We start from the raw sequence: 288358 nt of genomic DNA, 5'->3' as shown, positions 1-288358 counted from the left end.
CCACTGCCCCTTCCTCTCCGTATCCCCTCTCCCCGTTGTTCTCTAGCATCCACATTTTCTTTCCCCATCTTTATCGGATGTCCGTTCTCCTCACAGCTGTCCTCATTTCCTTCGCCGGGATTCAGGGGTCTGAGCAGGAACAATTTGAGAGCTATTGCTTCCCAGGAGCTGCAAGGCACTCAATAGGGATTCTCCTTTTTCTTTTTAGGAGAGGGGAAGGGAGAGATTGGAGGTATTGAAAAGAGCCTGGAAGCCTTATTACCTAGTGTCAGTGCAAAACCTGATTGAGTCATGGGGTGGGGGCTTGCAGGAAGACTCTGCCATTATGAGACATTAACCAAAAATGTTTTGAAATTTATTTTTATTTTGAGCGTTTTTTTTTTAAATGTAGAGGTACAGTTTGTGAAATTTAAAAAGTATTCACTTACAGGCTTGACTAGTACTCAGAACAAATGATTTGTTTTTGTTTGGAGACAGCAGAGACCAGGGCATCTGAGGACTGAAGAATCGGCATGGCATTCAGATTGTGACAGTCTCTTTAACACCTTCTAAAGGGTTCATTTGTTTTGCCCATTCTCCTTTGGGTTGGGAGAAGTTTGTATTTGCAATTTTTGTCCTTCCTGTCTCAAAATAGGTTGAGGCTTCAGCTGGTTTTGCATTGAGCTCTATACACATGGGTTACGGAACATTTATTAAAAATATTGCTCCATCGTATGCATCAGGCTAAATTTGGCTTCTGTTGGGGAGGAATAAGACAAAACTAAGTACTGATGATCATGTGCTGCTAGGAAGTTAATTTCTACTTTTTTCCCTATCTGGTTTTTAGAAAAGTAGTTTAATATAAAATCATTTAATCTGAGAACTTTCCCTAATTCACTGACTTGCATTTTTAGGTTGTCTTTCTTTGATGTCTGCCCCCCCACCCCCCAGCAGTCCTTCATATTCACCATCTACTCCTCACACTGTCAGTGTGCTAAACTGTTTCCTCCTATAAAATGTGCGTTCTTCAAAGCAGCAATGTGCCTTACTTATTTTTGTTATTCCCAATGTCCAGCCCAAGTAGATGCTTGAATCACTTTGTGGTCTCATCTTCTTATCTCACAAGTATCATAATCTTAAACTGAAAGTTGAGGAAGCTAGTGGACTACACAGAAAGGGTGAGTTTGAGAATCTTATTTTTGATGTGAAAAGGAAATCTAGTAATGTGATCACCTTCTTCGAAATAAAGAGTTGTCCCAAATTGCTAGATTTTTTTGGAAATGTTGGTCCTCCCACTGAAAATGAGTGTATGAGTACAGAGGGAGGACTTATGAACTCCTGTTTGGGTATTTAGGATCAAAAGGTGGCGTTTGAGCTGGGCCTGAAAGATTAATAGGATTTATATAGATCATTTTGGGAATAGGAAGAATGCTTCACTGTGAATATGAATAGAAAGTAGTAAGGAATTAAGATGTGTTATAGGGAACAGGGCTACTCCTATATAGCATGGTGGGATGTGGAAATGAGACTGTGTAGTAGGAAGTGAGACTAGAAAGGTATATTTGACATGGATTTTTCCTTACTTGTTAAAACACACACACGGAGTAAGAATATATGTGAGGATTGGAGTAATGAAAATGTTCAAAAATTGATTGTGGTGATGAATGCACAACTATGATGATACTGTGAACAATTGATTGTACTCTTTGGATGACTGTATGGTATGTGAATATAGCTCAATAAAATTGCATAAAAAAGAGTATATGTGAGGAAAAGGTGAAGGCAAGTATTTATTATGAACTTGGAGTTACCTGTAGAGGCTACTTGCTTGTTTTCTTTGTGCAATATGTTTAGTAAATAAACAGATATATTGAATGGAATGATTGTTATAGAGCTTTGTATTTTCCTATTTTTCAAAATTTTCCCTATATGGTGTTTGGAATAGTTGTGATGTCCAAGACAGGGGTTTTTAAACTTTACCTTAAATAATAACTACCTGGAGGGCTTGCTGTTCTGTGTTGTCCCCACCTCCCCCTAAGTTTTGATTCATTAGGTCTGGCGCAGGACTTGAGAGAGCTTGCATTGCTAACAAGTACCCAGGTGATGCTGCTGCTGGTGGGGTGTGAACCACACTTTGGGAACCATTGGTCTAAGATCTAGTCCTTACTTTTCATTTTTTTAACTTTATTTTTTTTTCTTGAGTCCCATTGACGTTTGGTTTTGGGAATATAAGAAAACAGAAGTGGTCCCTGCATTTTTGTATCTTATGTGTGTGGGTAATATAGACATCAAGCAAAAAGAATAATCTTAAATCTAAAGAGTGCTAGAAAGGGAAGGGAATCACAGAATGGGACAGTCAGAGGTGGCTTCCCAGAGAATATTACTTTCAGGAAGAGAACTGAATGAGTAATTATAGGGGTTGTGTTGTGGAAAGAGCAGTCCGGATAGAAGGAACAGCACATGCAAATGACCTGTGATGGGACTCTCTCTTGCCTCCTTAACTCTGACATATCCTGGAGTTCTCAACTCAATAATCTCAGGGAAACCCTGTCTTTGCTCTGCTCACTTCCCCTAAAAAACCTAGATCATACTCCTCTCTATTATGTAGTTCTTCTTCATAGCATACATGTCAATTGTAATTTTATAATTCTTGCTGTGGTTATTTGATTAATGTCTGTCTCAACCTCCAGATTTAAAAAATCATTGATTTACAGATGATTTTTAGCCAGCTACTAAAGGCCAGGTGATGTTCTAGGCACCAGTGTTATAGTGGTTTTTTTAAAAATATACACAGTCCCTAGAGGGGGAAATAGATAATAAACAAAAAAATGTATGAATATGTAATGAGAAGTAGTTACAAATGTTAACCAAAAAATAAACACAAGATAAGATAGAAAGTGATAGTATATATTGGGAGCAAGGGCAACTATTTTAGGTAGGATGATTGGGGAGCAACACTACTAGCTAATACTTTTGAAGGTGACTGTGCTAGGCCCTGTTTTAAGTGCTTTACATGTTTTATTGCATTTAGTCCTCATAACCCAATGAGATAGATACTAGCTTTATGAAAGTAGAGAACATGTTTGTTTATCTCATCATTGCATTTTCAATACCTGCTTTGCGCTTGGTGTATTAGTGCTCAATAAATATTTGTTGAATCAGTGAATGACTTTGGGTGTGACTCGAAATTCAGGGAGTCTTTGTAGATAAGGAGACATTGAAACTGGGAGTTTTAACAAGTAGGGTTTTGTTGGATAAGAGTTTAGAAAGGAAGCCATTCCTGGCAGAGAGACCAGCTTGAGCATAGAAACTGAGACAGAAGTAGATGTGACATATTCTGGGAAGTGTGTGTCTCTGGCATGGAGGGTGCCATAGGAGATAAGACTAGATCATGGAGGACATTGAATTATTTTATGGGACTTGAGTACCTTGACGGTTTTTTCTTTTTTCTTTTTTCTTTTTTTTCATGTGAAAGAGTATCATAATCAAGAGAAGATTATGAGGATGATCACTTTAAATGCAATATGAAACATGGTTTGGAGTGGGGAGAGCTGTTGCACTAGTGAAAAATGAGTGCGTGAACTTTTACCCTCACCTAGTTATGATGATGGTAATTTAAATTGGAGGAATGAGAGTGTAGGGAAATGATGTATGAAAATCTGGTACAACTTTTTGACTGAGTTTTCCATAGAGGTGTTACCATGGAGTTGCAGAAGAAGAATGGAATCACTAACAGCATTGCAATTTTGTTCACTGCTTCTTAGTTTTCATATATGCTACCTTTAGGGATTTGTGAGAATATTAAAACAAAGTAAATTTATTATACCGAAGTTCTCTATTTACAAAGATCTCCCAAAGGTCATGTATTAAGTCATGTAGAGAGAGTCAGTGCTTACCAACCTCATTTATTTTTTATAGTTTTTGTGTAGTACATGAGGAAAGGTAATTTTAAGTAAAAAATATTTTATTTTAAAATTGTATCTATCAGAGTTCATTTAAAATATTGCTTTAACAATATATTAAAATAATTTTCAGTTTTTTCCCATTTAACAAATGATTGATTAATTTTGTAAGATAAAACATTATTTTTCACTTTTAAAAATGAATACATATAAAGATGCAGATTGAAATTAATTATGTCATCAAAATAGACAAGAACAGTTTATTGCCTTAAGTTTTGGATTCTTGCATTTTTGCACTTAAAAAAACAAGAGGTTTTTATAATTGTTCTGTTTTGTTTCTAAGTGGCAAAATAAAGGGAAGGTTCCAGGCTGCTATGTAAGTATAGATAGTTTATTCCCAATTAATGAACATCCAAATTGGGTATAATTTTCACTATATTTTCTTTTTTTTTTTTTAAACACTTAAAAAAATACTGAGATATCTTGAAGTACCATTTAAGAATTATGAGCAGATAACTGAAACTTATGGATCTGCTGAGAATGTTCTAGCAGAGAATTTTCAGAATTTTCATTTTTCTGTTCTTTAGTAACTTACATTTTCAGTTTTTAAGCAAAATTTCATTATAAGAACAGAAATAATTTAAAACTGCTGTGGTGATCAGTGTTCAGATGAAGTAACAACTGGGTGACTATATCATGAGCCAGGCTCCTTATTTCCACTAATGCACAGATGTTTGGTAGGTAACTCTTGGAAACTCTCAAACTATTCTATTTGTATAGGAGAAAATTTTTAATAATTATTTTAATAAATGATTAAAATTGTCAAAAATAAGCAAATCGAAATGAGGTCAATATTGCTTTTCATCACTTGAATCTACAGAACATTTATGAATTGGGAAATGCTGGCTATTGCACTGCATTTTTTTCACAGGTTGTAGTGCTATCCCTTAAAAACATCTTGAACCAATACGTGGTAAAAATGGGCATTATTTGCAATGGAATGCAAGGCTTTTTATAAAAACATTTTTTTAAACTTGATTTTAAAAATTTTAAGTTTTGACTTGACAGCTTTGATTTTTGTATCAATATATTGATGTATTTTGTAAGATGTGTAATTCCTCAGCTCAGACCTTCCAATGGCTTTTTTTTTTCCACAAGGTATTTTTGATGCTAACAATTAAAATAGAAAAGCAATATTAAGGACAAAATTCTTGAATGCTGGGACATTTATTTAGAGGAGTATGACCTCACACAGAAGCGTTTCATGTAGTGAGCACACAATGTATCAGGCAATGTACTAATTTAATCTTCACAATTTCATGAGATTAATGATGTTTTCTCATTGTGTAGGTAAGAAAAATGAGGCTCTGAGAAATCAGGTAACTTTCCTATGGTCATTTAGTTAGAAAGTGTCAGAGTATGATTCAGTTGCAAGTTTGTCTGATCCCTAAACCTGTGCTATTTCAAATATCTTTCCTAGCTTCCATGAAGGAAGGAATCTAAACAGGAATCTAAACAGGAATCTAAACTGAATTTAAAATATTTGTACCATTGTTTGTATTATAAAAGTCATTAATGTTTACTGGAAGATAAACTGGTCAAATGATGTGTATGGTTTTATGGTTCTTGATGCATACTGCCACATTACTTTCTATAAAGCACTTTGATGGAAAATATGAGATGTTGACATTCATGTCCTCAGAATTTAAGTATTTCTTTGACAAAAAGCATGCTACTAGTACTCCTCTCACAGGTACTAATCATGATTAGGATTGTTCAGGATCGTAAATCAATGAAAAAGAAATTCTCCTGTAGTAACTAGGCGAGGGTGGAAAGAGAGGGAAAGGAAATGAAGGCATGCCATTTTCCTACTCAGAATTTTTAAATTCCTCCCTGTTGTCCAAGGCAGTGGACCCCACCACAGTACCTTTTTCTTTCATGATACCTTTTTTTTTTTTAATCTTCATTTTATTGAGATATATTCACATACCACGCAGTCATACAAAACAAGTCGTACATTCGATTGTTCACAGTACCATTACATAGTTGTACACTCATCACCTAAATCAATCCCTGACACCTTCATTAGCACACACACAAAAATAACAAGAATAATAATTAAAGTGAAAAAGAGCAATTGAAGTAAAAAAGAACACTGGGTACCTTTGTCTGTTTGTTTGTTTGTTTCCTTCCCCTATTTTTCTACTCATCCATCCATAAACTAGACAAAGTGGAGTGTGGTCCTTATGGCTTTCCCAATCCCATTGTCACCCCTCATAAGCTACATTTTTATACAATTGTCTTTGAGATTCATGGGTTCTGGGTTGTAGTTTGATAGTTTCAGGTATCCACCACCAGCTACCCCAATTCCTTAGAACCTAAAAAGGGTTGTCTAAAGTGTGCGTAAGAGTGCCCACCAGAGTGACCTCTCGGCTCCTTTTGGAATCTCTCTGCCACTGAAGCTTATTTCATTTCCTTTCACATCCCCCTTTTGGTCAAGAAGATGTTCTCCGTCCCACGATGCCAGGTCTACATTCCTCCCCGGGAGTCATATTCCACGTTGTCAGGGAGATTCACTCCCCTGGGTGTCTGATCCCACATAGGGGGGAGGGCAGTGATTTCACCTTTCAAGTTGGCTTAGCTAAAGAGAGAGGGCCACATCTGAGCAACGAAGAGGCATTCGGGAGGAGGCTCTTAGGCACAACCATAGGCAGGCCTAGCCTCTCCTGTGCAGCAACCGTCTTCCCAAGGGTAAAACCTATGGTAGAGGGCTCAACCCATCAAACCACCAGTCCCCTATGTCTGTGGTCATGTTAGCAACCATCATGATACCTTTTTAAACTGAAAAACTTGGAGGATATGACAGAAATACAGTTTCAGTGTTTAAGTGGAAAAAATCCCCACATAATGACAAATGGCTGGCAGAAATTCAGTAATCTTTTAAAATGATATTGTACTTCACTAATTCTAACAACTATTATATATTGAAAATAGTGTTTATTTCAAATATTATGTATAGAACAAAGTTGGTATGCATGTGAAATTGTGGACTCCTTATGATACATATAAGTCCTCCAGCTTAGGCCCTACTAGTTTTTCAGTGGTCTTAGAGGGTTGCTGCAGCCACACAGATTGTCCTTCACAACTCAGGAACCGTACATATGGACATATGGACAGCAATGGGTCTTCAAAGATCTGTTTCCTGTGTACTTGGCCGTGTTTGGCACACAATAGGCGCTCAGCAAATAATTGTTGCATGAGTGTTTTACATCGCTTATCAGGAGCCTTCTGAACTAACTCTACTGGTCCAGCCTTACTTCTCATTTATGAGAAAAAGCCTTTACGTTTTATGTTCAGTAATACTGAGCAAAACCGTGCTGTTTTCCCATGCCTCTACTCCTTTTTTACACTGTTCCTTTTGCCTAGAATGCTTTCCCTCTTCCTTTTTCTTCTTTTTTTAATGCTTTATTTTCCTTTCTTTTTAGGGGGGTTGGGATAATCAGTCTAATTGGTTGGATTGTGAGGCATGGGTTGGTGAATTTGAGAAACACTGCAGGGCAGTGGAAAGTACATATAATGAGGGTTGGAGGTCACAAGGTTTTAGTCTCAATTTAGTTAGTAAATGGGACAAATCACTTGAAGTCTTTGCATCTTAGTACTGTTGCTTACGTTTTATTGATTTCTAAAGTTCTTTAATTCTGATTATTGCAGCTCTTAAATACAAAATACTTGATTGAAACATTAAAAATTCATACCCGGCTTATTTTTTTTTTCATTGAAGTTTTTTTAGCTAAACAATATAATAGTGCAGGTTGAAACAAATCGCTTGTTTCTTAGTCTAACACAAATTCTTTTAGAGGAAAGTAGGATACAATTTATAAATAAATAAAAGTGAAATGTCATTGACCATTCTGAATATATTTTACATTTTCTTATAGGGAAGAACCATTGATTACAATCTTTATCTTTAAAGATGGCCTGAACCATTTTATTTAATTTTCTGTGTATTTTGAGTAAGGTTACATTTTTTTTAACTTTTTATTTTGAAATACTTTGAAACTTGCAGGAGAGTTACAAAAATAATTCAAACCCATACAGAGAACTCTAACATACCCTAATTCCTCAGATACCCATATCCACCAATTTTAACATTTTGCTACATTTACCATATCATTCTAGCTATCTGTTCATCATTCCATCAATCTATCCACCCATCCGTCTGTGTTTCTACCAGACTTTCTGTCTATTTATCAATCGATTTTTTGAACAGTTGAGTGTAGGTTGTATACATAGTACTCCTTGAACCCTTAATACTGCCTTTTACATTTCCTAAGAATAAGGACATTTACTTACATATCTACCTTAAGTGCAGCTATCATGGTCAAGAAATTGAGCATTAGTATAAAGCTTATGGTGTATATTCCGATTTTTTCATGTGTCCCGGTCATGTACTTGGAGTTGTCTCTCCTCCCTTGTTAGATCCCATGCAGGATCTTCTATTGCCTTTAATTGTCGTTGACTCTTTAGTTGCTCTTTCTTTCTTTTTTCTATTTTTTATTGTGGGAACATATATACGACATAAAATTTCCCATCTCAACCACTCCCAAGTATACCATCCAGTGTGATTAACCACATTCACTATTTTGCAGTATCCTCACCATTTTCCATTACTAAAACTTTCCCATCTTCCAAACAGAAACCCTATACCCGTTTTGCATTAACTTCCTGTTCCCCCTGCCCACCTACCCACCCCTGGCAACCTGTACACTAATTTCTGTCTTTATGAACTTGTACATTCTCCAATATTTTCTTTGTAATTACTGTGGAGCATAAATTTAACATCCTAAATCTGTAACAAGCAGGTTTGCTTTGATACCAACTTAACTTCAATAGTATACACTAACTATATTCCATATCCCTCCATCCCCCCAACTTAATGTACTTCTTGTCACAAATTACATGTTTATGCATTATGAATCCAAACCACTGATTCCTGATTACATCTTATGCATTTGCCTTTTAAGAAGTAAAGAGTGGAATTGTAAACAAAAAATACAATAGCACTGACATTTATATTTACTTTATTTGTACCCTTGCGGGAGATCTTTATTTCTTCATGCGGCTTCAATCTCTTGTCTATTATCCTTTCCTTTGGGCCTGCAGAACTCTCTTCAGCATCTTTTGTGAGATAATAGTGGTGGCAAAGTTCCTCAGCTTTTGTTTATCTGGGAATGTCTTAATCTCTCTCTCAATTTTGAAAGGATATGGAATTCTTAGTTGAAAGTTTTTGCTTTCAGCACTTTAAATATGTCAACCCATTGTCTTCTTGCCTCCATATGTCCTATTAGAAATTGGAATTTAATCCTAATGAGGCTTCCAGGTGTGTGTTACATTACTTCTTTCTTGTGGTTTTCAAAATTCTCTTTATCTTTGGCATTTGACAGTTTGATTATAATATGCTGCAGCATGGGTCCTTTGGAGTTTACCCAGTTTTGGATTTATTGAGTATCTTGACTATGTATATCCATATCTTTCATTAAATTTGGGAAGTTTTCAGCCATTATTTCTTTGAATATTCTCTCTGCTCCTTTTTCTCTTTCTTCTGGGACTTTCACACTATGTATGTTGGCATGCTTGATGATGTTCTACAGGTCCTTGAGCTCTGTTCACTTTTCTTCATTCTTTCTTCTTGCTGCTACTCAGATTCGATGAAATCAACATTGTCTTTTCTTCAGCTTCACCGATCTTTGTTTTGCTAGCTCCAATCTACTGTTGATCAAGGGACTTTTTAATTTCCGTTACTGTGGTCTTCAGCTCTGTTTGCTTCCATTTCATAATTTCCATCTCTCTATTGATATTCTCTTTGTATTCTCTATAGTTTTCCTCACTTCCTTCAGTTATTTGTCTGTGTTTTCCTTTAGCTCTTTGCACATATTCAGGACCATTTTAAAAAAGTTTTTTCTGGTATGTCCGGGGTCTGGTCCTCCTCCTCTTCTTGATTTCTTGACTATTTAATCTTCAAGTCTTCTCTTAAGCCCTACCTCCTTTGCAAAGCTTTCAGTTAACGTCCTGGGAATCTTGCATTAGTCCTTTCCATGCCTCATTTTGTACATGCTTTAGTTATAGCAGTTATTTTGTGGTTATAGTATTGTTAATATGACTGGCAGTCAGACCAGATTGTGAGCTCTTCAAGGGTACGGACAGTATTATGGCTTTTCAACTTCCTGTCTTAACCACTTAGCATAATACCCAAGACATGATAAGTACATAAATATTTGTTCAGTGAATGAATGTGTGTTCTTTGGAGGGAATTGCATTAAGGTGATGTTAACTGAGATGTGAGTTATGAAAGAGGAGAAAAAAATGAACACTCTGTCCCCTAAGGGGAAAAGGTGGTTGAATGAATAAGAAATGTTGGATCAGGTAGTTTTCTTACTAGCCTAAGTGGTACTATTGACTTAAGATAAATGTTTCTGTCCAGAAGAGTTTATTTGGCTCTTTGGAAAGAGTTGGGGAGAAAGCCAAGTGGCTTTGGGATGATTGCACATTTTGTATAAATACTTGCAAGTCACCTTTCCATAATTTTTTGCAGTTAATTGAATTTTTAAACACAGTAAAGAATCAGTTAATGGTAAATCCAGAGAGGTGGTTAATTATTGTTAACATTATATTAGCTCTATGTCAGAATCTTTTGGGGTTTTTTTTTTTTTTCTTTTTTCCTATCTTTCCTATTTCTCCTTCATGTGTACAGTTTTTCTGAGCTGTCCAGAATCTTAATGCCTGTTCAGTGTAATTTTCTCTTTTTAAAGGACATTTTAAAAAATGTTTGAATTTCTTGATTATGTAATATGAGTTATTTTCTTTTCATAGGCCTTGTACTCTTTGGCAAATTTCACCTCTCTGCCTCTATTGTTTAATCTCTAAAATGAAGAGGTTGTATTAAATCCTGTCTGTGATCTGTTCCACCTTTTTAAAAAAAAGTGTTAGATTCTATTTTTAGCTTTGTTAGGTATGTAACTAGAGCACTTGAGATTTGAGTAACACTGCAAGGAATGTCTTAGCGTAGATACATTTTATAAATGTAGTGCTATGAGATCTGGGAAAGCTGCTTTTATAGGTTTAACTTTTGTGTAAACTTGAGCTCTTACCTCCATGAATGTATTGCCAAACATTTCACACCAGGAGGATTTATTCATGTATTTTCATTTATGATAATATTTGCATAGTACTTTAGTATTTAAAGACACTTTCACAAACATCCCATTTATTCCTCACTACCATTTTGTACGGAGATAGAAGTTTAGCTCCAATTTTATAGAGAAGGAAACTGAGAAGTTAATTGATTTTCCTAAGGCCACATAGCTAGTATGTAGCAGAGCCAGGACTGACTTTCTGCCAGCCCAGTATTCACAAGTCATGCTAGTAGTTGAAAGGAAAATAATGCTTAAGTATCTCATTTGAGTTAGTGATTCCAATGCAGATCCATTCATTTGTTCAGTCCATTTAGTGACTACTTATCTGAATTTTTGTTTTGTTTCTTAGAATAGCTTTACTGAAGGACCTAAAATGGAAGAAATGGGGGGTTGGGTTTACTTACCTTTCTAGGCCTTGCTTTTTTTTTTTTAAATAGAGCTCTAGCTCCTTGCCCTTTAGAACAAGCCATTTGTCATGTTAGCCAGGCCTTAAAGCAAATACATTCAAGAAGCTTGCCTTTTTTGTTTGGCATCTAGGGGTCTCTGAAGAGTAGTTGGTGATATTTTAAAATAAGAAAAATAAATAACTGCTCACAATTCATGCCAAATAGTTCAGTATATGTACCCTTTGGCAAGTCACTACCTTCTCGACCTTCTTCTTCACCTGTAAAATAATTGTGGTTGGGGAGAATGAGGAAAAAGGGATTAGATAATCTCAAAGGTTATATTAGATGCTTAGTCCTGGAAGCCTGACTTGGTTGAATCAGTAATAGAAAATACAGGAGAAAGCACAGACTATGCAGAGATTCACATGGAGTAATGAAATGAGGAGCCAGAGATTGTCTAGTATCTGAATTTTCTTATAGGTACCTGTGAACTCAGATGACATTTACCTGCCTTTTAATCCCATTCTTTAATTTCAAGGCTAGACTTGGGACTAAATATTTCTCTCTGGACATGTAGTGTCTTTCTCTAGAGGCAAACAAGTATTTTAAGTACACCTAACAATAAATTTGTTCTTCACTGTTCATTTATTCATCCAATAAACATTTAGTGCCCACAATATAGTAGGCTCTATTTTAGGCTCTGGAAATTCAACAGTGAACAAAACAAAGTGTTTTTTTCTATGGAATTTATATTCTATAATAGCTAACATTTATCAAGCAGTTGTTATATGCTAGTCACTGTTCTAAGTGTGTTGCATACATTAGTTTGTTTAATCTTGACAACAACACTGTATGGTTGGTACTGTTATTGTCTGGATTTTACAGATTGTGAAACTGAGGTGCAGGGAAGTTAAGTACTTTGCTGAGGGTTATATAGTTTTGTTAAGTGGTAGAGCTGTCATTTTAATCTAGATAGTGTGACTCCCGAGTCCATACTTGTAATCATAGTACTATTCTGTCCTTTAGAAAGATGTTAATATAAATTTTCTTTCTAATCTTTGAATTGCCAAGTTCGTAATCATTGTAGTCACCTGATTTCTGGGCCAATCTTTAGAAGAAAATCACCCAGGGATTAAAAAGAGCACTTTCAGAGCCATGTGTTCCACTGGTAGAATTTGTCAGTCTTAGGAATCTTTCAGGTAGGAGATGAATCTTGAGCCTGATTGATATGACTTAGAACTAAGACTGCTATATAAAGCCAGGACCCTGAAAAGGCCCACATCACTTATGAAAAGGTGGCCTAAAAGATATCTGCCTAATGGTGTAGGGATGCAAGGATGCTTGTTTGTCTAGACATGGAGTCTGGATGGGAAAAGTCTTTCTTGAGAATTTGCAGTTCTGGGCTTGCCCTCCTATGTGTCTGAGGCTCTAATTTATATTACTTTTGCAAGATAGTGGCTAGTAAATGGGAAAGGAACATTTACCGATTATCTTCTCTATGTCAAGCATTTTGCTGGAACTTTAAATGCATTTTCTCACATCATCCTAACAACAGCATCATTAGCTAATTACTAATATCCCCATTTGTATTAGTTTTTTGGCTGCTAAAACAAATACCATGCAATGGGTTGGCTTCACAACAGGAATGTATTGGCTCATGGTTTCAGAGGCCAGAAGTCTGCTTCTTCCTTAGGCCAATCTGGCCAGCAATCTTTGGGGTTCCTTGGGTTTTCTGTCACTGGGCAGTGCACTTGGTGGTGTCTTCTTTCTCCCCTGAGTTCCACTGACTTCCAGCTTCTGGCTGCTCTTACTGCTTCTCTTCTGTGTCCAATTTCCCTTGTTTACAAAGACCGTAGTCATGTTGGATTAAGGCCCACCCTCTTTCTTAACCTTAACTGATAACATCTTTGTAGGTCGTATTTACAAATGGGTTCGCAGCCACAGGACCAGGGGTTGAGACCTGAACATGACTTTTGTGGGGAACATGATTCAGTCCCCAACAAAATTCTGCAAAAGACAGAACTGAGAGTCAGAAAAGCTAAATTGCCCAGTGTGGTACAGCTAGTATTAAAATCCAGCTTCAGTATTCTTTCTGCTAACTATGATTCCTCTGGAGAAGTCACTTCATTTTTGTGCCTCAGCTTCCTTATCTACAAAATTAAATTTGTAATGCTTTTCCTTTCACTTCATCACAGTTTTGTATCAAATGAAATAAAGCATGTGAATGTGCTTTGTTTACTCTAAGACATTGTTACCAGCATCATCCATAAAGCATTTTTTTCTTGAAATTAACAAAAAAATAGACTTCATTATTTAGAGATTCTGAAGTACACAGGGTCTGTTTTTGAGGAATTTAGGCATTTTTAATACTCTTTATATTAGATATTTCTTGAAGTAGTGTCATGAAGAGAAAATGAGTTTTGAGACAAGCCATCTATTTAGTAATTTACTATTTCATTCAGCAAAAATTTATTAAATATATGTTATAGGGCCTCATTTCCCACATATAAAAGATGTGTGATCTATTAGGGTCCCTTTCATTTTTCATAATATTAGCAGCAGTGGAAGTCCAGGTCCATTCCAACAGTTGACCTCAATTATAGTGTGTCCCCTCCTCCCACCCTATGGAACCTAGAGGGGCCACTGCTCGGAATGTTAAAATGCATCTTTACCATGACCTTGGCAATACAATAATAGAATGTAGCTTTAAATATATAAAACAAACAAACCAACAAAATAGGTAACAAAGTCATGAAAAAGTGACTGAGCTATGAAGTTTTTGTGTCCCTTCTCCCTCACCAAATGGACTATGGATGAAAAACATTTGAGAACCACTAACTTTCCTTGAAGTCAAAGTTTAGAGGGGAGACAGCCATCTAAACAAATAAAAGTGGGTAATTATAATAGAACTTTGTATGAAGCATACTGTGATTACATCTGCCTGTAAATGGGTATGTGAGGGGCAGCTTCATGGAGGAGTGGGATATGTGCTGGCTCTTGTAGGATGAGTAGGAATTTGATAGATGGATAGAAGGGGAAGGGCATTCTAAGGAGAGGAAACAACATGTGTAAAGAAAGGGAAGCATTATTGCTACCAGTAACTTTCCTTTTCTGAACTCAATTTCCTGAACAGTAAAGATCCTTCATGTAATCATGATGATTGTTTTGAAAGGACTTTATAAAATGAAGTGTTAGACAGATGTAATGGTGGAGATTCCCCTTATCACTTATTTTTCTTTCCTTCAGTATTCAAGAGCCTTCTTTATCTGCACTAAGCAGTGTCATGTAAGACTTCTTCTGAACCTTTCAGTACAGTTATTCTTTTCTTGTTTTTTTTGTTTTGTTTTGTTTTATTTTTGGTCTCTTCAAGGTCCGGCTCTGTGGTATCTAAAGATAGGAGCAGAAAAGAAGATACTTGTGTATTACCTAGCTTTAGTAGATAGCTAATCCTTTAAATGTTTATGTAAATATATGTAACTATTTAAGTTGTGAACTATGTGGTCTAGTATCAGAGGAGTGTCATAATCCAGGGAATATAAACCCATAACCCCAAAGTCCTTTTGAAACAACTCAAAACCGTTATTTGCATATTTTGGAACACTGGGAAGTAGAATAGAGAGTTCACAGATATACTTCTCAAAATTCCCTTTTTACTTCCTATATACTTCCCTCACGCATCATAGCTGTTCCTGTTCTTTCTCCTAAAAACTCCCTTAGGACTCCTTTGCCAATCCAATCCATTATTATAAGATGGCAAAAGCTGGGGAATGACAAACTACATAGGGAAGTCATATAAGAGCAGTGGTGAGGAGAGAAGGCAAGATGGCGGCATAGAGAAGAGTGGAAGCTAAGTAGTCCCCCTGGAACAACTACAAAAAACCAGAAACAACTAGTAAATAATCCAGAATAACTGCGGGGGGACAAACGAGACCAACTACTCATCATACACCAACCTGAATTGGGAGGAATGCCCGAGAACACAGCATAAAATCTGTAAGTAAAACCTGCGGATCCAAGTCGTGAGACCCCCTCCCCCATAGCCCGAGCTGCAAAGCCTCGTGGTGCCAGAGAGAAGCTCTCTCCCAGCAAACGAATATAGCTCAGCTGAGCTCCAACTGGGGGTTTAAGTAGCGAGTGTGAACTGCTCACTACAGGTACACATCCCCAAAAAACAGACAGATGCTTTGGGTGACGACTGACCTTGGAGAGCTGGGGGGTCGCCTTGGACTGGGTCTGAAGGGGACTATCTGTTTTTTTTTTTTCGGCTCAGTAGAGAAAGCCCCAGTCATTTTCAGTTTCCAGGGCTTTGACTCGGGGAAGGGTGGAGACAGCACAAGCAGAGAGAGAGAGACCATTGAAATGCTAATGACCTCCCCCTAGGGAGTCTATCTTCTCTAAGAGGAAAGGGGTGGGGCCCTTTCCATTGAGAACCAGACCCCAGAGCCTGGGGGAACACAGCCATACCTCCTCACACCAGCCAAGAATTATAGGCTAACAGGCATCACCTGCTGGGCAGAAAAGCACAGTGACCTGAGGCATCAAAGGGTGGAGCAATTTTCTAAGACACACCCACAGGGAAACCAGATACTGAATATTTCTTCCCTCTGGGACCTGAGCCTGTTCTGGTCTGGGAAAACCTGATTTGGATAACCAAGGAAACCATGCCTAGACAACAGAAAATTACAACCTACACTAAGAAAAACAAAGTTATGGCCCAGTCAAAGGAACAAATGTACACTTCAACTGAGATACAGGAATTTAAACAACTAATGCTAAATCAAATAAAAAAGTTTAGAGAAGATATTGCAAAAGAGATAGAGGCTGTAAAGGAAGCACTGGGCATATACATGGCAGAAATCAAAAGTTCAAAAAAACAACTAGTAGAATCTATGGAAATGAAGGGCACAACACAGGAGATGAAAGACACAATGGAAACATACAACAGCAGATCTCAAGAGGCAGAAGAAGACACTCAGGAACTGGAGAACAAAACACCTGAAAGCCTACACGCAAAGGAGCAGATGGAGAAAAGAATGAAAAAATATGAGCAACATCTCTGGGAACTCAAGGATGAAACGAAGTACATAAAGTACGTATCATTGGTGTCCCAGAAGGAGAAGAGAAGGGAAAGGGGGCAGAAGCAATAATAGAGGAAATAATTAATGAAAATTTCCCATCTCTTATGAGAGACATAAAATTACAGATCCAAGAAGCGCAGCGTACTCCAAACAGAAGAGATATGAATAGGCCTACGCCAAGACACTTAATAATCAGATTATCAAATGTCAAAGACAAAGAGAGAATCCTGAAAGCAGCAAGAGAAAAGCAATCCATTACATACAAAGGAAGCTTAATAAGACTATGTGCGGATCTCTCAGCAGAAACCATGGAGGCAAGAAGGAAGTGGTGTGATATGTTTAAGATACTGAAAGAGAAAAACCGCCAACCAAGAATACTATATCCAGCAAAGCTGTCCTTCAAATATGAGGGAGAGCTCAAAATATTTTCTGACAAACAGACAATGAGAGACTTCGTGAACAAGACACCTGCCCTACAGGAAATACTAAAGGGAGCACTACAGGGTGATAGAAGACAGGAGTGCGTGGTTTGGAACACAATTTTGGGAGATGGTAGCACAACAATGTAAGTACACTGAACAAAGGTAACTATGAATACGGTTGAGAGAGGAAGGTGGGGAGCATGTGAGACACCACAAGAAAGGAGGAGAGATAAAGACTGGGACTGTGTAACTTGGTGAAATCTAGAGTATTCAACAATTGTGATAAAATGTACAAATATGTTCTTTTATGAGGGAGAACAAACAAATGTCAACCTTGCAAAGTGTTAAAAATGGGGAGGCATTGGGGGAGGGATGCAATCAGCATAAACTAGAGACTGTAACTAATAGAATCATTGTATTATGCTTCCTTTAATGTAACAAAGGTGATATCCCAAGGTAAATGCAGATAAGAGGGGGGGATAGGGGAGGCATGTTAGACACCTGACATTGGTGGTATTGTCTGATTCTTTATTCTACTTTGATTTAAGGTTATTTTTCCTTTTGCTGCTTCCTAGCTGTCATTTTTTTTTTCCTCTTTCTTTTGCCTCTCTGCCTTCTTTGACTCTCCCTCCTGCCTTGTGGAAGAAATGTAGATGCCCTTATATAGATAGTGGTGAAGGTGGTGAACACATAAATGTATGACCATGCAGAGAACCATCGATTATTTACTTGGGATGGAATGTATGGTGAGTGAACAAAACCATATTAAAAAAAAATGGGTTGATGACAAAACCTCAAGGGCAATATACTGAGTGAAATAAGCCAGACACATAAGAACAATTATTGCAGGGTCTCACTGAGAGGAACTAATTATAATATGTAAACTCATAGACATGAAATTATAAGGTACCAAGATATAGGACAAGGCTTAAGAATGGGGAGTGGTTGCTTAGTATGAGCAGAATGTTCAATTAGGATGAACTTAAATGTTTGGAAATGAACAGGGGTGTTGGTAGCAAGATGTGAGAATAACTAACAGCGCCGAATGGTGTGTGAATGAGGTGGAAAGGGGAAGCTCAGAGTCATATATGTCACCAGAAGGAAAGTTGGAGGTCAAAAGATGGGAATGTATAAAACTGAATCCTATGGTGGGCAATGTTCATGATCAACTGTACAAATACTAGAAATGACTTTCATGAACCAGAACAAATGTATGACAATACAATTAGAAGTTAATAATAGAGGGGCATATAGGGAAGAACTATATACCTATTACAAACTATATACTACAGTTAGTAGTATTTCAACATTTTTTCATAAACAGTAACAAATGTAGTATATCAATACTACAAGTCAACAATTGAGGGGGGTGGGTTAGGGATAGGGGAGGATTAGAGTTTCCTTTTCTTTTTTTCTTTTTTCATCTTTCACTTTTATTTCTTGTCTGAAGTAATGAAAAGTTTCTAAAAATTGAACAAAAATTAAGTGTGATGGATGCACAGCTATATGAGGGTACCCAGGGACAAGTGATTGTACACTTTGGATCTTTGGATAAGTGTATGTTATTTGAACAATCTCAATAAAAAAGAAAAAAAAAAAAAGAGCAGTGGTGAGAAGTTACATTATGGCCAATATAGGAAAAATAAAAGTGTAGAGTATACCATACATGTTATTTATTTCAGAGGTAGCTTTCTCACTTTACATTCTGAAACAAGTTTTCAGGCAATATCATTTCCTGTTCATGTATAGATGTATAATTGAAATACTTCCTATACAGTTTTTTATCTTAGATTAATATTTTCTGTTAGCCTTTTGCCATGTCATTGAAAGTTATTTAGAAATACATAAATTGCTGCTAATTTTCTAGAGTTCATATTTAATTGCTTACCATTTCCCCCTATTTTAGACATTTATGTGTGTTAATTTTTTACTAGAAAAGCTGTGATAAATCTCTGTATAAATATCTTTGTTCATATCTGTTTCTTTTTTCTTTTTTTTTTTTTTTTGTAGATTCCTGAATGAGGAATTACTGGATCAGGGAGTATGGGTATTTTTAAGACTGTTATTAAGTCCTTTAGGTCCAGAAAAATTGTGCCAATTTATACTGGACCCACCTGGGCTAATTTTATTTGAATAATTCACAATATCAGGATTATGTCATTTTTGAGAAAATATCATGTTAACCAAAATAACTAAATAAAGATGGACTGCTCTGTTCTTTCAGGCTGAAATTGGTTTTCCTGTTTACCATAGGGTATCTTTTCAGCCATTGCTCAGGGACCATGTCATTTTTCCTGTTGTACTTGTGATAGTTAATTATAGTGCTGAGTCATCTCTTTTTATCTCTCTCCCTCTGAGAATTTATCCATTTCAGCTGTCACCACTAGGGGGTAATAATTCAAACCTGTATATTCAGCTTAGTTCTTTCTTCAAATCATTAGTTCCATTTCTTTTAAGTTGCCTTAGACAACTCTCCATGATCATAATAAATTCTCCTGAAGAAATAGTCCCTTGTCAGGTCAGTGAGGTCATGGGAGTATTAATCACTATTTTATTTATTTTCTTTTTGTTTTGACAATTTCAGACTTACACAAAATTGTAAAAATAGTACAAAGAATTCCCATGTGGCTTTCACCCAGATTCCCCAAATGTTTAATATTTTAACTCTTGTGCTTTGTTGTGTTATCTCTCTTTCTACACAAACACATTCCCCACCATCCCCCCCACCCCCCCTCCTGGCTAGCAATTAATTTAAATCTTGGGAGTTATTTTTCATCCTAACCCCTTCTCTCGCCTTCATCTGAAGGGGCTCTATGTGATAAAAGAAAGTGCATCACCTTTGGAATTAAAAGCCTTGGTTCAAAGCCCAATTCTGTCACATACTAACTAGATGGATTTGACTAAATTATTCTTTGTGAACTCCAGTCTCTCTATATCCAAAGTGGTCTGTACCAGTCTCACAAGACTGTTGTGTAGGCTAAATGAAATAGTATATGTCAAAAGTATTTTGTATGAATGTTGGCCAGTCCTTCAGAGAACATTTACCTGTCTAGTAGAGTTCCAGGCATTGTGCTAGGTCCTGGGGATTCATAGATAATCAGCACCTTTCCTGTTTGGTCACTTACTACATTTTGTCAGTTTTTCCTTCAAAATATTTCTCACTTTTGATTTTTTTTCCCTGTTTTAATTGCTTCTACCCTAATCCATAACATCATTACCTCATGTCTGGGCTATTGTAACAACCAGATGGTCCCCAAATTATATTTGGGCATTTTATCAGTGCCAGACCAATAATCTTTCTAATTGCTTGAGAGGAAGCATGTTGTAGTGGAAAAAGTATGGATTTGGTAATCAGTAGATCTGAGTTTGTGTCCTGGCCCCACTTTTTACAGGTATTGTGACACTGGGCAAGTTCCTTTACCACTCGGTCCTAATTTGAACTTGTTAGTTTATTTTCTTATACAGGTGAATACCATGGATTATGCTGAATGCTAGGGATATAAAGAAAAGGTTAATAGGTTCCTTGACCTTGAAGAGTTCATGGTCTAGTGGAGGAGGCAAACGCAAACATAGTCATAAATAACAATAGTTTAACATAGACTTGTAAAAGAAAACTGACTTTGGAGTTAGACATAAAGGGCAGGATATATAGAGTTAAAAGCATAGACTTAAATCTGGGGTCAGATTGTCTGGGGTCTAATTCTGACTCTTGCACTTATTATCTGTGTAACATTGGGCAAATTACTTAATCTCTCAAAGCCTCAGTTTCCTCATCTATGCAATGGAGATACCAATGGAAATTTATTTGTAGGTTTCTTATTAGAAAAAATAAAATTATGTAGGCAAAACACTGAGCATAGTTTTTGGTACATAGTAAGTTTTAAATAATTATGATTGTGTTATTATATTATGGTTATTTGAGAGCTTGAAAATGTAAGTTTTGGACTTAGTCTTGGAGTTCCAGTTTAGTAATATGCTGACTGTATGAATATGGGAAAGAGATTTATACTTAAGCCTCAGTTTCCTCATCTTTAAATCATATATTGTGATGGTGCTTGGCTCATAGGATGTAGAAATAGAATGAGCTAATGATCCAAAGACCTCTCTAACAGAACCTAATACATAGTAAGTATATCATAGTAGAGAGCTCTTGAGATTTTATTTTTTCTTTGCCATCTGCTGGCTGTTTATCTTGGCTATGTGTATTGATCCTTCTGAGCCTCAGTTTGCCTACCTGTTTGGTTTGAGGATTGCAAATATATATAAAGTGCCTTGATTAGTGTATGGCACCACACATTTGTCATTCAATATGTAATAGCTGTTATTAATGATACAGCCTAATTTCTCAGGTGCTGAGAGTAAAATTAATTTTGCCTTGGAAAATTAGGAAAGGCATCACAGAATTAAAGATTTGAACTGAATCTTGAAGATTTTGCCATGTGTCTAAACAGAGGCTCAAAAGTGTGTAGTTTCCTTTTGTGCTGAGAGAACAGCAAGTAGTAGGTTAGTTAGTTTGGTGTATCTGGCAGTAACATGTATGGGAGGAGTGGGAAATGAGGCTGGAGAGGAAAGTTAGAGCCAAGTAGTAAAACAGTTTTGAATATCTTGCTAACGAGTTCATACTTTATTCTCAGCATCTCTGTTTTTCCAACTTTTTAATTCTAACAGGAGAGGAAACTAAATTTGTTGTGGGATAGGGAAGGGACTTGCTTGAAACCAGTGTTACAAACAGGGATTTCTTGGTAATTATGGGTTTTATCTTAAAAATTCGTGCAAAGTTTACCTTTTTCATAAAATATTTGTTGCAAAATAAAAATATTTTGTTAGTTACTGCTTACATAATTTAACTCCCTCTGTTTCTAGTCTCCTACACCCTCCTCCCCTCAAATAATCTTCTAGTCTGCCACCCCCTCCTCCCCTCAAATAATCTTTGAGTATGTTTGATGTTCTAAGAAGATGTGCCACATTCATCTTGTAGCTTTAGTCCTCTGGGACACCTTTGCTGGGAACCCCTTGTATGTGTTCCCAGCATGAGAACTGCGGTTGTAGACGATAAACAGCTTTTGAAAATTTTCAAGAAGGGGAGTTATAGGATCAGAGCTGCGCGTTAAACAGCTGGGTTGGGCCAGATTGAGTAGAAGCCATTTCAATTAATTAGAGGGAACTTTCCTGTTTGTTATTCCTAGAAATCATTTAGTCTTTGAACTTGGTGGATTGCCTCATCCAAATGAAGTCAGGCTTGACCTTGTCTCTCTGCTTTTCCAATAGGAGCTTTGTTTCTACTCTGCCTGGGGTGTGCTTAGTTGGTAATGGGAAAAACCTCTGAATAGGAATTTCCAAGAGATTAATTTTTAGACACCTAATACTAACTTTTGCTTTTATCCTTTCTTGTTATTCTTGTGAGGCAACTATTTGCTTAAATGTAAAATAGGAACACTGATCTCTCAGTACTTCTGTTAGCTTTGAAGCAGATCTCAGATATCTGAGTACAGCTCTAGTTCTGTCACTGGCTAAATATACAACCTTTCTGTTCCTCATCTTCAAGTGGGTTAACTATACTTGTCCATGTCACAGATCTGCTTTGAGTATCAGGAGAGATAATATACTTGGTATCAAAATATAAAGTTGAAAAGGCAGTAGTATCATGTAGTGGATAAGAGCAGAGGCTCTGGAGCTAGACTGCCTGGGTTGAAATCACGGCTCTGCTCCTTCCTAGTTGTGTGTTTCTGAACATGTTACTTTACTTCTCTGTGCCTCAGTTTCCTTATCTGTGAAATGGAGAGAATAATAACACCTACCTCATCGAGTTTGTTCCAGTCCAAATTAGTCCCAAGACCAAAGAACACGCCTGGCACGGAGTTACCCATAAATTTAATTAGGGACTTACAAAACAGGAGACAGTTTTTCCCTATGGCGGCGGGTCGGGAGAGTGAAGTCAGTATTCTGCCATTCCACAGACAGAAGAAGAGGCTTGCCGAGGTGGAGAGGGTTATAAAGGTTTGTGACAATGGAGTTTCTCACGACGTGTAGTTGCAACAGGATCTTGGGAGATTTGGTTACTAACAGTGATTAGAGGAGGGAAGTTTTAATGCTTTCCCACCCTGGGGTGGAGGGGCCTGTTACCTGGTCATGTAGGTGGCTGTGTGTATCTTAGTAATGGAGAGGAGGGCAGGGCGCCGAATGAGCCCTGGTACCTCACAGCGTGTTTTGTGAAGATTAAATAAACAAACACATATAAAATGCTTAGAACAGTGATCAGTAGATAGTAAGTGGTCATTAAGAGTTAACTTTTATTATTAAAAATGCTGTCTGTAACATGCCTACACAGTGCTTGACATATGACAGAAAATAATAAGATAGTTAAACTGGAAGTCCAGTGATCTGATTTGCCATTTACTGTGCAACCTAGGCCTCTCAGATTCTGTTTACAGATTTTAAAAAATCTTTTAATTGTTAAAATAACACAGATTGAAAAGGGGCATAAACATATAGCCCAATAAATAGTTAAAAGGTAAATGAGCACTTTGTAACCACTAACCATGAAAGGAGATAGGACCTTTCCAGATATCCCAGAAGATTTCCATGAACCCTCTCCAACACAAACTCCTCTTTCTCTCCAAAAGAAATGCCATTCTGACTTTTTGGTAATTGCTTGTTTACTTTTCATTAGTTTTATCATCTTATTGTACATCCCTAAAGTCTAAAGTTTAGTTTTGCCTTCTTTTTAAAAATATATGACTTTTAGGTTTCTTTTGATCTATAGGTTCCCCCTCCATCTCTCTTTCTCTCTCTCTCTCTTTTTTTTTCTCTTTCAATTTATATGTTGAGGAAGTGGATCACATGCCCTGTCCTTTACTTGAGATTTTGCTGATTGCATTTCTGTGGTATAGTTTTCCATTTTCTCTGTGCTCTATATTTCCTGCAATATGGTAGTTGGATCTAGGCATTTAATCTGATTCAGGTTTGATTTTTCTTTGGTGGGGATAGGGGTTGGGGAGTTGGGGGTGGGGAAAAGATTTCATAGGTGGTGGTGTAGTCATCAATAGGCACAAAATTTCTGTTTGTTTATTTTTGTGTCATTAGCAGCCAAAGATGCTTAATGCATACATCATAAATATATTAGTTGCAAAATGACAATATTCTAATACTGTCATTCCTTCTTCATTTATTTATGGAAATACTTCTATAAAGGGAAACTTCCCCTCACCTGCTATCTGGTTACTCAGTGGTACAGTTCATATAGGAAAGTCAGGATAAATACTTTAGCCTTTCTCTTTATTTATCAGTTTTTGATAGAAAGAGTTGGCTTTTTTGACCAAAACAGGGAAAAGAAAGGCAACAAAATAAGGTTTCAGTGGCCAAGAGGTTTCAAATAGAGTTTAGAGGCTATCATGGAGGTTACTCTTATGCAAGCTCCAGCTAGATATTCCAAATGCTCACAGTATGCCATGCCCTAACCAACAGTAGTTCCCAAAATACTAAAGAATACCTCAGTACCTATCTGAGACTCTATAAAAGTTTCACTCACTAAATTTACTTTTGAGAAACTTAAATCCCCCAGAGTGTTCCTATGCCAGATAAGTCCCAAAACCCAGAGGCAACAGCCTCTCCAAGAAAATCAACCAGATGCATCCCCCTTCCTCATGTCAGCACCCCTTTTCAATATAAGTTAGGGTGGTCATTGCCCAGATATCCCTGAAGATTGAGACAGTGATCAAATGAGAGAGAGGGGTAGCCACTGACAAGATAGGATTTAACAAAGGATTACGAATACTGAATCTTTAGATAAATAATTTTTTTTTTAGTTTCTAGGGTACTAGAATAGCTAGAAGGAAATAACTGACATGGTGGAACTGTAACATATAACATGACTTCAAAATTTGCTCTATAGCTACTTTTTTTTTTTTCTTTTTTTTTTTTTACAGTTGTTCATAATATCCTCTTATAATTTTTTTAATTTCTTCAGGATCTGCAGTTATGTCACCTTTTTCATTCATTATTTTGTTTATATGGGTCTTCTCTCTTTTTGATTTTGTCAGTCTAGCTAGGGGCTTGTCAATCTTGTTGATCTTCTCAAAGAACCAACTTTTGGTGATATTTATCCTCTCTATTGTTTTTTTGTTCTCTATGTCATTTATTTCTGCTTTAATCCTTGTTATTTCTTTTCTTGTACTTGGTTTAGGATTGGTTTGCTGTTCATTTTCTAGCTTCTTCAGTTGATCCATTAGTTCTTTGATTTTGGCTCTTTCTTCCTTTTTAATCTATAGCTACTTTTTAAATTATACTTTGAAAGTTATCACATTTCTGTATATATGTTATATTTCACAATAAGGAAATAACTGAAATTGTGGTAAGGTAAACCATAACATTCTTTGAAATTTGCTCTCTGCTTATTAAATTGTACTTTGAAAGTTATCACTTTTTTGTATATATGTCATATTGCACAATAAAAAATGTAAAAAAAAAAAATTAAAAAAAGGAAGAGTTGGTTCCTTAGTGTCCTCTAAAGGTGACTAATTAGCTTTCATTTTGTAGCATTATGAACTAATGGATTGAAACATATTTGATGTGTTTTAATCCATTGCAGATATTATTCTTGTTTCCTAATCTTTGAAATGAGGGAATTGGATGAGATGACCTCTAACTAAGGTTAATTCACTTAAAAATTTTTTTTGATTCCATGACTTATTTTGTATTTGTCATGTGCAAGGCCATAAGCTAGATGTTACTGAAGCTATAAAGAAGGAAACCATGGTCTCAGTTCTCAAGGAATTTAACTTGTCACTGGGGCTAAATGACATACATGTAAAAATTAAACAACATTATACTAGTATTGGTAATAATGGCAGTAATAACAAATATTTATCAAATGCTTAATGTATGCCATCCATGATTCTAAGTTCTCTGGGTCTTGATTTAGCTCATTTAATCCTTACAACTTTATGAAATAGGTACTTTCATTATTGCTGTTTTAAGAAGGGAAAACTAAGGAACAGAATGGTGAGGTCACTTGTCTAATGTCACACAGTTAACAAATGAAAAGTTGGGATTTGCAGTCTAGTCCAGAGCCCAGGTACGTAACTGTTAAGCCCAGGACCTTAACTGTTAAGCAGGTCCTTAACTTCCCAACAGAAGAGCAACTGATGTAGAAAAGCTTTATGTTTACTAACAGGCATTAACATAGTGATTAGAAGGAATTTCTTTTAAAAAAGGATAATTTTGTGAGATCAAACAACTCCTTTTGTTCCTTGTTGAAGGTATTTTACCAGTTGCAAAAAGAAAATATTTTAGAATGGTTGATTGGCATATGGCAGACAATAATAATTCTGAGTATTCTAAGTATTACTCTCTGGGTATCTTCTGCCAAAATGGCTTCTAAAAATTATATACTCAGAAAGTTTATCCATCCTTCATTTATTTCCTTCATACCCCCCTCCCCCATTTATTTCTTTATTTCACACTATTTTGCAGCCATTCTCACAATCAGTTTTAGAACTCCAAAAATGAAAGCCTGTACCCATTAGCATTCTTCTCAATTTTCCTTAACCTCCCTCCTCCTAGCTCAAAGCAGCCAATACTTTCTGTCTATAGATTTGCTTATTCTGGACATTTCATGTAAATGAATCATATGATATGTGGTCTTTTGTGACTGGCTTCTTTCGCTTAGCATAATGTTTACAAGGTTCATCCATGTTGTAGCATGCAATAGTACTTTATTCTGTTTTATTGCTTAATAACATTGCATTTCATGGATAAATCACATTTTATTTATTTATAAATTTATGGACATTTGGGTTGTTTCTGCTTTTTGGCGATTATGAATAATGCTGCCTTGGACATTCATATACAGGTTTTTATGTGGACACGTTTTCATTTCTTAGGTATATACCTGGGAGTGGAATTGTTCTGTCAAATGGTAATTACCAAACTGTTTTCGAAAGTGACCGCTTATTTTACATTTCTGCCAGCAATATATGAAGGTGCCAAATTTCTCCACATCCTTGTCAGCACTTGTTATTGTACATTTTTTTGATTATAGCCATCTTGGTGGGGGTGAAGTGGTATCTCAGTTGTGAAGTGGTATCTTGTGGTTTTCATTTACATTTCCTTGATGGTAGTATATTAGGGTTCTCTAGGGAAGCAGAACCAACAGGAGAAAAATACGTGTGTGTATGTGTGTGTGTTGTGTGTGTGTGAGTATAATTCAGATATGAGGGTTTTTATAGGAATTGGCTCATGTGGCAGTGGGGATGGGCAAGTCCAAATTCCATAGGCAAGTCGTAAGCTGGGAACTCTGATAGAAGTCTTTGATGAATTCCCCAGGAGAAGCTGGCTGGCTGAAGTAGAGATGGAAATTCTCTTTTCTGAGTGCTGAAATTGTCACTTCTTTTAAAGCCTTCAACTGATTGCATGAGACGTCTGTCATTGTTGAAGACAGTCTCCTCAGTTGATTGTAGATGTAATCAGCCATTGATGTAATCAGTTTACTAAGGACTTAAGTCCCCGAAATATCCTCATGGTAAAACTCAGGCTAATGCTTGGTTTTTGAAATAACTGGGCACCAAACAACCAGACCAAGTTGACACATGAACTTAGCCTTAACAGTCCACCCCTTGTCAACTTGGCGGCCATACACATCTCCATAAACCATACTTAATTTCTAAATGAATACTCAACTGTCCTACCTACAACTAAAGCACACTAACTCCTCAGAAAAGGGTGCAAGTCCTTGGGTAATATTCATTCTTAACCTTGATATTCTAAAACTTAAAAGGACTACAATATGAAGCTGACACAACTTATGTCATATGATAAGGGGATAACATAGGGAAGAAAACAAAGATATTTGCTTTTTGTATTTATACAAACTTGAAAAATTTTCATAACCATTACAGTCCTCATTCCTGTAATTAGTCACGTGGTTTTAGCTCATATTTATAACTACCTTCTACTTCCCATTACATGTTCCCTTTACCCTCACCAAGCACTTCAGTTGGCCATGATTCTTTGCCTGGTGGGGTAATGCAAACTTTCATTCCTGAAGTTTCTGGGCCATTGGTAGTCCTGCCTTGATTGGGTTGCTGCAGTTTTCCATTGACTTTAATCACAGGGCATGGTAGTACTAAGAGATGCCCTAGGGGCTGTCCTGTATTCCAGGAAAACTCTTCTTTGCCTCCATTGTGTGGTTGCAGTCCTATTTCCCCTTGATAGGCAGGATCAATCACCCCGGCCAGTACAGTAATCTCCTTCCCTGCCTGTTGATTCGGAAGTATCAGGAGCACAAAGTGGCTGGGTGGCGATCATAACTTCCAGGTCAATATGGAATGATTGTGTCTCCTGGTGGAAGTACTCCTTTTGGAACTAAGACTTGTAGACCAGCAGAGCTTAAGGTTGCAGGGACAGGAAGCAAAATATTCCTAATGGCTCACTTGTTGTAATAGTGGGTGGTGCCTCTCCTATTTCCATCCCTTGATTCCTAGACCCATGAATCCTGGCTATGGGAGAAACAGCACCATAGAGTGGATGCTGATTTAGTGCATATACAGCCTCCTGGAGAACATTACCCCAGTCCTGCAAGAATTGCCACCCAGTTGGTGCTGTAATCGAGTCTTTAAAAGGCTATTCCACCAGTCTATCAATCCAGCAACTTCAGGATGATGGGGAACTTGGTAAGACCAGTGAATTCCATGAGCATGTGATCGGTCCTGTACTTCACTTTCTGTGAAGTGGGTTCCTTGATCAGAAGCAATGCTGTGTGGAATACCATGACAGTCTGTAAGTCCACAGATGGTAGTTTTGGCAGAAGCATTGCATGCAGAGAAGGCAAACACATATGCAGAGTGTGTGTCTATTCCAGTTAGAACAAAACACTGCTCCTTCCATGGTGTAAGTGGTCCAGTGTAATCAGCCTGCCACCAGATAGCAGGCTGATCACTTTGGGGAATGGTGCCATGTTGGGGACTGAGTGTAGTCTCTGCTGCTGGCAGATTAGGCACTCAGCAGTAGCTGTAGCCAGGTTGACCTTTGTGAATGGAGGTCCATGTTACTGAGCCTATGCAAATCCTCCATCCTTACCACCATGGTCACTTTGTTTATGAGCCCATTGGGCAATGACAGGAGTGGCTGGGAAATGAGGCTGACTGGTATTCACAGAACGGGTCATCTTATCTACTTGACTATAAAAATCTTCCTCTGCTAAAGTTACCCTCTGGTGAGCATTCAAAAATATCTTCACGTTTTTTGCTCACTCGGAAAGGTCTATCCATATGCCTCTTCCCAAGGCCTCTTTGTCACAATTTTCCGATCGTGTACCTTCCAAGTCCCTGACCATCCAACCAAACCATTGGTGCCAGCCCATGAATCAGTATACAAACGCACCTCCAGCCATTTCTCCTTCCAAGCAAAATGAACAACCAGGTGCATTGCTTGAAGTTTTGCCCACTGGGAGGATTTCCCCTCACCACTTTCCTTTAGGGATATCACAGAAAAGGGCTGTACTACTGCAACTGTCCACTTTTGGGTGTACCTGTATCTCATGCAGAACAATCTGTAAACCAGGCCCAGATTTTCTCTGTCTCAGTTACCTGACCATAAGGAACTTCCCCAGAGGCTATAGCTGTGGGCTGGGAAAGAGAAGGTAATGTGGAAGGAGTGGGGACCATAGGATTTTAGACCTCTTCCTCATGTTATGGAGTGCTACTGTGCACACCCAACTTTATGGCTTAGTGGGTCAAACAACACCCAGTTCATGATGGGCAGCTCAGGTCTCATGGTAACTTGGTGGCCCAGTAGCAGGCCAAAAGCTGTTTCTCAAAGAGAGAGTAGTTATCTTCAGAGTATGGCAGGGCTTTGCTACAAAATTCTAAGGATCTGCTCCATGACTGTCTTCCTGTGGGGCCTGCCAAAGGCTTCAGTCAAAATCTGTTTGCCACTGACACTTCCAGAACCATTGTATCTGCTGGATCATATGGCACAAGTGTCAGAGCAGCTTGCACAGCAGCCTGGACCTGCTGCAGAGGCTCCTCTTATTACAGTCCCCACTCAAAACTAGCAGCTTTTTAAGTCACTTGGTAAATAGGCTTGAGTAGCACACCCAAATGAAGAATATGTTATCTCAAAGAGGCCAACTAGGCATTGTGCCTTTTTTTTTTTTTTTTTTTTTTTTGGTTGTAAGAGGGGCCATATGTAACAGCTTATGCTTCACTTTAGAAGGGATTTCTTGACATGTCCCACACCACTGTACACCTAGAAATTTTGTTAAATTGGAAGGACCCTGAATTTTTGTTGGCTTTATCTCTCACCCTCTGACATGTAATAAGTCTAGAGTAGTTGCTACTTCTTGCTCACCAGGTCCATTCAACATGATATCATCAATATAGTAGACCAGTGTTGTCTTGAGGGAGGGAGAGACAATCAAGGTCCCTGCAGATAGATTATGACATGGGTTGGAGAGTTGATATATCCCTGAGGTAGGACAGTGAAGATGTATTGCTGGTCTTGCCAGCTGAAAGCAAATTATTTCTCGTGGTCTTTACTAACAGTAATGGAGAAAAAAGTATTTGCCAGATCAATAGCTGCAAGCCAAGTACCAGGGGATGTGTTGACTTGTTCAAGCAGTGATACCACATCTGGAACAGCAGTTGCCATTGAAGTCACCACCTTGTTAAGTTTATGATAATCTACTGTCATCCTCCAAGATCCATCTGTTTTCTGTACAGGCCACGTAGGAGGGTTGAATGGGAATGTGGTGGGAATCACCACCCCTGCATCCTTCAAGTTCTTGATGGTGGCATTAATCTGCAGTCCTTCCAGGAATGTGGTATTGCTTTTGGTTTACTGTTTTGCTAGGTAGAGGCAGTTCTAGTAGCTTCCACCTGGCCTTTCCTACCATGATAGCCCTTATTACTCTACAAGTCAGGGAAGCAATGTGGGGATTCTGCCAGTTGCTGAGTGTGTCTATTCCAATTATGCATTCCAGAACTGGGGAAATAACTACAGAATGGGTTTGGGGACATATGTGACACAGATCTAAGCTAAAACTCCATTGATCACCTTACATCCATAAACTCCTACTCTGGTGGACCACAGTGACATTTTGGGTCTCTTGGATGTAGTCACCTCCAAGCCAGTTTCTAAAAACCCCCCAAATTCTAATCATTTCCTTTTCCCCAATGCATAGTTACCGTAGTAAAAGGCCATAAGTCTCTTTGGGAAAGGCTGGGAGGAAAAAGAACAGTATAAATTTTTGGCAGTATGACAGGCCAATTCCCCAAGAGGACCTAGCCTTCCCTTCATTCAAGGTACTCTGGGTCTGTAAACTGTCTCAGGAAGGGGAACTGATGAAGGAGCTGTGACTTTATTTTTGTAATTCAAGTTAGACTTTTGTTCACTTGAGCTAGAACTCTTCTGTTTATGCAGATCGAGTAAGAATTTAGTAGACTGCACATCTATTTTACTTCTGGGTACCCCATGATCTACTCACCAATGTCATAGGTCTGTGCGAGTCAGACTATTTTGATTATTGCTTTGAGTCTCTTGTCCGTTATGGTAGTCACCCCCACTTTGTCTTTTGTCATTTAAGAGCTGCCACTTGGCTTCTGCCAACCCGGAATCCAGTCATCCCTGTTGTGTTTTAAGGATTCAGGTTCAGTGATAGCAGTTCCACAGTAATATCTGACCTACAGAGAAGAGCAACCACAGAGCTCTTCGGGATGATGGAGTTAGTCTCACAAATTTATTCCTTACGGTCTAGTGAAAGGTGTATCTTCTGGACATTACCAGAGCAGATGACCAGGTCTTCCATGATAAATCCACTCTAACATTCCAGTCTCTCTAGGCCCTTTGGATCCCCTCTTATACATTATGCTAGGACAGTCTGGCATTTTGATCTCAGGCAGTGTAGGCCACCCTTTGATCCATGCTTCAGCCAACCACCCGAACAAACTGTTAGAGCCCTTTCTAACCCCTTGAGTTTCAACATTGAATCCAGAATCTCTGTTTAGTGGGCCCATATCAATAAGTTCAGCCTGATCTCTAACTTTATGTTCATTCACCATTATCCCACACCCTTAATATGCATTCTCACACATATTCCCCTGATTTCTATCTATATAAATTGGAAAAATCATGCAGTTCTTTTGGAGTATAGTGCAGCTCCTCATGGGTCAGACTTTGTACCTCACCTTTTTGGGCCTGTTGGGACTTCAGTCTAGTTATAGGTCTGGAAGAAAGGGGTGGTGAGGGGTGGGTGGTGAGAAGAATTACAAGTGTCTTGCAAGCCAACTACCTCAGGAATAGATGCTTCGGAGTCTTAATTTCCAGTGATAACACATTAAAATATCAACATGTCCATGTTTCAACAGATTACAACACATAAACAGAAACAGGTTGTGATGGCCCTGGCAAAGGAGAAAATTAAAACACTAGCGCCATCAATGAGGAGGACCAGACCTGGGGCATACCAGACAAAGACTTGAAAAAAATGGTCCTAAATATGCTCAAAGATCTAAAGGAAAACAGGGACAAAGGACTAAAGGAAATCAGGAAAGTGATAGATAAATACAAAGAAAATATCAACACAGAAATGGGAATTATAACAAACAGGGTTGAAGACCATAGTAACAGAAATTAAAAATTCCCTAGGAGAGTTCAACAGCAGATTGGAACTGGCAGATGGAAGAATCAGTGAACTTGAAGATAAGGCTATTGAAATCATGCAATCTGAGGAACAGAAGGAAGAAAGAATGAAGAAAAATGAACAGAGCCTGAGGAACCTGTGAGGCACTATCAAGCATACCAATATATGCCTTGTGGGGGTCCCAGAAGGAGAAGAGAAAGAGAAAGGGGCAGAGACAATATTAAAGAAATAGTGACTAAAAACTTCCCAAATTTAGCGGAAGACATGAATATAGACATCCAGGATGCTCAGTGAACTCCAAACAGGATAAACCCAAAGCAACCCAACCTCAGGCATATTATAATCAGACTGTCAAATGCTGAAGATAGAGGATTCTGAAAGCCGCAACAGGAGAAAGCAACATGTCATGTACAAGGAAGCCTCAATAAAAATGCTGAATTCTCTCTCTCTTTTTTTTTTAATATTCATTTTATTGAGATATATTCACATACCACACAGTCATACAAAACAAATCGTACTTTCGATTGTTCACAGTACCATTACATAGTTGTACATTCATCACCAAAATCAATTCCCGACACCCTCATTACCACACACACAAAAATAACCAGAATAATAATTAAAGTGAAAAAGAGCAACTACAGTAAAAAAGAACACTGGGGGCCCTTGTCTGTTTGTTTGTTTCCTTCCCCCACCTTTCCACTCATCCATCCACAAACTAGACAAAGGGGAGTGTGATCCCCATGCCCCCCAATCCTACTGTCCCCCCTCATAAGCCACATTTTTACACAATTGTCTTCAAGATTCATGGGTTCTGGGTTGTAGTTTGATAGTTTCAGGTATCTACCACCAGCTACCCCAATTCATTAGAACCTAAAAAGGGTTGTCTATATTGTACATAAGAGTGCCCACCCAGAGTGACCTCTCAGCTCCTTTTGGAATCTCTCTGCCACTGAAGCTTATTTCATTTCCTTGCTGAATTCTCTTTTGAAACCATGAAGGCAAGAAGTTAGTGGACTGTCATATTTAAAGTGCTGAAAGCAAAAAACTTTAACCAAGAACTCTAAATCTGGCAAAACTGACTTTCAAAAATGAGGGAGAGATTAAAACATTCCCAGATAAACAAAAACTGAAGGAATTGTCACCACTAGACCGACTCTACAAGAGAATACTAAATAGAGTTTTACAGGGAGAATGGAAAGGACAGTAGACAATAGATCAAAGCCACATGAGGAAATAAGGATCTCCAGTAACGGTAATGACAGGAGTAAATACAAATGTCAGTACTATTACAGTTTTGATTTGTACCTCTACTTTTTATTTCCCACAAGATCTAAAAGGCAAATGCATCAAATGTAATGAGAAATCAGTGGTTTGGGACTCACAATGTATAAACATGTAATTTGTGATAAGAACTACATAAAGGTGGGGGATGGAGGTGTATAGGAACTACTGAAGTTAAATTGGTATCAAAGCAAATGAGATTGTTACAAATTCAGGATGTTAAATTTAGGCTCCGTAGTAACTATAAAGAAAATGTCAGGATATGCACACTCCTAGAGACAGAAAAAAGCAAAGAAAAGAAAGAGAAATTAAAAAGGCAATACATGATTCTGGGTGGGGTCTAACGGGAGGAAAGAAGAGTCAAAAAGACATTATTGGGATATATGAAAATATTGGAATATCGACTATAAGCTTTATATCAATATTAAATTTCTTGACCTTGAGAACTGCACTTAAGGTAGATACATATGTGAATATCCTTGTTCTTAATACTGTACAAAGCAGTATTAAGTGTTCAAGGAGGATGATGTATACAACCTACTCCCAGTGTTCATAAAATGGATTGATAAATGGACATACAGATAGATGCTGGATAGGTAGATGGCTCGATAGACTGATGAATAGAAAGAATGATAATGGCAAATGTGGCAAAAGGTTAAAATTGGTGGATCTGGGTATCTGGAGGGATGAGGATATGTTGGAGTTCTTTGTATGGGGTTTGTATTATTTTTGGAACTGTCCTGTAAGTTTTGAAAATATTTCAAAATAAAAAGTTTAAAATTAAAAAAATAATGTCATATGTGCAGTATAATGTAAGTTAAGAATTGGGCTTCCAAGTCAGTTCTTATTTTGAAGCAACAATTTGTCATTTCTTGTGTGTGGGTTGCTGAGAAAGTTGTTACTTTTCTGAGCCTCATTTTTCAGTTATGCAAAATGAAGATAATGCTTGACTATTTTATAAAATACGGGTGAGGGTAGTCCCGAAATAACTAGGTCCCTATCTGAGATTCTACCAGAGTGTTCCTATGCCAGACAAGTCCTAAAACCCAGAGGCAAGAGCCTCTTTAAGAACAACAACCAGATACAGTCCTATTCCCGATAATGTCGACAGCCCTTTACAATATGAACAAGTTAAGGTGGTCACTGCCTAGACACCCCTGAAGATCAAAAAAGTGATTAAACAAGAGGAAGAGGTAGCAACAGACAAGAAAGGATTTAACAGAGGATTAGGAATACTGAATCTTTATAAAAATATATATTTTTAGATGCTAGGGTATTAGAATAGCTAGAAGGAAATACTGAAATGGTGGAATTGTAACCCATAACATTCTTTGAAATTTGTTCTATATCTACTTGTTAAATTGTACTTTGAAAGATATCACCTTTCTATATATAGCTTATATTTCACAGTAAGGAAAGAACTGAAACTATGGAACTGTAAGACATAATTCTTTGAAATTACCTATATAATTACTTGTTAAATTGTACTTTGGAAGTTATCACCTTTCTGTATATATATTTTGCAGTAAGGAAACAACTGAAATTGTGGAACTGTAACCCGTAACATTCTTTGAAATTTTCTCTCTAACTACTTGTTAAATCATACTTTAAAAGTTATCATTATTATGTATATATGTTAAATTTCACAATAAAAAATGTATTAAAAATACAAGTGAGGAATAAATGAAGTAATGAATCACTCAGTAGAACAGCGTAGCCAAAGAGAAAGCACCTAGTGAATGGTAGCTGCTGTAATTATGTTTTAATTATATTATTGTTATTGGGGGAATTTAGAGTGTTTATTTCAATAATTAAAACACTTACATTTAAATCTTTGTGTTTGTTAGCTATTATTCCTCAGACTGGATCAACTCTTGAAGATGTTAACCGAGTATCAAATTCTTTTAGCCGAAGATAAATGTGCTGTATTTGAACCGTCAGGTTTGATTTTGTGAGAGATCAAGATGAAAAGCAAATTGGGGCTAGATTTTGGAAAACCAGACATCAGTTTGACAGTTTAAGAATTTTGTCTTTTATCTTTAGGTTGATTGAGTCCATTGGAGGTTTGAGCAGGGTAGGGACATGGATGGTAATTTAGGAGGATTAATCTACTGTGTCTCTGACATATGGTAGATATTGAGTAAATACTTGTTGAATGATAAATGAATGGTTCATTGTCTGCTTTTCTGGGAACTAACCTTTTGACTTTTGTGTTTCCTTTGTATTCCTTCCTGGGCTCCAAGGAGGAAGCGTCTCCCTCTTCCTTACTTGATATCTGCTTGAATTTCCTGACTACTCACCTCGAGAAGTTCTGTTCAGCAAGACAAGATGGAACATTGTGTCTTCAGGAACCTGGAGTTTTCCCACAGGAGGTGGCTGATCGGCTGCTTCAGACCATGGCTTTTCATGGTAAAAAAATAAACAGAAGGAAACAAAAATTGTGTGCAGTTAATATTAATTGGCATTGGATTATTTGAAGTACTGGTGTGGCCATTTGATTGTTTTCTGAGAAATAACAGAAAAAGCCAGATGAGCCTTGTTCCAGGAAAAGGAATTCATTTATTTATAGCTATCCTGCTGTTTACTGTATAAATTGGAATAAGCATTTTCTTTAGGACTTCTTCTGTTTTGAATCTGGGCAACCTGTTCTCTCTCACCCCTCCCCCCTTTTTTGGCTTAAAGAAGCCATTCTTGTGGCAGAAATAACTTCTCTAGCATCCAAAGTATGCTTTTAGAAGTCTGCTAGCATAAAATACCATACATTTTCATTTGACAGTGGGAGAATCAATACTGTTATGGAAACATAAACTATATATAAATGTTTCTGCTTTTGACCTTTGAAAATAAGAAATCATAGCTAATTTAGTACTTCTGTTTTCAAAAACATTTTAAAAGAAGTTAGGAAAGTCTCAATGCATCTGTGAAATTCTGGTTTTATATATTGAATATTTTCTTGTTACTTCTATTTAAATTTTAAGTTGAAAAAGATAGTATCTTTTGGGGTTGTAAACTCTGATAAGTAAGGAATACAATTTATCCACAGCTATAAAAGAGAATGAAAATTTGGCAATAATAATAGCTGCCATTTATTGACTACCTGTTATGTGGTAGGCATTTTGCATATATTTTTATTGAATTTTCTCAACAACCCTATAAGATAGCTATTATTTTCCCTTTTTATATACAAATAAGGTAACAAAGATTCAGGGAAGTAACTTGCTGAGAGTCACACCTGCTCGTAAATGGTAGAGTCCTGGTTCAAATGCAAGTCTGATTCTAATTCTATGCCCTTCTCACTGTGCCACATAGACTTACTACACCTACATTAGAGGTATCCCTGCTCCTAGATGCCAGAAGATGGTTTACACTTTGGCTGTGACTTTAAAAAAAATGTATATAATTAATAAGTATGATGGCACATAATGCATTCCAAAGAAGAGTGGAGAGAAGTGAGGCTGTAATTAAAATTAGTCTGAGGTGTTTTGGAATAATTTTGTAGAGGACCTCTACACTTCTTGGTTTTCACTATGGTGCTCAATTCTGTAGTCTCTTAGAATTTTTCCAACCTGTCATAGGAACTAGGATAAATGTCAATAGATACTATAAATGTTAAAGGTCCCTTACAAGGCTGCACAACAATTTAACAGATTATTCCAGTGATGACGGTTCTTTCTAGTCTTAATTTAATGATTATACTCAATATATTCCATTTTTCCTAAGAAATACAGCTAGTATTGTAAATCGAAAGAATAACTGTTAAGTTTTAATTTTGTGAGATTCAATTATCCTTTTGAAATATATCCTTTTGAAATATAACTACCAATAGCTAATAATAGCAGCTAACATTTATTGAATGCTTATTAAGGTGTCAGGCATTTTGCCAAATGCTTTTTATGGCTATAATAATGGAAGTGGTTTTAATTAAGTGTAACTAAATAATTGTCCTTCTGAGTAGTGTTTTAGAGAGACTATATGCTTGATCAAAATGTATTTTTTCCCTCTTTTCAAATTTCCTTCAGATGAGGAAACTGAGGTTCAAAAAAGTAACTTGCTGCCCTTGTTTTGTTACCTCATTGTGATTACCTGCCTTATTTATCAGAAAGAGTTCTAAATTATTTTGAACTCTTTGTAAAAATCATATCCACCTTCAAACAACTGAGAGTGGCTACTGCTGAAAGTATATAGAACATGTTGCCATTTCTTGTCACAATTTTTAAAAGTTGTTTCATAAATTTTTCTGTTTGAAAATTTGTATAATAAAATATTGGGGAAAAAAGTTGTCCCATGAGTGCTTTGAAAATGTTAATGCCAGTTAATTTTTTTCTTTAGTAAAGCATGTTGATTTTAGAAAATGTTTAACTTATATAAATTTTAAATTTTTACTTCTTTACTCAATCAAAAGATTAATGATGTTGGTAGCTGTTTTTATTAAAATAAGTCTGATGCTAAAGTGCAGTTGTAAAAATTAATATAGATGAGATCCTGTTTACCCTTTATCCATTTTCTCCCAGTGATAAAATTTTACAAAACTGTAGTACAATATCACAACCAGGTATAATATCACAACCAGGATATTGACTTCATTGACATGAATATAGTCAAGATAAAGAACATTTCCATCACCACAGAGATCCTTCACATTGCCCTTTTACAGCTACACTTGCCAACCGCCTCACTCTCCTTAACCCTTGGCAATTGTTTCTGTTCTCCATTTCTATAATTTTTTCATTTCTAAAATGTTAGATAAATTGAATCATTCAGTTTACAACCTTCAGGGATTGTCTTTTTTCACACAGCAAAATTCTCAGGGATTCAACCGGGTTGTTGCATATATCACATTGTCCCTGATGAACATTAATCTATTGAAGAACGAACATCTAGGTTGTTTTAATTTCTGACTATTATAAATAAAGGTGCTGTAATCATTCATGCACAGGTTTTTGTGTGAACATGTTTTCATTTTTCTGGGATTAATGTTCAGGAATGCGATTGCTGGGTTGTATGGTAGTTGCGTATGTGGGTTTTTAGAAACTGCCAATTTGTTTCCCAGAGCAGCTGTACAATTTTATACTTCCACTAGCAATGTGTGATTAACCCAGTTTCCCCATATCCTTGACAGGATTTGGTGGTGTCACTAAGTTTTATAGTTTTACGTTTTAGTCTGTGACCCATTTTGAGTTCATTTTTGTATAAGGTATAAGACTTAGGTCAATGTTCATTGATTTGCCTGTGGTTATCCAATTGTTCAGCACCATTTGTTGAAAAGGCTATCCTCCCTCCACTGAACTGCTTTTGTACTTTTGTCAAAAATCAGTTACTCATAATTGTATAGGTCTATTTCTAGGTTCTCTATTCTGTTTTATGTCTATCACTCCACAAGTGATTCTGCCCACTTTATTCTTTTTCAAAATCATTGTAACCCTTCTAGTTCTTTTGCCTGTCCGTATAAATTTTAGAATATAGCTACAAAAAATCTTTCTGGGATATTGACAGGAATTGCATTAAACCTGTATGTCAGTTTGCTCATTCTTCCAATCCATTTATTTAGATCTCCTTTGATTTCCTTTGTCTATGTTTTCTAGTTTTCAGTATACAAGTCCTATGCATGTTTTTTTTTTTTTTATGCCTACGTGTATAATTTCTTTTTGAATGATTGTAAATGGTATTGTATTTTTAAATTTTGGTGTTTGCATGTTCACTGCTAGTGTATAAAAAAAATTGATTTTGTATGTTTATTTCATATCCTGTGACCTTGCTAAATTAACTTATTAATTTTAGGAGGTTTTTTTATTGTTGTTGTTTTGTTTTCTTTAAGATTCCTTGCGATTTCTATTTTATCATCAGTGGGTATTGAATTTTGTCAAGTGCTTTTTCTGCATCCATAGACAATCAATTTTATTTCTTCCTTTCTGATCTGGGTGACTTTTATTTGCTTTTCTTGTCTTATTGCAATAGCTAGAACTTCCAACACTGTTTGAATAAGACTGGTGATAAGGACAGACATCTTTGGTTTGTTCCCTGTCTTATAGGGAAAGCATTCAGTTTTTCACCATTAAATGTAATATTAGTTGTAGATTTTTTGTCAACTTTACTAAGTTGAAGAAGTTCTCTTGTCTTATTTTTCCTGAGACTTTTGATCATGAATGAGTGTTGAACTTTGTCAAATGCTATTTTTATATCAGTTGTTATGGTTATGTGACTTTTCTTCTGTAGCCTGTTAACATGGTAGATTATATTGATTTATTTTTAAATACGGAACCAGCCTTGCATCTCTGGAATACACACCATTTGGTCAGATGTATTATTCTTTTATATATATTGGTGAATTATATATTGGTGAATTTGCTAACATTTTGTTATGGAATTTTGTATATATATTCCTGAGGGATATTTTCTGTAATTTCCTTTTTTTTTTTTTTTTTTTTTTTACTGTATTTGGTTTTGATATTAGAGTAATACTGATTTTATTATATGAACTGGGAAATGTTCATTCCTCCATTTTCTGGAAGAGATTGTATAGAATTGGTGTTAATTCCTCTTTAAATGTTTAGTAGAATTCTTCACTGAAACCATCTGGCCCTGAAGATTTCTTTTTTGGGAGTTTTAAAATTATGAATTCCATTTCCTAAATAGTTGACTATTAAATTACCTTTTTCACATTGGGTGAGTTGGGCTAGTTGGCATTTTTTTAGGAATTGGTCCATTTCATCTAAGGTGGCAGATTTATGTGTGTAGAAGTGTTTGTAGTATTACCTTATTATTTTTTTGATGTCTGTATGATATCCCATGTTTCATTCCTGTAATAGGTAATTTGCAGCTTTGTCTTTTTTTCTGTGTCAGTCTTGCTAGAGGTTCATTGAAAGAACCTACTCTTTGTTTCATTGATTTTTTTCTATTTTTCTGTTTTCAGTTTCATTGATTTCTGCTTTTATCTTTTTTATTTCTTAACTTTTACTTGCTTAGGCTCTTGTTTTAGGAGCTTGATTATTGATTTGAAACCTTTCCTCTTTTCTAATGTCAGCATTTAGTGCTGCACATTTCCCTGTCAGCATTGGTTTGGTTGTGTCCCACAGATTTTGAGACATTATGTTTTCATTTTCATTCAGTTCAGTGTATTTTGTTTAATTTCCTTTAAGATTTCCTCTTTGATCTGTGATTATTTAGAAGTGTGTTGTTAGTTTTCAAGTATTTGGAGATTTTCCTGTTTTCTTCTTGTTTAATGATTTTTAACTTCCATTGTGGTTGGATAACTCACTGTGTATGATTTTAATTATTTTAATTTGTCAAAGTTTATTTTATCACCCAGGATATGGTCTACTTAGAGACTGTTCCATGGATACTGAAGAAAGAATATGTATTCTTTAGGGTGAAGTGATCTGTAAATATCAGTTAGATTCTGTTGTTTGATACTGCTAAATTCTGTGTCCTTGCTGATTTTCTGTCTAATTTTTCTATAGCCTGTTAGAGAGGAATGTTAAAGGCTCCAGTAATTTTGCGTTTGTCTATTTTTACATTCAGTTCTCTCAATTTTGCCTTGCGTATTTTGCAGTTCTTTTATGGTTCGTACGCCTTAAGGATTGCCATGTCTTCTTGGTGGATTTACCCTTCAGTCATTATATAATGTTCCTCTACACTGCGGTCGCAGTTGATTTGTCTGGGGGGGGGGGGGCGGCCGGTTGCTGAACCCTCGGCTCTCGGCGTTGCTCGGAGGGTACCGGCGGCGGGGGCTCTTTCCCGGAGGCGAGGGCGAGGCGGGGGACTGGGCCCGGTCCCCGGCGGAGGCGTGCAAGGTGTGGAGGGCGGCGAGAAGGGAAAGACAAGACACTCTTCCTCCAGTAGGGGTAGAACAAAAGGGGGGTTTATTCAGGGGGGTAAAGCCAAGAGCGTTTATTAGGGGTGAGCACAGGTTATATAGGCTGGCATAGAGGGCGGGGGTTGTTACAAGCCAATGCTGAGGGGATAAAGGCTAGGATTGGTTCTGAGAGGGTGCGGAGGTTAGGATTGGTTCTAAGAGAGCACGGAGGTTGTTTGAAAAGGGGCGAGAGTTGCTCCGGTAACGGTGTCTGGCAACAATGTATGCGCACTGGTGGTGATGGGAGTTAAGGGGGTGGGGAAAAGGCGGTTCCCTCCGGCAAGCCTCCCCTAACGGTGGTATTTTGGGTGAGGAAATGGGGCCTGCCTCCGGCCTCACTTTCTCAGGCCTGGGGGGCAGTGGAGGGCGCTGTCGCCCGTGCCCACCACCCTCCCCAGGGGCTGATCAGGTCCCCCAGCCCAGGCCCGCCAAGTCGAAGCACGTAATCAGTATCCCGCATACACTTCTGGTTATTTTCTTTGCTCTGTTGTCTACTTTATCTGACATTAATATAGCCACATCTGCTTCCTTTTGAATAATGTTTGCATGCTAACTTTTTCTTTCGTTTTACTTCATCCTGCCTGTATTATTATATTTGAAGTGAATTTCTTGTATATAGCATATAATTGGGTCATGGTTTTAATCCACTCTGCTAAACTGTCTCTTAATTGATATATTTAGATCATTTACTTTAATGTAATTATTTATATGTTAGGGCATAAGTCTGCCGTTTTAATTTTTGTTTTTTGCTTATTTGTTCTGTTTTTTGTTTCTCTGTATTCTTTTCCTGGCTTCCTATGATTTTATTTGAACATTTTTTAGAATTCTGTTTTGATTTATCTATGATTTTTTTTAGTGTATCTCTTTGTATAGCTTTTTTAGTTGTTGCTCTAGATACTGCATGATATATACATAACTTACAGTAGTCTACTTGTGTTATCATTTTACCAGTTCGAATGAAGTATAGAAACCTTACCTCCCTTTTATAATGGAATCGCTTCCTCCATTTATAATATAATTGTCTTAAATATTGCCTCTGTATATATTTAAAACCATATCAGAGACTGTTATTTTTAAAACAAGATGTTAAATCAGTTGGTGTTTATGCGTAATTTTGTTTTATGGTTTTCTTTGTTGCAAGGCTCCTTCTATTTATTGTTTCCTTTCTATCTATCTATCTATCTATCTATCTATCTATCTATTTAAATGATTCAATTTTATTGAGATATATTCACTTACCATTCAGTCATACAAAGTGTACAATCAGTTGTTCACAGTATCACCGTATAGTTGTGTGTCCTTCACCAAAATTAATTTTTGAACATTTTCATTACCACACTCAAAAGTAATAAGAATAAAAAGTAAAGTGAAAAGAGGAATTAAAGTAAAAAAAGAACACTGGGTGCCTTTTTTTTTTTTTTTTTTGCCCCCGTTTTTCTAGTCACCCATCATACACTGGACAAAAAGGAGTGTGATCCACATGGCTTTCCCAATCACATTGTCTCCCTTCATAAGCTACATTTTTATACAATTGTCTTCGAGATTCATGGGTTCTGGGTTGTAGTTTGATAGTTTCAGGTATTTACTGCTAGCTATTCCAAGTCATTAGAACCTAAGAAAGGTTATCTATACTGTGCATAAGAGTGCCCACCAGAGTGACCTCTTAGCTCCTTTTGGAATCTCTCAGCCATTGAAACTTATTTCATTTCGTTTCACATCCCCCTTTTGGTCAAGAAGATGTTCTCCATCCCACGATGCCAGGTCCAGGTTCTTCCCCAGGAGTCATATTCCACTTTGCCAGGGGGATTTATACCCCTGGATGTCAGATCCCATGTAGGGGGGAGGGCAGTGATTTCACCTGCCAAGTTGGCTTAGCTAGAGAGAGAGGGCCACATCTAAGCAACAAAGAGACATTCAGGAGGAGACAGTTAGGCACAATTATAAGCAGGCCTAGCCTCTCCTTTGCAGTAACAGTCTTCCCAAGGGCAAGTCCCGTGATAGAGGGCTCAGCCCATCAAACCACCAGTCCCCATGTCTGTGAGCACATCAGCAGCCATCAAGGTGGGGAAGCCCAACACCCCTGCATTCTCCCCCAGCAGTGTTCACATTAGTGATAGCATATATTTCTCTTTTTGTGCCTGGCTTATCTTGCTTAGCATTATGTCTTCAAGATTCATCCAAGTTGTCATATGTTTCATGACATTGTTCCTTCTTGCTGCTACGTGGTATTTCATTTTGTGTATATAGCACATTTTATTTATCCACTCATCTGTTGAAGGACATTTGGGTTGTTTCCATCTCTTGGCAATTGTGAATAATGCTATGAACATTGGCGTGCAGATACCTGTTTGTGTCACTGCCTTCAGATCTTCCGGGTATATATCGAGAAGTGCCATTGCTGGATCAAAGGGTAACTCTATATCTAGTTTTCTAAGGAACTGCCAGACTGTCTTCCAGAGTGGTTGAACCCTTATACAGTCCCAACAACAATGAATAAGAGATCCAATTTCTCCACATCCTCTCCAGCATTTGTAATTTCCTGTTTGTTTAATGACAGCCATTCTAATTGGTGTAAATGGTATCTCATTGTGGTCTTAATTTGCATCTCTCTAATAGCTAGTGAAGCTGAACATTTTTTCATGTGTTTCTTGGCCATTTGTATTTCCTCTTTAGAGAACTGTCTCATCATATCTTTTGCCCATTTTATAATTGGGCTGTTTGTACTACTATCATTGAGTTTTAGGATTTCTTTATATATGTAAGATATCAGTCTTTTGTCAGATACATGGTTTCCAAAAATTTTTTCCTATTGAGTTGGCTGCCTCTTCACCTTTTTGACAAATTCCTTTGAGGTATAGAAACTTTTAAGCTTGAGGAGTTCTCATTTGTCTATTTTTGCCTTTGTTGCTTATGCTTTGGGGGTAAGGTCTAGGAAGTGACCTCCTAATACAAGGTCTTGAAGATGTCTCCCTACATTATCTTCAGGAGTTTTATGGTAACTGTCTTTTATATTGAGGTCTTTGATCCACTTTGAGTTAATTTTTGTGTAGAGTGTGAGCTAGGGATCCTCTTTCATTCTTTTTTTTTTTTTTTTTAGAGTGAAAAAGAGCAATTGAAGTAAAAAAGAACACTGGGTACCTTTGTCTGTTTGTTTCCTTCCCCTATTTTTCTACTCATCCATCCATAAACTAGACAAAGTGGAGTGTGGTCCTTATGGCTTTCCCAATCCCATTGTCACCCCTCATAAGCTACATTTTTATACAACTGTCTTCGAGATTCATGGGTTCTGGGTTGTAGTTTGATAGTTTCAGGTATCCACCACCAGCTACCCCAATTCTTTAGAACCTAAAAAGAGTTGTCTAAAGTGTGCGTAAGAGTGCCCACCAGAGTGACCTCTCGGCTCCTTTTGGATTCTCTCTGCCACTGAAGCTTATTTCATTTCCTTTCACATCCCCCTTTTGGTCAAGAAGATGTTCTCCGTCCCACGATGCCAGGTCTACATTCCTCCCCGGGAGTCATATTCCACGTTGCCAGGGAGATTCACTCCCCTGGGTGTCTGATCCCACGTAGGGGGGAGGGCAGTGATTTCACCTTTCAAGTTGGCTTAGCTAGAGAGACAGGGCCACATCTGAGCAACAAAGAGGCATTCGGGAGGAGGCTCTTAGGCACAACCATAGGGAGGCCTAGCCTCTCCTTTGCAGCAACAGGCTTCCCAAGGGTAAAACCTGTGGTAGAGGCCTCAACCCATCAAACCACCAGTTCCCTATGTCTGTGGTCATGTTAGCAACCATGGAGGTGGGGTAGGCGAATACCCCTGCATTCTCCACAGGCTCCTCAAGGGGGCACTACATCTTTTTTTTTCCTTGTTTTTCTTTTCTTTTCTTTCTTTTTTTTTTTAACTTTCACTTCTTTTTTAAATCAACTGTATGAAAAAAAAAGTTAAAAAGAAAACAAACATACAATAAAAGAACATTTCAAAGAGACCATAACAAGGGAGTAAGAAAAAGACAACTAACCTAAGATAACTGCTTAACTTCCAACATGTTCCTACTTTACCCCAAGAAAGTTACCTAATATAGCAACATTTCTGTGAACTTGCTCCTACTATATCCATCAGAAATTAACAGACCATAGTCATTCCTGGGCATCCCCAGAATGTTAAATAGCTTATCTGTTCTTCTTGGATTATTGTTCCCCCTTCCTTAATTGCTCTCTATTGCTAGTTCCCCCAGATTCTACATTATAAGCCATTTGTTTTACATTTTTCAAAGTTCACATTAGTGGTAGCATATATTTCTCTTTTTGTGCCTGGCTTATTTCGCTCAGCATTATGTCTTCAAGTTTCATCCATGTTGTCATATGTTTCACGAGATCGTTCCTTCTTACTGCCGCGTAGTATTCCATTGTGTGTATATACCACATTTTATTTATCCACTCATCTGTTGAAGGACATTTGGGTTGTTTCCATCTCTTGGCAATTGTGAATAATGCTGCTATGAACATTGGCGTGCAGATACCTGTTCGTGTCACTGCTTTCCGATCTTCCGGGTATATACCGAGAAGTGCAATCGCTGGATCGAATGGTAACTCTATATCTAGTTTTCTAAGGAAGTGCCAGACTGACTTCCAGAGTGGCTGAACCATTATACAATCCCACCAACAGTGAATAAGAGTTCCAATTTCTCCACATCCCCTCCAGCATTTGTAGTTTCCTGTTTGTTTAATGGCAGCCATTCTAACCGGTGTTAGATGGTATCTCATTGTGGTCTTAATTTGCATCTCTCTAATAGCTAGTGAAGCTGAACATTTTTTCATGTGTTTCTTGGTCATTTGTATTTCCTCTTCAGAGAACTGTCTTTTCATATCTTTTGCCCATTTTATAATTGGGCCGACTGTACTATTGTCATTGAGTTGTAGGATTTCTTTATATATGCAAGATATCAGTCTTTTGTCAGATACATGGTTTCCAAAAATTTTTTCCCATTGAGTTGGCTGCCTCTTTACCTTTTGGAGAAATTCCTTTGAGGTGCAGAAACTTCTAAGCTTGAGGAGTTCCCATTTATCTATTTTCTCTTTTGTTGCTTGTGCTTTGGGTGTAAAGTCTAGGAAGTGGCCGCCTAATACAAGGTCTTGAAGATGTTTTCCTACATTATCTTCTAGGAGTTTTATGGTACTTTCTTTTATATTGAGATCTTTGGTCCATTTTGAGTTAATTTTTGTGTAGGGGGTGAGGTAGGGGTCCTCTTTCATTCTTTTGGATATGGATATCCAACTCTCCCAGCCCCATTTGTTGAAAAGACCATTATGACTCAGTTCAGTGACTTTGGGGGCCTTATCAAAGATCAGTCGGCCATAGATCTGAGGGTCTATCTTCGAATTCTCAATTTGATTCCATTGATCTATATGTCTATCTTTGTGCCAGTACCATGCTGTTTTGAAAAATGTGGCTTTATAATAAGCTTCAAAGTCAGGGAGTGTAAGTCCTCCCACTTGGTTTTTCTTTTTTAGAGTGTCTTTAGCAATTCGAGGCATCTTCCCTTTCCAAATAAATTTGATAACTAGCTTTTCCAAGTCTGCAAAGTAGGTTGTTGGAATTTTGATTGGGATTGCATTGAATCTGTAGATGAGTTTGGGTAGAATTGCCATCTTAATGACATTCAGCCTTCCTATCCATGAACATGGAATATTTTTCCATCTTTTAAGGTCCCCTTCTATTTCTTTTAGTAGAGTTATGTAGTTTTCTTTGTATAGGTCCTTTACATCTTTGGTTAAGTTTATTCCTAGGTACTTGATTCTTTTAGTTGCTATTGAAAATGGTATCTTTTTCTTGAGTGTCTCTTCAGTTTGTTCATTTCTAGCATATAGAAACATTACTGACTTATGTGCATTAATCTTGTATCCCGCTACTTTGCTAAATTTGTTTATTAGCTCTAGTAGGTCTATCGTTGATTTCTCAGGGTTTTCTAGATATAAGATCATATCATCTGCAAACAATGACAGTTTTACTTCTTCTTTTCCAATTTGGATGCCTTTTATTTCTTTGTCTTGCCGGATTGCCCTGGCTAGCACTTCCAGCACAATGTTGAATAACAGTGGTGACAGCGGGCATCCTTGTCTTGTTCCTGATCTTAGAGGGAAGGCTTTCAGTCTCTCACCATTGAGTACTATGCTGGCTGTGGGTTTTTCATATATGCTCTTTATCATGTTGAGGAAGTTTCCTTCAATTCCTGCCTTTTGAAGTGCTTTTATGAAAAAGGGATGTTGGATTTTGTCAAATGCTGTTTCAGCATCTATTGAGATGATCAATTGATTTTTCCCTTTTGACTTGTTAATGTGTTGTAATACATTGATTGATTTTCTTATGTTGAACCATCCTTGCATGCCTGGAATAAACCCCACTTGGTCATGGTGTATGATTTTTTTAATGTGTCTTTGGATTCGATTTGCAAGTATTTTGTTGAGGATTTTTGCATCTATATTCATTAGGGAGAGTGGCCGGTAGTTTTCCTTTTTTGTGGCATCTTTGCCTGGTTTTGGTATTAGATTGATGTTAGCTTCATAAAATGAGTTAGGTAGCGTTCCATTTTCTTCAATGTTTTGAAAGAGTTTGAGTAAGATTGGTGTCAGTTCTTTCTGGAAAGTTTGGTAGAATTCCCCTGTGAAGCCATCTGGCCCTGGGCATTTATTTGTGGGAAGATTTTTGATGACTGATTGGATCTCTTTGCTTGTGATGGGTTGGTTGAGGTCTTCTATTTCTTCTCTGGTCAGTCTAGGTTGTTCATATGTGTCCAGGAAATTGTCCATTTCCTCTACATTATCCAGTTTGTTGCCATACAGTTGTTCATAGTATCCTCTTATAATTTTTTTTAATTTCTTCAGGATCTGCAGTTATGTCACCTTTTTCATTCATTATTTTGTTTATATGGGTCTTCTCTCTTTTTGATTTTGTCAGTCTAGCTAGGGGCTTGTCAATCTTGTTGATCTTCTCAAAGAACCAACTTTTGGTGATATTTATCCTCTCTATTGTTTTTTTGTTCTCTATGTCATTTATTTCTGCTTTAATCCTTGTTATTTCTTTTCTTCTACTTGGTTTAGGATTGGTTTGCTGTTCATTTTCTAGCTTCTTCAGTTGATCCATTAGTTCTTTGATTTTGGCTCTTTCTTCCTTTTTAATATATGCGTTTAGTGCTATAAATTTCCCCCTTAGCACTGCTTTTGCTGCATCCCATAGGTTTTGGTATGTTGTGTTCTCATTTTCATTCGTCTCTATATATTTAGCAATTTCTCTTGCTATTTCTTCTTTAACCCACTGATTGTTTAGGAGTGTGTTGTTTAACCTCCAGGTATTGTGAATTTTCTAAGTCTCTGATGGTTATTGACTTCTAATTGTATTCCATTGTGGTCAGAGAATGTGCTTTGAATAATTTCTATCTTTTTAAATTTATTGAGGCTTGTTTTATGTGCCAGCATATGATCTATTCTGGAGAAAGTTCCATGAGCACTAGAAAAAGTATGTGTATCCTGGTGATTTGGGATGTAATGTCCTGTATATGTCTGTTAAATCTAATTCATTTATCAGATTGTTTAGGTTTTCAATTTCCTTATTGGTCTTCTGTCTGGTTGATCTATCTATAGGAGAGAGTGATGTGTTGAAGTCTCCCACAATTATTGTGGAAACATCAATTGCTTCCTTTAGTTTTGCCAGTGTTTCTCTCATGTATTTTGTGGCACCTTGATTGGGTGCATAGACATTTACGATTGTTATTTCTTCTTGCTGAATTGCCCCTTTTATTAGTACGTAGTGGCCTTCTTTGTCTCTCAAAACATCAGTGCATTTAAAGTCTATTTTATCTGAGATTAATATTGCTACACCTGCTTTCTTTTGGCTGTAGCTTGCATGAAATATTTTTTTCCATCCTTTCACTTTCAGTTTCTTTGTGTCCCTGTGTCTAAGATGAGTCTCTTGTATGCAACATATTGATGGTTCATTTTTTTTGATCCATTCTGCGAATCTATATCTTTTAATTGGGGAGTTTAATCCATTTACATTCAATGTTATAACCGTGAAGGCATTTCTTGAATCAGCCATCTTATCCTTTGGTTTATGTTTGCCATATTTTTCCCCTCTGTCTATTAATATCCTTTATTGTACCCATACCGAATCTCTTTAGTACTGAACCTTTCTCCAAGTCTCTCTGTCCTGTCTTTGTTTTTCTGTCTGTAGGGCTCCCTTTAGTATCTCCAGTAGGGCAGGTCTCTTGTTAGCAAATTCTCTCAGCATTTGTTTGTCTGTGAAAAATTTAAGCTCTCCCTCAAATTTGAAGGAGAGCTTTGCTGGATAAAGTATTCTTGGCTGGAAATTTTTCTCACTCAGAATTTTAAATATATCATGCCACTGCCTTCTTGCCTCCATGGTGGCTGCTGAGTAGTCACTACTTAGTCTTATGCTGTTTCCTTTGTATGTGGTGAATTGCTTTTCTCTTGCTGCTTTCAGAACTTGCTCCTTCTCTTCCGTGTTTGACAGTGTGATCAGAATATGTCTCGGAGTGGGTTTATTTGGATTTATTCTGTTTGGAGTTCGCTGAGCATTTATGATTTGTGTATTTATGTTGTTTAGAAGATTTGGGAAGTTTTCCCCAACAATTTCTTTGAATATTCTTCCTAGACCTTTACCCTTTTCTTCCCCTTCTGGGACACCAATGAGTCTTATATTCGGACGTTTCATATGATCTATCATATCCCTGAGGTCCATTTCGATTTTTTCAATTTTTTCCCCATTCTTTCTTTTATGCTTTCATTTTCCATTCTGTCATCTTCCAGGTCACTGATTCGTTGTTCAACTTCCTCTAGTCTTGTACTATGAGTGTCCAGAATCTTTTTAATTTGGTCAACAGTTTCTTTAATTTCCATAAGATCATCCATTTTTTTATTTAGTCTTGCAATGTCTTCTTTATGCTCTTCTAGGGTCTTCTTGATTTCCTTTGTATCCTGTACTATGGTCTCATTGTTCATCTTTAGTTCTTTGAGTAGCTGCTCTAGGTGCTGTGTCTCTTCTGATATTTTGATTTGGGTGCTTGGGCTTGGGTTATCCATATCGTCTGGTTTTTTCATATGCTTTATAATTTTCTGTTGTTTTTGGCCTCGTGGCATTTGCTGAACTTGATAGGGTTCTTTTAGGATTTGTAGACCAATTGAAGTCCTTATCTCTAATTTATCAGATCTACAGCTTCGTGGAGTACACTTTCTCTAACTAACCAGCAGGTGGCGTCCACGAGCCACCTGTTCTCCTCAAGCCAGTTCTCTCCTGCTTAGCCTTTTTGGTGAGTGGGGGAGTGAGTCTTGTGGGGTCCATTTGGTGTACCAAGCTTGCGTGTGTAGTTGGTGTTGCCTGCCCTGTATATGGGGCGTGTTTCTGGGCAGTCAGGGAGTGGGGGTGGCTCTAACAATCAAATCTCCCTGGTGATCCTAGAGTTTTAAAGGTGCTGCAATAGTCTAATCCTTCAGTTCAGTCCTGCCACAGTTTGTCTCTGCCACTGACCCACAAGTCCTTGGTATTGGCGTATGGCTCCTGAGACTTGCAAGTGGGCCCCTCTTCCAGGCCGTGCACCCCGGGTCCTCTGTTGAGGGATGACTGTGCTATGTCACAGGTGAGTGCCGTCCCCCCAGGGCAGTTCTGGGCTGCTGGGCTGTGTAGGGAGGCTCCCAGTCTGCTGAAATGATGGCTGAGTGGGGCTTTGTTAATTCACACTGCTCTACCTTCCCAACTCTGGGACAATCAGGTGAGGTTGCAGGGAAGGCTAATGTCCACGCCCAGTTTTGTGGTGTGTGCCTGTTATTTGAAGCACTTCCGTCACACTGGGTTGTCTGGGGCGGTTCTGGGCTATGGGGCTGGCGATGGGCAGGAGTGTTTCCTGTCCACCAGGATGATGGCTGTGAGCGGACACCCCCCTTTTCTTGGGAAGTTGTGGTATTTAGTGAATTTTCTCAGCCACTGGATTATTGCGTTTTGTCTCAGAGCTCTCCTAGTTCTGCTCTTGACTTGACGTGCCCAAATTGCAAGTCTTTGAAGCTTTCTGTATTGGGCTTCTTAGAGTAATTGTTTTAGAAAAAGAAAAAAGGATTAAAAAAAAAAAAAAAGTGCCCTCCTCAGAGATCTAATGGGTTATTGAAATGCTAAGAGACAAAGCAACCAGGGCCATTAAGGAAAGGTCCACAGGGCAGAGAGATCAGCTTTTCTTCGGGATTTGCATATGTGCCTCAGGGCCCTTCCCCTTTCTATGTTCACCAGAACTCCAAAAATCCTCCGCTTTTATTTTGGAGTTTTTCGTGTTGTTTTTTTTCTATGCCTGTCTCCTCTCTGCTGGGCTGGCTGCTCTCAGATTCTCTGGTGTCTGGTCTCAGTCTATCTATGGTTGGAGTTTGGATCAGTAGAATGAGATTCCGATAAGGGCTGCCACTGCAGTTCTCCCTTCTCCTTCCCGGAGCTGACAGCCCCTCCTCCCCTGGGACTGAGCCTGGCAGGGAGGGGCGCGGGTCCCATGGCCGCAAAAACTTACAGATTTCGCTGATCTCAGCAGTTCCACGTTTTCATGAGTGTTGTATGAAGTATGCCCAAAGACAGATTGCTCTGTGGTGTCCAGTCCACGCAGTTCCTGGCTTTCTACCTACTTTCCTGGAGGAGTAACTAAAACATACAGCTCACCAGTCTCTCTAAAACTTCTTGTATCTCTTTCATTCTTTTGGATATGGATATCCAATTCTCCCAGCCCCATTTGTAGAAAAGAGTGTTACGTCCCAGGTCAGTGGCTTTAGGGGCCTTATCAGAGATTAATCGGCCGTAGATCTGGGTGTCTGTCTCCAAATTCTCAATTTGATTCCACTGATCAACAGATCTGTGTGCCAGTACCATGCTGCTTTGACTACTGTGTCTTTATAATCTTCAAAGTCAGGGAGTGTAAGTCCTCCCACTTCGTTTTTCTTTTTTAGAGTGTCTTTAGCAATTCGAGGCATCTTCCCTTTCCAAATAAATTTGATAACTAGCTTTTCCAGGTCTGCAAAGTAGGTTGTTGGAATATTGATTGGGATTGCATTGAAACTAGAAGAGTTGGGTAGAATTGACATCTTAATGACATTTAGCCTTCCTATCCATGAGCATGGAATGTTTTTCCATCTTTTAAGGTCCCTTTCTATTTCTTTTAGTAGTGTTATGTAGTTTTCTTTGTATAGGTCTTTTACATCTTTGGTTAAGTTTATTCCTAGGTACTTGTTTTTTTAGTTGCTATTGAAAATGTTGTCTTTTTCTTGAGTGTCTCTTCACTTTGTTCATTTCTAGCATATAGAAACATTACTGACTTATGTGCATTAATCTTGTATCCCGTTACTTTGCTGAATTTGTTTATTAGCTCCAGTAGCTGTGTTGTCGATTTCTCAGGGTTTTCCAGATATAAGATCATACCATCTGCAAATAATGACAGTTTTACTTCTTCCTTACCAATTTGGATGCCTTTTACTTCTTTGTCTTGCCAGATTGCCCTGGCTAGCACTTCCAGCACAATGTTGAATAACAGTGGTGAGAGCGGGCATCTTGTTTTGTTCCTGGTCTTAGAGGGAAGGCTTTCAGTCTCTCGTCATTGGGTACTATGCTGGCTGTGGGTTTTTCATATACACTCTTTATTATATTGAGGAAGTTTCCTTCAATTCCTACCTTTTGAAGTGTTTTTATCAAAAACGGATGTTGGATTTTGTCGAATACTTTTTCAGTATCTATTGAGATGATCATTTGATCTTTCTCTGTTGATTTGTTAATGTGCTGTAATACATTGATTGATTTTCTTATGTTGAGCCATCCTTGCATGCCTGAAATGAACCCCACTTGGTCATGGTGTATGGGTTTTTTAATGTGTCTTTGGATTCGATTTGAAAATATTTTGTTGAGAATTTTTGCATCTATATTCATTAGGGATTTTGGCCTGTAGTTTTCCTTTTTTTGTGGCGTCTTTGCCTGGTTTTGGTATTAGATTGACATTAGCTTCATAAAATGAGTTAGGTAGTATTCCATTTTCTTCAGTGTTTTGAAAGAGTTTAAGTAAGATTGGTGTCAGTTCTTTTTGGAAAGTTTGGTAGAATTCCCCTGTGACACCATCTGGCCCTGGGCATTTATTTGTGGGAAGCTTTTTGATGACTGATAGGTTCTCTTTGCTTGTGATTGGTTGGTTGAGGTCTTCTTTTTCTTCTCTAGTCAGTCTAGGTTGTTCATATGTTTCCAGGAAATTGTCCATTTCCTCTACATCATCCAGTTGATTGGCATACAGTTCATAGTATCCTCTTAAAATTTTTTAAATTTCTTTGGGATCCACAGTAATGTCACCTTTTTCATTCATTATTTTGTTTATATGGGTCTTCTCTCTTTTTAATTTTGTCAGTCTAGCTAGGGGGTTGTCAATCTTGTTGATCTTCTCCGAGAACCAACTCTTGGTGTTATTTGTTCTCTCTTATTATTTTTTTTTGTTCTCTGTGTCATTTATTTCTGCTTTAATCTTTGTTATTTCTTTTCTACTTGGTTTGGGATTAGTTTGCTGTTCATTTTCTAGCTTCTTCAGTTGCTCCATTAATTCTTTGATTTTAGCTCTTTCTTCCTTTTTGATTATGTGTTTAGTGCTATAAACTTCCCCCTCAGTACCACTTTTGCTGCATCCCATAGGTTTTGACATGTTGTATTCTCATTTTCATTCATTTCTATATATTTAGCAATTTTTCTTACTATTTCTTCTCTAACCTCCAGATTGTTTAGGAGCGTGTTGTTTAACCTCCAGGTATTTGTGAATTTTCTAAGTCTTTGATGGTTATTGACTTCTAATTGTATTCCATTGTGGTCAAAGAATGTGCTTTGAATAATTTCCATTTTTAAAAAAAATTTATTGAGGCTTGTTTTATGTGCCAGCATATGGTCTATTCTGGAGAAAGTTCTGTGTGAACTAGAGAAGAATGTGTGTCCTGGTGATTTGGGATGTAATCTTCTATATATGTCTGTTAAATCAAATTCATTTATTGGATTGGTTAGGTTTTCAATTTCCTTATTGGTCTTCTGTCTGGTTGATCTATCTGTAGGAGAGAGTGATGTATTGATGTCTCCCACAATTACTGAGGAAACATCCATTGCTTCCTTTAGTTTTGCCAGTGTTTGTCTCATGTATTTTGTGGCACCTTGATTGGGTGCATAAACATTTATGATTGTTATTTCTTCTTGATGAATTGCCCCTTTTATTAGTATGTAGTGGCCTTCTTTGTCTCTCATAACATCCTTGCATTTAAAGTCTCTTTTATCTGAGATTAATATTGCTACTCCTGCTTTCTTTTGGCTGTAGCTTGCATGAAATATTTTTTCCGTTCTTTCACTTTCACTTTCTTTGTGTCCTTGTGTCTAAGATGAGTCTCTTATATGCAACATATTGATGGTTCATTTTTTTTTTTATCCTGCCATTCTATATATTTTAACTGGGGAGTTTAATCCATTTATATTCAGCATTTTTACTGTGAAGGCATGTCTTGAATCAGCCATCCTATCCTTTGGTTTATGTTTGTTTGATATATTTTTTCCCTCTCTCTCTTATGTCCTTTAATGAACCAATACTGAATCTCTTAATACTGAGTCTTTCTCCATATCTCTCTCTCCTTTCTTTGTTTCTCTGTCGGTAGGGCTCCCTTTAGTATCTCAAGTAGGGCAGGTCTTTTATTAGCAAAATCTCTCAGCATTTGTTTGTCTGTTAAAAATTTAATCTCTCCCTCAAATTTGAAGGAGAGCTTTGCTGGATAAAGAATTCTTGGTTGGCAATTTTTCTTTCTCAGAATTTTAAATTTGTCATGCCACTGCCTTCTCACCTCCATGGTGGCTGCTGACTAGTCACTATTTAGTCTTATGTTGTTTCCTTTGTATATGGTGATTTGCTTTTCTCTTGCTGCCTGTAGAACTTGCTCCTTCTCTTCAGTATTTGACAATCGGATCAGAATATGTCTCAGAGTGGGTTTATTTGGATTTATTCTATTTGGAGTTTACTGGGCATTTATGTATTTATGTTGTGTAGAAAGTTTGGGAAGTTTTCCCCAACAATTTCTTTGAATACTCTTTTTAGACCTTTACCCTTCACTTCCCCTTCTGGGACACCAATGAGTCTTACATTTGGATGCTTTATATGATCTATCATATCCCTGAAGTCCATTTTGATTTTTTTGATTTTTTTCCCCATTCTTTCTTTTGTTCTTTTATTTTCTGTTTTGTCGTCCTCCAGCTCGCTGATTTGTTGTTCAGCTTCCTCTATTCTTGTACTGTGAGTATCCAGAATCTTTTTAATTTGTTCGACTGTTTCTTTTATTTCCATAAGATCATCTGTTTTTTTATTTACTCTTGCAACTTCTTCTTTATGCTCTTCTAGGGTCTTCTTCATGTCCTTTATATCCTGTGCCATGCTCTTGTTGTTTGTCTTTAGTTCTTTGATTAATTGCTCCAAGTGCTGCTTCTCCTCTGATCTTTTGATTTGGGTGTTTGGGTTTGGGTTATCCATATTGTCTGGTTTTTTCATAAGGTTTAAAAGTTTCTGTTGTTTTTGGCCTCTTGGCATTTGCTTAACTTGATAGGGTTCTTTTAGGATATGTAGGCTAATTCAAAGACTTACATCTAATTTGTCAGATCTACAGCTCGGTGGCGTATACTTTCTCTAACCAGCAGGTGGCATCCGCGAGCCACCTGTCTCCCTCAAGCCAGTTCTCCCCAACTTTGTCTTTGTGGTGTGTGGAGGTCTGATTCTTGTGGAGGTCCATTTGTTGCACCAAGTTTGCGTGTGTAGTTAGTGCTGTCCGCCCTGAATGTGGACGTGTGTCTGAGTGGTTAGGGAGAGAGGGCGGCGTTAATAATCAAACCTCCGAGGTGTTCCTGGAGATTTAAGGGTGTTGCAAGACTTTAAACATTCATTTCAGTCTCTCCACAGTTTGTCTCCGCCGCTAACCCACAAGTCCTTGGTATTGGCCTGTGGTCCCTGGGATTTCCGAGTGGGTCCCTATTCCAATCTGTGCCTTCCTAAGGCCTCTACTGAGGGAAGGTTGTGCTGTGTCAGAAGTGCCTGCTGTCCCTCAAGGGAACTCAGGGCCGCCGGGCTGTTTAGGTGCATTCCCAGCCTGCTTAAAGGATGGCTGTATGGGGTGTGTTAATTTCCCCCTTTCACCCAGGTCTGCCTTCCCAGCTCCGGGACAATTAGCTATGGGTGCCCGAAAGGCTATTGTCCACCCCCGATATTGTGGTGTGTGCCCGTGATGCTGGAAACAATTCCTGTCACACTGGGTTTTTTTTGGTGCAGCTCTGGGCTGTGGCACCGGCGCTGGGCAGGAGCATTCCCAGCCCACCAGGAAGATGGCTATAAGGGGTGTGGTCTTTTTGCCCCTTTTGGCTAACCTCTACCTTCCTTGCTCTGAGACAGCAGCGGTGTGCGAAAGGCTATTGTCCACGCCGGATATTGAGGCGTACCCACAGGTTGTGTAGACGCCGTTCCTGCCGTGCTTCAGTGTGCGGTTCTTTCTGCCACATCTGCAGCCGCTTTCAGGTTTTTAAAAAAGAACTAGTCCACTCCAAATTCCAACCCATGGTTTCCCCACACTGCACCATGGCTGCTGGATATTCAGCAGGCTTACTCACTCTGTTCAGAACCCAGACTCTGTTTTACCACGTGCACGGTCCCTGTGGATTTAGCAGACCTTGTCCAGCTGGTGCATCGCTGGAATTGGTGTTCTGGGTCACTTTTTGGCTTTTATCTAGTATTTTTTACGGAGGTGTATTTTTGCCCTGTCTCTCCTAACCACCGTGTTCTGGAAGTCCCCTTTCTATTTAGAGAACTTTCTCTAGGCATTCTTTTAGAGTAGGTCTGCTGGTGACAAATTCTCTTAATTTTCCTTCATTTAAGATTGTCTTGATTTCCTCTTCATCCCTGAAGGATATTTTAACTGAATATAGGATTCTGGTTTGGCAGTTCTTTTCTTCTACCTCTTGGAAAATGTTTTGCACCTTAATCCTAGCTTCCAAGGTTTTGATGAGAAATGTGCTGTTACTTGAATTGCTTTATCCCTTTAGATAAGGTGGTGTTTGTCTTGTTTTTAAGATTTTTCTGTCGGTTTTTGTTTGACTGGTATATGTCTAGGGTTGAATTTATTTGGATTTATTCTGTTTGGGATTCACTCAGTTTCTTGAATCTATAGGTTTATGTCCTTTTCCAAATTTGGGAAGTTTTCATAGCTGTTATTTCTCGAGCACTTTTTCAGCCTTGCCTCTTTCTCCTCTCCTTCAGAAACTCCAATGACATGAGTGTTAGATCTTTCCTTATAGTCTCTAAGATCTGTGGCTCTTCCCCCACTCCACCCCCCACCCCCAGTCTGTTTTCTTTTTGTTGTTCAGGTTGTATGTCTTCTAGTTCACGGATTCTTTCCTCTGTCCCTCCTAGTCTGCTGTTGAGCCCATCCACTGAATTAATTTCTTTTGGTTATTGTATTTTTTAGTTTTAAAATTTGCATTTGGTTCTTCTTTATGCCTTCTGTTTCTTTGCTGAGGCTTTTTATCATTTCATTTGTTTCAAGCATGTTTCTAATTACTCACTGAAACATTCTTATGATGGCAGCTTTAAAATTTTTGTGAAATAATGCTGACTGTGTCATTTCAGTTTTGGCATCTATTGATTGTCTTTTTTCATTCAGTTTGAGATCTTACTGATTCTTGGTATGATGAATGATTTCTTTTCTTTAATTTGGCATAAGAGGTAAATGTATTCATATCCTCCAAATAAATTGCATAAAGGTTAGAAAGACTGGGTTCACAGCTGTTTTTATGAAAAAGACCTGGTAGTTTTAGTTGACTAAAGGACTGTTTAAAAACCACTGTTAAGGCTCAGCTACCCCAAAGCCAAAGCAATTGTAGGCAGCAGTGATACAATTATGATATCTTGGTCAAGGCATGTACTGTCCCCATTGAATTGAGGGCAGGTTATACCATGTCAGAATATTAAATCCATTTCTGTGCATCTCATTTTTTTTTGTAGAAAAGTTATAGGTCTACAGAAAAAGCATGCATAAAATACAGAGTTCCTGTATACCCCTATTATTGACAACTTGTATTAGGGTGGTTCATTTGTTACAGTTGAAGAAAGAACATTTTATGATTGTATTATTAACTAGTCCACGGTCTACATTAGAGTTCACTGTATTGTATAGTCCTATGGATTTTCTAAAAAATTTATTCTAGTAACATACATACAGCCTAAAATTTCACCTTTTCACCACATTCAAATATATAATTCACTGCTATTAATTACATTCACAGAGTTGTGCTACCATCACCAACATTCATTACCAAAACTTTTTCATCATCCCAAATAGAAACTCTGTACAATTTAAGCATTAACTCCCATTCCTGAACTCCACCCTGCCCCAGGTAAACTATATTCTAGTTTCTTACTCTGTGAATTTATTCTCATGATTTCATGTCAGTGAGATCACACAATATTTGTCCTTTTCCGTCTGGCTTATTTCACTCAACATGGTATCTTCAGAATACATCCATGTTGTCACATGTATCAGAACTTCATTCCTTTTTATGGCTTCATATTCCATTGTGTGTACATACCACATTTTATTTATCCATTCATCAGTTCATAGATACCTGGTTGCTTCCATCTTTAGCAATTATGATTAATGCCACTATGAACATTGGTATGCAACTATCTGTTTGAGTCCCTGCTTTTAATTCTTTTGGGTATATACCTAGAAGTGGTATTTCTGGATCATGTGGTAATTCTATGCTTAACTTTCTGAGAAACCACCAAACTGTTTTCCACAGCAGCTGCACCATTTTACATTTTCACCAACAATGAATGAGTATTCCTATTTCTCCGCTTACTCTCCCACATTTGTCATTTTCTGTTTGTTTAATAGTAACCATTTAGTGGGTGTGAAATTGTGTCTTATTTTGATTTTGACTTGCATTTCCATAAAGGCTAATGATTTTCATGTGCTGTTTGGACATCTGTAAATCTTCTTTGGAGAAATGTCCATTCACATTTTTTGCCCATTTTTTCATTGGGCAACAATGGGTAACAAAAAAATGTCTTTTTGTTGTTGATGTGTAGAATTTCTTTATATATGCTGGATATTAAATCCTTATTGGATATGTAGTTTCCAAATATTGTCTCCCATTCTGTAGTTAATCTTTTTATTTTCATGATAAAATTTTTTGATTCACAAAAGTGTTTAATTTTGATGAGGTCCCATTTATCTATTTTTTTTCTTTTGCTGCTTGTACTTTGGTTGTAATAAGAAACCATTGCCTAACACAAAGTCCTGAAGCTGTGTTATTAAGTTTTCTTCTAGGAGTTTTATGGTTTGGTTTTTTTATTTAGTCTTTGATCTATTTGAACACAAAAATTTTTGTAAATGTGTGACGAAAGTGGCTAGCTTCATTTTTTTGAATATGGACAACTAGTTTTCCCAGCAACATTTATTGAAGAGACTATTCTTTCCCCCCTGAGTGGACTTGGCATCATTAAAAAATTAGTTGGCCATAGTTTTGAGGATTGATTTCTTAGCTCTCAATTTGATTTTATTGGTCTATATGTCTGTCCTTGTCCCAGTACCATGCTGTTTGATTATAGTGCTTTGTAATAAGTTCTAAGATTGGGAAATGTGAGTCCTCCAACTTTGTTCTTTTTCAAGATGGCTTTGGCTGTTTGGGGCACCGTACCTTCCATAAACATTTGATGACTCACTTTTCCATTTCTGCAAAGAAGCTTGTTGAAATTTTGCTCAGGATTGCATTGAATCTGTAAATTGCTTTGGATAGAATTGACATCTTAATAATATTTAGTCTTCCAATCCATGAACACAAAATGTCCTTTCATTATTTAGGTTTATTTTGATTTCTGTAAGCACTGTTTTGTGGTTTTCTGTGTACAAGTCCTTTACATCCTTTGTTGATTTATTCCTAGATATTTTATTCTTTAGTTGCTATTGTAAATGGAATTTTTTTGTTGATTTCTTCTTCTGATTGTTCATTACCAGGGTATGGAAACACTGTTGATTTTTTGGTATATTTATTTATTTATTGAGATTGTTCACATACCATACAAGTATCCAAAGATCCAAAGTGTACAGTCAGTTGCCCATGGTACCATCATGCAGCTTTGCATCCATCACCACAATTAATTTTTTTTCAATTTTTAGAACGTTTTCATTACTCCAGAAAAGAAATAGTCAAAAAAAGGAAACTCAAATCCTCCCATAACCTTAACCACCGCCCCCTTCATTATTGATTCATAGTTTTGGTGTAGTACATTTGTTACTGTTGATGAAAGAATGTTAAAATACTACTAACTGTACTATATAGTTTGCAATAGGTATATATTTTTTCCTATATGCCCTTCTCTTATTAACATTTAGTTATAGTATCATACCTTTGTTCTAGTTCATGAGAGAGATTTCTAATATTTGTACAGTTAATCATGGACATTGTCTACCACAAGATTCACTGTTTTGTACATTCCCATCTTTTAACCTCCTCCAGCTTTCCTTCTGGTGACATGCATGACTTGGAGCTTCCCCTTTCCACCACCTTCACATACCATTCAGCACTGTCAGTTATTCTCACAATAACATGCTACTATCACCCCTGTCCATTTCCAAACGTTTAAGTTCAACCTATTTGAACATTCTGCTCATAATAAGCAACCACTCCCCATTCTTTAGCCTTGTTCTATATCCTGGTAACTTATATTTCATGTCTATGAGTTTACATATTATAATTATATCAGTGAGACCCTGCAATATTTGTCCTTATGTGTCTGTCTTACTTCATTCAATATAGTGCCCTTAAGGTTTCTTCATCAACCCTTTTTTTTGATGGTTTTGTTCACACACTGTAATTCCGTCCTAAGTAAACAATCGTCTGTTCCCTGGGTAGTAACGTATTTATGTATTCAGGACCATCACCACTGCCTATATAAAGACATCTCCATTTCCTCCCCAAAGCAGGAGGAAGAGTCAAGGAAGGTAGAAGGACAAAAGAAAACGAAAAAAGAAAGAGAAAAAAAACAGCTTGACAGCTAGAAAGCAACAGAAGGAAAGAGAGCATTAAGCTAAAGTAGAATAGTCAGACAATATCACCAATGCCAGGAGTCCCATACCCTTCCCCTATCCGCCCCCCATATGCATTTAGCTTTGGTATACTGCCTTTGTTATATTAAAGGAAGCATAATACACTGTTTTCTGTTGATTATAGTCTCTAGTGTGCATTGATTGTATTTTCCCCTCATTCCCAACCCTATTTTTAACACCTTGCAATGTTGACATTCATTTGTTCTACCTCATGTAAAAACATATTTGTACCTTTTATTACAATCATTGAGCACCCTAGGTTTCACTGTTATACAGTCCCAGTCTTCATCTTTCGTCGTTCCTTCTGGTGTCCCACATAGTCCTAACCTTCCTTTTTCAACCATGCTCACATTCCTCTTTGCTCAGTGTACTTACATTGCTGGGCTACTATCTCCCAAAATTGTTTTCCAAACCTCTCACTCCTGTCTTTTCCTTTCTGTCTGCAGTGCTTCCTTTAGAGTTTCCTGTAGAGCAGGTATCTTGATCACAAACTCTGTCATTGTTTGTTTGTCAAGAGAATATTTTAAGCTCTCCCTCATATAGGAAGGACAGTTTTGCCAGATATAGGATTCTTGGTTGTTGGTTTTTCTCTTTCAGTATCTTAAATATATCACCCCACTTCCTTCTTGCCTCCATGGTTTCTATTGAGAAATCCACGCATAGTCTTATTGAGCTTCCTTTGTATGTGCTCGATTGCTTTTCTCTTGCTGCTTTCAGGATTCTCTCTTTATCTTTGAAGTTTGATAATGTGTATTAAATGTCTCGGCGTAGGCCTATTCAGATCTATTCTGTTTGGGTTACGCTGTGCTTCTTGGATCTGCAATTTTATGTCTTTCATAAGAGATGGGTAATTTTCATCGATTATTTCCTCTTTTATTACTTCTGCCCCTTTTTGCCTTATCTTCTCCTTCTGGGACACCAATGACACATACATTCCTGCATTTCATTTTGTCCTTAAGTTCCCGGAGACGTTGCTCATATTTTTTTTTCCATTCTTTTCTCTATCTGTTCTTTTGTGTGTAGGCTTTCAGGTGCCTTGTTCTCCAGTTCCTGATTGTTTTCTTCTGCCTCTTGAGATCTGCTGTTGCATGTTTCCATTGTGTCTTTCATCTCTTGTGTTGTGCCTTTCATTTCCATAGATTCTGCCAGTTGTTTTTTCGACTTTTTGATTTCTACCTTATGTATGCCCAGTGTTTTCATTATACGCTTCATGTCTTTTGCCATATCTTCCCTAAACTTTTTGAATTGATTTAGCATTAGTTGTTTAAATTCCTGTGTCTCAGTTGAAGTGTAAGTTTGTTCCTTTGACTGGGCCATAACTTCATTCTTCCTAGTGTAGATTGTAGTTTTCTATTGTCTAGGCATGGTTTCCTTGGTTACCCCAATCAGGTTTTCCCAGACTAGAATGGGCTCAGGTCTTGGAAGGAGGGAATAGTATCTGGTTTCTCTGAGGGTGTCTTAGAAGATTGGTGTACCCTGTGAGGCCTCAAGTCACTGTGGTTTTCTGCTCAGCAGGTGGCACCTTCAGCCTGTAGCTCCCAACTGGTGTAAGGAGGTGTGGCCTGTGGCTGTTTCCCCCATATTCTGGGGGCTGGTTCTGAATGGAAGGTGGGTAGTAGAGCTTGACACCACCTTCTTCCTCTTAGGGAAAATACCCCCCTTAGGGAGAGGTCATTATCATTTGAATAGTCTCTGTGCCTGTGCTGTCTCCACCCTTGTCTGGGTCAGAGTGCTGGGAACTGAAAATGGCTGAGGCTTTCTCCACTGAGCAAAAAACGGGACAGAAAGCCCCCTTCAGGGCTAGTCCATGGCCACCCTCCAGCGATCCAAGGTCAGTCATCACCAAAAGCCTCTGTCTGCTTGTTGGGGATTCGTATCTTGTATTGAGCAGTCCACGTTTGTTAATTAAAACCTCAGTTGGAGCTCAGCTGAGCTATATTTGCTTGTTTGGAGAATGCTGCTCTCTAGCTCCATGAGGCGTTGCAGTTTGGGCCGTTGGGCAGGGGTGGGTGCCCAGCTTGGATCCGCAGTTTTTCCTTACAGATCTTATGCTACGATCTCGGGCATTTCTCCCGATTTAGGTTGGTGTATGATGAGTCGACAGTCACGTTTTCCCTCTGCAGTTATTCCAGATTATTTACTAGTTGTTCCTGGTTGTTTATCAACTGTTCCAGGGGGCAAACTAGCTTCCACTCCTTTCTGTGCCACCATCTTTTTCCGTCCTCCAACACAGCTTATTTTTGTGAGCTGATCTTGTACTGAACCATTATGCTGAAGCCATTTATTAGTTCTAGTGGATTTTTTGGGATTTTTTGTATATAGGCTCATGTCATCTGCAAAAGGGAAAGCTTTACTTCTTCCTTTCCAATTTGTAAGCCTTTCATTTCTTTTCCTGCCAAATTGCTCTGACTAAAACTTCCAGTACAATATTGATTAACAATGGTGACAGTAGGCATCTTTGTCTTGTTCCTGATCTTAGAGAGACAGCTTTCAGTCTTTGACTATTGAGTATGAAGAGACCTGTGGGTTTTCCATATATTTCCTCTTGTTGAGGAAGTTTCCTTCTCTTCCCATTTTTCTGAGTGTTTTTATCAAGAAGAGGTGCTGGATTTTATCACATGCCTTTTCTGTGTTAGCTGAGATAATTGTGTGGTCTTTTTTCCTTTCTTCTCTTTATGTGATGTATTACATTAATTGGTTTCCTTGGGTTGAACAGTGTTGTATACCTGGGATAGATTCCACTTGATCATGGTGTATAATTTCTTTAATGTGTTATAGGATTTGGTTTGCTTGTATTTTGTTGAGGAGTTTTGTATCTATGTTCATAAGATATATTGGTCTTTAATTTTCTTTTCTTGTTATATCTTCATCTGGCTTTGGTATGAGGGTGATGTTGTTCTCTTGGGATAAGTTAGGGAGTGTTTCTTTCTTTCAGGTTTTTGAAGAGTTTAAGCATGAGTGGTGTTAATTCTTCCTGGATGTGAGTAAAATTCCCCTGTGAAGCCACCTGGTCCTGGGCTTCTCTTTTTTGGAGTTTTTTTTTTTTATTATTAATTCAATCTCTTTACTATAGGTAACAGTTTGTTGAGATCTTCTATTTCTTCTTGAGTCAGTGTGTGTGTAGTTTATGTGTTTTTAGGAATTTGTCCATTTCACTTAGCATCTAACTTGTTGGTATATAATTTATTATAGTATCCTCTTATAGTCTTCTATTTCTGTGATGTCTGTAATAATGTCCCCCTTTTCATTTCTGATTTTAGTAATTTGTGACCTCTTTCTCTTTTTTTCTTGACAGTTGAGCTAAAGTTTGTTCAATCTTATTGATATTTTCCAAGAACAACTTTTGGTTTTGTTGGTTCTCTTGTTTTTTTTCTTTTTTCTTTTCCTCTATTTCATTTACCTCTGCTCTAATCTTTTTTCTTTCTTTCTTTATGTTCACTTTCAGCTTAATTTGCTCTGTTTCTGGATCCTCTAGTTTTGAGGGTAGGTCTCTCATTTGAGATCTTTCTCAATGCATTTTGGTATGTCGTGTTTGCATTTTCATTCGCCTGAAGATATTTTCTAATTTCCCTTGTGATTTTTTCTTTGACCCATGGGTTAAGAATACATTATTTAATTTACACATATTTTTGAATTTTCCATTTCTCCCTCTGTTATTGATGTCTAGTTTCATTCCTTTGTGGTTGGAGAAGATACGTTGTATGTTTCCTGTATTTTTTAATTTATTGAGACTTATTTTTAGGCCTAATGTATGGTACATCCTAGAGAAATATCTGTGTGCACTAGAGAAGGATGTGTATTCTACTGCTGTTGGATTAAGTGTTCTATACATGTATTAGTTAGAGTTTGTTTAGAGTATCATTCAAGCTTTCTCTTGCCTTAATGATCTTCTGTCTAGATGTGCCATCCAATATTGAATTTAGTATATTACAGTCCCCTATTATTTAGGTAGAGCTCTTTCTCCCTTCAAACCTACCAGTATTTGCTTCATATATTTTGGGGCTGTGCTTTTATTTATATGTATATATTTATAATTGTTACACCTTCTTGTTGAATTTATACCTTATCAGTATATAATGACCTTTGTCCTTCATAACTGTTTTGAGAGAGCTGCACCAGCTCTTGTTTGGTTACTACTTGCATGGAATACTTTTTTCCATCCTTTCACTTTCAGCCTTCTTATATCTTGAATTAAAGGTGAATCTCTGGTAAATAGCATATAGTTGATTCATGCTTTTTTTATCCATTCTGCCTGTCTTTGCCTTTTGACTGGAGCATTTAATCCATTTGCATTTAAAGTAAGTACTGATAATGCAGGATTTTCTTTTGTCATTTTGCTATTTTGTCTTTGTATATCTTATACCTCTTTTTCAAACTCAGTTCTTTCATTAGTGCCTACTTTCATATTTTTTTTTATTTTTTTGTACTGTGCCATTTTCAGTCCATTCTCATTTCTTTCTGAATATGTTTTTCATATATTTTCTTTGCGGTCACAATGTGGTAAAATTTAACATCTTAAATCTATAACTAATCATATTTTTGATACCAACTTAACTTCAATAGCATACACATACACTGTTCTTATGTCCCTCTGTCTTCCCACCTTTTTTCTACATGTTATGTTGTAACAAGTACGTTGTATGTCTGTATGTTGTATGTCCAAAACTATAGATTAATCATTTTTTTATGAATTTGCCTTTTAGCACCTGTAAGAAGTAAGAAGTAGAGTTACATACAAAAAAAAAAATACAATATAATAGTACTGGCTTTTATAATTACTCATATAGTTACCTGTACCGGAGGTGTTTATTTCTTTATGCCACTGAAGTCCACTGTCTGATGCCCTTTGCTTTCAGCCTGAAGATCTCCTTTTAGTATTGTTTGTAGGGCAGGTCTAGGGGTAATGAACCCCTTCAACATTTTTATTTCCTCTGGAATGTCTTAATTTCTCCCTCATTTTTGAAAAGAAAGTCTTGTTTGATAAAAAATTCTTGGATAGCCATTGCTTTTTCTTAGTAATTGAAGTATTTCATCCATTGCCTTCTTGCTTCCCTGGTTTCTGAGGTGAGAACTTAATCTTAATGGGACTGCCTTCTATATAACACATTGCTTTTCTCTTCCAACTTTCAGAACTCTCTCCTTGTCCTTTGCATTCGACAGTTTTGCTACTATTTGACTGGGCATAGTTCTCTTTGAGTTTATCCTGTTTGGTGTTCTCTGTGCTTCTTGGATGTGGATTTTCACGTCTTTTGCCAGTTTGGGAAATTTTCTGTCATTATTTCTCTGAATATTCCTTTTACCCCTTTCTTTCTTCTCCTGTAACTCCCACAATGCATATATTGGTATGCTTCATGGTGTCCCACAAGTCTTTTAAGCTATTTCTACTTTTTATGATTTTTTTTTTCTTTCTGCTCTTCAGCCTGACTCGCTTCAATTGACTTTTCTTTGTGTTCGCTAATTCTTTCCTCTGCTAGCTCCAATCTGCTGTTGAAACCCTCCTGGGAATTTTTCTTCATTTCATTAATTGTGGTCTTCAATGCCAGTAATTCTGTTTGGTTTCTTTTTAAAATTTCTGTTTCTTCATTGAAATTTTCGTATTGTTCATTCATTGTTTTTCTGATATCCTTTAGTTTTTTTTCTGTATGTTCCTTCATCTTCTTGGGCATATTGAGGATCTTCTTTTTAAAAGTCTTTATCCAGTATGTCCCCTGTCTGGTTTTATTTGTTGATGTTTTTTTGAATTTTTATCCTTTTCCTTTGGTTGGGCCATGATTTCCTATCATCTTGTAATCTTTTATTGCAATCTGTATATTTTAATATTTTGAAGTGTTAACCATGGGATTTAGTCCCTGAGCTGTTTCTTGATTTTGTATCCAGCTGGTTTTATGAGAGAGATTTCCTTGAGTGCCAGGAGCTAACAAAACCAAACAAACCAATGCATGAAACACCTTTTTCAGTTTTTGCAAATTGGCTTTGCATTGGCTGGTGCTCTCTTGCAGAGTTCAGCCCTCCTATTAAGAAGGTCAACCCAAGTTGAATGCAAAGTCCAGGGTCCTTCCTGTCTTTTCTGAGCCTGTGTCTTGTTCTGAGCCCGTGCTTACTTGTGGCCTTAGGAATTTCCCTGTTCACAGGAATTTGAACTTCCCCTCTGCTCCCTTGAAATAGACTTTCTCCCTCTTCCAGGTGCTGATTTTAGGACTTAAAGAAGGTGTGCGTTTGCCTCAGGCTGCTTGGCTTAACTGTTTTTTATACTGCTTTTGCTGTGTATAAGCTACTTCTGCCTGGAGGACAAATTCTGGGACAGGGCAAGCTGGAAATGTTTCCTAGGTCAGTTTTTCCCAGGTAGAACAAGGCCAGGGATTCACAAGGAAAGTGCTTGGCCAGCTCCACAGTTTCCTTGGGAGAGTGCTGGCCAGCTCCACAGTGTAAGGAGTGGGCCAGTAAGGGTGCCAGGAACTTCTTTGGCTTTTTGAAGTTGCATTTTCTTGATTCAGCACTTGCCCAGTAAATGCAGGTAATTGTTTTGCATAGTTTTGAGGAAGGGTACTGTCTTTAAGACTCATAGGCCTCTTTTGCCCAAGGTGGGTTGGAACAATGGCTGCCCTCAGAACCCAGTCGCCAGTGATGTGAAGCAGCTAGTCAAAAGCAGTGATCAGTGATTGGACCGCACACACCTGGATCTTGAGGCACGAGGTCTTTACATGCCATCCTGGCACCCAAAAGCTGCACCAGAATCTGAGGTTGAGTATGTCACTGCTGCCTGCCATGAAGCTGGGAATTGGGAATTATAGCTGGTGCACAGAGTGGAATTCACCAATATTTACTGCATTTTACCAGCCACTTCCTCCTATTCTTTCCTGGATGCTGCACAGTGTTAAACTAGACTCCAGAGTGTCAAAATAGTTGATTCAGACAGTTTCTGCCCATTCAATAGTTATTCTGGTGGAGGGACTGATGACTGGAACTTCCTACTCACTGTCTTCCCACAACCTCTGTACTATGGTTATTTTGTTGAAATCTGGAGTTCTGAGTATTCCAAGACTTCTGTTTTAGCATGTTTTTCTGACACCACTCTGGCAGAAGACAAGGGGGGTTGTGCTGCCCCATTACTGCCAAGTGGTTGACTCCCTAGGTGAGGAGGAGCTACTTACTACTGTTCCACAGGGGTGGAATTCTGTCTCACTAATAGACTACTACTATCTCCCTTGTGAAAAAGTAGACCTTCTTTCTGTTTCTCACTTGGCCCCCCAAGTTATGATTGTTTGTGTCTTTTTTACTACTTGGAATTAGAATTCTTTGAGGGTAGGAACATATCTCATTCTTTGTATCTATAACATTTAGTAATATGAATCCTGCCATAAAATTGACTCCCCTGAAAATGGAGTTCAGGTAGTTTGAAAGACTATCTCTAGCATAGTGCTGTCCAGTAGAAATGTACTGGGAGTCACAAATGTTAGCCAATGTATAATAAAAAAAATTTTATTTGAACATTAAAAAGTAGAAAGAAAAAGGTGAAAATAATTTTAATGATTTTTATTTAGCCCAGTATATCTAATATAATATCATTTCAATGTGTAGTCAATATAAAATATTGAGATATTTATATATTTTTTTGTATCAAATCTTCAAAATCTGGTATATATTTTTTACTTGCACCACACTTCAATTTAGACTAGCTACATTTCAAGTGCCTAGTAACTGTATGTGGTTAGTGGCTACTGTATTGGACAGCATAGCTCTAGAAAATAGGGTCCTTTTTTTAAGTGTACATTAAGTACATTGACAATATTTTTGTAACTTTCACCTCTAAATTTCTAGAACATTTACATCATCTCAAACAGAAACTCAATACTCATTAAGCAATAACTCTCCATTACCCCCTTCCTCCACCCCTGGTACCCAGTATTCTACTTTCTGTATCTAGAATTTACATATTCTAGATACCTCATATGAGTGGAATCACACAATATTTGTCCTTTGGTGTCTGGCTGATTTCACTCACGTAATGCTTTCAGGGTTCATACTGTTGTAGTATGTATCAGAACTTCAATTCCTTTTCTTGGCTGAATAATATTCCACTGTGTATATCTTACATTTTGTTTGTTCATTCATCTGTTGACGGGCACCTCGGTTATTTCCACCTTTTGGCTATTGTGAATAATGCTGCAATGACATTGGCATGTAAGTATCTATTTGAGTTCTGGCTTTCAGTTCTTTGGAGTATGTACATAGGAGTGGAAGTATTGGGTCATATGTTAATTCTACACTTAACTTTCTGAGGAACTGCCAAACTGTTTTCCATAGGGGATGTAGCATTTTACATTACCTCCAGCAGTTCAGGAGGGTGCCAATTTATACAAATCCTCACCGACACTATTATTTTCCCTTTTTTACTTTTAAATAATAGCCATCCTAGTGGGTGTGAAGTAATATCGCATTGTAGTTTTGATTTGCATTTCTCTAAGAGCTAATGATTTTGAGCATCTTTCCTTGTGCTTATTCGCCATTTGTATATCTTTGTTGACAAAAAGCCCATTTTTTAATTGGGCTGTTTCTTGTTGTTGAGTTGTAGAAGGTCTTTATGTATTCTGGATATTGAACCCTTATCAGACGTGTGACTTCCAAATATTTCCCCCCATTTTGTATGTTGCCTTTTACTTTCTTGATAATTTCCTTTGCTCAAAATTTTTTATTTTGATGAAATTCCCTATTTATCTAATTTTTCTTTTGTTACTCATGCTTTGGGTGTCATATCTAAGAATCCATTGCCAACTCCAAGGCCATGAAGGTTTACCCTATGTTTTCTTCTAAGGGTTTTTTAGTTTTAGTTTGTACATTAAGGCCATTGATCCATTTTGAGTTAATTTTTGAATATGGAGAGAGGTAGCTGGGTCCAACTTTATTCTTTTGCATGTGGATTTCCAGTTGTCCTAGCACAATTTCTTGAGAGACTTTTTTTTCCCCCCATTGAATGGACTTGGCACTCTTGTCAAAGATCATTTGGTCATAGATATGTGGGTTTATTTTTAGGTCCCAGTTGTGTTTCATTGTGCCAGAGCCACAGTGTTTTGATTATTGTAGCTTTGTATTGCATTTAAAGGATTTTTTTTTATTTTAAATTTAGTTTTATTGAGATATATTCACATACAATATAGGCATCCACAGTATACAATCAGATCTGCTTCATTCATATCTCTAATTGAAGTCTGAACTCTTTTTCAGCTTTTTTAACAGTTGCTGTATGAGGTATTACTGACATTCATAGCTGCTGAGTGTCACACAGATACCCAAAGTTCCATAGACTGGCCAGGTTATACACAAAGAGCTCAGCATCTCAGAATTTGGAGATAACCATTACAACTCAGGAATAGATATGACTGCTGTAAGAGCTTACAATCTAGGGACCAGTACAATAAGCCTTCCCCTGATAAACTATGCTCTAAGATTCAATTCTCAGAGTTTACATATTATAGTTAGTCCATATTCGTGAAGCATTATAATGTTTGTCTTTTCATTTCTGGCGTACTTCACTCAAAGTGCATAGCAATATGATGATACTGTGAACAACTGATTGTACACTGTGGGTAACTGTATGGTATGTGAATATATCTATAAAATTGCAGGGAAAAATATAAACAGAGGGATACAAGTGCTGGAGAAAACATGGACAGAGGGATGTGCCTATTTACTGTTGATGGGGTAGCCTATCTGGAGGACAGTGTGGTGGTTCCACAAGGAGTTAAGCACGTCAGTGCCATAAGGTGCTGCAACCTCATTATGGGGTATATACTTGGAAGATCTGAGAGCAGGGATGTGAATGGACAGTTGCACACTGGTGTTTATGGCGGCAGTATTCATAATTTGCAATGGATGAAGGTGTCCTAAGGGTAAGTCGACTGCTGAACCAAATGGTGAACTGTGGTGTATGCATACGATAGAATATTTAGCAGCTACAAGAAGGAATGAAGCTGTGAGACACGCAACTAGGTGAATGGATCTTGAGGACAGCTGTATTGCATTTTGCAATAAGGAATATGAGTCTTCTGGTTGTGTGCTTCTCTGTTGTGATTGTTTTTGCTATTGCAGACCCCTTGCAATTCCATATGAATTTGTGGATCAGCTCTTTTTTCTGCAAAAAAGGCTGTTGGGTTTAAAAAAAAAGTGTTAGAGAAGTTGTAGGTCTGCAGAAAAATCATGCAGAAAATACAAAGTTACCATATTACCTCCCTCCACACACACACGTGCACACACACACACACTTTTCCTATTAATAGCAGTTTGCATTAATGTGTTACCTTTGTTATAATTGATGAAAGAATATTATAATAATTATATTATTGATGATAGTCCATAGTTTACATTAGGGTTTTGTGTGACTTTTAAGTCACCAGATACCTTTCTCTTTTCTTTGAATTATCTTTCTTTTTTCTTTTTTTCTTTTTTAATATTAGAGAAGTTGTAGATTACAGAACAATCATGCACAAAATACAAGATTCCCATATACCACCCTATTATTAACACCTTGTGTTGGTATGGAACATTTGTGATAATTGATGAAAGCAGATTTTTATAATTGTATGACTAACTATAGTCCATGGTTTAACTTAAAGTTCACTGTTTGTATTGTGAGAATGTTGAGATTTTGATAGGGATTGTGTTGAATCTGTAAATCACTTTGGGTGATATTGACATCTTAACAATATTAAATCATCCCGTCCATGAATATGGGCTGTCTTACCATTTATTTAGGTTTCTTTAATTTATTTCAGCAATGTTTTATAGTTTTCACTATATAGTTCTTTCACCTCCTTGGTTATATTTATGCCTAGTATTTTATTCTTTTAGATACTATTGTAACCAGAATTGTTACAATTGTTAATTTCCTTTCAGCTTGCTCGTTACTGGTGTATAGGAGCAACAGATTTTTGCATGCTGATCTTGTACCCTGGAATGTTGCTGAATTCATTTATTAGCTCTAATAGCCTTTTTATAGATTTGTTGGGATTTTCTATATAAAAGATTATGTTGTCTGCAAATAAAGATAGTTTTACTTCTTCCTTTCCAATTTGTTGTCTTTTATTTCTTTTTCTTGCCTAATTGCTCTGGTTAGAACTTCTAGTACATTGTGGAATAGTAATGGTGAAATTGAGCATCTTTGTGTTATTCCTAATCTTAGGGGAAAGCTTTCGGTCTTTCATCGTTGGGTATGATGTTAGCTATGGTTTTTTCATAAATGCCCTTCATCATGTTCATAGAGTTCCCTCCTATTCCTAGCTTTTTAGTGTTTTTATCATGTAAAAGTGTTGGATTTTGTCAAATACATCAAATACCAGTTGAGATGATCATGTGGTTTTCTCTGTCATTCTGTTAATGTAGTATATTACATTCATTGAATTTGTGTATTGAACCATCCTTGCATGGAGTAATGGCACTCTTAATACAAAAGTAATCATATTTTCCTGCTGTGACTGGTTTTGCAAAGGTTGTTCTTGATTAATACTGTTTAATGATAAATAAGTCTGTAAAATTCACTAGATAGTATGTTTTAACTTGCTAAAGGTACCAAAATTCAGATACCATAAAATGGACTGGCTTTTAACAATGGGAATTTATTAGTTTATAAGCTTACAGTTCTGAGACTGTGAAAATGTCCAAGGCATCATCAAGACAATACCTTCTTCCTGAAGACTGGCTGCCACAATCCTGGACACCTCCGTTAGATGGCAAGGCACATGGTGGCATCTCTGGTCTCACCCGTCTCTTCTGGGTTTTGTTGCTTCCAGCTTCTAGCTTCAGTGGCTTTCTGTCTGCTTCTGTGTCTTTCTCTGAATTTCATCCTTTTATAAAGGACTCCAGTAAGAGGATTAAGACCCTCCTGGAGTGTCAGGGATTGATTTAGGTGATGAATGTACAGCTATGTGATGGTACTGTGAACAATCGAATGTACGATTTGTTTTGTATGACTGCGTGGTATGTGAATATATCTCAATAAAATGAAGATTAAAAAAAAAAAAAAAGACCTTCCTGGAGCACACCTCAACTGAAATAACTTCTTCAAAGTTCCCATCTACAATAGGTTTATACCCACAGGAATGGATTAGCTTTAAGAACATGATCTTCTGGGATCCATTCAGATTCAAACTACCATAACACAGAGTACTACCCCCTTTTCAGAGATACCTTTGTTCTAATTTAAGGGTGGTGCTGGCAGGCTGAGCTACAGCTTTAGTACAAGCCAGCTTAGGTGCCACTTAGTTTTTTCTTGATTCCAGGCTATTTATTAACCTGGCCCCAACTACTTACTCCCCCCAGGCCATCCTTAGGCTACTTTTTATTGGCATGGCTATTAACTTCTTTCATAGTAAATGTTGTTTAGTTCATATGAGATACTGTTGCGATGTAGCTCCAAAGTGTCATATATTTCTGCACAATTAATTGGTAGACAGGTAGATCTAAAAGGGACTTCAAGAGGTTGCTGTGTCTCCTTTATTTGAATTTATCAGATAGGTAGGGGCTATAACCTCTGATCCTTTTAATAAGGTTTCAGATCTGGCTAATGGTTTAACAGTGAATTTTAGACAGTGTATATGTGTTAAACATACTTGTGTGTCTATGTGATTATGTGTATAATACAGTGTCATAGTGATTGAAAGGATAGGCTAGAAATGCATCGGTAACAATTTAATTCCCCAGATCCAGCAGCTTAACATAAAGGTGTATACCTCACTTATGGTACATAAACTGCAAGTACATGCAGGGTTCTACTCTGTGGTCACCCTAGGCTCCAAGGTCAGGAAGGCGCTACCCTCAGATAGCTGTTTTCTCTAGAACTCAAAGCCTCCTCATCTGCTTTAGCAGGAGAAGATAGCATGGAAAATCATGCCCTGGCTCATAGATACTTCAGCTTACAGCTCATTGGCCAGAACTAATCAGAAGGCCCCATCTAACTCTGAGGGGACTGGGGGTAATGTAGCTTTCTGTGTGTCCACAAAGGCAATGAGAACCAGATTTCAGTAAATAGTAGTAATGTCTACCACAGTCCTGATTCTGCTACTTGCTAGCTCTGTGGTCTTTCTGAGCCCCAGTTTACTCATCTATGAATTGCAGATAAATTCCTCATCTTGTGGCAGTGTTGTGTATAATAAATGAGATATTTTTACATGGGAATGCTTTGTAAATGTAAAGTATGTAGAAATTTTAACTATCTTTAACACTTTTCTGAGGTTAATTTGCTGCTTGTTTTATTCTCAGGTCTACTGAATGATGGAACTGTGGGTATTTTTAGGGGCAACCAGATGCGCTTAAAGCGAGCTTGCATTCGCAAGGCAAAGATCTCTGCTGTTGCTTTCCGGAAAGCCTTCTGCCACCACAAGTTAGTGGAACTTGATGCCACGGGTGTGAACGCTGACATCACAATTACAGACATAATCAGTGGGCTTGGCAGTAACAAATGGATCCAGCAAAATCTCCAGTGCCTAGTGCTGAACTCGTTAACTCTGTCCCTCGAAGATCCTTATGAGCGGTGCTTTAGCCGGCTTTCCGGCCTTCGAGCTTTGAGCATCACCAATGTTCTCTTTTACAATGAAGACTTGGCTGAAGTTGCCTCATTGCCAAGATTAGAAAGCCTGGATATTTCTAACACCTCAATCACGGACATCACAGCTCTGCTGGCCTGCAAAGACCGACTCAAGTCTCTAACCATGCACCACTTGAAATGTTTAAAAATGACAACTACCCAGATACTGGATGTTGTTCGAGAACTAAAACATCTGAATCACCTTGATATTTCAGATGATAAACAGTTTACATCAGACATAGCTCTTCGCTTACTAGAACAAAAGGACATCCTACCCAACCTTGTCTCCCTGGACGTTTCTGGGAGAAAGCACGTGACGGATAAAGCTGTTGAAGCCTTTATACAACAACGGCCCAGCATGCAGTTTGTAGGTTTGCTGGCCACTGATGCTGGTTACTCTGAATTCCTCACAGGCGAAGGACATTTGAAGGTTAGATTTCAAAAATGCATTATTTTTTCAGGTTGGTGAATGTCTTAGTTGCATAAGACTCCATTAATATGAGTGCCTAATACTACAGGGAACATGTTTATGAAACAGGGTATTGTATAGTGGAAAGTCCTTGCTTTAGAGTCAGAGGGTCTTAATTGAAATCCCAACTTATTGCCTCATGGCCCAGGACAAGGTATGATGTAACTTTTTTAACTTTCCATTTCTTTCCTTATTTGTCAAATAGATATCATTCCTACCTTGCAGAATTTTCTGAAGATTAATATATGTAAAATTCAAGTCACATAGTAGGTCCTGTATAAATGATGGTTTGTGTTAGGATGATGTTTAGATATTTTGAACCATTTAAACATACCGTTCCTAATGGATCCCTTAAAGAAGCTAGGGATACTCCTTGTTGAATTTAATTCCTAATTGGAGACCAAGTTCCCTGAGAAAATCTCTGCAGTAGAAATAGTAGAATTTGGCTTTTCTTCAAGTTTGTCAAGCTTAATGGATTAAATTTGGTTTAACAAAAACCTTTTGGGAAGTTTGTTCAGCTTGGGAGATGAAAAATGTATAGACCTTGCCTCCAAGGAGCATAGTCTGATAGGAGTAGTGGTGATGAGAAGACCACAAACAACTATAAAGCCAAGAATTGATATAGTAGTAATTGCTGTAAGAGAATAGAAATATTTCTTTAGCCGCATAGTTTGGAGCTTGATGGAGAAGGTATCTGAGTCAGACCTTGAAAGATAGGATTGTGGCAGGAAAACATATTTTTCTAATTTATGTTATATCCCATGCATGGTTTATATTGATAGGTATTGACTTCATTTTATAGATGAGGAAATAAAGGTGTATAGGAATTACATGATTTATTCTAAGTTAGGACTAATGTTTGGACCTACCTCTATCTTATTCCAGAGCCTTGTTTCCTCCCCCGCTATCCACAGCATTTGAGTATAAACATCCTTTGTTCCTACCTGAAGCAGAGTTAGACAAGGCCCAGAGGTGGATGTGGTGACCCAAATGGCAAGATATCTTTTCTGAGTGACTAACATCAGTCCCAAAAAAAGAGAAGGAAAGGTTAGGGTTCCACTTAGCAGTACCTTATAAACATCTTAGCTTAAATTAAGTTCAGCTTTTTAATATGTAGAAAATAATTTGGGGCCATTCCTTTTTATTTATTCATTCAGTAAATATTTATCCAGTGCCTATGCTCTAGGCCCTTGCTGGACCTGGGGATTCGTTGGTGAGCCAACCCTCATGGAGCTTATAATTTAGTGGGGGAGTGAGACATGAATCAAAAATCATCTATGTATGTATGTGTGGGTAGATATATATATAATTTAATACATTTATATATATTAACATGCTTTAAACTGTGTAGTACTAGGAATTCAGAAGATACACAGTATTATATATGATAGTATTTAACTGAGAGACTCAACTTAGTTTAAGACTTCTTTGAGTAATTGGTAAGTGAGTTGAGACCTTAATGGTGACTAGCTTAGTGCCAGGCAGAGAGAACAGTCCATGCAAAGGCTGTGTGGTCTGAAGGAGCATGCTACGTTCAAGGAACTGAAAGAAGACCACTGTGGTTAGAGCTAAGCAGGAAGGAATCATGGAGAAATGAGTTGAAACTAGAGAAGTAAGCCAGGCCCAGACTGAGCAAGGCCTTATAAGCCAAGTGCTGGACAACATGCTAGATTCATTAGAATATTCACAGAACTAGGAGGAACTTAACAACTGTTGAGGAATGTTCCCGTTTGCTAAATACTTCACCGAGGGACAGTTTTCTCTGGGCATCTGGGGTGTTCTCTTAGTTTCTCCCAGGCAAACTCCAGACTAGCAAAAGTCTGCTTTCAACGGCCATCTTCAAATGTCTCTCTCAGTTGTTCTCCAAAATGTCACTCACAGTTGCTCTGAGGTCCTTCTGGTTGTGAGCCCTTTTGTAGGTTTCCAGTGATTAAATCAAAACCTACCCTGACTGGGCAGAGCCCATATCTCCATGGAAATAATACAATCAAATAATCCATTCCTTTGATTGGAATCAAAGGATTCCAACCTAATCAACACTAATATGTCTGCCCCCACAAGATGGCATTAAAGAACATGGCTTTTTGGGGGACATAATACATCCAAACTGCCACAAGGAACAAGATGGATTTCTAGCACATTGCCTGTTGATGAAGGAAACATGGAAATCTAAACTATTACCTTAATGTTATTTAACTGCCTGAAAAATGGGCCAGATAGTTAAGAACTGTGAAAATGAAGGGGAAAAAAATCACTGTGTGCCAGGGATCAGGGAAGGGTTCCCAAAAGAAGTTAGGTTGTCCTGCATCTTAAAGGATGATAGGAATGTGACCCTGGTAAGCTAAATAATCTCATAAGATTCCATAATAGTTGTGATCCCAGAGTACTAAGATTTTTGATGATTCCCTTTCCAACCAAAAGACCCTAGAATGAATTAACTTAGTTTTTGGAGTTGAAGTTAACAAGACATCTGTATTCCACAATACCTCATTGAAATGGGTTTGATTTCACAAATGGAGCTGTTTTGACTTTGAAATCTTGGCCCTAGGAAACACATACTTTACTTGCTATTATTATATAGTTTCCACCTCTGTAAAATTTAAGGCAGTGATTCTCAGTCTTGTGCTACAATTAAAATCACCTGGGGAGCTTTTGCCTCTCTTATTGCTCAGGCCACACCTTGGAGTAATTAAATCACAATCACAGGGAGGTGGGACCCAGGCTTCAGTATTGTTTAAAGCTCCTTAGGCGACTGCAATGTGCCACAAAAGTGTAGAATCACTATTTTAAAAATAATTTTTAAGAAAATACAGATTATTTGAACTTTTCCCTTCATTCAAATATGTACAGAAATTGATGGCCTTTTTAACTTATTTGCTTTGACTCCTGATTAGAGAGCTGAAGCATAAGAGGTCATGTTAAGGGAGGAGAGCTGAGATTGCCACATCTCCTTTTATAGGATTGTGCAATTTAGCAAAGTAGATAAAAAGCTTTTCTTGAGTAATTTTCTCAGTATTATGATGCTTTAAATGAATTTTAGGTTGACTTTTTAGATTCTCGTGTCTCGGTTTTTTAGGACATACTAAAGAATGCAAGAAACAGAGATAGTGTGACTCCCCAGTTTTATTTATGACTCTAAATGATATCTGGATGGAAGTTATAAGGAATATAGTTTGTTTAGTGCACTTTCATGTCTTAATTAATTTGGTTTCTTAAGTCTATGAGGGAAGTATTATTGTCATCAGTGAGAGGGAGTGACTTTCTTAAGAGTCACAATCAGCTAGTAGCAGAGCCTGTCCTTGTACTCTTGGACTATTTGATTCCAAAAATGTGTCCTTTACACTATACCTCACTGCCTCTCTGAGTATCTTAATTCTGTCCTTTCCACTCAAGTTTCTAGTCCCACTATAAGTGATTTTTTTACATAGACTTTTTAACGTTGTCACCATTGTTTCCCCATCCAGTTTTCTCTTCTATTCATCCTGAACCCTCCATCTCTCCACACTAGGATTCTTAGTTTTGTTAACTCATTTCCAGGCTCTGGGATTATCTACCAAGCTGTGGCTCCCACCTCCTGGGATTCATTAGAAATGTGCTTAACCCAGTGTTTAGTTCATCCTCATCTTACTTGATCATAAAATACTTTTTTAAAAAAATTAACTTCCAGGTTATCACACTTGTCTTGTTATTTTTTTCTACTCTTCTAGCTACTCAGTCTCAGTTTCCTTTACAAGTTCTTGCTCACCTCCCCAAACCTCTAATTGTTGCAGTGTTCCTGCCTTAGTCCTATACTCATATGCTGATGACTTCTAAATTTATATGTCTAGCCTAGACTTCTCCATTGAACTTAGACTGCTATATTGAACTGCATCTATCAACATGCAGTGACAGGACAATAAAGTTTTTTCAGTAGAGGAGTTGGTCCATTTCAACAATATTCACTAAATACTTTTTTTACATTAGCGCCCTTGCCTTTGAAGAATCCTAGTCTAGTGGAGAACAGACAGACCAATTAAAAATGACTTTAATGCAGTCTGAAAATGCTATAATGGACTTATATACCTAGTGCCATAAGAAAATTTTTCCTTAGAGTGCAAGTTTTAGTGGTTAAGGACAGTTTCTCTATTTTAAACCATTTGCAAAAACTAGTACCTACTAACATAACATATAAATGTAATTACTACAACTGAATTGTACACTTAAAAATGGATGAAGTGCTAAATTTTATGGTATATAAATGTTAGCACAATAAAAAATAAATTAATTAAAATAAGACTTTTCTGGGGACCCAGGTTGTACAAATTTAGTTTTCTGTATTAGCGCTTTAACTTTATCAATTTGTTTCACCAACTAGCTGCAGCAACCAATAGGAATGAATAAATTAATTAAAATGAATGAATGAATTTTTTAAAAAAGCTAGTACATACATCCACTTGCATTGTTGATACAGGATATGAAATTCCTTGAACTGAAGATGCATGTAGTTTGAGAAGCCAGGTTCCTTGATTTGAGGATTTATTAGTGGCTAAAGAAGTATTGATCACTAATTTAAACATATAGGCAATGAAAATGGTTTAGAGTATTAACATTCCAGTTACAAAAGTTCTTTAATTTTATGTTCAGAGGTACCTTGAGGCTGTATTTTGTAAAAGGGATTTATAAATTTGTTGGAACCAACCAAATGTGGATAAATGAAATCTGACCAAGATCGTTGTTAAAGATTCCCTTTTACAATCTCTTTTATTATATGTGACATTTCAAGGTTTTTGTAACTTCTGAAAGTAACAGAAGAGACCAGACTGTTGCATCTTTTCATCTCTTGGTCACAGAATACCAGGAAAGATATTATTTATTCATTCATCACATTTATTGACCATGTATTTTATTCTAGCCACTGTGCTACTCTCTGATAATAAAATGATGAAGTAAACAAGGAACAGAGAAGGCAAACATTTGACAAATAAAATTATTCTAGAAATTAGTGTGCTCTAAACTATTTTAAAGATGTACTTCTATCATTTCTGGTAAAAAGTTTTGAGGTTACATTCCCATTATCTATTATATATATTTATCTAATAATGAATTATATATATGTAATACTATACTTGCCTAATAGGTGTAGCATGAGACATACACATAAAATACAAAAGGATGAGATAGATGAAGGAAAACAATATTTTTAGCTGTCTTGCTAATTTTGATGGCTTTGTGCCATCTTTGGCTAATATACCAAAGCACAATATATATATTTTGGTTGAGGTTCATCATTAATGATGATGAATGTAAATCCTTATTTCAGGTAGTCTTGATTACTTTGATATTTTTATGGCTGAATTGTCATAAATGTTAGCATCATTGTTTTTATATATAAAAGAATAAATTCTGCCATTTTTATATTCACTTATTACTTTATTAATATTATCTTTGGTTCACAGCTTTTTTGCAGGGATAGTCCAAAGTGATAATAAATCCCTAATTATACTTTCCAGAGCACACACAAACTGCATTATGTTGCAGCAAGGGCATAAGTGAGGGCATTGGAACTAGGATATCATATGTGACATGTAATTGGCTATACAGAGATGGCGTTTTCATCCATATATTAAATACTAGTAAGGCTTAATTTTCTGATCTTTTGATTAAAAATATGGACATTCCAATATTTCCTTCCCACCTCTTGTATACTGTCTTTTTAAAAATATTTTTTTTATTGTGGTAAAATGTACTTCACATAAAATTTACCATTTTAACCATTTTTAAGTATACCGTTTAGTGGCTTTACGTATTAATTGACGATGTACCAATCACCACTATCTATTTCAAGAGCTTTTTCATCATCCCAGATGAACTCCATGTACATCAAGCAATAATTCCCCATTCCCCTTTTTCCCCAGCCCCTGGTAACAGCTAATCTACTTTTTGTCTCTGAATTTGCATATTATAGATTCCTTAGATAAGTGAAATCACACAATATTTGTCCTTTTGTGTCTGGCTTACTTCATTCTGGATGATGTTTTCATGGTTCCTTAATGTTGTAGCATCTATCAAACTTCATTCCTTTTCATGGCTGAATAATATTCCACTGTATGTATATACCACATTTTGTTTATCTATTGGTCTGTTGAAGGACTCATGGATTGTTTCCACATTTTGGCTATTGTGAATAATGCTGCTATGAACATTGGCATACAAGTATCTGTTTGAGCCCCTGCTTTCAGTTTTTTGGGGTCTGTATATAGGTGTGGAGCTGTTGGGTCATATGGTAATTCCGTGTTTAACATTCTGAAGAACTGCTGAGCTGTTTTCCATAGGAGCTATATCGTTTTACATTCCCAGCAGCAATGCACAAGAATTATGGTTTCTCCACATTGTCTCCAATGCTTATTTTCTGTGTCTGTTTTTTTTTTTTTTTTAAATTATAGCCATCCTACTGGATTTGAAATGTATCTTATTATAGTTTTTATTTGCATGTCTCTAATGGCTAATGCTGTTGAGCCTCTTTTCATGTGCTCGTTGACCATTTGTATATCTTCTTTGGAGAGATGTCTATTCAAATTCTTTGCCCATTTTTTTTAAAGAGTTAATTTAACAAGGATTTATTCATAAGAATGCTTATAAGTACAGAAAAATAACAGAAAAGCTAAGCAAATGAAAGAAAGACTATCCAAACTAACTTTCACTCTGTAGTTTTTGACTTGAACCCTGTGTCCATAAAGCTGGGGCATAGAGAGCCACCAACATGTGCCAGCACAGTGTAGGAACCCTGCATTACACCCATTAATTTAAACATATCTTTAAAATCATGCTTTGGGAAAAAAAAGGAAGGCTTAGAAGTCAGTACATTGAGTGGAATAAACATTGATATATAACAATCATGTCTTCAATGTCTACATTTGTCTCTATGTCCTTTGCCCATATTTCTCTTTTGCTGCTTGTGCTTTTTGGTGTCACATCTAGTAATTATCCATTGCTAATCCAATGTCATGAAGATTTTCCCCATGTTATCTTCTTAAGAGTTTTATGATTTTTGCACTAATATTTAGGCCATTGATTCATTTTGAATTAATTTTTTATAAATGCTTTAAAGGAGGGGTCCAACTTCATTCGTTTGTATGTGGACATCCAGTTTTCCTAATACCATTTTTTTTTTTTTTTTTTTTTTGGCTTTTATAAAAGGGGGTTTATTTGGTTACACAGTTACAGTCTTAAGGCTATAAAGCGTCCAAGGTAACACATCAGCAATCGGGTACCTTCACTGGAGGATGGCCAATGGTGTCTGGAAAACCTCTGTTAGCTGGGAAGGCACGTGGCTGGCGTCTGTTCCAAAGTTCTGGTTTCAAAATGGCTTTCTCCCAGGACATTCCTCTCTAGGCTGCAGCTCCTCAAAAATGTCACTGTTAGTTGCACTTGGGATATTTGTCCTCTCTCAGATTCTCTGGAGCAAGAGTCTGCTTTCAGTGGCCGTTTTCAAACCGTCTCTCATCTGCAGCTCCTGTGCTTTCTTCAAGGTGTCCCTCTTGGCTGTAGCTCCTCTTCAAAATGTCACTCACAGCTGCACTGAGTTCCTTCTGTTTGTCAGCTCATTTATATGGCTCCACTGATCAAGGTCCACCCTGAATGGGTGGGGCCACACCTCCATGGAAATATCCCATCAGAGTTATCACCTACAGTTGGGTGGGGTGCATTTCCATGCAAACAACCTAATCCAAACATTCCAACTTAATCCCCACTAATATGTCTGCCCCACAAGATTGCATCAAAGAATATGGCTTTTTCTGGGGGACAGAATACATTCAAACCAGCACACCCAGCTTACTGAGTATTTGTCTGAGCCAACCTACTTATTCATGATAAACAATCCCCGAGAGCTAACACACACCACTGTGTGTTGGACAATGTTCTAGATTGGCTATTTTTATCTATAAGGTGTGGGTGCTAATTTAATACAGGAAACTAGGGATAATCTAACATGTCACTTTGTGTAGTTTCCCAATTAACATTTCTTATTGTTGAGTTCCTTTCTATATCAAGAAAGGAAAACGATATTTTCTTGCATTCTTACACTTTGGCATTGTCTCGCAAATCATGTCTTTCATTACTTGCTAAATTGTACTGCTGCCTTCCTGGAAAAGTTTTCCTGGAGGATATGGAAAACATGTATCCAGCCTGACTTTTCTAGAAGCAAGTTTAGACCGAAAAGCACTCGACAGGTGACGCGGCCAAGCGAGCCCCGGCACCGGGTGGGAAGCACCTGCTGGGACACCCGGCGGGTCCTCTGCTCCCGGCCGTGCGACGCAGATGCTGCCCCCAGACCGCCCCTGCCTCTCCCGTCTCAAAGAAAGATGCTTCGCTTCGCCTTTCTTTCCCTGGACACAGCCCTTCTAAGGAGAGCCAACTCCGTCCTTGCTCCAACTTACTGTCCACCCTGAAAAAAAAGGAAACTAAATCACTCGTCTCCTGACCCAACTCCTTCAAAGGCCTGGGGCTCTGTGTCCACACTGGGGGTGTGCCTGCGCCGGGCCTCGGGACGCTATTTGCGAACCGTGTAGACGGCTCACTTGTGTCACTCGGAAATCTTTCTTCAGGCAAAGACCATCTCTACTGGGTCACAGCAAGATTCTTGAGACAACTCCAATCACACATTTCCAATTTCCCCATTTTCCGTAATCCTTTTCAAGCACTAAGCATCACAGCCCAGGTGTAGACAGAGAATTGGTTCGGCGGGAACATCTGCACCACGCTCTCCCGATGCGCTTCTTTCCCCTTCATCTCTCGATTTCAGGGGGTCGTAAGTGCCAAGTCCCTGGAGGTGCAGGCGGTCTGCTAATACCATTTTTTTAAAGAGACTATTCTTTCCCCCATTGAATGGACTTGACACCCTTGTCAAAGTTGACTATGGATGTGTGGGTCTATTTCTGGACTTTCAGTTCTATTTCGTTGGTCTATGTAACTGTCCTTATGCCAATAGTACACTGTTTTGATTACTGTAGCTTTGTAGTACATTTTGGATTCGGGAAATATGAATCCTCCAATTTTGTTCTTCTCTCTCAAGATTGTTTTGGCTTTTCTTGGCCCCTTGCAGTTCAATATGTATTTGAGAATCAGCTTCTTCATTTTGCAAAAAAAAATTTTTGGGATTTTGATTGGGATTGTGTCAAATCTGTAAATTGCTTTTGGTAGTATTGACAACAATATTAAGTTTTCTGATCCATGGATGTAGGATATCTTGCCATTTATTTAGGTCATTTTTAATTTTTTCGGAAGTGTTTTGTAGTTTTACTATACAAGTCATTCACCTCCTTAGTTAAATTTGTTCCTAGATATTCTGTTCTTCTAGATGATACTGTAAATAGAATTGTTTTCTTAATTTCCTCTTGGGATTATTCATTGCTAATGTATAGAAACACAACTGATTTTTGTGTTATTGACCTCGTACCTTGCCACTTTGCTGAATTTATTATGTCTAGTAGTTTTCTTGTATATGCCTTTGGATTTGCTACATATACAATCATGTCATCTGAAAATAGTTTAATTTTTTCCTTTCCAATGTGAATATCTTTTATTTCTCTTCCTTGTGTACTTTCTCTGGCTAGAATGTCTAATAAAATATTGAATAGTAGTGGTGGAAGTGGGCATCCTTGTCTTGTTTCTGTTCTTTGGGGAAACGCTTTCACTCTTTCACCATTGAGTATGAGGTTATGTGCGAGTTTTTCATAAACGGCTTTCATCATATTGAGGAAGTTTTCTTCTGTTCCTCGTTTTCTGAGTGTTTTTATCAAGAGAGGGTGCTGGATTTTGTGAAAGGCCTTTTCTGCATCTATTGAGAGATTCATGTCACCTTTTTGCTTTGTTGTCTTTATGTGATGTATTACATTGACTTTCATATGTTGAGCAGCTCCTGAATTCCTGGGATAAGTCCCATTTGGTCATAGTATATGTATTAAAAAAATTATAATTGTTGGATATGGTTTGCTAGTATTTTGTTAAGGATTTTTGCATCTACATTCATAAGAGAAATTGGTCATAATTTTCTTGTGATGTCTTTAACGGGTTTTATCATCAGGGTAATGCTAGACTCATCGAATGAATTAGGAAATGTTCCCTGCTTTTGAATTCTTTGGAAGAGTTTGAGAAGGATTGGTGGTAGTTCTTCTTTAAATGGTTGGTAGAATTCAGAGCTGAAGCTATCTGGTCCTGGACTTTGCTTTGGTGGAAAGGTTTTGATTATTGATTCAATTTCTGTACTTGTTATAGATTTGTTAAGGTTTTCTATTTCTTCTTGAGTTAGTTTAGGTAATTTTTGTGTTTCTAGAAATTTTCCATTTCTTCTAGATTATGTAATTTGTTGGCATACAGTTGTTCATAGAATTCTTTTATAATCCTTTTTATTTCTGTTAGGCCATTAGTAAATGTCAACTGTTTTCATTTCTGATTTTAGTTATTTGCTTCTTTTATCTGTTTTTTTCTTTGTCAAATATTTGTCATTTTATTGATTTTTTTCATAAGCCAACTTTTAATTTTGTTGATTCTCTCATTTGTTTTTCTATTTTCTGTTTCATTCACCTCTGCTCTACTCTTTATTATTTCTTTCCTTCTACAAATATTGGGTTTCTTTTGAGCTTCTTTTTCTAGTTCCTTAAGATGTGAAATTAGGTTATTGAGACTGAGATCATTCTTATTTTATAGTAGAGTGGGCATGGGTATAAATTTCTCTCTGAGTACTGCCATGGCTGCATCCCATAAATTTTCAAATATTATGTTTTTGTTTTCATTCATCTCTTAAGTATTTTCTAATTTCCCTTATTATTTCTTCCTTAACCGATTGAAAAGTGTGTTCTCTTTAATTCATGCATATTTGTAAAATTTCCAGTTTTCTTTCTGTTATTGATTTCTAGCTTCTTTCCTTTTGTAGTTGAAGTTATATTGTATAATTTCAATATTTTTATATTTATTGAGACTTGATGATCAGAAAGGAAATAGTGAACTTGAAAAATGCTATAAACCAACTACATCTAGCAGACATTTATAGAACATGTCAATTAGTGACAGCAGAATACACATTCTTTCCACGTACAAATAGATCATTCTCTAGGACAGTCTATGTATTAGGACGTAAGACAAGTCTGTGTAATATGTTTTTAAAGTATTTGATTGTTTTTGTATCATCCTATATAATGCTGTTGGTTAAAAGGCTTAATCTTCCATCTTAATGAGAAAATTGTATCTCAAACCACAGTTTTGTGGGGTTTTTTTAACCTTCTTGTAAAATAAAATAGATACAGAGACCACACTTAACAAGTATATAGTTTAATGAATGAAAATTAGGCAAACATACTCGACAACAGCTGTCAGGTTAATAAATAGAACTTTTCCAGCCTCCCCAGACGCTCTTCCATTTGCCCTGTCCCAGTTGACAACTTTCTTACTCCCCACAAAAGTAACTTCTCCCCTGACTTTTATAGTAATCATGTCTTTGCATTTCTTTATACTTTTCTGACCCAAATGTTCATGTCTACTCACTTAAGCTTGCCCATTTAAAAATTTTGAATATGACCTTTGTGTGTCTTTAATTTACAGGTTTTCCCTCCATCTCTTTCTTTTCCTTATGATTTGACTACTGATGAAACCAGCCAATTTGACTTGTAGGGTTTTTGTCAGTTTGGATTTTACTGATTATGCATATATTCATGGGCAAGTCAACATATTTCTCTTTCCTCGTATTTTCTGCACATTGGCAACTGGGTTTGAGGCTTAATCAGTTTCATAGTTGATCCGTTTGACCAGGACCCTCAGATGACATATTCTTTCATTAAGAGGTACGTAATATCTGGTTGTTTGTCTTTCTGTGGAGTTACCAGTTGTTGATGCTCAATACCTAGATTCATTAATTAACTGGGAATTATAGAATGGAGATATGCTAATCATTTTCTTTTTTTTTATTAGAGACATTGTGGGTTTACAGAAAAATCGTGCATAAAATGTAAGATTCCCATATACCATCCTATTATTAAAAGCTTGCATTGGTGTAGTATATTTGTTATAACTAACTGATAAATGAACATGTAAAAAATTGTTCTATTAACTATAGTCCATGGTTTAACTTAGGGTTCACTGTGTTCTGCAATTCCATGGATTTTTATTTTTATAAAAGGAAAAATTTTTATTCTATTACCGTATATACAAACTAATGTTTTTCCTTTTAACCACATTCAAATATTTAATTCGTTGCTGTTAATTACGTTCACTATGTTGGGCTATGTTCACCACCATTCAGTAATACATTTTTCCAAATAGAAGCTCTGTATAATATTAGCATTAATTCCCTGTTGCCTGCCCCTGCTACTACCGCAGCACCTGGTAACCTGTATTCTAGTTTCTGACTTTATGAACTTGCTTGTTCTAATTATTTTATATCAATGGATCATATAATATTTGTCCTTTTCTGTCTGGCTTATTTCACTCAGCCCAACATCCTCATGTTTCATCCATTTTGTCATATGCATCAGGACTTCATTCTTTTTTACAACTGAATAATATTCCATTGTGTATATATATATACCACATTTTGTTTATCAATTCATTAGTTGAGGGATACTTGGGTTGCTTACATCTTTTGGCAATTGTGAATAATGCTGCTATGAACATCGGTGTGCCAATGTCTGTCCAAGTCCCTGCTTGCAGTTCTTCTTGGTACATACCTATTAGCAGGATTGCCTACTCATATGGGAGTTCTATACTTAGGTACCTTAGGAACCGCCATACTGTCTTCCACAGCAGCTGCACCATTTTACATTCCCATGAATAATGAATGAGTGTTCCTGTTTCTCCACATCCTTTCCAACACTTGTATTTTTCTGCTTTTTTAATAGTGGCCATTCAGATAGGTGTGAAATGGTATCTCATTGTGATTTTGATTTGCATTTCTCTACTGGCTAATTATTGCTATTAAGACTTAGCAATTGTTATACCTTTTTTGTTTCTCAATTTGTTGTTAATGCCTACTTATATATATATATATTTAAATTTTTTTTTCTGTGGTACCATACTGAGTGCCTTCTCTTTTCTATCTGGATATATTTTTCATATATTTTTCTTGTGGTTACCATGGGGTTAAAATTTAACATCCTACACATATAACAAGTCATATTTAGCTTGATACCAACTTAACTTCAATAGCATAGACATAGCCTTTTCCTATACCCCTGCATCACCCCACCTTTTCTGTACCTGTTACCAATTATATCTTTGTACATTGCATGTCCTCAAATCCTGGATTTATTGATATTTTTTATGCCTTTACATTTTAGCACCTTAGGAAATAAGAAATGGAGTTATATACCAAATAATACAATAAAATAGTACTTGCATTTATAATTACCCAAATGGTAACTTTACTGCAGGACTTTATTTCTTTATGACACTTTGAACCACTGCCTAGTGTCTTTTCCTTTCAGTCTGAAAGAACTCCCTTTAGCATTGCTTGGAGGGCATGTCTAGTGGTGATGAACTCCCTCAGCTCTGTTTGTCTGGGAATATCTTAATCTCTTCCTGATTTTTGAAAAAAAGTCTCGCTGGATATAAAATTCTTGGTTGGCAGTTGTTTTCTTTCAGCACTTTAAGGATTTCAGCCCACTGCCTTTTTACCTCCATGGTGTCTGATGAGAAATAGGCACTCAATCTAATTGGTGCTCCTTGCATATGAGCTGGTGCTTTCTCTTACAGCTTTTAGAACTCTCTTCTTGTCTTGGCATTTGATGGTGTGATCAGTATTTAATAGAGTGTATTTTCCTTCATGTTTATCCTGTTTGGTGGTGTCTGGGCTTCTAGGATGTGCATATTCATGTGTTTTGCTAAATTTGTGACATTCTGTGTCATTATTTCTTTGACTATTCCTGCTACCCCTTTCTCTCTTTCTTCTCCTTCTGAGACCCCATAATGCGGATATTGGTACCTTTGATAGTGTCCCAGAGAAGTCTTAGGCTATTTCGTTTTTACAATTCTTTTTTTTTCTACTCCTCATCCTGACTCATTTCAATTCTCTTATCTTCGAGTTTGCTGATTCTTTCTTCTGCCAGCTCCAATCTGTTTTTGAAATCCTGGGCATTTTTCATTTCAGTTATTGTGGTCTTCAACTCCAGTAGATCTGTTTGGTTCCTTTTTAAAATTTCCATCTCTTTACTAAGAGTCTCATATAGCTCATTCATTGTTTTCCTGATATCCTTTATTTCTTTCTCTTTATTTTCCTTCATATCCTTGAGCATTTTTAAGAGCATTTTCTTAAAATCTTTCTTCAGTATATTTACATTCTAGTCTTCCTCACTGGTGTTTTCTGGATTTTTATCTTCTTCCTTTGGATGGGTCATCATTTCCTGTTTCTCTGTTTGTCTTATACTCTTTTCTTGCACACTGTGTTCATTTTAATTTTTTAAAATGTTAGCTCTGGGATTTATTTATTTTGTAGCCAGCCCCTGATAAAACAGAGATTTTCTGGAACTTCAGCCCTCCTATCAGGAAGGTCTGCCCAAGGTGAATACAGAGTGTAGAGTCCTCTCTGTCTTTTCTGGGCATCTATCTTGTCCTGGGCTTGTGCTTATTAGTTGTTTTGGAGTTCCCTATTTACAATAGTTTGAGTACTCCTCTATTTCCCAGGAGATAGAACTGCCAATCTTGGGTGTTTAAAGCAGGCAAGCCTTTGCCCCAGGCTGTTTGCCTCTGTAGTTTCTTAAGCTTCTTTGGATGTCTCAAAATGCTTTCCCCTGGAGAGCAAATTCTGGGAGAGGGACATGCGATTCAGTCTTTCCCATAGGAAACAGGGCCAGGGACCTACGAAGAAGGCTTGCACTGGTCCAAACTGCCCTGGAGAGGGGATCTGGAAGGATGCCAGGAGCTTCTTCCATGGCTCCCCAAAACTGAGCTATCTTGACCTGCCCAGCAAATGCAGCCCTTTAACTTGTCCCCCGCAGCCCCAAGGAAGCATAACATTCTTTAAATCTCCTCTGTCACGCCTTTGTTTGGGTGGTTTGGAACAGTGGCCTCCCTCAGAGCCAGGCCGCCAGCTTTTCGAAGTTGCTAATTAAAAGCCATGATCAATGATTAGCTGTGCTGATCCCTCCTCTTGGGGATGAGGATTTTTATGTCCCTTTCTGTCACCAGTGAGTAGCCACGGTCTAGACCTCATGTTTGCCTGCCTCCAGCATGAGTGATGGTTGCTGATAGCACCACACAAAGAGAGCAGTTTACCGTAATTTATCAGCTTCTTCCTCATGCTCTTCCCTGAATGCTGTACTTGTTCTCCTGGCCCCCAGAGTTTCAAAATAATTGTTTCAGGCAGTTCCTCCCTGTTTAATAGTTCTGGTGGACAGACGGAATCCTGGAGCTTCTTACTCTACCGTCTTCCCGCAATCCTCCTAATCATTTCTTTTTTGCTCATCAGTTTCAATACTTTTATAAAGAGGTACTTACCCTTATCTATATTTGGTTATCCAACTGTACATGAATCATAGATTAAGATAAATTATTAACAGTGGGTAAGTGGGAAATTCCTAGAAGGATTTAATTTTAAGCAGAAATTCTTGCTGCTTAATGGGGACTTGATAAATCTGAGCAAATGGATTATTTTATTTATTTGATGAATTCTTACTTAGTGCTTATTCTAAGGCAAGCACAGTGGTAGGTATTAGGGTGCTGTAGTGAATGAGTCAATAAAGGAGACCTGATTTAGATTCATGGATCTAATACACTCTCTGAAGAAGTAATCATTTAACTTGAATTAGGAAGAATGAGTACAAATATGTCAGGGAGAAAGAGAGGGAAAAAGTTCCAGGTAGAGGGAACTTAATATTAAATGGCCTTTTGCTGGGAAAGAGTTTAGCTTGTTGAAAGATCAGGAAAAAAGCCAGCATAGCTTTAACATGGTGAGCTACAGGGAAAGGGTTACTTTAAGGGTCAGCAAGGAGCCTAATCCCATGGTAAGGCCTTGTAAATAGTGTTAGATATCTTGAGATTTATTTTAGGTGCAATGTAAAAAATTTTACCCATAGGTTTACACTGGGGTCTGTGCCTATCTCTTTGTTTCCTGTCATCCTTCAGATGACTATTCTGAATGGGTGGGAAAGTAATCCCTCCCATTTGTTCCAAGCCTTACATAGCTATCCTGAATATCAGCTATATAAACAGTATTTAGATAGAAAAGGTTAGAGGAGTGAAAAGGATTCTAAAAGCTAATCTTCTGGCTATGTTCAAAGGTGTCTGGAGAAGCCAACGAAACGCAGATTGCAGAAGCATTGAAGCGGTACAGCGAACGGGCATTCTTTGTCCGGGAAGCACTCTTCCACCTTTTTAGTCTGACTCACGTGATGGAAAAAACAAAGCCAGAAATTCTAAAGGTAAGAATAAGAAACTGGATATGACGCTTTTGAAATTATCTAACTTAGTAGAATATGATTTTGTGAAGGAAATTGGCATTTAGTCTTTGATTCATGTATTTGATGAGATTTATGAAGCGTGGTTCCAGTTATTAGCCATAAATGAGAAAGAGAAAAGATGGTTTCATGAGAGTTATTGGAGGTTTATAGTAGTCTCAATAAGCACTATAAATGCCTTCCAGCGCATTTTTAACTACCTAAAGCCAGTAACCACTGATATTTTATCACCAGCTCTAGTAGAAAACGGAAGTATATGACTGGGAATCAGGACACTATATTTTATACTAGCCCAGTATTGCTTCTCATATAGGCTCTTTTTAGAAATTTAATATTGGAATTCCATAAGCACTTTTCCATGCTATTTACAATCTGCTGTGCTTTTGTAACTGATCCATATTATTCCCCAATGAAGATATTTTAACCAAGACAGCTTTTGAAGAACAAGAAAAAAGGATTTTTAATTTCATTGATTGCTTAGGGCATTGTTTGACAAAATGTGGTCCTTTGACCACCAGGACTTTGTGATATTGCTTATTTTTAAAAAGCATCATTTATAAAACATAAACTGATAAAACTGCAAGAAGAAATGGACAAATCCACTATTATATTTGGAGACTTCAGCCCCCTTCTGTCAGTGATTGAAAGATCTAGCAGGCAGAAAATCAATAGTTTTATTGTTGAACTAAACAACACCATCAATCAGTTGTATTTAATTGACGTTTATGGAAAACGTCATCAAATAGCAGCAGGATACACATTCTTCTCATGGCAAACGTGGAACATTTACCAACATAGACCACATTTGGGCCAAAAGCATATCTTAAATTTAAAAGAATAGAAATCATACAAAGTATGCTGTTATACCACAGTGGACCCAAAATGAAAATCAATAAGAGATAGCTAGAAAATCCCTAAATATTTGGAGATAAGACAGCTCACTTTTAAATAATACGTAGTTCAAAGAAGTAGTATCAAGAAAAAATTTAAACATATTTGAGCTAAATGAAAATGAAACTACAATGTATCAAAATTTGTGGGATGCAGCAAAGCAGTGCTTAGAGGGAAACTCATAGCATTGAATGTATGTGTTAGAGAAGAAGAAAGCTCTAAAGTCTTCAAACTAAGCTATGCTTTAGGAACTGAAAAAAGAACAGCAAATTAAATCCAAATTAATTTTATTGGGAATAAGACAAGGATATTGCCTCTTACTATTCCTGTTCAACATTGTACTGTAAATCCTAGTTAACATACTAAGACAAAGGAAGGAAATAAAAGGTATACAGATTCGGAAGGAAGAAATAAAGCTGTTTTTATTCACAGGTGATATAATTGTCTAATGTGGAAAATCCCAAGAAACAACAAAAAATCTTCTGAAACTGATAAGCACTTATAGCAAGGTGGCAGAATACAAGGTTAATACACAAAAGTCAATGTTTTCCTATATGCCGGCAAAGAACAATTGGAATTTGAATTTAAAATCACAACCCCATTTATATTAGCATCCCCAAAATGCAATACTTAGGTATAATAAATAACAAATAAATACAAGATCTATATGAAGAAAATGATAAAACTCTTGTGAAGGAAATCCAAGAAGAGCTAAATAAATGGAGAGATATCCCATGTTTATCGACAAAAAGAGTCAGTATTATTAAGATGTCAATTTTTCCTTCCAAATTGATAGATAGTTTCAGTGCAATCCTAGTCAAAACCCTAGTAAATTATATTGTGGATATTGACAAATTGATTTTAAAGTTCATTTGGAAAGGCACAAGACCCAGAATAGCCAGCACAGTACTAAAGTAGAACAAAGTTGGAGGAATGACACTACCTGACTTTAAGACTTACTATAAAATTAAAGTGATCAAGACAGTTTGGTGTTGGTGAAAAAATAAACAAATAGAGCAATGTAATGGAATAGAGAGCCCAGAAATAGACTCACATCAATAGACTCAACTGAATTTTGACAAAAGAGCAAAGGATTCTCAATGAAGAAAGATAGTCTTTTCAACAAATGGTGCTGGGACAATTGGACATCCAAGTGCAAAAAATGAATCTAGACACAGACAGACCTTACACCTTTCACAAAAATCAACTCAAAATAGAACATAGACCTAAACATAAAGTACGAAACTAAAAATTCTGGAAGATAACATGGGAGAGAATCTAGATGACCTTGGGATTTGTGCTGTCTTTCTAGATACAACCTCAAAAGCACTATCCATGGACTTCTTTAAAATTAAAAGCTTATGTCCTGCAAAGGACACTGTTAGAGACTTTAAAGACAAATCACAGTAAGTCACAGCCTGGGAGAAGATGTTTGTAAAACAGGTATCTTACGAAGGACTTGCATCCAAAATAGACAATATACTCTTGAAACTCAATAATAAGAAAGCAAACAACCCAATTTAAAAAATGGAGAAAAAAGATGTGTAGATACTTCACCAAAGATGATACTCAGATTGCAAATAAGCATATGAAAAAATGTTCCACATCATATACCATTTGGTAATTGCAAATTAAAGTGACAATGAGATGTCACTACTTACCTGTTTGAATGACTAAAATCAAAAACACTGAGAACCAAATGCTGAGTGAGAATGCCACACAACAGGAAGTCCCATTCATTGCTGGTAGTAATACAAATGGTACAACCACTTTGAAAGACAGTTTGTCAGTTTCTTAAAAAACTAAACATAGCTTGCCATATGATCCAGAAATTGTACTTCTAAGTATTTACACAAAGAAGCAGAAGGTTATGGTCACACAAAAACCTTTATATGAATGTTTATAGTAGCTTTATTCATTTTGTCAAAAATTGGAAGCAACCAAGATGCCCTTTCGTAGGTGAATGGATGAAGAAAAACTGTGGCACATCCATGCAATAGAATATTATTCAATGATAAAAAGAAATGAGGGAGAGGAAGCACCTGGTGGGGGGTGAGGGGCACCCCCAGTGCATACCTGGGGAGGAGATGGTGCCCCACAGCTGCAGGTTTGGGGAAGGGAGACTAGCCTTCTCCCACCCACCACCCCCAAGCAGTGACTCATCGGTCTAGAACCCGGGGAGCAGAGAATGTGTGAAAACTACAAGCTGACCACACCCTGCTCTGTGAACACCAGTGGTCAATGCCAGTGTATTTCAATTCAAAGGAAAAAAAAAACACATGATCATTTCAACTGATACAGAAAGGGCATTTGACAAAATTTAGCACCCCTTCAGAAAACTAGGAAGAGTAGGAAACTTCCTCAACATGATAAAAGGTCAGTATTAGTCAGGGTTCTCTAGGGAAATAGAACAAACCAGAGCTATCTTAAATATTATAAGATTTTATAAAAGTGTCTCACACAACTGTGGGGGTGCATGAGTCCAAATTCTGTAGGGCAGGCTGCAAGCTGGCCACTCTGATGAGGGTTTTCAATGAAAGCTGGCTGGCTGAAGTAGAGATGAAAGTTCTATCTCTACTCCTTTTGGATAGATGACTATCACTTCTTCTTTTAAAGCCTTCAACTGATGGAATTAAACATCTCTCATTGCTGAAGATACTCTCCTTAGTTGATTGTAGATGCAATCAGCCATAAATACAGTCAACTTACTGATGATTTAAGTCTACAAAATGTCCTCACAGTAACAGTTAGGCCAGTGCTTGCTTGACCAGACAACTGGGCACCTTTGGCCAAGTTGACACATGAGCCTAACCATCATAAGGGCATATATGAAAAACCCACAACTGTCATCATACTCAGTGGTTAAAGACTGAATCAGTGATTTTGAAGAATCAGTGATTCTGAAGAATCAGTGATTCTCGAAGAATTGAAATGATTTGGGGTGAAAAATCAGACAGAGCCTAAGAGACCTATGGGACACCATCAAGCATACCAATATATGTGTGCTGGTTTGAAGCTGTTATGTACCCCATAAAAGACTATGTTCTTTCAATCCTCTCTTGTGGGGGTAGATCTGTTGTGGGTGGGACCTTTTGATTAGGTTGTTTCCATGCAGATGTAACCCACCCAATTGTGGGTGGGACCTTTTGATTATTTCCATGGAGATGTGACGCTGCCCATTCAAGGTGGGTCTTGGTTTACTAGAGTCCTTAAGAGAGCTCAGGGAGAGAGAGATAGTTCAGAGCTGACAAAGACCCAGACGTTTGGAGACACTTGGATAGAAACGCACAAGTAGAAACAAGCAGAGAAGCTAGAAAGAAAGGCTGAGAGAGACATTTTGCAGAGAAGCTAAGATAGGTAATCCAGAGTTTGTCTCCGGGAGAAGCAAGCAAGGACCACAGGAGCGGAGATAGAAGCCCGGGGATGTTTTGGAGAAAGCAACTGAAACCAGAAGCTAAACCTGGGAAAGGAGGTTCAGCAGAGCCAGCCATGTGTCTTCCTATGTGACAGAGGAATCCCAGTCACCATTGGCCTTTTTACAGAGAAGGTATCTACCTCTTGATGCCTTAATTTGGACATTTTCATGGCCTTAGAATTGTGAATTTGTGAAATAAACCCCCATTGTAAAAGCCTTTTTCTGGTATATTGCGTTTTGGTGGCTTTAGCAAACCAGAACAATATGCATTTGGGAATCGCAGAAGGAGAAGAAATAGAGAAAGGGGCAGAAGGAATATTCAAGAAAATAATGGCAGAAAACTTCTCAAACTTAACAAAAGATATGAATGTATACATTCGAGAAACCCATAGAAACCTAAACAGGATAAATTATCTGAGAACCATGCCCAAACCCATTGTATTCAAACTGCTGAATGCTAAAGAGAAGGAGAGAGTTCTGAAAGCTTCAAGAGAAGAGCAAGGAGTTATGTAAAAGGGAATCTCAGTAATATAAAGTGCTAATTTTTCATCAGAAACCATGAAGCAAGAAGGCAGTGGGATGAAATATTCAAAATCCTGAAACAAAACAGTTGCCAACTGTGCTGGTTTGAATCTATTATGTCCCCCACAAAAGCCATGTTCTGTTAATCCAGTCTTGTGGGATTTTGGATTAGGCTGTTTCCATGGAGATGTGACTCACCCAACTGGGTGAGAACTTTTGATTGACTATTTCCATGGAGATATGGCCCTGCCCATTCAGGGTAGGTCTTAATTAGATCACTGGAGTCCTTAAGGACTTCAGGAAGAGACACAGGAGCCGGAGCCAATACAGATGCTTAGAGATGCTTGGAGATGTGGACAGAATGATGTTTGGAGATGCTAAGCTAAGAGATGAAGCCCCGAGTTTGCCCCGGAGAAGCTAAGGAGGACCCCAGACACTTAGAGAGAAACACCCTTGGAGAAGGAAGCAAGGAAGCACAGGAGCTGAGAGAGAGGAGCTAAGACAGAAGCTCAGATATTTTGGAGAAGGCCATTTTGAAACACAACCTGGAAGCATAGGACCAGCAGATGCCATCCCCATGCATTCCTAGCTGACAGAAGTGTTCCGGACACCATCAGCCTTTCTTCAGAGAAGGTGTCCTCTTGTTGATGCCTTAGTTTGGACATTTCTATGACCTCATAACTGTAATTTTGTAACCTAATAAATCCCCTTTATAAAAGCCAATCCATTTGTGATATTTTGCATAATGGTAGCTTTAGCAAACCAGAACATCAACCAAGAATTTTATATCTGGCAAGACTGTCTTTCAAAAATGTGGAAGAGATTAAGACATTCCCTGATAAACAAAAGCTGAGAGAGTTCACCACTAGACCTGCCCTCCAAGCAATATTGAAGGAAGTTCTTCACACTCAAAGAAAAGGACACTAGACAGAGGATCGAAGCAGCATAAAGAAACAAACACTTCTGGTAAAGTTAACCATAAAAGGAAATACAAATGCCAGTACTATTGTATTTTTTGGTATTGTAACTCCACTTTTATTTCTTACAGGATCTAAAATGCAAAGGCATAGAAAGTATTAATAAATCTAAGGTTTCAGAATACAGTATATGAAGACATAATTTGTAACAAGTACAACAAAAAGGTGGAGTGAGAAAGGTATCTGTATGCTATTGAAGTTTAGTTGGTATCAAATCGAACATGACTTATAGATTTAAGATTTTAAATTCTAGCCCCATGGTAAGCAAAAAGAATATATATGAAAAATATATTCAGAAAGAAATGACAGGGGACTCAAAATAGTACAAATGAATTAGATAACCTAGGTAAAACAGACAAATTCCTAGAAACACAAATTACCTACACCGACTCCAGTAGAATTAGAAAATCTTGGTAGACCAATAACTAGTGAAGAGATTGAATCAGTAATCAAAAACCTCCCAACAAGGAAAAGTCTAGGACGAGTGGCTTCATTGGTGAATTTTACCAAATATTACAGGAAGAATTAACACAGGTCCTGCTCAGACTCTCCAAAAAATTGAAGAGGAGGGAACACTCTCTAACTTATTCTGTGAGGTCAGCTTCACCTTCATACCAAAGCCAGATAAAGATACCACAAGAAAGGAAAATTGTAGTCCAATATCCTTTATGGATATATATGCAAAAATCCTCAACAAAATACTAGCAAACCAAATCTAGCACCACTTTAAGGAAATCATACACCACAATTGAGTGGAATTTATCCCAAGAATGCAAGGGTGTTTGAACATAAGAAAATCATTAATGTGATACACTATATTAACAGATCAAGGGGAAAAAAGCACATGATCATCTCAATTGATACTGAAAAACATGTGATGTTCTCATTCTATGATGGATAAACAAAATGTAGTATATACATACAATGGAACATTATTCAGCTGTACTCTGAGTAGAACTGTACTCAGAGTTAAACCTAATGCAAACTATGGACTTTTAGTTAATAATAATTTATCAATATCGGCTTATCTCCTGTAACAAATGTACCACACAAATGGAAGATAATAACAGTAGGAGAGACTCTATAAAAGGGTGGGTGGGTAAATATTAGAGCTCTTTGTACTTTTTGTTCAATTTTTTGCAAACCTAAAACTGCTCTAATAATAAACTTGTTTTGAACCACCACAAAAAGCATATTTGTAGAACTCACCCTCGGAAATTTAGATTCAGTAGGACTGGATGGGTTGCAGGAATCTTCATTTTACTAAGTCCCTGAGATAATTCTTACTCACATTCAATTTTTAACATCAGTGAATATGGGGTGATATTATAGTTGGTACCTCATTTAATGGGCCCAGCAATTCCAAGAGGTAAGCTTTTGTGTCCTGTTTTGCAGATTGTGTAACTGAGAGTCTATTAAGTTAAGTAACAGTAAGTCAGTAACAGGGCCAGAATGATTTCACCTCCCAGGTATCTTAGATTTTGAGAATAGCGTGCTTGGGTAGGGCCTAGCAACATTTTAGTCCCTACAATTATCCTCAATACCTTTCACCCCTCCAGAGACTCGAGAAGATATTGGTGCTTGATATGTCTATGTGTTTGACTTCTTTGGTTTTGTTTACTGTGAACCTAAGTAACCAAGGACTAGACCTTCTCTCCTTGTTAGGATTTCTCATCTGAAATTTTACCGATTCATTCATTCAACAGATATTTGCACCTGATGATAAGAAAGATAGTTAAGCCATCTTTGAAATTATTGTTGACCAGAAAAGTATTATTGCTGTATGAAGAGGGCTTGTATTTATAAGGTAGATTAAGAGAACTAATTTTTTTTTCCAGCTTGTGGTTACTGGGATGAGAAACCACCCTATGAATTTGCCAGTGCAACTGGCTGCAAGTGCCTGTGTGTTTAACCTAACCAAGCAGGATCTTGCTGCTGGAATGCCCGTCCGACTCCTGGCTAATGTGACCCATTTGCTGCTCAAAGCCATGGAACATTTTCCCAATCACCAGCAGGTAAGCATGTGGGAATTTCCATTCAAAAAGTCCTTTTAATTTCTTCTTCTACCCATCTCCTATCACCACACATTAAAGTGAGTTCAATTTAGCAGACCAGCACTGGAAATTCAAATGCCTTTGGAGGCTAACTATAAAATAATACATTTGTAGTATGTCTGGTTGTAGGGCATCTGAGAAGTGGGAAACCAAAGAGTTCATTTCCTACCTAAAAGCATTTAAATCCAAATTTTGTTTAGGTTTGGAGTGGGGGCAGTTCAAACCATACAAAACTCATATTCCACCTGGGTCTTGAGTTTGTGTGGTAAGTTCAGTAAATCAGCGAAGAGCATCTGTTCTTGAGTCAGAAACTGTCAAGTGCTGGGATATAGAGATGAATATGGTTTTCCATTTCTAGCAGTATGGAGACTATATAACCTGTCCTATCCTCATGATGAAAACTAAAAACGGTGATTGAATTATTTTTTAAAATCTTTAAAAATTCAGCAGTGAGGTGGCAAGTTAGTTAAAAATAGTCCAAGGCCCCAAACCAAGTTTAAATGTGAACCCGGATTGGTGAGTGGATCAATGAAGCCGGCTTCCCTCATTGAAAGCATTTGCCAATCTAGATCTACTTTAGGCTTTGTTTTTGATGACCTCTGGAAGCCAGGTGGACAGAAGACAAAGCCCAGAACCCACTCAAGTAAGGAATTCTAGTAGAAGACTCCTTGCATAAAACTGTGACACCCTCCACAGAGGGATACACCTTAGTGTGAGTGCTATAAATAAACCTGCCCAAGTTAGAAGAACAAAGAAAGTAGAAGGAAGGAAATAATAAAGATGAAAATAAAAATTAATGAAATAGGAAATAAACGTACTAATTGATTAGAAAGGATCAACAATACCAAGAATTGATTCTTTGAGCATTTTAATAATATTGACAAACCTTGGCAAACTGATAAGAAGAAGGTACAAATAAACAAGATTAGGAAATGAGGATGGGGGAAATGGGGAGTGAGTGCTAATGGATATGGGGTTTCTTTTAGGAGTGATAAAATGTTCTAAAATTGATGGTGGTGATGGTTGTACCACTTTCTGAATATATTAAAAGAGATTGTATTATACATTAAATTGTATGGTATGTCAATTATATCTCAATAAAGCTGTTATATTGAAAAATGTTCACAGTAGCACTGTTTGTAATGACAACAAATTGGAAACAACCGAATGTCGTTCAGCCTAGATTTAGTTCAACAGTGGAATATGTATATTGAATGATGAATGAATTACAACTACAAACTACAACCTAAATCAATCTCAAAAACAAGTTGAGCATAAAAAATTACATCAGAGTACAGATAGTATTATTCCATTTACTTAAAGTTCAAAAACTTGCCAAACTATATAATATATTATTTGGGGCCACAGATATGTGTTAAAACAATTTTTGAAACAAAGGATTGTTACTTAGAAAATTTAGGCTAGTGGTTCCTTTGAGTGAAGAAGAAATGGGAGGGAATAGAATGGACAAACACAATATGTACTAAAGGTTGATGGTTAAAAAAAAAAAAATAGTGGTGATAGTCATTTTCTTAAGCTGGCAGTAAATACACAGATATTCATTGTATTGTTATTCCTTATACCCTTGTTACTAAAAGTGTGTTCTCCTGACCAGCTATATTGGTATCCCCTGGGTGCTTTTAGAAATTCGGAATCTCAGGCCTATTCTAGACCTGCTGAATCATTGTTTAAAGATCCTCAGATTACTTGTATATACATTTAAAGTTTGAGAAGCACTGTCTTACGCTTTACATAAATTTTGTAAATATTTTTCCATATTTATTCATTATGTAATAAAAATGCTTAAAAAACAACTCAAAATTTTAAAAAATTAATGAGTCCCTGGGAACTCACAGGTTAGTAGAAAAGTTGCATATATGGTATTATGTAAGTTCTCTTCTATCTGAACTAAATGCCACAGAAAGTAGAGGAGAGTGATTAATCCTGCCAGCTAGGATTAATCAGACAAAAGTCCCAGGCAAGACTTCAAAGGAGAGGTGACATTTGAGTCACTTCTTGAAAAACGGATAGGATTTCACAGGGGGAGAAACTGAGCAAAGCAGAAAAGTAGTGGACCTATATGTGAAAGTGCAGGGCATTCCAGAAATGACAAGTTGCTTGTGCCTTGAGTGTAGAATGGGCAGTGTGGGATAAATCCAGCGAAGTTGTGATTGTGGCCAGATTTGATGAAGTCCGGAATAGAAAATTCTTGAATATTTGCATATTTCAGGCTGTAGCATAAAACCTTAAAAAACTATAGGTACATACAGCCTGAAGGCTAGAGCAATTGTCTTCGTTTTTTTTTTTTTTTTTTCTGAATTTCCCTGTGGTGCTTTTCAGATGTGGTAAGCCATAGATCCAGTGAAACTCATCTTTTTAGTTCAGTTTAGCTTAGCATCTCCTTACTGAATTCAAGAAATGTACCCCTGTGCTAAGTTCTACGAATCCAGACACAGAAGCACATAATGCAGTAGTATAGTGTGACAAGTACTGAGTTAGAAGTAAGTACTATTGGTAGCACAGAAAGGGCATTTAGGACAATTTGAAAACTAGGAAGTCTTCCTCAAAGGGGCAATATCTGCCCTCAGCTGGATTGTGAAAGAAAGTTAGGGTTTTCCAGACCAAGAAGGAGGGGCAATGGGCTTTCCAAGCAGAAGTAATAGGAATAGAATTATTCCCTCTATTATTTCCATGGGTCCTGTACAAATTGTTGTGTATATTTGGGGAGAGGAGTGGAGAGAAAGGTGAAGGAGGTGGTGTGGGGGAAAGGCACTCCTCTACTTGCTTATCTTGCAGGTGACTTATTCACATTCCTAGGGAGGTAGATCCTAAGAGTCCATTCCATTACCTTAATTACCTCTGTTGAATATAAACCTTTTGAGGAACCTTCTTAATTATTCTTGTACCTAACCTGTTCAATATCATCCACCTGAGATTTAGAACTTCTTTTTCTTTACTGTGCTATTCGTTTTTCCTTTTGTTTAATTTTATTGTGGTAAAATATATATAACATAAAATTTGCCATTTTAACCATTTTAAATATATAGTTCGGTGATATTCATTACATTCACAGTGTTGTGCAGCCATCATGAGTATTTCCAAAACTTTTTCATCACCCCAAATAGAAACTGTACCCATTAAGCAATAAGTCCCCTTTCCCCACTACACCTAGCCCTTTGTAACCTCTAATCTGCTTTCTGTGTCTATGAATTTAAGTATTCTAGATTTTTCATGTAAGTGGAGTCAAAATAAGATTTGTCCTTTTGTGTCTGGCTTATTTCCCTAAACATGATATCTTCAGGGTTCATCCACATTGTAGCATGTATCAGAACTCTATTCTTTTTTTTATGGCTGAATAATATTCCACTGTAAACTAATGTATCCCAATGAATACTGCAGTTTGTTTATCCATTCATTTGTTGATGGACACTAAAGTAATTTCTGTCTTTTGGCTCTGGTAAATAATGCTGCTATGAACATTGATGTTCAAATACCAGTTCAAGTCCTTGCTTTCAGTTCTTTGGGGTATATACATAGAAGTGGAATTGCCAGGTCAATTGGAGGAACCACCAAATTATTTTCCACAGTGGCTGTACCATTTTACACTCCCAGCAACAATGCAGAAGAGTTCTAATTTCTCTACATCCTAGCCAACACTTGTCATTGTCCATCTGTTTGATTATAGCCAGCCTTATGGGTATGAAGTGGTGTCTTGTAATTTTGGTTTGCATTTTCCTAATGACTAATGATGGTGAGCAACTTTTCATATGCTATTGGCCATTTGTATATCCTCTTTGGAGAAATATCTATTCTGGTCCTTTGCCCATTTTTTAAATAGGTGATTTGCCTTTTTATTGTTGAGTTGTAGGAGTCATATATATATATATATATATATATATATATATATATATATATTCCGTATATTAAACCCTTATCAGATATATAATTTCTAAATATTTTTCCCACTCTGTAGGTTGTCTTTTCACTTTCTCGATAGTATCATTTGATGCACAAATGTTTTAAATTTTGATAAAGTCCAATTTATCTATCTTTTTCTTTTATTGCTCATGCTTTTGTTGTCAGATCTAAGAAACCATTGCCAAAGTCAAGCTCATGAAGGTTTTCCCCTATGTTTTCTTTTAAGGGTTTTATAGCTTTAGCTCTGAAAATTATATCACTAATCCATTTTGTTAATGGTTAGAGGTATATTTTATATGTATGGATTTCTTGTTTTCCCAGCGCCATTTCTTGAAAACTGTACCATTCCTTATATTTCATAATCTTTATACATCTCCTGTAAAGCAGATAGGATCTTGGTGTCATATCCGTTTTCTTTTACTTAACTAGTATTATATATCCCATTTGTCTGAGTTTTGCTTTCTTCTATCTGATTGAACATCCTTATATTGAATTTTCTTCTTTAGACAGGAGATTTTCAAACTGTGCACAGAAAGCTTTTTAAAATATTATGAAGGCATTTTTAAAACTAGAAAATTTATTAGTATGCAATATGACATTTTTTTTTCACCTATACCTTAAAAGTTCCTGTTTTGCTCCACAGCAGTAACCTGAATTACTCTTCTTTTATGATGGGTACTTGCCGTCTATTGGTGAATGATTCATATTCTCATTTACTCCTATTTAATTGTAATGGTTTGAATGTTACCTAAAAGATAGAGCCAAGTCTCTGTCAGTCATTCTTTATTTAAAGGGCAGTGTGTAGAATACTAGCCCCATGTACTCTAGGTTAGAGTCAGGTTATCTTCAAAGCAGCCTGGCTTAAATTCCTTGATGCTGTGTCACCAGCCGTAATTTAGAGCCATTACCTTTGCCATTCTCTCCATCTCAAAAATCACAAAGGGCCTCTCATAGGCTACCAGAAGGAAGAGATATTAGTAGGAATTATCCTAGCCTATGAAATTCTTCATGTAGTGAAAAGATGGAAAAAATATTATAGGGAAGTAAACTTATATCAGTCCAGTGCAAGTTACGGGTGCTTTATCAGTCTTCTTTTTTTTAATTGAGGCTACCTATGGTTACAAAAATAAAGTGATATTCAGGATTTTTTTTTCTTTAGTTACAGAAGAATTGCCTTCTTTCACTTTGCAGTGACCGGATCCTTCAGGATGTCCCATTTAACAGGCAAGTAATAGCCCTAGTACTTAAAATGGGGCAAAACTGAATTTTAGAAATCTGTTTTGGGTCATATCTTACCAGTTAGGATATCCCAAGTATAATATTAAGTGGGTAGATGGAATTGTATGTTGCTTTACAGAATACCAAATCTACTTTCTCTAATTTAGTACTTTGAAATTCATGATATCAGATTGGCTCCTGTTTTCATACCCCCTTTTTTTAAAGAATTTATATTTGGTTATGGTTTTTAGAATATTTTGGGCTATGGACATTATTACCACCATTTGAATGATGAGGAAACTGAGACATGTGGAGATTCAGTATCTTGCCCAGGGTTATGTGCCTAGTAACCTCAAGCTAGAAATACTCGGTTCTTTTCTCAGTATTAGACCTCTTATTATTATTGTTGTTATTTGGTATTGAATTATGGAGGAAACATTTAAAGCAAAGGGTAAGGGAGACCATGTAGTTAGATCCCAGTAAGTTTAAAGGGGGTCCCTTGTTTTCTAAGATATTGTGTTTTGGGAGCTAAAAAGGTGATGCTTTTCATGTTACTATTTCAAAATGGGTTTTTTTAAATGATACTATATTAAAAAGGAAATTTATACTTCATGATTTAAAGAAAAGTATGTCCCTCAAGCAGCAATTTTACTGTAATTTACTTTGATTTGGGTAACAAAGTATGCTGTTAACTGGCATGGCTCAGGAATGAGGTACTCTAATATTAGAAATAAATAGTTTGGATAAAAATGTAGCTACATATAGCTAATTTTTAAATGAATTTGAATATGGTCAATAACTCATACCAAGCTGTAAAGCTGCATGAAATATTTATTTGATTCAGAAGGGGCTACAGGACACTATTTAATAAATATTAAGCATTTATGCTGTTCATTGCAATGAAGTTAAAGTTGAGCAAAGATATAATTCTCCTAAAGATCATCATCTAGCCTAGAGGCTGGGCAAACTTTTCTTAAAGGGCCTGCTAATAAATATTTTAGGCTTATGGGCTGTAAAGTCTGTCACAACTTAACTCTTCCATTGTACATGGAAAGCAGCTGTATTCAATATATGGGCTCTGTTCCAATAAAACTTTATTTATAAAATAGGTCAAGGGGCAGACTGTAGTTTACCTGTCTCGGATCCAGCTAGTGCACTCTGATAGAATGTGAATTTCTTTGAGGTCAAAGGCTATAATTGTTCATCTTTTCATCTCTAGTGGTTAAGTGAATGGTTAGTGGATGGATGAATGAATGAATGAGTATAATGTAAGGTAGAATTTGTCATAGAAGTGTTGATGGAATGCACTGGACCCCAAAACAAGGAGGGAAAAATTCCATCCAATTGATGGTCATCAAAGACTTCGTGTTAGTAGAATAATAGTGAGATAGTAAAGATAACAGTTAACATATATGAAGCACTTACTAGTGCTGCACACTATGCTAAGTGTTTTATATAGGCTAATTCAGTTCTTTCAGCAGTCCTGTGAAATTGTTTACTCTTGTAATCTTCATTTTACAGATGAGGAAAAGAAGGTACAGAGAGGCTTAGTAACTTAAAGTGATAAAATAATAAGTAGCAGAGTCCAGATTTAACTCCAGAGCCTATTCTTTTTACATCCTTGCTATATTGCTTTGACGATGGGAGCTGGTTGAGTTGACTGTTTTAGGCTATGGGAACTGTACAAATAAAGGCACAGATTCAGTAATAATACTAGGAAAATATAACTTCTATCAAAAGCTTCCATATACTGAGTTCTGTACGAAGTGTTAAGCTTTACATGTGTCATTTGGTCCTCACAACAACACTGTAGAGAAGGTCATATTATTATTTTATAGATGAGAAAATGAAGATTTAGAGACTTGTCCGGGGTCTCAAAGTTAATAAGTGGTGGAGCTGATATGTGAATCCAGGTTGACTCTAAAGTATATGAGGTTCTTAATGACTTGAATGCATTGTTGCACATGATAAAATAATTTATTTTTATTTTTATCATTAACATTAGGTAGAACTAGAAGTAAAATCCAGGACTGACTTTAGAATCTGTGCTCTCAACTACAAGGCTATACACTACATTGTAATTGTGGGCTTACTTAGGGACTAATGAGCAGTCTACTTCTGTAGAAAGCATAAGGTAGGCAGGAAAAAAGAAAATTTGGAATTATGGGCCCATGCTAGAATCCTAGGATATACTTGGAGTACAGGAAGTACGTTATACCTACCTAAGTTCTCAGACAGGTTTTATTTATTACTAGTGTGCAGGCACAAATTGTAAGGAGAACAGTGGAGGCAAGTTAGGAATGTATTATAGAAAGAACGCCAGTAATGGGCCTGATTAAAGATGGCCTTGGGAATAGAAATGAAGTAACAGTAAATTTGAGGAAACTTGGAGAACATTAACCGACATCAATATTCAGCCAACATGTATTAAATGCTATTTATGTGTCAAGTATTGTCAAGTATTGTCTTCGGTACTTGGTTTAATGGGGTAAAAAGATATGATCCCTTTACTCAAGGAGCTCACTAGCCAATGGGGGATTCAGGTAAGTCTACAGATAATCACAGCTCTCTGACAGAGTTATAAACAAAGCACTAAGGAGCACAGGGAAGGCAATGATAAACTTTTCAGGGAAAACTTCTCAAAGAAAGTGACATTTAAGCTGAGTCTTGAAGGATGGGACTACAAGTAAAATAATCAGATATATTCCTTGGTGTCATCCTAATTTCTCTCTTTATCTTATGCCCCACATTCAGTCCTTTGGCAAATCTAGCTCTGTCTTCAAAATGTATTCAGAATTGACCATTTATCTTCACTCCCACGTGTACGACTCAAGTCCAAGTGAATTGTCTCCTGAATTATTGCTGAAGCCCCTGAACTGTCCTCCTTGCTTTTGTCTTTGCCTTCCTGAAGCTTATTCTGAACATGGCTGACAGAGTAATCCATCTGAAACATAACTAAGTTCATGTTACATGTCTGCTGAGAATCCTCCAATGGCTTTCCATCTCATTCAGAATAAAAAGCCAGTTCTTTGCTAAGGCCCTGTATGATCTGGCTCCCTTGATACCACTAACCTCATCTCTTATTACTCTTCCCCTTGTTGCCTCTCTTTTGGCCTCACTGGCCTGCATGCTATTTCTCAAAACCTCCAGGCACACTCCCACTTCAGGGCTATTGTACTTCCCATACCCTCTGCATGGAAGCCTTTCTCCTACATATCCGCTTGGCCAGATCTCTTACTTCCTTGAAAGTTGTAACAAGGATTTCCCTAGCCACCCTATATAAAATCTCAACTGTCCATACCTCCTCTTTCCCTGCTTTATCTTTTTTTCCAGTAGCATATATCAATGCCTAACCATACCATGTATTTTACTTATTTATCTGATTTATTATCTATCTTCCCAACTAGATTTTAAACTGTGTTTGTGAACAAATGCATGTTTGTTCTGAGTGCTATGAGGAACCCAGAAAATACATAAATTATTGCTACAGTATAGGAATGTGTTATACTTTTGGGAGATGAAATATCAGATAGTTTTGTCCTTGTTTTCCAAACTCTTGCTCCTTTACAAAATGTTGTCAGAATTAATAAGGCATTCTTTCTAAAACACTAAATGTAATTGTTATTCCCTATCAGTTAAGGAGGATTTTCTCTTTTTGTCTCACTTTCCTAAATTCAGAAAGAAGCTCTGAAACTATGCCTAGGTCTCCTAGCTTATTTTGTGATATCCTTTGTGTGTTTCCAGGTTTGAAGCAGCCAAGCTTGTCATGCAGTGGCTCTGTAACCATGAGGATCAAAACATGCAAAGGATGGCAGTTGCTATCATATCCATCCTGGCTGCAAAGGTACGTAAACCCTTGTTGGATAATTTTCTGTGGGCAGCTCTTTCCTGTTATTGTTACCAATTTCCCCAAATTCTGTGTGCCAGAAAGATTAGTAAGCCTCTCTGTCAGTCTGCTTATTCAAGCTGCATTCAGTGTGGCAGAATTGCAGGACACTCAGTGATTTTTGAAGTCTGTTACAGTGAATGATATTGAACTCACACCGGTGAGTTCTTGGGTATTTATTTATCTTGTTTTCTGCTTGTTTGCAGCTTTCTACAGAGCAAACTGCACAGCTTGGTGCTGAGCTCTTCATTGTCAGAGTAAGTATTATCTTCTCTATGCAGGCCACTAGAGAGTTTTTATTTATGGGCTTCTCAGACAGTGTTTTGTCTCTTCTGACATCTTGTATTAACAGAAAATATTTTTTGTTACTTCTAAATGGATGTATACATTTCTTCCCAAAGAAGCAGCTTTTATTCCTTCACAAAGATGGAAGGAGCCATGTATTCTAAGCGACCTAGGGTCTAACCTTGTAAACTCACTTCGTGAATTTAGGCAAATTACTTGAACCATTGGTGCCTAAATAAGCCTTAAGATCCTGTCCTATCTAGTTTTGAAGTTATGTAATAAGAAATTGTGGAGTATCTTCTATAGACATAAGATTATGCTAGATGCTTTGGGGAAGAAAATAAACAACTTTTATATGACTTTGCTTGCTTACATTTCAGTTGAGGAAACAATATAGTGCACAGTGAAAAATTTTTTTAAAAATGTTTCAAGCTTTTAAGAGAGTAAATATAAACACTGTCTTAGGGAAGACTGGTGGCAAAGTATCCACTTAGGAGCTTCCTGTCACAATCCTGCCAAGAGGCATTTGAGCAGTAATGGTAGGTGAAAAAATCAAAAGAGAGACTCCCTTTTTCTATGACTTACAAATTATGTAGTGAGAAAGTAAGTCATTCATCTGATAAATACATATCGAGTACCCATCAGGTAACTGCAACTTTATTAGATATTAGGGGTTCATACTGAATGAGATACAATTCCTGCCCTTAAAAAATTCACAGTATAGGAGAGAAAATAGCTATTTAGATGTGGTTGTAGAACAATCTAATAAGTATAATAATAGGGGTATGAATGAAAAAAGTAATGTCATAACGAGAAGGCTCTGTAGTATAAAGGAAAGAGGTGTTATCCAGACAAATCAGGGTTTATAAATCCCAATTCTACCACTTACCAGATATGTGATTTGGGGCAAGTTACATGGATTTTCTTCGGGGTGATAAAAAATTCTTTATACAACTATTAAGAATAAATGAGGATAAAAGGAATATTAAAAGAGGAATATATGTTAAGTACCTAACACAAAATTCAATGTATACTAGGTTAATAGAAAAGGATGCTGATTTTTTTTTTTGCTGTCTTGAAGGATATTTCAGTTTTAAAAATGACTTTTTATTGCTGTTATATGTCTTATAGTCATTTTGACTGGTGTATAAAGATTCAGAGATGTTAAGGAACTAGTTTATTCATATGCTTTGGGGAAAAATCAAGCTTAGTTTAAGCAAGAATTCATAGTAGTGGTGGTGGTGATGATGATGATGATGATAACTAACATACATTTTTTCAGTTTTTATCACCCCCAATTTTCAGATGAGGAAACAAAAAATTAAAGAAGTAAACAAGGTAGTCAGAGGCAGAGATCATATTTAAGCTCAGTCACCCTGTCTAGTAACCCACTAGTCTGTTAAGATACCTAATTGTACCTAGATGTTTGTGTTTCTTAATTACTTTTTGCCGAATTTGTGTAACTTTTAATATTAATGTTCATTACTATTTTCTTGTATCTGTTGTAGCAGAGCTCTCTTTTACGCCCCAAAGTATAATCTAAAAATGGAATTGTGTAAGCCTTATGTCATTAAAATATTTTGTTTTTAAACTTAAATTTCTAAAAACTATGATAGAAATAATTTACAAATGGAATTTCAAAGCTGTTATCCTCTTTTCATCTGATGTAGACTTTAATTTTCTTATCATTGTACATTGTACATGGTTTATTCTTTCTTTTTTTCTTAAGGAAAATTTGGAGTTAGAATAGGTCTTCCAGTTGTTACTGTCTCTAAGTTGAATGACTATGATCAAATTACTTACTATTTCTCAAACTCAATTTCCTGTCCTGCAAACTGGGGATAATAATAGTACAATATGCTTTGTGAATGTTCACTTCATTCCCTCCTCTCCCCTTCACCTTTTGATCTCAGGATTTGAAATAAGTATATGGTGTGACCAATTGTGTAAGACAGTTGTCCTAAGTCTTAATCATTTTGCTTTCAAATGTTATTTACAGTTGATTATACTGTAGGTATAATCAAAATAATAAAGTATTTATGAAGACCCTATACTTTTCTCCTTTAACAGGAAAAGTCTAATCCCAGAGGCTTTTTGGTATACTTACAAGAACCTTTACTGGAAGTGCTTTATACCATAAGACTAATCCTCATGGACTTGTGGTTATTACAATTTTATTTTCCTTCTTTCAGCAACTTCTTCAAATAGTGAAGCAGAAAACCAATCAAAACTCAGTGGACACTACCTTGAAGTTTACTTTGAGTGCACTTTGGAATCTCACAGATGAATCTCCAACTACTTGCAGACACTTTATTGAAAACCAAGGGTTAGAACTCTTCATGAGGGTTCTAGAGGTTAGAATGGGAATTTAGCCTACAGTTTGACATTTATTGATTTATTTACTTAAGCATGTATTTATTATATTTGTTCCTTTAGGTAGTTATAGGATTCTTTCTTTTTACAGTCTTTCCCAACTGAGTCATCCATTCAACAGAAAGTCCTAGGACTTCTGGTAAGATACAAGCATTTCCTGTTAAGTCCCAAACTGTTTTTCTTTTCCATCTGAAATTATGCATTGAAAGTTACTACTATGATATTTGCAAATGTTTAATGACAGTAGAAGATATGTACAGTATACTTAAGTGAAAAAAGCAGTTGTCAACTGTCTTTTAAGGAGTTTAAGTAATAATTTTAAAAATCTTATAAATTTTACAAAATACTACTTCTGGGGCTCTTTTTTCCTTTGTGTATATCCTAATTTCCATCTGGTGTCATTTTCCTTCTGCCTAAAATTATACTTTAACAATTCTAGCAACTTGGATCCACTGGTAATGAATTCTTCAGTGTTTATGTATGTGAAAACATCTTTATTTAACCTTTGTTTTTGAAAGGTGTTTTTTGCCAGGTATATAATATAATTTTAGGTTGACAATACATTAAAAATATTGCTCAAGTTTTTTCTCATTTGCATCTTTCCAGTGTAAAATCTGATGGCATGATTATCTTTCTTCCTCTGTACATACATGTTCTTTTCCTCTGGTGCCTTCAGGATTTCCTTTTAGTAATGATTTTAAGCATTGTTGATTATGATGGGTCTTGGTATAATTTGCTTCATGTTTCCTGTACTGGGATTCACTGGATTTCTTGGGTCTATAGGTTTATAGATTTCATTAAGATTAGAAAGTTATTTCTTCAAATATTTTTGCTCTCCTTCCCTCTATTGAAATCCTTCAATTTCCCATGTATTAAGCTGGTTGAAGTTGTCCCACGGCTCTCTTTGTTGTTTTCTAGGAAGTTTCTGCAACATCTCAGCTGCTGTTAATCTCATCCCATTTTTCATCTCAGACATTGTAATTTTCAACTCTGAAAGTTGAAAGTTCAATTTGGGTCTTTTTTACATCTGACATGTATCTGCTTAATGTTTTATACATATGAAATGCATTTGTAATTAACATTTTAGTGTCCTTCTCTGCTAATTCTAATATCTGTGTCAGTTCTGGGTTGAGTACTGGGATTTCTTTTTGCACAATTCTCTTCTCTTTGGTATGCTGCACTGTGAATTGCCTTGATCTCACTGGAATCAGCTCCATGGGTGCTCTGGGTGCCACCTCACTCCTATATACCTGTGTCGCAGCCTGGAAGCTCCCTGAAGGAAGCCTGGAAACTCTCTCAGTGATCTGGCAATTGTAGGGCTCATCTTCTTCATTGGCCATCTCAGGATCACTGCCCTTCGTTGCTTAATGTGAAGTGACTTGAAAACTATTGTTTCATGCTTTCGTTTTTCACTTATTTCGGGTAAAGAGGGTCAGTCTAGTCCCTGTTACTCTGTCTGCCCGAAGCAGAATTCCTCCTTGGTCTTCTATGAAATAGGCTTACAATGAGAAAAATATCTTTTATATTTACCCACATATTTCTCACGATATTCTTTTTTTAACATTTTTTATAGAGTGTAGATGTGCTAGTGATGAATTTACTCAGGTTTTGTTTGTGTGAAAAAAGTCTTTTATTTTGCTTTCATTTTTGAAAAATTTTTGCTGTCTATTGAATTCTAACTGGGCATTTTTTTCTGTTGGCTCTCTAGGTTTATAATTTTCATCAAATTTGGAAAAATTTTGATCATTAGTTCTTCAAATATTTTTTTCTGTACCCTCTCATCATCTCCTTTCCTTCTGCAACTCCAGTAATAAGTGTGTTAGACCACTTGATATTGTCCCACAGGACACAGAAGTACTGTGTATTGTTTTTTTTCCCAGTTTTTTTTATTTTTCTGTGCTTTGACTTGAATGTTTTCTACTCCTGTGTTTTCTAGTTCACTGGTCTTTTTTTCTGTACCATGTCATCTGCTGTTAATTTCATCCAGTAAAATTTTCATTTCATATGTTGTATTTTTTTTTTGTCTCTGCAATGGTATTTTTATTTTAAATTCAATTTTATTGAGATATATTCACATACCATACAGTCATCCAAAGTGTACAATCAGTTGTTCACAGTACCGTCATATGGTTGTGCATTCATTACCCCAATCTATTTTTTGAACATTTTCCTTATACCAGAAAAAGTAAAAATAAGAATAAAAAATAAAAGTAAAAAAGAACACCCAACCCCCACCCCCATTTTTCATTTAGTTTTTTGTCCCCATTTTTCTACTTATCCATCCATACACTGGATAAAGGGAGTGTGATCCATAAGGCTTTCGCAGTCACACTGTCACCCCTTGTAAGTTACATTGCTCTATAATTGTCTTTAAGAATCAGTGCTACTGGGTTGCAGTTTGATAGTTTCAGGTATTTACTTCTAGCTACTCCAATGCATTAAAATCTAAAAAGTATTATCTATATAGTGCATATGAATGCCCACCAGAGTGACCTCTTGACTCCATTTGAAATCTCTCAGCCACTGAAACTATTTCGTTTCATTTCGCATCTCCCTTTTGGTCAAAAAGGTGTTCTCAGTCCCACGTTGTCAGGTTCAAATTGATCCTTGGGAGTCATATTCCATATTGCCAGGGAGATTTACACCCCTGGGAGTCAGACCCCACATAGGGGAGAGTGCAGTGAGTTCACCTGCCAAGTTGACTTAGCTAGAGAGAGAGGGCCACATCTGAGCAACAAAGAAGTACTCAGGGGAAGACTCTTAGGCACAGTTATAAGCAGGTTTAGCCTCTCCTTTGCAGTAACAAGCTTCACAAGGGCAAGTCCCGAGATAGAGGGTTCGGCACACCAAACTGCCAGTCCTCAATGTTTGTGAGAACATCAGCAGCAATCCAGGTGAGGAAGCCCAATGCCTGTGCATTTTCTCCCAGCTTCTCTGCCCAGATTACTTTGGGATGTGTTGCTATTTCACACTAACCTATGCAAATCTACCAGGTCTCACTTCCTATTAAAAGTTCCATGTAATTATGGTATTTGAACAAACTGTACGAGTTAAATTGTTTAGGAAATATAGATCCTGCACCAAATAAACATCTCTTTCCTTGGTCTTACATGGAATTTGAAGTTTTAAAACACAGTCAATATTGTCCTTTACCCTTTGGCCCAATTTGTCCTAGTCCTAAACACATCTGTTTCATTCATATCTTTAATTGAAGCCTGGACTCTTTTTCAGCTTTTTTAACAGATGCTGTATGTGCTAATACTGACATTCATATTTGCCATGTTCTAGTTCTGAGTTTCAGGTGTCATACAGATACCCAAATTTCCAGGATTCGATCAGGTTATACCCAAAGGGATCAGCATCTCAGAATCTGGAGCTAGCCATTACAATTCAGGAATAGATGTGACTGCTGTAAGAGTTTACAACCTAGGGACCATTACAATAAGCGTTCCCCTGTGCTCCAAGATTCAGTTCTGAGTTTACACATTGTAGTTGGTCCCTATTGGTGAGTCATTATAGTGTTTGCCTCTGTTTCTGGCATAGTTCACTCAGAATGCTGTCTACAGGATCCATTCACCTCTTTGAGTGTCTCACAGCTTCACTCCTTGCAGTTGCTCAGTATTCCATTGTATGCACACAGCACAGTTCACCATTCTGTTCCTCAGTCGATGTACCCTTAGGCCACCTCCACCCATTGCAAATCATGCATACTGTCTCCATAAACACCAGAGTGCAAATGTCCATTGATGTCCCTGCTCTCAGATCCTCCAAGTGTATGCCCCCTAATGAGGTTGCAGGACCTTATGGCACCCACATACTTAGCTTCTTGTGGAACCACACTGCCGTCCTCCAGAAAGGCTACACCATTCTGTCTCCTAACCAACAGTAAATACATACAGTCCTCTCTCCATGTTTTTTCCAGCACTTTTATCCCTGTTTATATTTTTCCATACAATTTTATAGCTCTGTATTCACATAACATATAATTATCCACAATGTCCAATCAGTTGTTCACGGAATCATCATACAGTTGTGAATTTATCACCACAGTCAGCAATGGAACATATTGATTACTGTGAAAAAAAAGTTTTTTTTAATGAATAATAAAAAGATAATAAAGAAATATAAAATACCATATAGTACAATATATAGTACAATACAGACAACACTACCTCCACCAATAATTCCATATCCCTCCCTTATATCCCCCTCTCATACACATTTAGCTTTGGTAGATTGCCTTTGTTACATTTAATGGAAGCATATTACAATGTTACTGTTGACCATAGACTCCTGTTTGCTTTGATTCTGTTTTTTTCCCAAATACCATCCCCTTTCCAACACTTTGCATGGTTGACATTCGTTCTCCCACATGCAAGAACAGTTTTATGTTTGTACATTTAGTCACAATCATTGACCACTCCAGTTTTTGCTAAGTTAAACAGTCCAGTCTTTATCTTCTATCTTTACCTCAAGTGTCATTCATGCCCCTAGCTCACCTCTTTCAGCTTTACTCATGGTCATCTTCGTTCAGTGTACTTGCAATATTGTGCCATCATCACACAGTATTATGCTATCCATTTCTGGATCTATACAATCAATCCTGCTGAACATTCTGTAGTCCTTCAGCGTCAAATGCCCATATGTTGTATTTGTTATTTCTAGGTTCTATTGGGTCTCTTTAAATTTTCACACTCTTCTCATATTTATATTTTCTTTTCATTGTGTATCATATTTATAACATTTATAATTGCTGTTTTAATATCTTGTGTGCCTAAACTACTATGTTTGTCATTTCTTAGTCTGTTTCTGTTGATTGATTTTTTCCCTGGTAATGGGTTGTATTTTCCTGCCACTTTATGTGCCCAGTAGTTTTTAGTGGATGTCAGTCATGATGTAACATACATTGTTGATTGTTGGATTTTAGGTTTTTCTTTAAAGAGTCTTGGACTTTGTCTGGCATGCAGTTAAGTTACAGATCAATTTATTCCTTTTTAGGCATGTTTATTTGCTTTTAGGTGACTTCAGAACAGTCTTTACCCTGGGGCTAATATATAATTTAGTCCCACTACTAAGATGTGCCTTTTTTGAGGGCCTTGTTTGTTAAGCGATCTCTCCACTCTGGTGGTAATGCAAACTCTTTGTAGCCCAGTGTGAGCTCTGAGATTTGTTCTCATACTGGTTTCTGATGATTCTTTCCCTAGCCTTGGGGAGTTTCATCTTTTATCAGTACTCAGCCAAAGAGTTGAGGGGCCCCCCTACAGGTCTCTGGAGCTTCCCCAGCCAGGCCAGCCTCCCTCTGTGGAGCTTTTTCTTTCCAGTGTTCTTTTCTATAGATTTTTGTTGCCTTGGCATCCTGAACTCTGATCTCTGTCTCCTCAATTCAGCAAAACTGCCACCAGGGAACTCGCTGCTCTCACCCCTATGTGGTACCCTACTCCCAGGGGTGTAAATCTCCCTGACAACGCAGAGTATGACTCCCAAGGATGAATGTGGACCCCGCATTGTGGGACTGAGAGTATCTTCTTGACCAAAAGGGGGATGCAAAATGAGATGAAATAGTTTCAGTGGCTGAGAGATTCCAAATGGAGTCGAGAGGTCACTCTGGTGGACATTCTTATGCACTATATAGATAACACCTCTTAGGCTTTTATGTATTGGAATAGCTAGAAGTAAATACCTGAAACTACCAAACTCCAACCCAGCAGTCTGGACTCCTGAAGACAATTATATAATAATGTAGATTACAAGGGGTGACAGTGTGATTGTGAAGACCTTGTGGATCACACCCCCCTTTATCTAGTGTATGGATGAGTGGAGGAAAGGGGATAAAAACTAAAAGACAAATGGGGTGGCATGGGGGGATGATTTGGGTGTTCTTTTTTCACTTTTATTTTTTATTCTTGTTCTGGTTCTTTCTGATGTAAGGAAAATGTTCAGAGATAGATTGTGGTGATGAACGCATAACTATGTTATCATACTGTGGACAGTGGATTGTGTATCATGGATGATTGTATGGTGTGTGAATGTATTTCAATAAAACTGAATTTAATAAAAAAAAAAACAAAAAAACAAAACAAAAAAAAAAACTGCCACTAGGCTTCCCTCATCTGCATTGCAATCTGGAAACTCTTTGTTTATATTTCTTTTCTCAGGGATCATATTCCTGCATTGCCTGTTGTCCAGTGTTTGAATACAGTTCTATCATGTATTTTATCTGGTTTTCTAGTAACTTGTTTGCAGTTGGGAAAGAATAGCCATGATTATTTTGATGTTTATTTTTTCTTTTCTTTCTTTTTTAATAGTGGTGGCCAGGTCTTTTCGTGTGTGTGTGTGTGTGTGTGTGTTTACTTACTTCTTCTATCAGTTTAATTTTATCATGTATTTATTACCTTTTAGTTCATTTATATGAAACTCATTTTTTCTGGAACTTTCAGTTCAAGGTGTGTCCCTCCCACAAGGGCTTGTATTTCTACCAAGCTTCCCCAAGCTTGGAAGAGGTGGAAGATCACCCTTATTTTTTTAGTTTAGTTTTAAAAGGCTTATATATTTTTTTGTCATTATAAAAAATTATGTATGCTGTATGTAAGAAATATAAATAGGGAAAAGTATAAAAATGGATGTGAAGTGCCTTTTCTTGTTTATAATATGAAATTAGGAAGGGTCATAAGAGACATTGATTAATTATTGATTCTGATGGAAAAATATAAGATTATGCACATTCATAGTGAGTATAGTTTAACTTGTCTCTTCACTCACCCTTTTCCATTATTGGAAAAGAAACTTGTGAATCATAATAGAGAATACTTATGGGCATGATGGCTTTCATTTTCAGTTAATACAGAGTGGCTTAAGCTAGAGAGTAAAGTATCAATGACAAGGCCAGGGTTATTGGTTCCTAAGAAGTGGAATCAGTGTGGTAAGAAGAGCCTTAAGATTTCTAATTAGATCAAATGAATTTTGAAGAATGAATATTAATCTTCAGAGCAATGAGAGATAAGTTGGATCCTAGATACTTGGGAGAAGATCAACCACAGTTGGAAGCTCCCCATTTGTTTCCCATATGAATGGAAGTCTTCCTTGTGTACTGCCTGGGGAACCTGTCACACTTCAAGACCAGATAAAAAAAGCAGTATACTGGAAACCTTTGGCATTCCATGGAGGGCTAAGGCTTTGTAGTCTTTAAGACATAAGATCACTATGTTGCTCAAACATATGTGGGTTGTTTTTTTCCCCTTCATCTTACTTAGCCTCTCCACATCATTCAGAACTGCTAATCGCTTCATCTTTTTTGATATACTCACTCCTCTCTACTTTCTAGATACCACATCTCCCTGGTTTGCCTCCTTGTTTTTTCTGTTTAGACTTTCTCCATACCACACAAATGGTGTAAATTTGAACTACAATCTTGCATGAGAGTAGGCCTGTGGTTATAAATGATAAAGAGTCTTCTCCTTTTAGACCAGAATCCAGATTACAATAGAGAAGCCTTTTCTTTCATATACTTATGTTAGTCTACCCTTTGAAAGTCCTGGTATTATATGGGAAGTCTTAGTTCTCATCTTCTGCCCTTGCATGGCTATAAAACCCAGTTTTCCTGCTCTTGATTGTTTGTTACTGCTCTAGTTTGGTTCTTTCTTTGCTTTTTTGACCCTAGCAAGTAAAGTTATATATTTAAAAGATGTTAGCTATTTTTTACAAACAATTTCAAGGTGTTTTATAGCAGAAGTCAGAAAGGTTTTTAGGTTATCTACTTTGTCATTTTGCCTGATAAGGACTCTACTAGTGTTTGTCTATTGTTTTATTGTTTGTGGAGGAGAGAAAAAAAAATCACCCATAATCTCACTGTCCTAACATACCACCAATCTTCACATTTTGTTCATATGTAGATACATGTGTAAATAATTGTTATATCTGTTCTCTCTTAGAGTGCAGTCATTTAGCCTTTTACTGTATACATTATTTTAATTTTTGTATCTCTTATTTTTCCAGAACAATATAGCCGAAGTACAAGAACTGCATTCAGAATTAATGTGGAAGGATTTTATAGATCACATCAGTAGCCTCCTACACAGTGGTGAGGTGGAAGTCAGTTACTTTGCAGCTGGAATTATTGCCCATTTAATATCCAGAGGTGAACAAGCCTGGACATTGAGCCACAGCCAGAGGAATTCTCTTCTGGATGATCTGGTAGAGTCATTTAGTGTTTTCTGGAAACAAAGAAACAGAAACCATTCATAGTGGTCAAACTATGAAAGCCTTATAATATAAGAATGCAGGACTAAATAATATTGTAATCTTTTGTGGGTCTTATGTCTTGCAGCATTCAGCTATTTTGAAATGGCCAACTCCAGAGTGTGAGATGGTAGCATACAGGTAATTAGCATGATAATATCAGCCCAGTAATGTAGACATTTTGCTTGGGTAGAGATCATTCCTACTAGATGCATCATTTTTTCCTAAGGCATCTGTTTTAGAACTGGCTTTAAAAGAGGCAAAGTATTAAACCATGTTACCTGCACACAACAATCTTACAGTCTAGTGAGGGAGATCAAATGTGAATCAGATATATAGTTCACTATTATGGTAGCTATGTGCATAGAGTGCTATGATATTTCAGATGATAGCACTTAAACCCACGTTGGGAAATTGTAAAAAAAAAAAAAAAAAAAGCTTCTAGAGGAGGTGAGTTGTGAGATTAGTTTTGACTTCCCTAACTTAGGTTTCACCCATTTTTGTGCAGAAGCCCAGTAGAAGTAGAAAGACTAATTCTAGACCTTCTTGAAGATTAGTTTTGACTTCCCTAACTTAGGTTTCACCCATTTTTGTGCAGAATCCCAATAGAAGTAGAAAGAGAGTTATTAACAAACTTTTCCTTTTCTTAATTTCCAAACCAAGGTCTGTTCTTCAAATGTGTATCTTCAAGACCAAAAAAATGCTTTTGAAGATTATATTTTTCTTTGTTAGTACTTTGTTTTTATCACCTTTCATCTTCTACACCAAGATTTAGGTTTGAATGTCATTTTTCTGAAATGACTGAGACAAAGAAAAACTGTTCTATAACTCATTTATATTAGTCTATAAATAGTAGGGTAAAATTTCAAGAATGAAAGTTTAGGAATCATTGCTTTAAATTATGACATTAAGTGTAAGAGGTAACTTTGATTACTTTTCTTTTGAACCTTTAGGTCCTTTAATCCATTTTTCCCATTACTTGGCTGTTTTACAACACCAGGAGTCCAGCTCTGGGCAGTTTGGGCCATGCAACATGTCTGCAGCAAGAATCGTATGTACCAAAAAAGAGAACTATGGCTTTCTTTTTCAAGTAAAATCCTCCTTTCAGTTATTCTTTAACCTTTGGAAAGCCCATCTAGATTGTGTATTTAAATGATTTTTAAGGATACAAACTTTTAAAAATGCGATGTAAGAGAATCTTGGGTTATAAATTAAATTTATTCTTTCAGAGTGAGCTTAGCAATACTAGGTACTGAATGGCAATAGTCAACAAGACTTACGCTAGCCTACAATTAATCCATTTAGTTGAATAAAAGGTTCAAGGGAGATCTAGTGTTTGTGGTACGTACTCTCCTCCACCCAAACTTCTATTCTTAGTTCAAGACATTACTCGCAGCACCCATAAGTCTCAGGAAAAGCAAAGCATTTAGATCAGATTCCAGGCAATTCATTTTTTCAAGGTTGTGATACAACTCCGTCAGTTATTTATGAATATGAACTCATTCCACAAATTATGAAATACATAGTTTAAAATTGTACAGTATAAATTTTAAAAATTTAAAGTTTGGATCAAGGAAAAACAATTAGAACAACAATTAAAGAATGGAGGGAAAATTGTAAAGTGTAGACATACAAGCCCTACCTAGAGATTCATATACTTTTAGTAGCTAGCATGAAAATTATTAGCTACATGGTTCTCACTCTGTATAACGGGAAATTTTTCATTTCCTTGGGAATTAAAACTTTTCTGAGCAGTTAACTTACAAATTAAAATTCTCATATAGGAGATTAATAGGGGACATGTTATAAAGGCCTTATACTGAAAATATGAGAATTGTTGCTTAGCAATATCCTTATAGCAAAGGCAGTAATATTTTGTAAGATTATTTCTTGTTGCATTCTTTGATGAAAACCCAGTGTATACAACCAAAAGGCAGTTCACTAAAAGCTCTTCTGTGTCAGATGGACAGAGACGGAGGGTTTAGGGAGTGGGAGTGACAGAGAAAACTACTTTGTACTTGCCTAAACTCCTAATTGGAGTCTTCTCTTGCCCCTACTACTAAATTTCCCAGAAGCAAAATTGTTCATTCCTAAACATAAGACTGCCTCGCTAGCTGTCTTAAACTGCCTCTACTCTAAAAGTTTTCTCCTTTTACTGGACCCACAGGTTCTGAGGACTCCTTAGTTTCTTAACAGCTTGTCCCATCTTATTCCTACTTCTTACACTCAGCATCTAATGTGTAGACTTCTTTCCTCATAACTCAAGGAATGGACCTTTCACAGCTCAGTAGGAGAAAATAAAATGTAGTAAGTAAATAATGGTGCATTTTCATATAAATGTCTATTTTTGTGACTATTATAGGTGTCAGTGTTCATTCGGAATGACAGCCCCTTAGGGTTTATTCTAAAATGCACCAAAATTGGGAATCCAACTCAAATAGTTCAGGTTCCTACTTTTCTTGCTTCCCTGGATAATTTGTTTACATTAGATATGGAACTTATACCAGACTAGCCCTCCTTCAATAAATAATTAGAAAACTAGAAAACATAGTTGAAAATAGTAGTGAAAGTTACACAGTATTTTCAGTGTAAGGAATTGTCCACTTAAAGTGGTTAAAATGACTTTTATGTTATATGTATTTTACCACAAAAAAAAAAAAAATAAATTATTAAAAAAAAAAAAACAGTTGAAAGAACATGAATAAGACTGGAATAAATAGAAAGATATCCCATGTTCATGAATCAGAAGGCAGTATTGTAAGGATGGCATCAACCCCCAAATTGATCTGCAGACAGATTTAAGGCAGTTTATATAAAAATCCTGGCTTCCTTCTTTGCAGAAATTGACAAGATGCTTATAAAATTAGCTTGGAAAAGCAGGGGACCTAGAATAAAAAATCTTGGAAAAGAACAAAGTTGGAGGACTCACACTTACACTTCCCAATTCCAAAATTTAATACAATGCTACAGAAATGAAAACAGTGTGATACTGGCATAAGGATAGAAGATAGATCAATAGAATAGACTTGAAAGTCCAGAAATAAACCCAGACATTTATGGTTAAGATTCTCCATAAGGGTCCCAAGATCCTTAAAAATGTGGACATTGACAAGTCTTGGTGAGAATGTGGAGAAGCTCCCTCATTTGTTACTGATGAGATTATAAAATTTTACAACCATTTTAGAAAACTGTTTAGTGGTTTCTTACAAAACTAACCATACATTTAGCATATATCTGACGATCTAGGTATTACCCCAAGAGCAATGGAAATAAGTCCACAAAAAAACTTATACAAAAATGTTCATATCAGTTTCAGTCTTTGTAGTCAAAAACTGGGAGGGAGGATGGGACAAAACAACAAATGTCCTTCAACAAAATGATGGTTTAAAAATATATGGAATCTTCAGTCCAGTGGGATAGTTTTGATTTATGTGACATGGATGCATCTCAAAAATATTATGCTGTACAAAAGTAGGTCAGCACAAAGGAAGACTTACTGTATTATTCCATTCACATGAAGTTCTAGAATAGGCAAAAGTAGTCCATATCATTGACATTAGAACAGTGGTTGCCTGGGGTGAGAGGTGCAGTGGGGATTGACTGTGAAGGTGCATAAGGAAACTTTTTAGTTGATGAAAATATTCTCTATCTTGATTGCAGCTGTGATTACACATGTACATTTGTCAGACTAATTAAACTGTAGATTAAAATGGGTACATTTTAATGCAAATAAATTATACTTCTATAAAAATGACTAAAACTAAAAAAATTTTAATTTTATGTACAAAAGAGAAATATTTTTCAAAACAAACAAAATATTTAAAAATTAAAAATTGCATGTGCAGTATGAGTGCCACTAAGTTAAAAAAATGCATTGGAAATACGTAAAAGTATAATCATCCTTATCTTACCTGTGATTTGGGGTCATAGGTAACATACTTTTGATTCTGGTTCTTTTAATTTACTTTTCCAGATTGTATGTCTTGAGGTTAGAAGAAAATATGTGTGTGTGCTTGTGTGTGTGTTGTCTAGCCATTTGTGTGTTATTTATGTGTGGGGACATTTAATTCATTTTGGATTCTTTCACAGTTTAACAGATTTGTTGAATGTCTATTTTGTGCCTTGCACTATATACTTAACATCACATGTGTATTTATCAGCTGTTGTCCATGTTAGTGATCAATAACAAAACTGCTAAAATTTAAGTGATAAAAGCTCCTAAGAACTCATTTTTTTGTAGAATAATTTTTTAAATGTTTTAAGAAAACCTCTTTTACCTGTTTTCTTTCAGCCACAAGGTATTGCAGTATGCTGATTGAAGAAGGAGGATTGCAACACTTATACAACATCAAAGAACATGAACAGACTGATCCCCACGTCCAACAGATTGCTATGGCCATCCTGGACAGCTTAGAAAAGCACATTGTGCGTCATGGGAGGCCACCTCCCTGTAAAAAGCAGCCCCAGGCCAGACTAAATTGATAGCCATATGTAATTGGGTAATTAAATCACAGGAATCTTTTTTGTGATTGGTCCATTTGGAATATCTTACCCTCTGTGATGTATTAGGGGTTTCTATGACAAGATTCATAGTATCAGTTTGGGACTGATGATGTACAGTACTGCCCATGTGAACAGTCTCTAATTTGTCTTGTGATTTTTAACTTAACGAGGCAAGAAGAGTATCTTCATCATTGCCTTTTAGGACATTTTCCACATCTTTCAGTGTTTGAACTTACCTGTGCTTGAAATTCCACAGTTTTATGATAAAAATTTGCACGAACCCTTAGGCCAGATTTTTCTGATCTCAAAGTCCCTTCCCATCAATTTGCAGCTTCAGATAAGCTGTTAACCTTATTTCTGGTAGTGCTTCAGTTGTGAATTTTATACTGCTTCTGTATAAAATGCCTTTATTCTATGTCCATGTATCTTTTATAAGATGTCCTTCTTAGTGTGAAAGAATGGAAATCTTAATCCTCTCCTTGTGGAAGTTACTTAGCTGCAGGATCATGGATAGCTAGCAGAAAAAATATATTCAAAAAGGAAAAGAGAAAAACTACTAAGGGAGAACAGAATTTAGGGACTAGGAAGAAGTCTACTCTTATGGAGTAATTTTTTTAATGAGACAGGCCATCCTTCTGGAACCCATCTCTTCTGAGGCAGTGAGCAGTGGCTTGTTCTCCATATTTATTCCTGGAAGCATGGACTACTGCTTCCTGCACAGACTGCTGGTTACCCTCCAGACATGTTTCCTCAAGCACCACAGTGTAAAATATTACAGCATTCTGTGTTATAAAGATTAACTGTCCAAATCCCTATATGTCATAAGGTGAAAATGTAAATTTTTATAAATTTGTCTCCAGTTAAAACTGACCATTCTTTTTCTCTATTTCAAAGTGATTTTTTTTCAGTGAATTAGAGACGTGGTGTCATTTGCTCAGTTAAAATACAAATGACAACAGTAAATTTTGCCACAAGAAGTTTCAAAACGTGTATCTTCTGAATCTGTTCATGTTGGAGAAAGGTGTCTACATCTCACTGCCAAAAATGAAAGCCTACTGTTAAATATAATGATTCTAGTTGCAGTGCATAAAATGAAATATTTTTGTTGGATTACTTTTTAGACAGTTTTCTTTAAGAAACCTGTTACAATATGGTAAAGAATCAGTTATGATATTAATAACAGCACTTGGGAGGCAGCAAGTCACCAAGAAACTTAACTTCCATTTAAAATTACATTTTGTGAATAGATTAATCTGCAATCCCAGAAGACCACATTTTTTCGTAGATGGCCCAAATGTTTTTAATAGAGATTTAAATGGTATGTTTAAATTATGATGATTATTCAGAAACATCTTTATTTAGAGAAGAGCTGGTTTATTAGTATGTTAATCACATTTTTGACACACATGCTTCATATCACTTGAATTATTTGGAACACATTTGTAGGATAGAAAACTGAGTATACTAAAGAAAGAAAATGGGGGTTTAGAACCATTAAAAACCATATTAAATTGTGGGTTATTTCTGACTGATTTGGCTTAAAGGAATTTTTATAGGGGGGAAGAAAAATTTTCACAGATAAAGTCTATTTCAGGGGAAATGGAACATCTTTTAAATTTTTTTTTCTTTTTTCCCTGAATTTTAATGTCTAAGGCAGAAAAAGGACAGTCTATCATAGCTTGGAAGTTGCTAGCTATGTTGACCATTTCTGGCTTTCCTATCTAGTGTAGTTAAAGGGAAACCTATTTGAGAACTTTCACTTCTAAGTTACCCTGTTCAAGAAAAAAGTGCATGTTCCTTATAGGTTAATGCTTAGTTTTTCAGAAATGGCTAAAATGTACAGAAAACACTAAATCCCTTCTTTACTCAGAATGAGAAGTTGTTGATAGGTAAAGACTCAAAAAATATTTAAAATTAAATTTAAATTTGCTATTTTGAGCATCAGAAATGGCCAGGTAGTTCTGAGTTTTTAAAGCAAAATAATTGATCATGTCCCAAATACCTAAAATTTTTAGTGCCTTTGCTGTTGGGATGTTTCTTAATTGTGTATGTAATTAAGGCACAGAATTGTCTGTAAGTTCTTGGATCTGACTAAATTATATTAGATGTATATATTGAAATTATGAGGCATAGCTGGCCAGTCTCTACAGTTAGAAGTTATATCGGCCTCCCTTTTGCAGTTGTATACTAGAATGTAACAGTACTTGGTGCCTTCAAGGGTTACCTCTTCAGTGGCTTAGAGGTGCTTTTTCAAGCACAATTTAGACTAGGGTTGAACCACTCATTGAGCAAAGTCATTGAATTTTTTTAAAAAATATTTTAGATATTTAGATATTTTAAAACATCAAAGAAAACATCACTAGATCAGTTCACACATAAGCAACAGCAAGGTTTACTATAGGAAATGAAATCAGACTTTTAAAGTATAATGATGTATGTTGGCATTATTGAGTAAAACAAGAACAGCCTGGAATACAGGGCAAAATAATTAAGGCATCTTATTCTTTCCATCAAGTAAGCTTTGCTGTGGTCTTTGTAGTCTACAAAAGTTTTTACTATTACTTTTTGTTTGTTTTTACAATTGAAAAGAAACAAATCAAATAGTAATAAGGGGCTATTTTACCCTCTGACCAAGGACCCAGTGACTGCTGATTTTAGTGGAGGATTTTTAAAAAGCATATCCAACCCACTGTTCTAGGAATTGACCTCAGATATTGCTGCTCCTCACCTCCGGACAGGAAGCCACTTGGTAGCACTAGTCAGCTTAAGTGGATTACCCAACGTGGAGGTGAATCACACCATAGGCTGCTATGGGAGTTTGCTTTCAGGATATCTTATATTTGTGAGCTTCCAAAGAATCAAAGATTCATGTTTAAAAGCATCAATCCTATATATCCAGCTTTAGGAAGTTTTTCTTACTAGGAGCACGTTATAATGAAAACATATTTTATGTGCTAAAGTATGGTTATGAGCGTATGCAAGGATCCTTTTAAATGTTAAAGCAGTTGGATATTGCTTCTTAATGGAAATTTTTACCTGGGGAAATGATGCTTTGAGGTCATCTTGATCTCTTTCTTTTTTTTCCCCCAGCCCTTCCTAGTAGTTCTCACTAGAACTAGTAAGCCCTTACAGAATAGTATGTATGAAATACATCACTAATAGATTAATGAAACACAGTTTTGGCTTAATGTCTTATGCATTACTCCCACCCCACCCACCCCATCCCAACAATGTGTAGCAGTACTCACGATTGAAGAGAGGTCATAAGTAGCAGGGAAAACAAACTTACTGTTTTGTATATGGTAAAATGCACCATTTTTTCTGCCCTCTAATGGTTTGTTTACATTATTTGGTCATTGTGCAACTTTTACTTTGGGATAAACAGTATTATTAAAACTGAAGACAAAAAGACAGTATCAGTGTCAGCTAATGTGTGCTCTTCTAGTTTCAATTGTATGCTACTTATTAGGGACTTTTTACTGTTAGGGTTTCAGAGCAATGTTCTGAGACTGCTTGCAGAGAGGTTGTGTACTTTTGGGTTCCCTCTCAAATCCATTGTAGCAATTGAAAATGATTGCATGGATTTTTGGATGACTAGCCATTACTGTTTGCTGTGTGTTGACACATTTTTAATTTTTATTCTTAACTCATGAACTGTTTATTTTGGGAATAATGGAAAACCATCCTTTGTCCAGTAATGAGAATAGCAGTATGGTAGGAAGATCTGTTGAATGTACTTTGAGTGATTGCTTTATCTTATTTACTATTTCACAGACTTTGCATGACACGGTACACTCGTAATTATGCACTCTTTGATTATGAAATCATAACCTGATCTACTCTGTGTTAACTGACTGGTAGTCTAAGGAAGCTTTCTCTGCTAGTTTCTCCAGTCCACCCACCTTTTTCGGTAAACTTTGCAAAGATCAATGACATTTCTCCTAACTCTAGATGAAACAAAGCTCTTTTGGACAGCACAGCCTAACTTTATAGCTAGACAGAATAGCTATTAAGAATGTTTAGAAAATCCAAATTTATCAAAATTATTTTATGGGAAAACAAATCTTGTTCATTAATACTATGTGCTTGAATTGGACTTACTTTTGGAAAAACTGTTCAGATTGGGTTCTTTTAGGCTTAGTTGAATCAGCTTAGAAGCAAGATGCTACTTAGCTAAGAAAGCTGAGAGAAGCTTTCATAAAAGCAGGAAATTCTTGACAGCATTTTTTTTTTCTTTAAAAATGAGAGGATGTTATATCAAGAGTTATACTCAGGTAATCTGCAAGAATAAAATAAAACACCCTGACTTTTGTAGAATTCTCAGTGTCAAATTCTCACTGACCTGTTTTACAGCTATCTTTTGCTTGAATTTTAATGGAAGTCTAACTCCTTCAAAGGATAAGACAAATTCATGGAAAGTATAATGTGTGTGCATTTCAAGGCTCTCAGTTATCTGGAGTGAAGGCACTGTTCCCACTGTAGCCAGATAAATGGGCGTGTTTTGTACATGAATCATGCTACACTTTAAATCAGGACATCACTTGGATATTAATGTTGTGTGTATAGATTTTTGTTTTGAGATTTTTTTTTTTGCTTAAATAAATGTTATAAATTTTATGTAAAGAGAGTCTTGTCTACTTTGATTCTAGACATTTGCTTTAAAATTTAATACTAATGCAAAATTCAGATTCCTCAGTGAACAACTTCTAACAAATTGCTTTCTGAAAACAAAGCTATAATTTTACTGCAAAGCTTTCTAGTACTGGAACTCCATCCATTCATTTCAATAAATACCTATGTTAGGTACTGTTTAAGTGTTGGGACTTATAGCAATCCTTCAGGGAGCTTAAAATTTAGTGAAGAATAATAAATAAATATTAAATAAATAAATAGAGAAGTAAATATTATAACATAGTGTATTATAGGCCAGTTACACCTAATCTAGAATGGACACTCATGAAACAGTCCAAGAAAACTTCCTGGAGAAAATAATATCTGGATTGACATTCATTCACATAAATATTGAGATATTTAACTGATGGAAAGTACATTGTTTAAGTCCATTTAGTGAGGAAGATTATCAAAGTAAAATGTATAATTTAAGAACCACATGACCAGGAAGGAAGCTTTAGTGATTTTAGCTTCAGAACCCTCATTTTATAAATAAAAAGCTAAGTTTTAAGTAACATGAGCTTACCCATGTCACTAATCAAGACAGTGACAGACTGTGCACTAAAACCCTTATATCCAAATTCCTAATCCAATAGGCCCACCCTGCCCACTTCCCCAATATATTGTTGCACGATTATTATTAGATTTTAGGGAATATGTGATTAAAAATCAAATGGTACACGAAAGGACATGCACCAAGGAGTAGGCAGGAAAGTGGGAATTGACTGTCCTTGATGATGGTATTATAGGGCAGCATTAGTGTTTAGATGCTGTAGAATTGTTCAAGAATGGTTATTGTAAATATGATTTCTATAGAACTGGATTGTGATTTCACCCCCAAAAAGAAGCCAGTAGTATACATATGGAAACTAACACACAAATATCAGGTTAGATGTGTTTTTTTAATACTTTTCTAATTACTAAGTTTTCTTAACCTTATATTGTCTTTCCAATAAATCATTTAATTAAAAAATAATGCTGTTTTACTATGGATGGGCCATACATACTGAGGAAGATAAATATCTTTGGCTAATATTTAATCCAACAAGTTTTTGAGTGGTGGTGTATTCAGGTACCGCTTGAAAAAATAAAAAGCTTTCTTTCCTTCATTCCCTCCCTCCCCCCACCCGTTCTTGCAGTTTTTATCATGTAGATTGTCTAGTTTCTTTTGACTAAATTCTTCCATTATCCCATTCCCCTTCCATCTTTTATTCCCCATAGTTAATCTGCATCATAAAAGTCCAATGAACTGGTCTAACTGCATATAACTACTTAAATTGAAAGGAGGGGACAAATGGCAGAATGCGTGAGCACTCTCATCAATCATTGTTTTGTTTTTAATAAGTTAAGATTTTAATGCAGTCTTAAAATTCAGTCTTTACACAGGTTCCAGCCTACGAAAGAGTAAGTCATAGGGTGGGGAAGTACCCACAGATTTCTTGGCTTCCAGAAGCTAAACTTTGGAGCAAGCCTGGGGAGATGGCACCAGTGGCCAGATATTGCAGATAAATTGTTTACTCCCATGAATTCTGTGGGACAGCTGTTTAAAATAGTCTTGCAATGACTTACACGGACATCTGATTTAAGTGATGATTATGATTACTGAATCATTATATAAATATCCCTTTTTACTTTCTGGTATATGGGAGTAGACAGAGGGAAATACCTGAAATCTCTGAACTGTAATCCAGCTGCCTCGATCTCTGATAATATCTCTGATAATAGTATAGCCTTTGTCTTGTGTCCTTTAATTGTAAAAAACTGTGACCTTTCCTTGTACTGATTTTATCCAGTTTTTCAACTTTTGAGTCTTATGATCACTAAAGACAGCCCCTAATGTTTATTAATAAAGGGCCTTGGGTCAGCCCAGAACTAACCCACCCTAATTCCAAAGTTATCTTGATAACTGAAGCTGAATCTAACCAAAGGGGGCCCACTTGACATGCGCAGTAGCTTGGACTTTAACCTAAGTGACTTAGACTTCATTATAATACCAAAAATCACTCCCATCATCATATTAAGGCTCCCATTTTCTTACATATGTTCTGTAACTAAGCATCTAATCAAACTGCGCATGCTCAATAATTAGATCACTTCTAATGACGTCATCTGGAGCCATTGTGCTCATTATCCTAAAACCTGCCCATCTTTTGATACTGTAAAATTATCAGAATTGCTACAGTTCAGGGAGACAGATGCTTAGGCTGATAGGCCATCTGCTCTCCTGCTTCACACCTAGCAATAAACTCTCTCATTGAAACCCCTGTGTCTCAGGAATTGGTCATCTGAACACATCAAGCAGAGAACTCGCCACCTTTGTCCAGTATCCGTCTCTGAAGAGTGTCTCTCCTAGAGTGACTGGGATGTGAATCTAAGAGCTAACAACCAAAAACCCTTAGCTGTCTTGTCACTTTACATCAACACACATTATAAAAGTAGATATTTACAATTATATGCCTAGAATATGATTGTCATATTTGGGAATGAAGAATAAGGAGTTACCAAACATATTTTTCCACCTAATTCTCAGTCTTAAACAAAGCCCTTCAAAACTGTAAAGATTATGAATAATGAGCCAAGTACTATGTTCACTCTAACCCTCAAATATCTTGTAAGGTTAGATAATTAGTCCCCATTTTAGAGTTGAGGACATTGAAGCCCACTGAGGTCTAATGACTTGCTCCCAAATCACACAGATAGTAAACAGGGAATTTGTAGAATAAGCCTAAACATCTTTTTGACACTAGAGCCTCCACTCTTTGTAGTATCCTTGCTGCTTTGTGCAATCTCAGTAATGATATATTTGAATGTAGAAGAAAGGTACAGGCAAAAGCCCTCCAAAACTGGCTCATGAAATAAAACACATTATTGTTTATGGCTATTAGCAATAGAGTTATATATAATAGGATCTTCCCCTTTAGAGACGTTGGGAACAAATCAACTATGGTTTAGGATTAAGGGTCAGTTAAGCACTATGTGCCAATTACTATTGGTAAAGGATCTATGATTTCAAATAACCACTAGTGATTAGATTGTAATGGTTGACCTGAGATGGAGCCAGAGAGTTTATCAGAACATGCACTACTATGCTAAACTCATTTCATGTTTGTTTATTCAGGTAAGCCTTGTAAGGACTCTGTAAAGGAGATCACGATTCCATTTATGGATAAGAGCACTGTGAGGTATTAAATATCTTTGCCAAGGTCACAAGCTACTATGTGTCAGAGGCCACAGAGCAGACTCAGGTAGGTCCATCAGGCTCTGAAACCTATATCTTAGTAACTCTGCTATAAAAAGGAACTATCCCATTTGAAGATTAAGACCAATCTCAAATGCTTTCCATGCACCCCTTTTTTCCTCTCTCAAAGAATTGGGCCCATCGACAGCTTTCCAACTTATGATTTTCAACCTCACCTGGTTCTTAGTGACATTATTATAGTGACCTTATTTCTCCTACATAAAAACATAATATTTTTATAGAGCAGAATATTTCCTCCCCAAAACATGGGGCTTAATAAATTCATTTTTAAAAAATTAGCACCAAAAAATAGGAAGACATAGTGTCCAGAAAAAAGGATAGTCTTTTAGATGTGATACATTTAGTTGTACTTGTATTAATCACTTTGTCCTTATTTTATTCATTTTCTGCCTACCTGTGACAATTTAACTAGTGACAGCAAGATATGCACCAGCCTTAGGGAACCATTGTCTTAGGTGATTTAGATCCGGCAGGAAGTGTCAATCTCCCCCCACATCCCCCCTTCAGGTTCCAGTACTCCCACATGCGATCTTTTACCAATAAAATTCCAAAGGACCTCTTACTCCAGCCTGACCCTATCCTGTTGAGGGCTGCTACCACTCTGAACTGTTCTGTGGTTCCTGCTCCATTCTCCATTTCCTGATTGACTGTGTGAAATTAGCAATGAGCCCTTTCCATAATAAAGGTTTTACTGCTGATCACTACAATGGGAGAAATAAAACCAAGGCTAACATAAATATGGCTAAATCACAAATCTTATAGCTAGTCTTTGATATCTTTAATGATTTATTCTTAATTCATTAGTTTCAATAATTATTCCTGGAAAACCTGTTGCACACATTAGGTGAAGGAAGGGAAGGATTCAGAGAATGACACTGCAGTTCACTCCACTTTATATACTTTACCCCATTTTACAGATGAGAAGAATGATACCTAGATAGGAGCAAAGGCTTCCACGAAGTCTCAAAGCAAAACATGATCCTTTCCTTTAGAAAGCATCCTATTATTTGAGAGGACAAAAGTAACATATGGTGTGTTAGACAATCTCTTAGTCTTTAAAGTTCTGCAAATATGGTATCATCACTTTATTATCTCATTTTCCAGAAGAAGAAACTGAAGCTCATAGGTTAAGTAACCACCCAAAGGAATGAATGGTGGAGGTGGAATTCCATACTTTTATGACATCAAAGCCCATGATTTTTCCATTATACTTCATGGCAACTGTTCTAGTCTGCTAATGCTGCCAGAATGCAAAACACCAGAAATGGATTGGCTTTTATAAAAGGGGGTTTATCAGGTTACACAGTTACAGTCTTAAGGCCATAAAGTATCATCAACAAAGGGTACCTTCAATGGAGAAAAGCCATTGGCAACCGGAAAACCTCTGTTAGCTGGGAAGGCACGTGGCTGGCATCTGCTTGCTTCTAGGTTGTGTTTCAAAATGGTGTTCTCCAAAATGTCTGCATCAGCTTCCAACGGCCTTCTTCAAAATGTCTCAGCTCCAGCTAGCTATGAGCTCCTTCTGTCTGAGCTTATGTAGTGCTCCAGTAAACTAAACAAGGCCCATTCTGAATGGGCGGGGCCACGCCTCCATGGAAATTATCCAATCAGAGTTATCACCTACAGTTGGGTGGGTCACATCTCCATGGACACTGAACCAATAGGTTCCAACCCAATCCACACTAATACATCTGCCCCCACAAGAATGCATTAAAGAATGTGGCTTTTTCTGGGGGACATAAATATACAAACCAGCACAGCAACAAAGCATTAAAATTGTTACACAAGGCTCTTAAAGAAATCTGACTTGGACTTGACATCTTGTCTATGGTTTTCGAATTTAATTTCAGAAGGTTGATCTCCTTAAACATCTCAAATTATCTCTATCTGCCCTATCCTTCCCTCTTGAGGGTTAGATAAATTGTTTTCATTTCTATGTCCATATACCTTCTCTCAAAAAGTTCAGTGCCGGGTTCATGGAAGCTCAATAAAATATTTTGTCAGCCTTTCATTCAGCCTTGTCATAACAGTTGTTTGTATTACTCTAACTTACTAGAATGGTACTCCTTGAGAGCAGGGACTGGGTTCCATTCATTTACTGTCAATCATGGTATAATCCCTAGCTTGCATTTATTCAAATATTTATTGGTTACAGTTATTTGCCAGGCACTGTAGTAATTGGTGCTGGTGATATAATAGTAAAAGCAAATAGACAAGGCTGCTGCTGCCAAGAAGCTCCCTGTCTAGTAGAGTATACTGGCAATTAGTGTTTTATATGCAGTGATAAAAGAACTCAGAGAAGGAAGTTAGCAGGAAGAGTGTCGGGCATGTAAGTGAAGGTTTTCTAGAGGAAGTGACATCTATGTGAGAACCTGAAGGATTAATAGGAGTTAATAGAGGAACGTAGGGTAGACAACAAAGTGCAAAAGTACATTTCTAGGACTGAAATTCTTTCAGTATGTAATGATCAAAGGAAAGGTTTAATAGAGGAAAATGATAATTCAAGCTAGAGAGTTAACCAGGAACTGAATCATGAAGGACCACTTACAACCATCCCTAGAAGTTTGGATTTCATTCTGAGGACAATGGGGAGCCACAGAAGTGTTTTAAACTGTGGAGGAAGGGTTTGTGTTTTGGGTGGAACACTCATTGGAAGTGTGGGTAAAGACTTGGAGGGGATGAGTCTGGTGACAGAGAGATCAATTAGGAGCATAGGCTAAGTTGTCAGAAAATGTTTGTTAGATTGAAATGGAAAACTCCCAAGAATGGTAGAATAGATGTATAGGAGATCGGGGGAGGACGGGGTCGAGAATCAGGTTGCCACAACTTGCCACTCTAAATAGATGAAATCTTGTCTCTGATTTCAGGAAAACACTTCCCTCTCCAGCTACAATTCATTTTTTCCAGGTAGCTATGTCATGTATTTTTTCCACAAATATATATTGACCACTTTCTAGAAGTAAGGCAGTGTTTCAGGCCTGTGGAAACAGCAAAACAAAGTCCCCAACCTCACAGAGCTTACATTTTTTTTCTAGTTGGAGACTGCAGATTATAATCAGGAATAAAATAAGTATACCACATGACAAATAGTGATAAGCACCAAAGTAGAGCAAGTAGGACAAGTGTGGGGAGGAAGTAGTGATGATGGTGAGGGTTGCTTTTGAATGTACCACAGTTTGTAAGTCTTACTGATAAAGCAAATATGAGTGGATAGATACCTGAAGGAACTACAAGAGCCAGCCACGAGGATAGATGAGAAAACAGCAAGGAGTTCAACTATGCTGGAATGGAATGAGCATAGGGGAGAGTAGCAGAAGACAAGGTGGCCTTGTAAAGTACCTTCCTAAGACTTTGGATTTTAGTCTATATGAGATGGGAAGCTATTGGAGAGTTTTGAGCAGAGGAATGAATTGTTTAAAATAATCACTCTAGCTGGTATGTTGAGAATAGGGTAGAAGCTGGGAAACCAGATAGGAAAATATTGTAAAAATCCCAGTGGGAAATGATGGGAGTTTGGACCATGATAGCAGTGATGGAAGAGGTAAGGCACAGACCGTTTTTGGATATATTTTGAAGATAGAGCCAACAGATTTTCTAATAGGTGGGAGGTGGGATGTAAGAATAAAAGAGGAGTCAGGAATGATTCCAAGGGTTTTGGCTTGAGGAACTGAGAGGAAAAAGTCACCATATACTGAAATGGAGAAGACTGCTGGAGAAGCAGGTTTGTGGGAGGATATCAGGACCTTACTTTTGGACACACTGAAGCTTTTATATAATAGGTGGAGATGTTGAATAGACAGTTTGATATATGAGTCCGAAGTTCAAAGCAAGGTCTAGGCTAGAGATATAAAATAGGGATACATCAGCATATAACTTGCTTTTAATTATGAAACTGGATAAAATCACCGAGTAAGAGAGAATGGGTAGAGAAGAGATACAAGGACTGAGTTCTGGGGTTTATGAAGATTTAGAAATCAGTATGATGAGCAATCAGGATGATGAGAAGGAGCAGCCAGAGATGTAGAAGAAGAGAAAGAGAAAGAGGAGGATGGAGGAGTGGGGAGGTGGAGGAGACATATTCTGGAAGTTAAATTAGGAAAGTATTTTAAGGAAGAGGAAATTATCACTAGGATCAAATGCTTCTGAATAGTCAAATAAGATGAAAAATGAGAAGCGACCATTGAATTTAGCAACTTGGAGGTTGACAAGAGTGGTCTGGTGAAGCAGCAGTGATGAAAGACAAAATGGTAGCATTAGAGACAGCAAGTACGATTACTCTTTGGAGAAGTTTTGCTGTAAAGGTGAGAAGAGATACCAGGGCAATACCTGAAGAGGATGTTGGAAGTTTGAGGATAAAAGGGCATGAGGATTAAATAAAAGAATGTATTGAAAAGAAAGCATTTGCAAAGTTATTTGTACTTGAAAAATAATTTTAACAATTGACTCTATTTATCAAGGAGTTGATATATGCCAAGCATTGTGATAACTTGTTTACATACATTATCTTATTTAATCCTTACTTTAACCCTTTGAGATAAGGCATTCTTACCCCATTTTACTGATGAAGAAATTGAAGTTCAGGGAAAGTAAGAATCCTGCCAAAGGTTCACACGTTAATGGATGCTGAGCTGGCCTTTCAATCCAGGATTCAAACTCCAAGGGAATGCTCAAGAATTATCTTTTATCAAGACATCTACATTAGCTAGCGTGCTCATTTATAACTTACTCCTGTCTCAGGGTTTCTTTCTTGGAGAAGGTTGGGGTCTTTTCTGTACTTTTGAGGTCACAAGAAATCTCGAGTGTGTGATTTTTTTCCCCTAGATTATTGCCAATATTTTATATTCCTTTTGCGTACTTAATGAGGGCAAAAATGGTTTTGATATTTGATTCATCGAATGTCTCTTGGAGTTGAAACAGAGAGGATTTGAGAGAGATTTTTAGGGGAATTACAATATATACTCTATTCCCCCAACTCCAGGCGTAGAGATGGTCGGCGAGAATGCCCCTGTGCGGCGACAGGAGTGTGGTATCAACCCCTGAGCTGTGAGTTTGAGGGAGGCCGGTCTCAGTGGGATGAGTAGGAGTTGGGTGACTGGTCGGGCAGGCGGATGGTTGGTCACAGCGAAGAAGAAGCGGCTGAGGCAAAACAGTTGGGGCGCTAAGGCACGGGGGTAGCGGTCGACCCGCTGTGAAGGTGGTGAGCGTCCGTCCCCGGGGGCGGGGTCTGCGGCGGGTCGGCCCCCAGGGACTCCGGGCTAGGCTGCGATGGGCGCGTGCGCGTCGCCACGCCGGGCGTTTCAAAAGCCTTGTGGGTCCAGACCCGCACGAGTCCTGCGATGTGCTGCCGGTGGGGCTTCATTCCGCACCGCGTTCGCCCGACTCGCTTCCCGCGGGCTCTCCGGGCCCCGCTAGGACGCCAGCTCTTCGTCGACGCCCCACCGACGGGGTTCGCCATGGTTCACTTCTTGCACCCGGGCCTCTCGCCCCGGACCCTCGTTCCTCCGGACGCTCAGACGGATGCCCTGGGCTGCTGCGTGGTGCAGGTGAGCACTGGTACCGGGCTGGGACGCGAACCTCGGCAGGGCGCCCGGGCTTCGGCGCGAGCAACGAGCCTTCGGGGACTCTGTGATGGGCTTTGCTGGTTAGTTTAGCCAACGCGGGGGTGAAGTTCGGAGAGGCTGAGCCCCTTCCGGGACCCGTCGTCGCTGACAACGGGAGCGGAGGACGTTGGACCGGGCACTGGAGGGGAGTTTTCTGCTCCGGGCGCCTCTGCCCCCAGGCCAATCGCGATGACCCTGCGCAGCTGAGGCGGTGGCAGGGCGGGAGGTCAGTCCCGCCCCCAAGCGACCTTGGGCGAGCCCCTCTTCAGGTCTGCGATGTTGAACCGTACGTAGCGCAGGCAGCAGTTGTTTCCAGAGTGGTGTAAGCGTAGACGTAAATTCTATGCATGGTACTATGCTTGGCCCATAGTAGACTGCGGCAATTATTATTGTCATTATGAACCCAAATGCGCCAAACCTTGACCGTTTCCATATGTGTGGCGGATTTGGTGCTCCCCGGAGCGTGCAACCCTTCGGCCTCTACCTAGTGGAGGCCTTGGGCCACGGACAAAGCAGGAAGCACGTCTTGAGCAGGATCTGAAGAACTCCGAAGACTGACTGAGATTCTTTCAGTTCCACTGCCCCATCCCCTTCCCGAATGCCTATTGAACTAAGCTCTGAGCAAAATGCTAACGAAATGAATTTGTATTTAGCTCCTACTGTGTGTTAATTATCGCTTTTCCAAAGTAATCAGGTAATTCTCTGGGTTTTCCCTAGGCATTTGTAGGCTCCATTTTATTGACATTGGGAAATTGAAACCTTTGGAAGTTAGTTGACTTACCCATGAACTTGAACGCAGGTGTTCTGCTGTTAGATTCCACGTTCCACTATACTCCAAGGGTCACCCCTGAGAACTCAAAATCAAGTGGTAAAAGTTCAGCCCAAAATTAGTACAGAGGAAAAGAGATACTGTGATTAAGGTTGCACCTTACACATTAACTCCTTGTTGGAAGAGTTGTGCCCTGCAAAGATACCCTTTGGACTCCCTTTTTCCCCCAGATTAAAAAAAAAAATTATAGAGAAGTTGTGGGTTTACAGAAAAATAATGCATAAAATGGAGGATACCCATATACTGCCTGTGTCCATTTGGGTGTATTATGTTCCCCAAAGAGCCATATTCTTTAATGCAACCTTGTGGGAGCAGATTTGTGAATTTTTCTGATTAGGGTGTGACCTCTTGATTGAATGTTTCCATGGAGATTTGACCCCACCCATTAAGGGTAGGTCTTGATTAGTTTACGGGAGTCCTTTAAAAAGATCCACACAGGCCTGGACATTTGCTTGCTGACTTTCGCTGATGCTTAGAGATGCTTGGAGATGTGGACAGAAAGACGTTTGGAGATGCTAAGCAAAGGACACACAGGAGCTCAGAGCAGCAGAGAGAGGCATTTCAGAGAAAGCCATTTTGAGACACAACCTAGGAGCAAGCAGATGCCAGCCACATGCCTTCCTAGCTGAAAAGGGTGTTCCGGGCACCATTGGCTGTTTCTTCAGTGAAGGCATTTTCTTGTTGATGCCTTAATTTGGACATTTTCATGGCCTTCAGACTGTAAATGTGTAATCTAATAAATCCGCTTTTTAAAAGCCAATCCATTTCTGGTATTTTGCATAACAGCAGCATTAGCAAACTGGAACACTGCCCTACTATTAACACCTTACATTGGTGTGGTACATTTGTTACAATTGATGAAAGCACATTTTAATAATTATAGTAATAACTATTAGCCCATGGTTTAGGGTTCACTGTGTTGTGCAGTTCCATGGATTTTTTTTTTTTTATTGTAGTAACATATAGACAATCTAAAATTTTCCCTTTTAACTACAATAAAATATATAATTTATTGCTCTTAATTATGATCACAGTGATAATGCTGCTACCACCACCATCCCTTTCCAAAACTTCCATTGTCCCAAATAGAAACTCTGCACATTATAAGCCTCAACTCTCTTTTTCCCTACCTTCACCCCTTCGCCAGTACCCTATATTCTAGTTTCTGTCTATGAGTGTACTTATTCTAATTATTTCGTATCACTGAGATCATATAGTATTGTCCTTTTGTGTCTGGCTTATTTCACTCAAAATGATGTCAAGGTTCATCTGTCTTGCCTGTATCAGAATTTCATTCCTTTTGATGACTGAAAAATATCCCATTGTGTATATACCACATTTTGTGTAACCATTCACTGGTTGACAGACAGTTGGGTTGCTTCCATCTTTTGATAATTATGAACATTGGTGTGCAAATATCTGTTGTCACTGCCTTCGGTTCCTTTGGGTTCATAGCCAGAAGTGGGAATGCCAGATCATATCGTAATTCTTTACTGAACTTTCTGAGAAATTGCCAAACTGTCTTTGACAAATGCTGCACCATTTTACATTCCTACCAGTAATGAACGAGTGTTCTTATTTCCTGGACTTTTGTTTTTTGGGAGGTTTTTGATTACTGATTCAGTCTCTTAGCTAGTTACTGGTTTCTTGAGACCTATTTCTTCTTGAGTCAGTAGGGGTATTTTGTTTGTTTCTAGGAATTTGTCCATTTCATCCAGGTGATCTAATTTGTTGGTATACAGTTAGTTATTCGTAGTATCCCTTTATGATCCTTTTTCATATGTGTGGGATCGATAGTAATGTCCCCCTTTTCATTTCTTATTTTAGTCATTTGTGTCCTCCCTTTTTCCTTTGTTACTCTTCCTAAAGATTTGTCAGTTTTATTCATCTTTTCAAAGAACCAACTTTTGACTTTGTTGATTCTCTCTATTGTTTTTCAAGTCTATTGCATTTATCTCTGCTCTTGTCTTTGTTATTTCCTTCCTTCTCACTTTGGATTGTTCTTTATTTTTTGTTTATTCTTTGTCTGGATCCTCTTTTGAGGTTAGGTCTCTGATTTGAGGTATATTTTTCTTTTTTAATGTAAGGATTTAAAGTATAAATTTCCTTCTCAGCCCTGCATTTGCTGCTTCCCGTAAGTTTTTGGTGTGTTGTATTTTCATTTTCATTTGCCTCAAGATATTTCCTAATTTCCCTTGTGATTTCTTTGACCCATGGTTTAAGAATACATTGTTTAATTTCAACGTATTTGTGAATCTTCCATTTCTCTGTCTGTTATTGATTTCTAGCTTTATTCCATTGTGGTTAGAGAAGATATGTTGTATGATTTCAATATTTTTCAATTTATTGTGATCTAGGATATGGTCTATCCTGGATTATGATCCACAGGCACTGGAGAAGAATGTATTGTGTTGTTGGGTAAAGTGTCTTGTATATGTCTGATAGGTCTAGGTAGTTTAGATTATTGTTCAAGTCTTCTATTTCCTTACCGATCTGCTGTCTAGATGTTCTATCCATTATTGAAAATGGTGAATTAAAGTCTCCTTTTGTTACTGTGGAACCGTCAATTTCTTTCAAATCTTTCAGTATTTGCTTCATGTATTTTTGGGCTCTGCTGTTAGGTTCATATATATTTATAATTGTTAACGTCTTTTTGTTGAATTGACCCCTTTATTGGTATATAATGACCGTCTTTGTCTCTTGTAACCGTTTTTGACTTAAAGTCTGTTTTATCTGATACTAGCTCTCTTTTGGTTACTACTTGCATGGTATATTTTCTTACATCCTTTCATTTTCCACCTATTTATGTCTTTGTATTTAAGGTGAGTCTCTTGTAAACAGCATATAGTCTGGCTCTACTTCTTTATTCATTCTGCCAATCTCTGCCTTTTAACTGGAGAGTTTAATCCATTTACATTTAAAGTAACTACTGATAATGCAGGACTTCCTTCTGCCATTTTGCTATTTTGATTTTTTAAAGTTCTATACATTTTTGTCCCTCAGTTCTTCCCAATAATGCCTACTTTCATATTTATTTGATTTTCTTTAGTGTACCATATTGAGTCCCTTCTCATTACTATCTGGATATATTTTTTATATATTTTTCTTAGTGGTGATTATGGGGTGTATTTGTTTTTATACCAATTTAACTTTGATAGCATACACATACACTGTTCCTATACCTTCTGTCCCCCTGCCTTTTTGGTACTATCTTGTGCACTTAAAAGAAATATGTATTTTGCAATTGGGCATAGTAGTCTATGAATGCCATTTATCAGGTTGGTTGATAATATTACTCTTCACTTTACAACAGTATTCTTTCATTTTCTTCTTGCAACTTTTGTGCTATTGAAGTAATATTATTTCACAGTACTGTTGCTTTTGGTTTCACTTTAATTAGTTTTAGTTTAAAGAAATTAAGAAATGAAAACAAAATTTATATTTATTCATATGGGTTACTGTTTCCAGCACTACTTTTTCCAAATGTCCATCTAGTGTCATTTTTATCGTCAGCTTAAGGGATTTCTTTCTGTCTGTCTGTTTTGTTTTGTTTTGTTTTAGGAATTTCTTTTAACACTTCTTATAGTGCAGATCTGCTGATGTTAGGTTCTCTGATTTTGTCTGAGAATATCTTTATTTCACTCTCATTTTTGAAAGTTATTTTCACTGTCTATAGAAGTCTAGGTTGACAGTTTTTTTCCCCTCTTATTGCACTTAAAAACTGTCATTTCATTGTCTTCTGGATTGCCTTGCTTCTGAAGAAAATTCATACTGTTGTTTTTGTTTTTGTTTTCAACCTCTCCTTGCCCTGCATTTTAAGATTTTTCTCTTTGTCACTGCTTGTTAGCCATTTGATGATGATTTGCCATATGGTGGTTTCTTTTGTTTATTTCTGTCTGTATCCTTTTTGCTTCTGGGATCTGTTTGTTTATATTTTTGATCTTTGGAAAATTTGGAAAATTTTTGACGATATATTAAAGTTTTATTCTACCCCAGTCTCTCCTCTCCTCTGGAGTTTCAATTACACACTTGTATTAGACTGCTTAAGATTGTCCCTTGCATCGCTGTGGTTGTCTTCATTATTTTTGTAACCTTTTCTCTCTCTGTTTTAGTTTTTGTAGTTTCTATTGCCCCTCATTCAGGTTTACTGATCTTTTCTTCTGTAGTGTCTAATCTGCTGTTAATCCCATCCAATATATTATTTATTTCAGAGAATACATTTTCAACTCTGTTCTTCCATGTGGGTCTTTTTCAGATCTTTTATTTGTCTGTTGAGATTCTATATTTGTTCCTTCATTATGTTCATATTCTTCTATAAACCATGATAAGAGCCTTTTAAAAGTACTTTATCTGCCAATTTTGTCATTTCACTTATTTCTGGGTCTCTTTCTATTGACTGATTTTTTTTCCTCCTGCTTCTTCCCAGGTTTGATAATATTTTAATGTAAGCTAAGCTTTATAGATGCTACTTTGGGTGTCTGGATTTTTTGTTTTCTTCCTTGGTACAGCATGTATTTGGTATTTTTTGATGGTATTGTAAATTATGCTTTTTAAAATTTTATTTTTCATTTTATTGTTGGTTAATGTACAAATATATATATATATATATATATATATGTATATATATTTTACTTTTAGTCCATTAAAATATTTTAATTAGAAGTGTTACATGGTACAATTTACATTTGAGAAATGATGAGTCTGGCCTCTGGGTTAGAAAAAGAAGAGTGAAAGTAGAGAAATTAATTTGGAATTTTGTAGTGTTCGAGACTAGTTATAGTAGTGACTTGGATTAGAAATTAGTAGTGGACCTAGAAAAAAGGGGATAAACTAGAAATTTATTTCAAAGATTTGACAGTCATACTCCCAGTAATTCAAGGAAGATTTAGTTAAGGGACTATTTCCAAAGATTTCTAAGAGTGAAGTACAGAACACCACAATAATTAAAGACTCCATGTCCAGTAACAGCAGCTGTTACCACCCCTAGGTGGGCCTCCCAAAAGGAAAGGGGGCTGATTTTAGAGGAGTGTCCAGAGACACAGCTGGCCCAAGGCAGCCTTACAGAGAGAATTTGGGAAATAACTCTTAATTTTATTCTCTTCCTGTCAGTTTCTTGTTGTTAGAACCAAACTGACTTCCGGAGGGCAAGAAAGTCTATTTATAGATCTGCATAGGTCACCTCTAGGAGTAGACAGAGATCAGGTTGGAGATGGGTAAGGATTGAATGTGGGTGAGAGGTTGGTGGCAGATGGAAGCTACCTGGAACATAAGGAAAGTCAGTGGAATTTGCTAATGGATTGGATATGTAGGTTTGGGGAGGGTGTGTTGATCAAAGACAAAGAAGTGTTGGAAAGACTCAGCCACTGAAGAGATGTGATGCCTTTTACAGAGCTGGGAAAGACTGCAAAAGTTCAGTTTTGCACATGGTGAATTTGAAGTATTTGTGACACCATTAAGTAGTTGTGTTAGGGGAGGCAACTGATGTTTAATTTTGTGGCATAAGGACAGAGTTTATTTGGATATAATCTGGGATTGACTGGCTTTAAAGGTGGTATTTAGATTCATATGATCAGTAGTCAAATATTGTAAAGGCAGAGAGAGGAGGATCTAAGGGCAGTGCTGTCCAATAGAACTTTGTTGCAATGATGGAAGTATTCTGTATCTATGGTGTCTGGTATGTTAGCCGCTAGATCCATGTGGCTATAGAGCACTTAAAATGTGGGCTAGAACTGAATTTTTAATTTTAATTAATTTAAATATAGATAACTAGTGGCAATTACATTGGACAGTGCAGTTCTTGGATGAAGCTCTGAGTAGCTCCATTTGAAGGCCCATACAAAAAGAGGAGCCAATAAACTAGAAAAGCGCAGAAAGAGGGGGGGGGAGCGGTGTCACAGAAACCAAGAGAAGAGAGTATTTTAAAGAGGGAGTGGTCAGTTGTGTCAGAAGTAATGAAGAGGACTAGTAGGAAAAAGACCAAAAAGCATCTGTTAGGTTATCAGGACATAGAAAGTTGTTAGAGATCAGGCACTTCATGCTGAAGGATTGTAGAATGTTCAACAGGATTAACTGTGTAGATTCAGAAATGGAGAGTGCAGTGTTGTGTGATGGTACCACAGTAATGTAGGTGTACTGACCAAGGATGTCTGTGAGTGGGGTTGAGGGGGGAGGGCTGAGGGCATGTGTGATACCAGAGAGAAGAATGGACAACAGAGACTGGGACTGTGTAGCTCGGTGAAACCTAAGAGTGGTCAGTGATGGTGACTAAATACACGAATGTAAAAATGTTTTTACACAGGGGAGAACAGGTGAATGTTAACCTTGTGGGATGTTGAAAAGGGGAGGGTACAGGGGAAAAGAATTTAACCCATGGAACTGGAGTCTGGGGTTAACAATAACATTGTAGTACACTCCCATTAAATGTGACAGGGGCAATATACCAAAGCTGAAGGTCTGGGAGGGAAGGATGTAGGGGAGGGGTATGGGATTCTTAGTAGTGGTGTTGTTGACTGACCTTATTGCTGTATTTTATTTTATTTTTACTTTTCCTTTTATCCTTTTTTATTATTCATTTGTTTCAATTCTTTTTTTTTTTTTTTTTTTTTTAGTAATGAACATGTGTAAGTGCTAATTATGGAGATGAATGCATAACCATATGCTGATACTGCAAATGATTGTACTCTGTGGATGATTGTATGGTATTGGAATGTATCCCTATAAAATTGCAGGGGAAAAAATGAGCAGAGGGACCCAAGAGTTGGAGAGACTTTGGAGAGAGAGATGTATGTGTTCACTGTAGGTGGGGAAGTAGAATGGTATAGCCTATCTGGAGGACAATATGGTGGTTCCCCAAGAAGCTAGGTATGTGGGGGTTTCAAGGTCCTGCAGTCTCAGTATGGGGTATGTGCTTGGAAGATTGGAGAATGGACATTTACACACCAATAGATATGGTAGCAGTGTTCACTATTTGCAGTGGATGGAGGTGACCTGGGAGCACATTGACTGATGAACAGAATGGTGAACTTTGGTGTATGTGTACAATGGAAAACTGAGCGGCTACAAGAAGGAATGAAGCTGTGAGACACATAACTAGGTGAATAGATCTTGAATACAGCATTTTGAGTGAAGCATGCCAGAAACTAGAGGACAAACATTATAATGCCTCACTAATGTGGACTGATGATAATGTGTAAACTCTGAGAACTGAATCTTAGAGCACAGCTTATCAGGGAAATGCTTACTGTAATGGTCTCTAGGTTGTAAACTCTTACAGCAGTCACATCTATTCCTGAGTTGTAATGGTTATCTCTAAATCCTGAGATGCTGAGCTCCTTGTGTATAACCTGGTTGGTCTCTGGAACTTTGGGTATCTAGGTGACATGTGAGACTTGGAGCTAGAACCTGGAAGCTATGGATGTCAGTATTACCCCATACGGCAACTGTTGAAAGAGCTGAAAAATAATTCAGACTTGAATTAGCGATATGAATGAAGAGGATCTGGTTAGGACTAAGGCAAATCAGGCCCAAGGGTAAACGACGATACTGACCAGGTTTTAAAACTACAACTTATGTGTGAAACCAAGGGAGGAGATGTTTATCTGGTGCAGGATCTATATTTTCTGTAGCACACTAGATAATTGAACTTGTACAATCATTTTTTTCGAATACCATAGGTGTAGGGAGAGGTGAATGGGAAGTGGGATTTGGTGAGTTTGGACAGGCTGGGGTGAAATCCTGACACATCCCAGAGTGATATGGACAGGGAGAATAAGTGTATTTGCAGCCCCCCCCCCAGTTGCTGGGGAGAAATGCTAAAGTGTTGGACTTCCCCACCTGGGTTATTGCTGATTGTCCCACAAACATTGAGGACTGCCAATTTAATGGGCTGAGCCTCTATCTGGGGGCCTTTGCCTGTGAGGCTAGTTGCTGCAAGGGAGAGGCTAAGCCCACTTACAATTGTGCCTAGGAGCCCCCCCCCCCCCAGAGAATCTCTTGGTTGCTCAGATGTGGCTCCCTCTCTCTCTAAGCCCACTCGGCAAGTGAGCTCACTACCCCTCCCCACTGTGTGGAACTTGACTCCCAGGGGTGTGAATCCCCCTGGCAAAGCTGGAAATGACTCTTGGAGATGAACTTGGACCCAGCGCTGTGGGTTTGAGAGGATCTTCTTGACCAAAAGTGGGAAGAGAGATGAAGCAAAGTAGGGTTCCAGTGGCTGAGAGATTTCAAATGGAGTCAAGAGGTCACTCTGGAGGGTATTCCTATGCACTATATAGATACCGCCTTTTAGTCTTTAGTGTGTTGGAATGGCTAGAGGGAAATACCTGAAGTTGTCAAACTGCAACCCAGTGACCTTGATTCTTGAAGATGATTGTATAACTATGTAGATTGCATAGAGTGCCTGTGTGACTATGAAAACTTGTGGCTCACACTCTGTTTATCCAGTATATGGACAGATGAGTGGAAAAAGGGAGACAAAAATTAAATGAAGAATAGAGTGGGGATGGAGGGGATGGGAAGTTTTGGGTGTTCTTTTTTGCTTTTATTTTTATTTTGGAGTAAAGGAAAGGTTCAAAAATTGGTTCTAGTAATGAATGCACAACTGTATGCTGGTGTTGTGAATAACTGATTGTACACTGTGGATGACTATAGGATGTGTGAATGTATCTCAATTAAACTGTATTAAAAAAAGTAAATGAACAATGGGAGGAGGGGAATGGGATGTTCTAGATATTCTTTTTTATTTTAGCTTTCATTTTGTTTTTTGGAGTAATGAAAATGTTCAAAGTTTGTGCTCATGAAAGCACAATTATATGATGATACTGTGAACAACTGATTGAACACTTTGAATTATCGTATGTTATGTGATTATATCTCAATAAAATTGCATTTAAAAAGCTTCTGTTAGATTTTAGTTTTAAACTTCTTTTATTTTATATTTGCATCTCTTTTATCTTGTTTCCTGATAACATTTAATATGTATACTATTTTGTTTTTTTTAATCATCATTTTATTGAGATATATTCACATACCACGCAGTCTTACAAAACAAATCGTACTTTCGATTGTTTACAGTACCATTACATAGTTGTACATTCATCACCTAAATCAATCCCTGACACCTTCATTAGCACACACACAAAAATAACAAGAATAATAATTAGAGTGAAAAAGAGCAATTGAAGTAAAAAAGAACACTGGGTACCTTTGTCTGTTTGTTTCCTTCCCCTATTTTTCTACTCATCCATCCATAAACTAGACAAAGTGGAGTGTGGTCCTTATGGCTTTCCCAATCCCATTGTCACCCCTCATAAGCTACATTTTTATACAGCTGTCTTCGAGATTCATGGGTTCTGGGTTGTAGTTTGATAGTTTCAGGTATCCACCACCAGCTACCCCAATTCTTTAGAACCTAAAAAGGGTTGTCTAAAGTGTGCGTAAGAGTGCCCACCAGAGTGACCTCTCGGCTCCTTTTGGAATCTCTCTGCCACTGAAGCTTATTTCATTTCCTTTCACATCCCCCTTTTGGTCAAGAAGATGTTCTCCGTCCCATGATGCCGGGTCTGCATTCCTCCCCGGGAGTCATATTCCATGTTGCCAGGGAGATTCACTCCCCTGGGTGTCTGATCCCAAGTAGCGGGGAGGGCAGTGATTTCACCTTTCAAGTTGGCTTAGCCAGAGAGAGAGGGCCACATCTGAGCAACAAAGAGGCATTCAGGAGGAGACTCTTAGGCACAAATATAGGGAGGCCTAGCCTCTCCTTTGCAGCAACCGTCTTCCCAAGGGTAAAACCTATGGTAGAGGGCTCAACCCATCAAACCACCAGTCCCCTATGTCTGTGGTCATGTTAGCAACCATGGAGGTGGGGTAGGCGAATACCCCTGCATTCTCCACAGGCTCCTCAAGGGGGCACTACATCATTTTTTTTCCTTGTTTTTCTTTCTTTCTTTTTTTTTTTTTAACTTTCCCTTCTTTTTTAAATCAACTGTATGAAAAAAAAAGTTAAAAAGAAAACAAACATACAATAAAAGAACATTTCAAAGAGACCATAACAAGGGAGTAAGAAAAAGACAACTAACCTAAGATAACTGCTTAACTTCCAACATGTTCCTACTTTACCCCAAGAAAGTTACCTAATATAGCAACCTTTCTGTGAACTTGTTCCTACTATATCCATCAGAAATTAACAGACCATAGTCATTTCTGGGCATCCCCAGAACGTTAAATAGCTTATCTGTTCTTCTTGGATTATTGTTCCCCCTTCCTTAATTGCTCTCTACTGCTAGTTCCCCTACATTCTACATTATAAACCATTTGTTTTACATTTTTCAAAGTTCACATTAGTGGTAGCATATAATATTTCTCTTTTTGTGCTTGGCTTATTTCACTCAGCATTATGTCTTCAAGGTTCATCCATGTTGTCATATGTTTCACGAGATCGTTCCTTCTTACTGCCGCGTAGTATTCCATCGTGTGTATATACCACATTTTATTTATCCACTCATCTGTTGAAGGACATTTGGGTTGTTTCCATCTCTTGGCAATTGTGAATAATGCTGCTATGAACACTGGCGTGCAGATATCTGTTCGTGTCACTGCTTTCCGACCTTCCAGGTATATACCGAGAAGTGCAATCGCTGGATCGAATGGTAGCTCTATATCTAGTTTTCTAAGGAACTGCCAGACTGACTTCCAGAGTGGCTGAACCATTATACAGTCCCACCAACAATGAATAAGAGTTCCAATTTCTCCTCATCCCCTCCAGCATTTGTAGTTTCCTGTTTGTTTAATGGCAGCCATTCTAACCGGTGTTAGATGGTATCTCATTGTGGTTTTAGTTTGCATCTCTCTAATAGCTAGTGAAGCTGAACATTTTTTCATGTGTTTCTTGGCCATTTGTATTTCCTCTTCAGAGAACTGTCTTTTCATATCTTTTGCCCATTTTATAATTGGGCTGTCTGTACTATTGTCATTGAGTTGTAGGATTTCTTTGTATATGCAAGATATCAGTCTTTTGTCAGATACATGGTTTCCAAAAATTTTTTCCCATTGAGTTGGCTGCCTCTTTACCTTTTGGAGAAATTCCTTTGAGGTGCAGAAACTTCTAAGCTTGAGGAGTTCCCATTTATCTATTTTCTCTTTTGTTGCTTGTGCTTTGGGTGTAAAGTCTAGGAAGTGGCCGCCTAATACAAGGTCTTGAAGGTGTTTTCCTACATTATCTTCTAGGAGTTTTATGGTACTTTCTTTTATATTGAGATCTTTGGTCCATTTTGAGTTAATTTTTGTGTAGGGGGTGAGGTAGGGGTCCTCTTTCATTCTTTTGGATATGGATATCCAACTCTCCCAGCCCCATTTGTTGAAAAGACCATTATGACTCAGTTCAGTGACTTTGGGGGCCTTATCAAAGATCAGTCGGCCATAGATCTGAGGGTCTATCTCCGAATTCTCAATTCGATTCCATTGATCTATATGTCTATCTTTGTGCCAGTACCATGCTGTTTTGGCAACTGTGGCTTTATAATAAGCTTCAGAGTCAGGGAGTGTAAGTCCTCCCACTTCGTTTTTCTTTTTTAGAGTGTCTTTAGCAATTCGAGGCATCTTCCCTTTCCAAATAAATTTGATAACTAGCTTTTCCAAGTCTGCAAAGTAGGTTGTTGGAATTTGGATTGGGATTGCATTGAATCTGTAGATGAGTTTGGGTAGAATTGACATCTTAATGACATTTAGCCTTCCTATCCATGAACATGGACTATTTTTCCATCTTTTAAGGTCCCCTTCTATTTCTTTTAGTAGAGTTATGTAGTTTTCTTTGTATAGGTCTTTTACATCTTTGGTTAAGTTTATTCCTAGGTACTTGATTTTTTTAGTTGCTATTGAAAATGGTATCTTTTTCTTGAGTGTCTCTTCAGTTTGTTCATTTCTAGCATATAGAAACATTACTGACTTATGTGCATTAACCTTGTATCCCGCTACTTTGCTAAATTTGTTTATTAGCTCTAGTAGCTGTATCGTCGATTTCTCAGGGTTTTCTAGATATAAGATCATATCATCTGCAAACAATGACAGTTTTACTTCTTCTTTTCCAATTTGGATGCCTTTTATTTCTTTGTCTTGCCGGATTGCCCTGACTAGCACTTCCAGCACAATGTTGAATAACAGTGGTGACAGCGGGCATCCTTGTCTTGTTCCTGATCTTAGAGGGAAGGCTCTCAGTCTCTCACCATTGAGTACTATGCTGGCTGTGGGTTTTTCATATATGCTCTTTATCATGTTGAGGAAGTTTCCTTCAATTCCTACCTTTTGAAGTGTTTTTATCAAAAACGGATGTTGGATTTTGTCAAATGCTTTTTCAGCATCTATTGAGATGATCAATTGATTTTTCCCTTTTGACTTGTTAATGTGTTGTAATACATTGATTGATTTTCTTATGTTGAACCATCCTTGCATGCCTGGAATGAACCCCACTTGGTCATGGTGTATGATTTTTTTAATGTGTCTTTGGATTCGATTTGCAAGTATTTTGTTGAGGATTTTTGCATCTATATTCATTAGGGAGATTGGCCGGTAGTTTTCCTTTTTTGTAGCATCTTTGCCTGGTTTTGGTATTAGATTGATGTTAGCTTCATAAAATGAGTTAGGTAGTGTTCCATTTTCTTCAATGTTTTGAAAGAGTTTGAGTAAGATTGGTGTCAGTTCTTTCTGGAAAGTTTGGTAGAATTCCCCTGTGAAGCCATCTGGCCCTGGGCATTTATTTGTGGGAAGATTTTTGATGACTGATTGGATCTCTTTGCTTGTGATGGGTTGGTTGAGGTCTTCTATTTCTTCTCTGGTCAGTCTAGGTTGTTCATATGTTTCCAGGAAATTGTCCATTTCCTCTACATTATCCAGTTTGTTGCCATACAGTTGTTCATAATATCCTCTTATAATTTTTTTAATTTCTTCAGGATCTGCAGTTATGTCACCTTTTTCATTCATTATTTTGTTTATATGGGTCTTCTCTCTTTTTGATTTTGTCAGTCTAGCTAGGGGCTTGTCAATCTTGTTGATCTTCTCAAAGAACCAACTTTTGGTGATATTTATCCTCTCTATTGTTTTTTTGTTCTCTATGTCATTTATTTCGGCTTTAATCCTTGTTATTTCTTTTCTTCTACTTGGTTTAGGATTGGTTTGCTGTTCATTTTCTAGCTTCTTCAGTTGATCCATTAGTTCTTTGATTTTGGCTCTTTCTTCCTTTTTAATATATGTGTTTAGTGCTATAAATTACCCCCTTAGCACTGCTTTTGCTGCATCCCATAGGTTTTGGTATGTTGTGTTCTCATTTTCATTCGTCTCTATATATTTAGCAATTTCTCTTGCTATTTCTTCTTTAACCCACTGATTGTTTAGGAGTGTGTTGTTTAACCTCCAGGTATTTGTGAATTTTCTAAGTGTCTGATGGTTATTAACTTCTAATTGTATTCCATTGTGGTCAGAGAATGTGCTTTGAATAATTTCAATCTTTTTAAATTTATTGAGGCTTGTTTTATGTCCCAGCATATGATCTATTCTGGAGAAAGTTCCATGAGCACTAGAAAAGTATGTGTATCCTGGTGATTTGGGATGTAATGTCCTGTATATGTCTGTTAAATCTAATTCATTTATCAGATTGTTTAGGTTTTCAGTTTCCTTATTGGTCTTCTGTCTGGTTGATCTATCTATAGGAGAGAGTGATGTGTTGAAGTCTCCCACAATTATTGTGGAAACATCAATTGCTTCCTTTAGTTTTGCCAGTGTTTCTCTCATGTATTTTGTGGCACCTTGATTGGGTGCATAGACATTTACGATTGTTATTTCTTCTTGCTGAATTGCCCCTTTTATTAGTATGTAGTGGCCTTCTTTGTCTCTCAAAACATCCCTGCATTTGAAGTCTATTTTATCTGAGATTAATATTGCTACACCTGCTTTCTTTTGGCTGTAGCTTGCATGAAATATTTTTTTTCCATCCTTTCACTTTCAGTTTCTTTGTGTCCCTGTGTCTAAGATGAGTCTCTTGTATGCAACATATTGATGGTTCATTTTTTTTGATCCATTCTGCGAATCTATATCTTTTAATTGGGGAGTTTAATCCATTTACATTCAACGTTATAACCGTGAAGGCATTTCTTGAATCAGCCATCTTATCCTTTGGTTTATGTTTGTCATATTTTTCCCCTCTCTCTATTAATATCCTTTATTGTACCCATACCGAATCTCTTTAGTACTGAACCTTTCTTCAAGTCTCTCTGTCCTGTCTTTGTTTCTCTGTCTGTAGGGCTTCCTTTAGTATCTCCAGTAGGGCAGGTCCCTTGTTAGCAAATTCTCTCAGCATTTGTTTGTCTGTGAAAAATTTAAGCTCTCCCTCAAATTTGAAGGAGAGCTTTGCTGGATAAAGTATTCTTGGCTGGACATTTTTCTCACTCAGAATTTTAAATATATCGTGCCACTGCCTTCTAGCCTCCATGGTGGCTGCTGAGTAGTCACTACTTAGTCTTATGCTGTTTCCTTTGTATGTGGTGAATTGCTTTTCTCTTGCTGCTTTCAGAACTTGCTCCTTCTCTTCTATGTTTGACAGTGTGATCAGTATATGTCTCGGAGTGGGTTTATTTGGATTTATTCTATTTGGAGTTCACTGAGCATTTATGATTTGTGTATTTATGTTGTTTAGAAGATTTGGGAAGTTTTCCCCAACAATTTCTTTGAATACTCTTCCTAGACCTTTACCCTTTTCTTCCCCTTCTGGGACACCAATGAGTCTTATATTTGGACGTTTCATATTATCTATCATATCCCTGAGGTCCATTTCGATTTTTTCAATTTTTTTCCCCATTCTTTCTTTTATGCTTTCATTTTCCATTCTGTCATCTTCGAGGTCACTGATTCGTTGTTCAACTTCCTCTAGTCTTGTACTATGAGTGTCCAGAATCTTTTTAATTAGGTCAACAGTTTCTTTAATTTCCATAAGATCATCCATTTTTTTATTTAGTCTTGCAATGTCTTCTTTATGCTCTTCTAGGGTCTTCTTGATTTCCTTTGTCTCCCGTACTATGGTCTCATTGTTCATCTTTAGTTCTTTGAGTAGCTGCTCTAGGTGCTGTGTGTCTTCTGGTTTTTTGGTTTGGGTGCTTGGGCTTGGGTTATCCATATCGTCTGGTTTTTTCATATGCTTTATAATTTTCTGTTGTTTTTGGCCTCGTGGCATTTGCTGAACTTGATAGGGTTCTTTTAGGGTTTGTAGACCTATTGAAGTCCTTATCTCTAATTTATCAGATCTACAGCTTCGTGGAGTACACTTTCTCTAACTAACCAGCGGGTGGCGTCCACCAGCCACCTGTTCTCCACAAGCCAGTTCTCCCCTGCTTAGCCTTTTTGGTGAGTGGGGGAGTAAGTCTTGTGGGGCCCAATTGGTGTACCAAGCTTGCGTGTGTAGTTGGTGTTGCCTGCCCTTTATGTGGGGTGTGTTTCTGGGCAGTCGGGGAGGGGGGGTGGCCCCAACAATCAAATCTCCCTGGTGATCCTAGAGTTTTAAAGCTGCTGCAATAGTCTAATCCTTCAGTTCAGTCCTGCCACAGTTTGTCTCTGCCACTGACCCACAAGTCCTTGGTATTGGCGTATGGCTCCTGAGACTTGCAAGTGGGCCCCTCTTCCAGGCCGTGCACCCCGGGTCCTCTGTTGAGGGATGACTGTGCTATGTCACAGGTGAGTGCCGTCCCCCCAGGGCAGTTCTGGGCTGCTGGGCTGTGTAGGGAGGCTCCCAGTCTGCTGAAATGATGGCTGAATGGGGCTTTGTTAATTCACACTGCTCCACCTTCCCAACTCTGGGACAATCAGCTGAGGTTGCAGGGAAGGCTAATGTCCACGCCCAGTTTTGTGGTGTGTGCCTGTTATTTGAAGCACTTCCGTCACACTGGGTTGTCTGGGGCAGCTCTGGGCTATGGGGCTGGCGATGGGCAGGAGTGTTTCCTGTCCACCAGGATGGTGGCTGTGAGCGGACACCCCCCTTTTCTTGGGAAGTTGTGGTGTTTAGTGAATTTTCTCAGCCACTGAATTATTGCCTTTTGTCTCAGAGCTCTCTTAGTTCTGCTCTTGACTTGACGTGCCCAAATTGAAAGTCTTTGAAGCTTTCTGTATTGGGCTTCTTAGAGTAATTGTTTTAGAAAAAGAAAAAAGGATTAAAAAAAAAAAAAAAAAAAAAGGGCCCTCCTCAGAGATCTAATGGGTTATTGAAATGCTAATAGACAAAGCAACCAGGGCCATTAGGGAAAGGTCCACATGGCAGAAAGATTGGCTTTTCTTCGGGATTTGCATATGCGCCTTAGGGCCTGAGCTCCGCCCTTCCCCTTTCTGTGTTCACCAGAACTCCAAAAATCCTCTGCTTTTATTTTGGAGTTTTTTGTGTTGTTTTTTTTTTTTTCTATGCCTGTCTCCTTTCTGCTGGGCTGGCTGCTCTCAGATTCTCTGGTGTCTGGTCTCAGTCTATCTATGGTTGGAGTCTGGATCAGTAGAATGAGTTTCCGATAAGAGCAGCCACTGCAGTTCTCCCTTCTCCTTCCCGGAGCTGACAGCCCCTCCTCCCACGGGACTGAGCCTGGCAGGGAGGGGCGCAGGTCCCCTGGCCACAAAAACTTACAGATTTCGCTGATCTCAGCAGTTCCATGTTTTCATGAGTGTTGTATGAAGTATGCCCAAAGACAGATTGCTCTGTGGTGTCCAGTCCACGCAGTTCCTGGCTTTCTACCTACTTTCCTGGAGGAGTAACTAAAACATACAGCTCACCAGTCTGCCATCTTGCCCCGCCTCCTACTATTTTGTTTTATCTTACAATATTTCAAAATTACAATACCAGTATTACTATCAAAAGGCCACCTGCTGAGTAGTGAATTTAAGGCTTCCTTACAATAATCTCTCTGTCTTTGGAATATATCCCACTGAGGACGTAGAGTTACTTATTATGTGAAATAATCCCTTTCTCTGTGTGGTTAATGGTATCTGTTTGTATTCAATTTTAGGGTTTAAAGCTTTTTTCCTTTTTAATAGTATTTTTAAAATATATAAAACATTTACATGGTTCAAAAGTCAAGACTCTTTATAAAAGCATACTCAGAGAAGTCATCTCATTCCTGATTTCCCTCCTTCTCTTATAGACCATCATATAAATTCCTATTTCCATTCTGTTTTGGTTTGCTAAAGCTGCTGGAATGCAATATGTCAGAAATGGGTTGGCTTTTACAATGGGGATTTATTAGCTTACAAATTTACAGTTCTAAGGCCATGAAAAAGCCCAAATTAAGGCATCAACAGGGTGATACCTTCTCTGAAAAAAGTCTGCCGGCATCTGGGACACCTCTCACATTTGAAGGCACATGGCAGACGTCTGCTGGGCCTTCTCTCCCATGTTTCGTTGCTTTCAACTTCTGGCTTCAGTGGCTTCCTCTCTCAGCTTCCTTAAATGTCTTTCTGTCTCTTAGCTTCTCCGGGACTTCTCAGAGCTTTTCTGTCTTTTACCCTCTCATAAAGGACTCCCGTAAATGGATTATGACCCATCTTGAATGGGGTGGGTCACATCTCAGTTGAAATAACCTAACCAAAATGTCCACCTACAGTAGGTCTGCACCCACAGGAATGGATTAAAAGAACATGGCCTTTTCTGGGGTACATAGTAGCTTCAAACTACCACACCTTCTTTTCTGATACAAAATGGTGTAGTATTGTAAATGGTAAATTGTATAAATGGTGTAAATGGTGCACACTGTAATTAATCACTGTTTTGCACCTTTCCCTTTTTAAAAAATCTTTAAAAAAATTGTGGTTATGCGTATATACACATATCTAAACTTGCCATTTTAAACATTTTTAACTATGACATTGATTGCATTTACAATGTTGTGCAACCATCACTATCATCCATTACCAAAATTTTTTTTATTACCCTAAATAGAAACCCAGTACCCATTAAACAATGACTCCCATTGTCTCCTTCTCTCGTCCCCTGGTAAACTTGAATCTACTTTTTTGTCTCTATGAATTTGCAAATTCTAGAGTCCTTGTATAAGTAAAATCATACAATATTTGTCCTTTTGTCTCTCATTTCACTTAGAATAATGTTCTTATGGAACCATGTTGTAGCATGGATCAGAACTTCATTCCTTTTTATGGATGAATAATATTCAATTGTTTGCATATGCCACATTTTATTTATCCATTCATCTTTTGAAGGGCACTTGAGTTATTTCTACTTTCTGGTTATTGTGCATAATGCCAGTATGAATATGGGTGTACAAGAATCTGTTGAAGTCCTTGTTTTCAACGGGTGTATACCTGTGCCGATTTGGGGTATATACCTGTGCCGATTTGGATGTATTATGTCCCCCAAAACACCATGTTCTCTAGTGCAGTCTTGTGGGGGCAGACATATTAGTGTTGATTAGGTTGGAACCTTTGGATTAGATTGTTTCCATGGAGATGTGACCCACCCAAGTGTAAGTGATAACTCTGATTAGTTAATTTCCATGGAGGCGTGGCCCCACCCATTCAGGGTGGGCCTTGATTAGTTTACTAGAGCCTATATAAGAGCTCAGATAGAAGGAGCTTGCTGCTGCAGCTGAGACACATTTTGAAGATGGCTATTGAAAGCTGATGCTTTGGAGAACGCCGTTTTTAAACGCAGCCTGGGAGCAAGCAGATGCAGACTCATGCCTTCCCAGCTAACAAGAGGTTTTCTGGATGCCAATGGCCTTTCTTCAGTGGAGGTACCCTATTGTTGATGTCTTACCTTGGACACTTTATGGCCTTAAGACTGTAACTTTGTAACCAAATAAACCCCCTTTTATAAAAGTCCATTTCTGATATTTTGCATAATGGCAGCATTAACAAACTGGAACAATACCTATGAATAGAATTGTCAGATCATATGGTAATGCTATGTTTTAACTTTTTGAGGGATCACCAAACTGGTTTGCCCAGTGGGTGCACCATTTTTACATTCCCACCAGCAGTGTATGAGGGTTACCATTGCTCTGCATCCCTGCCATCACTAATTGTTTTCAATTTTTTAAATAATAGCCATCCTAGTGAGTTTGAAGTGGTATCTAATTGTGGTTTTGATTTTGTTTTGGTTTGCTAAAGCTGACAAATGCGATATACCAGAAATGGACTAACTTTTTAATATTGGGGATTTATTAGTTTACAAATTTATAGTTTTAAGGCTGTGAAAGTGTCCTAATAAAGGCATCAACAGGACGATACCTTCTCTGAAGACTGGTTACCAGCAAGTTTGGGCTCCTGTTAGATAGCAAGGCAATGTCTGCTAGCCCCTCTCTCTCGAGTTTTGTTGCTTCACCTTCTGACTTCTCCATCTGTGGTTTTTTCTTTAAGTTTCTCTGGGGCTTTTTCTGTGAGCTTCTCTTAATTTCATCTCTTAACTTATGTTTGTGAGAATGAATGAGGTGGGTCACTTCTCAATTGAAATAACCTAATCAAAAAGTCCCACCTACAATAGGTCTGCATCCATGGGAATGGTTTAAAGAACATGGCCTTTTCTGGGGAACACAGCAGCTTCAAACTACCACAGGTTTGCATTTCCCTAATGCCTAATGTTGAGCATTTTGTAATATACTTGTTGTCATTAGTATATCTTGTTTAAAGAAATGCCTAGTCACGTCATTTGCCCATTTTTTAGTTGGGTTGTTTGTCTTTTTGTTGTTGAATTGTAGCAGTTCTTTATATGTTCTGGATATTAAATCCTTATCAGATATTTCATTCTCCAAGATCACCGTTAGGTTCAGTGATTTGCTGGAAGGATTCATAGAACTCACGGTTTATTACAGTTAAAAAGGATACAGTTTAAAATAAGCAATGGAGAGAGGTACAGAGGGCAGAGTCTAAGAAAGACCAGGAGTAAGCTTCCAGTTATTCTCTCCCAGTGGAGTCTGCATACCATACTTAATTCTACCAGCAACACTGCGTGACAACACCCATAAAGTGTCGTGAACCAGGGAGCTCACCCAAGCCTTGGTGTGCAGGTTTTTATTGGGGGTTGTTTAAGTAGGCATGGATGACCTTTGTTCTCAGCAGAGGTGGAACTGTTACCTCCTGGCCCAAGGCTTCTACCATAAATTACATAGTTAGCAGAGACTACCTGGCATGCTCCAACTCCTCCAGGTAAACAGACACTCTTTATCAGGGAAGACATTCCAAGGACTTTGAGGTTATCTCTCAGCAGCTAGGCAGGGTCCAAAGCTTTCCTTGGAGTGTGCAGGATCTTAGCCAACCCAGACTTACTGAATTAAGCCTTTATTGCACAGTAAAGGAAACAATTTGTACACTGGACCGTGGAATTTTATGAGTTGAAAGAGGTGGTGGGGGGGTGTCAATGAATTGTTGTATTAGTGGTACTTAAACATGTGAGTCACGTTGGAGTGCCTCTTGCTGGTTGTGATATCCTTGCTGATGTCAAAGTACAGAATGCGACTCGGGGATCTGGGATAGAGGAGACTACAGATGGGGAAGGAGTTTTAAATGTTGGGATGAGTCATGTGCATGTTGAAGCCTGTAAAAAAGACTGGTTGGCTCATCACTGTCTGGGTCTACTGCAGGCCAAGCCTCTTAGTTACTTGCTGAATGAATAATGCCTATATATCTTCATGGAGAAAGGGCCTGCGGGCCTTTATAACCCCATTTCTCTCTCAGGCCCTTACAGCACCCTGGGTGTATCACCTTTTTGTGAATACTTTTGGGAGTAGGAATAAGCCTTCTTATTCTCTGGCACATAATAATTGCTGAATATATATTCGCTGAATGAATGACCATGTGATCTCTGCTTGAAAAGTCTTACATGTTGTATTGAGACTTTCAGTTTTCTTGATTATTTTCCCTTCTATGCTGTTATTTCCAAAAGCACTGGAATGATAAACTTACTATCTTACTCATTTCTGTACTTTCATTGGCTGGCACAGAACAGGTGGTAAGTGAAGGATTGAAAAAACTTAATTTTGTTCAGTGGAAGATAAAATCTTCCATTCAGTTAACAGATGGAATTAAGGTGGTTTCTTTACATATAAATCATTATCAGAGTGGGGAAAATGTGTCTTCAATTATGCTCATCAAGTAGTTCAATGCATGACATGACCAATCTTATAAGAATATATGCAGGTGTATTCTAATAAAGTTTGTTTGGGATTTGTTTGCTAGGAGGAGGCGTCTCCCTATTCTTTGGTCAACATCTGCCTGAATGTCCTGGTTGCTAACCTGGAGAAATTGTGTTCTGAAAGACCTGATGGAACATTCTGCCTTCCACAGCATTGGAGTTTCCCTCAGGAAGTAGCTGATCGATTCCTTAGGGTGATGACATGGCAAGGTAATTGTTTTAGTTTTCTGGCTGCTAAAACAAATACCATACAATGGATTAATTTAGCAATAGGAATTTATTTGCTCATGTTTCAGAAACTAGAAGGCTTGCTTCCTCCCAGAGTCGTTACCTTCTAATTTCCCGGCAATTTTGGGGGTTCCTTGGCTTTTCTATCACTTGGTGATGCACCTTGCCATGTCTTCTCTTTTCTCTTCTGGATTCTGTTGATTTCCAGCTTCTGGCTACTCCCTATAGCTGTTACTGTAATATCCTCACCCATTCTTCTTATTGTGGTTATGAGTTTAGAAATTTTTTTCTTTATCTCCATTGTAGTGGGGTTTTCAAAGGGAATAGAGGTAACAAAGCATGTGTTTAATTTGCCATGTTTTAGTTTTTTTTTTCACGAAAAAGGTTTTTTTGGTAACAATTTTATTGAGATATAATTCACATACCATATATTTCACCCATTTAAAGTATACAATTCCTTGTTGATCTTTTGCCTACTTCTATATTTTAAAAGTTTTAAAATCCTTTTTGTCATTTATGCTAAATAGGAGTACTCTTAAGAAATTTGACAGGAAAGAAGAAAAAGAGGAGGTGGTAATTTTTTATGAGGATGTAGGGGAAGGCATAGCATGGACCAGTTTTGGGAAGAGAGGAAAGAGCCAGGGAAAAGGGAGACATTGAAAATATAAGTGCTGGAAATGGCTGAAGCAAGGTTCAGGAGGAGGAGACTAAAGGACTAGAATCATGAGCTTGGATGAATGGGATTTGCCTCAGACAGAAGAAAGGATAGATAACTAAACCAAAACAAGAAAAAGGGAGAGTAATAGAACTGTGTTTGGTGTTGATGGGTAGGAAATTCATACTGAAGGATTCTGGTTATTTGCTGGGTAACGGGAGATGATAAGGGAAGGAAACAAAAAGATGTATTTTTCCACTTGAGGTTGGAGAGAATCAATTTTTAAAGTCAGGATTCATTGACTCAGGGTTTATTTGTGGCAGAGTCATCAAATAATGTGATTGATGTTTGAGAATCTATAAGATAGCCTCACAAGGCTAAAGCTCTGAAAATTGTGGAGCTTGGCTCTGTGGCTAATAACAGAAATACTAAGAAAACATCAGCTGTTTCCTATCAGGGAGATGAGCATTATATTAGTCAGATGTTAATCAAGTTTATATAATAATAATTTTTGAAAGTTATAATGGCTAACAGTATGCCAGGCCTTGTTCTAAATACTCTACATAGTACTATTATTCCTTTTTACAGATGACAAAACTGAGAGTCAGAGAGATTAACTTCTTGTTCAGGGTCACATAGGTAAGAAGTAGCAGTCAGGATTTGTACCCAGGCTGTCTGGTTCCAGAGACTGGTTTGTTTGTTTGTTTATTTTATTTGATTTTAAATAGATTTTTTAAAAAAGTATTATATCATGTAATATATTAGGACAGACAATAACACCTCTACCAAGAATCCCATATCCCTGTCTTATATCCCCCTCTCATACACATTTAACTTTGGTATATTGCCTTTGTTACATTTAATGTAAGCATATTACATTGTTACTGTTGACCATAGACTCCAGTTTGCTTTGATTATGTTTTTTCCCAAATACCATCCCTTTTTCAACACTCTGCATGGTTGACATTCATTTGTTCTCCCGCATGTGTGAACATTTTTATATTTGTACATTTAGTAATAGTCATTGGCCATTCCAGTTTTTGCCAAGTTATACAGTCCCAGTCTTCATCATTGTCGCAGCCCAAGAGGGCCATGCCAGTCCAAAGGCCAAAGAAAATGACTAGCATTTTCTGATACATGAACTTTTATTTAGGGCTTACTTACAGGGTGAGAAGTCGTGAAGAGATCATGACGGCTCTCTCAGGCTGGGCAGGCATCGCGTTCACAGGGAAGACGACTGAGCGATGCAAAAAGGACAGAAAGCCTTTTATAAGGATTTAAGACAAAGGCCTTCCTAAGGGTGGGGGGAGCATAGATGCAGGAATAGGTCACTCTTACCTGGGGGGTGGTGCAGGAAGGACTAGAATAACACTTGAACAATTATATTTTGCTCTTTTTGTGAGACTAAGAGCTTCTCACTTCCTGCCTGCTTCCCATAAAGTTACATTTTAAGGTCAGTTTACCCTTTTTCTCTTAACTGGTTTAGAAAGACAATAGGTTAAACATTTAGCTGCCTAGGTCATGTGGATTGCTGTGCACCAAAGATTTGCAGGCCTGTTTTGCTCAGGCCTTGGGTTGCCACAATCATCTATCTTTACCTCTGGTGTCATACATTCCCCTATCTGACCTCTTTCAGCTTTACTCACAGACATCTTTGTTCAGTTACTTAACAATATTGTGCTACCATCACACAATATTATGCTATCTATTTCTGGATGTATACAATCAATCCTCCTGAACATTCTGTAGTCCTTCAGCATCAAATGCTACCCTGTTTCTATCTCCTGGTAGCCTGTGTTATCAGCTTTTAACTCTCCAAGTTTACTCACTAATGTTAGTTCATATTAGTGAGACCATATAGTATTTGTCCTTTTGTTTCTGGCTAACTTCACTCAACATAATGTCCTCAGGGTTCATCCACGTTATTATATGTTCCATGTCTTTGTTCTGTCTTACACCTGCATAATGTTTCATCATGTGTATATACCACAGTTTGTTTATCTACTCATCCCTTGATGGACATTTGGACTGCTTCCATCTCTTGCCAGTCATGAATAATGCTGCAGTAAACATCAGTTTACAGATGTCCATTTATGTCTTAACTTTCAGTTCCTTTGAGTATATACCTACCAATGGAATAGCTGGGTCATATGGCTTCCTGAGGAACCTCCACACTGTCTTCCAGAGTGGTTGCACCGTTCTGCATTCCCGCCAGCAATGAATAAGTGTGCCTCTTTCTCCACATCCTCTCTAGTACTTTTAATTTTCTGTTTTTTGGATAATGGCCATTCTGGTAGGTGTGAGATGGTATCTCATGGTGCTTTGGATTTGCATTTCCCTAATAGCCAGTGAATTTGAGCATTTTTTTTTTTATGTTTTTGAGCCATTTGTATTTCCTCTTCAGAAAAGTGCCTGTCCATGTCTTTTGCCCATTTTTTAATTGGGTTGTTTGTCATTCTGTTGTTGAGTTGTAGGATTGCTTTATATGTTCGGGATATTAAGCCCTAATCTGATATGTGGTTTCCAAATGTTGTCTCCCATTGTGTAGGCTGCCTTTTTACTTTTTTAACAAAGTCCTTTGATGTACAAAAGTGTTTGATTTTGAGGAGATCCCATTTGTCTATTTGTTCTTTGGTTGCTTGCGCTTTGGGTGTAAGGTCTAGGAAACCACCTCCTATCACAAGATCTGTAAGATACTACCCTACGTTTTCTTCTATGAGTCTCTTGATCTTCATGCTTATGTTTAGGTCTTTGATCCACTTGGAGTTAATTTTTTTTTTTTTTTACATTTTATTTTGAAATAAATTCAAAGTTATAGGAACAGTTGCAAAAACAATACAAACTCCATACACAGAACTCCAGCATTCCCTGACCACCCCCCCCCACCCCCCGCCAATACCCCAATCCACTAACGTTAACATGTTGTCACACCGCTATTTCTCTCCCTCCATCCCTGGAGTTAATTTTTGTATAAGGTATGGGACAGGGGTCCTCTTTCAATCTTTTGGAAATAGATATCCAGTTCTCCAAACACCATTTATTGAAGAGGCTGCTCTGTCCCAGTTGCTTTGGCTTGACTGCCTTATCAAAGATCAATTGTCTGTAGATGTGAGGGTCTACTTCTGAACACTCAGTTCGATTCCATTGGTCAGTATCTCTGTCCTTATGCCAGTAGTATGCTGTTTTGAGAACTGTAGCTTTGCAATATGCTTCAAAGTCAGGTAGTGTGAGACCTCCCACTTCTTCTTTCTCAAGATACTTTTGGCTATTCAGGGCGCCTTGCCCTTCCAAATAAATATGGTTATTGGTTTTTCTATTTCTGCAAAGTAAGTTGTTGGGATTTTAATTGGTATTGCACTGAATCTATAGATGAGTTTAGGTAGAGTTGACATCTTAATTATATTTAGTCTTCCAATCCATGAACACGGTTTTTCCATTTTTTTAGGTCCTGTTCGATTTCTTTTAACAGTTTCTTGTAGTTTTCTTTGTAAAGGTATTTTGTAGCCTTCATTAAGTTTATTACTAAATATTTGATTCTTTTGATTGCTATTGTAAATGGAATTTTTTTTTAAATTCTTCCTCTTGTTGCACATTACTTGTGTATAAGAACACTACAGATTTTTGCATGTTGATCTTGTAGCCTGCCACTTTGCTGTATTCACAGATTAGCTCTAAAAGCTTTGCTGTAGACTTTTCTGGATTTTCTACATATAGAATCATGTCATCTGCAAACAGTGAAAGTTTTACTTCTTCCTCTCCAATTTGGATGCCTTATTTCTTTTTCTTGCCTAATTGCTCTAGCTAGCACTTCCAGCACAATGTTGAATAACAGTGGTGACAGTGAGCATCTCTGTCTTGTTTCTGATCTTTGAAGGAAAGCTTTCAATCTCTCTCCATTGAGTATGATGTTAGCTGTGGGTTTTTCATATATTGCTTTTATCTTATTAAGAAAATTCCCTTATATTCCTATCCTTTGAACTGTTTTCATCAAGAAAGGATGTTGAATTTTGTCAAATGCCTTTTCTGCATCAATCAAGGTGATCATGTGTTTCTTTTGCTTTGATTGATTGATGTGGTGTATTACATTAATTGATTTTCTTGTGTTGAACCAGCCTTGCATACCTGGAATAAACCCTACTTGGTCGTGGTGTATAATTCTTTTAATATGCTGCTGGATTCGATTTGCGGGTATTTTGTTGAGGATTTTTGCATCTATATTCATTAAAGAAATTGGTCTATAATTTTCTTTTTTTTTTTGTAGTATCTTTGTCTGATTTTGGTATTAGGGTAATGTTGGCTTCATAGAATGAGTTGGGTAGTTTTCCTTCCTCTTCAATTTTTTTGAAGAGTTTGAGCAGGATTGGTATTAATTCTTTCTTTAATGCTTGGTAGAATTCACATGTGAAGCCATTTGGTCCTGGGCTTTTCTTTTTGGGGAGCTTTTTGATGACTGACTCAGTCTCTTTGCTTGTGATTGGTTTGTTGAGGTCGTCTATTTCTTCTTGGGTTAATCTTGGTTGTTTATGTTTTTCTAGGAAGTTGACCATTTTGTCTAAGTTTTCCAGTTTATTAGCATATAGTTGCTCATAATATCTTCTTATTATCTCCTATATTTCTGCAGGGTCAGTAGTTATGTTTCCTTTCCCATTTCTGATTGCATTTATTTGCATCTGCTCTCTTTTTTTTATTTGTTAGCCTAGCTAGGGGTCTATCAATTTTGTTGATTTTCTCCAAAAACCAGCTTCTGGTTTTGTTGATTCTATTGTTTTCCCATTCTCAGTTTCATTTATTTCTGCTCTAATCTGTGTTGTTTCTTTCCTTCATTTGCTTTGGGGTTTATTTGCTGTTCTTTCTTTAGGTCTCCAGGTGGACAGTTAATTCCTCAATTTGTGCTCTCTCTTCTCTTTTAATATAGGCATTTAGGGCAATAAAGTTCCCTCTCATCACCCCCTTTGCTGCATCCCATAAGTTTTGATATGTTGTGTTTTCATTGTCATTTCCCTTGAGTTATTTACTAATTTCTCTTGTAATTTCTTCCTTTACCCACTGGTTTTCTAAGAGTGTGCTGTTTAGTCTCCATGTATTTGTGAATTTTACAATCTTCTGCCTGTTCTTTATTTCCAACTTCATTCCATTATGATCTGAGATAGTGTTTTTTATAATATCAATATTTTTAAATTTGCTGAGACTTGCATTGTGACCCAGCATGTGTTCTATCCTAGAGAATGTTCCATGAGCACTTGAGAAAAACGTGTATCCTGCTGTTGCCGGGTGTAGTGTTCTATAAATGTCTGTCAGGTTAGTTCATTTATCATACAATTCAACATCTCCGTTTCCTTGTTGATCCTCTGTCTAGATGGTCTATCCATTGATGAGAGCAGTGTATTGAAGTCGCCAGCTGTTATGGTGGAGTTATCTACTTCTCCTTTCAGTGTTCTCAGTGTTTGCCTCATGAATCTGGGGCACTCTGGCTTGGTGCATAAATATTTGTGATTGTTATGTTTTCTTGATGAATTGACCCTTTTATTAATATATAGTGTCCTTTGTCTCTTTTAATTGTTTTACTTTTGAAGTCTACTTTGTCTGATATTAATATAGCTATTCCCTCTTTTTTCTGGTTGCTGTTTGCATGAAATATCTTTTTCCAACCTTTCACTTTCAGCCTATTTTTGTCTTTGTGTCTAGGGTGAGTTTCTTGTAGACAGCATATAGGTGGGTCCTGTTTTTTAATCCATTCTGCCAGTCTGTGTCTTTTTATTGGGGAGTTTAATCCATTAACATTTAGTGTTGTTATTGTAAGGGCAGTACTTTCTTTTATCATTTTTGTCTTTTAGATTTTATATGTCATGTCTTATTTTTTCCTCTTTCTCTTTTTCTCTTCCTGATAATTTTCATTTCTACATTCTTCTCCAAACCTTTTTCTCCTGTCTTTTCCTGTCAGCCTGTAGCACTCCCTTTAGTATTTCTTGGAGCACTGGTCTCTTAGTCACAAACTCTCTCAGGGTCTGTTTGTCTAGAAGTTTTTTAATCTCTCCCTCATTTTTGAAGGACAGTTTTGCCAGATTTAGAATTTTGGGTTGGTAGTTCTTCTCTTTCAGTATCTTAAATATATCATACTACTGTCTTCTCACCTCCATCGTTTCTGTGGAGAAATCTGTACATAGTCTTATGGAGCTTCCCTTATATGTGATGGATTGCTTTTCTCTTGCTGCTTTCAGAATTCTCTCTTTCTTCTTTGACATTGGACAATCTGATCAGTAAGTGTCTTGGAGTAGGTCTATTGCAGTCTCTTCTGTTTAGGGTGCACTGCACTTCTTGAATCTCTAATTTTTTGTCTTTCATAAGAGATGGGAAATTTTCAGTGATTATTTCTTCTATTATTCTTTCTGCCCCTTTTCCCCTCTCTTCTTCCTCTGGGATACCCATAATACGTATATTTGTGCCCTTTGTGTTGTTACTCAGCGCCCTAAGACCTGCTCATATTTTTCCATTCTTTTCACCATCTGTTCTTTCGTGTGTATGAATTCAGATGTCTGGTCTTCCAATTCACTGATCCTTTCTTCTGCTTGTTCAAATCTGCTGTTGTATCCCTCCATTGTCTTTTTCTTCTCCTTTATGCCCTCCATTCCCATAAGTTCTGCCATTTGCTTTTTCAAGTTTATGAATTCTTCCTTATGGTCATCCAGTGTCCTCCTTATATCCTTCATCTCTTTTGTTATGTCTTCCCTCACTTCATTGACTTGATTTTTGAGTTGATTTAGCTTTGTGTGAACATCTCCAATTAGTTCTTCCTTCAGTTCATTGATTGATTTAGCAATAATTGCTTCAACTCTTATATCTCGGTTGAACTATTAGATTGTTCCTTTGACTGGTCAATGTTTTCGTGTTTCCTAGTATGGCTCGTTATCTTAAGCTGTCTAGGCATCTGACTTTGTTGGTTAGTTTATTCTGGAGCTCTTTTTCACTCTTTTACCTAGGGTTTTCTTATTGGTTGGCTTTGTTCTCTAATCCTTAGTGTTCATTTCAGCCTATTCTAGACCTTTAACTTAGATTCTGTTTATTTGATCAGAGTTTTTCACCTCTTGTTTTTCTGTTTCTTGCCCTGCCTCTTTGTATCCTTCTTGTGTGATGGTCCCCTCAGATATGGTCTACCCCAGTCAGGTTTTCTCAGTCCAGAGAGGCCCAGGTCTCAGGAGGGTGTGCAGTTTCCTTGAGAATGAGACCCTCCTGTGAGGCTTTTAGAGTCTGTGCTTCTCCTGTGCTGTCCAGCAGGTGGCGCTTGCCAGCCTGCAGCTCCCCCACTAGTGTAAGGAGTTGTGGAGCCTTTAGTTCTCTGGATGACCCTGACCCTGTCAAGCTGACTGGAGCTGGGCCAAGTTCCCCTTTTCTTGGGAAGTTATGGTGTTTAGCAAATTTTCTCTGCCACTAGACTTTTTGCTTTGTCTCCCAGAGCTATCTTAGCTCTGCTTTTGCCTGGGCCCAAATTGCAAGTCTTTGAGGCCTTCTATAATGGGCTTCTTAGAATAATTGTTTTAGAAAAAGAGGAAAAGATAAAAAAAAAAAAAGAAGGACCCAGTATGGACCATTTACAGTCTTGGCAGATCTAATGGGCTATTCAAATGCTAAAAGACAAGGGAGTTGAGGGCTATTAAGGAACAATCAAGAAAGAAGAGAAACCTGCTTTTCAGAAAGGGTCCTGGCCCCCTGGATTTGCATATGCAAATCTGTTTGAGCCTGCCCTTCTCTGTACTATGTTCACTGGAACTCCAGAAAGTCTCTGTTTTTATTTATTTATTTATTTATTGCTGTTTTTGCTAGCCCTGTCTCCTCTCTGCTGGGCTGACTGCTCCCAGATTATCTGGTGTCTGGTCTCAGTCTGTCTATGTTTGGAGTTTTTGATCAGCAGTCTGAGTTTTCAGTCAGAGCTGCAACTGCAGTTCTCCCTCCTGGTTCCCAGCACCAATGGCCCCTCTTCCCACGGGGCTGTGCCTGGCAGGGAGGGTCGTGGCCCTCCTGGCCGCAAGAACTTACAGATTTCGCTGATCTCAGCTGCTCCATGTGTTCGTGAGTGTTGTATAAAGTATGCCCAAGGTCAAATTGCTCTGCAGTGTCCGTTCCTCTCAGTTCCTGGCTTTCTACCAACTGCCCTGGAGGAGTAACTGACAACGTCTTTTTCCCACTCTTGTCCAACTCAGACCTGCCTCATGTCTTGCAAGACTTCCTTTTTTGGGTCTCCTATGGCCTTGGCAGCCTATTTCCACCCAAGTCAGAGTATAGTTACCAGGAGGCTCTGGCTTTCATCCAAGTGACGTACCTCTCACCACAGCATTCCTCTTCACAGCAGCTCACCAACAAATCTCTTCTCCAGAGTCTCACCCGGGCCAGAAAACTCAGAATGTGTGATTAGCTGCAGGGCGTGGGCTGAGGAGGGCCCAGGGACGGGCAGCTGGAGGGGATGCTCACCCAGGAGAGGGAGCATCCCGGGGCCCGGAGCAGGTTCTCCAGAGATGTTCCTCTTTGCTGTCCAGCCTCATATTTCTAAATAGATTTTTTTTTTAAGCAGGTGTAGGTTTACAGAAAAATCATACAGAAGGTTCACAGTTCCCATGTACCTCCAGCCCTCCCTTCACATACAGTTTCCCCATTAGCATTTTTCACTCAATGTGGTACGTATGTTACAATTGATGAGCAAATGTTATTATAATTATATTTAACTAAAGCCCATAGTTTAGGGTTCAGAAACTTCTTTTAACCATCATGCCATATACTGCCTAAGTATGCTCACTTAATTTAGCATGTTGAGTTGTTTGGGCAGAATTTTACTAGGTGACTATTTGAAAACCTCTTCAAGAGGCTTATCAGAATTTCTCACAAATTGTAGCAGTTTTTATTCATATTTTGTAAAAAGCAGTTTTATTGTGATATATTCACACACCATACAGTCCATCCAAAGTATAAAATCATTGGCTTTTAGTATAATCGCAGAGTTTTGCATTCATCACCACAATCAATTTTATAACTTTTCCATTACTCCAGAAAGAAAAAACCACATGCTCCTCATCAGTCACTTCTCGATCCCTCTGTCTTTCCCCAGCCCTACATAACCACTAATCCATTTCTCTCTCTATAGATTTATTTATACATTTTATACAAATGGTGGAATCATTCAATATGTCTGGTTTCTTTCACTTAGCATGTATTTTTAAAATTATTATTATTTTTTTAATTAGAGAAGTTGTAGGTCTACATGTAAAAAATCTGATATTTCCATATACCCCCCTATTGAAACTTCTCATTGTTGTGGTACTCATTCCTTAATTACTGAACCCCTACTGTACATGGCAGACACTGTGCTAGGTGCTAATAATATGACAATCTTTATGCTGCCCTGATGCCCTGAAGGAGCCCCTGGGAGTGCTATTTTATATTTAGTTCCCCATTCCCCCAGATTTTTCATGTGCAATTTTAATACAAAGATGCTGTTTATCACCAGTTAAATAAATTTTCAAAAAATTGAGTAAAAGAAAATGCATTCTGTTCTGTGACTTTTACCCTGAGAGCACCATCTGTGTATTCCACAACTTTAACACATAGAGTTTAGAAAGAAAGAATGATTATTGCTCTCTGTAGATTAGAGTTTTGAAAAATTTTGAAATATGCAAAACTGTAGACACTAAATAAAATCTGAAATACCCATCTTCAGTTCATGGCCTGTTTTGTTTCATCCATATCTCCACCTCTTACCCATCCTGCCTTTATATATTTTGAAGCAAATTTCAGATATGTCATTTCTACTATATCTGGGGTTTTGGGAAATTTTTTAAAAATTATTACCACAATACAATTTTCACACTTAATAAATTTAACATTAATTTCTTAATATCATCAAATATCTAGTCAGCATTCATTTTGCCTGATTGTCTTTGCCTGATTGTCTTAGAGTTTTTTAAAACTGTTTTTGAATTGGAATCCAGATTAGGTCCGTACATTGTGATTGCTTGACAGGCTTCTTAAGACTCTTTTAATCTATAAGCTTCTCCTCTGTCTCTTAGTATTTTGTAATATATATTACATGAGTTTATAGATATGCATGTGTGTCTGTATCTATTATATATGTACATATTAAAGAAACTGTTGGTTTGTTCTCTAGTTTCCTATAGTCTGGATTTTGCAAATTGCTTGACTGGTATGGTTTTGACCTGTTCCTCTATTCCCTGTATCTCCTGTAAATTAAAAGTTAGAGGTGGAGGCTAGATCAGATTCAGATTCAGGTGTTTTTTTCTGTTTTTGTTTTTGTTTTTGTTTTTGTGGTGCTTTATTCTTTTTTCAGAAAGTTTAAAAATGTAGTTTTTTTGTGGTTTTGATGGCCGTAGGTGATTGCTTAGATCCATTAAATTGCTAGGAGTTCTTGCAGGTTAGATTTTTAATGTTTATTACTCTCTACTTTTTTAAATGCAATTTTATTGAGATATATTCATACAGCATAGAAACCATCCAAAGTATACAGTCACTGGTTCACGGTATGATCACATAGTTGTGTGTACAGCCCCAGTGATCAAATTTAGAACATTTTCATTACTCCAAAAAAGAAATAAAAATAAAAAAGAAAACCCTAATCCTCCATACCCCTTATCCCCCCATATTATTGACCATAATATTGGTGTTGTACATTTGTTAGTACTGATGAAAGAGTATTAAAATATTACTAACTATAGTCCATAGTTGGCAATAGGTACATTTTTTTCATATACCCCTGTATTATTAACATCTTATAATAGTGTTGTTCATCTGCTGAAGTTCATGAAAGAACTTTTTTATATTTGGACAGTTAATCACAAACATTGTCCACCACAATATTTACTGTTACACATTGCCATGTTTTAAACTTCAACTTTCCCTCTGGTGACATACATGACTCTAGGCTTCCCTTTTCCACCGTACTCACACACCATTCAGCACTGTTAATTGTTCCCACAATAACATGCTACCATCACCTCTGTCCATTTCCAAACATTTAAGTTCACCCTAGTTAAACATTCTGTACATATTAAGTAACTGCTCCACAAAGCCTCATTCTCTGTCCTGGTAACATATATTCTATATATTTTATGTTTATCAGTTTAAATATTTTTATTCATATCAGTGAGATCATGCAATGATTTTCATTTGTGTCTTACTTATTTCACTTAACATAATGTCTTCAAGGTTCATCCATGTTGTCACATGCTCCAGGACCTTATTCCTTCTTATTGCTGAATAATATTCCATCATATGTATATACCACATTTTGTTTATCCACTCATCTGTTGATGGACACTTGGGTTGGTTTCATCTTTTGGCAATTGTGAGTAATGCTGCTGTGAACATCAGTGTGCAAATGTCTGTTCATGTCCCTACTTTACTGTCCCCCTTTACTGTTCTCTTCTCCTGGGAAACCAGTGATTCTTATATTTATGAGCTTTTTGTTGTCCATCATTTCCTTGAGATCCAATTCAAATTTTCCATCTTTCTCACTCTTTGTGCATTCAAATTCAGTTGCTCTGTCCTCTAGTTCGCTTATTCTTTCTTCTGCCTCCTTAAATCTGTCGTGTTTCTCTAGTATATTTTATCTAGTATATTTTAATATACTAGTATATTTTAAATTTGATCTACAGCATCTTTCATTTCCAAAAGATCTTGTATTTTTCTGTTCTTTCAAATTCTTCTTCATGCTCTTCTAGTGTTTTCTTGATATCCTTTATCTCTTTAGCCATCTCATTGAAATTACTGATGAGATTTTTATGAACATCTTTGATTAGTTCCAAATTCTTTGTCTCCTCTGGCTTTTTTTTTTTATTTATTTGGCTTGGCCATATCTTCTTTTTTTTAAATTTTATTTGGCTTTTTAATTTTATTGTATTTTATTTATTTTTATTTTATTTATTTTATTTCATTTTATTTGGCCTTTTAAAATTTTATTTGGCTTTTTAAAATTTTATTTGGCTTGGCCGTATCTTCTTTCTTCTTCATATGGTTTATTATTTTTTTGTTTTGGTTTGTGGGTATTTGATTATCTTGATAATGTTATTTTGAAAGTTGGGTTTCCCTTGCTTGTCTAATATTTTTTTTTTGCTAAGGTTTGAGTTGTAGGTCTCCTTTGACAGTTGGTTTGTCAGTAATTCCCAGCCAAACAAAGGTCAGGAACTATCTCAGGAGGAGCACCCCTTTTCAAAAATCTGTCGAAGGCTGGAAAGAAAAGTAGCTTGCCAGTCTGTGCTTTCCCTGTCTTCCCAGCAAATGGCACTGTTGGGCCTTCTCTTTCTCACTGTCCCACCTCTCTCTGACTGCAGCAGCTAGCTGCACAGAGTCTGGACCACGTAAAAATCCAGTCAAGTTTGCAGGCCCCTGGTTGTGCTGGAAGCCGCTGGTTCCAGGGTTGGGTAATGGGCACTGTGTACCACAGCAAAGATTCCGGCTTGTAGGTGTGATGGGTCTTCTGATTCCCAGACTCCTGTCTGGGAAGACTCCAGGCTGCAGGACTGGGATGTTAAACTTCACCAGCCAGCAGCTGTCCCAGGAGTGCACTGCTTTTCGCTGGCCAGCAAGACCACCTTGGGGGCGGGGGAAAGGCACTAGCTGTTGCAATGCAGCTTACTCACCTCCGCCTCTCTGCTCGTGCATGCAGTGAGCGCCCTGAGCCCCTGTGCAGATAGGATCCAGGCAGCAGGACCCACAGTCTCTCTCTTGCTGGCCGATTATCAGATTGGCTCTGGTCTGCGTCCCTTTCTCCTTCCACAGAGAGGGCTTCCCAGACTCCCAAGTCCAGGCGCTTGCCTCAGGAATGTACATAGGCACTGGGCACTGCAGCAGGGTCTCTGTATGTGGCTAAGTTGAGTCTCCTGGCTCCTGGGTTCCTGCATGGGAATGCTAGGCTGCGGGTCTGAGAGGACTGCCTCCCCGATCTCTCTGAAGCAGACGTTGGCTGTTTTTCAGCTGCCTATTCCGGCCGTTGTGCTAGGGCACACCTCAAGGTTGATTGTGATTGAATATGCTCAACCCAGTTTCCCGGTCCTATTTCTTCACATTATCATTCAGGTCTTCCTTATATAATGGAGAGGTCCTTCTGATCACCTGGACTCTGGAACTGCTGCTTTGGTGGTTCTCTACCAGTATTCTAGTTGTTTTATGGTGGAAGAGTGAGTTCTGCCTGAGTTAATTTTTTTAAACATTTTGTGTGTGTGTGTGTGGAACATAATATATATACCTAGAAGTGCTAACTTTCCAAGTGCAATTTAACAACTAGTTAGAGAGCAAATTTCAAGGAATTTTAAGGGTTACTTTCCAAAGTTTCAGTTATTTCCTTATTGTGAAATATAACATACATGCAAAATGGTGATAACTTTCAAATTAAGTTTAACAAGTAGCTGTATAGCAAATGTCGAAGAATGTTATGTTACAGTTCCACCATTTCAGTTCTTTCCTTATAGCTATTCTAATACTTTAGAAACTAAAAAAAGAAAATTTAATAATAGAGATTCAGCATTCATAATCCTTTGTTAAATTCTATATTGTCTGCTGCTAACTCTTCCTCTAGTTTAATCACTTTCCTGATCTTCAGGGATGTCAAAGTTAGTGGCCACCCTAACTTGTTCTTGTTGTAAAGGGATGTGTAACATTATGGGTAAAGTGGATGTGACTGGTTGATGTTCTTGAAGTGGCTGTTGCCACTGGATTTTGGAACTTAGCTGGCACAGGAGCTCTATGGAGGATTTATGTTTCTGAACAATATACTTAGTGAGTGAAACTTTTTTAGAGTCTCAGATAGGGACCAGGGTATTCTTTAGGGTTTGGGGACTGCTGTTCACTTGGGCTTATCACACTGTGGCCATTTGGCATATCTAGCTGAAGCTTGCATAGGAGTAACCTCCAGGACAGCTTCTCGACTCTGTTTGAAATCTCTTAGCCACTGAAACCTTATTTTATTGCCTTTTTTCCCCCCTTTTTGGTCAAAAAGACATTCCCAACTCCTCAATGCCAAGGTCAGGCTCATTCCCTGGATCTGTGTCCCACGTCACCGGGGAGACTCAGTCACCTGGGGAGATCCTGTCTCATGTTGGGGGGAAGGTGATGAATTTATTTGCAGAGTTGGGCTTAGAGAGAGAATGTCCACATTTGAGCAACAAAAGTGGTTCTCTAGAGGTGACTCCTGGACATAGTTATAGATGGGCTTAGCTTACCCTTTACAACCGTAAGTTTCACAAGAGGAAGCCTCAAATTCAAGGGCTTGACTTATAAAGTAAGGGGTTCCTAATTTCACATAGCCTATGTTGTGTCCTTGATAGCTGATCAGTATCTCACATTCTCATCACTCAGTTGTATAATCCTCATTATTCTCCATTTTAACAATTCTCAGGACCCCAAACACCCCATAGGTCTTTTCAGCCCTTAATTATTTTTCCCTGGTATTTGTGTGGTACTAGTAGGGTATTCCTATTAATTATAGTCCCTAGTATGCAATAGGTAGATTTTTCTCATACACTACTCTGTTGTCAACTCTCTGTACCAGTGTCATATCTTAGAAATATATCATGCAAGCACCTATCTATATTTGTAGTGCTGATCTGTGGGATACATGCCTTTAAACAACCGCTTTCAATCCTGTTCACCTTCCATGCAGCTCTGATACTTATAATCCCATTAACAAACAATCATCATCTCTATCCCCATACCTTTAAATTCACCCTCATTGACATATCTGAACATATTAGGTTATCATTCCCCCTTCACTAGCTTCTGTCTATTTCTAGGTCCCCAATATTCTACATCATAAGACATTGATTTTACATTGTTTAGGGAGTTCATAGTAGTGGTAACATACAGTAGATCTCCTTTTGTGTCTGACTTATTTCACTTAGAATTATTTCTTCAAGGTTCAACCATGTCTCAGGACCTTGTTCCATCTTACTGCTGCACAGTATTGCATCGTGTATATGTGTGTGTGTGTGTGTGTGTGTGTGTGTGTATATACACACACACCACATTTTGTTTATCCACTCATCTTTTGAAGAACACTTGGATTGTTTCTGTCTCAGGAATTGTGAACAATGCTGCTATGAATATCAGTGTGTAAGTGTCTATTTGTGTCAGTGCTTTCAGATCTTCTGGGTATATACTGTGAAGTGAAATTGCCAGATCATACAGTAACTCAAAATCTTGTTTTCTGAGAAACTGCCAAACTGTCTTCCACAGTGGGTGTACATTATACAGTCCCACCAGCAATGAATAAGAATTACAGTTTCTCCACATCATCTCCAGCATTTGTTGTTTCCTATTTGTTTAATGGCAGCCATTCTTATTGGTGTGAGATGGTATCTCATTGTGATTTTGAACTGCATTTCCCTAATAGCTAGTGAAGATGAGCATTTTTTCATGTGTCTTTTTAGCCATTTATATTTCTTCTTTGGAAAAATGCCTTTTCATATCTTTTGCCCATTTTATAATTGGGCTTTTGTACTATTGTTGGTGAGTTGTAGGATTTCTTTATATATGCAGGATATCAGTCTTGTCAGATATATGATTTCCAAATATTTTCTCCCATTGATTTGGTTGCCTCTTCACCAATTTGACAAAGTCTTTTGAGGCATAGAAGCTTTTGATTGTGAGAAGTTCCCATTTATCTATTTTTTCTTTTGTTGTTTGTGCTTTGGGTGTAAGGTTTAAGAAACTACCTCCTATTACTAGGTCTTGAAGATGTCTCCCTATATTATCTTCTAAGAGTTTTGTAGTGCTGTCTCTTATATTGAGGTCTTTGATCCACTTTGAGTTAATATTGTATGGGTGTGAGGAACGGGTCCTCTTTCATTCTTTTGGATATGAATATCCATTTCTCCCAGCCCTGTTTGTTGAAGAGACCATTTAGTCCCAGTTTACTGGATTTAGGGGCATTATCAAAAATCAGTTGGCCATAGATCTGGGGTTGTATTTCTAAACTCTCAGTTTGATTCCAGTGATCAATATGTCTGTCTTGGTTCCAATACTATGCTGTTTTGACCACTGTGGCTTTATAGTAGGATTGAAAGTCTGGAAATGTAAGTCCTCCCACTTTGTTCTTCTTTTTTCGAATGTTTTTGGCAATTCAAGGCCCCTTACCCTTCTAAATAAATTTGATAACTAACTTTTCCAAGTCTGAAAAGTAGGTTGTTGGAATTTTGATTGGAATTCCGTTGAGTCTGTAGATCAGTTTGGGTAGAATTGACACGTTTATGCTGTTTAGCCTTCCTATGCATGAACATGGAATATCTTTCCACCTCTTTAGTTCCCCTTTGATTTCTTTTAGTAACAATTTGTAATTTTCTGTGTAGAGGTCTTTTACAACCTTGATTACATTTATTTCTAGGTACTTGATTTTTTTTAGTTGTTATTGTGAGTGGATTTTTTTTTAATTGCCTCTTCAGTTAGGTCATTACTAGTGTATAGGAACATTACTGACTTTTGTGTTTGTATCCCACCACTATGCTGAATTTGTTTATTAGCTCAAGTAGCTTTGTTGTTGATTTCTCAAGATTTTTGAAATATAAGATCATATCATCTGCAAATAATAACCATTTTACTTCTTCTTTCCAATTAGGATGCCTTTATTTCTTTTACTTGCCAGATTGCTCTGGCTAGAATTTCTTGGACAATGTTGAATAGTAGAGGTGACACTGGGCATCCTTGTCTCATTCCCAGTCTCAGTAGGAAGGCTTTCAGTCTCTCACCTTGAGTACTATGCTGGCTGTGGGTTTTTTCATATATGCCCTTTATCATATTGAGGAAATTTCTCTAAGTTTCTTCCTTTTGTTATGTTTTTATCAAAAATGGATGCTGAATTTTGTCAAATGCTTTTTCAGTGTCTTATCGAGATGCTGATTTGATTTTTCCATTTCAATTTGTTAATATATTATATTACATTAATTGCTTTTCTTATGTTGAACTACCCTTGCATGCCAGGAATGAACCCCACTTGATCGTGGTGTATAATTCTTTTAATGTGCCTTTGGATTTGATTTGCAAATACTTTGTTGTGAATTTTTGTGTCTATGTTCATTATGGAGATTGGCCTACAGTTTTCCCTTTTTGTAGTATCTTTATCTGGTTTTGATATAAAAGTGATACTAGCTTCATAAAAAATGAGTTTTGTAGTTTTCCTTTTTCTTCAATTTTTTGATAGATTTGGAGCAGGAATGGTGTCAGTTCTTTTTGGGATGATTATTAAAATTCGCCTGTCTAGCCTTCTGGCGCTGGGCTTTTAATTTATAGGGAGATTTTTGATGACTGATTGGATCTTTTTCCTTGGATTGGTTTGTTGAGGTCGTCTAATTCTTCTTGGGTCATCTAGGCTGTTCATGTGTTTCCATGATATTTTCCATTTCCTCTCCTTTGTCTAGCTTATTGGCATACAGTTGTTCAAAGTATCCTCATGATTTTTTTTTTCAATTTCTTCAGGTTCTATAGTAATTAATTACCTCACTCTCATTTCTGATTGTTTTTATTTGGGTCTCCTCTCTTTTTGACTTTGTCATCTTTCTAAGGGTCTGTCAATCTTGTTGATCTTCTCAAAGAACCAGCTTTTGGTTTTATTTATTCTCTCTATTGTTTTTTGTTGTTGTTGCTCTCCAGCTCATTTATTTCTGCTTTCATCTTTGTTATTTCTTTCTTTCTACTTGCTTTAGGGTTACTTTGCTGATCATCCTCTAGCCTTTTCAGTTGTTTAGTTAGGTCTTTGGTTTTAGCTCTTTCTTGCTTTTTGATGTATGCATTTAGAGGTATAAAGTTCCCTCTGAGCACCGCCTTGGCTGCATCCCACAGGGTTTTATATGTTGTGTTCTCATTTTCATTCATTTCTGATATTTACCTATTTCTCTTTCGATTTCTTCTTTGACTCACTGGTTCTTTAGGAGTATGTTGTTTAACCTCCATATATTTGAGAAAGATCTGGTTCTTTTGTGGTTGTTGATGTCTGATTGCATTCTATTATGGTCAGAGAATGTGCTTTGAATAATTTCAATCTTTTTAAATTTATTAAGACTTGTTTTGTGCCCCAGCTTATGATATGTCCTGGAGAAATATATTAGAGAATAATATATATCCTGGTACTTTGGTATGTAACGATCTATAGATGTCTGTTAAGTCAATTCATTTATCATATTGTTTAGGTTCTCAATTTCCTTGTTGGTCCCCTGTCTAGTTGTTCTATCTATAGAAGAGAGTGGTGTATTGAAGTCTCTCACTATTGTAGAAATGTCTGTTTCTCTCTTCGGTTTAGCCGCTGTTTGTCTCATGTATTTTGGAGCTCCTTGATTGAGTGCGTAAACATTTATGATTGTTATTTCTTCTTGGTGAACTGTCCCTTTTATTTATATTTAGTTTCCTTCTTTGTGTCTCATGACATCTTTCACTTGAAAAATTTTTGTCTGATATTAATATATCTACCCCTGCTGTCTTTTGTTTGTAGCTTGTATAGAATATTTTTTTCCTGTCCTTTCACTTTCAGTCTCTTTGTGTCACAGGGTCAAAGATGAGTCTCTTGTAAACTCATCTACGATATGGTGGGTCGTACTTTTTAATCCATCCTACCAGTCTGCATCTTTTTTTTTTTTTCACACTGTAAGACATCTTTAATGGGGGAATTTCTAAAGGAGGTGGGATGCCAGTCAGTGGGGAGATGGGGAAGGGAGGATACTTGAGGCCCAAGCAGTGACTGAGAAGCTGGCATGGCAACAATCTACTTAACACTACCCTTCTATCTCCCAGAAGCTTCTTCACAAATATGGGGCAAAAGGGAATGCTTGAGGTCCCCTTAGCTTCTTAGTGCTGGACTATACAAAGTGTTTGATAAAATAATCTCTTAGAACCTGGTGTGAAAGAGGGCCAGGTTTTTCATTCCATGACCAAGATTGTGAGGTCCTGGAATAACAGCAAGTCTGGAGGTGTGCCAGGCACTGGTGAAGGAATGGGTTTGGGGAAGACTGATAGCATGAAACAAGAGACATCTCATCCTGGCCCTATGAGCTGGGAAGAAACACTATCCCAGCATCTGAAAGATGCCACCTCTGATGAAGACTGCTACTCAGTATGGGATCAGGGATTATTATACCAGAGGTAATAATCAATGCTAGGGAAAAGCTGTCTGGCCAGCAAGTTTTCCAGGGGAAGGGCAGGGAATGCCGGCATTTGGGAGCCAGGTCGTTGATTTTAGTTATTTCTTCATTTTTAATGTAGGCATTTAGGTGTATAAATTTCCTTCTTAGCATTGCCTTCACTGCATCCCATAAGTTTTGACATGTTGTGTTCTTGTTTTCATTCATCTTGAGATATTTGCTGATTTCTCTTGCAATTTCTTCTTTGACCCAGTGATTAAGAGCATCTTGTTTAACCGCCATATATTCGTGTGTTTTCTGGTTCTCCCTTTTTTTTTGATTTTCAGTTTCATTCCATTGTGTTCAAAGAAAGTTCCTTGTATAATTTCAATCCTTTTAAATTTATTAAGATTTGTTTTGTTCCCCAACATATGGTCTATCCTTGAGAATGTTCTGTGGGCAATTGATAAGAATATTTATCTTGGTTTTTGGATGCAGTGTTTTATATGTCTGCTTGGTATAGTTAATTTATCATATTATTTAGCTTCTCTGTTTTTTTTTATTTTTATATTTTTTTAATATTTTATTTTTTTACTTTATTTATTTATTTATTTATTGTTTTTTTTTATTGCACCTCTGTTTAGTTGTTCTATCTATTAAAGAGAGTGGTGTGTTGAAGTCACCAACTATTATGGTAGAGTAGTCTGTTATTCCCTTCAATTTTGTCAGTGTTTGTCTCTGGTACTTTGGGGCACCTTGATTAGGAGCGTAGATGTTTGTGATTGTTATTTCTTTTTGTTGTACTGCCCCTTTTATTACTATATAGTATCCTTCTTTATCTTTATTTTTGTATTTGGAGTCTATTTTGCCTGATACTAGCATAGCTACCCCAGCTTTCTTTTGGTTACTACTTGTGTGGAATATCTTTTTCCATCCCTTCACTTTCAACTTATTTCTATCTGTTCTAGTTTGCTAATGCTGCCAGAATGCAAAACACCAGAGACAGATCAGCTTTTATAAAAGGGGGTTTATTTGGCTGCACAGTTACAGTCTTAAGGCCATAAAATGTCCAAGGTAACACATCAGCAACCAGGTACCTTCACTGGAGGATGGCCAATGGTGTCTGGAAACCTCTGTCAGCTGAGAAGGCACGTGGCTGGCGTCTGCTCCAAAGTTCTGGTTTCAAAATGGCTTTCTCCCAGGACGTTCCTCTCTAGGCTTCAGCTTCTCTCCAAAATGTCACTCTCAGTTGCTCTTTGGGGTGTTTGTCCTCTCTTAGCTTCTCCAGAGCAAAAGTCTGCTTTCAAAGGCCATCTCCAAAATGTCTCTGTAAGCTGAAGCTCCTCTCTCAGTTCCAGTGCATTCTTCAAAGTGTCCCTCTTGGCTGTAGCTCCTCTTCAAACATCACTCACAGCTGCACTGAGTTTCTTCTTTTATGTCAGCTCATTTATATGGCTCCACTGATCAACTTAGACCCACCCCGAATGGGTGGAGCAACACCTCCATGGAAATTATCCAATCAGAGTCATCACCCACAGCTGGGTGGGGCACATTCCAAAGAAACACTCAAAGAATTACATTCTAATCAACACTGATAACATCTGCCCACACAAGATTACATCAAAGATAATGGCGTTTGGGGGACGCAATATATTCAAACTGGCACACTATCTTTGCATCTAAGATGAGTCTCTTGTAAATAGCATAGAGAGGGATCATAGTTTTTGATCCATTTTGCCAATCTGTGTCTTTTATTTGGGGAGTTTCATCCATTAACATTCAAAGTTATTAATGTAAAGACAGTTCTTGATCTACCCATCTTATCCTTTATTTTTATTTGTCAGACCTATTTTTTTTTCTCTCTTTCTTTATTCTTTCAGTTACCCTGATATTCTTCAGTGCTGTACTCTCCTCCAGACCTCTCTCTTCTGTCTTTTGTTTTCAACCTGCAGGACTCCTTTTAGTTCTCCTATGGCTCAATCTATTAATGAACTCTCTCAGCTTCTGTTTATCTGTGACTATTTTAGACTCTCCCTGTTATTTGAAGGACATCTTTGCTGGCTAGAGAATTCTTGGCTGGCAATTTTTCTCTTTCAGTATCTTAAATATATCGTATCACTGCCTTCTTGCCTCCATGGTGTCTGATGAGAAATCAGCACTTAGTCTTATATTCTTTCCCTTGTATGTGGTGAATCGCTTTTCTTTTGCTGCTTTCAGAATTTTCTTCTTCTCTTCAGCATTTGACAGTCTGATTACTATGTGTCTTGGGGTGGGTCTATTTGGATTTATTCTGTTTGGAGTATGTTGGGCCTCTTGGATTTGCATATTTATATCTTTAGAATGGTTGGGAAATTATCAGCCATCATTTCTTTAAATATTCTTTCTGGCCTTTTTCCTTTCTCTTGTCCTTCTGGGACACCCTTGATCTGTATATTTGCATGCTTTGTGTTGTCAGTCATTTCCCTGAGACCATGCTCAAAATTTTCCATTTTTTTCTCCCCTTGTTCTTTTGTCTGTTCAAATTTGGTTAGTCTGTCTTCTAGCTTGATGATTCTTTCTTCCTCCTCAAATCTGCTGTTGTGTGTTTCCAGTTTATTTTTAATTTCATCTACAGTGCTTTTATTTCTGTAATAGCTTTTATTTTTCTCTATTTTTTCAGATTCTTCTTTATGCTCCTCTAGTGTCTTCTTAATATCCTTTATCTCTTTATACACATTTTCCTGCATTTCTTTGAATTGATTCAGGAGGTTTGTTTGCACATCTTTGATTAGTTGTCCCAGATTCTGTATCTCCTCCTTGGCTTGGGATGTGTGACTCCAGTCACTGCTTCTATCATCACATTGCCTTTTCCTATGTTTGTGTCTCTTGTCTCCTTCTGCTTCTTAAAAGAACATGTATCATTGGATTTAGGACCCACCCTAAATCCAGGATAATCTCCTCTCAAGATCTTTAACATAATTACGTCTACAAATACCTTATTCCAAAATAAGTTCATAGTCACAGGTTCTGGGTGGACATAGGTTTTGGTGGCCACCATTCAACCTACTGTAGTACCCTTCTCACTTTGCACACTCACTGTGTGATATAATCTGTTTCTTGGTTTAACTAACACTTCTACTCTGATTCCCCAAAGTTCCCAGCTAAGACCTTTATGCTATGCTCCAGACCACATGTCCAAAGGTTTCCTGGATGTCCTACACTCTTCTTTGGGCTGCTGAGACATATTCTTCTTGCTTTGTTCTTACCTCACTGGCTGCTGCTTATCAGTCTCCTTATCCAGCTGCCCTGAGAACTGTACAGACTAGAAGCTAAGAACTCTGGCTCTGGAGCCAGACCACCTGGGTTTGTACAACTGTTTTGACTATTGATTAGGTATGTTTCCTTGGGCCAGTTAAGTTTCTCTGTGCTTCACCTCATCTGTAAATTGAGACTAATAGTAGTACCTACCTCATTAGATTTTAAGGATTAAAAGTTAATATACCTAAACTGCTTAAAACATTCAGTAAATATTATTTGTTATTATGACAAATTATGATATAAATTATATGATTATAAATCACGACTATCTGACCTTAAATGCTGATGCTCTCAGTACTTGATCCTGGCCTTTTCTTTTCCTACATGCCAATGTCATCTATTCCCATAGTTTAAATTTCTTTCTCTGTGCTGATAAATTCCAAATGATTGTGTTCCAGTTTTATAGATACAAAATATATAGAATCTGAAAGATCTCAGTTGGACCTAATGTGAGTTTTGAAGATGAGATGACTATTACCTGTTGTGGGTTGGGGTATGAGGAATGGGCCTTTATATCTCCTTCCTTGATCTTGGATGTGGACCCAGTGGGAAGGGTGTGTGACCTTGGGTGAGGCTCTCTTCAGGCTAAGGCAGTCCCCATAGAGGGCTGACCACTGTGGATTATGTCCTGGTGGTATTTCTAGCAGTTAAAGTAGTAAGTCTTTTATTTCAAATGGGGGGCTTTAGTGACACATGACAGCATCCACTACATTTGTGACATTTCCCCTCATCGCCAGCCTGGCTTGGCCATCTGTCTAGTTGCTCAATGACTTAGGAGTCATTTTTGATTCCTTCGCCCTCTCCCCTTATCTGTTGAAATATTTTTTATTGTCAAAATATATCTCAAATTTCTTTTTTTATTCCTAGCCCCTTCCACAATGACACCTTTTTAGTTTAGGTTATATTACCTTACCCCTGGCCTTCTAAGTAGTCTTCTCCACCTCCACCTTTGCCCCTCTCTAAGCTCTGCCACACGAGCAGAGAACAAATCCTCTCAAACCTTAAGCAGATATGACTACTCTCTGTCACACTTTAAAGGCTTCCCATTATATTTAGCATAAAATGCAAACTGTTTACCATGCCTACAAAATCTGACTCCTGCCTGTCTCCATGTTGTTAGATCCTGGTCTCTCCTTCACCAGCTGTGCTTCAGCCACAGTGGTTTTCTCTCATTTCACAGAAAATGCTAAGCCATTTCCCACATCAAGGCTTTGCTTTTCCCTCTGTCTGGGGCAACAGCTCCTTTTGCTTTTCACATCCTTTAGGTCTTAGCTTAAAAGTCACTACTTCAAACCCCACAGAAGCCGACAGTTCTCTTGATCCCTTTCCCTAGCCCCATATCATGTTTCTGTTTTTCATTAGAGCACTTATCACATTTCTAATTTTAGTAGTATTCTGCTTGTTTTGTGTCTTGGTTCTTCTCACTCTAGGATGTGAGTAAACTTCATGATGGCAGGAGCCACATCTATCTTGTTTCACCATTCTTAGTGTCTAGCATAGTGATTTGAACATAGTGGGCACTTGATGTTTGCTGAATAAATGTATGAATGAACTAATTGAGTCCTTCCCCAGAGCCGGAAGTGTGGGAGCTCCCTTACTTTGTAGCTGTCTTAGTATACCAGTGCTGCTATTACAAAGTACTGCAGATTATTTGGTTTAAAGAACAGGAATTTATTGTCTCACAGTTTTGTAGGTTAGAAGTTTAATATCAGGGTGTTGGCAGGATCATACTTTCTCCGAAGTCTAGTGTTCTGGTGGTGGCTTGCTCACAATCCATAACTCAACTTCTGTTTCCATCACATGGTTACTTTATCTCCTCATCTGCCTCCTACTCACTGTCCAGGTTTCTTCTCCTTATAAGGACTTCGTCATATTGGATTAAGGCCTACCCTGATTCAGTTTGGCTCACCTTAACATCTTCAAAGATCTGTTTACAAATAGGGTCAGATCCACAGGATCAGAGGTTAGGACTTGAACATGTCTTTATGGGGTACATGACTCAATCTGTAACAGCATAGCCCAATTTAAACTGGGAACCTGGGAATCAGCTTAGACACCTTTTTACTCAGACCCTTCCCCTCAGTCCATTCAGGGGTATGATCTGTCAGCCTTAGTCTAAACTTTGATCTCTCATCATTAATAATCTCTTTGCCCCTTAACTAACTTCCATCAAACACCATCCTAGTCCCTTTACAATGTCACAGAATTGGTCTTTCTAAAAATATAATTATGACCATTTATTTTCTGCTTAAAAATTATCATTCCTCATTATCCAAAGGTTAAATGTCTTGAGTTTCCTAGCTTTGTGTATAAGCGCTATCTGCCTTTTACCTCGCCCTCCATTCTCATTTCCAACTGTGCTTCCCCTTGTACACTGTGTTCCGGTCGTGCTGATCTACTTAGTCATTCTGAATAATCTGTTTTATGCCTTTATGTAACATACTGTTGTAGTCATTTTTTTAATCTGGCCTTGCCTTCCTAGACTGAATTCCTTGTGGTCACAGGTGTGTCCAGCACTTAACACAGGATTTTATGATTCTATGCATAGAAGGTGCTTTGTAGGTCTTTTCTAAATGAAATCTAGTACAACCCTTTCATCTTACAGATGAAGAAAATGGGGCTCAGAGCTGTTAAATGATTTGTTCAAGACCATCCACTAATTTGTTTAGAAATAATAATAGTACCTTTTAGGATTATTGTTTAGGAATAATAATAGTGCCTTTTAGGATTATTTTGAAGATTAAATGAGATAATCTGACTAAAGGGTTTGGAACAATGCTGGGCAAAGTGTAAGTAGTGAATGAAGTCATTATTGATATTATTAGCATCAGTCCTAGTTCACGGGCCACACTGCTTCCTGGAAAGGCATGAGATCTAAGTTGTCATTACATGCTCATTCTGATTTTCTTTTAGGCAAGCTGACTGATAGAACAGCAAGCATTTTCCGAGGCAACCAAATGAAACTGAAGCTGGTCTATATCCAAAAAGCTAAAATCTCTACAGATACATTCACAAAAGCATTCTGCCATCACAAGCTCATTGAACTGGATGCTACTGCAGTGCACACTGACCTCCCAGTTCCAGACATCATAAGTGGACTCTGCAGCAATAGCTGGATCAAGCAAAACCTTCAGTGTCTCCTATTGGATTCGACAAGCATCCCTCAAGATTCAAGAAAACTATTCTTTGGTCAGCTTGTTGGTCTTCGGATTTTAAGTGTTTTTAATGTTTGTTTTCATAGTGAAGACCTGGCTAATGTTTCTCAGTTACCAAGATTGGAAAGCTTGGATATCTCCAATACTCTGGTCACTAACATCTCTGCACTCCTAACCTGTAAGGATCGACTCAAATCTCTCACAATGCACTATCTGAAATGCCTGACCATGACCAAGTCACAGATAATCGCAGTCATTAGAGAACTTAAAAATCTGCTTCACCTTGACATTTCTGATCACAGGCAACTCAAATCAGACCTAGCTTTTTATTTGCTACAGCAGAAGGATATCCTGCCTAACATTGTGTCACTGGATATTTCTGGGGGCAGTTGCATCACTGATGGAGCTGTAGAGCTATTTATACGGCAGCGGCCTGCAATGCAATTTGTGGGACTGTTGGCTACGGATGCTGGCTATTCTGACTTCTTTACTACAAAGCAAGGCTTGAGGGTTTGTTCTTATATGAAATAAGTTTTGTTTCATTTGTTCAGAACATTATTAAGCTCTTACTGTGTACCGGGATCTGTACTAGGTATTAGGCTTACAAAGACAGATAACAAATCTTTAAGGAGCCTAAACAATCAGTTATTGTGCACCTACTGTGCTGTTGATCATGGGAATATAACCTTAAACAAGATACAATCTCTGCCTCCATGTTTTCTAGTTTAGCTTGATAATGATAAGTACAGCCATTTATATATTACTTCATATCTGCCAGATTAGGTTTTCTCCTTTAATCCTCCCATTTTGCAGATGAGGAAATGGGAGCTGAGGAGGTTAAAGAACTAGTGAATAACCCACCATCATTGAACTAACTATTAAATGGTACAGCTGGGACAATTAAAATTAAATTGTCACAATTTAAATTAAATTAAATCTTTGTGACTCTAAAATATGTGCTCTTTACCTCTGTTAAGCTAATTAAAATTAGTAAGACAGGTGATCAACATGACTAATCCCATTTTTGGCCAGGGTATGACAAAACACAATTTTAAAAAAGAACCTTAAGAATAAAGTTTCAGTCTTGCTGGAATAAGTTTACAGTCTCTCAGGTTGTCACTTTTGAAATAAACGTATATTTAAATATATACATTCAGGATATATTTTTTAAAACAGTGGTTCTTTACCCCATTTTCTACCTGTACATTGGAATCATTTGGAAGTTTTAAAATAGACTAATGCCTGAGTCCCATCCCCCAGAGATTCTGATTTAATTGGTCTGGGACTTGGCCTGGGAAACTGGATTTTTAAAGCTCTTAGGTAATTCTAATATGCAGCCACTGTTTTAGAACCACTGTTTTAAAAGAACCCTTTCTTTATAATTACACCTCATGTAATTATCCCTAGGGTGAGAGACTAAAGTGATTTGTCAAGTTGTGTTCACATTTTATTATTTTGATTTAAAAATAGTGATTGTTTTAAAAGTCTTTTTAATTTTCTGGAATCTCTAATGAAGGTAGAAACCATTAGTTACATCATTAGGTTGAAATATAGATATAGTCTGAACTTGGGGATTTAAATATATATAGTATTTAATGTCACAATGATCAAAAGACCACAGTGATCAAAAAAGGTTTTAGCACATAAACTATTGGTATATGCAGTAATATGGGACTAGTGTTAGATTACTTTATAGGGAAATTAAGCATGTATTTGGGATACTTGAACCAGGGACGAAAGAAAATGGGAAGCTTGATTTCAGTAAACTTATCTGGTATATATGTAAGTTTAGTTAACTTTGAAAATTTAAAAATAGGCATTATATACAGTGTTGGATATTATGGGGATGGAGAGGGGAACCCATAATCTTCCAGTGTGAAGAACCTCAAAAGAATTTAATCCATTTATGTGGAATGGTAAATTTAAAGGTGTGTCTTAGAAAACCTTTAGAAAACATATCTATCTTTCAAATCAGTTGCAAAGGTATTTTTGTCATTTGGGTTGATCAAAACATATGCTACAGTAAAGGGGATAAAATTTAAATGTTAGTGAAAACCTTAAAACACAACAAATACATGTTATTTCTTTCATCAGAAATTCAATGGGCAGCATAGGCTTAATTCCTTTAAAATGGAGTAGGGAGTCAGGGCATCGTGAGGAATTAAAAACTGCAAAATTTCATTTGCCTGGAAATCCTTGTTGATCCACAAATGCAGTGCAGCACGAGTCCCTTATGAGGGTTCTTTTGTATTGGCATCTACAGGAAGCCAAGGAAGAGGTGATGTGGTAATGATCCCATCTTCAGCTTGGTCTTGCTGTGCCTCATCCTTTTATTCTCTTTCAGATGTAATCTAGATGACCCCAAAATTTTTTAAAAATTCTAGAATATAGCCATTGTTTAGATTCTTTTTTTTTACTTTCATAATTGAGATTTTATTGATTGTTTTGAAGGTCAGCACACAGACATTATGAACAATTTGTATACAATTGTTAATGTATATACTGAAAAATCTAAAAATCCATGTAGTTGTAATTCTTTACTAAAGTTATTCCAATGACTTTCCAGCTTAAAATTTGGAGGCAAGTTTTCCTTTAGAGGAGATTGTGTACCAATATCTTCAAACGTTGATAAGCTGTTATATTGTAAGTCACACTAATTCAAAATTTAATATCAAACACAGTACATACCTACTTTTCCAATCTTTCATAGCATATAACCAAGTTATTAAGAAAACTGGAAAACCGTGACCAAGGATGTAATGGAGTGCCCACGGTTCTGACAGGGAGAGCCAAGATCAGGAAGTGTGTGTGTGAGTGTGTGCACGTGCTCACGCACACGTGTGTTTATAAAAGCAGTTTTATTGAGATAAATTCACATACCATACAGTCCATCTGAAGTGCACAGTAACTTTCATCTAGTATATTCACAGGGTGTGTATATATCACCACAATCAATTCTAGAACATTTTCACACCAAGAGGATCACTATGTTATCTGGCTTTCCTTTTAGTGACATACCATACCCTAAACTTTTCTCTTTCAGTCATAATCACACCCACATATCATCGCTATTAGTTACACTCACTATAATACATTCCCATCACCTCTATCCATTTTCAAACATTTATAATCAACCTTATTATATATGGTGCACAAATTAAGCATCAGCTCCCCATTCTCTACCCTCATTCTATCTTTTGGTAACCTGTGTTCTAGATACTAACACTATAAATTTAAAGTTGTATTTAGTTCAGGTAAGTCAGGTCATATAATATTTGTCCTTTTCGTGTCTGACTTATTTCACTCAACATAATGTCCTCAAGATTCATCCATGTAGTCACATGTGTCATGACTTCATTTCTTCTCACAGCTGCATAATATTCCATTGTGTGTGTGTGTGTGTGTGTGTGTGTGTGTGTGTGTACACACACACACACACACACATTTTGTTTATCCATTCATTGGTTGTGGACACCTGAGTTGTTTCCATCTTTTGGCAGTTGTAAATATGCCTCTATGAACATTGGTGTGCAGATGTCTGTTTGTGTCCCTGCTTTTGATTCTTCTGAGTATATATCCAGTAGCAGGATTGCCAGATCATATGGCAGTTCTATTCTTATCTTCCTGAGGAACCTCCAAACTGTCTTCCACCGCAGCTGCACCATTCCACATTCTCACCAACAAACAGTGAATAAGTGTTCCTATTTCTCCACACCCTCTCCAACACTTGCAGTTTTCTATTTTTTTAATAGTGGCCACTCTAGAGAGTGTGAAATGATATCTCATTATAGTTTTTATTTGTATTTCCCTGATAGCTAGGGATGTGACCATCTTTTCATGTGCTTTTTAGCTATTTGTGTATCTTCTTTGGAAAAATGTCTATTCGTGTCTTGCCCATTAAAAAAATTTTTTTTTGGTCTTTTTATTGTTGAGTTGTAGGATATCTTTATATATCCTGGATATTAAATCCTTATTGGATATGTGGTTTCCAAATATTTTCTCCCATTGATTAGGCTGCCTTTTCACTTTTTTTGACAGTGTCCTTTAAAGCACAAAAGTATTTAATTTTGAGGAGGTCACATTTATCTATTTTTTCTTTCATTGCTTGTGCTTTTGGTGTAAAGTCGAAGAAACCACCTTCTACCACAAGATTTTGAATATGCTTCCCTACATTTTCTTCTGGGAGTTTTATGGTTCTGGCTTTTAAATTTAGGTCTTTGATCCATTTTGATATGGATATCCAGTTCTCCTAGCACCATAGAGACTGCTCTGTCCCAATTGGGTGGACTTTGCAGTCTTATCAAAAATCAATTGACAATAGATGTGAGGGTCTGTTTCTGAACTGTCAGTTAAATTCCATTGGTCAATGTCTGTATTTATGTCAATACCATGCTGTTTTTATCACAGTTGCTTTGTAGTATATGTTAAAGTCAGGAAATGAGAGTCCTCCTTTTCTTCCAGGATATTTTTTGGCTATTCGGGGCCCCTTACCCTTCCAAATAAATTTGGTAATTGACTTTTCCAATTCTGCAAAGTAGGCTGTTGGAATTTTGATTGGAATTGTGTTGAATCTGTAAATCAGTTTGGGTAGAATTGACATCTTAACAATACTTAGTCTTCCAATCCATGAACCCAGAATGTCCTTCCATTTATTTAGGTCTTTTTTTATTTCCTTTAGCAATGCTTTGTAGTTCTCTAAGTATAGGTCCTTTACATCCCTAGTTAAGTATATTCCTAGGTATTTTATTCTTTTAGTTGCTATTGTAAAAGGAATTTTTTTTTCCTGATTTCTTCCTCAGATTGCTTCTTACTAGTGTGTAGAAACACTACTGATTTTTGCATGTTAATGTTATATCCTGCCACTTTGCAGAACTCATTTATTAGGTCTAGTAGCTTTGTTGTAGAGTTCTCAGGACTTTCTAGGTATAGGATCATATCATCTGCAAATAGGAAAAGTTTTACTTCTTCCTTTCCAATTTGTATGCCTTTTATTTCTTTTTCTTGCCTAATAGCTCTAGCTAGAACTTCTAGCACAGTGGTGACAGTGGACTCCTTGCCTTTTTCCTGATCTTAGAGGGAAAATTTTCAGTCCCTCACCACTGAGTATGATGTTAGCTGTGGTTTTTCATATGTGTCCTTTATCATGTTGAGGAAGCTTCCTACCTTTTGAAGTGGTTTTAATCATGAAAGGATGCTGAATTTTGTCAAATTCCTTTTCTGTGTCAATTGAGATGATCATGTGTTTTTTTCCTTTTAATTTGTTAATGTGGTGTATTACATTAATTGATTTTCTTGTGTTGAGCCACCCTTGCATGCTTGGAATAAAACCCACTTGGTAATGGTGTATAATTCTTTTAATATGCTGTTGGATTCGATTTGCAACAAGTATTGTGTTGAGGATTTTTGCACCTGTATTCATTAGAGAGATTGGTCTGAAGTTTTCTTTTCTTGTAGTATCTTTATCTGGCTTTGGTATTAGGGCAATATTGGCTTCATAGAATGCATTAAGTAGTGTTCCCTCTTCAATTTTTTTGAAGAGTTTGAGCAGGAATGGTTCTAATTTTTCTTGGAATGCTTGGTAAAAATGCCTGTGAAGCTGTCTGGTCTTGGACTTTTCTTTTTTGGTAGGTTTTTGATGACTGATTTGATCTCTTTACTTGTGATTGGTTTGTTGAAGTCTTCTATTTTTTTCTGGGGTCAGGGTGGGTTGTTCATCTGTTTCTAGAAAATTATCCGTTTCATATAAGTTGTCTATCTTGTTGGTATACAGTTCATATTATTCTCCTATGATCATTTTTTATTTCTGTAGGATCAGCAATAATGTCACTCTTCTCATTTCTGCTTTTATTTACTTGCATCTTCTCTCTTTTTTTCTTTCTCATTCTAGCTAAGGGCTTGTCAATTTTGTTGAATCTCTCAACCAACATTTGGTTTTATTGATTCTTTGTATTTTTTTGTTGTTGTTCTTCCCACTTTCATTTATTTCTGCTTTAATTTCCTTCCTTCCTTCCTTCCTCCCTCCCTTCTTTTTCTAGTTCCTCCAGGTGTATAACTAGGTTTTTTATTTTAGTTTTTTCTTCCTCTTTAATGTAGGCATTTAGGACTATAAATTTCCCTCTCAACACTGCCTTTTTTGCGTTCCTTAAGTTTTGATATGTTGTGTTTTCATTTTCATTCGTCTCAAGATATTTTTTTATTGCAATTTCTTCTTTGACCTATTGATTAATAATGTGTTTTTAACCTCCATAAATTTGTGCATTTTCCAGTCCTCTGCCTGTTGCTTTATTCCATTAGGACCAGTGAAAGTATTTTGTATAATTTTGATCTTTTTAAACTTATTAAGACCTGTTTTGTGACCTAACATTTGATCTCTCCTGGAGAATGATCTATGAGCACCTGAGAAGAATGTATATCCTGCTGTTTTGGGGTGCAATGTTCAGTATATGTCTGATAAGTCTGGTTTATTTATCAAATTATTCAAGTTCTGTATTTCCTTGTTGATCTTCGGTCTAGGTGTTTTATTTGTTGATGTGAGTGGTGTACTGAAGTCTCCAACTATTGTTGTAGATACGTCTGTTTCTCCCTTCAGCTTTGCTAGTGTTTGCCTCCTGCCTTTTGGGGCACCCTGCTTAGGTCCCTTTTATATTTATGACTGTTATTTCTTCTTCGTGAATTCCTGCTTTTATTAATATATAATATCTTTCCTTAACTCTTATAACAGCTTTGCATTTAAAGTTTATTTTGTCCAATATTAGTATAACTATCCCAGCTTTTTTTGGGACATTGTTTGCGTGGAATGTCTTTTTCCAGCCTTTCATTTTCAACCTAATTGTATCCTTGGTGAGTCTTTTATACACAATATAGATGGGTCATATTTTTTATCCATTCTGCCAGTCGGTGTCTTGTTTGGGGAGTTTAATTCATTAACATTCAATGTTATTACTCTAAAGACAGTCTTCAACCATTATATCCTTTGGTTTATATATGTCATATCTTTTTTGTGTGTTTTTACCCTTTTGGTTACCCTTCCTGATAATCTGCATTTCTACACTCTCCTTCAAGCTTTCTCTTCTCTCCTTTCCTTTCAGCCTGCAGGACTCCTTTTAGTATTTCTTGTAGGGCAGGTCCCTTGTTAACAGCTCCTGCTTATCTGTGAGAATCTTAAACTAACCCTAATTTTTGAGGGACAGTTTTGCTGGATAGAGAATTCTTGGCTGGCAGTTTTTCTCTCAGTATCTTGAATATGTCATACCACTACCTTCTTGACTCCATGACTTTTATTTTTTACTATATATATATATATATTTTTTTTTTAAAACAGTTTTATTGAGATATTCACATACCATTCAGTCATCCATGGTGTAAAATCAGCTGTTCACAGTACCATCATATAGCTGTACATTCATCACCCCAATCTATTTTTTTTTTAATCATCATTTTATTGAGATATATTCACATACCACGCAGTCATACAAAACAAATCGTACTTTCGATTGTTTACAGTACCATTACGTAGTTGTACATTCATCACCTAAATCAATCCCTGACACCTTCATTAGCACACACACAAAAATAACAAGAATAATAATTAGAGTGAAAAAGAACAATTGAAGTAAAAAAGAACACTGGGTACCTTTGTCTGTTTGTTTCCTTCCCCTATTTTTCTACTCATCCATCCATACACTAGACAAAGTGGAGTGTGGTCCTTATGGCTTTCCCAATCCCATTGTCACCCCTCATAAGCTACATTTTTATACAACTGTCTTCGAGATTCATGGGTTCTGGGTTGTAGTTTGATAGTTTCAGGTATCCACCACCAGCTACCCCAATTCTTTGGAACCTAAAAAGAGTTGTCTAAAGTGTGCGTAAGAGTGCCCACCAGAGTGACCTCTCGGCTCCTTTTGGAATCTCTCTGCCACTGAAGCTTATTTCATTTCCTTTCACATCCCCCTTTTGGTCAAGAAGATGTTCTCCATCCCACGATGCCAGGTCTACATTCCTACCTGGGAGTCATATTCCACGTTGCCAGGGAGATTCACTCGCCTGGGTGTCTGATCCCACGTAGCGGGGAGGGCAGTGATTTCACCTTTCAAGTTGGCTTAGCTAGAGAGACAGGGCCACATCTGAGCAACAAAGAGGCATTCGGGAGGAGGCTCTTAGGCACAACCATAGGGAGGCCTAGCCTCTCCTTTGCAGCAACCGTCTTCCCAAGGGTAAAACCTATGGTAGAGGGCTCAACCCATCAAACCACCAGTCCCCTATGTCTGTGGTCATGTTAGCAACCATGGAGGTGGGGTAGATGAATATCCCTGCATTCTCCACAGGCTCCTCAAGGGGGCACTACATATTTTTTTTCCTTGTTTTTTTTTTTTTTTTTTTTTAACTTTACCTTCTTTTTTTTTTTTTTTAATCTTCATTTTATTGAGATATATTCACATACCACGCAGTCATACAAAACAAATCGTACTTTCGATTGTTTACAGTACCATTACATAGTGGTACATTCATCACCCAAATCAATCCCTGACACCTTCATTAGCACACACACAAAAATAACAAGAATAATAATTAGAGTGAAAAAGAAAAATTGAAGTAAAAAAGAACACTGGGTACCTTTGTCTGTTTGTTTCCTTCCCCTATTTTTCTACTCATCCATCCCTAAACTAGACAAAGTGGAGTGTGGTCCTTATGGCTTTCCCAATCCCATTGTCATCCCTCATAAGCTACATTTTTATACAACTGTCTTCGAGATTCATGGGTTCTGGGTTGTAGTTTGATAGTTTCAGGCATCCACCACCAGCTACCCCAATTCTTTAGAACCTAAAAAGGGTTGTCTAAAGTGTGCATAAGAGTGCCCACCAGAGTGACCTCTCGGCTCCTTTTGGAATCTCTCTGCCACTGAAGCTTATTTCATTTCCTTTCACATCCCCCCCTTGGTCAAGAAGATGTTCTCTGTCGCACGATGCCAGGTCTGCATTCCTCCCCGGGAGTTGTACTCCACGTCGCCAGGGAGATTCACTCCCCCGGGTGTCCGATCCCACGTAGGGGGGAGGGCAGCGATCCCACCTTTCAAGTTGGCTTAGCTAGAGAGACAGGGCCACATCTGAGCAACAAAGAGGCATTCGGGAGGAGGCTCTTAGGCACAACCATAGGGAGGCCTAGCCTCTCCTTTGCAGCAACCGTCTTCCCAAGGGTAAAACCTGTGGTAGAGGGCTCAACCCATCAAACCACCAGTCCCCTATGTCTGTGGTCATGTTAGCAACCATGGAGGTGGGGTAGGCGAATACCCCTGCATTCTCCACAGGCTCCTCAAGGAGGCACTACATCTTTTTTTTTTCCTTGTTTTTCTTTTTCTTTTTTTTTTTTTTAACTTTCCCTTCGTTTTTAAATCAACTGTATGAAAAAAAAAGTTAAAAAGAAAACAAACATACAGTAAAAGAACATTTCAAAGAGACCATAACAAGGGAGTAAGAAAAAGACAACTAACCTAAGATAACTGCTTAACTTCCAACATGTTCCTACTTTACCCCAAGAAAGTTACCTAATATATCAGCATTTCTGTGAACTTCCTCCTACTATATCCATCAGAAATTAACAGACCATAGTCATTCCTGGGCATCCCCAGAACATTAAATAGCTTATCTGTTCTTCTTGGATTATTGTTCCCCCTTCCTTAATTGCTCTCTATTGCTAGTTCCCCTACATTCTACATTATAAACCATTTGTTTTACATTTTTCAAAGTTCACATTAGTGGTAGCATATAATATTTCTCCTTTTGTGCCTGGCTTATTTCGCTCAGCATTATGTCTTCAAGGTTCATCCATGTTGTCATATGTTTCACGAGATCGTTCCTTCTTACTGCCGCGTAGTATTCCATCGTGTGTATATACCACATTTTATTTATCCACTCATCTGTTGAAGGACATTTGGGTTGTTTCCATCTCTTGGCAATTGTGAATAATGCTGCTATGAACATTGGCGTGCAGATATCTGTTCGTGTCACTGCTTTCCGATCTTCCGGGTATATAACGAGAAGTGCAATTGCTGGATCGAATGGTAGCTCTATATCTAGTTTTCTAAGGAACTGCCAGACTGACTTCCAGAGTGGCTGAACCATTATACAGTCCCACCAACAATGAATAAGAGTTCCAATTTCTCCTCATCCCCTCCAGCATTTGTAGTTTCCTGTTTGTTTAATGGCAGCCATTCTAACCGGTGTTAGATGGTATCTCATTGTGGACTTAATTTGCATCTCTCTAATAGCTAGTGAAGCTGAACATTTTTTCATGTGTTTCTTGGCCATTTGTATTTCCTCTTCAGAGAACTGTCTTTTCATATCTTTTGCCCATTTTATAATTGGGCTGTCTGTACTATTGTCATTGAGTTGTAGGATTTCTTTGTATATGCAAGATATCAGTCTTTTGTCAGATACATGGTTTCCAAAAATTTTTTCCCATTGAGTTGGCTGCCTCTTTACCTTTTTGAGAAATTCCTTTGAGGTGCAGAAACTTCTAAGCTTGAGGAGTTCCCATTTATCTATTTTCTCTTTTGTTGCTTGTGCTTTGGGTGTAAAGTCTAGGAAGTGGCCGCCTAATACAAGGTCTTGAAGGTGTTTTCCTACATTATCTTCTAGGAGTTTTATGGTACTTTCTTTTATATTGAGATCTTTGGTCCATTTTGAGTTAATTTTTGTGTAGGGGGTGAGGTAGGGGTCCTCTTTCATTCTTTTGGAGATGGATATCCAACTCTCCCAGCCCCATTTGTTGAAAAGACCATTATGACTCAGTTCAGTGACTTTGGGGGCCTTATCAAAGATCAGTCGGCCATAGATCTGAGGGTCTATCTCCGAATTCTCAATTCGATTCCATTGATCTATATGTCTATCTTTGTGCCAGTACCATGCTGTTTTGGCAACTGTGGCTTTATAATAAGCTTCAAAGTCAGGGAGTGTAAGTCCTCCCACTTCGTTTTTCTTTTTTAGAGTGTCTTTAGCAATTCGAGGCATCTTCCCTTTCCAAATAAATTTGATAACTAGCTTTTCCAAGTCTGCAAAGTAGGTTGTTGGAATTTTGATTGGGATTGCATTGAATCTGTAGATGAGTTTGGGTAGAATTGACATCTTAATGACATTTAGTCTTCCTATCCATGAACATGGAATATTTTTCCATCTTTTAAGGTCCCCTTCTATTTCTTTTAGTAGAGTTATGTAGTTTTCTTTGTATAGGTCTTTTACATCTTTGGTTAAGTTTATTCCTAGGTACTTGATTTTTTTAGTTGCTATTGAAAATGGTATCTTTTTCTTGAGTGTCTCTTCAGTTTGTTCATTTCTAGCATATAGAAACATTACTGACTTATGTGCATTAACCTTGTATCCCGCTACTTTGCTAAATTTGTTTATTAGCTCTAGTAGCTGTATCGTCGATTTCTCAGGGTTTTCTAGATATAAGATCATATCATCTGCAAACAATGACAGTTTTACTTCTTCTTTTCCAATTTGGATGCCTTTTATTTCTTTGTCTTGCCGGATTGCCCTGGCTAGCACTTCCAGCACAATGTTGAATAACAGTGGTGACAGCGGGCATCCTTGTCTTGTTCCTGATCTTAGAGGGAAGGCTTTCAGTCTCTCACCATTGAGTACTATGCTGGCTGTGGGTTTTTCATATATGCTCTTTATCATGTTGAGGATGTTTCCTTCAATTCCTACCTTTTGAAGTGTTTTTATCAAAAAGGGATGTTGGATTTTGTCAAATGCTTTTTCAACATCTATTGAGATGATCAATTGATTTTTCCCTTTCGAGTTTTTAATGTGTTGTAATACATTGATTGTTTTTCTTATGTTGAACCATCCTTGCATGCCTGGAATGAACCCCACTTGGTCATGGTGTATGATTTTTTTAATGTGTCTTTGGATTCGATTTGCAAGTATTTTGTTGAGGATTTTTGCATCTATATTCATTAGGGAGATTGGCCGGTAGTTTTCCTTTTTTGTAGCATCTTTGCCTGGTTTTGGTATTAGATTGATGTTAGCTTCATAAAATGAGTTAGGTAGTGTTCCCTTTTCTTCAATGTTTTGAAAGAGTTTGAGTAAGATTGGTGTCAGTTCTTTCTGGAAAGTTTGGTAGAATTCCCCTGTGAAGCCATCTGGCCCTGGGCATTTATTTGTGGGAAGATTTTTGATGACTGATTGGATCTCTTTGCTTGTGATGGGTTGGTTGAGGTCTTCTATTTCTTCTCTGGTCAGTCTAGGTTGTTCATATGTTTCCAGGAAATTGTCCATTTCTTCTACATTGTCCAGTTTGTTGCCATACAGTTGTTCATAATATCCTCTTATAATTTTTTTAATTTCTTCAGGATCTGCAGTTATGTCACCTTTTACATTCATTATTTTGTTTATATGGGTCTTCTCTCTTTCTGATTTTGTCAGTCTAGCTGGGGGCTTGTCAATCTTGTTGATCTTCTCGAAGAACCAACTTTTGTTGATATTTATTCTCTCTGTTGTTTTTTTGTTCTCTATGTCATTTATTTCTGCTTTAATCCTTGTTATTTCTTTTCTTCTACTTGGTTTAGGATTGGTTTGCTGTTCATTTTCTAGCTTCTTCAGTTGATTCATTAGTTCTTTGATTTTGGCTCTTTCTTCCTTTTTAATATATGTGTTTAGTGCTATAAATTTCCCCCTTAGCACTGCTTTTGCTGCATCCCATAGATTTTGGTATGTTGTGTTCTCATTTTCATTTGTCTATATATATTTAGCAATTTCTCTTGCTATTTCTTCTTTAACCCACTGATTGTTTAGGAGTGTGTTGTTTAACCTCCAGGTGTTTGTGAATTTTCTAAGTGTCTGATGGTTATTGACTTCTAATTGTATTCCATTGTGGTCAGAGAATGTGCTTTGAATAATTTCAATCTTTTTAAATTTATTGAGGCTTGTTTTATGTCCCAGCATATGATCTATTCTGGAGAAAGTTCCGTGTGTATCCTGGTGATTTGGGATGTAATGTCCTGTATATGTCTGTTAAATCTAATTCATTTATCAGATTGTTTAGGTTTTCAATTTCCTTATTGGTCTTCTGTCTGGTTGATCTATCTATAGGAGAGAGTGATGTGTTGAAGTCTCCCACAATTATTGTGGAAACATCAATTGCTTCCTTTAGTTTTGCCAGTGTTTCTCTCATGTATTTTGTGGCACCTTGATTGGGTGCATAGACATTTACGATTGTTATTTCTTCTTGCTGATTTGCCCCTTTTATTAGTATTTGGTGGCCTTCTTTGTCTCTCAAAACATCCCTGCATTTGAAGTCTATTTTATCTGAGATTAATATTGCTACACCTGCTTTCTTTTGGCTGTGGCTTGCATGAAATATTTTTTTCCATCCTTTCACTTTCAGTTTCTTCGTGTCCCTGTGTCTAAGATGAGTCTCTTGTATGCAACATATTGATGGTTCATTTTTTTTGATCCATTCTGCGAATCTATATCTTTTGATTGGGGAGTTTAATCCATTTACATTCAACGTTATAACCGTGAAGGCATTTCTTGAATCAGCCATCTTATCCTTTGGTTTATGTTTGCCATATTTTCCCCTCTCTCTATTAATAACCTTTATTGTACCCATACCGAATCTCTTTAGTACTGAACCTTTCTCCAAGTCTCTCTGTCCTTTCTTTGTTTCTCTGTCTGTAGGGCTCCCTTTAGTATCTCCAGTAGGGCAGGTCTCTTGTTAGCAAATTCTCTCAGCATTTGTTTGTCTGTGAAAAATTTAAGCTCTCCCTCAAATTTGAAGGAGAGCTTTGCTGGATAAAGTATTCTTGGCTGGAAATTTTTCTCACTCAGAATTTTAAATATATCGTGCCATTGCCTTCTTGCCTCCATGGTGGCTGCTGAGTAGTCACTACTTAGTCTTATGCTGTTTCCTTTGTATGTGGTGAATTGCTTTTCTCTTGCTGCTTTCAGAACTTGCTCCTTCTCTTCTGTGTTTGACAGTGTGATCAGTATATGTCTCGGAGTGGGTTTATTTGGATTTATTCTATTTGGAGTTCGCTGAGCATTTATGATTTGTGTATTTATGTTGTTTAGAAGATTTGGGAAGTTTTCCCCAACAATTTCTTTGAATACTCTTCCTAGACCTTTACCCTTTTCTTCCCCTTCTGGGACACCAATGAGTCTTATATTTGGACGTTTCATATCATCTATCATATCCCTGAAGTCCATTTCGATTTTTTCAATTTTTTTCCCCATTCTTTCTTTTATGCTTTCATTTTCCATTCTGTCATCTTCGAGGTCACTGATTCGTTGTTCAATTTCCTCTAGTCTTGTACTATGAGTGTCCAGAGTCTTTTTAATTTGGTCAATTAATTTCTTTAATTTCCATAAGATCATCCATTTTTTTATTTAGTCTTGCAATGTCTTCTTTATGCTCTTCTAGAGTCTTCTTGATTTCCTTTATATCCCGTACTATGGTCTCATTGTTCATCTTTAGTTCTTTGAGTAGCTGCTCTAGGTGCTGTTTGTCTTTTGGTCTTTTGATTTGGGTGCTTGGGCTTGGGTTATCCATATCGTCTGGTTTTTTCATATGCTTTATAATTTTCTGTTGTTTTTGGCCTCGTGGCATTTGCTGAACTTGATAGGGTTCTTTTAGGGTTTGTAGACCAGTTGAAGTCCTTATCTCTAATTTATCAGATCTACAGCTTCGTGGAGTACACTTTCTCTAACTAACCAGCAGGTGGCGTCCACGAGCCACCTGTTCTCCACAAGCCAGTTCTCCCCTGGTTAGCCTTTTTGGTGAGTGGGGGGAGTGAGTCTTGTGGGGCCCAATTGGTGTACCAAGCTTGCGTGTGTAGTTGGTGTTGCCTGCCCTGTATGTGGGGCGTGTTTCTGGGCAGTCGGGGAGGGGGGATGGCCCTAACAATCAAATCTCCCTGGTGATCCTAGAGTTTTAAAGCTGCTGCAATAGTCTAATCCTTCAGTTCAGTCCTGCCACAGTTTGTCTCTGCCACTGACCCACAAGTCCTTGGTATTGGCGTATGGCTCCTGAGACTTGCAAGTGGGCCCCTCTTCCAGGCCGTGCACCCTGGGTCCTCTGTTGAGGGATGACTGTGCTATGTCACAGGTGAGTGCCGTCCCCCCAGGGCAGTTCTGGGCTGCTGGGCTGTGTAGGGAGGCTCCCAGTCTGCTCAAATGATGGCTGAATGGGTCTTTGTTAATTCACACTGCTCCACCTTCCCAACTCTGGGACAATCAGCTGAGGTTGCAGGGAAGGCTAATGTCCACGCCCAGTTTTGTGGTGTGTGCCTGTTATTTGAAGCACTTCCGTCACACTGGGTTGTCTGGGGCAGCTCTGGGCTATGGGGCTGGCGATGGGCAGGAGTGTTTCCTGTCCACCAGGATGGTGGCTATGAGCGGACACCCCCCTTTTCTTGGGAAGTTGTGTTGTTTAGTGAATTTTCTCAGCCACTGGATTATTGCCTTTTGTCTCAGAGCTCTCTTAGTTCTGCTCTTGACTTGACGTGCCCAAATTGAAAGTCTTTGAAGCTTTCTGTATTGGGCTTCTTAGAGTAATTGTTTTAGAAAAAGAAAAAAGGATTAAAAAAAAATAAATAAAAAAGGGCCCTCCTCAGAGATCTAATGGGTTATTGAAATGCTAATAGACAAAGCAACCAGGGCCATTAAGGAAAGGTCCACAGGGCAGAGAGATCAGGTTTTCTTCAGGATTTGCATATGCGCCTCAAGGCCTGAGCTCCGCCCTTCCCCTTTCTGTGTTCACCAGAACTCCAAAAATCCTCTGCTTTTATTTTGGAGTTTTTCGTGTTGTTTTTTTTTTTTCTATGCCTGTCTCCTCTCTGCTGGGCTGGCTGCTCTCAGATTCTCTGGTGTCTGGTCTCAGTCTATCTATGGTTGGAGTTTGGATCAGTAGAATGAGTTTCCGATAAGGGCTGCCACTGCAGTTCTCCCTTCTCCTTCCCGGAGCTGACAGCTCCTCCTCCCACGGGACTGAGCCTGGCAAGGAGGGGCGCGGGTCCCCTGGCCGCAAAAACTTACAGATTTCGCTGATCTCAGCAGTTCGACATTTTCATGAGTGTTGTATGAAGTATGCCCAAAGACAGATTGCTCTGTGGTGTCCAGTCCACGCAGCTCCTGGCTTTCTACCTACTTTCCTGGAGGAGTAACTGAAACATACAGCTCACCAGTCTGCCATCTTGCCCCGCCCCCCATCTATTTTTAAACATTTTCCTTACACCAGGAAGAATCAGGGTAAGAATAAAAAATAAAAATAAAAAAGAACACCCAAATCACCTCCCCCCCATTCCCACCCTATTTTTCATTTAGGTTTTGTCCCCATTTTTCTACTCCTCCATCCATACACTGAATAAAGGAAGTGTGATCCACAGGGTTTTCACAATCACACTGTCACCCTTGTAAGCTACATTGTTATACAGTCGTCTTTAAGAGTCAAGGTTACTGGGTTGGAGTTTGGTATTTTTAGGTATTTACTTCTAGCTATTTCAATATATTAAAACCTAAAAAGTGTTATCTAAATAGTGCATAAGAATGTCTACCAGAGTGACCTCTTGACTCCATTTGAAATCTCTCAGCCACTGAAGCTTTATTTCATTTCATTTCGCATCCCGTTTTGGTCAAGAAGATGTTCTCAATCCCAGGATGCCGGGTCCAGATTCATCCCTGGGAGTCCTGCATTACCAGGGAGATTTACACCCCTGGGATTGTCTCCATGACTTTTAATGAGAAATTGGTCATTAGTCTTATCGAGCATCCATTGTATGTTACAAATCACTTTTTCTTGCTTCTTTCAGAATTCTTTCTTTATCGTTGGCACTCAGCATTCTGATTAGTATGTACCTTGGAGTAATCTATTCAGATTTATTTGAATTTGGGTATCTTGTGCTTCTTGGACTTGTATATCAATTTGTTTCATAAAAGTTGACAAGCCATTATTTCCTCAAATATTCCTTCTGTCCCTTGTCCCTTCTCTTCCCCCTCTGAGACACCCATGACACTAATGTTTGTGTGCTTTGTGTTGTCAATCTGTTCCCAGGGACTCTGCTCAATTTCCCCCCCCTTTTCTCTTTCCGTTCTTTTGTCTGTTTGAATTTGGATGCTTTGTCTACTACCTCACTGATCCTTTTGCATTTCTGCCTGTTCAGCTCTTTTCTTGTGTGCTTCTAGTGTATTATATATATATTTATTATTGAAATTGTTCACGTACCATACAAGTATCCCAAGATCCAAAGTGTACAATCATTGCCCATGTTACCGTCATACAGCTGTGCATCCATCAACACAATTTTTTTTTTCAATTTTTGGAACATTTTCATTGCTCCAGAAAAGAAATAAAGACAAAAAGAGGGAGCTCAAATCCTCCCATACGCCTAACCATGCCCCCCTCCATTATTGATTCATAGTTTTGGTATAGTACATTTGTTACAGTTGATGAAAGAATGTTAAAATACTACTAATTGTAGTATATAGTTTGCAATAGGTATATATTTTTTCCTATGTGCCTCTTTATTATTAACTTCTAGTTATAGTGGCATACATTTGTTCTACTTCGTGAGAGAGATTTGTAATATTAGTATAGTTAATCACAGACATTGTCCACCACAAGATTCACTGTTTTATACATTCCCATCTTTTAATCTCCAACTTTCCTTCTGGTGACGTACATGACTTTGAGCTTACCCTTTCTACCACCTTCACACACCTTTCAGCACTGTTAGTTATTCTCACGATATGCTACCATCACCCCTGTCCATTTCCAAACATTTAAGCTCACCCTAGTTGAACATTCTGCTGATAGTAAGTGACTGCTCCTCATTCTTTAGCCTCATTCTATATCCTGGTAACTTATATTTTATGTCTATGAGCTTACATATTCTCTGACAAACAGACAATGACAGAGTTTGTGAACAAGATACCTGCTCTACAGAAAACACTAAAGGAAGCACTGCAGACAGAAAGGAAAAGACAGGAGTTAGGGGTATGGAAAACGATTTTGGGAGATAGTAGCACAGCAATGTAAGTAACTGAACAAAGATGTCTGTGAGTATGGTTGAAAGAGGAAGGTTGGGACCATGTGGGACACTAGAAGAAAAGAAGAAGGATAAAGACTGGGACTGTCGTAACTCAGGGAAACCTAGGGTGCTCAACAATTGTGATAAAAGGTAGAAATATGTTTCTACATGAGGTAGAACAAATCAATGTCAACACTGCAAGGTGTTTTAAAATAGGGTGGGGTTGGGGGGAAAATACAATCAATGCAAACTATAGACTATAATTTACGGAAACAGTGTATTATGGTTCCTTTAAAATAACAAAGGCACTATACCAAAGCTAAATGCATATGGGGGGGGAGCTGTCTTGTACTGAGAATGGTGTGTTAAAGTCTCCTACCTATCCTCCTTGCAGCTCCTATAGCTTTTGCTTTATTTAGTTGATTGCTATTATTTGTGCATAGATATTCATAATTATCATATCTTTATTTTGAGTTATGGCTTTTATCATCAACATTACAAAGCAAAGCATGTAGAGTTGGACTGTGCTTGGTAAGCCAATGTGAAAATGTTTTTATTTTAATAAATAGATAAGTTAAGCCCATTTGCATCTATTGATATCACTGATATGTTTGGTCTCTACTCTGTCATATTATTTTATATTGTAATTACTGTGTATTTTACATTATATTTATAGTATTTTCCCCCTCTTATTTGGTATGTCTTCTTTGCTATATATGTATTGCTTTTAAAAATTTCTTTGGGTGTTTAAAAGATTAATATTCTAGTGGTTATTTTTGTATTTATCCATTTTATAATACCTTTAATCCCCTTTCATAGTAACTTTTACTATCAGGTCTTTCATTTAAATAAATAATAGTTTGACTCCCTCTATTGTTGACACAACAGTCAGTGAACTTCTACTTTCCTCTTATTGTCTCCCTATTCCTGTTTATTAGTAGTAATTTTTCTACTTTGTGAGAGCATGTAACATTGCATCCTGTTGTTCTATCCCTTGTTTTAGTCTTAGCTTTACAATTAAATTAATTAAATGCTCACCATCTCTCCTTTGATAAGGGTTCCCCAATCATCTCTTGGTTGTATGAAGCTTATGCTCTAGTTGATTCTTCAGTGTCAGTGTTCCTTAAGTTTTTATCCTTCAAACTGTTTTTTATAGTCTTGATATTTGAAGGATAACTTGGATGATTGGAAATTCTTTTGTTCACCCTCTTTCCTTAAGTTTCTTGAAAATGATTCTCTAATCTTGCCTTGCTATTTGTTGGTTTTGAGAAGTCCGATGCCAATCTAATTCTCTTACTCATGTGATTTATTTGATCTTTTTATTTGGAGGCTCTGAAAATTTTTAAATTCTAATGCTTTTACTTGATGTCCCTTAGAGCTGATCTGGGTCAGTTTTCCCAGGTTCCTGGTTAGTCTTTTCGGTGTATAGGTTCTTGTCTTCTTTTATCTACCCTCTGCACCCTCCACTCCGACTCAAACCTTTCTTTCCTTGGGCACCTTGTAACTTAGTTTCCATATTTGTTATGAGTTTGTTTATTTCCTGAGTTTAATCAACCCTTGTTTCATCTCTTTTTAGTGTTCAGGATGCTTTTTCATATCCCACAATGTTTATTGAGTATTTTTAATTCAGTTTGGAGTCTTAGGTTACAATCTTTAGCTAATTTGTTGTTGGTTTTCTGGAAAGAATTGTCTTTAGCTGAGTATGTCAATTTGCAGGCAATTGGTTTGAATTTTTTTCTATTCCTTGCCATTTAATTGACGGGGTTCCTAATTCAAAGCACCCTTCTCTCAGTTTACTGACGTGAGATTTCTTTAATAGACGTATTGGTTATGGTATGATAGAGAGGGGTTGGCACAAGTTGTTTCTGTTTTGATTTTGCAGAATCCTTAATTCCTCCTTTTTACTTCCTTCTGTTCCTTCACTGCCATGTTTCTGAAGCATACCTCCCCTTCTCTGTTTATCTGATTCTTTCCTAGAAACAATGCTTCTTTGAGTCTGCCGTTTCTGATCCTACTCATTTCAAGCACCTTCCCCATGGCCATTGCTGATAATGACCAAGCTTAATGTACTTAATATTTTGACACTTAGTGTTACACTTACTCTTTCTGGAGATAGTTTTGTCTATGCTTCCTTTTTTTCCAGAGGTTTCATAAGTCACTCTTAGGCTTTCTGTAGCTCTGTTGGAATTTAAATTTTTTTTCTCTATTTAAAGGTAATTTGAAGGTCATGGCATTATTTCTCCCAGGAATGAAGAAAGTTGAGTTGTGTTTAGTTTCATTTATACTCCTTGTTGATTTTATGGCTTTAGGAGAGGATGTGGGGTAGTGGGTGGGGAGGAGAGGGAGATTTCAGAATCAGGATATTGCCATTATCCTCCAGACCCAAATTATCTATAGATTTTTTTGAAAAAAAAATTCCTACTTCAGTGGTAGGAAGGAAGAATTCAGAGAGATCATTAATCTTAAATAATACTTTAAAAAAAAAAGAAACAGTCAACTCCTTTTTCATTTCAAATGTTTTTTGTTGCTTTTGTCCTGTCTCCTTTTATTGTTTAATTTCTCTTATATGAATACTAACGAGTAAACATTATATGCATTCGTGATTATTGGTTGTTTAAAAATGTATAAGTTATTTTTAATTGAGGTCTTAACTATAATACATTTATAGGGAGATGGTAATTGATTCTGGCTACACCACTTAACTTAATTGGTGTGTTACATTAAGCAACTCACTTCACTTCTCTGGACCCATCTGTAAAAGTAAATTTGATAGGAGCATTTACCTATTAGAATTATGATTGAATGAAAGCTATGTGTATAGCGCCTGGAATATTTAAATGGGCTTATATTATTACTATCATTCCAAACACTTAAGGCCCAACCAAGTCAGTGCTTGAAGACAAAAGATGAAATCTATTGTTAATATCTTTGTTTTTCAGGTTGCTGGAGGAGCCAGTATGAATCAGATTTCAGAAGCACTGAGCCGATACAGGGATAGGTCATGTTTTATGAAAGAAGCCCTCTGCAGGCTCTTCACAGAAACATTTTCAATGCAGACAACCATGCCTGCTATTCTAAAGGTAACTGCACTTCAGAAAGGCAGTTTTTATTATTTCTTACTTGTTTCAATTAAAAGTTGTTGACCAAACACATTGAATACAATGACTTGTATGCCATATTTTGTAGTGAGACCAAGTGTCCTCATGGAGAAAGGAAAACAATGTTAGACTTAACTGTCAGATTGTTTCCTTCGTATTGAGTATCTGAATCTATATGGAATCACTGAATCGTCGGGTTTTTAGAATTTGGTCTGGGGAATAGGATGATAGAACTGCTGCACTTTTTTTTTTTTTTTTTTGGTCTAAAATAGGACTTATTAATTTATTAACATGAATTCATTTGCCCTAACAAAAGTTGTTTCTTATTTATTCATTTGATTACTTTTATAAATCTAACATTTGTTTTTCTGAAAGAAAACAACACTATCCTCAAAAAGAACAGAATAAAATGAAAAAAATTGAGGGTGACCAAATATACCATTTAAAGTATTTTGTATATTAAGTTACCATTTTTGATATAGCTGAACTTTGGTTGGATTTAGGGAAGAATGAGTTTATTTTAAATGTAACTGTAAGTAGTATGTGGTTTGGGAAAGAAAACTGCAATTTTTAAAACTTAAATGAAACATTAACATAAAGAGTCTTGAGTAAGTCACCTTGTGTTTATTATATGTAATTCTTTGCACTTCCTTAAAAAATGGCTATTGCTATATCATGGGAACATTTATTCACAGTTTGAAAGTAATACCATATAAAGAAAAAACTCTGGACCTCTGTTTCCCCTGTGTAATGAGAGATTGAATTATATTATCCCTATTTAATAGAGGAAATGAATCACAATGTCCCTGAATGTTAGAGCAGTACAATGCCCTCATTTATACTTGTGTTTTAGGTCTTCTACAGTCTGGCTTCAAATTACATCTCTAAAGTTATGCTTTACCACTTTAAAATTCTTGCTCTTTTGTTGATGGATTCATTCCATATTTTGGTCCACTCTTGTGTTTTTCCTTATCACACTCCACTTTCCTAGGAATCCCCTTTCCATTCCACCTCCATCTCCATCTCCTTTTATCCAGATCCTACCTGAGACCCTGCCTAAATGTGCTCTCTGAATGAAGCCTTTTGATTGTAGAAATGATTGCTCCCCCCATAACTACCTTAAGCAGCAATCTGTTTATACCTCTTTCATGGGTGCTTTTTTCAGTTTCACATTTTAGCATCCTTCACAGTGAGACTTGTTTACATGCCTTATTTCTCTCAAAGCTTTTATGCTAAGGAACAGGGTATAAGTTTGTATTTGTGTCATGTTTGTGTCACTTGCAGTGCATATCACAATGGCTTGCATGGAGTGGAGCTCAATAAATGATTATGAAATTAAATTTACAGATGAGGAAACGGAGGTCCAGAGAAAGGGAAATGATTTTCCCAGAGTCACACAGCTGGCTAATTACTGCATTTGAATTATAAGGTATTGCTTTAATAACTTGATGTCCTAAAGAATAAATGCTGAGGATAGGGAAAACTTGTTAATGTCCCAGTGAGCAAATGTTTCTGCTCACCAACACAAAATCAAGGCAATATGAATATGTTAATGTTGTTATTTGCCACTAAAAACGAGTGTATCTTCAGCTTGTGGCTGTAGGAATGAGGAATCATCCATTGGATTTGCCAGTGCAGTTCACAGCCAGTGCTTGCGCCCTCAACTTAACACGCCAGGGCCTGGCCAGGGGGATGCCTGTTCGTCTGTTATCAGAGGTCATCTGTCTACTTTTCAAGGCCCTGAAAAATTTCCCCCAGTACCAGCAGGTAATTTGAAATAAATACTTGATTATGCTTTTTACTTCAGGATAGATACATGAAAACTATGTATTACTTAGTTCTCATTTTTCATCCTGCAAGGGAAAATATACAAGGAGTCCATGTTTGTTATAGAAAAAAATAGGAATTATAGATAAGCAATCAGGGTAAAATTTTTAAAATCTCATAAACCAGCTAACGATTAACACTTTGGTATAGGTGTAAAACTATTCATATATATATATATATATATATATATATATATATATATATATATATTTAGATTAAAGTCTAAAACTTAACACTGTCTTATGTTTATATTTTCTTTTGTAAGGTGCCTATTCATTATATCTTACTTTTTTCCCATAAAAGTATTTTGTCTTATTTTTCTAACACTTTATATATTTATGATAGTAACACTTTGACACAGACTCACACACGTCAGTTGATAATCAACAAAGATGAAAAAGTAAATCAGTGGGAGAAAGGATAGCAATTGAATATCCATGTGGAGAAAAATGATCCTTGACCCTTACCTCACAACATACACAAAAATTAAGTTGAATTGGATCATACATTTAGATGTAAAAGCTAAAACCATAAAACTTCTAGAAGAAAACAGGAGAAAATATCTGTAACCTTGGGGTAGGCAAAGATTTCTTAGATTGGATTCAAAAAGCATCCTTCATAAGAAAAAAAAATGCATAAATTAGGATTTACCAAATTTAAAATCTTCTGCTAAAAAATTATAAATGGAAAGATTAGCTGTCCATGGACTGAAGAAAATGTTTGTTTTATATTTGCATGTATATATGTAAAATATATATGTAAAAAGACTTTTATCCAGAATATATAAAAAATTCTTAGTCATGAAATACAAATCAGTTTTAAAAAGGGAAAAAGATTTGAATAGATACTTCATTGACTAAAGTCTTCCAGTACCAATGAGCACATAAAAAGATGTTCAATATCTTCAGTCATCGGAGAAATACAAATTAAAACCACAACAGATACCACCACACACCCTCTAGATTGGCTAAAATTAAAAGACTGACAATACCAAGTGTTGATAAGAGTGTGGTATAACTGGAATTCTCATATATTGCTGGTGGGGGTATAAAATGTTACAACCACTAAGTTAAGCAGTTTCTTAAAAAGGTAAACCTACACCTGCTGTACTACCTAGCCATTCCACTCCCAGGTATTGACTTAAGAGAAGCAAAAGCATGTATCTATATAAAGTATATAAAGACTTAGACATGAAGGTTCATAGTATCCGTATTCATGATCACCAAAACCCAGAAACAGCCCAAATGTCTAGCAGCAGATGAATGGACAAACAAATTGTGATATATTTATATAAGGAAATATACTGTTGGGCAATAAAAAGGAATGAAGTGCTGATACTTGGAAAACAACATGAAAGAATCTTAGAAACATTATATGCTGAGTAAAATAAGCCAGGCACAGAAGAGCAGCTACTTCATGATTCCATATGTATGAAACGTTAGAAAGGGACTGGGTTTTGTAAGGTTGGGATTGACTAGAAGAGGTCACAATGGAACTCTTTAGGGTGATGGGAATCCTTTATATCCTGATAGTGGTAGTGGCTGTACAGGTTTGTCAAATCTAATTGAAATCTGAACTAAAAATGGAAGTTGATTTTTAAAAGTACAATAAAGAAGATGGTCTTCCTCATTTATAAAAATCTGTATTTCCACCTTTTCTTGAAAAATTGGAAGATTCTGCTTAACTCAGTCTTTGTTCCTGCACGACAGTTATGAGTTGCAGCTGAGTAGCAACTGCCCCATAAAAGGGCATGAATTCTCCAGTTTGCCACAGTCCTTACCACTGTCCTGTTGTTTCACACCCAGCCCTCTTCACTTATTTACATTACTTCCTGGTTCCTGTTGGCATTTCATATTTGTGTTCCCTGCCTCATAAACTCTGTCCATTTCTGTCATATAGGCCTACTCCTGGCCTTTCAAAGAGATGTTTTATTTTTCAATTCCTACACCTTTTCTCAAGATTCATTGTCCAGGAGGCCCTTTTTCTTTTCTGTCTGTAAAGGCCCAGTTCAACCCGTATTGATCTTAATGATAATAAGTAGAATCTCTATCACAGAGTTAGATATGAGAGCTGGCAAACGTTTGTCATCCAGTAGATGGCCAGGCTTCAGATACAATGGTATGCCACGCTCCACGTGGATCCTTCCACAGTTCAGGGGAGGAGACCCTTCTTTGCCATAAAAGGGAGGATTGTCTTTAGGCCAAGGTGAATTTCACAGAGTTTGTTAGTAAGATTAAATGAGGAACTTAAAAAGAGCCAGATATACAATGAAATCTCAATAAAGAATGAAATATACATATAATCAAAATTATTTTTATTTCCTAAAAAGTTACAGAAGAATTGTCTTCTCTCCTTAACGAATTCAAGGATTCTTGTGGATGTTCCATTTGACAGGCAAGTATAAAACTTAGTCATTAATTAGGGTGTTGTTTATTAGCTTAGCAAGGGCCTGATTAAGGCTGGGATAGGGTGTTTGAGTTGAAGGCTCTGTTGAACCACAGAGCGGTAATAAGATTGAAAATACACTAACTCCAAAAGTCGTCTCCTGAAGTGTGATTTTAGTACAGGGCAATGGGTCAAACGTATTTGGATTTAAGTTCTAGTCCTTTATTATCGTTGAGCATAAGTTTTCTCATTTGTAAAATAGTGCTTTTTTATGAGGATTAAATATGATAACATTTACAAAGTGCTTATCATAGTGCCTAGATTAAGAAGTACAAGCCATTTTATTCCTTTTATTATTTGGTTAATTCCTCTTGCAGCCTTTGAAATCTTCCACGTTCGTGAATTTTAAAAATTTGTAAGAATTGCTATAAATAGCAGAAAAATTAAATGGAGTCTAACATGAACAAAGTCCATTTGATTTGTAGGAGCAAGGTTGAAGGCTAAGTTATTCTAGCTGAAAAATTTATTTGCTGCAGCTTTTTAGCACTGTCTACAATAAATGCCAATTCCAAATAACTACCTCTTAGGAAACTTCTTTTCTTTTTCAGATCCATCGTAGTAGAAACCAGATGCTAAAAAATAAGTTTATTTTGACCTGCCCCCTGTGTATTTTGCTTATGCTTTTATTTGCATGTTCTTCTGTTCCCCTCCTAATCTCCTCTTTGTCAAATGCTCTTGGTTTTCATAACTGAGGTTTTAGAAATCCCAGAACTTGCTGATACATGATTTTGGGGGGAGGGGGAGGAAGCTAAGTGATTTCTTCTCTACCTACATACAGTTTCACAAGCTATGGAATTGTGAGAAAAATAAATACTGCTTTTCAGGTTTGATGCTGCCAAGTTTGTTATGAGATGGCTCTGTAAGCATGAAAACTCCAAGATGCAAACAATGGCAGTGAGCATCATCTCTATTCTAGCCCTGCAGGTATGTGATTTCTAAAGGCAAGATTTCTCTCTCCCAAGCCTTGATGGAGCTCCATTATTTCACATTTGGCTATCTGTTTGCTTTATAGCTCTCACCAGAACAAACTGCACAACTTAAAGAAGAGCTCTTCATGGCAATTAAGGTAGGTTGATTTTCACTTTTATAACTTTTTTGAAAAAATCAAAGTAATTAATGAACAAGATCAAATCATTCTAAACAACCTGTAATGAAAAATCTCTAAGACGTGCTCTCCAGAGGAAACTACTGTCTACTCTTATAGCTATTTCTACTGGTATTTACCTCTGCATTTCTAAATAAAATGGTTATACTATGATTTCTTGATTTCTCAGTTTTAGATGTTACCTACTGATTTCTACCATGGTAAATAAGAACTTAGCCCTCCTACATTTGTCTACAAATTACCTCCTCTTCCCAACCCCCAAATTGCCTCCTTTCTCCAACTCCCAATGGGTTTATCACAATTTTTAATAAATTACCAGTCAATATTTACATTATTATGTTATGCTAACTAACAACAAACAGCAAAAAATGTTTATCACTGTTTTCTTTTGCACTTCTCTTATTTTGAGATAAGATTTGAGCCTCTTTTTTTTCTTGACAGTCATTTATATTTCCTGTTATCTATTTATGACCTTTATATGTTTTTCTTTTGGGTTTTTTTTTTTTTTCTATTTTATAGGGTTTTTAGGGTTTTTATATATTAAGGAATGGCCTTTGACTATGATATGTGATATATGTTTTTCCCCTCATTTGCCATTTGTCTGTTTTTACTTTATTTATGACTTGTTTTACCATACAACAATTTTTTTATTTTTTACATGGTTGAATTTATCATTCTTTTCTTTTATATCCCTGGGTTTGATGGCACAGTTTGAAAGTGTTTCTCCACTCTGTGGAGTATTTTTAAAATTCCCCTTGTTTTTTTACCCAGTATTTCTATGGTTTCTTTTCTTTCCTTTCAGCATGTAAAATATCAGATTTTTTGGATTTTTTTAAAGATATAAAGATCCATTTTAATTTTTTTCCTGATGTCTGCCAACTTGATTTGCTATCCTTTACTGGATTATTTATCTTTCTGCACAGTTATGCAGTACCACCTTTATCATATGCTAAATTCCCGATGTTTGCATTTATTTCTGAACTCTATTCTGTTCCATTAATTTTCTATTTACATGCTGGTATCACAGTTCTTATTTACTAGCTTTGTAAATGCTTTAATATTTAAGATCTCTCCTTGAGTTTCTTTGGGTTATCCTTGTCCATTTGTTTTTTCCTATGTGAACACCAGAATTGACTTGTCTCATTTTTTTAAATTCTTTTTTCTCTAGGATCATGTTTAATTTATAAACTGTGAAAAATGCATTAAAAAGAATGGTGGGAGTATACTGGAAATGAAGTCATTTCAGATATTTGTTTTTCCCATTGCTTTGCGTTGTTTTGTTTGGAAAATTTTTTTATTTGATTAAGTAATTTTAAATAATAATAAAAAAAAGACTTGGCATCCCTGTGATATTGAGTCTTCTTATTTAAGAACAGAGTGTATTATTCCATTTATTCCAGTCTTTATTCCTTTGTTCCATGTCCCCCCCACCCCCAGAAGTATGTGAAAGGATTCTTCATGTTGATCTTGTATATTTCTTATTTTTATTCCAGAGCTTTTAACTTTTGCATTGCTGTTGTAAATGGAATCTTGTGAGTATTTTGTATCCAGCCAGTAGGTTTGGGAGATAAAGCTCGAGTGCTTTTTGGACATGTTAATTTCTGAGATGCTTGAGATACCAATTTGGAGTTTCATATTTGAGGCTTAACTCAGAGGAGTGGTCAGAATTAGAGAAATAATTTGAGTCATCAGTTCTGATGTTGGATGAGAACACCTAGAATGAATGGGGAGTGTATAGAGAGAAAAGAAAAGGGCTGAAATTTTAGGAGTATACTTCCTTCTAAAGTATGTTGGAATAGTAGGAGGAAGCAGAAAAAGGGATTGAGAAGGAACATCCAAAATGAGTTACAAAGAAAACCAGGAGAGAGTGGTATCACAGAATCCAAGAGAAATGTTTCAAGAAAATTCTGTCAGTCTTGTCAAATGCTACCAAGTAGTTGACTGAGATGAGGATAGAGAGTTGGCCATTGGATTTGCAAGATAGAAGTCATTGTTCATATTGCTTATGTTATTTTAGTGGAGTGGTGGGGGAAAATGATTGGAGTAGGATGATGAACGAATGGGAAGTGATAAAATGGAGACAATTTTTTGATATGTTTTAATGAAAAGCAAGCAAAGAAATAAGAGTGACGTGGTGTCAGTAAGGTTTTGTTTTAAGGTGAGTGTACTTCATGCTGATGAGAATGATTCTGAAGAGAAGGGGAAATTGATGGCGTAGGCAGAACAGAGGGAAATAATTTTGGTGCCAAATCTTTGTGTGTGTGTGTGCATGGATTGTATCTAAAGCAGGAGAGGTTGGTTTTAGATTGGAGCAAGAGGGAAGGAAACGTTCATTGGTTCAAGTGCAAGCTGGTTCTAGGTTACACAGCACCAGGGGAATATAATATTTAAGAGGCACAGTTTTCCAGCGATAACTAAATTTCCCCTAGGGTGTTGATTTCCCATTCTCCTTATGAATGCTGTTGGAACAACTACTGTCAGGCAAGAGCAGAAAGGGTGTGGGGTAGCATTTTTACAGTTGTACAGTGGAAAAGCACTTCCTTCAACCTCCCCGCACCCCCCACCTGCCACTCTGCAGTTTAACATGAGGGGAAAAGCAATAGAATAGAACTGATTGACACATCTCAATTTGTGAAAATGGGGGAAGAGGAGAAGTTTTTTCCCCTTGGGTCTTTTTCTTGCTAGGAGGTGAGGAGAAGACCCTTATCCAAGTCCTCTCATTTTAAAAACTTACTGGAGTGATACTTGGTAGTTCCTAGGAATGGTGCTACATCAGAGTTGCTTTTAAGCTGGGATCCACTTAATGATGTTTAGTTAGTTCCGGCATCTCCAGTGGCATAAACAACCACTGTGATGATGATGGTCTTTAGTTGGCTACTGGTACCTCCTCTTGTCTGTGGTCTCCCTGGCTAACACCATACCCATGAACACATGGCTGCTGAATGTGGCAAGCATTCCATATTGTAGCTATAGCCAAGAGTAAAACCCAAGTTAGAAAAACTTCCTCATTGATGCCAAGTGTCTTTTATGGGCTTGTAAGTTAAGAAAACACATCTAAATAGCTGTAACTCAAGCTAGCTAAGTAGTGTTTTCTGATTACTTGAGGTGAAATCCAAAACCTATTTTCCAATTTCATGCTATACTTGTATATATGTATATAGATATGTATATATAGAAATGTTGCCTTCTTTTGAATTCTGAATGTAAATATTTCTTGTAAATTGAGACTCCACCTGCTTGTTTTCCCCTTTTCCCTCCTCCCCTCAATCCTATTTATTCTTTTCTTGACTTCCCATATGGGGCACGTTTTTCTTTTTCTTTTTCTTTTTCTTTTTCTTTTTCTTTTTCTTTTTCTTTTTCTTTTTAAATGTAGAAAAACTATGAGAAATTCTCAGCTGAATTTGTTCCTGTATTTTAGAGTTTGGTTTTGCATCTTTACTCTAGAATTTGTCTGTTTTGTGTTAATATTTTTCAACATGCCTGATTGTTTTGCATTTTTATTACAAATTTTTACTGTGTGCAATGCATTGTATTGGGGGAAATGTACTTGAGTGCAATTCTGATACTATTATTATATGACTAGTTATGCTCATTTATTTTGTTCTTTGGAAGCTATAGTGAGCCTGATGTTTTCACATTAAAACAAAACAAAAGTACGAGTAGGTTGGTAGATTTAGTTAGGAAAAGAAAGTATAGTTCTTAATGAAAAATGAGATGAAGTGAGAAGATGGTGATTAAAGTTTGAGGAGAGAGAAGTATTACATAGTAGCCTGGGAATAAATTCATTGAGAAATATAGTGGCATTGCCAGGCATAGTTGCATGCCCATTTGAGATTTGTGAACAGGTACTGAAAGTGAGACCAGTCAAGCACAGTCTCTTTTAATATTCAGATGTTTCTGGAGAGGCAGGCAGTAGATAGTTGAGTTAAATTAAGGTAAGTATTTTACCAAGATAATGTGATAGAGGGATATGGAAGTTGTTGGGAATGGTAACAGAAAGCAAGCCCTTTTTAACCAAGGGCAGAAAGCAACATAGAGGGAGGAGTAGCAAATGATGTAGTTCTTGGAGAAGCAGTTTTAGGTAGTGGTGCCAAAACTCAGGCTTTCGATTAAGACAGACCAGGCTCAGTCACTTGCTAGCCATATGACCTTGGCTAATTTACTTTCTTCCTCCGTGTCTCAGATTCTTCATCTGAAAATGGGGACAGTAGTAGTAGCTCACAGTTAATCCAAGTGTCATTAAGATAAAGTATGTAAGCATGTAGCCATGGGCCTGGCCACAGTAGTTACTTTCTGGGTCAGCCTTGCTTTCTGTGCTCCCTCCTTTGCTTTGCTCCATTTGTCTGCCACTCATCTGCTACTCTATCCTCCTTCTCTTTCCTCTTAGCTCTCACTGCTTTATTTTTAGTTTTTTTTTTTCTTCTTTCATTTTTTAAATTGTGGAATATAACATATATACATAAAAGTGATGATTTTCAAAGTGTGACTTAACAAGTAGTTAGAGAGCAAATTTCAAAGAATGTTATGGGTTACAGTTCCACAGTTTCAGTTATTTCCTTATTGTGAAATATAATGTATATACAGGAAGGTGATAGCTTTCAATGTAGAATTTAATGAGTAGCTTAAAGCAAATTCTGAAGAATGTTATGGATTACAGTACCATAGTTTCAGTTATTTCCTTATTGTGAAATATATAGTATATACAGAAAGGTGATAACTTTCAAAGTACAATTTAACAAGTAGCTACAGAGCAAATTTCAAGGTTACAGTTCCACCATTTAGTTCTTTCCTTCTAGCTATTCTAATACCCTAGCAACTAAGAAAAAAATATTATATAAAGATTCAGTATTCGTAATTCTTTGTTAAATTCTATCTTCTCTGTTGCTACCTCTTCCTCTAGTTTAATCACTTTCCCGATCTTCAGTGATGTCTAACTTGTTCATGTTGAAAAGGGATGTTGACATTATGGGAGAAGGGGACACATCTGGTTGATGTTCTTGAAGAGGCTGTTGCCTCTGGGTTTGAGGACTTATCTGACATAGGAACACTCTGGAGGATTTAAGTTTCTGAAAAATAAACTTAGTGATTGAAACTTTTTTTTTAATGCACTTTAAAAATTGTGAACTTTAACATGTATATACGTATGAAACAGTGATAACTTTCAAAATACTATTTAACAAGTAGTTAGAGAGCAAATTTCAAACGATGTTATAGGTTACAGTTCCACCATGTCATTTACCTCCCTCCAACTATTCCAATGCCTCAGCATCCAAAAATATATATATATGTGTATGTGTGTGTGCATATATATGTATTTATATTTATATAAAGTTCAGTATTCATAGACCCTTGTTAAATCTTGTTAGTTACTACCCCTTCCTTTCAATCTCTTTCTCCATCTTCGGGGGTGTCCAGGCCATGAGCACCCTAACTTGTTCATATTGAAAGAGGCTGTTGACAGTATGGGGAAGGGGGCTGCATCTGATTGTTGTTCTTGAAGAGGCTATTGCCTCTGGATTTTAGGACTTGTCTGGGATAGGAACACTGGTGAATTTAAGTTTCTGAAAGATAAAACTTAGTGAGTGAATCTTTTATAGGATCTCAGGTAGGGACTTAGGTATTTGGGGACTACTTTTGGTAAGGCCATGACATACTGTGGCAATTTGGGATGTCTAGCTTGAGCTTGCATAAAAGAAACCTCCAGGATAGCCTGTCAACTCTATTTGGTCCTCAGCTTGTTACCTTTTTCTTTTCCCCCTTTTGGTCAAGTAGGCATTTTCAATCCCTCACTGCCCAGGACAGGCTCATTCCTGGGAGTCATGTCCCACGTTGCCAGGGAGATTCATTCCCCTGGGAGTCATGTCCCTCGTGGTGGGGGAGGAGGGGTGGGGATAATGAATTTATTTGCTGAGTTGGGCTTAGAGAGAGAGAGGCCACATCTGCGCAGCAAAGTTCATCCTCATTATTGGGCTTAGAGAGAGGCCACATCTGAGCAGCAAAGTTCATTCTCATTATCATATCTGTACATATTAGATTATCATTCCCCCTTCACTAACTTCTGTCTATCTCTAGATCCCCTATATTCTACTTTATAAGATACTTACTTTACATTTTTCATGGAGTTCACATTAGTGGTGATATACAGTATCTCTCATTTTGTGTCTGGCTTATTTCTGAGTGAAAATTTTAGAGTCTCAGATACAGACCAGGGTATTCTTTAGGGTTTTCTGGACTACTGTTGATTTGGACTTGTCATACTGTAGCCATTTGGCATATCCACCTGAAGCTTGCATAGAAGTAACCTCCGGGACAGCTTCTCAACTTTATTTGGAATCTCTTAGCCATCTAAACCTTATTTTTTTGTGTTTTTTCCCCTTTTTGGTCAAAAAGGCTTTCTCAATCCCTTGATGCCAGGGTCAGGCTCCTTCCTGGGAGTCGTGTCCCATGTTGGTAGGGAGAGGGTGATGAATATATATGCATAGTTGGGCTTAGAGAGAGAAAGTCCACATCTGAGCAACCATAAAGGTTCTCTGGAGGTGACTCCTAGGCATAATTATAGTTGGGTTTAGCCTCCCCTTTATAGCTGTAAGTTTCGCAAGAGCAAGCCTCAAAATCAAGGGCTTGACTTGTTAAGTAGGGGGTTCCTAATTTCACATAGCATGTGTTCTGTCCAAGGGAAACAATCAATTCACTGCTTTATTTTTGTGATTAATTTTATTGGTATATTATTTTCTGATTCAGTAAATTATTTCAAGTGGTTTATTCCTTTTGTAAACAGACTTATTCTGATATATTTAGTGCAATCAGTGGGTTTATATTTCATTAGCTCGTTAGGTGAAAATGGTTTTATTTGTCCTCTTAAATGACAGTGTAATATGTCTGAAAGAAAGTAATGCATAAATATTAGCTTAACTTATGTCTAGAAATATTCTGATCTAAAATGGGACTTTGGGATCCATTGTAAAGTTGAGTCCCAGTGTTTTCCTCAAGCTTTTAGGTTATATCACTGGCATTGTGCTGTAGCCAAGACCTACCTCCTCATTGGCCTAGAATGGCAAACTTTTCTTGCCTCAGAATTTCACAGATCCTCTTCCGTCTTCCTGATATGCTCTTTCAACCCAGTACTCCTATTTCCTTGCTTGGCTGGTTTATCCTCTTTTTCTTCTGGTCTCAGTTTACATATTACCTTTGTATGGAGACTTTCTCTCACCCTTTCTTAAAGTAAATTCTTAGCCTTTTAGATGTTACCTCCAGAGGACTTTAAAAATTGTACAATTCTTTCATTTAGTTGAGAAAAACCATTTTTTTACATCGGTCTCTCCTACCTGAATAAATGCCTGTCTTATAGTTGTTAACTAATAGAAGATGTTAACTAAACATTCTTATAAATGAATAATGGAATTGCTGCCATGTACTTGATTATGAGCTTTATTACCAAGCACCAAGAACTGGACTGAGTTCTCATGAAACTTTGTTTTTTCATTTAATCCTCACAGAAACCCTAGGAGGTAGGTGTAATTCATTTTGCAGAGAGGAAATGTGTCACACTGCTATTAAGTTGTGGAACTTGGGTTTAGGACCCAGGTTTGATTCTAAAGCTCTTCTTAACTTGAGCTTTCTGTACATTGGAATTGAGACAATTATCAGGATCTAACCCCCTGTCTCTTTGGTTTTTAGGAACTTCTAGCAATAGTAAAACAAAAGACTACTGAGAATTCAGATGATGTCACCCTCCTGTTTACTCTGAAAGCACTTTGGAATCTCACAGATGAGTCTCCAGCCTCCTGTAAGCATTTTATTGAAAACCAAGGATTGGCAATCTTCATACAAGTCTTGGAGGTAGGAAAGAAGGATTGAGTTTATATGTAAGGTTCATTTCTTCATGATAGCATAATTAAGCTGTGCATTGTTTTCTTTTGGCAGACTTTTTCCAAGTCAGCAATACAAAGCAAAGTGCTTGGCCTTTTGGTAAGCTGAATTGTTTTGAATTAATTCTAATTACATTTTAAAAAGAAGAAAAGTAATACATATATAGTAACTATTATGTGCTGGGCACTTTTGTAAACAATTACCATGTGTTAACATTTAATCTTCACATTATTTCTATAAATACAGGACCATTGCATATTAGTCATCTATTGTTGCGAACGAACTAAAGCTTAGTGGCTTCAAGCAATAGCCATTTTAGTTACTAATGATTCTATGGGTCAGCAGTTTGGGCTGGGTTTAGCTCTGCAGTTCTTCTGCTAGTCTTACCTGGGATTCCACAGGTAATTGCGGTCATCTGATAGCTCCACTGGGGTTGGATGGTCTAAGATGGCCTGACTCTGATGTCTTGCAATTGGTGCTGGTATTGGCTGGACCTTGTGTATCCAGTAGGCTAGCTCAGGCTTCTTAACATGGTAGTCTGAGGGACTGTAACTGGAGCATCTTAAACCTCTGCTCTGTGATATTTCATAATGCTCCATTGGCCAAAGCAAGTTACATGGTTAAGCCCAGATTAAAGAAGGTGGAGAAATAGACTCCACTCCTTGATGAGAAGCGCAAGAAAGTCATATTGCTAAGGAGTGTACTCAAGAATAGGAGAAATTGGCATTTTTTTCCTCTGTCACACATTGTAATTATAGAATCTGAGTCACAGATGTATCGTTATCATTTACTCTAAGCTAGCTAGGAAATAAGAGGCAGAATCCAAATTCAAACCAAGGTAGTCTGGCTCTAGAACTTCTGATATTAATCACTTCACTATACTTCCTTTTCATCAAGGCAATCCATTTTTTTTCTTTTTTTTTTAAATTTAATTTTATTGAGATTGTTCACATACCATACAATTATCCAAAGATCCAAAGAGCACAGTCAGTTGCCCATGGTACCATCATACAGCTGTGCATCCATAACCACAATTAATTTTTTTTTTTAATTTTTAGAACATTTTCATTACTCCAGAAAAGAAAGACAAAAAAAGAAAACGCAAATCCTCCCATACCCCTAACCACCCCCACTCCATTATTGGCTCATAGTATTGGAATGGTACATTAGTTACTGTTGATGAAAGAATGTTAAAATACTACTAACTGTAGTACATAATTTGCAAAAGGTATATTTTTTCCCTATATGCCCCTCTATTATTAACTTCTAGTTTTAATGTCATACATTTGTTCTAGTTCACGGAAGAGATTTCTAATATTTGTACAGTTAATCATGGACATTGTCCACCATAAGATTCACTGTTTTAAACATTCCCATCTTTTAACTTCCAACTTTCCTTCTGGTGACATAACGTGACTCTAAGCTTCCCCTTTCTATTACAGACACGCACTATTCAGCACTGTTAGTTATTCTCACAATAACATGTTACCATAACCTCTGTCTATTTCCAAACACTTAAGTTCCACTTACTTGAACATTCTGCTCATAATAAGCAACTGCTCCCCATTCTTTCACCTTGTTTTATATCCTGGTAACTTATATTTCATATCTATGACTTTACATATTATAATTAGTTCATATCAGTGAGACCATGCAATATTTGTCCTCAAGGTTTCTTCATCAACCTGTTTTTTTTTTTTTAGACAGTTTTGTTCACCCACCATACATTCTGTCCTCAGTAAACAATGGATGGTTCCCTGTATACTCATGTATTTATGTATTCACCACCATCAGCACTATTTATATAAGGCCATCCATTTCTTCCACAAAGAAGGAGGAAGAGTCAAAGAAGGTAGAGAAACAAAAGAAAAGAAGAAAGAGAAAAAAAAAATGACAGCTAAAAAGCAACAAAAGGGAAGACAGAATTAAACTAAGTAGAATAGTCAGACAACATCACCAATGCCAAGAGTCCCATACCCCTTCCTTATGTCCCCCACTCATAGGCATTTAGCTTTGGTATATTGCCCTTGTTACAGTAAAGGATGCATAATACAATGTTTCTGTTAATTATAGTCTCTAGTTTGCATTGTATTTTTTCCTCAATACAACCCTATTTTTAACACCTTGCAAGGTTTACATTCATTTGTCCTTCCTCATGTAAAAACATATTTGTACGGTTTATGACAATTGTTGAGCACTCTAGGTTTCACTGAGTTATACAGTCCCAGTCTTTATCTTTCCTCTTTCCTTCTTGTGACCCACATGCTCCTAATCTTCCTCTTTCTACCATACTCACAGTTATCTTTGTTCAGTGTACTTACATTGTTATGCTACCACCACCCAAAATTGTGTTCCAAACCTCTCACTCCTGTCTTTTCCTATCTGTCTGTAGTGCTCCCATTAGTATTTCTTACAGAGCACATATCTTGTTCACAAACTCTCTCATTGTCTGTTTGTCGGAGAATATTTTAAACTCTCCCTCATATCTGAAGGACAGTCTTGCCGTATATAGGATTCTTGGTTGACGGTTTTTCTCTTTCAGTATCTTAAATATATCACCCCACTTCCTTCTTGCCCCCATGGTTTGTACTGAAAAGTCCGCACATAGTCTTATCAAACTTCTTTTGTATGTGATGGATTGCTTTTCTCTTGCTGCTATCAGGATTCTCTCTTTGTCTTTAATGATTGATAAACTGATTATTAAGTGTCTCGGTGTAGGTCTATTCATGTCTAGTCTGTTTGGGCTACACTGTGCTTTTTGGGTCTGTAATTTTGTCTTTCATAACAGATGGGAAATTTTCATTGATTATTTCCTCTATTATTGCTTCTGCCCTTTTCCCTTCTCTTCTCCTTCTGGAACACGCATGACACTTCATGTTGTCATTCAGTTCCCTGAGACGTTGCTCATATTTTTCGATTCTTTTTCCTATCCTTTTGTGTGTAGGATTTCAGATATCTTGTTCTCTAGTTCCTGAGTGTTTTCTTCTGCCTTGTGAAATCTGCTGTTACATGTCTCTGTTGTGTTTTTCATCTCTTGTGTTGTGCCTTTCAATTCCATAGATTCTGCCAGTTGTTTTTTAAACTTTCAATTTCTACTTTATGTTTGCCCAGTGTTTTCTTTGTATCCTTCATTTCTTTTGTCATATCTTCCTTGAACCATTGATTTGGTTTTTTAATTTGATTTAGCATATTTCTTTGAAAATCTTTAATAGATTGTTTCATTAAAATGAAACAATGTCTCAACTGTATCTTGTTGGAGGTATAAGTTTGTTCCTTTGACTGGGCCTTATCTTCATTTTTTCTAGTGTAGATTGTAGTTTTCTGTTGTCTAGGTGTCTGGTTTCCTTGGTTACCTCAATCAGATTTTCCTGGACCAGAACAGGTTCAGATGTCAGAATGGGGTTATATTCAGTTTCTAGTCTCCCTGTAGGTGTGTCTTAGGGATTGACAGACTTTCCTGTGAGGTCTCTAGCCGCTGTGATTTTCCTAACCTGCCCAGCAGGTGGTGCCTGTCAGCCTGTCACTCCTGACTGGTTTAAGGAGGTGTAGCCCCTTTAGTTTCTGTTTTGGCTGTTTTCCCTCAGGCTCTGGGATCTGGTTCTGAAGGGAAGGGGGGGTAGTAGAACTGGGGCCCCACTTCCTTCCTCTTAGGGAAGATACACACCCTAGGGAGTTATCATCTGGACTTGAATAGCTTCTTTGTCTCTCTGGCTCTGTTATCTCCACCCAACTGAAAATGGCTGAGGCTTTCTCCACTGAGCCCCTCAGGTTGAGAGAGAGAAAAAGGGACAGAAAGCCCTATGTCAGAGTCAGTCCATGGCCCTTCAGTTTCACTCATCAGCCAGAGGTAACACCTGGTCTTCTGGGCTCCCCCTTCTGGGACAGCAGAATCTTCTGGTTCTTTAATGTCAGTTGTCACTAAAAGCCTCTGTCTCCTTGTTAGAGGTTTGTGGCTTGTATTCAGCAGTCCACATTTGTTAATTAAATCCCCAGTTGGAGTTGGGCTGAGCTTTATTTGCTTGCTCAGAGAGTGCTACTTTCTACCACAGCGAGGTTTTGCAGCTCAGCCTGCCCGTTGAGGGAGGGGGCTCTTGGCACAGTTTCGCAGTTTTTACTTACAGATTTTATGCTGCGATCTCAAGCATTCCTCCCAGTCCAGGTTGGTCTATGATGTTGGGACAGTTACGGTTGTCCCCCAGCAGTTATTCCAAATTATTTACTCGTTATTCCTGGTTGTTTATTAAGTTGCTCCAGGGCACTTACTAAATTCCACTCCTCTCTATACTGCCATCTTATCTTCTCCAGGGCAATCAATTTTTAGAAATTTCTTTCTTTAGATTTCTATACTACCTCACAATTAGGTTATTCCATAATTGAGAAATGTCTTTGCTTCCCAAAGATAAAGAAGTAGCAACATTCTTTGCACTTGCCATTTGCTGTGCAAGACACAGATGCATGAAACAATTAAATTAATGGAGCTTATCATTTTGGGGACACAATGTTAGACATGTGTACAAATTGCTCTTTAAGACTGACTATGATAAGTGCTAGAAAAATGCACAAAGTCCAGTGGGAGTCTTTGATACTACATGTGCCAGTTTGAAGGTATTATGTCCCCCAGAAAAGCCATGTACTTTTTATGCAATCTTGTGGGGCAGACATTTTAGTCTGATTAGATTGGAATCCTTTAAGTATTTCCGTGGAGATGTGACCCACCCAACTGTAGGTGATAACTCTGATGGGATAATTTCCATGGAAGCGTGGCCCCACCCATTCAGGGTGGTTCTTGATTACTGGAGCAGTACATAAGCTCAGACAGAAGGAGCGAGCTTACCACAGCCAAGAGGGACTCTTTGAAGAATGCACAGGAGCTACAGATGAGAGACAGTTTGAGGACGGCTGTTGAAAGCAGACTTCTGCTCCAGAGAAGATGAGAGAGGAAAAACACTCCAAGAGCAATTAAGAGTGACATTTTTGAGGAACTGCAGCCTAGAGAGGAACATCCTGGGAGAAAGCTGTTTTGAAACCAGAACTTTGGAGCAGACGCCAGCCATGTGCCTTCCCAGCTAACAGAGGTTTTCCGGACACCATTGGCCATCCTCCTAGTGCAGGTACCTGATTGCTGATGTGTTACTGTATTAGTTAGGGTTCTCTAGGGAAACAGAATCAATGAGAGGTGTCTCTGATTATCAAATTGTAAAAGTGACTCACGCAACTGTGGGTATGCACGAGTCCAAATTCTGTAGAGCTGTCAACTGTCAACTCCAAGGAAGATGTCCGATGAACTCCTCAGGAAACGAACTGACAACTTCAACAAACTCCTCACGAAATGAACTGAGATCTTCAACGAACGTGTTCGATGAACTCCTCAGGAAACGAACCGGCAACTTCGACAAACTCCTCAGGAAATGCTTCACTGGGCAGCTGAAGAAGAAGTGAAGGTCCTCTATCTGTCTTGCTTATAAGTCTTCAGCTGATTAATTGGATTAAATCCAGCCAATTGCATTCTCTCATTGTGGAAGGCACGCCCTTTGGTGAGTCATCAGTCACAGCTGCAGTCAATTGACTGATGACTTAATAAACCAACCTGTTGGTTTATTAACCAGCCTCAAATGTCCTCACAGCAATTGTTAGGCCAGTGTTTGCTTGACCAGACAGCTGGGTCACCTGGCCAAGTTGACACATGAACCTAACCATCACAGTTACCTTGGACACTTTATGGCCTTAAGACTGTAAGTGCGTAACCAAATAAACCCCCTTTTATAAAAGCCAATCCATCTCTGGTGTTTTGCATTCCAGCAGCATCAACAAACTAGAACACTACATGATCATGAACTCCTTGAAAACAAGAACTGTTTCTTACATTCTTTGCATTCTTAGCACATACAGAACTTGGAACAGAGTAGGTGTGACAGGCTTCACAGAGAGGAATAAATGCTTAATATTAGAAATCTGGAAGGTACAGAAAAGTACAAGTTGGGGACAAAGGAATAGGGGAAAAGGTAATTTTTGGTTTGGGATGATAAGAAAATGTAATCATTCGAGGGGCGCCATAATACAGAATAGGTAAAATTTTGGAAGAATGTGGGAAGAAAAGCAGTGGGAAATAAGGCCAGAATGGTAGATTGAGGCATCAGCTATATCCTCTAAAATGCTAAGTGTCTTTGTACTAGCTGATCTAATAGATGTTCTACTTTTTATCTTTTTGTGAGAATGTCAGAATACTGAGGGTTTTTGAGGTTGTCCCTTTTCCATCAGTATACCTGGAGCTTTCTCTGAATGAAGATCCATATTCTCCTATATCTTCCATCTCACCAACATTTTGTTCCATGGACTCTTGAAAAAGAAATAGCTAATATGAAAGTAATCTCTGCCAAGCTTATAAGAGAAACCTTGGGACTCAACTGAGGTTTCCCTCTCAACTATACCGAGGATGCTGAAATTATGGTAATGATTAGGTGTGTAGCTGATCTTGGGAAAAATGGGGTGGAGGGTAGTCCACATGGCAAGGAACTGCAGGCAGCCCATAGGAGCCGAGGGCAGCCTCTAGCAAGAAACAGAAACCCTCAGTCCTTAAGCCACAAAGGAATGAATTCTGCCAACAGTTTGAGTGAGCTTGAAAGCAGATTTTTTCCCAGTTGAACTTACAGAGAATGTAGCCCAGCCAACACTTTGCAGCCTTATCAGACCTCAGAGTAAGCCATTCTGAGGACCTACCTAAGCCGTTCCTGGACTCTGACCCACAGAAACTGGGAGATAATAAGTGCCTCTAAGTCTGTGGTAAGTTGTTACACAGCGTAAAAAACTGATACAATCTATAAAAGAAAGAAAATACTACCTGCCTTTCATTGTTGTTAAAACTTCAAGATAATGTAATATATAATAGTCCCCAGTAATGTTAAATATTTGAGTCAGGTCAGGATTTGTGTTGTAGTTCTACCAATCATTAGCAGTGTGAACCTGGTAAGTTAGTCTTGCTGAATGTCAAGCTTCCCTGTAGAATTATTTTAAGATTAAATGAGATAAGGTATATAAAAAGCATTTTTATCTACCTATCTATCATCATCAAAGGGTGGGATTGTGGGTATTAGGCTAAGCTGAGAGGGAGGAGAATGGAAGTCAATGTTCTGAATGTATCTGAACTAAGCAGTAGGAAAAGAAGACCCAGTTCCTGATTCTCTCCTTTCCTGTCCCTGATATTCTCTGTTCCATCTGGTCTATAGAACAACATAGCTGAAATCAAAGAGCTGTCTTTCAAGCTGATGACTGAAGACATGGTGAAACACGTCGGCAGTTTGCTTCATAGCGATGAAATGGAAGTCAGCTATTTTGCTGCAGGCATAATAGCCCATCTGACATGTGACAGACAGTCCTGGCTATCCTGTGACCTTCTGAGGAGTGCTCTTCTCCAGGATCTGGTACAGGAAACATTCCTCCTTACAAAATCTAGAGCAATCTCTTCTTGCAGGAAATTTATTTTTCCAGATACTGAGAGTTTTAGTACTATGTGTTCATTGTTGAAAATGGGAAAATTTCAGAAAAAAAGAAAAAAAATTTTGTTACCCATAATCCTGACACCCAAAGCTGGCTTCTATTAATATTTTGTTGCATTTCCTTCTGTTCTTTTTCTTCTTATAAAAGTTATATATGCAAATAATATTTTGTTTCATTTCCTTCTGATCTTTTTTCTTTATATAAAAGTTACATAGGCAGATAGTTCAATATGGCTTATTCCTAAACCCTTTCCCACTTTCAGCTACTTTAAGCTATTTTTTTTTTTTTTAGTATCTCTGAATAACATATTATGGTGCTACTTCTTGACTCTGCAGTTTTGAGGCATTATCTATCAATTCAATTTCCCACTTGGGAAATGATGATTCTTTTCTCATTTTTTCTATGTACATCCTTCCCTGTTTTCCAGCTATCAATCTCCTTTTGATACATTTAGTTAACTCTGCCCATTTCAGTTTTTTAGAGACTTCTCTCCCAGAGCTTGCTTTCTGTCTTCTGTCTGGACGGCTTGTTTTGTATATCTACTCTACTGCTGTCATCCTAAGATATTCCTTTACTGTTTTCCTGGGGGATTCTCTTTGCCTCTCTCTTATGTTGGATTCCCTTTTTCCTGGATTGCATGCCTTCCTGGTTTTTTTATTTACTCTCTCATCTTGTTGGAGCACATCCTCTAGTAGCTTACTAAGAAGAGATGCATAGAAAAGACCTCACTTTTTTCTTATTTAAGATCTTACTTGTTAGAAAAAGCCTTTACTTTAACGTCACATTTGACTGATTAAACGGCTGGCTATAAAATTTTGGATTTGAAATATTTTTAAGTCATTGTTCCATTGTCTTGTACTTTTCAGTATCAGTATCACCAATGCCAGGAGTCCCATACCCCTCCCATATGTATGCTGCACTTCTTGGATCTGTAATTTTATTCCCATAAGAGATGGGAAATTTTCATTGATTATTTCCTCTATTATTGCTTCTGCCCTTTTCCCTTCTTTTCTCCTTCTCTGACACCCATGACACGAACATTCATGAGTTTCATGTTGTCATTCAGTTCCCTGAGACGTTGCTCATATTTTTCCATTCTTTTTCCTATCTATTCTTTTTTGTATGGGATTTCAGTTATCTTGTTCTCCAGTTCCTGAGTGTTTTCTTCTGCCTTGTGAAATCTGCTGTTATATGTCTCCATTGTGTTTTTCATCTCTTGTGTTGTGCCTTTCATTTCCATAGATTCTGCCAGTTGTTTTTTCAAACTTTCGATGTCTACCTTATGTTCACCCAGTGTTTTCCTTATATCCTTCATCTCTTTTGCCGTATCTTCCCTGAATTTGTTGATTTGGTTTTTGAGTTGATTTAGCATATTTCTTTGAAAAATTTTAATTGATTATTTCATTAAAGTGAAACAATATCTCAGCTGTCTCTTAATTGAGGTGTAAGTTTGTTCCCTTAATTGGGCCATATGTTTGTTTTTCCTATTATAATTTGTAGTTGTCTGTTGTCTCAGCATCTGGTTTCCTTGTTTACCCCAATCAGATTTTCCCAGACCAGAAGGGGTTCAGGTCTCAGAGTGGGGTTATATCCAGTGTCCAGTTTCCCTGAGGGTGTATCTTAGAATACTGATAGACTTTCCTGTGAGGCCTTTAGCCACTGTGCTTTGCCTAACCTGCCCAGCAGGTGGCGCCTGTCAGCCTGTCACTCCTGACTGGTATAGGGAGGTGTGGCCCCTTTAGTTCTCAGCTTAGGTTGTTTCTGTTTTGCATGTTTTCCCCCAGGCCCTGGGGTCTGAGTTCTGCAGGGAGGGCTAGGACTAGAGCTGGGCCCCACCTCCTTCCTCTTAGGGAATATACACCCACTAGGGAGTTATCTTTGCATTTGAATTCCTCCTTTGTCTCTCTGACTCTTAACTCCACCCCTGTCTGCGTCAGAGTGCTGTGAACCAAAAATGGCTGAGGCTCTCTCCACTGAGCCACTCAGGTTGAGAGAGAGAAAAGGGGAAAGAAAGCCCCCTTTCAGAACCAGTCATGGCCCCCCAGTTTCGCCCGTCAGTCAGGGAGAGCACCCGGTCTTCTGGGCTCCCTTTCCCGGGGCACAGGTGTTTTCTGGCTCTTTAAGCTCATTTGTCTCTAAAAGCCTCTGTATTTTACCTTCTTTTTTTTTAATTAAAATTTTTTTTCCCTTCAGTCCTACCTCCTCTCCACTGGGAATGACATCACGGTACTTTGCTGCTCGTTAGGGGTTTGTTTGTGTTTGCATGTTGTATTCAGCAGTCCACAGTTGTTAATTAGAGCTGGGCTGAGGTATATTTGCTTGTCAGAGAGTGCTGCTCTCTGTGACAGTGAGGTTTTGCAGTTCGGGCTGCTGTCTGGGGAGGGGGCTTCCGGCTCAAGTCTGCAGTTTTTACTTATAGATTTTATGCTGCGATCTCAGGCATTCCTCCCAATCCAGATTGGTGTACAATGTGTGGACAGTCATGGTTGTCCCCAGCAGTTATTCCAGATTATTTACTAGTTGTTCCTGGTTGTTTATTAGTTGCTCCAGATGGACTACCTACCTTCCACTCCTCTCTATGCTACCATCTTCTTCCATCCCTATTGTGATTTGTTTTGATGTGGGTTTATATTCATCTCTCGAGCTGGATTCTTACCCCTCTGGAAGCTTGTTCCTTTAGTTCTGGGAATTTCTTGTTTCATTTTTTTTCCCCTCCTTTTTTTTTTTTCTGTTCAACTTCCAACGCTTTCTGTTGGATTTTGCATTTCTGTTATTAAATAATTAATTTCTAAGAACTCCTTTTTTGTTCTATGAATGCTTCTTTTTATACAACATCCTTTTGTTTCAAGGTTGCTATATCTGTTTTGTCTCATTTCTTGAAGGATATTAATGATAGTCTTGATTTAAAAAAATTTTTTTTTAAAGTTTTCCTTTGCCTCCAAGTTCTTTGTTTCTACCAACTTGCCTTGTTTCCTGTTTGTTTTGGTTTTATCCTTTATTTTAAAGATTTTCTTTAAGTATATTGTGATCCTTAGCTGTCCATTCAAATCTAAGAGTGGAGCTATTTGGAAGCTATATGCAGATGGGTAGAATTTGTCAACAGTAAGCTTTACTGTAGAGTTATCTGGATTAGGCATACCTCAGTGTCAGTGTTTTTAGATCTTTGGTACTGAACTGTTTGGAATTTACCTGGAGAAAATAATCTGTTCTCTTTCATGAAAACTATCAGCTTGGCTGCCCATAGTCTGAAAGCCCCACTAGGGGAAGAGGGCTGTGGGTGGGGAACATTAAGTATTTAGAATTTCTCTTTTTTTTTTTTTTTTAATCTTCATTTTATTGAGATATATTCACATACCACGCAGTCATACAAAACAAATCGTACTATCGATTGTTTACATTACCATTACATAGTTGTACATTCATCACCTAAATCAATCCCTGACACCTTCATTAGCACACACACAAAAATAACAAGAATAATAATTAGAGTGAAAAAGAAAAATTGAAGTAAAAAAGAACACTGGGTACCTTTGTCTGTTTGTTTCCTTCCCCGTTTTTTCTACTCATCCATCCATAAACTAGACAAAGTGGATTGTGGTCCTTATGGCTTTCCCAATCCCATTGTCACCCCTCATAAGCTACATTTTTATACAACTGTCTTCGAGATTCATGGGTTCTGGGTTGTAGTTTGATAGTTTCAGGTATCCACCACCAGCTACCCCAATTCTTTAGAACCTAAAAAGGGTTGTCTAAAGTGTGCGTAAGAGTGCCCACCAGAGTGACCTCTCGGCTCCTTTTGGAATCTCTCTGCCACTGAAGCTTATTTCATTTCCTTTCACATCCCCCTTTTGGTCAAGAAGATGTTCTCCGTCCCACGATGCTGGGTCTACATTCCTCCCCGGGAGTCATATTCCACGTTGCCAGGGAGATTCACTCCTCTGGGTGTCTGATCCCACGTGGGGGGGGGGGGCAGTGATTTCACCTTTCAAGTTGGCTTAGCCAGAGAGAGAGGGCCACATCTGAGCAACAAAGAGGCATTCGGGAGGAGGCTCTTAGGCACAACCATAGGGAGGCCTAGCCTGTCCTTTGCAGCAACCGTCTTCCCAAGGGTAAAACTTATGGTAGAGGGCTCAACCCATCAAACCACCAGTCCCCTATGTCTGTGGTCATGTTAGCAACCATGGAGGTGGGGTAGGTGAATACCCCTGCATTCTCCACAGGCTCCTCAAGGGGGCACTACATATTTTTTTTTCCTTGTTTTTCTTTTTTTTTTTTTTTAACTTTCCCTTCTTTTTTAAATCAACTGTATGAAAAAAAAGTTAAAAAGAAAACAAACATACAATAAAAGAACATTTCAAAGAGACCATAACAAGGGAGTAAGAAAAAGACAACTAACCTAAGATAACTGCTTAACTTCCAACATGTTCTTACTTTACCCCAAGAAAGTTACCTAATATAGCAACATTTCTGTGAACTTGTTCCTACTATATCCATCAGAAATTAACAGACCATAGTCATTCCTGGGCATCCCCAGAACGTTAAATAGCTTATCTGTTCTTCTTGGATTATTGTTCCCCCTTCCTTAATTGCTCTCTATTGCTAGTTCCCCTACATTCTACATTATAAACCATTTGTTTAACATTTTTCAAAGTTCACATTAGTGGTAGCATATAATATTTCTCTTTTTGTGCCTGGCTTATTTCGCTCAGCATTATGTCTTCAAGGTTCATCCATGTTGTCATATGTTTCACGAGATCGTTCCTTCTTACTGCCGTGTAGTATTCCATCGTGTGTATATACCACATTTTATTTATCCACTCATCTGTTGAAGGACATTTGGGTTGTTTCCATCTCTTGGCAATTGTGAATAATGCTGCTATGAACATTGGCGTGCAGATATCTGTTCGTGTCACTGCTTTCCGACCTTCCGGGTATATACCGAGAAGTGCAATCGCTGGATTGAATGGTAACTCTATATCTAGTTTTCTAAGGAACTGCCAGACTGACTTCCAGAGTGGCTGAACCATTATACAGTCCCACCAACAATGAATAAGAGTTCCAATTTCTCCACATCCCCTCCAGCATTTGTAGTTTCCTGTTTGTTTAATGGCAGCCATTCAAACCGGTGTGAGATGGTATCTCATTGTGGTCTTAATTTGCATCTCTCTAATAGCTAGTGAAGCTGAACATTTTTTCATGTGTTTCTTGGTCAATTTTATTTCCTCCTCAGAGAACTGTCTTTTCATATCTTTTGTCCATTTTATAATTGGGCTGTCTGTACTATTGTCATTGAGTTGTAGGATTTCTTTATATATGCAAGATATCAGTCTTTTGTCAGATACATGGTTTCCAAAAATTTTTTCCCATTGAGTTGGCTGCCTCTTTACCTTTTTGAGAAATTCCTTTGAGGTGCAGAAACTTCTAAGCTTGAGGAGTTCCCATTTATCTATTTTCTCTTTTGTTGCTTGTGCTTTGGGTGTAAAGTCTAGGAAGTGGCCGCCTAATACAAGGTCTTGAAGATGTTTTCCTACATTATCTTCTAGGAGTTTTATGGTACTTTCTTTTATATTGAGATCTTTGGTCCATTTTGAGTTAATTTTTGTGTAGGGGGTGAGGTAGGGGTCCTCTTTCATTCTTTTGGATATGGATATCCAACTCTCCCAGCCCCATTTGTTGAAAAGACCATTATGACTGAGTTCAGTGACTTTGGGGGCCTTATCAAAGATCAGTCGGCCATAGATCTGAGGGTCTATCTCCGAATTCTCAATTCGATTCCCTTGATCTATATGTCTATCTTTGTGCCAGTACCATGCTGTTTTGGCAACTGTGGCTTTATAATAAGCTTCAGAGTCAGGGAGTGTAAGTCCTCCCACTTCGTTTTTCTTTTTTAGAGTGTCTTTAGCAATTCGAGGCATCTTCCCTTTCCAAATAAATTTGATAACTAGCTTTTCCAAGTCTGCAAAGTAGGTTGTTGGCATTTTGATTGGGATTGCATTGAATCTGTAGATGAGTTTGGGTAGAATTGACATCTTAATGACATTTAGCCTTCCTATCCATGAAAATGGAATATTTTTCCATCTTTTAAGGTCCCCTTCTATTTCTTTTAGTAGAGTTATGTAGTTTTCTTTGTATAGGTCTTTTACATCTTTGGTTAAGTTTATTCCTAGGTACTTGATTTTTTTAGTTGCTATTGAAAATAATATCTTTTTCTTGAGTGTCTCTTCAGTTTGTTCATTTCTAGCATATAGAAACATTACTGACTTATGTGCATTAACCTTGTATCCCGCTACTTTGCTAAATTTGTTTATTAGCTCTAGTAGCTGTATCGTCGATTTCTCAGGGTCTTCTAGATATAAGATCATATCATCTGCAAACAATGACAGTTTTACTACTTCTTTTCCAATTTGGATGCCTTTTATTTCTTTGTCTTGCCGGATTGCCCTGGCTAGCACTTCCAGCACAATGTTGAATAACAGTGGTGACAGCGGGCATCCTTGTCTTGTTCCTGATCTTAGAGGGAAGGCTTTCAGTCTCTCACCATTGAGTACTATGCTGGCTGTGGGTTTCTCATATATGCTCTTTATCATGTTGAGGAAGTTTCCTTCAATTCCTACCTTTTGAAGTGTTTTTATCAAAAAGGGATGTTGGATTTTGTCAAATGCTTTTTCAGCATCTATTGAGATGATCAATTGATTTTTCCCTTTCGAGTTTTTAATGTGTTGTAATACATTGATTGATTTTCTTATGTTGAACCATCCTTGCATGCCTGGAATGAACCCCACTTGGTCATGGTGTATGATTTTTTTAATGTGTCTTTGGATTCGATTTGCAAGTATTTTGTTGAGGATTTTTGCATCTATATTCATTAGGGAGAGTGGCCGGTAGTTTTCCTTTTTTGTAGCATCTTTGCCTGGTTTTGGTATTAGATTGATGTTAGCTTCATAAAATGAGTTAGGTAGTGTTCCCTTTTCTTCAATGTTTTGAAAGAGTTTGAGTAAGATTGGTGTCAGTTCTTTCTGGAAAGTTTGGTAGAATTCCCCTGTGAAGCCATCTGGCCCTGGGCATTTACTGGTGGGAAGATTTTTGATGACTGATTGGATCTCTTTGCTTGTGATGGGTTGGTTGAGGTCTTCTATTTCTTCTCTGGTCAGTCTAGGTTGTTCATATGTTTCCAGGAAATTGTCCATTTCCTCTACATTATCCAGTTTGTTGCCATACAGTTGTTCATAATATCCTCTTATAATTTTTTTAATTTCTTCAGGATCTGCAGTTATGTCACCTTTTTCATTCATTATTTTGTTTATATGGGTCTTCTCTCTTTTTGATTTTGTCAGTCTAGCTAGGGGCTTGTCAATCTTGTTGATCTTCTCAAAGAACCAACTTTTGGTGATATTTATCCTCTCTATTGTTTTTTTGTTCTCTATGTCATTTATTTCTGCTTTAATCCTTGTTATTTCTTTTCTTCTACTTGGTTTAGGATTGGTTTGCTGTTCATTTTCTAGCTTCTTCAGTTGATCCATTAGTTCTTTGATTTTGGCTCTTTCTTCCTTTTTAATATATGCGTTTAGTGCTATAAATTTCCCCCTTAGCACTGATTTGCTGCATCCCATAGGTTTTGGTATGTTGTGTTCTCATTTTCATTCGTCTCTATATATTTAGCAATTTCTCTTGCTATTTCTTCTTTAACCCACTGATTGTTTAGGAGTGTGTTGTTTAACCTCCAGGTGTTTGTGAATTTTCTAAGTGTCTGATGGTTATTGACTTCTAATTGTATTCCATTGTGGTCAGAGAATGTGCTTTGAATAATTTCAATCTTTTTAAATTTATTGAGGCTTGTTTTATGTCCCAGCATATGATCTATTCTGGAGAAAGTTCCATGAGCACTAGAAAAGTATGTGTATCCTGGTGATTTGGGATGTAATGTCCTGTATATGTCTGTTAAATCTAATTCATTTATCAGATTGTTTAGGTTTTCAATTTCCTTATTGGTCTTCTGTCTGGTTGATCTATCTATAGGAGAGAGTGATGTGTTGAAGTCTCCCACAATTATTGTGGAAACATCAATTGCTTCCTTTAGTTTTGCCAGTGTTTCTCTCATGTATTTTGTGGCACCTTGATTGGGTGCATAGACATTTACGATTGTTATTTCTTCTTGCTGAATTGCCCCTTTTATTAGTATGTGGTGGCCTTCTTTGTCTCTCAAAACATCCCTGTATTTGAAGTCTATTTTATCTGAGATTAATATTGCTACACCTGCTTTCTTTTGGCTGTAGCTTGCATGAAATATTTTTTTTCCATCCTTTCACTTTCAGTTTCTTTGTGTCCCTGTGTCTAAGATGAGTCTCTTGTATGCAACATATTGATGGTTCATTTTTTTTGATCCATTCTGCGAATCTATATCTTTTAATTGGGGAGTTTAATCCATTTACATTCAACGTTATAACCGTGAAGGCATTTCTTGAATCAGCCATCTTATCCTTTGGTTTATGTTTGCCATATTTTCCCCTCTCTCTATTAATAACCTTTATTGTACCCATAACGAATCTCTTTAGTACTGAACCTTTCTCCAAGTCTCTCTGTCCTTTCTTTGTTTCTCTGTCTGTAGGGCTTCCTTTAGTATCTCCAGTAGGGCAGGTCTCTCGTTAGCAAATTCTCTCAGCATTTGTTTGTCTGTGAAAAATTTAAGCTCTCCTTCAAATTTGAAGGAGAGCTTTGCTGGATAAAGTATTCTTGGCTGGAAATTTTTCTCACTCAGAATTTTAAATATATCGTGCCACTGCCTTCTTGCCTCCATGGTGGCTGCTGAGTAGTCACTACTTAGTCTTATGCTGTTTCCTTTGTATGTGGTGAATTGCTTTTCTCTTGCTGCTTTCAGAACTTGCTCCTTCTCTTCTGTGTTTGACAGTGTGATCAGTATATGTCTCGGAGTGGGTTTATTTGGATTTATTCTATTTGGAGTTCGCTGAGCATTTATGATTTGTGTATTTATGTTGTTTAGAAGATTTGGGAAGTTTTCCCCAACAATTTCTTTGAATACTCTTCCTAGACCTTTACCCTTTTCTTCCCCTTCTGGGACACCAATGAGTCTTATATTTGGACGTTTCATATCATCTATCATATCCCTGAGGTCCATTTTGATTTTTTCAATTTTTTTCCCCATTCTTTCTTTTATGCTTTCATTTTCCATTCTGTCATCTTCGAGGTCACTGATTCGTTGTTCAACTTCCTCTAGTCTTGTACTATGAGTGTCCAGAATCTTTTTAATTAGGTCAACAGTTCCTTTAATTTCCATAAGATCATCCATTTTTTTTATTTAGTCTTGCAATGTCTTCTTTATGCTCTTCTAGGGTCTTCTTGATTTCCTTTATATCCCGTACTATGGTCTCATTGTTCATCTTTAGTTCTTTGAGTAGCTGCTCTAGGTGCTGTGTGTCTTCTGATCTTTTGATTTGGGTGCTTGGGCTTGGGTTATCCATATCGTCTGGTTTTTTCATATGCTTTATAATTTTCTGTTGTTTTTGGCCTCGTGGCATTTGCTGAACTTGATAGGGTTCTTTTAGGATTTGTAGACCAATTGAAGTCCTTATCTCTAATTTATCAGATCTACAGCTTCGTGGAGTACACTTTCTCTAACTAACCAGCAGGTGGCGTCCACGAGCCACCTGTTCTCCACAAGCCAGTTCTCCCCTGTTTAGCCTTTTTGGTGAGTGGGGGAGTGAGTCTTGTGGGGTCCGATTGGTGTACCAAGCTTGCGTGTGTAGTTGGTGTTGCCTGCCCTGTATAAGGTGCGTGTTTCTGGGCAGTCAGGGAGGCGGGGGTGGCTCTAACAGTCAAATCTCCCTGGTGATCCTAGAGTTTTAAAGGTGCTGCAATAGTCTAATCCTTCAGTTCAGTCCTGCCACAGTTTGTCTCTGCCACTGACCCACAAGTCCTTGGTATTGGCGTATGGCTCCTGAGACTTGCAAGTGGGCCCCTCTTCCAGGCCGTGCACCCCGGGTCCTCTGTTGAGGGATGACTGTGCTATGTCACAGGTGAGTGCCGTCTCCCCAGGGCAGTTCTGGGCTGCTGGGCTGTGTAGGGAGGCTCCCAGTCTGCTGAAATGATGGCTGAATGTGGCTTTGTTAATTCACACTGCTCCACCTTCCCAACTCTGGGACAGTCAGCTGAGGTTGCAGGGAAGGCTAATGTCCATGCCCAGTTTTGTGGTGTGTGCCTGTTATTTGAAGCACTTCTGTCACACTGGGTTGTCTGGGGCAGCTCTGGGCTATGGGGCTGGCGATGGGCAGGAGTGTTTCCTGTCCACCAGGATGATGGCTGTGAGCGGACACCCCCCTTTTCTTGGGAAGTTGTGGTGTTCAGTGAATTTTCTCAGCCACTGGATTATTGCGTTTTGTCTCAGAGCTCTCCTAGTTCTGCTCTTGACTTGACCTGCCCAAATTGCAAGTCTTTGAAGCTTTCTGTATTGGGCTTCTTAGAGTAATTGTTTTAGAAAAAGAAAAAAGGATTAAAAAAAAAAGGGCCCTCCTCAGAGATCTAATGGGTTATTGAAATGCTAAGAGACAAAGCAACCAGGGCCATTAAGGAAAGGTCCACAGGGCAGAGAGATCAGCTTTTCTTCGGGATTTGCATATGCGCCTCAGGGCCTGAGCTCTGCCCTTCCCCTTTCTATGTTCACCAGAACTCCAAAAATCCTCCGCTTTTATTTTGGAGTTTTTCGTGTTGTTTTTTTCTATGCCTGTCTCCTCTCTGCTGGGCTGGCTGCTCTCAGATTCTCTGGTATCTGTTCTCAGTCTGTCTATGGTTGGAGTTTGGATCAGCAGAGTGAGTTTCCGATAAGAGCAGCCACTGCAGTTCTCCCTTCTCCTTCCCGGAGCTGACGGCCCCTCCTCCCATGGGACTGAGCCTGGCAGGGAAGGGCGCAGGTCTCCTGGCTGCAAAAACTTACAGATTTCGCTGATCTCAGCAGTTCCACGTTTTCATGAGTGTTGTATGAAGTATGCCCAAAGTCAGATTGCTCTGTGGTGTCCAGTCCATGCAGTTCCTGGCTTTCTACCTACTTTCCTGGAGGAGTAACTAAAACATACAGCTCACCAGTCCGCCATCTTCTTAGATTTTCTCTTAATCCCCTTGTTTTTAGTTTGGTGCTCCAACTCTCAACCATTAATGCGACTGCCTAGTTCAGAAATTCTTGTTGGTGGGAGAGGAGATCAGGGAGTTTGTTTTGTAAACATGCTTTCAACCAGTCCTCCTATTTTCAACTCCATCCTTAATCGCACTTCCAGAATTACCTAGAGTAATTATAAGTCTTTTGGGGTTCTGTTACAATCGGGTTGTTTTTTTGACATCCTCCAGAGGGACATCTACTAAATCAGTTACCGTTTCTCCATCTACTTTTTTCTTTGTGTTTGTCTTCTTTACTTTAATCATTTTTACCATTCTGTTAGTGGGGTTTGGGGGAGTAGAGGTAAATGCATACTCAGTCTGCCATCTTTAAATGGAAGCCCCTTTATTGTTGTAATTTTTCCACATGAGTTTATTTATATAACAGTTACTTAATTGATTTTTGGCTAGTAGATGCACCTCAAATTTGTTTAATCATCCCTCTATTTTAAAATTTTATGTTATTTTAAGTATATGTGTTTATAAATGACATGAAATAGTTGATGACCTTTTAAAAGTAGTGACATACAATACCAGAATTATGATTTCTCTTTTTTTGTATAGCATGCAACTATCCAGCATTGGCCAAGTTCAAGTTGTAAGATGACAGCATTGGTGACCTACAGGTAATTTCATGATGATGTAGTCGTCTTCTTAAAGCTTGTCCTTGGTCTACTCACTACGTAAAGTGATAACATTAGTAAGGCATTGGAGTCAAAAAGCCTTTTGTCAAATCCTATTTCCTTGTGATACTGGGAAAATCACTTTCAGAAAATCCTTGAGACTCAGTTTTCCTCATCTGTAAAATGAGGATGTCTGTGTGCAAGATTGCAGATGAAATATGAGATACTGAATATATAGAGTATCTAAGCAGAATGCAGTTTATTAAATGATAGTGTCCATTGTATGCTCCACAGTACACTTGTCTCAGTGAGTAATTGACCCTGAGGAGAAAATGTCAAAAATTATTATTATACCCTCTGAACATTAGCCTGAGTTCTGAATGAACATCTTCTTTGTACCACTTTAGATCTTTTAAGGCATTTTTTCCACTTCTTGGCAAGTTCTCTCAACCAGAGGTTCAACTATGGGCACTGTGGGCCATATATCATGTCTGCAGTAAAAACCGTATGTATTCAAAACATAGTTTTACAGCTATTTCTCTGTATAATGATTAAGCCTGACAATGGTCGTGTGGCTTTGAATTCAAGATGGAATTTTGAGAAATTGTTTACCTATATCTTCTGAATTTAATTCTTTTTTTAAAAAAGAAACTAATAAGTTTCTTGTATTAGTTTAAAAAATGTTACAGAATTTGTAATATATCCAAACAATATAGGAAGTGGAAGTTTAAGAATTTGATGATTGTTCTTCCAGACACTTTTCTGTGTACATAATATATATTTTATAGTGTTAATAATGTGTAAATGTTTTTAAACAAAATGGGCTTATTCTGTATATGTTGTTCCACAGCTTGCACTTCTCTCTCAAAAATTTATCATGAACACTCTTCCTTTGTTAATACATAAAGATCTTTTTCTTTGTAATGGATTTAGGAAGTTGGGGTGCCAGAACCAGGGGTTGCTTTGCAACCAGGTAAAATATTTTTCCATGTTTTGCTGTTTTAAATTCCCCTTTGAGAATTTTTTTGGTCTATATCTTTTGCCTCAATATTTCTATAAAAATTATCACTTTTATCATATATATAAAAGGGAATAGGCTATGATTTTATACTAGAAAACCCAAGAGAGAACTTTTAGAATTAAACATTTAGCATACTGGCTAGATATAAAATAAATACATAAAAAAACAATAGTTTTCTAATACTAGCAAAAATTGGCAAATGTAAGTAAAAGATACCATTCACATTATCAACCAAAGCATAAAATACATAAAAATGGCTTTAACAAGTAATGAGACCTCTATGGAGAAAACTATGAGAAATAATTTAAAAGCCTGAAATAATTATGAGACATACCATGTTACTAGAAGTAAAATTTTAGGATACAGATGTTTCAATTTATGGATATGATACAGTTCCAGTAAATAGGTATGAAATCGGGCTTCTGAAAATTATTGTAAGATGCTTCTGGTAGAATAAATAGTAAACCAAGGAAAATGATTTAAGGAGCTTTCCCTAACACTTATCATAACATTTTGAAAAGGTACTGTGAGTGGTGCTGGCATATGAAGCAATAGGCAGATCAGTGGATCAGAATGACTGAGAAACAGACACTAGTATATTCAGTTACAACAACAATAACTATAACAACTGGCACTAAGTTGAGTATTTACTGTGTACCAAGCAGTATTGTTAGTTCTTTAATCTTCCTAACAACTACAAGGGGGTAGTATGATTATTATGCATATGTTAGATGAAAAACTGAAACACAGAGAAGACAAATAACATGTTCAAGGTTAAAACAGCTACTTACTTGCAAACCCAGGTAGTGGCCTGTCTCTGGTCTGTACTATTACTTAAGAGTTCTTAGTATCTCTTCAATATGTGGATGTCATAATTTATTCAATGAGTCTCCTTTGAATGAATGTGTTTTCAGTCTTTTCATATTACAGAACTGCTTCAATGAATATATGTGGAGAAAGAGATGCACATGCACAGTATAAGAGGACAGACTGGAACCAGATGTGTTTCATTCCTAGTTTCTGTCATTTTCTAGCTTTGTGAACTTGGGCCAGTTACATAACCTCTCTATACTTCAGTTTCCTCACTTGTAAAATGGAGATAATAGTATCTATTTCATAGGGTTATGAGAATTGACTGAGTTAATAACTGTGAAGCATTTAGAACAGTGCTTGGCTCATAGTACTATACAAACATTTGTTAAATAAAATACATTGTTTTGCAAGTATGTGAATTAATCTGCAGAATAAAGTCTTTAAGATTGCTGAGTCAAAAGGCAATGAATATTTGTAATTTTGATAGCTGTTGCTAAATTGTCCTCTAAAGGGTTGATTACTAATTTGCATTCCCATCAGCAATGTGTGAAAGCTTGTCAGTTTCCCTATTGTAAAAATCAGTGTTATTTGAGCTTTTTGATTTTTGCCAACCTATGGTGGAAATGGTAGTGTCAGTTGACATTTATTTAAGTGAGGTTAATCATCTTTTTTTTTTTAATGTTTGAAAGCCATTTTCTTTTCTATTATTGTCTGTTGACATCCTCTCTTCCCTTTTTCGTATTGTTTGTTGGTCTTTTTCTGCTTGATTTAAAGGAACTCTTTACCTAGTAGGCTGTTTGCTGGATATGTATTGCAAATATTTTTTTTCCTAGTTTGTTGATTTGCCTCATTGTGTGTAAAGCAGGTTGCTATGTGGTAGGTCATAGAACACAAGCTCGGGCACAACAGAGGTTTTCATCAAGTGACCACTTTATTACTTATACAACACAAAGAGTCCAAAAGAGCAGGGGAAAAGATTCCTTCTTGGCTGGTCCCCTGGGTGGGGGGCCAAATGCTTGGTTGCGAGTGGGTGTAGGTCAGTGGGTGGTCAACTGCTTGGCCACTCCACACACCGCTCTTCACATCAGAGATGAGGGACACCTGTACTGACTGAGAGCGGAGGTTTTATACACCCCAGGGGGAAGGTGCTCTGCCAGTAAGATTCACTGTCTTCCCCAGGCTGCCTGCAGTCTCTTGCTAAATAGAAGCACACCAAGTAACTGCACACAAACAAGCAAGAGAGGAAAAGGAGGGGGTAGGGGAGGACGGGGGGATGACCACTGAGTATGTCGTTGACTTCCACAACATTGTGTTTACATTTCATTTTTTCTTATGTGGCCTTTGGATTTTGGGTCATGGTTACACTTAGATTATAAAAGAAGTCTCTTACGTTTTCTTCTAGTACTTTTCACTGTTTCATTTTTTACATTAAAGCCTTTGATCCATTTGACAGTTTTCTTGTATTATGTCTGAGGTATGGACCCAACTTAATTTTTTTCTAGATAGCTACTCACCGGTTCCAGGGCCTTTTTTATTTAATGACTTTATCAGCATTGTGTTAAATTTATAAATCAACTTAAAGGGAATTCACATCTTTGAGTATTTCCATCCAAGAACATAGAAATATATTTTAGGTCCACATTGTTTTCATATCCTCAAAGGATGCAATCAATGCTTATTTCAGTCTACCCAAATGTTTACATTTTCTTTGCTCACTGCTGCTTCTTTCACCTCCCTTTTTTTTCCCTAGATTCAGTTTTCAAGGGTCTGTTTGGTGACAATCTCTTTAACTGAAAATATGTGGGGCTTTTTCATACTCTAACTCTTTAATACTTTAGCTGAGTATAGAATTCTAGATTGATAGTTATTTTCTTGGGACTCTGCACTGAGAGGGCAGAGCTGGGTGGGGTCGGGGCTGGTAGGTGGTGAGTGGGGAGACCAAGGCACAGGAGGGTTGGGAGTGGGGGTTGGTAGAGGGGGCATGGCTTGGGCCACCCATGACCTTCCATTTCCTGCTGTGCTCATCTGCCCGCCCTGCCCGCATCCCCCTACCACCCACCCTGCTTCCACCTCCCACACCCTGAGGTCACGCCTGTGCACAGACCAGGGTGTTCATTGAATGCTGGTTTTCTTTTCCTGGGACAGGCTGTGCCTGGCCCCACAGGCTGCTATACCTCGCCCCAGGGGTAGCCCTTCGGGCATATTTAGGACTTCAGCTGACCGGGGCTGGATATGTTGCTACTTCTTTGGAATTTTCTCCTTTTTGATCAAGTCTGAAAATTCTAGAGTAGAAAACAGACTTCCAGTAACTAACCCCTGCCTTGTGGGCCCTGCCCCCAGCTCTGAGGCTCTTCAGCTCCCAGACACGGCTGGGTGGGTGGCCCCTGTCCCTTCTTAGGAGAGGGACCCCAAAGCCCCAAGAAAAGAAAAAAAAAGTGTTTTTGGTGAGAAAAAATATTTCCATTGTCTTCTGTTGTGATAGTGGTCTGCTGTTGAGCTAATTATCATTCCTTGATAAGTAATTTTTCCTTTTCTCCTTGGTTCCTTTATGGTCTCTTATTTTTTGCTGATCTGCAGTTTTACTACATTATATCTAGAAGTGGATTTATTTTTATTTATCCTGCTTGAGACTTTTATTTCCCAAATTTAAGAATTCAAGTCTTTCCAAAATTATTGATGAAAATTCTCAGTGATCTTCTTTTAAAATAAAACTCTTCCCCCATTTTCTCTGGTCTTTCTTGAGGAACTCCTATCAGATGTATATACCTTTTCTCATTCTGTTCTCCACATCTTCTAACCCAATTAAAAAAAAAATAGTTTCCATGTTTTTGTTTCTTTGTGCTACATCCTTGATAATTGCCTCAGTGTCTCAGATGTTTCTAGGTTTATTATTTCCCTCTTTAACTGTGTAATCTGCTCTTGAACTGATTCTTTAATTTCAATAACACATTTTTAAATGTATGGAATTTTAATTTGCTTCTTTTAAAATTATTGTTCTTTATTCTTTAAAAGTAATTATTTTATGGTCTTTTTCTGACCTAGTGTGTGTTTTGGGTGGGGTGTTTACTTTTGCTTATGTTGGATTTTCATGTTTTTTTTAATTTTTTGATTGTGAGCTCACCTTTAGTAGGGCTCATTTTTTTTCTGGAACAGTTCTTTTTAAACTAGGTTGTGGACATTCCCTTCATGAATGTTTTGTATTTGCTTTGGTCAGGTACTCCAGAGGTTTCCCTGGGCTTAAGATAATTTTGATATTACTTTTCAGCTCAAGGGTTCTCAGAACATGCTGATAGTATAGATTCAAATCCTATACCTACTTGGGCCTGAGGTTATGAATTCTTGGGAAAGATTTCTCCGCCCCACTCCTATATACACACCCAAAGCCAGGGCAGGCAGATGAGCACAGCAGGAAATGGAAGGACATGGGTAGCCCTTTGAGGAGTCCAGCTTTATGTGCTGATCTTGATTCCAACTTCTAAGTTAGAATCTAAACTCCTGATTACTGAGAGTGACAATCCCTTTCTTCCCCAGGACAGCTGCACTTACATGCTTTCTGCTTTTTGTTTCTGGCTCCTGGAAAATTCCTTTACTTTGTAAACTCACCTATGTGATTGTGATGGTTGGGTTCATGTGTCAACTTGGCTAGGTGACCCAGCTGTCTGGTCAAGCGGGCACTGGCCTGACGATTGCTGTGAGGATATTTGAGGCTGGTTAAGAAACCAACGGGCTGGTTTGTTGGATCATCAGTCAATTGACTGCAGCTGACTGATGACTCATCAAGGGGCGTGCCTTCCACAATGAGAGAATGCAATTGGCTGGATTTGGTCCGGGTGGTCAGTTGAAGGCTTATAAGCGGGACGGTTAGAGAACCTTCACTTCTTCTTCGGCTGCCCAGTGAAGCATTTCCTGGGGAGCTCGTCGAAGTTGCCGGTTCATTTCCTGAGGAGTTCATCGAGCACGTTCGTCGAAAATCCCAGTTCATTTCCTGAGGAGTTCGTCAAAGTTGCCGGTTCGTTTCCTGAGGAGTTTGTCGAAGTTGTCAATTCGTTTCCCGAGAAGTTCATCTGACATCTTCCTTGGAGTTGACAGTTTGTTACATCTCTCATTGATTCTGTCTCCCTAGAGAACCCTAACTAATACAACTTGGTACCAGGAGTGGTTCTTGAGAAACAGAATCTTAAAATGGGCTTTTACAATTTGTTTTCTACTCTGATTAGATTCAGAGGGACTAATGACTCTATTTCCAGTAATCAAGAGGGCACTGACAGTCCATGGCATGAGTTGGCAAAGGAAATACGCAAAATAGCACCATTTGATTCTCCTGATCATACTCTAGTATGAAGCAAGGCTCTGGGTGACAGTGTTTTCGACACTTTCACGGAGTTTTGCAGTATTAAGAGGTATAATGATGTTGGCTGGCTGCTCTTAGATACTTTGGATACAGTTGTAAGAGAAAGGGATGAGCTAAAGGCTTCAAATTCAAAACTTAAAACGCCGTATGACAGATGTAAAGGTTTCCATGTGTGCCCTGAAAGAAAATCTTATTTCCTGTGCCTGCAGACTGGAAGTTTCTGAAAATCAGACGCAGTCTCTTATTGTGCGAGTAGCACATTTACAACGTAAACTAAAATCTCAACCTCTCAGGGTGTCTGCTGTTAAAGTAAAGGCATTGATTGGAAAAGAATGGGATCCGGAACCTTGGGATGGGGACATATGGATTGATAATAATGGCAGTGAGGACATTGGAACCCTGGATTCTGCTAGGTCATTGTTAGATTTACCTGTAGAAGGCTGTCCTGGGGAAACAGCTTCTCTACCTCCAGTCTGCCCTAAGGAGCCTGCCACCCAACCCCCACCTAAGGAGATTAATCCTGTTTTAAGAGATGAAAATGCAACAGAATATCCTGAGGTGAATGGCTTGAGAGATAATTCTAACTCTTTTCATGACCCACCCCCACCACCAGTTTTTGCTTCAAGACCTATAACTAGGCTCAAGTCCCAACAAGCCCCAAAGGGTGAGGTACAAAGTGTGACCCATGAGGAGGTACACTATACTCCGAAAGAACTGTATGAGTTTTCCAACTTATAGAGACAGAAACCAGGGGAATATGTGTGGGAATGGATATTAAGAGTGGATTTATCATGGAAGACCTGCTCACACAGCCCTGGAATGTCCAGAGGACACACCTTTTACCGGGACTGTAAGGAATAAATTTGTGAGACTAGCTCCATCATCCCTGAAGAGCTCTGTAGTCGCCCTTCTCTGTAGGTCAGATATTACTGTAGGAACTGCTGTCACTGAACTGGAATCCTTAAACACAATGGGGATAATCGGGTCCCGAGTCAGCAGAAGCCAAGTGGCTGCAGTTAATCGCCACAGACAAGATGGGCATGGCTACCATAATGGAAAACAGGCTCAAAGCAGCAATCAAAATAATATGACTCGCAGAGACTTATGGCGTTGGCTAGTGGATCATGGAGTACCAAGTAGTAAAATAGATGGGCAATCGACTAAATTCTTGTTTGAACTATATAAGCAGAAGAATTCTAGGCCACGTGAACAAAAATCTCCCTTGAATTACAAAAACAGAGAGTCATGGCCCCTTAATCAATTCCCAGACTTGAGACAGTTTACAGATCCAGAGCCCCTTGAATGAAGGGAAGGCCGGGTACCCTTGGGGAAGGAACCTGTTACAATGCCAAAATTTATACTGTTAATCTTCCTCCCAGCCTTCCCCAGGGGGCCTACGGCCTTTTACCAGGGTGACTGTGCATTGGGGAAAAGGAAATGATCAGATATTTCGTGGATTATTAGACACTGGGTCAGAAGTGACATTAATTCCCGGAGACCCAAAACGTCACTCTGGTCCACCAGTCAGAGTTGGGGCTTATGGAGGTCAGGTGATTGATGGAGTTTTAGCTCAGGTCCGTCTCACAGTGGGGCCAGTGGGTCCCCGGACCCATTCTGTGGTTATTTCCCCAGTGCCGGAATGCATAATTGGAATAGACATACTCAGCAACTGGCAGAATCCTCACATTGGTTCCCTGACTCCTGGAGTGAGGGCTATTATGGTGGGAAAGGCCAAGTGGAAGCCACTAGAATTGCCCCTGCCTAGCAAAATAGTGAACCAGAAGCAATACTGGATTCCTGGAGGGATTGCAGAGATTAATGCCACTCTTAAGGACTTGAAGGATGCAGGGGTGGTGATTCCCACCACATCCCCATTCAACTCTCCTATTTGGCCTGTGCAGAAAATAGATGGGTCTTGGAAGATGACTGTGGATTATTGTAAGCTTAACCAGGTGGTGACTCCAATTGCAGCTGCTCTTCCAGATGTGGTATCATTGCTTGACCAAATCAACACGTCCCCTGGTACCTGGTATGCAGCTATTGATCTGGCAAATGCTTTTTTCTCAATTGCTGTCAGCAAGGACCACCAGAAACAGTTTGCATTCAGCTGGCAAGGCCAGCAGTTTACATTCACTTTGCTACCTCAGGGTTATATCAACTCTCCAGCCCTATGTCATAATATTGTCCACAGGGATCTTGATCGTTTCTCCCTCCCACAAGACATCACACTGGTCCATTATATTGATGATATCATGTTGATTGGACCTAGTGAGCAAGAAGAAGCAACTACTCTAGATTTGTTGGTGAGGTATTTGCACGGCAGAGGATGGGAGATAAATCCAACAAAAATACAGGGGCCTTCTACCTCAGTAAAATTTCTAGGCGTCCAGTGGTGTGGGGCCTGTCGAGATATTCCTTCTAAGGTGAAGGATAAGCTGCTGCATCTGGCCCCTCCTACAACCAAAAAAGAGGCACAACGTTTAGTTGGCCTCTTTGGGTTTTGGAGACAACATATTCCTCATTTAGGTGTGCTACTCCGGCCCATTTACCGAGTGACTAGAAAAGCTTCTAGTTTTGAGTGGGGACCGGAGCAAGATGAGGCTCTGCGACAGGTCCAGGCTGCTGTGCAAGCTGCTCTGCCGCTTGGACCATATGATCCAGCTGACCCAATGGTGCTGAAGTGTCAGTGGCAAATAGAGATGCTGTTTGGAGCCTTTGGCAGGCTCCTATAGGAGAATCACAATGCAGGTCCTTAGGATTTTGGAGTAAAGCTTTACCATCCTCTGCAGATAACTATTCTCCATTTGAGAAACAGCTGTTGGCCTGCTAGTGGGCCTTAGCAGAGACAGAACGCTTAACCATGGGCCACCAAGTTACCATGAGACCCGAGTTACCTATCATGAGCTGGGTGTTGTCTAAACCACCAAGCCATAAAGTTGGGCGTGCACAGCAGCACTCCATTATAAAATGGAAATGGTATATACGAGATAGAGCTCGAGCAGGTCCTGAAGGTACAAGTAAGTTACATGAGGAAGTGGCCCAAATGCCCATGGCCCCCACTCCTTCCACCTTACCTTCTCTTTCCCAGCCCACAGCTATGGCATCTTGGGGAGTTCCTTACAATCAGTTGACTGAGGAAGAGAAGACTCGGGCCTGGTTTATAGATGGTTCTACACGATATGCAGGCACCACCCGAAAGTGGACAGCTGCAGCACTGCAGCCCCTTTCTGGGATGTCCCTGAAGGACAGTGGTGAGGGGAAATCCTCCCAGTGGGCAGAACTTCAAGCAGTGCACCTGGTTGTTCACTTTGCTTGGAAGGAGAACTGGCCAGAGGTGCATCTGTATACTGATTCCTGGGCTGTTGCTAATGGTTTGGCTGGATGATCAGGGACTTGGAAGGAACATGATTGGAAGATTGGTGACAAAGAAGTCTGGGGAAGGAGTATGTGGATAGACCTTTCTGAGTGGGCAAACAACATGAAGATATTTGTGTCCCATGTGAATGCTCACCAGAGGGTGACTTCAGCAGATGAAGGTTTTAATAACCAAGTGGATAAAATGACCCATTTGGTGGATACCAGTCAGCCTCTTTCCCCAGCAACTCCTGTCATTGCCCAATCGGCTCATGAACAAAGTGGTCATGGTGGTAGGGATGGAGGTTATGCAGGGGCTCAGCAACATGGACTTCCACTCACCAAGGCTGACCTGGCCACGGCCACTGCTGAGTGTCCAATTTGCCAGCAGCAGAGACCCACACTCAGTCCCCGATATATATGGCACCATTCCTCGGGGTGATCAGCCTGCTACCTGGTGGCAGGTTGATTACATCGGACCACTTCCATCATGGAAAGGGCAGCGATTTGTTCTTACTGGAATAGACACATACTCTGGATATGGGTTTGCCTTCCCTGCACGACATGCTTCTGCCAAAACTACGATCCATGGACTTACAGAATGCCTCATCCACCGTCATGGTATTCCACACAGCATTGATTCAGACCAAGGAACCCACTTCACAGCAAATGAAGTGAGGGAATGGGCACATGCTCATGGAATTCTGTGGTCGTACCATGTTCCCCATCATCCAAAGGCAGCTGGGTTGATAGAACGGTGGAATGGCCTATTGAAGACTCAATTACGGCGCCAACTAGGTGGCAATACCTTGCAGGGTTGGGGCAGTGTTCTCCAGGAGGCTGTGTATGCTCTGAAACAGCGTCCACTCTATGGTGCTGGTTTCTCCCATAGCCAGGATTCATGGGTCCAGGAATCAAGGGGTGGAAACAGGAGTGGCACCACTCGCTATCACTCCTAGTGATCCACTAGGGAAATTTTTGCTTCCTGTCCCTGCAAGTTTAAGCTCTGCTGGTCTACAGGTCTTGGTTCCAAAAGGAGGAGTGCTTCCACCAGGAAACACAATAATCCCATTGAACTGGAAGTTAAGTCTGCCACCTGGCCACTTTGGGCTTCTTATGCCTCTGAATCAACAGGCAACTAAGGGGATTACTGTACTGGCTGGGGTGATTGATTCTGACTATCAAGGGGAAATAGCACTGCAACTACACAGTGGAAGTAAAGAAGAGTTTTCCTGGAATACAGGAGATCCCCTAGGGCGTCTCTTGGTATTACCATGCCCTGTGATTCAAGTCAATGGAAAACTGCAACAACCCAATCCAGGCAGGACTACCAATGGCCAAGAAACTTCAGGAATGAAGGTTTGGGTCACCCCACCAGGCAAAGAACCACGGCCAGCTGAAGTACTTGCTGAGGGTAAAGGGAACATGGAATGGGTAGTGGAAGAAGGTCATGATAAATATGAACAGCGGCCACGTGACCAGTTAAAGAAACGAGGACTATGATGACATGAATATTTCCTCCTTGTTTTGTTATGATTATGTTTGTATTTGTCTGTAAAGCAAATATCTTTGCTTTCTTCTCTGTCTTATCCCCTTATCATATGGCATAAGCTGTAACGTTCATTTTGAAGGTATGGTTTTAGGTGATGTGTACAACTGCTAAGTTGACAAGGGGTGGACTGTGATGGTTGGGTTCATGTGTCAACTTGACTAGGTGACCCAGCTGTCTGGTCAAGCGGGCACTGGCCTGACGATTGCTGTGAGGATATTTGAGGCTGGTTAATAAACCAGCGGGCTGGTTTGTTGGATCATCAGTCAATTGACTGCAGCTGACTGATGACTCATCAAGGGGCGCGCCTTCCACAATGAGAGAATGCAATTGGTTGGATTTGGTCCGGGTGATCAGTTGAAGGCTTATAAGCGGGACGGTTAGAGAACCTTCACTTCTTCTTCGGCTGCCCAGTGAAGCATTTCCTGAGGAGTTCATGGAAGTTGCCGGTTCGTTTCCTGAGGAGTTCGTCGAAGGTGTTGGTTCGTTTCCCGAGGAGTTCATCGGACATGTTCCTTGGAGTAGACAGTTTGTTACATCTCTCACTGATTCTGTCTCCCTAAAGAACCCTAATAAATTATGGTTAGTCTAACATCTGGTGTTTTCAGTTTATCTGTTTCAACATATTGCTAAACTTGAAATATATATTATTTTTTCAATGTAAGAGAAGCTCACATCCTTTCAGTAAAGATTAACTGAAGGATAGAGTTGGCTGGAAATAAATAGGCTAAAATGATCATCTGCTATTTCACTACACAAGCAAAATATTATTTAAGTTTTGATGTATTTCTTTGAAATTGACTTGTTTTATCTGTTAATTATTCTGGGGTCACAAGGCTTAAAATTTTATACTCTTTCTTCAGAAAGGTAAATATGGTGATTTGAGAATATTTAAAATACCAGTTGTCCTGAAGTTTCCTTGCTTGATTTCCTTTCAGCCAGCAAATACTGCAAAATGTTAGTTGAAGAAGGAGGATTGCAGCTTATATGTGACATCCAGGAGCACAGGAGGGCAAACCTCCAAACACAGCAGATTGCTACCTCCATTCTAGATGATTTCAGAATGCATTTCATGAACTATCAGAGGCCTCCTCTGTGTCAAATGCCCTTCCTAACCTAAGGGACCTCCAAGCTGCTCTCTGTTCCTCAACATCAGGTCTTCTGCCCTGTCACCAATTGAACGTTGAAACCAGTTGTCATCAGCCATTGTGAGTTGGCCACCTCATTGGTGTTTTATTGTTGATTTTCCATGTTACAGAAAGGTTGAATTTATATGATAAAGCCATAAACCCAAATCAAGTTGGAATCATTCTGGGGACATCCTTTTAGCAATTCTGAAAAAGCAAACCAAACCATGGTCTCTCTGGAAAGACATGTGAGCTTGCATCAGAACAGCTGTGCCAGTTCCTTTTCTCTAGTCCTGGCTGACTTCTTGACTGGTTGTTTGCACAAGACCAGCTGGATTTGTCAGGGAATCGGGACCTGTTTTTTCAGTAGATGAAAGGAAGACCTACAGGGAGACCTTGGTGTTTATATTAAATTTCATGTTTGAAGAAATATTCTGAGTATATGTCATTCCTACATGTGTGAAGCTACTGGAATAGCAGTACATGGAAAAAGCTTTGGGAAATGTATGCTTACAGATGTGTTATTTGGAAAATGGAGCTTCTGTTGAAGATATCAAAGTACCTTCCATATGAGGGGTAGAAGGAAGGGAAATATATTTTTTACAGTTTTTGGGCATTCTACTTTTGGCTTTTTTCCCTCAGTCTAATTCGTAGAGTGTGCAGAGCATTTTGTATAAGTGGGTGTGCTGGTGGGGGTGGGTGAGCTTTAGGGCTGAGAATAGAGTATTTAAATGTAAGATTGTACAGGGATTATAAATCTCAATCCCTTAAAATTCTGATTTGGGTGGAAATGTGACTAAAACTGGGAGGAAAATGAGGAGCCAATGTCTTTGACAAAGATTTCAAGTGTGCTTTTGTTTAGCAAAGAGTCAAGAAAAGTATGGGCTTTTCTGAGAATCAGCCTCAAACACAGTTACAAACCACCTCAGAAGTTTTTTGTGTGTGTGTCCTCTGCAAAGCTCTGTGGAATAAAATATGAATGCCTTCCCTACCTTATTATTGGTAACTGAGACATATTTTGTCCTTCATCTGTTTAAGTTAGGTTTTTCAAAAAACAAAAGTAAATTCCTGTTTGATTAATAGCATATTTTGGGGCTAGATTTTTGTGTTTTTAGGCTGGCTTGGTCCAGGCTTTTAACTAAACATGTACCTTCTTTTGTAATTAAATGGAAAAGAAGCTCGTTCTTACTTATTTTAAACCATATTCCAAACTATTGCTCACCAGTGTCTGACTGGCTAAATGGAGTTTGTAACCTACTTCCTTCCACAGTCTTTAAGCTGTACTGTATTTTCTATCTTTCTCCTGCAAGATCCAAAAAAGAGGGTGTCTTGGTTTCCTGACCTGGATTCCAGTAACTTGCAACATTGACCAGATACTCTCTTGTGCTAATGTGAGGATGTGTTGTGGCAACTAGTGCCTATTGAAGCCAAATTCTACACCAGACACTCCTTCCATTCTTGTCTTATTCTCAACAATCCTCTGCTCAGGTAAGTCTTATTCTCCCCATTTAACAGATGAGAAAAAGAAAGTTCAGTAAGTTTTAAGTTGCTCTCTTGTGTTCTTCTGTATTACTCTTCCTTTCAGAGTGTAAGCACAACCTTGGGGCACATTTGTATTTAGCAGCAAATATAAAAAACACACACAAAAAACTTCTGAGATGGTTTGTACTGTGTTTGAGGCTGTGTTTCACAGAAAATACAGTTTCCGTGTCCATGGTTTCATGACTCTTGGCCAGTCCTGGCAATAGCTGGATGTTCAGGGAGGCCTAGGCAGTAAAGTCCTCTAGACTCAGGAAGCTCAGCCAGAGCCCAGATCCAGATAGAGAAGACCACGAGGTCACAACTGTTTTTTCCCTGCCTTGGGACAAGAGGAGGGACTGAGACTGGTGTTAGGTTTGTGCATATCAGCAACCCTTCATTTTCTAGGTTTGTCATTCTCTTGCTCACCTTTGCTCATCAGCCTTTCCTCTTCTTTGCTTCAAACACCTATTCATCCTTCAGGCGTTGATCCAATGTTATCTGCCCACTTACCAACCCTCCCCTCTCCATCAGAGTTAGCTGATCCCTATTCAGTGCTCTTGAAGGCTATTCAATGTAGCCATCAAAGATTTGCCTGCCACCTACAGTTCACAAGACATTCACAGCAATGATTTCATTTGGTCCTCTCAAGAACACTGTAAATTAGCAATAAACTCATGTTTACTGAATGTTAGCTGGTTTTGTTTGTTTGTTTGTTTGTTTGTTTTTTAATCCTCAGAACAGCTTCATTTTGCAGATGAGGAAGCTGAGCAGAGAGGTTAAATAACTTGTCCAGGGTCACATAGTGAACAACTGGCAGACAGCTGGGATCTGAACCAAAGCCATGTGACTTCTGACCCATGCGCAACCAATGCTAGGGTTTACCTATTATCTCCATTGTACAGAGGAAGAAAATGGGGGGTTTCTTCCAATCTCTTGCCATCTTTGGTGAGCACCTGATTACTGAGAGGCAGAGGTCAGAGCACTGGAACCCACTGTACTAAGGCTCAGGGGGTCTGTTTTAATCCACAGCTTATCTTTGAGTAGATGGAGACAGAGCAAACCTGACCCCAGTGATGATCTAGCCAAGATGAGGAATTATGAAAGTAACACAGTAGGTGGCATGGTCAGCAGTTGTTAGTACCAGTCACCATGCCATACATTTTATGTCCATATCGTTCTTGTGAGGAAACTGAAGCCAGGAGAGGTTAAATGATGAGGGCAGTCCTGCTGCAAATTTTCTTTCTAAATTCTGCCCCTTAAGGTATGCATCTCCATGCTTAAGGTTAAATAGGGGTCACTCGCCAACAAATTTGGGGGGTCGCTTCTCTCTAAAGGCTGCCATGCCCTCCAGCCGGTCCTGGGTTGGGATGTTCTGCAACAACATACAGAATATTAGTTTACAAACAAGGCCAGAGGCCAAAAAAATACTTGCTCAAGCTTGCCCAGCTCATGACAGAGCCAGGGTTCTAGTGTTTCTGTTGTCTCTGGACTCTAGGCTCAGGTCATGCAAAGGCCTACTACCTTTGGCAGGTTCAGTCTCTCTAGGACCACTGCTCCATTGCCATTAGCCTTTATTTGCACACTGCTTCTGTGCCTCTGGAGAGCTCACTACTTCCTGCAACAGTCTCATCAGTAGACTGCTGATCAGAGGCTGCTCAGTAGAGAAGAAAGACTAGGTTTTGCAGTAAGAAATCTGGGTTTGAATCTTTGTGTATAGTTGGTTTATACTGGGCTCTGCAAGTTCCAGGACCCACTGCTTAGGAGATGGTATCTTTATTTCCCCAAGAGGTTTACAGTCCCACCAGCAAACACACAGCCTGCAGGCCTTGACTTCCCAACTCTAGCCTAAAATCTACAGCAGCCACTGATTCAGTGACAAGCTGTTTTTCATCTTTGTCAAGTACTGCTGTGTTCTCTTGTGATTCTGGGTATCAAGTAAAGCAGGATGCGTACAGTTCCAGAAAGAAGCAGTGTGGTTCTCATGGTACCACCCCAGGTTAATTATAAGGATGGGGGTGGCATAGAGTCAAACCCTTTCGGCTGGGATAAACCTTTAAGATAAACCTTTAAAATTGGTCACCTGCTACACAATCACCTTGCCTCTACTAACAAGCATGCGTGGACTGGCAGCAGCCACATACCTGGGCATAGCACATTCCTTCAATGGCCATCCCTGATGCGATGTCAACCTGTTGAAAAGAAGTGCCACCTGGATCAGCATCCCCCTGGGAGCCAGCCCAGCCCTACTACCTACACTGTTTCCTACTGTTTCATAGATTCCTTCAGCAAAGAATTGCTGAGGCTTACCATACACTACTAGTCCATATGAACTGAGATGAATATGCTATAGAGTTCCCCACCTGGAGAGGGAACCCATTCATAACAAGCCCTGTTCTGAGAGAAGTACTTTGTGTGTGCATGTGCTTGTGTAAACTCATTTACTTTTCACAAGGATTATTATCCTTATTATATAGCTGAGAAACCGGAAACACAGAAAGGCTGGTAAGTAGTTGAAGGCCACAGTAGTATGTGAAAGAGGAGGTCTTTGAATTTAGACAGTCCAGTGCCAGAGCCTGTATCCCTAACATCTCATTTGCCTTTCAGTCCCATTCTATTGAGCTACTTACTGTACACCTGTGTGCTTTTGCTCCCACTGTTCCCTCTTTCTGGAATTTTCATCCTTTCCAGGGCCCAAGTCCAGAAAACTCTCTAACTCGGTACTGCCCAATACTGTAGCCACTAGTCAGCGTGGCTGTTGAACACTTGAAATGTGGCTAGTGTAAAGGAGGAACTGAATTATTTTATTTGCTTTATATTAATTTAAATTTAAATAGCCACATGTGGCTACCATATGGACAGTACAACTCTAACATCTCTAGGGGGAGAAGGAGTCTACTCAAGCACTTGGTACCATTGATCTTTTATTAGTGATTTTGTGTCCATATATGCCTCTTTCCCCACCATGTTTGGCTCGTCTCTTTGTTCCCGTTTCAGCTCAGGTCTAGATTCAATGTGTGATGAATGAATCATTGAGTAAGTTGATATCCAGGGATGGATTTGTTGCACCAAAGGCTATACTCTGAACCCTGCTGTGAGGCCCCATTACTGACTGCCAGCAAAACTAAAAAACATGGACTGGGAGCCACAAAGACCTGAGTTTTTATTGCTTATTTGCTCTGTGACCTTGGGCAAGTCATTTACCCTTTCTGAGAGATGAGGTTTAAATGTAATTAGGAATACCAACAATCAAACTTTTTTTGTAGTTGGGTAAACAGAGGCACAATGAGAGCGAGGTCAGCCTCAAAGTCTGTTAGACAAGTCCAGTTCCTGCCCCTCTGAATTCTTCCCAGCTGTGCTGTGAGTCTGTACATTGCATGCCGGCACCCCATTGACCTTAATGGGCCCAAGTCCTGACCCAGAACCTTCTCACCTCCATTCCTCGGTCAATGGCTACTTTGCCCAGCCGCACAGCAATGGGGGCCTAGAGAAAAGAAAAGCTCAGTTGAGGGGGACAAGTCTTGGGCAGGGTGGCAGAGGCCTGGGTCTAGTCTGGCTACTGATTTTATGTTTCATTAGTGTTAGTCCCTACTACCTCTCAGCCGAGGTTTCCTTTCTGTAAAATTGGAAGTTGGATTCTGATCCCTGATCCTTCTTCCAATCCAGACCATCTGGCATTCCTGTCATCCAGTCCATCCCTCCAACATGTACAAACACCACAGTTTACAAAGTGCTTTCTCTCCCACAGGCTTATCTAACAGTGCCAACCACCCTTTCAGGTGGGTGCCATCATTAATCACCCATTTTACAGGTGTGAAATTGAGGCTCAGGGAGGTGAAGCAGTTGGCTACATTCATTCAGTGAGTCAGTGGTGAAGCCTGGATTTGGTGAGTTTGACTCCCAGGCACCTTTCCCACTGTTGCCCCTTCCTCTGCCTCCTCCCAAGACTCAACCCTTGTCTCAATAAATGTTAAGCTTCTACTGCAAGTAGGTTTTACCCGAGCAGAGTGAAAAAAGTCAAGGTTAGGAACTTGGGCTGTGGAGTCTGACAGGCCTGGGTTGATATCCCAGGGGAGCATTTTGATACAGCCACTTGGACGCAACATCCAAATGGCCATTTTAGAATGTTAAATCACTGTTCTTTGCTTCCAAGTAATATGTGCTACAGCAGCTCTGGCACTCTATCACTAACCCCACTTGTAGGCAAGAAATGCATTTACTTCTATATTATTCATATTGTTACATGAAGTGTTTATAAGTAGGACTTTATCAGAAAAAGACAAGGATTTTTAGTCTGTTAACATAGAAGCCATAAGTGAAAAAGCTAGCTACATAAAAATGAAAAAATTTCAGATTGGAAAAATACCATGAATAATAGGCAAAAAGTCAAAGACTGGGGAAAAAATTGCAATACTCATAACAGACTAATTTCCTTGACTTACAAAAAGCTGCTATAATCTAACTTATTTTAAACATACACAAAGGGTGTGAAAAGGTCATTCACACAAAAAGGAACATAAATGTGTTTATATTATTGCTCTGATCTGGGCCTTAAATTTGACCTTTAACCTTGACCTTGTCATCCCCTTGAGTTCAACCTTCACTCAAAAAAAAAAAGTCAGCTTCACTGTTAAAGAAATGCAAGTTAAAATGAGGTACCCATTTTCATCTCTCAGACTAGAAAAAATTAAAAGTTGATCATGTCCAAGTTCCTGAGATTTGAGGAAACAGTATTTGCGTACCTTGTTGATTGGAGTGTAAGACTGATACAACACTTCTGAAAGGCAATTGAGCAAAAATGTAAAACTTCAGATGCAAATGCCCTTTGATCTTGTAACTCCATGTAGGAATTTACCCTACAGATGTACTTCCAGAAGCACACTAAGATATGTACAGAGTTATTCACTCCAGCTATTTTGCAATAACAAAAAGATGGAAACAGTGTAAACATTCATCATTAGGGTACTGGTTAAATAATGAAAAAGTTTAAAAGAATGGGCTGAAATAGAAAAATCTTGAAAAGACATTAGGTGAAAAAAGCAAGGTGGAACATACTAGTGTGTATATTATGATTCTATTTGTATAAAATGTGTTGGTATAAGCACACCTTTTTTTCTCTAGAAGGATATATAAAAAAACATAATAGTGGTTTATTATCTCTGAGGATAAGGGTCAGGGGAAATGGAAACCTTCACTTCGTGTTTTATATTCTTCCATACTGTTTGAATTCTTTACTGTGCATATTTTAGTTTTTTTGTTTTTAAATGCTTTTAAAACATGTCAGAACTGGATTAGGCTCTAAAAATGTGTTTCTTGTCTCTACCACATCATTAAATGGAGTTTAGAGTTATTTAAATTTGTAAGAGTTGTGTGTGTGTGTGTGTGTATTCTTATGTAGTGAAAAATTCTGGGATACTATGCAGACCTTTAACAATGGTAATTTTGGGGGAGAGGGGTTGGGAATCGGGGGTTGTTGGGAATCAGGTAGTGACTAACTACCCTGGTTTGTCTGTGACCAAGGAGGGTAATCAGGATATAACAGTTTCAGTTTTAAAACTGGGACAGTTCTGGGCAAAAGGTACTTCTTACTCATCTGTCCTATTTGATTACTTGCCATGAATATGTATTATTAGTATTTAGGCAACTACTTAAAAAATAAATTTATTTTTCATCAAAAAATGTTTAAAACAGTATATATAAATAGGTGTGTGTTTATTTGTTGGGGTGTGTGGCTATATGTGTATGTTAAGAGGAGTGTTAGAAATGTAATTGATAATTTCACCTGTTATTTGGAACTGATAACAGAGGGTGACATATTTAAGAGGAAAATCAAGAATGTTGAGATGCAGATCTATAATATTGACAGTCCTTTCTGAGCTGGGTAAGCTCTTGAACCATTTGATGTCCTAGTATGCGTGTTTTGTCCACTAGATGGTGGCCATCTAACACACCATCCCTCATGCTAACCCCAATCGGGAATCCTCTCATCCTTAATAAGCTGGAAATTGGAAAGTTTCGTTTTTCAGGTTGTGAAATTAGTGTAGTACTAGTATTTGGTATGCTGGTGTTTTGGTATTGAAATCTACTTTTAACTACTGAATTTTATTATATTGGAATAATAGCATTATTTCAGTATATTTGAAAATCTGAAATCTGAGTCGTCTTAAGATCAAGCTCAAAGATCTGGTTACTCACTTTATGCAAAAAGAGAAACCCTGCACAGTCTGCAAGTCTAGCTAGTTGGGTCCCTCTGTCAAAGCTGTAATCAATAATTACCTTGAGTTACACCAAGTTTGGTATTGATTCAGAGACTTTGTAAACAAGTGTAATATAAACCTGATAATACTAAAATTGCCCCAGGTAATGGCATCAGAGTCTCCATTTTTATATGATGAAACAAACAAACAAACAAAAAAAGACAAATGGTTTCTTTTAAACCAAACCCACTATCAATTTTAAAAAGTTGTAGTTTCTGTCCCATTTAAAAATATCAAAAGAAGTAGGATTATTTAAATTTGAAGGAGACAGAGGGGAAATAGTTTCTTTTTTTTTTTTTTAACAAAATAAAATACTTTTATTTTCAAGATTAATTCAAATATTTTTATCTATTAATATTAGAATGATAATGTATGGTTAACGTTTTTGTAGGTTTATATTTTAACTTTATTTTACAACATGTTTGTACATTTTTGTATTTGAAATACATTAAATATTTCATAGTTTTAAAAATTTATACATATTCTGTACTTGTAAAAATAAAACATCAGTTTTAATACTGTATTCTATATTATGCAAAATAAAAGTCAAAATACCAGTATTGTCTTTTTTCTGGTAAAACAATTACTTTGACCTTGATGAGCAAGTCTCTTAACCTTTCTGGGTCTGTATCCTCACAAATAAAATGGGGATAATCAACTCAACTGGATTCTTCTAATAACTGAGACACTGTATTAAAGTACCTAGCATTGTGCTTAATGGATGGGAAGTATTCAGTGTGGACTAAGTCAACATTTATTATAGTTAGTCAAGCCCAGCTTCAATTCAGCTGCTTTCATAAACGTAAGGAAACTCTGGACCCCCCCCCCCCCCTTACCCCCAAGTCCCCTTAGAGTAGTGAGAAGCCAGCAGAACCTCTCAGCCTTGAAGGGCCTGCACCTGCAGCTGGTAGGGCTGCCCCTGGGCAGGTCCTACACTTGCTTCCTGATGAGTCTAATCCTTTTGGGGAGGGTGTGTGTGTGTGTTCCAGTTTGTTAATGCTGCCATTATGCAAAATACTAGAAATGGATTGGCCTTTATAAAGGGGATTTTTAAGTTACAAATTTACAGTTCTGAGGCCATAAAAGTGTCCACACTAAGGCATCAACAAGATGATACCTTCACTGAAGAATGGCCAATGGCATCTGGCACACCTCTGTCAGCTGGGAAGGCACGTGGCTGGCGTCTGCTAGTCCTTTGCTCCCTGGTTGTGTTTCAAAATAGCTTTCTCCAAAATGTCTCTGGGTCTCTCTTAGCTTCTTCAGCTCCTGTGCATCTAAGCGTTGGGGTCCTCTCTTCTCTTCTCTGGAGCAAACTCTGGGCTAGCATCCCCAAACATCTCTAAGCATCTCCACATGTCAGCTCTTAGCTTCTCTCTAAAATGTCCCTCTCAGCTGCTCTGAGCTCCTTCTGTTTGTGAGCTCTTTTCTAGGACCCTAGTGGTGAAATTAAGGCCCACCCTGAATGGGCAGGGCCCACGTCTCCATGGATATCATTTAATCAAATGTTTCACCCAGTTGATTGAGTCACATCATCATGGAAAGACAACCAAAAAATTCCAACCTAATCAACGCTAATAGGTTTGGCCCCACAAGATTGCATTAGAGAATATGGCTTTTGGGGGGACATAATACATCTAAACTGGCACAGGGGGCTACACTTTTAGGAGCTTTGTGAGGATTTTTAAAGATTAATCAATCAGTGAGTCTTAAAAGACATGCCCTGCATGATGTATTTCAAGACTTTCTGCACTATATAGCGTAGTAGGGAAGATGAGCTGGTAGTTCTGTATCCACTTCAGAGTCCTGCTTTTTCACAGTCTTTGGGACACTTTAAGGTGGTACTGGGGTAGTCAGTAGCCATGCATGGCTACTGAGATCTTGAAATGTGGCTACCACAACAGGGAAATGGAATTTTTAATTTTATTTTAATTTAACTCCATGTAGCTGGTGGCTAGCGTAATGTGCAGCACAGCTATAGAATGTTTCTGTCACCATGGCAAGTTCTTTTGAGCAGTGCTGCCTTGAGGGCTTTCAAGCCCATTTTGATTTCAGTTCCTCAGAATTCAATTTTCATTTCAATTCAAAATTCAAATTTGTTTACTGGATGGCTGGATGGATGCAAAACCTCCAAAGATGGTTAATTTTATGTTTTGGGGTGAATGAATCTTAGCTGCACGGAACACACCGGGCCTTCCCAGGTCTCCCCTCAGCTTTCCTGCTTATAGCCCCTCCGTGGCACAGGCCCTCCCTCCTGTGCCAGGCTGCCACTGTACCTGTGGCAGGATCTCCTGGGCCAGGGCTCGTGCCCGGTGGTAAGCTGCATTGCCCTCTTCATTCTGGTCCACAGTGTGGTTCACCAACCCCAGTGCCTGGGCCTGCGTCCCACTCAGTCGGCGGTCCGTGAAGATGAGCTCCTTTGCCAGGGCCACCCCCAGGCAGCGAGGCAGCCGCTGGGTCCCTCCTGCCAGGATTGGGGGATGGGAGTAGGGAATCAGTATAGAGAGTGGGAGCCCAGAGAAGGCCCCTAATACAGCTTGGGAGTCAACAGTGTCCTCTCAGAGGATCAGATTCTGAGTTAGGATGGGAAGACAGGGCCCAGAACACAAGGCAAAGGAGGAAAGCAGGAAGGACCCTGGAGAGACTGGAATTGGGCAGGCAAAGGAGAAAGGGGATATGGGTGCTGTGGTGAAGTTACCTGCCCCTGGGAGGAGCCCTCGGGTGGTCTCGATTAGCCCCATCACAGCCGAGGAAGCTGCTTAAACAGAACAGAGTGAAGCCCCTGCTCCAGCCTCCAGGGCTGGTCCCAGGGGGAGAGGAGACACCTGCCTCTGGTCTCCATCAGCCCCTTCAGCTACCTTCTTCATAAGCTCCTCATGGTCCAACCATAGCCAGACGTCTCCACACTCTGCCTTGTACTTTGGGAAGAGCGCTAGCCTGGGGGCCAGGAGGCCCAGGCTCTTATCCCACCTGCCCAACTGATAGAGGTGGGTGTCAGCAGGCAAGTCTCAACCTTTTTGAGTCTCTGAAATTTCCCTGACTGTGGCCAGGCTACATTCTCCTGAGTTTTACTTCTGAGAGGCCCACCTTGACTGTCCCACCCCACAGGCTTCTCTTGCCTTCTGAATTCCCTCAGCACTAACCATCTGAACCATGCAATGTGGGCAGAAGGAAACAGCCATCACTGCTGCTTATGATGGGTTTTACATTCACTGTCTCTTTTACTCATCACCAAAACCCTTGCTTGAAACATGGGCAGGTAAGATGAGTTGGGGCTGTGACCTGGCCTGATAATTCTGGTGCCAGACCATGTGGTCAATTCCTTCTCTTTGTATTTGGCAGATAGAAGCTACCTTTATGCCCAGCGTTACACATTTTTAAATGTCCTTCCTGGGGTGGCAGGAGAAAGCAGAAAGGGGAAGAAAGGGTGAGCCTTACCACCAAGTCAGTCACATTTAAGAAGTGATCCATTATCCTCTTCATGCCCTCTATCCATTTTTCAAATGAAAGTCAATTACTGTGTAATCCTTAGCTGGTACCAGTGAACCAAAGGGCAATGTTCCTGCCAAGGCGTATTTGTGATAAGCTGGTACGGGACATACTGCCTCTGTGGCTCACCTTTGTTCAAGACATGACAAACACAGCTAACCTTGGGCAGAACTGGCAGGTTGAACAACTGATCTTTGGCCACCTTAGCCTTCGCCCCTATGCTCTTTTCGCCAACCCTTTGAGGCTGGTAGAAATGTTCATGAGACGAGGGAAGCTGGTTCTGAGCAGTGACGAGTACTACAGCAATCGGCAGCCGGGCTAAAAGGGAACCAGCTTCTGCCCGAGCGCCCTCTTGTTTCCCCACCCTGCCTCCAGTTTTGCTCTTTGTTGGAAGGCCAAGTGCACCGGCTGGCTTTGCAGAACCCTCAGACTTACCCTGTTTCACTCACCCCACCCCACCTCACCTTACCCACTGCCCCATACCTGCCACTCGGAGGTCACAGGCCAGGGCAAGCTCCAGGCCCCCACCCAAGGCAAACCCATCCACAGCTGCAATGGTGGGCGCAGGGAAGGCTGCTGTAGAGATAAAGAAGTGCTCAGCCCGCAAGGCCTTGGCAGGACCTGGACAAGGACTCATGGCTGGAGAAGGGCAAGCTGGTTGGGACACAGGGCCTCTTAGGTTCCAGGTTTGGGGAACCTCACCTGGTACCTCACCTATGTTATCTTGGGAATTGGTTTTCCCATCAGGGAAAGTGGTGGGATCAGCTGGGTGTTGGGAGTGAGGGGATGGGCTGGAAAGACCTGGAACTGCTTTTCTGCTGTCTCCCTCCTTGGTCTGTATGCCAGGCTCTGTTGGAACACAGAACTGAATCAGACCTGGCCCCTGCCCCCACAGGACTCAGTTTAATGGGGCAGGCAGACCTGTAAACAGGAACTGACAACCCAGGGTAATAAGTGCTCTCATAAAAGGAAGCTTGGAGGGTGGGTCAGGGAAGGCTTTCTGGAGAAGGCACTTTAGGCCTTGAAGGATGAGTAAAAGTTTAGGTGGCTAAGGAGGGGTGTTCCAGACAAAGGAAACGTATTTTTCAAAGCCTGAAAGTGTGTTCGGTGAACTTTGATTCCTCTGGAATGGCAGGGCCTGAGGCCTAATGGCAGGTGGATCAGACCAAGCAAGGCACAAAGGCTGGGAGAAATGTCCTCTGAATCCTCTTGTCATCCTCTTCCTTACAGAATTCCTTTGTCCTTGGGGGAGTCATGTCTCCCCACAGAGCTCACAACAGAAACCATCCTATCTTTAGAGGGTAAGGTGTGGGATGGGGGCTGGGAGCAGCAGAATCTCCTGAACACCCCCTTCCACCCCACCCCAGACCCTCACCAATCTCGTTCATCATGCCTCGGAGCCGCTGGACGAAGACCACCACCTCAGCCTCGCTCATCTGCTCCCGCTCCTTCAAGTCTGCATCTGCAATGGCGAGGGGTTAGTGACAGCCCTTGGGAAAGTGACCCATGAATGGCAGAATCCCAGGCTGCAAAGCAGATTTGAGGAGGAGCAGCCAGAGCGAAGGAAAAACATCAGGAAAGTGGGGTCAAAGAAGCCAGCAGAAGAAGGGGTGTCTGTCAGTGGGGTCTGAGGGAGCCGAGAAGCCTAGCAAGATGAGAACTGAGAAATGAGCACAGAATATAGTGTCATGGTGGTCAAGGAACTGTGGGGGAGGGTGTTCAGCAAAGGCCAGGAGACGGGGCTGAGGTGGGTGTGAGGGATGAACATGGAATCCTCAAGTGCTAGCCTGTGGAAGGTCAGAGCTGGGAGAGTCTTTGGAAGTCTTTGATTAGTTCCAGCCCCTTCAGTGACAGACGGTGGAACTGAGCCGAGAGAAAGGCAGGTACTAGCCTTCCAGAAGAAGTCAGGAGCAGACCCAAGCCTCCTGCTGCCCCTCTCGGGGAATGAGGGGCATGAACTGGCCTTGATGGAGGAGAGGCAGGAGCAGACCCCAAGCTGGGCAACCTGGCCCTGGCAGCTGAGACCTAGGGGACTGAGTCACATTCCCTTGGAAGCCCCTGAGAATTGGTCCTCCCCATCTCCCCACAGCCTGTTCCCATCTCCCTAGAGACCCCTGTTGCCCACTCCCCAACCATCTTGCCAGGAGTTGGTTCTCAGCTCATCTCTCACTGACTTGCTTCTTGCCGTGGGCCTGGGCTGAGGAACTTCCCACCTGTGAAATGGAAGATCATGGCACCCACTTGTGAGGACCTGTTGGATGAGGTGAGGCAGGAGCACAGGGATGGAGACCCTGAGGGGGGCAAAGGAGCACAGAGCCCCATCTTGGCCACTGACCTTGTAAGTATCTTTGGAGTCAAACCCTCCATGTTGAATGAAGGGTCAGAACAGAGCATGGTATAGTGGAAAGAACAAGGATTTGGGGGCCAGACAGGTCAATTTCAAACTGTGCTCTACCTTTTCCTAGCTGTGTGATCCTAGGCAGGGACTTCCAGCTCTCTTGTCTTTTATTTTACATCTCTAAAATGGGAATAATGAGTCCTATGCTGGAGCTGACCTGAGGCCTCCCCGGGCCCCTGCAGGATGGAGTGAGCCCTGCAGGACCCTGGGATGGGAGCAGGGGAAGGAACCTACCTGCACAGAACACGCCCTTCACGCCACTTCTGAAAATCAGGACACGCACCTGTCGGTCCTCCCTCAGCCGGGCCAGAGCGTCCAGGAGCTGCAGGGGACACCCCATCAGATACCTCCCAGCCCAGCCCCAGCCCACCTAGGGGTTGCCCTCTCACCTCGCCAACAAAAATGTTCCCCAGGGCATTGCGGGCGCGTGGTCTGTTCATCAGGATCTCAGTGATCCCTGCAGGGGAGAGGGCAGCCATGGGTGAGCCAGCCAGTCCTGCTCACTCCCGGGCAGGAGGCCTGGGGTCTGGGTGGCTTCTGCCGTAGAAGGGCTGTATGACTTGGGGCACGTTGCTTCCCCCTGGGCCTTAGTTTTCCCAACTGTAAAATGGAGAGAATACCCTTGCCCTTTCTGCCTTACGGAGGAAGTGCAAGGGCTTGCCAAAGAGTGGAGAGGCACAAGAATGGCCAAGAGTCTCCTGCCTGCGTCTGCCCTTGTTTCATGTGCACACACATATGCCTTCTTCAATTTCACACCCCCCTCCATCATGGTTCTCTCTTCACATTCAGAGCCAACCTTCTTTTTCCTCTAGAGTTTAATGAGTTACTATAAGGCAAAGGCCCTGGTAGACACCACCCAGATCAAGAAATAGAATGGGGCCAGCCACCCTGGAAACCCTCTTTCCCACAAAAATAACCACTTCCCCCCAAAAAGTAACCACTTTTCTAACTTTCATAGGAATCACTTCGGTGCATTTCTTCATAATTTTATCACCCAGTTGTGCATCCCTATGCACCATAGTTTATAGACTTGTTAATTTTTAACAATTTGATGTGTCTTTCAAAACCTGCTGACAGCCTCAGGGTTCTCCTTCTAACCCTGTCTCTCCCTTAATATCAATCTATTGAAAAACCTGAGACATTTGGCCCGGAGGGTTTCCAGCAGTCTGGATTTTGCTGACTGCATACTCACCGGGCAGGTCAGCCTGCCCTTTGTCATTGGAACCTGGCAACTGAATCCAAAATCTCTGTCAGACTGAGGTTGTGGCCCTGTTGAGAAAAGAATAACCCTTGTCCTATCTGTGGGATGTTTTTTCACCAGGAACAGCCAAGTTTTATGAAACAGTTTTCTATATTAGTTTCGTCACTCTCTTACCTTGCACTCACTTAAACCTTCTCTAATCTAGCTTCTACCCCCACTTCTCACCAAAGTGACCAAATATGACCACATCACTCACCAAGGGACATATTTCCATCCTCCTCTCAACCTCTCTGCAGCAAACGGCCCTACTGACCACATACATCCTCCCTCCTGGCCATTCTCTGCCCTCTTCCTATCAGGTGGCTCCTTTTAGGGTTCTTTCCTACCCAGTTCCAAAATGTCACATGCTAGCCCCTGTACTAGACACTGATTCCACAGACCAGGGCCAGACCTGTCCTCATGGAACCAACAGTCTGGTAGAGAGCACGGACATTAAACAAATAATTGCCATCTGTAATGAGAGCACAGAGAAAAAGGACAAGGCATTAAGGGGGAGGCGTGTGTGTGTGTGTGTGACGGAAATCCTAGTGTGGAAGGCCAGGGGTGATTTCTGAAGGAAGAAGTGACCTTTAAGCTGAGAGCTGAGGGCTAAGTAGGAGTTGAACCAAAGAGTGGGGGGAGGAAACGGGGGTCAGGGAGAGAAGCTGTTTCAGGAAGAGGGAGCAGCACAGATGAGGGCCCTGAGGCCCTCACAGATGAGTGACAGCAGGGTGGCTTCTAGAACTGGAGATGTTCAGAGCGAACAGGAGAGTGGTGTGAGGTGTAGTTGAGTCAGGACGGCATGCATTTGCTGATCTGCTCCTTCTCTTTGGAGAACTCTTCCATGCCCACATGCCTCGTGTACACACATGTACCCGGTCCGCCCAGAGCTCTCTGAATTCCAGACTTGAATATCCAACTGCCTGCTTGACAACTTGACGGGCCTGTCCAAAACTGAACATGCTTTCTTCCCCAAATAGGCTCCTGCTCGAGGCTTCCCTAGGTGAGCAAATGACCTCACTCTAAAGACTTGACAGGTAGTTGTGTTACCTCCCTCCCCCTCTCCCACAAAATGTATTCAGTCCCCAAGCCCTGCCAATTCAATCTCTTCAACAGATCTTAGACCTTTCGGCTCACACCCCTCCTCACAGCCACAACTCTGGTACAGGCTCCTCCCTTTTTCCTTGGATCACTCAATTGGTCCTTGTACTTTGGAGCTATTTGTACCCCAGAAAAACAGGTGTTTAAATCTAATCCATTCCTATGGGTATATATAACCCAATGTAAGTAGGACCTTTGGATGAGGTTATTTCAGTTAAGGTGTGGCCCAGCCCAATCAAGATGGGTCTTAATCCTATTACTGGAGTCCTTTGTAAGCAGAATGAAATTCAGACAGATAGAAAGCCAGAGGGAACAGCCAGAAACTGGACATCAATGGAATCTGGAAGAGAAGGGAGAGACCAGGAGATGTTGCCATGTGCCTTGCCATGTGACAAGCTAAGGACCAAGGATCATCAGCAGCCAGCCCCAGAATGCCACAGTCTTTGGAGAGAAAGCATCACTTTGGTGATGCCTTGATTTGGGCTTTCTCTTCACCTCAAAACCATGAGCAAACAAATTCCCTTTGTTTAAGCCAAATCACTGCATGGTATTTGCTTGAGCAGCCAAGGAAACTACAGCAGCCCTCTTGCCCTCAGTGTTGCTCTCTCCATCCCCACCACATTCATTCCCTCAATGGGGCCAGTGCCTCCCCTTTCCTTTTCCTCAGGATAAAAGTCATTAACACAGCTCACAAGGCCTCCCACAGTCTGGCCCTTGTACCCGACTGTGGTCTCAACTCTCTCCCCCAATCTGGGCCAGGTGTGGGGAAGACAGACAGGCTCTGGGCAGTTTCATCATCCCCTCTAGGATTTTCTCCTCTTCTATAATGTTATAGAAGACATTATGTTCTCTCAGGCCCCAGCTTTGTCTATAGAACAAGCAGTCCATGACCAGTGGTCTCAGACACAGAAAAGGGCCAAGAAAATCTTCGGGGCTTTCAAGGGGCAGGTTTCCAGCCAGGAGTTACAGCACTATGGACCAGGGCAGAGAACCGTGGCATTCAGGCAGGATGGGCTTCCTCTGGCATCTCAGAAACCTGCGAAGAACTCTTAGAGCCGAGCAGGTCTGAAGGCTCCTAGAGGAGCTCAGATGTCTCCAAGGTCCCTCCTAGCTCTGGAGCTCTAGATAAGAAAATGTCACCACTTCAGGGAAGGGGAACTGTGATAGATACAGAGAAACCAGATCAGAGTGGTTAAGGGACCCAAGTCTCACAAACCCACAAAGAGTATAGGTCCAAGGTCATTGTAGCAGACAGATCCCAGAGTGGCCCCCATCTTCACACCCTGAATAATCCCCTAGCCCTGAGTGTGGGCAGGACCTCTGACTTGCTTCTAGCCCATAGAATATAGTAGAGGTGATGCGACGTCACTTCTGAGATTAGGTTACGTTGAAAGGCAAAGTTGATGATATGTGACTCCCGTGATTAGGTTACTATACATAAAAGCCTCCATTTTGGGAGCACACACCAGAGAGCCACTCTCTCCATCTCTGGCTTTGAAGAAGTACACTGCCATGCTGTGAGAGGGACTAGAGAGAGGGCCATGTGACAAGGAACTGCGGGTGGCTTCTAGAAGCTGAGAGAAGCCTTCTGGCCAACAGTCAGCAAAAAAACAGGGATGACCTCAATCCTCCAACCATAAGAAGATGAATTCTGCCAACAACCTGAGGAGTCTGGAAGCGGATCTTTCCCCAGTCAAGCCTCTGATGGGACTACAGCCCTGGCCAACACCTTGATTGCAGGCTGGTAAGACCCCAAAAAAGAGAACCCAGCTATGCTGTGCCCAGACTTTTGACCTACAGAAACGGTTAGATAATAAACGTGTGTTGTTTTAAGCAGCAATCTTTATGGTAATTTGGTAAGTGGCAATAGAAAACAGTCATGATGTCTTGGGATTGACAGGAACTTTCCTCTCTACTTTCCTGTTCTCTCTTTCCTTTCTCTCCAGTTGGCTCTCATCTTTCTTTCCCTCCACCATTATCTCCCTTTCTCAGAACGCTGGTTGCCAGATCTGATAGTTGTGGCTCAGTCCTGTCCCAACTCCATGGCCTTGGGCAAAGTCACTTTACCCTTTGGCCTTCAATGTCCTGATCTGTAGACAGAAATAATAAGAGAGTTGTTGTTAGGGTAAAAAGAGATGAAGCACATAAGTGCTTAGCCAGTTTGTGGGTATGGTGGGCAGGATAAAATGCCCAGGTAGTAGGGAAAGTCTAAGGCATCAACTTGAATCTGAGGTATGAACTCCAAGCTAGGGGCCTGAGGGGCCAGGCAGGGTGTCTTCGGCTTTCACTCATTCATCTGACAACATTCAATTTGCAATATATATGCTAGGCACTGGAGAAACAGAGAGGACTCAGCCCCCATTGCTGCCTTCTTAGCCCACGTCTGCACTGCACCTTCCCCACTATTACCAAATCCACCATACCACTAATCAATCACTTCCTGAGCAGCTGAACTGGAGTCACTCTTTCTGGATGGCCTGGATACCAGGCCAGGAGATGGGGGTTGGAGTCAACAAAAACTGCTAAAAGGAAGTGTCAAGACTAACTGATTTAACAACTCTGTAGTATATAGATGGGGAAACTGAACTCCAGAAAAAAAACAGAATTTGCCCAAGGTAACAGCTAGCCACTTTCACTCTCAAAGACTAACAACTTTTGAGGGAGATAAGTTCAGACACATTTTGGAAAGTAAAGGGACAAAGGGAAGAGAAGGCCCAGAAGGCCCAGAAGGGTTTACATAGCCAGAGAGGAAGGGAGAGGACCCAAGTTCAGAGTCATAGCAGGAACAAAACACAGCTTAAAAGGAGCCCATGGGTAGAGAAGATAAGGTGGAAAGGTCAGATTGTGGTGAACTTTGAATGCTCAGCTAGGGAGTTGGAATAGAGCAATGAATGACGAAGAATAAAGAAGCTTAAGAATAGTGGAGAATGTTTAACCAGCCAATCCCATTTTCAACAACAACAGATAAAATGTGACAACACTCCTGTGCCATCAGCCCAAGTGAAAGGCAGAATCTGTGGCTGCTAACAGGAATATCAAGTGATCCTGCTTCATTTTCTGCTGAGGTTCTCCTGTCTGTGAGCCTCTTTCTTAACGCCTTGTCCGCTGCTTCACTTCATTTCCTTCTCTCCTCTTACTTTCTCCCTCCTCCTATCTCCTCTGGCAGGGGCATAAGAGTAATCTGCTGATCTTTGTAATTTCTGGATAAAACAGTACCTGCTATTTATAAATGAGCCCAAAGGTCTGACTCATGGTAATTTTGTATTTACCGATGTAAAAAAGTCTGTGTTTTTGAGTCATTTAATTATAGGAAGGGGCAAAGTTTACCTGGTGGTTTAGAACACAGGCCTTGAAATCAGATCTGGTTCACGTGCTGGCTCTGCCAGTTATTAACTGTGGAGCTTTGGGCAAATTGCTTAACCTCTCTGTGCCTCAGTCTCCTAATCTGTAAAGTGGGGAAAATAATCATAACCATCTCAAGGCAAGGGCTGTTGCCATTTGGCAGTGAAGGAAGCATGAGAGTATGGGGTATTCTCTAAGGCCCAGCAATCCCAAATGGCCAGAGAAATTCTCAGCATATGGTGCAGTAGGATGTGGAACGCCCCTAGGAGCCCACCCTGGTGGTGGAAGCACACCAGGGAATAGTCTGTAACCGCAGGGAGCATAGAATTAGAAAGCAGCTCTTCAAAAGTAGTGTTACACACACACACACACACACACACACACACACACACACACGCACAAAGGAAGAAATACAATGTTATTGTATACATTAAAACACAACACAGACAATGCTACATCAAACGCCAGTAAGAGGGCATGGGATTGGGGGGAAAACAAAGATCAGCGTAAGGCCTTGCCAAATTGATGGTAAGGCGCGGTGGACTGAGGAGCGTGATTAACGGTACCGAATACACCTTAGGTCCTAAAGCAATACAACGCGCAATCGAAGGTGTTTTCGGCCATTACCCCGAGAACTACCCCCACATCCCGCCCTTCTAGGGACCGGGTCGCAGAAGCTCCCGAGCTCTCCGCAGAGCCTGTACGCTTGGCTGAGACGCGCGCTCTCGCTTCTACCCTCCCCTCTCCTCCTCCCTTCACCCCGCCCCCTGTCCCGCCACCCGGATTGGCTCCGCCGTCTGGGCCTTTGGGAACTTCGCCTTGACCCTGGGCGGCGGAGGAGGAAACTAAATGTTAAGGCTCCTTTCTGGGGGTCGCTGGTGCCCGGTCTTTCTCCTGTGTGGCTCATCTCCCGTTCCCCACAGTCTGAGGTCACCTTCTGAGGGGTTGAGGGATCTCGACATTAACGGACAGTCCCACCCCAACTATGGTCGGGGCGGCTAGTAAGGCAGTCATCCACCTCCCGGGCCTTGGGGCGGTTTGGGGGAGCCTAGAGACTTGGGATCGAATCCTCAAACGCACTCAGAGACCCGCCTTCCCCCTATTGCCCTCGGACTTTCCGCGTGGAGTGGGCGCGCGACCTATCACTCCGGCCCTTGCACCAGCTCCGGGCTTCTGTCCCTCCTCAGCCCCGGATCCTAGCCCGGCTCCGCCCCAGCCGCCCCGTAGGCGCGCCCGGAACAGTGCGTTTACCTTGGTCTGGGCCCTCCAGGCCGCGCACTTGGATCTCGGGTCCTCCGGCCGCCCCGTCGGACGCGCAGCCGCGGGCCAGAAGGGTCTTCCAGAAGCGCTGGGGGCGCAGGGCGCGGAGCAGGGCGTGCAGCATGCGGGCGCTGGCTGGAAAGGAGCCCCTCGGCCCCTCCGCTAACTTTTCTCGGGCTGAAAGCTCGCAGCTCCCGCGGACCCGGCCTTCGCCAACTGCTCCACCTATGGGCGGAGAGGCCGACGCAGCTCTCTGCGCCTCTTGGAGACCGGGAGACCTGGGGGAAAGCTCCGCTCCGCCGTGTGGTTTGGGGCAAGGCTGTCCTCCTCTCCAAACGTCAGTTATTTAATCTGTAAAACCAGGATAATAAAAGTGCCTACCTCATGGTGGTGGTGTGAGGATTAAATGAAGTGTGTGAATCTTGCCTACACATATATTAGGTGCTCAGTAAATGCCATTTCATTTTTTAAAAAGGTCATTTTATTCCTTCGTTCTGGCGTCGTCTTCATTCACTTGACTTCAGTCTCATCTCCCATTTGTGCCTCAACTGGCTGCAATTTACTGTTCAATAATAGGCTTTCAAAAATATTTGTGACTGTGAGGCATTAGCTTCTGCCTCTCCCTCACCCCCATTCCCCCCACTCTGATCAAAGAAGGAATATGCAGGGCACTCTTTCCTATTTGGCCTTCTAAGCTGGTTGGGGAGAAGGGATTCTCCGGTTTTCTCTTTCCCCCTCATATTAGCACTTGCCTTCTCCCTCAGCAGGGAGAGAGGTTGGGTCTCTGCTGTCCCCTTATGCAACTCCTACTGACTTAGAACCTCTGCTGCTTGGCAGTTCAAGAAAAGGAGTGGAGGGAATAAGCTAAAGAACAAAACAAAATTCAGAATGTTAGGCTAGTTAGAAAGAAATTTCTCTATTTTAAAAATCACTGGTGTTTTGGGACTCTCTTTTTTGGGGTAAATAAATAAAGCCCCTTTGACAGAAATAGGATCGTTGTTTTGAGCCCTGGAGTAACAGCTAAGGAGATTTTGGTTACAGGAAATCTAAATCTCAATTTCACTAAAGCTGGTTTAAGTGAATGAGGTTTGTTGTAAGGATACTACCAGCAACATGGGAACTGGAGGAGCTCGGTCTGTCTCTCTGCTGCTCCTCTTGGGCTCCTTTTGCTCCCGAAGCTTCCATATGACCTAAAATGGCTGTCCCAACCCTGCTCAGTCCTCCATGACTTTAGTTCAAATGCTCACCATCAGCAACTGATTCAGTCTGGCTCTCAAATCCATATTCCAGGAAAGAGTTTCTGATAAGCCCAAACTGTCAGGCATCCCGTCTGTTCCGGTTTGCTAATGCTGCTGGAATGCAAAATACCAGAAATGGATTGGCTTTTATAAAAAGGGTTTATTCGGTTACAAAGTTACAGTCCTAAGGCCATAAAAGTGTCCAAACTAAGGTATCAACAAGAGGATATCTTCACTGAAGAACAGCCGATGGCTTCTGGAACACCTCTATCAGCTGGGAAGGCACGTGGCTGGCATCTGCTGGTCCTGGGTTCTGTTTCAGCTCCTCTCTCAGCTCCTGTGCATCCTTAACTTAGCATCTCCAAATGTCCTTCTGTCTGCAACTCCAAGCATCTCTGAGCATGTCTGTCAACTTCCAAGTATCTCTCCAGAAGTCTCTCTCAGCTACTCTGGGATGTTTTGTCCTCTCTTAGCTTCTCCAGAGCAAACTCTGGGCTAGCATCTCAAAGCATCAGCAAGCGTCTGGGCCTGGGGTTCTCTTTTAACAGACTCCAGTAAAACAATCAACACCCACCCTGAATGGGCATGGCCATATCTCCATGGGAACGTTCAAGAGGTCACACCTTAATCAAAAAGCTTAATATATCTGTCCCCACAAGATTGCATTAAGGAATGTGGCTTCTGGGGAGACATAATGTATCCAAACTGCCACATTCTACTCCCTGGACCCCAAAAGACATATTCTTTCTAAATACAAAATGCATTCATCCCATCACAATATCACAAAAACTTAAATCATTTCAGTAACAATAGATAAGTACAATATCATATCAAACTCAGTTATAAGCATGGTCTGTCCTAAGGCAAAATTCCCCTTTGGCTGTGGACTGTGAAACTTAGGACAAATTATCTGCTGCCAATATATAAAGGACGGACAGTCAAAGGATAAACATTCCCACTGCCATAGAGAGAAATTGAAAGGAAAACAGAGTTCATGGGACCAAAACAGTTCCTAAAACCCACAGGGCAAACTCCATTAGATTTCAAAGTCTGAGAGTTATTTGTAGAATAACATTTTATCTTCCGGGATTGAAAGAGCAGCAGTCTCACACTTCCCAAAGGCTTATGCGGCAGCCTTGCTCACTCCGAACAGTGGGGTGAGTGTTCCAATATATCCACAGACTGAGGAGACAACTTCCTTCTTGGCCCCACCCTCCTCAAGCATTGGGGTGCCATCCTGACTCTGCCTCTCTGGGGCAAAAGCTCTCCCCTCTCTGAACAGTGGGGTGGTGGCCAGGCTCTCCTCAATCCCTGGGGAAAGTGCTTCAACCTCTCTGAGGCTTGGGGTGGCACCAGTCTTACTGACCATAAAGGCAGAAGGCCTGCCCTCTGCCTCCAGGGCAAACTCACCGTTTCCACATCATGGGTTGTTCTGCTCTCCTTGCCCAAGATTTTTTGACTTCAGACTTCAACTTCCATGGTTCTGTCTTTGAAGAAATTTTTCCTTCAATTTGTTCCTTCTCTATGCCCTCCATCCAGACTGGCAGTGGTTTCGTTTATACAAATCTTGCAAAAAATGTGTTGGCTTGGCATGCAGCTTATAGGGGTCAAAATCATCAGACAATAGGACTTTCCACAAATCCTTTCTGGGTGACTCCATCTCCAATCCTGGCTTATACTGAAATGGCAGTTGGGTTCCATGTTTTGTTAAATCCTCACGTGGAGCACTATCCTCTGGGGTCTCAATTCCTGGAAGCCCAGAGTTTTCCAAAGCATCCATTTCTGGTTTCTTTGTACCCAAGAGTTCAGTTCTTAGCTCATCGGTTTCCTCTCGCATTTTACTATAAGCTTCAAGGAGAAGCCAGGCTGCATTTTCAACTTTTAGCTTGGAGATCTCTTCAGCTAAGTATTCCAGCTCGTCACTTTCAAATTCTGCCTTCCATCCAATACCAGGATTCAATTTTGCCAAATTCTCCGCCACTTTAAAACAAGGATCACCTTTCTTCCAGTTTGTAACGACACATTCAACATTTCTGTTCAAGGCCTCGTAAGAGCTATCTTTAGCCATATTTCTACCAACAGTCTCCTCAAAGCAATCTAGGTCATTTCTATCATGCGCCTCACAATCCTTCCAGAATCTTCCCCTTATCCATACAAAAAGCCATTCCAACATGTTTGGTATTTGCAAACACAGTAGCACCCCACTTCTCTGGTACCAAAATCTGTTCTGGTTTGCTAATGCTGCCGTTATGCACAATACCAGAAATGGATTGGCTTTATAAAAGTGGGTTTATTTGGTTACAAAGTTGCAGTCCTGAGGCCATAAAAGTGTCCAAACTAAGGCCATCAACAATAGGGTACCTTCACTGAAGACCAGCCAATGGCATCCAGAACACTTCTGTTGGTTTGGAAGGACGTGGCTAGTGTCTGCTGGTCCTGGGTTGTATTTCAGCTCCTCTCTCAGCTCCTGTGTATCTTTAGCTTAGCATCTCCAAACGTCCTTCTGTCCACAACTCCAAGCATCTCTGAGCATCTCCATCAGCTCCCAAGTGTCTCTCCAAAAATCTCTGTCAGCTATTCTGAGATGTTTTGTCCTCTCTTAGCTTCTTCTCTGGAGCAAACGCTGGGCTAGCATCTCAAAGTGTCAGCAAGTGTCTGGGCCTGGGGCTCTCTTTTAAAGGACTCCAGTAAACCAATCAAGACCCACCCTGAATGGGTGTGGCCAAATCTCTATGGAAACATTCAATCAAGGGGTCATACCCTAATCGAAAAGATTAATAAATCTGCCCCCACAAGATTGCATTAAGGAATGTGGCTTTTGGGGAGACATAATATATCCAAATCGGCACAACATCTTGGGTCAAAACAGCTTGACAGGGGGGTGGGAGTGGGGGGAGGTGCACATATGGTCAAATATGTTCCCCAGGGCTATGGCGGGAATGTCCTCTTAGGAGGGGGTTGGTGGTGAGCAGAAAGCAATGATCTTCCTGTTCACATTGACTTAAGCAGAGCCAGTTGGGGGAGGGATTGAGCTCAGTTTGGAACATGATGGATTTGAGGTACTGCGGAACTTCTCAGAGCAAATGGCTTATGGGAGGCAGACCACAGGAAATAAGAGAACGCAACAGAGAGGTCAAGACTGGAGGTTTGGGGTATAAGGCATGAACCTGGAGTGCAGTAGTAGTACAGTAGTTGCTGATGCCTGAACTCCAGGAAATACTTTCTTCAAGATGTTTTATCACTCTCAGGAACAAACTTACTTATTTCTTATCTTACCCACTAAAATGAAATTTCCATTTTAGGACGAAATTTATTTTGTTCACTGCCTGGCATGTAGTAGATACTCAATAAATACTTGCTGAATGAATGAATAAATGAAAGAGCACGAGACTCCATGCTGGGAGCGGGGTGGGGTCAGGAGGCTACCTTCATTGTCTCCTTTCCCAAATGGCTGTGGCCTCTACCTTATTTTTTGCCCTGTTTTTTTGGGGAGTCCCGCCGGGCAGCATGAGGCTTCAGCCTGGATCCTAACTAGCATTGGAGGGGAGGGTGGGATTGGAAAGGGATCTGGCTCTGGGTGGCCAGGTGTTCGGGCATGTGTCTGGGATGGTGAGTGTGGAGGTGGTAGGGAGCTTCCCTTTTCAACCACACCATTTCTGCCAACATGTGTGCCCGGAGTAGTCTCCCTTACTCTGGGCCTCACACTCCTCGATCACTGGGAGAGCTGAGACAGAATATGAGTAAAGGTTCTTTCTGTTCTAAAACTGCACGTGTTCTTTCTGGCAGCAACACCAACAGACCAGAAGGAGTCATGAGAGGTAAGTCAGGGCTCAGAGACTGCTTCAGCTCTTGGGATCACCAGCCAGATGACACTGGGGATGCTGGAAGTAGCTGCAGGCCTGAGGAATGGGCAGGAGGGAAGAAGGAGAGAGAAGAAGGGAGAGAGCAAGAAAGGAGTCAGAGAAATAGAGACAGGGGATAGAGACATAAAGATCATGGAAAGAGGGGAGGTTCTATCAAACATTTAAGGAAGAAATAATACTTATTTTCCACAATCTCATCCAGAAAATAGAAGCAGAGGAAATACTTCATAGTCCATTTTATGAGGCCAGCATTACCCTAACAGCAAAACCAGACAAAGACATACAAGACAGAAAGATTACAGAACAATAGCTCATATGAACAGACATAAAACTCCTCAACAAAATTATTAACAAATAGAATCTAACAATGTACAAGAATTATACACCATGTCCAGGTGAGATTTATTCTTGGTATGTAAGCCTGTTTCAACATTTGAAAACCAATGTAATCCACCATGTTCACAAACTAAAGAAGAAAAATCATATGATTATATGACTTGAGGTTGAAAAAGCATTTGACAAAATCCAACACCCATTCATGATAAAAAGAAGACAGAAAAGCCAAGGACAAGGATCTCTGGCAGTCAGCCCCAGAATACCAGTCTTCAGGACGAAATCATCACCTTGCAGATGCCTCAATTTTGGACTTTTCCTAGCCTCAAAATGGTGGGCCAATAAATTCCTGTTGTTAAGCTAACCCACTATATGGTACTTGGTTTAGCAACCTGTAAACCAAAACGGTACATAATCCAATCTACCACAATACTATTATTGTCAGCTTTTTACAGATGAGGGAACTGAAGGACATCTGAGAGATTAAACAATCCTACATTCAAGTTCACGCAATTAGTAAGTGACAGAGCTGGAATTTGAACCCAGGCAGTCTGGTTCTAGGAGTCCATGTGCTTAACAACTATGCTAGGCTGTCTAGTAACAACAACAACAACAAAATAATAATACACCTATTGAGTGCTTTCTGTGTGCCAGGCTCAGTTCTAACTGCTTTACACTGATATTCGCACATGAGGTAGGTATTACTATTACCACCATTTATACATGGGAAAACAGGCATAAAGAGATTAAAATTTACCCAAGGTTACATAGCCCTCAAGTGGTGGAAATCAGGGTAAAATGCAGGCAGTCTGGTTCCAGAGCGAATGCTCTTAACCAAGATGTTATACTACTGCCAAGGATAGCAGACAGAAGCCCTTCCTTCTTCTTCCAATGCCCCTAACATCTTCTTATTGACTACCAAATCATAGAATTTGAGGGGTAGTGGAGTCCTAGCCCTTATTTCTTCCTGTTTGACACTTGTGCTTCCTGAACCTGAGGATTCATGTCTTTCATTAATTCTGGAAAAGCCTGTGCCATTATTTCTTTGAATATCCTATTTCTTCCCTTCTTCTAGAATCCACTTTAAACATAAGTTGGAACTTCTTGTTTTCTCCACAATATCCCTTTACTGTTTGTTATATCACTATCTTTCTGAGCAGCCTTCTGGATAATTTTCTCAGGCCTGTATTCTAAGACACCAGTTTTCTGTTTGGCTGAATCTAATCTGCATTTTAAACTGTACATTGAATTCTTAATTTCAATAACTGTATTCCTAATTTTTATAAATGTTCTTTGGTTATTTAAAAAATCAGTCTATCCTCTTTTGATAATGTCTTATTTTTAACGGTTTCTGAAAATGTACAATTCAATGAGTTTTAGTAAATTTACAGAGTTGTGCAACCATCACCATAATCCAGTTTTAGAACACTTTCATCATTCCCCAAATTTCCATTGTGCTTTGGTAGACAGTCCTCACTTCCTTCCGCTAGCTCCATGCAACCACCCAATTGCTTTCTTTCTCTATAGATTTGCCTATTCTGGAAATTCATATATATGGAATAATACAATATATGTTCTTTTTGTGTCTGGCTTAGCATATTATTTTTTAGGTTTATCCATGTTGTAAAATATATTAGTGATTTGTTACTTTTTATTGCTGAATAGTATTTTATGGCTATGCCACATTTTGTTTATCCATAAATCAGGTGATGGACAATTATGTTGTTTTGAGTTTTGGGCTATTATGAATAATGCTACTATGAACAATTGTATACAAATCTTTGAGTGGATATATGTTTTCATTTCTCTGGAGTAGATGTCTACAAATGGAATTTCTGGATCCTATTGTAAGTATGTGTTAAACTTTTTAAGAAACAGCCAAAGAGTTTTCAAAAGTGGCTGTACTTTTACATTCCCACCAGCAATGTATGAGAGTTCCAGTTTTTTAGCATCCTCATCAACACTTGGTATATCAGTTTTTTAAAAATTAGCCATTCTAATGAGTGCTAGTGATATTTCACTGTGCTTTAAATGTGCATTTCCCTAATGACCAAGAATACAACCTTTCATGTGCTTATTAACAGTTCCAGTTTGCTAATGCTGCCATTATGCAAAACACCAGAAATGAATTGGCTTTTATAAAGGGGGTTTATTTGGTTACAAAGTTACAGTCTTAAGGCTTTAAGTGTCCAAGATAAGCCATCAACATTCAGGTACCTTCACTGAAGGATGGCCATTGGCATCCGGAAAACCTCTGTTAGCTGGGAAGGCATGTGGCTGGTGTCCGCTTGCTCCCAGGTGGCGTTTCAAAATGGCATTCTCTAAAATGTTGCTTCTGAGGCATTTTGTCCTCTCTTAGCTGCAGCTGTTCTTCAAAATGTCACTTTCAGTTGCTCTAGCAGTGACCTCCTTCTGTCTGAGTTTTATAGGGCTCCCGTGAACTAATGAAGGCCCACACTGAATGGGTGGGGCCACACCTCCATGGAAATTATCTAATCAGAGCTATCACCTACAGTTGGGTGGGTCACATCTCCATGGAAACAACCTAATACAAAGGTTCCAACTTAATCAACACTAATACGTCTGCCCCCACAAGATTGCATTAAAGAATATGGCTTTAAAAAAAAAAAAAGAATATGGCTTTTTCTGGGGGACACAATATATACAAACTGGTACATCAACCATCTACATATCTTCTTTGGTGAAATGTCTATTGTTTCAGTTTGCTAGCTGCCACAATGCAACATATGAGAAATTGGTTGGCTTTTTCAATGGGGACTTATTAAGTTGCAAATTTACTGTTTTAAGACCATGAAAATGTCCAAATTAAGACATCAAGAGATAGATACCTTCCCTGAGGAAATGCTAATAGCATCAGTCACATGGGAAGGCACATGAAGGTGTCTGCTTGTCCTTCTTCTGGGTTCTGGTTTCAAAGTGGCTTTTTCCAAAATATCTCTGGGCTTCTGTCTCTCTTAGTTTTCTCCTGTGGGTCCTTCTTGCTTCTCCCAGGGTGTTTTCTTTTTTAGCATCTCTGAGTCTCTTCAAAACATCTCTGACTTTTATCATCTCATAGAGGACTCCTGCAAGGGGATTAAGACCCACCTTGAATGGGTGGGGTCACACCTCCATGGAAACAACCTAATTAAAAGGTCCCACCCACAATAGGTCTGCCCCAACAAGATTGGATTAAAAGAACATAGGCTTTTCTGGGGTACACAATAGATCCAAACCAGCACATCTATTTTGCCTATTTTTAACAATGGGTTGTTGGTATTCTCATTATTAAGTTGTAGCCATTTTTAATATATTTTAGATAAATGTCATTTATCAGATAAATGACTTGCAAATGTTTTCTCCCAGTCTGTGGGTTATCTTTTCATTTTCTTAATGGTGCCTTTAAAAAAACAAACAAAGGAATAGAGGATTTTTTTTCTTTATTAGAGAAATTGTGGTTTATAGAACAATCATGCATGAATTATAGGATTCCCATATACCACCCTATTATTAACACTTTGCATTGGTACGGAACATTTGTTATAACTGATAACACATTTTTTAAATTTAATTTTATTGAGATTGTTCACATACCATACAATTATCCAAAGATCCAAAGTTTAAAATCATTTGCCCATGGTACCATCATACAGCTGTGCATCCATCACCACAATTAATTTTTTTTCAATTTTTAGAACATTTCCATTACTCTACAAAAGAAATAAAGACAAAAAGGAAACTCAAATCCTCCCATATCCCTAGCCACCCCCACCCCCCGCCATTATTGATTCATAGTATTGGTATAGTACATTTGTTATTGTTGATGAAAGAATGTTAAAATACTACTAACTGTAGTACATAGTTTGCAGTAGGTATATATTTTTTCCTATATGCCCCTCTATTATTGACTTCTGGTTATAGCATCATACATTTGTTCTAGTTCATGAGAGAGATTTCTAATATTTGTGCAGTTAATCACAGACATTGCCCACCACAAGATTCACTGTTTTATACATTTCCATCTTTTAACCTCCAACTTTCCTTCTAGTGACATATGTGACTCTGAGCTTCCCCTTTCCACCACATTTGCACATCATTCAGCACTGTTAGTTATTCTCATAATGTGCTACTTTCACCTCTGTCCATTTTCAAACACTTAAGTTCAACCTAGTTGAACATTCTGCTTGTAATAAGCAACCACTCCTCATTCTTTAGCCTTGTTCTATATCCTGGTAACTTATATTTCATATCTATATGTTTACATATTATAATTAGTTCATATCAGTGAGACCCTGCAATATTTGTCCTTATGTGTCTGACTTATTTCACTCAGTATAGTGCCCTCAAGATTTCTTCATCAACCTGTTTTTAAGCTGGTTTTGTTCACACACCATACATTCTGTCCTAAATAAACAATCAATGGTTCCTTGTATAGTCACGTATTTATGTATTCACCACCATCACCACTATCTATATAAGGACATCTCCATTTATTCCACAAAGAAGGAGGAAGAGTCAAAGAAGGTAGACAGACAAAAGAAAAAGAAGAAAGAGAAAAAACACCATGACAGCTATAAAGCAACAAAAGGAAAGCTAGAATTAAACTAAAGTAGAATAAAGAGCCAGACAACATCACCAATGTCAAGAGTCCCATACCCCTCCCTTATGTCCCCCTCTTATATGCATTTAGCTTTGGTATATTGCCTTTGTTACATTAAAGGAAACATAATGCAGTGTTTCTCTTAATTATAGTCTCTAGTTTACACTGATTATATTTTCCCCCACTATCACCCTATTTTAACACCTTGTAGGGTTGACATTCGTTTTCCCTCATGTAAAAACATATTTGTACATTTTATCACAGTTGTTGAGGACTCTAGGTTTCACTGAGTTATACAGTCCCAGTCTTGATCTTTCCTCTTTCCTTCTTGTGTCCCACATGCTCCTAACCTTCCTCTTTCAACTGTACTCACAGTCATCCTTGTTCAGTGAACTTACATTGCTATGCTACCATCACCCAAAATTGTGTTCCAAACCTCTCACTTCTGTCTTTTCCTTTCTGTCTGTAGTGATCCATTTAGTATTTCCTGTAGAGCAGGTATCTTGTTCACAAACGCTCTCATTGTCTGTTTGTCAGAGAATATTTTAAACTCTCCCTCATATTTGAAGGACAGTTTTGCCGGATATAGGATTCTTGGTTGGCGGTTTTTCTCTTTCAGTATCTTAAATAAATCACACCACTTCCTTCTTGCCTCCATGGTTTCTACTGAGAAATCCACACATAGTCTTATCAAGCTTCCTTTGTATATGATGGATTGCTTTCCTCTTGCTGCTTTCAGGACTCTCTCTTTGTCTTTGTGTTTGATAATCTGATTAAGTGCTTGGCGTAGGCCTATTCAGATCTATTCCGTTTGGAGTACGCTGTGCTTCTTGGATCTGTAATTTTATGTCTCGCATAAGAGATGGTGTGCCGGTTTGGATGTATTATGTCCCCCAAAACACCATTATCTTTGATGCAGTCTTGTGTGGGCAGAAAACGTGTTGGTGTTGATTGGGTTGGAGACCTTTATTTTAATTAAATCCAGTTTTATTGAAATATATTCACATACCATACAGTCATCCATGGTGTACAATCAACTGTTCACAGTACCATCACATAGTTGTGCATTCATCACTCCAATCTATTTTTGAATATTTTCCTTATATCAGAAAGAATCAGAATAAGAATAAAAAAATAAAAATAAAAAAGAATACCCGAATCATCCCCCCATCCTACCCTATTTTTCATTTAGTTTTTGTCCCCATTTTTCTACTCATCTAAGGTTTTCACAATCACACTGTCACCCCTTGTAATCTACATTGTTAAACAATTGTCTTCAGGAGTCCAGACTCTGGGTTGGGGTTTGATAGTTTCAGGTATTTTCTTCTAGTTATTCCAATACATTAAAACCTAAGAGGTGTATCTATATAGTGCATAAGAATGTCCACCAGAGTGACCTCTTGACTCCATTTGAAATCTCTCAGCCACTGAAACTTTATTTCGTTTCATTTTGCATCCCCCTTTTGGTCAAGAAGATTTTCTCAATTCCAGGTCCAGATTCATCCCCGGGAGTCATATTCTGCATTGCCAGGGAGATTTACACCCCTGGGAGTCGGGTCCCGTGTAGGGGGGAGGGCAGTGTGTTCACCTGCTGCAGTGGCTTAATTATATATAGAGAGAGGGCCACATCTGAGCAACAAAGAGATACTCAGGGGGAGACTCTTAGGCACAATTATATGCAAGTTTAGCCTCTCCTTTGCAGTAATGAGCTTCATAAGGGCAAGTCCCACAATAGAGGGCTCAGCACATCCAAACATCAGTCCTAATGTTTGTGACAACATCAGCATCAGTGGGTTGGAGACTTTTGATTGGATGGTTCTGTGGAGATGTGATCACTCAACTGTGGGTGAGATTTTTCACTGGATAATTTCCATGGAGGTATGGCCCTGCCCATTCAGCATGGGCCTTGATTAGTTTATTGGAGCCCTACATAAGCTCAGATAGAAGGAGCGAGCTTCCTACAGCCAAGAGGGACACTTTGAAGAAAGCTCAGGAGCAGAGAGAGGAGCTGCAACTTATAGAGATAGTTTGCAGATGTTTTGGAGGTACTAGCCCAGAGTTTGCCCTGAAAAACTGTTACAGAGACATTCTGGATAACGCCATTTTGAAACGCAATGTGGGAGCAAGCGGATGCCAGCCACATGCCTTCCCAGCTAACAGAGGTTTTCCAGATGCCAAGGGCCTTTCTCCAGTGAAGGTACCCTACTGTTGACAGACACTTCATGGCCTTAAGACTGTAACTTTGTAATGAAATAAACCCCCTTTACAAAAGCCAATCCATCTCTGGTATTTGCTAATTCTGGCAGCATTAGCAAACTAGAACAGATGGGAAATTTTCCTTGATTATTTCCTCTATTATTGCTTCTGCCCCCTTTCCATTCTCTTCTCCTTCTGGGACACCCATGACATGTACATTCATATGTTTCATGTTGTCATTCAGTTCCCTAACACATTGCTCATATTTTTCCATTCTTTTCCTAGCTGTTCTTTCGTGTGTAGGATTTCAGGTGCCTTGTTCTCCAGTTCCTGTGTGTTTTCTTCTGCCTCTTGAGATCTGCTGTTGTATGTGTCCATTGTGTCTTTAATCTCTTGTGTTGTGCCTTTCATTTCCATAGATTCTGCCAGTTGTTTTTCAAACTTTCTATTTCTACCTTATGTTCACCCAGTATTTTCATTATACCCTTCATCTCTTTTGCCATATTGTCCCTAAACTTGTTCAATTGATTTAGCATTAGTTTTTTCAATTCCTGTATCTCAGTTGAAGTGTAAGTTTGTTCCTTTGACTGGGCCATATGTTCATTTTTCTTAGTGTAGGTTGTGGTTTTCTGTTGTCTAGGCGTCTGGTTTCCTTGGTTACCCCAATCAAGTTTTCCCAGACCAGAATGGGCTCAGGTCTCAGAAGGGGACAATAGTCAGTATCAGGTTTCCCTGGGGGTTGTCTTAGAAGATTGACACACCCTTTGAGGCCTCTAGCGGCTGTGCTTTTCCTAACCTTCCCAGCAGGTGGTGCCTGACAGCATGTCACTCCTGACTGGTTTAAGGAGGTGTGGTCCCCTTAGTTTCTGTTTTGGCTGTTTTCCCCCAGGTTCTGGGGTCTGGTTTTGAATGGAAGGCTGGTCACCACCTCCTTCCTCTTAGGGAAGATACACCTTCTAGGGAATTATCATCAGCATTTAAATAAGTTCTTTGTCTCTCTGACTCTGCTATCTCCACCCTTGTCTGGGTCAGAGCACTGCGAACTGAAAATGGCTGAGGTTTTCTCCACTGAGCCACTCAGGTTGAGAGAGGGAAAAAGGGACAGAAAGCCCCCTTTCAAAGCCAGTCCATGGGACCCCAATTCCGTTTGTTGGCCAGAGGTAACACCTGGTCTTCTGGGCTCCCCCTCCCAGGACAGATGAGTCTTCTGGTTCTTTAAGGTCAGTTGTCACTAAAAGCCTCTGCCTGCTTATTACAGATTTGTAGCTTGTATTCAGCAGTCCACATCTGTTAATTAAGACCCCAGTTGGAGCTGGGCTGAGGTATATTCACTTGTCAGAGAGTGCTGCTTTCTACCATAGCGAGGTTTTGCTGTTCGGCCTGCTGTGGGGGCAGGGGGTTCCCAGTGCATTTCCACAGCTCTTACTTACAGATTTTATGCTGTGATCTCAGGCATTCCTCCCAATCCAGGTTGGTGTATGATGTGTGTACAGTCACGGTTGTCCCCCAGCAGTTATTCCAGATTATTTACTACTTGTTCCTGGTTGTTTATTAATTGTTCCAGGGAGCTAACTAACTTCCACAACTCTCTATGCCGCCATCTTGCCACCTCTCCTGATAACCCATTTTTATATTTGTACTATTAACTACAGTCCATGCTTTAACTTAGAGTTCACTGTGTGTGTGTAGTGTAATTCCATGCATATTTTAAAAAATTTTTATTTTTACCATATATACAACCTAACATTTCCCCATTAATCACATTCGGATATATATTTCAGTGCTGTTGTGTTCACAATGTTGTGCTACCATCACCACCATCCATTACCAAAACATTTCCATCATTTGAAATAGGAACCCTGCACATTTTAAGCCTTAACTTCCCATTCCCTATCCCCATCCCGTCCCCTGGTAACCTATATTCTGATTCTGACTCTGAGTTCTTTATCCTAAGTATTTTAAATCAGTGAGATCATACAATATTTGTCCTTTTGTGTCTGGCTTATTGCACTCAACGTGATGTCTTCAAGGTTCATCCATGTCATCACATGTATCAGAATTTCATTCATTTTTACAGCTGAATAATATTCCATTGTATGTGTATACCACATTTTGTTTATCTACTCATTGGCTGATGGACACTTGGGTTGCTTCCACTTTTTGGCAATTGTGAGTAATGCTATTATGAACATCAGTGTGCAAATATCTGTTTAAACCCCTGCTCTCAATTCTTTGCGTATACACCAAGTAGTGGGATTGTGGGCCATATGATATTTCTAAACTTAGCTCTCAGCGCCACCACCACACTGTCTTCCACAGTGGCTGCACCATTTTACATTGCCACAAGCAATTAATGACTGTTCCTATTTCTCTTCATCCTAATACTTATTATTTTCTCTTTTCTTTTCTTTTTTTAATAGCAGCCATTCTAGTTGGTGGTTTTGATTTGTATTTCCGTGATGCCTAATCATGTTGAGCATCTTTACATGTGCTTTATGGGCATTTGCATATCTTCTTTGGAGAGATGTCTTCTCAGGTCTTTTGCCCATATTTACAATGTGTTGTTCATCTTTTTTGTTGTTAAGTTGAATGATTTATTTATATATTCTGGATATTAATTCTTTATTGGATATGTGGTTTCCAAAGGTTTTCTCCCATTGAGCAGGTTGTCTTTTCACTTTCATGACAGTCCTTTGATGCAAAAAAGTTTGTAATGTTGATGAGGTCCCATTTATCTATTTTGCTGTTGTTATTGTTCATGCTTTGGCTGTAAAGTCTAAGAAACCATTGTCTAACGCAAGGTCCTGGATTAGTTTCCCTATGTTTTCTTCTGTCTCTTTTATTTAGATCTTTGATTTATTTTGAGTTGACTTTTGTATAAGATGTGAGGAAGGGACCCTCCTTTTTTTTTTTCTTTTACAAATGGAGATCCAGTTCTCCCAGCACCATTTGTTGAAGAGACTATTTTTTTCACAGTTGAGTGGTCCTTGTCCTCTTGTCAAAAATCAGTTGGCCATAAATGTGGGGGTTGATTTCTGAGCTCTCAATTTTATTCCATTTGTCTGT

General features: G+C 38.5%; 3 protein-coding genes across 12 annotated transcripts in view; 2 read left to right on the top strand and 1 right to left on the bottom strand.

Annotated features, from left to right (window-relative positions):
- ZYG11B (zyg-11 family member B, cell cycle regulator) overlaps positions 1-129230 on the top strand; it is a 129837-nt gene extending 607 nt beyond the window's left edge. Inside the window, exons 2-15 of one of the 2 annotated variants that reach the window (XM_037827217.1) lie at positions 1055-1157; positions 36125-36290; positions 75163-75917; positions 92201-92341; positions 100021-100197; positions 105314-105378; positions 109117-109216; positions 109465-109515; positions 111736-111897; positions 112008-112055; positions 119909-120106; positions 120240-120292; positions 121105-121202; positions 124443-129230. In XM_037827217.1, the coding sequence (XP_037683145.1) occupies positions 36278-36290; positions 75163-75917; positions 92201-92341; positions 100021-100197; positions 105314-105378; positions 109117-109216; positions 109465-109515; positions 111736-111897; positions 112008-112055; positions 119909-120106; positions 120240-120292; positions 121105-121202; positions 124443-124633 (2052 nt within the window). In that variant the 5' untranslated portion in view covers positions 1055-1157; positions 36125-36277 and the 3' untranslated portion in view covers positions 124634-129230. The remainder of the gene's footprint in view (positions 1-1054; positions 1158-36124; positions 36291-75162; positions 75918-92200; positions 92342-100020; positions 100198-105313; positions 105379-109116; positions 109217-109464; positions 109516-111735; positions 111898-112007; positions 112056-119908; positions 120107-120239; positions 120293-121104; positions 121203-124442) is intronic. The other variant, XM_037827216.1, reaches the window with a different exon arrangement.
- An 8807-nt stretch (positions 129231-138037) lies between these two features.
- Positions 138038-252513, top strand: ZYG11A (zyg-11 family member A, cell cycle regulator). Its single transcript, XM_037827206.1, has 14 exons — positions 138038-138127; positions 160215-160380; positions 186361-187112; positions 207567-207707; positions 209316-209492; positions 211882-211946; positions 212822-212921; positions 213010-213063; positions 220780-220941; positions 221026-221070; positions 228195-228389; positions 240190-240251; positions 240656-240753; positions 252275-252513. Exons 1-14 carry the CDS (start codon positions 138038-138040, stop codon positions 252454-252456), a joined length of 2289 nt encoding a protein of 762 aa, XP_037683134.1. The 3' UTR covers positions 252457-252513.
- A 16-nt stretch (positions 252514-252529) lies between these two features.
- Positions 252530-273354, bottom strand: ECHDC2 (enoyl-CoA hydratase domain containing 2). Of its 9 annotated transcripts, none has more exons than XM_037827209.1 (11): positions 273057-273350; positions 266512-266579; positions 266357-266444; positions 265100-265186; positions 264439-264573; positions 264208-264300; positions 262934-262993; positions 262512-262699; positions 257415-257465; positions 256126-256173; positions 252530-255356 (listed from the first exon to the last, which is right to left on the bottom strand). In XM_037827209.1, exons 1-11 carry the CDS (start codon positions 273187-273189, stop codon positions 255279-255281), a joined length of 1029 nt encoding a protein of 342 aa, XP_037683137.1. In that variant the 5' UTR covers positions 273190-273350; the 3' UTR covers positions 252530-255278. The 9 variants fall into 9 exon arrangements, with proteins under 9 accessions (XP_037683137.1, XP_037683138.1, XP_037683139.1 ...); XM_037827210.1 differs by having other exon boundaries at positions 262934-262990; positions 273057-273346; XM_037827211.1 differs by adding an exon at positions 267315-267391 and having other exon boundaries at positions 264208-264573; positions 273057-273194.
- Positions 273355-288358: the final 15004 nt, after the last annotated feature.

This window comes from Choloepus didactylus, chromosome 2 (assembly GCF_015220235.1).
Source record: "Choloepus didactylus isolate mChoDid1 chromosome 2, mChoDid1.pri, whole genome shotgun sequence".
In the NCBI taxonomy this organism is placed as follows: domain Eukaryota; kingdom Metazoa; phylum Chordata; class Mammalia; order Pilosa; family Megalonychidae; genus Choloepus; species Choloepus didactylus.
The sequence above is the reverse complement of the archived record's forward strand: the minus strand, read 5'-3'. Positions and strand labels throughout refer to the sequence as shown.

What these genes read in the sequence shown, in the direction of transcription:
- ZYG11A (XM_037827206.1), top strand. Translation starts at nt 138,038, where the DNA reads ATGGTTCACTTCTTGCACCCGGGCCTCTCGCCCCGGACCCTCGTTCCT. An exon ending in AGCTCTTCATGGCAATTAAG is followed by an intron (nt 213,064 to 220,779) that starts GTAGGTTGATTT and finishes TTTGGTTTTTAG; the next exon opens with GAACTTCTAGCAATAGTAAA. An exon ending in TCATGTCTGCAGTAAAAACC is followed by an intron (nt 240,754 to 252,274) that starts GTATGTATTCAA and finishes ATTTCCTTTCAG; the next exon opens with CCAGCAAATACTGCAAAATG.
- ECHDC2 (XM_037827207.1), bottom strand. Translation starts at nt 273,189, where the DNA reads ATGCTGCACGCCCTGCTCCGCGCCCTGCGCCCCCAGCGCTTCTGGAAG. An exon ending in CTGTGACCTCCGAGTGGCAG is followed by an intron (nt 262,994 to 264,207) that starts GTATGGGGCAGT and finishes GTTCTGTTTAAG; the next exon opens with CAGCTTCCTCGGCTGTGATG. An exon ending in AGGGCTCCTCCCAGGGGCAG is followed by an intron (nt 262,700 to 262,933) that starts GTAACTTCACCA and finishes CAATCCTGGCAG; the next exon opens with GAGGGACCCAGCGGCTGCCT.